This window comes from Canis lupus, chromosome 7 (genome assembly GCF_011100685.1).
Source record: "Canis lupus familiaris isolate Mischka breed German Shepherd chromosome 7, alternate assembly UU_Cfam_GSD_1.0, whole genome shotgun sequence".
In the NCBI taxonomy this organism is placed as follows: domain Eukaryota; kingdom Metazoa; phylum Chordata; class Mammalia; order Carnivora; family Canidae; genus Canis; species Canis lupus.
Genome location: NC_049228.1, coordinates 71,277,303 through 71,565,660, shown reverse-complemented (window position 1 = coordinate 71,565,660; position 288,358 = coordinate 71,277,303). Strand labels below are relative to the sequence as shown.

The 288,358-nt window shown below is 37.2% G+C and overlaps 1 pseudogene; it reads left to right on the top strand.

Moving 5' to 3' along the window:
- Nucleotides 1-221,976: 221,976 nt before the first annotated feature.
- On the top strand, nucleotides 221,977-222,060 carry LOC119872718 (annotated as a pseudogene).
- The last annotated feature ends 66,298 nt before the right edge of the window (nucleotides 222,061-288,358 follow it).

Here is a 288,358-nt window from a genome sequence, read left to right as displayed (position 1 = left end):
TGAATTTTAGAATGATAAGGCCATGTCCTTAGTAGACCAAGCACTCACAGCAAAAGCTAAAATGATGTTGGAAATGCCATCCACAGAAAAGTAGACAGAACATATAGTCTGACTTGAACTGGTTTGAGTACCTGCTAAAACAACAACAAATTCAACATTTTTTGGAGGATTATATTAGGATTAAGAGTTTTAGAACATAATATTGACAATGTCTGGGATACCATCCAAAATCACTTAACATACGGAGGCTAAAGGAAACATGACAAATTCACAAGTAAAAAGGTAAATAGTTGATGGCAACTCTAACTAGCCCAGATGTTATAATTACCAGATAAAGCACTAAAGCAGATATAACACTCCACAAGGTAAACTGTCTTGACTGAAAGATGTTCTCACAGGAAAATGGAAACTAACTAGAAAAGAACCAAATGGAAAATTAAAAGCTAAAAAATATGATTGAAATGAAAAATTTGCTAAATGGTTTCAAAAGAAGAATGGAGACGGCAGAAGGAAGGTCAGTGAGCTTAAAGATAGAGCAAAAGAAATTTTTCAATTGTGATGACAGAGAGAAAAATGGGAAAAAATTAACAGTCTTGTCATTCTAGAATACATCAAAATGTAAAATCTTCAAGTCATTGGAATCCCAGAGAGAAAAAAGTAGGTGATTGGTACAGAAATTAATGTATATATTACTAAGTATACTATTTTAGTATATAATAGTAATACATATTTTTATAATTATATATATATGTACATATATATGCATATACAAACACCCATATTTTTGACCCTTAGACAACACTGGTTTGAACTACATGGCTCCATTTATACATAGATTTTTTGGTAAATACAGTACTATCATGTATTTTCTTTACCTTATGATTTTAATATTTTCTTTTCTCTAGGTTACTTTGTTCTAAGAATACCGTATATAATACATATACAAGAAATGTCTTAATTGACTGTTTATGTAAAATATGTGTTAATTGATTGTTTATGTTATTTGTAAGGCTTCCAGTCAATTGTAGGCTCTAAGTTAAGTTTTGGAGGAGTTAAGAGTTACACACAGATTTTCACCAACGTTTGGCACCCCTAATTCCCATGTTGTTCAAAGGTTAGCTGTACTGAAGCCAGGAGAGAAGTCTATAAACTAAAGGTATCTCCTGACGTTGTATGTACTTTCTAGAATCATTCCACTGATTTGCATTTGGAATTTTCTCAAAACCAACCAGAAGGTGGAAAGCAGGTCAGATAAGGGAGTCACAGTAGTCATTCAATGCAAATAAACCAAATGCCTAGAAGTAACTACTATTCCTGGAAGTAAGACCAAAAAGAAATTTCTCCCACTAGTTCTCATGAAAAGAATTCTATACAACATCTTCTACATCTTTCCAATAGTAAAGCAGCAATGAATTTCAAAAGACTGCTCCTTATAACATCCTTCTGATACATTCATTATCACCTTTAGACATGTGGAGTGGCCTGGACTTGGGTGGTGGCTATTAATTAATTGATTGATTAAAATTGGTTTATTATTTTTATTTTTGAATTTTATTGGGGAATAATTGAAAACCATAATTGTGTAAATTTAGAGTGTACAATATGATGATTTGATATACATCGTGGAGCGATTACCAAGATCAAGATAATGAACACATTTTTCACGGCATATAGTTAACTGTGTGTGTGATGAAAGTGCTTATGATCTCGGAGGTGTCCTCAGCATACTGAAATGTTAACCATATTGTTAACCATCGTCACTATATTATACATTAGATCCTCAAACCTATTTTTCTTAAAACTGAAATTTCTGTCCTTTGACCCACATAACCACCATTCTACCCTTCCCCAGCCCCTGGCAACTATCATTCTAAAATTAATACCTTATTGGGATCCCTGGGTGGCGCAACGGTTTGGCGCCTGCCTTTGGCCCAGGGCACGATCCTGGGGACCCGGGATCGAATCCCACGTCGGGCTCCCGGTGCATGGAGCCTGCTTCTCCCTCTGCCTGTGTCTCTGCCTCTCTCTCTCACTGTGTGCCTATCATAAATAAATAAAAGTTTAAAAAAAAATAAAAAATAAAATTAATACCTTATTATTATTATTTTTTAGATTCCACATATAAGTGATACCATATGGTATTTCTCCTTCTGTGATTGACATTTTTTGATTAGTATACTCTCTTCAAGTTTCATCCATGTTGTCACAAATGGCAGGATGTCCTTCTTTTTTTATGACTGGAAAATATTCGAGTGTGTGTGTGTGTGTGTGTGTGTGTGTGTGTGTGTTTTACATTTTCTTTATTCATTCATCTGTCAAAGTACATGGATGTTGTCTCCATATCTTGGTTATTATGAATAATGCAGTGAGCGTGGGTGTGCAGATATCTCTTTGAGATACTGATTCCAATTCCTTTGGATATAAGCCCAGATGTGGTTTATATTGTAGTTCTATTTTAGAAGTCATTGTTATGTTACTTTGGGTCTTTTTCACATGTGCATCTCAGGCGTGAGTCTAGTAACTGTGCCACTTTGTGCACTTAGGAATGTGCTTCTCCACCTCCCTTCTCCCTGGGATCACTCCCACACTCTGGTTCCCAGTGGCCCCTTCTTCAGTTCCCTGGCCAAGATGTCAGAGTTCCTCAGCTCACACTACTGTTTTGCAGTTCAGTGTAACTGGATTCACCCTTGATACAAAGTGGCAGGAGGAAAGCAATTTTCCTTTTAAAACTCTTTATATTACAAAGTCTCCTTTGCTTCTTTTCTGGGCCAGAAAGCTGGGCTGAAAGTTTAGCTGCTGCCTATGCCGGGCAATTGCACGAATCGAGTCACCCTCTGTTCAAAGTTGGGAGGAGACAGTGGAAAGAGACTCACCCACATATAGGTGATTTCATGTGTGACTCCCTTCTTCAATTATTCTGCTATTGGTTACTTTCCTGAATCAGCATGTTGTTAACTTTTTCGGTTTTGTCTAGAGGTTTTAGTTGTAATCAATGGAGGTAGTGGGCTTACTCCACCGTGACTGGCATTTATAGTCTCCAGTAGAATGCTGATCTTGGTCATTTTTAAGAATATCAGAGGATCCTATTAATATCTTGATTGTTGGCCCCAAGAAGCTCATTTAGATAGATACATTATCAATAAAACACAGAGACAAATTTGAGAACTGAATTAAAATTTTACTTTCATGTTTCCAACAGAAACCATTATAGAACTGACTCTCAGCCAAACGGATATATTGGTTTTAAAGGCAAAATCCACAAAGATATTTGTTCTCTTTGGTGAGCCATCAGTAGGGTTTTTTTTTTTTTTAATTGAGGTGTAGCTGATATATAATAGTGTATTAGTTTTGAGTGTACAATATAGTGACCACTATAATGTGATGATGGCAGTTACCATCTGTCAACACACAAAGTTATTACATATTATTAACTGTATTCCCTATAATGTACATTGATTGTATCACTCTGTCTTACTTTTTTTATAACTGAAAGTTTGTACATTTTAATCCCCTTCCCCTATTTTGCCAATCCTCTTTCCCACCTTCCTGGGCAACAACCACATTGTTTTCTGTATCTGTAAGTTTGTTTCTGCTATGTTCATTCATTTGTTTTGTTATTTTTAGTCTTCATATAAGTGAAATCTTACAATATTTGACTTTTTTCTATCTGATTTATTTCACTTAGCTAATACCTCCAGGTCCATCCAAGTTTTCATTCTTTTTTATGGCTAATATTCCATTATATATGTGGACCACAACTTCATGTATCTATCTGTCAATGGATACTTAGGTTGCTTCCATATCTTGTCTATTGTAATTAATGCCGCAATGAACATAGGGGTGCCTATATATTTTCAAATTAGTGTTTTCATTTCTTGCAGATAAATACCCAGAAATGGAATTTCTAGATCATATGGTAGTTCTGTATTTAATATTTTGAGGAACCTCTGTACTGTTGTGCATAATGGCTGCACCGTTTTGCATGCCTATATCCTCGCCAGTGTTTGCTATTTCTTGTGTTTTTGATAATAGCTATGCTCACAAGTGTGAGGTGGTATCTCTTAATTTTTAATTTGTATTTTCCTGATGAAAATGAGCATCTTTTAAAATGTTTTAATGTTGAACATCTTTTAATATATTTGTAGATATTCTTTGGAGAAATGTCTATTTTCAGGTCCTCTGCCCATTTTTTTTTTTTTTAATTGGATTCTTTGTTTTTTCTTTTTGGATATTGAGTCACGTGGGTTCTTTATATATTTTATATGTTAACCACTTATATATCATTAACCCCTATTAGTAGGTTGCATTTTTGTTTTGTTGGTGGTTTCTTTTTTCTTTTGCTATGTAAAAGTTTTTTAGTTTGATGTAGGCTCATTTGTTTATTTTTGTTTTTGTTGAGGAGACAGATGCAAAAAAAAATTCCTACTCAGACTGATGCACCTAGAGCTTATTGCCTATGTTTTCTTCTAGGAATACCAGTCTTACATTTAAATCTTTAATCAATTTATTTTTGTATATAGTATAAGATAATGGTGTAGTTTTATTCTTTTGCATGAAGTTGTCCAGTTTTCCCAACACCATTATTGAAGAGATGGTCTTTTCCCCATTATATATTCTTCCCTCCTTTGTCATAGATTAACTGACTGTGTAAGTGTGGGTTTATTTTTGGACTTTCTATTCTATTGCATTGATCTTTGTGTCTTTTTTTGCACACCAGTAACATATTGTTGTAATTACTATGGCTTTGTAGTACAGTTTAAAACCAGAGAGCATGATACGTGTCACTTTGTTCTTTCTCAAGACACTTTGGCTTTTCAGTGTCTTTTGTGGTTTCACACAAATGTTAGGGTTGTTTGTTCTATTTCTTTTTTTTTTTTTTTTTAAGATTTTATTTATTTATTCATGAGAGACAGAGAGAGAGAGAGAGAGAGAGAGAGGCAGAGACACAGGCAGAGGTAGAAGTAGGCTCCATGCAGGGAGTCCGTTGTGGGACTCAATCCCAGGACTCCAGGATCACACCCTGGGCCAAAGGCAGGCACTAAACTGCTGAGTCACCCAGGGATCCCTTGTTTGTTCTATTTCTATGAAAACTTCTTTGGAATTTTAATAGAGATTGCACAGAATCTTTAGATTGCTTTGAGTAGTATGGACATTTTAACAATATTCTTCCAATCCACTGGTACAGAATGTTTCCATTTATTTGTGCCATCCTCATCTGTATCTTACAGTTTTCAGTGAATTGGTCTTCAACATCCTTGATAAAATTTATTCGTAGACATTTTCTTTTTATGCAATGTAAATGGAATTGTTTTCTTAATTTCTCTGATAGTTTGTCATTAGTGTATAGTAATGTAACAGATTTTATATATTTTAATCTTGTACCCTGCAACTTCACTGAATTCATTTATTCTAACAAGTTTGTTGGAATATTTAGGTTTTTTTATGCGTAATATGTCATCTTCAAATAGTGACAGTTTTACTTCTTTTTTTTTCCCAATTTGGGTATTTTTCCCTGCCTAATTTCTCTGGCTAATTTTCTAATACTCTGTTGAATAGAAGTAGAGAGAGTGAACATCTTTACCTTGTTCTTGATCTTAAAGGTAAAGTTTTAGCTTTTCACCATTGAGTATGTTTCATGTGGGTTTCTCATATACAGCTTTTGTTATGTTAAAGTATTTTTCCTCTTTACCCATTTTGTTGAGAGTTCTTATCATAAATAGATGCTGAATTTTGTTCAAATGGTTTTTCTGCACACATGGAGATGATAACATGATATTTATCTTTCATTTTGTTAATGCATAGCACATTAGTTGATTTGTGGATTTTGAACCATCTTTTCATCCACTTGATCATGGTGTATGAATCTTTTAATGTATTGCTGAATTTGATTTGCTAATGTTTTTTAAAAGATTATGTATTTTTAGAGACAGCACAAGCAGGGGGAGGGGCAGAGGGAGAAGGAAAGAATCCTCAAATGGGCTCTATGCTGAGCAGAGTCCAATGTGGAACTCAATCTCAGGACCCTGAGATCATGACCTACGTCAAAATCAAGAGAGGGATGCTTAACCCATTGTACCATCAAGGTGTCCTTCTGTTTGCTAATATTTTGTTGAGGATTTTTGCGTCCGTTTTTGTCAGGGATATTAGCCAGTAATTTTCTTTTCTTATCGTGTCCTTGTCTGATTTTGGTATCAAGTAATGCCAGCCTATTAAAACGAGTTTGGAAATGTTCTTGCCTCTTTATTTATTATTATTATTATTTTTTGTAAGAGTTTGTGAAGGATTTGTATTAATTTTTCATTAAATGTTTATAGAATTCCCTAGTGAACCTGTCAAGTCCTGGAGTTTTGTTCATTTGAATATTTCTAATTATTGATCCAATGTCTTTACTAGTAATTGGTCTGTCTACTTTTTCTATTTCTTTCTAGGAATAGATCCATTTCTTCCAGGTTGTCAGTTTGTAGTCATGTAAGTGCTCATAGTAGACTCGTATGATCTTTTGTATTCCTGTAGTATCATTTGTAACCTCTTTCATTTCTCATTTTACTTATTTGAATCCTTCCTCTTTTTTCTTGGTGAGTCTAAGTAAGGGTTTGTCAATTTTGTCATACCCTTTCAAAGGACAAGATAGTACTTTCATTGATTTTTAAAAATTGTATTTTTAGTCTTGATTTCATTTATTTCTGCTGTTCTTTGTTATTTTATTCCTTTTACTAACTTAAGGCTTTTTAAAAAATATAGTTCCTTGAGATGTTAAATTTTGTTGTTTATGTTTTGTTTTTTTTTTTTTTTTGTATTTTGAGGTAAGCATTTATCACTATGAACTTCCATGTTAGAACTACTTTCAATAGATCCCATAAATTCTGTTATGTTGTATTTCTGTTTTTGTTTGTCTTGAGGTATTTTTTTTGATAACCATTTTGATTCTTCTTTAACTCATTGGATGTTTAGTAGCATGTTGTTTAATCTGACATATTTGCAAATTTTCCAACTGTCTTTTGGAATTGATTTTTGGTTTCATACCAGTGTGATTTGAAAAGGTGGTTGATATGATTTCCATCTTTTAAAATTTATGAATACTTGTTTTCCTTGTTTTCTGGTATAACATAAGACCTGTATTGGAGAATATTTCATGTGCAAGTAAGAAGAATGTATTCTGTTGCTTTTCATACGGAATGATCTGTATATATCTGTAAAGTTCATTTGGTGTATTGTGCAATTTAAAGCTCATTGGTTTTCTATTTGGATGATCTATCCACTGATGAAACTAGGGTGATAAAGTCCCCTATTATTAATGAATTGCTGTCTATTCCTCCCTTCAGATGTGTTAAAATTCACTTTGTATATTTAGGTATTCTTATGTTGGATGCATAAATATTTACAAATGATATATTCTCTTGTTAAATTGATCCCTTTATCATTATGTAATACTCTTAGTCTCATTAAAGTCTTTGTTTTTAAAATCTATTTTGTCAAAAAAATAAATAAAAATAAAAAAAAATCTATTTTGTCTAAAATAAGTATAGCTACCCAAGCTTTCTTTTAGTTTCCTTTTGTATAGAATATATTTTTCCATTCCTTCACTTTCAGTCTTTGCATATCCTTAAAACTGAAGTGGGCCTCTTATAGGCAACATACAGATAGGTCTTAGGGGTTTTGTTGTTGTTATTTTTATGTTTTAATCTATTCAGACACTTTATGTCTTTTGATTGGAGAATTTAGTTTATTTATATTTAAAGTAATTGAAAGGTATGCACTTATTGCCTTTTTTAAAATTGTATTCTAGCTGTTTTGTAGTTCTTCTGTTTCTTTCTTCTTTCTTCTCTTTTTCTCTTTGTGATTTTTTTTTTTTATGGTGTGCTTAGATTTCTTTATCTTTAGTGTATCTACTATAGGTTTTTGCTTTGTGGTTATCATGAAGCTTACATATAACAACTTATAACTGTCTATTTAACTTAACAACTTAAGTTTGAATGCATTCTACAACTACATTTTTAATCTATTCTCCCAACACATTAATGCTTTTAGTGTGATGTTTTACATACTTTTCTCTTGTGTATCCCTTAACTAATTATTGTAGTTATTTTTACTACTTTTGTCTTACACCCTTTATGTAGCTTTATGTGATTAATCCATCACCTTTATGACATTATATTATTTCACATTTTATTGTGTATTTACCACTATCAATGAATTTTATACTTTCATGTTTTCCTATTAGTAATTAGCATTTTCTATTTAAAGCTTAAGAAATCCTTTAACATTTCCTGGAAGTGTTTTAGCTTTTGTTGTCTGGGAAACTCTCTATCTCTTTTTTGTTTCTAAATAACTTTTCTGGATAGAATGTTCTGGAATTTTTTTTTTTCTTTCAGTACTTTGAATATGTCATGCTACCCTCTGCTGGCTACAATGTGTCTGCTGAAAAATCTGTTGATGGCCTTATTGGGGTTTCCCCTATATATAACATGCTGCTTTTTTCTTGCTGCTTTTTAAGTTATCTTTCTAACTTTTGACATTTATATATATGACATTATATATATGACATTATATATATGACATTTATATATATGACATTAATTATAATGTGTCTTTGTGTGGGTATCTTTGGGTTCATCTTTTTGGAACTCTGGTTTTCCTAGACCTGGATGGCTATTTCCTTCCTCAGGTTAGGAAAGTTTTTACCCCTTATTTCTTCAAATATGTAAGCTGTCATTTTCTCTCTCTCTCTTCTCTTTCTGGGACCCCTGTACTGTGAATGCTGTCTTTGAGTTTACTGATCTTTTCTTCTGCTTCATCTAAGCTGCTGCTTAATACTTCTGACATAATTTTCAGCTCAGCTATTCTATTCTTCAGCTTCATGATTCCTATTTGTTACTTTCTTATATGTTTCTCTCTCTTCGTTAAAGTCATCATTATGTTCATTCTTCTCTTGCAATCAGTGAGCAACTTTGTAAGTATTATTTTGACCTCTTTATCAGATAAGTCAATTTTCCCCATTTTGGGGCACCTGATGGCTCAGTTGGCTAAGTGCCTTCACGTCAGATCATGATCTCAGGGTCCTGGGATCATGCTCCCAGTTGGGCTCCCTGCTCAGCAGGGAGTCTGCTTGAGATTCTCTCTCTCCCTCTCCTTCTGTTCCTCCCCTGCTCTCTTTCTCTCTCTCAAATAAATAAATAAATAAATAGATAGATAAATAAATAAAATCTTTAAAAAATCCCCCCAGCCCATTTTGTTAAGTTGTTTTTTCTGAAGTTCATCATGTTCTTTCATTTGGAATGTATTCCTCTGTTTCTTCATTTTCCTTGACTCTCTGTGTTGGTTTCTGTGCATTAGATAAAATAACTATTTCTTCCAGTCTTGAAGGAGTGGCTTTGTGTTAGATCTGCCCTTGCCTCCCCTTTGTGATTGTCTAAGCAGCCTATTTTATTTTTACTGACTCTCACTAGTTGAAGGTGTGCCAAGACCTACCTGTCAGTGCCAAAGGGGAGGATCTCAATCAGCATCTAGATTGAGGCTGCTTAGAATGGAAATCCTCAGATAGCAGCTTTTGTGGTGTGAAATATATACATTCCTGTGGGACTGTGTCAGGTCACTGGCCACCAGAGCCAAGCAATCTAGAAGTGCCCTCTGAGTGGCAGTCACAAAACTCGAGGTGCAGGTGAGTGTATAAGTTCCTTTCCAGGAAATACTAATGATCTAGAGCAAGGCAAAGGGAGAACACAAAGATGACATATACTTGACTCTGTTCTCAGAGTACACTTCCATAGGCTCCTACATGTGTGTCAAAACTGAAGCCTGCTTCTGAGACCAAAGCTCCAGTAGAAGCAAATAGGCCTTTTGCACAGAAAGGCTGGGGGTGTGTTTCAGTTTGTTCTTTCTGCAATGCAATGAGGGCAGTAGCCAGCCAAGAACTGTCTCTTCATTTTTTATACTTCTATGGAACTCAGGAACCAAACTGTGCTGGCCCCCAGAGCTAGGCAATCCAGAGGTATCCCTGGGCAGCAGCCACAGAAACAAGGGTACCAGACACATGTAAGAGCTCTTTTCTGGGAGATACCAGCAAGCTGAAGCAAGGCAGAAAGAACAGGCAAAGATGATGGCTACTAGCTCCCAATCCCCTAAGAGAACCTTGGTGAGCCTCCAGATGTGTGCTAAATCAGATGCCTGCCCCTCTGGCTGAAGCCCCAGCATGAGCAATAGACCTATTTCTCAGAAAGACTGGGTGTGTGTTTCAGTCTCCTGTCTGTGCAGTGCACTGGGGGTGGTATCCTGCTGAGAACTGTCTCATTGTTGCCGCCTCAGTAGACACAGGAAAACATGCACCTTCCCAGTCCCCAGCCAGGTGATCAAGGGTACCACTTGAGCAGCAGATAAAAAATGGGAGCACTGGACGTAGAAACCAGGACACTAAATAAATGTAAAAGTCTCCTCCAGCAGATACTGGCTCTCTGGTGTGCAGCAAAGGGAGAGCATGTGCCCTTCAAGGTCTCTGGAAAAGATTAAAGCAGACCCTTAGATATATGTTTAATTAGAAGCCTGCCCTTCAGGCCATAGCTATGAAGATAAGCTAAGAGACCTCTTCCGCAGAAAGATTGACTCCTAGGATTATTGCCTCTTGCTGTGCCCTGGGGATATTTACCATTTAAGAACTGTTTTTCCATTGGTTCCTACCTTGTAGGATGCTCTAGCCTAAGCCCCAAAGGCTACCAGAGTCAGACAACTTCTAGATTTTGTTGCAGCTGCAAAAATTGGGGTGCCAGAAGCACGTGTAAGCTCTTTCCTGGGAGATACTAGTCAGCTGAAGCAAGGCCGATGGAGAACCTTATATAAAGATGGCTTACGTGCCCCATCCCTGGAGGCTATGCCAGTAGGCCCGTAGGTGTGTGTTCACATAGTTGCATGCTCTCAGGCTGATGTTTTAGGGTAAACAAATGAGCCTCTTTCACATACAGGCGGGGTGCCTCTATTCTGATCCCCAGGGTGAGTGAGTCTGAGTGTGTTAGCCCTTAAAAAGAGCTACTTTTCAGTTTGTCAGTCTCATGGAGAGGCCCATTGGTTTTCAAAACTAGATGCTTTGGGGGCTCATCTCTCAGGAGCGGGACCTGATGTGAGATTCCAACTCCTTGCTCCTCAGAGAGAAACTCTGGGTTTTGAGTTCCCTTGTAATTATGGGTTGCCATGCTGGGGGTGCAGTTTATGGTAAGATTATGTCTCAACCTCACCCACCCACTTCAACATGTTTTTTTTCTTTTCATTTGCCTGATGTGGTGTTATTGCTCAGCTAGTTACCCTCCCCTCCTTCAGTTGGAGGAAATTTTTCCATATGTAGCTGTAGATTCAGTATTGTTGTGCCCAAGATTGCGAATCCGAGAAACCACCAAGGAGCCGACATCCATGCAAACACACGAGGGTTTATTTACAAGCTCGAGCCTGGGTCCAAGTATACCCCACGCAGTGGAGCAGGGACTTGGACCCCGAGACTAAGAGGCTTAGCAACTTTATAGGGGCCAGTGGCCAATGGGATACGCAGAAAGTTGCACAGTCATGCTGTCCACTGAGCTGGATTTCAGATTAGGGTGTGTCCTGGTCTTTGATTAGGGCGGGGAAGTACCCTAAGTAATAAGCAGGTCAGCACAAGGCGGGTGCAGCCCAAAATAGAGTCAGTCCTGCTCTGCTTGTCCAGGGGTAGGGGATTTTGTTAAATTTCCTGGGTCCCACATTCCCCCCTTTTTCAGAGGATCCTATGCAGGACCCAGTCATGGGTCCAGGTTGCTCTCAGAGTGAGCCAGGGGAATGATTAAACCAGGATTCTCACCAACCTTGTTGCTTTTCTCGCTTTCATTTACATTAAAGGCAGCACATAACTCCCCCAACCCTTTGTTGTAAGAAGAATAATTCTAATTTCCTTCTATTTTGAAGGACAATCTCGGACTAGGGAGTCTTGGAGGTGGGGAATAAGTGAGAACGGCGCAGTCTTAGCTTTAGGGGATTGTCCTTGTCTGGTTGGCTTTTCCATTCTGTAACAGAGTCCGTGAGAAGGGCGTGTGGGTCAGCTGGCCAGACGTGTGTGTAGTGGACCCAGGGAGTAATCCCGTCGACTTTGAGAGTGGTGGGAGTGGTCAGGATCACGAGGTAGGGTCCCTTCCAGCGAGGTTGAAGCGTCTGGTGTTGGTATCTCCGCACATACACCCAGTCACCTGGCCAATATTGATGGGGGTCCAGGGGTGGCCCAGTCTCGTAGAGGGCCCTCAGCTTAGGCCACACCTGCTCATGGGTTCGTTGTAACATTTGGAGGGAGAAAAGAAGTTGGTGGTCATCAAATTCAGCAAGCACCTCAGGTTTTAAATTGGGGATAACAGGTGGAGGAAGACTGAACAGGATCTCGTAGGGAGTCAGTCCCATCTTATATGGGGAGTTCCTCACCCTATATAGGGCGAAGGGGAGGAGAGTCACCCAGTCCCGCCAGTCTCCAGGGCTAACTTAGTTAAGGTCTCCTTTAATGTTCTGTTCCTCCTCTCTACCTGTCCTGAGCTCTGGGGCCTATATGCACAATGTCATTTCCAATCTGCCCCAAGTACTAGTGCCACTCCCCGTGTTACCTTAGAGACGAATCCTGGGCCGTTGTCTGACCCAATTCTAACGGGAAAACCATACCCGGTACAATGTCTTCCAGCAGTTTCTTGGTCACGGTCTGTGCCGTTTCATGTTTGGTGGGAAATGCCTCTGTCCATCCTGAAAAAGTATCTACAAACACTAGTAAATACCTGTATCCGTATTTTCCAGGTTTTACCTCAGTGAAGTCCACTTCCCAGTAGGCTCCTGGGCGGTCCCCCCTGGAGCCAGGTGCCTGGGTTAGATCCATGGGCAGTGGCATTAGTTAACTGGCATGCGCGGCAGCTCGCCACAATCTGCTCGATCTTTGCTTGAGAGTCTTTAATAGTGATCTTTGCATGTCGTATGAGGTCTTCCATCTTCCTTGTCCCCATGTGAGTGCTCCGATGCATTTGGGATAGGACTCGCCGTCCTAGTTCCTCTGGCAGGATGATGCTGGAGTCTGCGGCCCTCCACCAGCCACGCAAGCACTGGGTCACAGGCAAGCGTTTGATCCAGTGTAAGTCAGCATCAGTAGAGTTGGGGGATGTCGGGCAGGGTCGGTGCCCCCGGATCAGGTCGCGTGGTAGCTAAGACCTGGGTCACCAGAAGGGCCGCCTCTTTTGCTTTTAAATCGGCTCGCAGGTTTCCCCTGGCTACTGGCGTGTCTGCCTTTTGGTGCCCCGGACAGTGGAGGACGGCCAGGCCTTGGGCAGCCAGAGGGCCCTCAGGAGTTCGAGAATCTCCGTTTTGCTTTTAACAGTCTCTCCCTCTGCTGTCAGAGCCCTCTCTCCCTGTAAAGGGCTCCGTGCATGTGGGCGGTGGCGAGGGCGGACCTGCTGTCGGCGGAGATGTTTATGCGTTTACCTTCCCCCGTGGTCAGCGCCTTGGCCAGTGCGTTGAGCCGACGTTCCGGCTGCCAGTGGCTCGGCCCAGACGGTCTCCGTCTCCGCGGTCACGGCTGCCCCCGCATATCTGAGTCCTTCTTGGACAAAACTGCTGCCGTCCGTGTACCAGGTGGCGTCCGCGTTCTGCAGTGGCTGGTCCTGGAGATCAGCTCTGATTCCGTGCACCTGTGCCAAAATTTCTTGACAGTCATGCAGAGGGGGGTCCCAGTCTGGGTTAGGGAGTAGCGTTGCCAGATCCAGGGTATTTGGTGGCTTGAATAAAATCCTGGTGGGGTTTAGCAGCAGGCTCTGATAATGGGTCAGACGGGCATTGCTGATCCAGCGGTCTGGGGGCTGTTTGAGTACCGCTTCAATAGCATGTGGGGTGGTGGCATGCAGTTCTTGCCCTATGGCCAGTTTATCTGCGTCCTTGACCATAGTGGCTACTGCAGCAATGATTTTTTTTAAACTTTATTTATTTATAGAGATGCATAGAGAGGGGCAGAAACACAGGCAGAGGGAGAAGCAGGCTCCACGCAGAGAGCCTGACGTGGGACTCGATCCAGGGTCTGCAGGATCACGTCCTTGGCTGCAGGCGGCTCTAAACCTCTGCGCCACCAGGGCTGCCCTGCAGCAATAATTTTTAAGCATGGAGGCTACCCAGTGGCCACCATGTCCAGCTTTTTGGAGAGATAGGCTATGGGTCTCTTCCAGGGACCTAAGTACTGGACAAGGACCCCTTTGCCACCCCGTCTTTCTCGCTTTCTTGTCCATGGTTGTGGCCAGCAGGATCTTGGCCAGGTTTCGGGTCTGCTGGTCACTTAGTTTGGTTTGTTGCTCTTCTGGACTTTCTCAATTATTATAGACTCGTTCTGCCACTGTCACTAAGTCCTGCAAGCTCTTCTCTCCCAGTCTCTCTACTCTTTGTAATTTCTTTTTAATGTCTGGAGTGGCCTGGTTAACAAAAGCCATGATAATTGCGGCCTTTGTTTCTGGGGCTCCTGGGTTCATAGGGGTGTACTGCCTAAAAGCCTCTATGACTCCCTCTAAGAAGGCTGCTGGACTCTCATCCTTACCCTGCCTCACATCATAGACCTTGGCCAGATTGGGAGGCTTGGTGCGGCAGCCTGGAGACCTGCCATTAGAGTCTGGCGGTGGACCCCGGGTCTCTCCTTACCTTTAGCTGAGTTGTGTGCTTCGGGGAGTAAAAATGGTTTTAGCCAAGCAGGGGAATTCTCGATCATGTCCTGCCAGGCCAGGATGTAGGGCACCTGGTCAGAGTGGCCATCCGGTTTGTCCCTGAAGATCACGGCCTTAACCTGTAAGACAATAGGTAGGCGGAAAGTTCCTTCTCGGGGCCATCCCACCTCAAAGGTTGGCCATTCTGACATGTAATAAATTTGGAATCTCTCTCTCCCTATGTCTATGCTCAGAATACGAGCTTTTTTCTTAACATCCGAGAAGTGGGAGAGCATAAGAGACAGGGGTGTGGTTTGCGTCTGCCCCATTATGTCCCCGATCCACACCAAGGCACAGCCAGTTATGATAGTTAACAAATAACACAAACACACAGTTAACAAGAACACAGTAACACAGACCAGCGCGAAGTTAACAGACCAGCGCGCAAACAGGTAACAAGAACACAGTAACAGACAAACGTCCCAGTGCGGCCGTGGAGACAAGACAAAGTAATCCAAAGGGCTGGAAGCCGGCCCTCCTTACAGATGAGGACCCCCATCCTCCTTACAGATGAGGACTCCCGTCCCCCTTATAGATGAGAACCCCCGTCCCCCTTACAGATGAGGATCCCTGTCCTCCATACAGATGAGGACCCCCGTCCTCCTTACAGATGAGGACCCCCGTCCTCCATACAGAGGAGGACCTCCGTCCCCCTTACAGATGAGGATCCCCGTCCCCCTTACAAATGAGGACCCCCATCCTTCATACAGATTAAGACCTCTGTTCCCCTTACAGATGACGACCCCTGTCCTCCATACAGATGAGGACCCCCGTCCCCCTTACAGATGAGGACCCCCATCCTCCTTACAGATGAGGACCCCCGTCCTCCATACAGAGGAGGACCTCTGTCCCCCTTACAGATGAGGACCCCCGTCCTCCTTACAGATGAGGACCCCCGTCCTCCATACAGATGAGGACCCCCGTCCCCCTTACAGATGAGGACCCCCGTCCTCCATACAGATGAGGACCCCCGTCCCCCTTACAGATGAGGACCCCATCCTCCATACAGATTAGGACCTCTGTTCCCCTTACAGATGACGACCCCTGTCCTCCATACAGATGAGGACCTCCGTCCCCCTTACAGATGAGGACCCCCATCCTCCTTACAGATGAGGACCCCCGTCCTCCATACAGATTAGGACCTCTGTCCCCCTTACAGATGAGGACCCCCGTCCCCCTTACAGATGAGGACCCCCGTCCTCCATACAGATGAGGACCCCCGTCCCCCTTACAGATGAGGACCCCATCCTCCATACAGATTAGGACCTCTGTTCCCCTTACAGATGACGACCCCTGTCCTCCATACAGATGAGGACCTCCGTCCCCCTTACAGATGAGGACCCCCATCCTCCTTACAGATGAGGACCCCCGTCCTCCATACAGATTAGGACCTCTGTTCCCCTTACAGATGACGACCCCTGTCCTCCATACAGATGAGGACCCCGTCCTCCAGGCAGGGGCAAGGGACGTCTCCTCAACACCCCCGGTCGCCGGCCCACCAGCGCGTCCGCCTAAGCCAATGCCGACCTAATACAGATCGGAATTCCTACAGTTTAGAGCTCTCAGAGAATATGCACGCAAAAGGTGGAAAAAGTTGAGTGCACTCACCACGCATGAAACCCTCCGGACAGGGTCCTGGAGGTGGGTCCTGGAGGTCTCTCGGATCCCAGACGAGCCCCCAAATGTTGTGCCCAAGATCACGAATCCGAGAAACCAAGGAGCCTACACCGATGCAAACACACGAGGGTTTATTTACTGGGTCCAAGTATACCCGACACAGCAGAGCAGGGACTTGGACCCCCAGACTAAGAGGCTTAGCAACTTTAAAGGGGCCAGTGGCCAATGGGATATGCAGAAAGTTGCACAGTCATTCTGGTCCACCCGCAGGTGGCCGATTGAATTACATTTTACCCTAAAGTATCCATTTGAGCTGGCCTATCACTGAGCCGATTTCTGATTAGGGTGTGCCCTGGGCTTGACTAGGTTGGGCAGTGCCGCCCTAAGCAATAAGCAGGTGGGCACCAGGCGGGTGCAGCACAAAATGGAGTCAGTCCTGCTCTGCTTGTCCAGGGGTAGAGGATTTTTGTTAAATTTCCTGGGTCCCACAAGTATGTCCATGGGAGGAGGTCAGTTCAGGATTTTCTTATGTTGTCATCTTGACCCAGAACTCAAATTTTGGTTGTTTAATGCATTCAGTCTATGTATTCTTTTTTTTTTTTTTTAAGATTTTATTTATTTATTCATGATAGTCACACAGAGAAAGAGAGAGAGGCAGAGACACAGGCAGAGGGAGAAGCAGGCTCCATGCAGGGAGCCCGACGTGGGATTCGATCCCAGGTCTCTAGGATCGCGCTCTGGGCCAAAGGCAGGCTCCAAACCGCTGCGCCACCCAGGGATCCCCCAGCCTATGTATTCTTATAATAGCGGCCCAAATTGAATAAGACATCCAGTGTTCTTTGCTATGGTTATTGTATCACTTTAGTTCGTGTTACCTCTTGGGGTAACATCCCCACAGATGGGTTTTGCCACTGCTGACATAATTTCTCTTTGTGTGAATATTTTCCTCTTAAGATATCCTTGATAAAAACAGGCCAAGATCATAAAAGCTGCAGAGACATTTTCTTTCCACAATCCCTTTTATTCAGCTCTTCTCAGTCTACTAAAGTATCGGAGATGGCTGTGTTGGAAACCACTTCTTTCAGGTCTTTTGAAGAAACTTTTCAGCATACTAACTTACAGAACTGGGACTCAGGGATCCCTGGGTGGTGAAGCGGTTTAGCCCCTGCCTTTGGCCCAGGGCGCGATCCTGGAGACCCGGGATCGAATCCCACGTCGGGTTCCCGGTGCATGGAGCCTGCTTCTCCCTCTGCCTGTGTCTCTGCCTCTCTCTCTCTCTCTGTGACTATCATAAATAAATAAATTAAAAAAAAAAAAAAGAATTGGGACTCAAACCCAGTTTTCCCTAACTCCTAAGCTGATGTTCTTTACCTCTGTACTAATCTGCTTTAGGCATGTCAAATTATACAGATATTGTGACTTCCCCAGTGTTATGTAATTACCAAGTGGTGGAGAGGACAACAAATGCAGATTTTGAAATCTTAGCCCAGTGTGTTATTATTTTTTTTTAATAATCATGTAAACTCTTGATTGTTTTGTTAAGAACAAACTCAAGTGTGGGACCCAAGGAATTTAACAAAAAATCCCCTACCCCTGGACAAGCAGAGCAGGACTAACTCCATCTTGTGCTGCACCCGCCACCTCCTGTATGACCCCTACATGACCTGCTTATTGCTTAAGGCGCTGCCCCACCCTAGTCAAGCCGCTGGGCACACCCTAATCGGAAATCGGCTCATAACAATGTAACCCCGCCTTGTGCCCGCCAAAACTGCGCTGATTCTGACCAAAATAATAGGCCAGCTCAAATGGATACTATAGGGTAAATTGTAATTCAATTGGCCACCTGCGTGTGGATGGACCTGACTGCAACTTTCTGTGTGTGTTACAATCCCATTGGCCACTGGCCCCTATAAAGCTGCTAAGCCTCTTAGCCTCGGGGTCCAAGTCCCTGCTCCGCTGTGTGGGGTACAACTGGACCCAAGCTCGAGCTTGTTAATAAACCCTCGTGTGTTTGCATCGGTGTGGGCTCCTTGGTGGTTTCTCAGTTATGCAATCTTGGGCACAAAACAAGAACTTAAAAGAAGATGAGTTATTACAGCTATCTTGAATGGCTTGATTTTTGTTGATCAGCTTCAATTCATACTCATCAAAGGCTGTGGCCCTAGAATCTGTTTGGATTCTTCCCAGGGTCTGTTTATCTTCATATAATGAGAACCTACCTGTCCTAAAGGGCACCTGCTGCTATTTTATTTGAAATTATTATGAAGGCACTGCCTTGATTTTCCTTTTCAGGTACGATTTAATACTTGGCCTCTCATAGTCCTCAGCATCCTAACTATACATCTCTCAGCACCCCATGACTATTAGCAGCCTGCTAAGAGTTCTTGCTCTTGTCTGTTGCTACTCTGGGTGTGTATGAGCCAGAGGCATGCCAGCTACAAGTCAGCTGCAGATAACCTCAGCACATTTGTAGCCAGTCCGCTTCTCACATGACAAATTTCCTTCCAGCATTCTCTTTCCTTGCCCTAGTTCCTCTACTTTCTCCTTATTGAAAAAGGCCTTCAGGTTAAAAATATTAATTTAAGTTAGAGGGAAAGAGGCAGTGAGAGAAACAGACACTCTTGGATATATATTAAACTCCAAAGATGGAATCTTTTGGGGGAATCATTAGGAGAATACTTCTTAAATTTTTATGTAAATGCAAATCACCAGAGTCTTTATAAAATAAAGGTTCTGTTTCAGGATGTCTGAGTTGGACCTTATAATCCTGCATTTCTAAGAAGCTCCTACCAGTGCTATATGCCCATTACTTTATTTTGGGTAGTGAATGTTTAGAACATTGGTCTTTACCTTCTAAAGTCAAGATTAGCTGCCTTTATTTGAATTTTACAGATGAGAAAACTGGTTCTCAGTGAAACTAAGTAAACTCCAAGAGGATTCAAACTAAGATACCACTTTGAATACTTGTCCAAGTGACTCCCTAAGTTCTTGAATATGACACTATGTAATATCCTTAGTACAACTCACCTAAAGAGATGAAACTCAATTAACACTAGAGAGGGAAAAAGAACTCTTCTACTTTTCATCCTTTGTTTCTTGTAAATTCTTCCCCACCCCCCAGAGGTAAAAATACAGAAACTATTCAATTTTTTAAAAAGCCAGCCTTTCAGAGTACCTGGCTGGCTCAATTGGAAAAACATCCAACTCTGAACCTTGGGGTTGTAAGTTCAAGTCCTACCTTGGGGGTAGAGATTACTTAAAAATAAAAAATCTTAAAAAGAAAAGAAAAAAAAAAGAGAAAAGAAAATGTTAAAAAAAAAAGCACCTACCTTGCTTTTTTTCTTAATGAAGTATAATTAACACACAATGATATATTAGGCAAGTTTTATTCTGGTTATCAGAATGCAGTCACCAAAGTTTCAAATGATGTAGGAAAATATTTATTCCTGATACTTAGTATAAATCAATCCATGTCCACATAGAATGTTAAGAGAAATGTTGCCACTTCCGAATTAACCTAAAAGGAACTTTGCCTTCTCATAGGATGGTTTATGAACTAATTAATTAGGTTTAGAAAATAGGATTAACCACTATTATTAGGTTGAAAAATCAACTACTTATTGTTTTTGTTATTAAATATCATAATGGTTCAAAGTTTGGATGCCTTGTTTTCATTATACCAGGTCATGTGGTTTTATAGGTATTCATTTTAGACAATGGAGTGACAAAGATGTTTATATGAATCGCTTGTGATTAGTTGTATCATGAATAATCAATACGTATTTTAAAAAGAAATATCTTGAACATAAAATTGCATCCTTATATAGAATTAACTCTAAAGTGTGTATGTGAAAGAGTATATGAAAGGGGTAGTAGTATTACAGGAAAACTAATTATTGTTAAGATGACAGCACTCCTAAAAGTAGTCTTATAGATTCAGTAAAATCACTATGTTGTATTTCCTGAAATTGATTACTTGTGGCTATGTAAGATAATGCCTTTATTCTTAGGAGATATATGATGAAATATATAGGACTTTTTTTGGAAGAAAAGGGTCATGTTGTCTGCAACTTTCAATTAATTTTGTAATAATAATAACATATATATGATAAAACAAATGGTAGCAATTATCAAATCTAGGTAAAAGATACATAGTTGTACTTGAAGCTTTCCTTTAAATTTGAAGTTTTTCCAAATAAAGTTTAAAAAAAATGCTTATACTTCCAGTCATTCCCAATGTAAATTTTCCTTTTCTAAAATTCCTTCCTGCAAAGACATAGTAGGGTGAATAAGTGATGAGATCATCTCTAGAGTACCTTTGAACCGAATGATTTTTTATTTCTTTCCATGTTCCTGCATTTCCCCATAAGGATAACATTGGTCCTGAACAAATAACAAAAAAACATACCCCCTCAAATCTCCCTGTACAAACATCTTAGGGGATCCTCTCTGCTAGAAATTTCAAGAAGATTAACAGGCTGGGCCAAAGAAACAGTTTTTGGAAAGATTGGTATTGGTGGAGACATTGTGTCACCTTTAATTCAAGGTGATCCCATTCTAGAATTTGTGCCTGGGGCCCGCTTGGCTGAGCCAGTGACCACATGGCATGAAGGAACAGCTAGACTAGAGATATGACACAGACAATGTGGTGGCAGTTCTCACAGCTGTGGCTGCCACCCCGTGACATGTCTGTCACTGGCATTGTCAGATGCTGTAAACCAAATGAATAAGCAGTAATTTCCTGCTAATGCCAACCTTTTCTGTGCTAGAAGTTACCATTCTTAGCAGCTTATTTCTATGGCTGAAGATGTATTACCAAGAATTTCTGTTAAGACACTGATTCAAACAGGAGATTGATGGAGTTTGCTTAGCTCTTTTATATACACTGTCCAGTTTTTTTTTTTTTTAGCTGTCCAAATTTCTGTCAAGGAAAGCCAAATTCTGTTAATATTTAGTATAGCTTTGCTCTTAAAAATTACAGAAAAGTCCCAAAACAGATGAATATTTTTTTAAGTGAGAGATTGGTATTTCAGATGACTTCCTTTATTTTTGAAATTCATTCTCTTTGACACATGAGGTAAGAGGATAGAAAACAAGATAATTATGCTTACAGAGGAGATTAAATAATTTATGAGACTGAACCACTCAGCCCTCCAAATTCTACCTCACAAGATAGACATCAATGCTTCCTTTTTCTTTCAAAGTAACTTGGATTTGAAGCATAACGAATAATTAAAATTACCATGGGAGAATTGATTTGCTCTCTGGAATCTACTGTTTGTCCCAGCCCAAGATTGAAAAGATTCTTCTTTATGGTTTATTGAATCCTGCATACTCTGAGTTTACAATGAAGCAAATGTGTGTCAACATGTTTTTGGTAGCAGGGTCACACACAGAAAATTTTAAATTGGAATAATTAAACTAAATTATTTTTGTTGTTCATGAATGCTGAAATAAACAGATTTGATGCTGTCATAGGTGTTTCAGTCACCGAATCAAATTAAACAAAAGCAAATATCATAATTGAAGAGAAGTCACATGGGCAAAGTCTATACTACTTTCTTATTTTTTTTTTTTTAAAGATTTTATTTATTTGAGTGAGAGAGAAAGATAGAGACAGAGCACAAGTGGGGTGGAGAGGTAGAGGGGGAGGGAGAAGCAGAGCAGACTCCTCATTGCTCAGGGAGTGTGATGGGGGCTCCATCCCAAGAACCCAAGATCATGACCTGAGCCAAAGGCAGATGCTTAACTGATGACCACCCAGGTGCCCCCTTCTTTCTTATTAAAAAAATTGCCTGAACCCCCATCTGCCTTTAGGAGGAAGACGTCTGGCATTTTTTTGAGCCTCCTTTCCACCCCTGCTGTTTAAAACACGGAGGGCTTCTGTAGGTTAGTTCATCTAAACACCATTGACGGGAGAAATCAGCAAATGAGCAGCTATTCTGGTGTCATTGAATACAGGGCAGTACAATCTAGTGGGGCTTATTGACTGTTTTCTGGAAAGAGTCCTCTATCAATAGGGCACCTCTGGTGTGACCTCCGATTCTAGAGCTCATTTATCCAGTCATTGCTCCAATTATATGCCTTACTTTGCAACATACATAAAACATTTGAAAAATTGTAATTCTAGTAGTACTTTTTAATGATATAACTACTGAGTGAAGGTTAGAATTTCTTTGCAGTTCCTTTGTTTTAGAATCTATCTTAAAAAGGATATATGATCAGACTACAGGGTTTGAAAGTAATATTCTCTATTAGGCTTTTTGTTTTAGTTTGTTTTACAGTTTTAAAATTTGCTTTTGAAAAACCTTTGGACTGATATTTTGAATATGTAAAACATTTATATGATTCATAGTAAAAGTGTTTTTAAAAGGTCTACTCAGAGAGGTTCTATTTCCATTCTTAGTCTTCCCATCCTATCCCCTTTCACCCAAGGGCCCCAAAATAGTTTTTTTTCATCCTTCCAGTGTTTTTCTTTGGAAAGAAATACATACATTGTTTCTTCTTTCCTACATAAAGAAAAGTATACTATATATGCTGTTCTGGGGCCACTTGGGTGGCTTAGCTGGTAAGCATCTGCCTTCAGCTCAGGTCATAATCTCAAGGTCCTGGGATTGAGCCCCACATTGGGCTCCCTGCTCAGTGGGGAGTCTGCTTCTCCCTCTTCCTCTGCAGCTCCCCTTGCTTTTCCTCTCTCTCTCTCTAATAAAATCTTTTTTTTTTAAAAAGCTTATATATGCTGTTTTACATTTTCCTTTTTTTTAAATTAATGATCTATCTTGAAGATCAGTTCAATCATTACGAAAAGATTTTCCTCTTTTTATGCCTGCATAGTGCTTCATTGTGTGGATACCCCATAGATTATTCACTGATAGAAATTTGGGTGTTTCTAACACTTGCTATTATAACTAATGGCTCAATGAATAAATTTGTACAAATGCTTCATTCTTGTGGAAGTGTGACGTGCCCCAAAGTGTAACTGCTCAGACAAAGGGCAAATACATATATTATTATGCTACATATTGCCAATTCCCCTTCATTGAGGTAAAAATATTTTGTATTTGCACCAACAACATATAAATTGTTTCCCATAGAGCATGTTGTCAAGCCTTTGAACTTCTGTCAAAAACATTTAGATTTTTTTACCTGACATCTGAGCTCAGGGCTATCTAGGAGCTGGCTCAGACTGGCTCCCCAAGATCTAATTCTAAAAATTTCAGGGGGCTCCTGCATGGCTCAGGTCATGATCCTGGGATCCTGGGATAGAGCCCTGCATCAGGCTCCCTGCTCAGTGGGAGTCTGTTCCTCCCTCTCCATCTGCTTCCCTCCAGCTCATGCTCTCTCGCTATCACTCTCTCCTTCTCTCTCAAATAAATAAACAAAATCTTAAAAAAAAAATCAGAAACTTTGTGCTGCTCATTAAACACAGCCATCATTAGCATTAAACTGTAAAAACTAAAGGCAAGAAATTCTCAAAACCCTATGACCTCCTAATTATTTTACTACTTTTACTATTTTCTTTTTTTTTTAAGATTCTATTTATTTATTCATGATAGAGAGAGAGAGAGAGAGAGAGAGGCAGAGACACCGGCAGAGGGAGAAGCAGGCTCCATGCTGGGAGCCAGATGTGGGACTCAATCCCGGGACTCCAGGACAGCGCCCTGGGCTAAAGGCAGGTGCCAAACCACTGAGCCACTCAGGGATCCCCTACTTTTACTATTTTCTATGATAACTTACTCCTACTGTCCATAATGTAGAAATTCGAAAGAAAGATATTGTGCACCTTTGTGCTTAGTGACTTCATTTTGGTAGTTAGAAATCATGCATGGTGGCAGTATTTACACCAAAGAAATCGGTAAATGTTACAAACTAGAGCCTCCCCCCCCCCCCCCCCCCCCCCGAAGAACTGCTTGTAAAACATTTAGCAGAAAACCACTGGGCCACTACTAACAAAATTCTCAAGCAGAAAACCTGGCTCTAGCATTTTTATACACAAGTCAAACCAAACCACCTCATCCTCTTGTGTGACTTCTTTCTACCCTGCCTGGTGCCTCCCTTGGAGTTAACTTCCAGTAACATCTACCCTAAGACATTAGGTTCATAGTACATTTATTTTTTGTCATTATTCATTATATAGGGTTGGGTTTAATGTCTCAGTGTACTCTGGTGCCTTGGCAGGCTTTTCTTGGTGATAACCTTAATGTTAGCTAATTATCTTCTGAGTTTATGCATGCCATATTATGTTTATGGGTTTAAAACCATCTAAGAATGAGATAATTATATCTCATTGATGTTAGTTCATGTAAACTGTTTTTAAAAAACAGACCAGTCTGTTTTTCAGTATTTGTGTATTTTTTTCCCCTCTGGCAGACACCTGCTTATCTTTATTTATGTTTACATCTTTCTAGAGCACTCTGAGACCAGTTTTATATCTTAATTTAATCTCCACCCATTTTCAAAGATAAATTTTATTTCCTTTGGTTTCACAATATTAAATAAATGTTGAACAAACATTTCCCGAGGGATTTAATCATAAACAACTTTATTTTTGGCTACCACTATCCCTCATTTCTCTTTTGCACAGGGATAAATGAAAGTCATGTTTTCTGGGTATTCTGGTTTCTTCAGCAAATGTAAATGGCTTCATTCCAATGACTAAAATGCCCAGCCACCCATAATACACACAACTGTACCCATCACTGATAGGTGAATTTTCTTCTTCCCCCAGCCTGGACCCATTGGGTGTTCAAAATCTCTAGTTGGTTTCGGGGGGACTTGCTCAGCTTCTTGCCTCTTTCCTCATGTCTGTTCCTTCTCCACTAGGGTTTCATGCAAGGAGAAAGTTAAGGAGAGAGGGTAAAGAAAGTTCTTTTTTTTTTTTTTAATAATGAATTTATTTTTTATTGGTGTTCAATTTGCCAACATAGAGAATAACACCCAGTGCTCATCCCGTCAAGTGCCCCCCTCAGTGCCTGCCACCCAGTCACCCCCACCCCCCGCCCTCCTCCCCTCTACGACCCCTAGTTCGTTTCCCAGAGTTAGGAGTCTTCCATGTTCTGTCTCCCATTCTGATATTTCCTACCCATTTCTTCTCCCTTCCCCTCTATTCCCTTTCACTATTATTTATATTCCCCAAATGAATGAGACCATATAATGTTTGTCCTTCTCCGATTGACTTACTTCACTCAGCATAATACCCTCCAGTTCCATCCACGTTGAAGCAAATGGTGGGTATTTGTCATTTCTTTCTTTCTTTCTTTCTTTCTTTCTTTCTTTCTTTCTTTCTTTCTTTCTTATAGTCACACACAGAGAGAGAGAGAGGCAGAGACACAGGCAGAGGGAGAAGCAGGCTCCATGCACCGGGAGCCCGACGTGGGATTCGATCCCGGGTCTCCAGGATCGCGCCCTGGGCCAAAGACAGGCGCCAAACCGCTGCGCCACCCAGGGATCCCTATTTGTCATTTCTAATGGCTGAGTAATAGTCTATTGTATACATAAACCACATCATCTTTATCCATTCATCTTTTGATGGACACCGAGGCTCCTTCCACAGTTTGGCTATTGTGGACATTACTGCTAGAAACATCGGGGTGCAAGTGACCTGGCGTTTCATTGCATCTGTAGAAAGTTCTTATTTCATGGCTATCCCTTGACCTGGCGTCAGCACTCTACGTGCTTGGCAAGTGTTTAAAGCCAAGTCAGCAAGCCCTCTTGGAAAAGATCAAGATGGGAGAACATTAGTTCTTCCGTGAATGCCCTACATCTGATCCACCCCAAACACTCACGTAATTTTTTTTTTTTTTTTGCTCTGAAAAACTTCTTTGATGCAGAGCATCCATGATCCAATGATTTTTCTTTGTGCATCAAAACTAATCTCTTACACCTTAGATCTTCTAGGCAGGAAAAAGATACCAGTTGACCATATCCTCTAACTTAGAGAATATATGAAGCCCCTTTTTCATGACTGGCAGTGAAGAGGAAATACATCCATTTTCTTCTTTGAAGAACTGTCTTCAAAGATTCCCCCCCACCCATCCTTCTTCATTATCCAAATTTAATTTTTAAATATACTTAATGTGAGTGGAGAGTGAGGATTACAAACTGTTTCCAGACATCTACTTTATGAATTCTGCATATGATCTAGCACTTTCTTTGGAAGGAAATGTGTGTTGTCCCTTAGGTCTTCGGATGAAACTTGTATTTAACATCCTGTTACGTTAAGAGGATGACAGATGCCATTATATTCATATTGCATGGTATGAATAATTTTAATTTGCATGTTCAATTCTACACAAAAGTTGGCATGATCTGAGAATCAGTGAGTATTAGGACTATGCCAACTGTTCATTATTAATCAAGTTTATATGTTAATTTAACCTAAAATGCAAAAGGCATTAAGGACCAAACCTAAATACCCCAAATTTATTAAACCTACCCATTTTAAAATTTGAATGATGTGTGTATGATTCAAAGGCATCACTCCAACTTTCAAAATTCAATTATGTTCAACTGTGTCAAAACCTAGTTTCAGAAATCTGTGTAAAGAGATAATATTTTTATGTGTATTATAATAGTTGTGTCATGCTTTTTGGAGAAGATATTAGTTGTTTCTACAGATAAATACCATTTAGAACGAAGAGCATGGACCTGGGAAGCATGCCTTCTAATAACTTAAAATTTAACAGTAAATGACCAAAAAAACCAGAGGACATTATAGAAAAAGTGAGATTTACAGGAAAGAAGATGACATTAGAGTACGAGGAAGAGTATAAGTATAAATTTAAAAGGGAATAAGCCAAATAAGTGTTAATTTGAAGTCCTTACCCTGGGCTCCATAGAACATCTGAGGTCAGTTTTAGGCCTTAGGGAATCTTTAAACCTCCTGAAATTGCTGCTGATGCTATTGTTATAATGTACATTTTTCAGAAGAGAGGATTCTTTACTTCCATTCGATTCACCCATTTTTTATGAATTGTGTTACATTTGGACTTCTGAAATCTGGACTTCATAAATCATTAGTTCACTAGCTAGCATATAATTGAGCAAGATATCCTGTACCACGTACAGGGATGGTGCTTGGGGGGAAAGCTAAATAACATTATTCTTCCTCTCAAGAATTTGGAATCACATCAAAGTGAAATATGTGAGTAAAACAGATGGAGACCAAATTTCAATTTTGTAAAAACCGGATTAGAGAATATGGTTTAAATCTTCAGCCACATGTACTTCCTTACACTTCATTATACTGCTTCTCTGCATGGTGTATTGATACTTTCACTGGAACTGAAAATTTATTCCTGTATAATCTTATTGCCTGGAGAAGTAAAGAATATATGCATTCTGAGGGCACACTTCCAAAAAGAGTATCGAGAAGGTACTAGATCAAGTGTTTTTGATTCTTTATGTCAAGTGCACCAAAAAAGATAAATGAGAGAGTTCATGGAGACTATTTCCTTCAGGGGAGTAAACCACCATTTTCTTGCTTTATGAGATAGGGCAGGGATAGTGTAAGGAGTAGAAAAGTACTATGTTATAGCTAGATACAGCTTGCTATACAAAACAGAAAGATTGTCTAAAAAAATGGCTTGGAAAACTCATTTGGGATCAATGGATATAGAATATTTTATTTACACCTAAAAAATTTAATTTGAGCAAACAGAACATGGTTATTTACTTTTTTGAAACAAATGTGATATAATAGAAGTATTTAGGTAAAATGTGACAATTATAACAAAATATATTAGAATAGTAAAAGTGGAAAGATGGAAACATGAAGCAGAAAGCTATTATAAAAACCATGGTGTTAAATGCTAATTTCTTCAGTAATTTTTCCATAAAAATTAAGATAAACAACTGTAGCAGTACCTCATTGAATACTGGCAGCAGGAAGGCTACCAAATAAGAAGAATCATGTGTACCTCCAAGGCTTAGATCTTTGGAGGATGAGGAGTGAAGAAACGAGGAAGAAATCTGTTGGGATTATGACCAATAATGAGTTTTTAATTTTGCCATTTTCATTTGCTAAGTTCAACTGGTGAATTGGAATGAGCAACACATACTTTGTAATTAATAAGAAAGACTGAGGCTAATGACAAAGGAGCCAAGAATATATGTTGGGGAAAGGACAGTCTCTTCCATAAGTGGTATGGGGAAACTGGATATTCACATAGGAAAGAATGCAATGGGAGCAACTATCTTACACCATACACAAAAATTAATTCAAAATGCATTAAAACCTGAATGAGATCTAAAACCATAAAACTCTGGGATCCCTGGGTGGCTCAGCGGTTTGGCACCTGCCTTTGGCCCAGGGCACGATCCTGGAGTCCTGGGATCGAGTCGCGGGAGCCAGTCCCACGTCGGGCTCCCGGCATGGAGCCTGTTTCTCACTCCTCCTGTGTCTCTGCCTCTCTCTCTCTCTCTGTGTGTGTCTATAATAAATAAATAAATAAATAAATAAATAAATAAATAAAATCTTAAAAAAAAAAAAAACCATAAACTCTTGGAGAAAACACAGAAGGTAAGCTTCTTGACATAATTCCTGGTGATGATTTTTTGGATTTGACACCAAAAGCAAAGGCAGCAATAGCAAAAATAAGTGAACTATATCAAACTAAAAATCTACTGCAAAGTGAAGGAAACCATCAACAAAATATAAAAACAACCTACCAAATGGGAGAAAATATTTGCAATTCATATATCTGATAAAGGGTGAATATTCAAAATATATAAAGAACTCATGCAAACCAACAGCAAAAACCAAAAAAATAATTCGATTAAAAATGGGCAGAGGATCTAAATAGATATTTTTCCAAAGAAGATATGCAGAAGGCCAACAGGCATATGGAAAGGTTCTCAACACTGCTAGTAAGTAGAGAAATGCAAATCTAAACAATGAGATACTACCTCACACCTGTTAAAATGGCTATTATCAAAAAGACAAGAAATCATGTGTTGGTGAGAACATGGAGAAAAAGGATCGCTTGTGTACTATTGGTGGGAATGTAAATTGGCGGTGCAGCTACTATAGAAAACAGTATGTGTGTATATAGTGGCTGCACCGATATATATTTAATATATATATAATATATATTTATACATATACATATATACATGCATCCACTAGAGGAACTTATACATATATCTGTATATGTGTGTGTATACATATACAGATATATGTATAAATACATATACATACACATATACATGGAATATTATTCAGCCAAAAAAAAGAAATCTTGCCATTTCTGACAACACAGATGGATGTTAAGGGCATTATGCTATGTGGAATAAGTCAGAGGAAGACAAATTCTGCATGATCTAATTTATATGTGGAATCTCTAAACAAAGACAGATTGGTGGTTGCCAGAGTTAGAGGATGGGTAGTGGGTTAAATAGGGGACAGGGTAGGGGATGGGGATCAAAAGGTATAGATTTCAGGTTATAAAATGAATAAGTCCTGGGGATATAATGTATGGCATTGTGACTGTAGTGAATAATACTGTACTGCACATTTGAAACTAAAAGAGGGGCACCTGGGTGGCTTAGTCAGCTGAGTGCCAGACGCTTAATTTCAGCTCAGGTCATGATCTTGGGGTTGTGAGATTGAGCCTTGCATCAGGCTCCAGGCTCAGTGCGGAGTCTGCCTGAAATCCTTTCCATCCCTCTGCCCCTTTTCCATCTCTCTCTCTCTCTTTCAATAAATAAATAAATAGATAAATAAATAAATAAATAAGTAAAATCTTTTACAAATTTGCTGAGTACATCTTAAATGTTCTCAGTACACAAAAAGTCACTATGTATGTGGTGAATGTTAACTAGACTTGCTGTAGTGATTGTTTCTCAATATATGCAAATGTCAAAATCATGCTGTAACCTGAAACCAGTACGATATTATGTAGTAATTATACATCAATAAAAAAGATAAAGCAAAGGCTACTATTGGCTATTACCTCAGATTACACTTTAATTGGGGCTTTCCAAGTTATCTCAGGACTACATAAGTGATATTAATGTTATTATTTATAGATACATTTGAGTTTTGTGATCTTTATTGAGACATCATGCCAGTTATCAATATATTACTTCTCACCTGCACATTCACCCTTCATTACCTTCTCCGCCACAATGGAGCATTTTTCCCTTATCACACTTAACAACACCAAGCTTTGCCAGTAGAGGGAGATGGAGGGATATTGTAGGAGGATGAGACTTCTAGTTCTGTGGCAGCTGCAGGCTTGTTTCTTTTTCATGGATTTATCAGTGTGTGTGTGTGTGTGTGTGCGCGCGCGCGCGCGGGCGTGCCCGCGCGTGCATGCACACGCACAGGGGGTGTAAGTGGTGGGGAACAAAGAGTCCTTGTTCTAGCTCTGTGCCCAGAGTACATAGTCATTTTGAAAGGTCTCTGGCCTTTGATTCTGGCCTTCTAACCACCTTACATGAACATCATGTACTGAAGACCTCTTCATGCCCTGCTGGTACGGGAGCCTTGAGCTGTGATGTCCTTTGTACATTTACCTGCCTGTCTTGGATAGGGTTTCCGGTGTGTGGTTTTTCCGGGCTGGACTCCTGAAGTGTGTGTGCTTTCTTTAGCATTCATCTCCTGTAGCAGCCTGGGTTTTCTAAATGCTCCCCTCATGGAGCATTCTCTTCAGTATTCAACCCTTCAATGGTTGCCACCCCAGCTCTGAGATTCTGTGGAGTCATGGCTCTTTCTTGCACTGAACTCCTACAGACACTTCCTCTAGCTCTTAATTTCAGCAGTTCCTAGAGGCCAATAGGTTCCCTTTGCACGTGCTCTAAAGGGCAGATTTTCAGCAAGTGATGAAGCACTTCAGCTATTGCTCCACCAGTCAGGTTCATGATTTTGCCCTTTCCAATGAGGATTGCATTTTAGTCCTGGAGAGGAGGTCCCTTCTGAGAGTGCCTTATCTCAGCCTTAGGGATACTGCTTGCTCCATATATCTGCTACTCCTGTGTTCTTAAGAATTCTCTTTAACTTTCCTTAGACAATCCTCCATTATTCTAATTCTATGCTAATAATTCTTTATTTTATTTATTTATAAAGATTTTATTTATTTATTCATGAGAGACACACAGAGAGGGAGGCAGAGACATAGGCAGAGGGAGAAGCAGGCTCCGTGCCAGGACCCTGATGCGGGACTCAATCCCAGGACTCCAGGATCACAACCCGAGCTAAAGGCATATGCTTAACCTCTGAGCCACCCAGGCATCCCAGTAATTCTTTATTTTAAACTTCACATCACCCTGTGGTTTCTATCTCCTGACTGAACTTTAACTATTACAGATGTTGACCTTTGTGAACCACTCATTTGTCTTATCCTTTATCAGTGGCCATTTGGTTTTTCTATGGAAGACTAAGTCTACTTTCTAATGTGTCCTTTGTTGTCTAAATAGCCTTGAAAAAGACCCTAGGTAAAGCAGCTTTATTCTAAATTATGTAATTCTTGGGGATTTAACTCACATATGGAGAATAATTTCTAGTTGCTCACTTATATAAGTCTCAATGGGATAAAATGAGAAAGAGTAGAGATCCTGAAAGCAGAAATGACCTCCTTTTTCCTGTGTCCACAGGCAACTGGAAGATAGCTTTTTTCCTTCTTTTCTCCATTTTCTTTTTTCTCACTTTTATCCCTGAAAAGGCAGGAATTGGACACCTTAGATATGGAATTAGACTAAGTGGGTTTGGGGAGGCTGGAATGAATTATGTCAGTGGAAGGTTGCAGTTTTCAAGCAAATCCAAACCACTCCAATCATGACATTAGTAAGAAAACCTCCAGTAAGATTTACCACAAATGGAAGTTGGGGCATTTATCTGGAAAATTAGGGCCACTTATCTCCTTTTCTCTCTCCACTTCCATAGCCCACTCCATCCTCCAGGCACACAGTGTTCACATAGTGCCAACATGCTCCCAAATTCTCACCCAAATATGGTTTCCTCTACTCCTCCCTCTCTAAGTAGTTGATTTTCCATGATTGTTCTTCCTCCTCTTTTTAACTATTAAGGTAAAAATTGAGCTCAAATTAATTTAGTGATATTCAACATGGAGTAAATTATTACTGTATTTAATACCCACTTGTAGTCCCAAAGAGGAGCTTTTTTATCCAAATTAACCTTAATTCATGGAATTTGGTAAGGGAAAGAGTAAGTATAGTGTTGAAAAGGGGACCTAATAACGTTTTCTGCTCAAACTAAATGTCTCCTTTCCCATCACATCTAAGCTAGGTTTGGGAGGGAAAACATTCCAGGAAAAACTATTAGTAATTAGCTTGGAGCTGCACGACACTAAGCCTTAGGGTGTGCCACTTAGCTGCAGGCAGCTCAAACCTTTCCCAACAGAAGTAAGCTCCCTGGGGCCACAGTAAGACCAAGGAAATATTCTTGGATTGGCAAAGAAAACTCTAGAAATTAGAGATTTCTAGGTCATCTTTTGAGGTGTGCATTTACTTCTGACAAACATTGGTTCTGACAATCTTATTTCTCTTGCAAAGTTGGCAGATCCAAGTATTTGCTTCTCCTTGCTTTATCTGATAAAGTCATCAAAGGGTTAACTAAATTGCTTAAGGTCATGGTTCATTTAGGCATCAAATATGATTAGAATCTTGAGTCTTTCTATTTGATCACACAGCTTTCTATCAGGGAATTTTTGCTTTGAGTTTTTCAAATCCCTGACATATTTTAAACTTGCAGGTTGGATTTGTGAACTAAGAAAGATGGTAATTTGCAGGGGAGAGACTTCAATTTTTATTGATAGGAAGAGCTGCCTTAATGTAGCATGAAAGATCTCAAGAGGTTTTCAAAGCCACTTCATAGGGCTTTTTTGAGTCTTCTGTACATCAAATGATTCTCATGAAAAGAGCATATTTCTAATCTCAAGCCTAAAGAGAGTGAAAAGCAAGGGTTATTGACAGAGCCTATTCTAAAAAAATGTGCAATAACACGGGGCAGAAGAATGGACATGCACAGAATGTTTTCGTCTATGTTTTAATATATATAGTGACTTCTCTCCATACATTGATTCAAAATATTCACATTAACCAAAAATTGGATTTTTAATTACATACTTCTATACAAAGAAGAGTAGTGTACATTGAAAATTTATAAAGAAAAATTTTCTAACAATGTATGGATTTGCCAGACTAGCCCTGATAGTTTTTTATTTTAGTTCAATTTTTATTTGAAGTCATTGGTTAACATGCAATGTAATATGTTTCAGGTTACAACATAGTGATTTGACATTTCCATACAACACCTGGTGCTCATCCCAAGTGCAGTCCTCAATCCCTATGACCTATTTAACTCATTCCCCCACTCACCTCCTGTCTGGTAACCACCAGTTCTTTGTAGTTAAGAGTCTATTCTTGGTTTGTCTTTCTCTTTCCCTTTTTTGTCTCTTTGCTCATTTACTTTGTTTCTTAAATTCCACATATGAGTGAAAGCATATGGTATTTGTCCTTCTCTGATTGATTTATTTTGTTTGACATAATAGCTCCATCCATATTAGTGCAAATGACAAGATTTCATTCTTTTTTATGGCTGAGTAATATTCCATTGTGTGTATGTGTGTGTGTGTGTGTGTGTTTGTGTATCCATTTATCAGTCAATGGACACCTTGGGCTATTTCCATAATTTGGCTATTGTAGATAATGCTTTTTATAAACATCAAGGTGCATATATCACTTTGAATTAGTATTTTTTTTTTTTATTCATTGGGTAAAAACCTAGTAGTATAATTGCTGGATTGTAGGGTAGTTCTATTTTTTACTTTCTGAGGAGACTCCATATGTTTTTCAGAGTGGCTGTTGCAATTTGCATTCCCACTAACACTGTAAGAGGGTTCCCCTTTCTTCATATCTTTGCCAATACCTGTTGTTTCATGTGTTGTTGATTTTAGCCATTCTGACAGGTGTGAGAGGTAACATCTTATTGTAGTTTTGATTTGCATTTCCCTTTTGATGACTGATGTTGAGTGTCTTTTCACATGTCTGTTGGCCATCTGGATATCTTCTTTGGAGAAATGTCTGTGTTTTCTGCCCATATTTTATTTTATTTATTTTATTTTTTATTTATTTATTTTTTAAAGGTTTTATTTATTTATTCATGAGAGACACAGAGAGAGGCAGAGACATAGGCAGAGGGAAAAGCAGGCTCCGTGTGGGGAGCCCAATATGGGACTTGATCCTGGGACTCCGGGATCATGCCCTGAGCCGAAGACAGATAGTCAACCACTGAGCCACCCAGGCATCCCTCTGCCCATATTTTAATTGGATTGTTTGGCTTTTTGGGGTTGTTGAGTTTTATAAGTTTTTTTTTTTTTTATAAGTTCTTTATATATTTGACTACCAATCCTTTATTAGATAGGTCATTTGCAAATATCTTCTCCCATGACATAGGTTGTCTTTTAGTTTTGTTCAGTGTTTCCTTCACTGTGCAGAAGCTTTTTATTTTGATGTAGTCCCAATAGCTTATTTTTGCCTTTTTTTCCCTTGCCTGAAGAGATATATCTAGAAAAAAGTTGCTATGGCCTATGTCAAAGAAGTTACTGCCTGTGTTCTCTTCTAAGATTTTGATTGTTTCAGGTCTCACATTTAAGCTTTTAATCCACTTTATTTTATTTATTTATATACTTTTAAAAATTTTATTTATTTACTCATGCCAGAGAGAGAGAGAGAGAGAGAGAGGCAGAGACACAGGCAGAGGGAGAAGCAGCCTCCATGCAGGGAACCCGATGTGGGACTCCATCGGGTCTCCAGGATCACACCCCAAGCCGAAGGAAGCGCTAAACCGCTGAGCCACCGGGGGCTGCCCTTTTAATCCATTTTAAATTTGTTTTTGTGAATGGTATAAAAATGTAGTTCAGTTTCTTTCTTTTGCCTGTTGCTGTCCAGTTTTTCCAACATCATTTGTTGAAGAGACATTCTTTTACCCATTAGGCATTCTTTCCAGCTTTGTTGAGGATTAATTGAACATATAGTTCTGGGTTTATTTATGGGTTTTCTGTATTGTTATTGATCTGTGCATATATTTTTGTGCCAATGCCATTCTGTTTTGATTTCTATAGTTTTGTAATATAACTTGAAGTCTGGAATTGTGATGCCTGCCGCTTTACTTTTCTCTTTTCAAAATTTATTTGGCTATTTTGGGTCTTTTGTGGTTCTATACAGACTTTAGGATTGCTTGTTCTGTCTTCGTAAAAAAATGTTGTTAGCATATTGATAGGGATTGCAATAAATGTGTAGATTGCTTTGGGTAGTATAGACATTTTAACAATATTTGTTCTTTCAATCCATGGGCATGGAATGTCTTTCCATTTCATTGTGTCTTCTTCAATTTCTTTCATCAGTGTTTTATAGTTTTCGGAATACAGATCTTTCATCTCTTTGGTTAAATTTATTCCTAGGTGTCTTATTGCTTTTGGTGCAATTGAAAATGGTACTGATTCCTTCATTCCTCTTTCTGCTGCTTCATTATTGGTGTATAAAAATGCAACAGATTTCTGTACATTGATTTTGTGTCCTGTGACTTTACTGAATTAGTATATCCATTCTAGTAGGTTATTGGTGGAGCCTTTCTGTATAAAATATGTCATCTGCAAATGGTGAAAATGTGACTTATTCCTTGCAGATTTGGATGCCTTTTACTTTTTGTTGTCTGATTGCTGTGGCTAGACTTCTAGTACCATGTTAAACAACAGTGGTGAGAGTGGACATTCTTGTCTTTTTCCTGATCATACAGGAAAACTCTCAGTTTTTCCCCATTGAGTATGATGTTCACTAGGAGTTTTCTTTTCTATTTTTTAAAAGATTTTATTTATTTATTCATGAGAGACACAGAAAGAGGCAGAGACATAGGCAGAGGGAGAAGCAGGCTCCCTGTGGGGAGCCCGATACAGGACTCAATGCCAGGACCCTGGTATCATGACATGAGCCAAAGGCAGACACTCAACCAGTGAGCCACACAGGTACTGCTGGGGTTTTTCACATATAGCCTTTATTATGTTGAGGTATGTTCCCTCTAATCCTACTTTGTTGAGGGATTTTATCATGAATGGATGTTGTACTTTGTCAAATGCTTTTTCTGCATCTATTAAAAGGATCATATGGTTTTTATATTTCTTTTTATTAATATGGTATAATATATTGATTGATTTGGGAATATGGGGCTCAGTAGTAAATCCCACTTGATTGGGGTGAATGATTCTTTAAATGTACTCTTGGACTTGGTTTGCTAGTATTTTGCTGATATTTTTTACAACTATGTTTATCTGGAAGATTGGCCTGTTCTCTTCTTTAGTGGTGGCTTTATCTGGTTTTGGCATCCAGGTAATGCTGGTCTCACAGAATGAATTTAGAAATCTTCTTTCCTTTTCTATTTTTTTTGAGATAGTTTGTGAAGAATGGGTATTAACTCTTTTTTAAATATTTGGTAGAGTTCATCTGGGAAGTCATCTGATCCTGGGCTTTTGTTTCTTGGGAATTTTAAAATTACTGATTTAATTTCTTTGCTGGGTATCAGTCTGTTCAAATTTTGTATTTCTTCCTGTTTCAGTTTCAGTAATTCATATGTTTCTGGAAATTTATCTATTTCTTCCAGGTTGTCCAATTTGTTGACATATTGTTTTCATCATATTATAATTATTTGTATTTCTGTAGTGATAGTTGTTATTTCTCCTCTCTCATGATTTTATTTGGTCCTTTCTCTCCCCTTTTTAATAAGTCTAGCTAGAGGTTTATTAATTTTATTAATTTTTCAAAGAGCCAACTCCTGGTTTCATTGGTCTGTTCTATTATATTTAGTTTCTATATGATTTATTTTTGCTCCAGTTTTTATTATTTCTTTCCTTCTGCCTGTAGGCCTCATTTGTTTTTCTTTTTTCTAGCTCCTTTAGGTGTAAGATTAGGTTGCTTATTTGAGATTTTTTCTTGCTTCCTGAGGTAGGCCCATATATTGCTATTTACTTCCTTCTTAGGACCATTTTGCTGAATCCCAAAGGTTTTGGAATACTGTGTTTTCATTTTCATTTGTTTCCATGTATTTTTTATTTTCTTATTTGTTTTCCTGCTTGACTCATTCATTGTTTAATAGTATGTCATTTAACCTCCTTATGTTTGTGTTTTTTTCAGATTTTTTTGGTAGTTTATTTCCAGTTTCATAGCATTGTAGTAAAAAAGATTCATGGCATGGCTTTGATCTTTTTATATTTGTTGAGGCCTATTTTGTGACCTAATATGTGATCTCTTCTGGAGAATGTCCCATGTGGACTTGAAAATATGTGTTCTGCTGCTTTAGGTTGGAATGTTCTGAATATACCTGTTAAGTTCATCTGTTTCAGTGTGTCAAAGTCATTGTTTCCGTGTTGATTTTTTGTTTAGATGATCTGTCCATTGATGTAAGTGGGATGTTAAATTCCCCTACTCTTACTGTATTATTATTAATTAGTTCCTTTATGTTTGTTAACTGTTTTATGTATATGGGTGCTCCCATGTTGGATGCATAATTATTTAAAGTCGTTAAATCTTGTTGGATTGTCCCTTTTATGAATATATAGTTCCCTTCTTTGTCTCTTGTTAAAGTCTTTATCTTTAAAGTCTTGTTTGTCCAATATAACTATTGCTACTCTGGCTTTCTTTTGACATTTTTGCATGATAAGTATTTCTCCACCCCTTCACTTTTAATCTGCAAGTGTCTTTGGGTCTAAAATGAATCTCTTGTAGGCAGCAGATACATGGGCCTTTTTTTTTTTAATTTTTATTTATTTATGATAGTCACACACAGAGAGAGAGAGAGGCAGAGACATAGGCAGAAGGAGAAGCAGGCTCCATGCACTGGGAGCCCGACGTGGGATTCGATCCTGGGTCTCCAGGATCGCGCCCTGGGCCAAAGGCAGGCGCCAAACCGCTGCGCCACCCAGGGATCCCTACATGGGCCTTTTTAATTTTTTTTATGCATTCTGATATCCTGTGTCTTTTGATTGGCACATTTAGTTCATTTACATTCAAAGTTATTACTTTTTAAAGTAGGTTCTGCACCCAATGTGATGCTTGAACTCATGACCCTGAGATTAAGAGTCACATACTGTACTGCCTGAGCCAGCCAGATGCTCCAAGGTAATTATTGCTAGATATATATTTATTGCCACTTTATTACTTGTTTTGTTATTATTTCTGGAATTTTCCTCTGATCCTTTCTTAGATTTGACACTTTTGACTTCTCCTTTCTACTCAGAGTCCTCTTTAAAATTGTTGACAAGGCTTGTTTAGTGGTCACGAACTCCTTTAGTTTTTGTTTGGGAAACTCTTCATTTCTCCTTCTATTCTGAATTTTGGCCTTGCTGGGTAGAATATTCATGGGTGCAAATTTTTTCCCATTTAGCATTCTGAATGCATCATACCATTTTCTTCTGGCTAGGCAAGTTTCTGTTGAGAAATATCCAGCTAGCCTTATGGGGTTTCCCTTGCAGGTTAAGGACTTTATTGTCTTACTGCTTTGAAAATTTTTTATCACTATATTTTACAAATTTAGTTACAGTATGTCTTGGTGTTGGCCTACTTTTGTTGACTTTGATGGGAATTCTCTTTGCCTCCTAGATCTGGATGTCTGTTTCTTTTCCCAGAGTAGGAAGATTTTTAGCTATTATTTCTACAAATAAATTTTCTGTGTTCTTTTCTCTCTCTCCTTCTTCTGGGACTCCTATAATTTGAATGATATTACATTTGATAGAGTCCCTTAGTTTCCTAAGTCTATTCTTGTGTTCCATAATTCTCTCTCTTTTGTTCAGCTTCATTATTTTCCATTATTTTGTCTTCTTTATCATGAATTCATTCCTTTGCTTCTTTCCAATCTGCTGTTCATTGCATCAAGCATGTTTCTAATCTCGTTAATTGCACATTTCATCTCTTATTGATTCTTTTTAAATTTTTTATCACTATGGTAAGGATCTTACTGATGTCTTCCATTCTTTTTTCAATCCCAGCGAGTATCCTTATAATTACTGCTTTAAATTCCCTACCAGGTCTGTTACTTATATTTGTTTCATTTAGATCCTGGCTATGGCTTCATCTTGTTCTGGCATTTATTTATTTATTTATTTATTTATTTATTTATTTATTTATGTTCTGGCATTTAGATAAGTTCTTCCATATTCACATTTTGTTTAACTCTTTGTTTTCTTCTCTGTGTTAGAAAAGCCACTTATGTCTCCTGCTCCTGAAAGTAATGGCCTTATGAAGAAGAGGTCATGTAATGCCTAGGGCCTGGCACTTGAGGGAGTCTCTGATGTATGCTGTGTGCACTCTGCTGTTGTATTTTGGCTGCTCTGGCCTTGAGGCCAGTGGTCTGAAAAGACTCTCTTTGCTTGCCATGAGCAGTGTTTGGTCCCTGGCCTGAATGTGGCAAGTTTTAACTAGGCATGCTCCCGTCTGCTTGAGAAATGATGTGTCACTACCTCTATTAGAACTGAGGCCCTGCAGAACAGTCTGGTTAGGAGATGTGGTTAAACAGGAGTTTGTGCTGGTCTTCTGGAGGAGGGGCCGACCAGGCAGGAATTGAGGGAACCTTGACTGCAAAGGGGAGTCCCGCCAGAACACAGGGAGAGGGGCTTGGCTTTTGCAAGTTAGGTAGCCAGTATTGGAGCTGTGCTGCTTCCCTCAGGAGGCTCTGTGATTCTGCTGAGTGGGGAGGGAAATAGTGCCTGCCTTATCCTTTGTTTCTAAAGAGGTATTTCTGTGAAAGCTGCCTCTAAGGGAGGTGCTCTGAGAAGAGCAAATAATCCCCCCACTGTGTGCCCCCAGACACTCTTCAAATCACTATTTCCATGCTGTCTGCCCCCCTGGATTGTTTGCTTGCCTTCTCTCCAGGAGCAGTGCAGTGCCCTCTGGGCTTTGTCCCCACCAAACCCATTGACCTTTAAAACTCCAGACTTTAAGCCTCCGCCATTGTAAGAACTCACAGAATTCATCCCTTCTTGTTTTCCAGCCAATGGCTTTGGGGAAACATTCTCCTGGTGCATTCTCATATGCGCTCCTCTTTCTTTCACTTTTCTCTAAGACCATGACTCCTTCTTCTCTACAGCATCTGCAATCTATTTGTCCCCTGAACCACATTTCTGCACTTCCTACCTTCTGTGTGGCCTCTCTCTCCCTTTAGTTGTGGAATTTATTCTGTCAGTCTTGAGGTCAATTTCTGGGGTATTTAGAATGATTTGATGATTATCTAGTTGTGTTCATAGGATGAGGTGAACCTAGGGTCTTCCTACTGTGCTGCCATCTTACTCTGTCTCAGCCTTGATAGTTTTTTAAAATGTATTTTGTTGAGGAAGTGTAGGACAGATGATCGGCTCAGTTTTCTTCAGGCACAGATAAATGAGAAAAAATAATTTACTCATTTATTCATGTATTGATTTTGGAAATAATTTGTGCACAGAGAAGAAATGATATAATTTATTCTATCAGGCTTATTTTATTTTTAGATTTATTTCTTAATTATATCTTTATTATATTTTCTTAATTATATATACATACATGTATGTATAAATATGTATGTATGTATATATGTATAGATAGATAGATAGATAGATAGATAGATGTGCTTTAATTCTAAAAGTTGTAGAGATCCAGAAAAATTTGAATTTTTAATCTTAGCAAATCTATTATGCCAAGATCAGGGTCTTAATTTGGTAGGAATAGAATATTAACACTTCGGATCTAGACATTTGAGATGATGCACTCAAATATCTTGAATTTTCTGGACTCTCTAAGACTGCAGAGGAGCTATCACTTTTTCCATTTGAATGCTAGCTCTCCCATCTTGCTTGAAGACAAGAGACTTCTGCCTGGCAAGATGACTTAGGTTGCTTCAGAATCTATTCACATTTTCCCTTCCAGGTAACAGTGATAAGGAGCATTCAAAAACACTGAATCCATGAGGTTCTGGAAGATTTTCCTATTTATCAGTTAGTGTTCCTATCTTGTTTAGAGACAATTTTAATATGGAGCCACCCAGGGAGTCCTGCATGGCTCAGTCCATTCAGTGCCTGACTTTTGGTTTTGGCTCAGGTCATGATCTCAGGGTCATGAGATTGAGCCCCACTTCTGACTCCATGCTCAATGTGGAGTCTGCTTGAAGTTCTCTGCCTCTCTCTCTCTCATAAATAAATAAATGAAAAAAATCACTCTTTTTTTTAAAAAAAGATAATTTTAATTCTAAATATCTTGTCACTTGTGATTGACAAGTGATTGACAAGGTATTTATTTGGGTTATTATTTTATTTTAATAATATTTATTTGGGTTATGATCTTATTTTTCCTTGATCTGATTTGCTGACATTTGGTCTGTTTTGTCTCCCACCCTGCTATGCCCTCCATCCCATACATCTATTCTAGTAATCTTGCCCTTTGTTTATTAATTACTGCTCTTATTAATATTTCTGCTTCCTACTTTATTAAACTTCTTTTTCTTTACTTTGCTGGTGAGTGAAATTACCTACTCTGTGCCAGGCATTGTGCTAAGGATTTTGCATTTGGCACAAATTTATTTGTAGCTATTGGTTTCATTTGTTTGCTCTGCTCTGTTCTTTTTAAATTCTAGAGTTGAATTCTTAATTTGTTTAAAATGATCTTTCCAATAAAATATTATTCTTTAATATATTACATTATATAAACATTGTATCACTGATAAAATGTAGTTGTACAGACTTTAAATGGAAAATTCTGTTTAGAGCAATATTTAAAATATATCTGGATATGGGAGCACTTTAGAGATAACAGAGAATATACCTGCTAATTTAATACTGAAATATATTTTTAAATCAAATAATTCTTTAAAAAATGTTAAATATAGTGTTATCCTCAGTCAATAAATGTTATAAGAGTATGTCCCTGATTGAAGCTGGAGTAAAGGACCCAGAGCTCTGATAATTCAGTTCACTGGTTTTTACTTAACCATTTTCATCTCAAGGACAACTCCATGGGATCCTAATAGTCCTTCAGACATAGTATGATTTCTTTCCCCTTTTTATTTTAGAGATGTGGAATATGGGAACCAAAGTTTTCTTTTTTGTTAAATGTTAATTGTTATATATCATTGCTTAATCTGATTTTGGTGTTCCCTATTCTCTACTTCCTAGTATATTTTCTTATGTGTCAAAATATTTTAGGAGCTTCTGGCTAGTTTTTGTTGTCTGGTTTGGGGACTTTAGAGAAGTTATTGTGGTAAATATTTCTTAAAGTTCCTTAAAATTTTGTTTATAATTCCTCAAAGAGATAGCATCAATTTCCCATTTAGAACCCAAAATATTCTCTTTCCTGATATCTTTTTTGAGTATACTTTGACTTCAAACAGTATCCTGTTCTCATGGAAAATCAGTGATTGCATCTTGACACACACTTCCATATAGGAAAAGGACCATTCAATCACAATCATCATTTTCATTGTCACCACCACAGTAGTAACTTACATTCCAAGTGGTCCAGTTCCTGTATCAAGCCACATTCTAAGAAACACTAAACAGCAACACAAAATAATTGAAAGGAAATGTCAATATCATTAATGATATTCAATCCATAAACCACAGCAACACAAATCTCAACACATTTCAGAATCCCTTTTCCTCTCCTAAAATATTTAATACCCTACCTGCTCTTCTGATGTCTCTTACACAACTGCCTCTCACTCTCCCTGAATTCTGTGCAAGGTTTGTCCATTTATCCTACTTTTCTCTACCTCTCTTACTTCCCAATCTCCTGCCTCCACCTTTATTCTGAATTTATATCTCAAAAGCCTGGGAATGTAATCAGCAAAGACAGAATTCTTTCAATGATAAGTGAAGGAAAGAAAGAAAAAAAAAAAGAGAAAGACAAGTTCCCTTTCCTTTCAAGGGTTGGGTGGGCGGAAAGATGGGGGAACTCATCCAGGATACATTTTTTTTGTTTTTGTCACTTAAACAGTTACATAGGCATTATTTCATTCAATTCTCACAGAACTGTATGAAGTAAATAATGTTATTACAATTTCCATTTTGTTGTCAGGGTAACTAAGACTTAGAGAGATGAAGCAATGTCCTCTGGTCACCTAACTAGTGAGTGACAGAACAGGCTCTGTTTTTAAACAACTTGCTATACCATTGTATGAAGTTTCCGGAATTTCATAAAACTCAATAATGGCTGTTTTCCAATTAGAATATATATGCTTTCTCTATCACTCATTTTTCCTCTCCAAATGTAAGTAAGCCCTTAGAAATGAATCTGCTTAAAATGAATCTTTATTTAGTTTACTTATATTAACACATTACCAATCTGCTGGGTTTTCCTTAGTATTGGAAACTGGACTCTTATCAAAAATTTGCTTTAGTTATTCTAAAATTGAAAACACATTTTTATAGAATGATTGAATTCTTCATGCAATCATTAGGGTATATTTGATTCTGGTAAATTAGATAGAATAGGCCACTTTTAGCACATTAGATTAGTAAGCAGAGGTCCTGGAAACATACTCCACCAACATGAGAGTGTGTTCCCATGATTCTGTAATAGCTATATTGATTTTGAAATCTTAAGAGATAAAGGCAAGGCTTGGAGAGGAAGCAACAAAAATACTATCATGCCTTGGTAAGAGATAAAGCAAGTTATAATTTTTTTAAAAAATTTATTTATGATAGTCTCAAGTCACAGAGAGAGTGAGAGAGAGGCAGAGACATAGGCAGAGGGAGAAGCAGGCTCCATGCACGGGGAGCCCAACGTGGGATTCGATCCCGGGTCTCCAGGATCACGCCCTAGGCCAAAGGCAGGCGCCAAACTGCTGCGCCACCCAGGGATCCCGTTATAATTTTTTAAAAGGAGGAATAATAGTTGTAATCTCTGATGTGAAGGAGGAAGGAACAATCATTGTGGACATTTGAGCAACATCAAAGGGTACTTTGGGGTAGGCAACACTGTACTGATTGTGTAATACATGTTATACATTGTGCTGACTCAACAATGATCTCTTCCTTGGCTTACGGATTAGAGAAGGCCTTGGCAATGAAGCAAGAGTGCAAATATAGGAAAATAAAGAGATGTTAGCTTCCATCTGAGTCTCCCAGGCCCCAGATATTGGTGATGAAATCTGCCTTGGGGAATGGGGACAATAGCAAATACTCACTATCTCAACCAATTATTTATCCAACTTAATAACAAAAAAGGAAACTCAACATTTCTTGAATGTAGATAGGCAAATTGGAAAGTAACTTTTGAAAAGTCCCAGAATATCTTTACATCTAGAAAGCAGAGGGCTTTTTTTAATTGTTCCTACTTCAGTGGCTCTCTGTTCTAATATAATAAGGATGCTCTATGCTCTCTATGCAGTTCTTCCTGATCAGTCAGTACTTTTCTCCTTCTGTAACCCAAAAGGATAAAGACAATGTGTATTATGTGTTATAATATGTATCTGAAACCAAATGGTGTTCTTGTTCATCTACTAGTTCTTTATAGCTGACCTTATAGACTGTGAAGGTAATAGGAATGGGAACTAATATCTGAATGCCGTGTCCAGGCACAGTGCAGATGTTTTATATATACTATCTTCATGGAGACACATGAATAGGTAACACTGCTCCTATTCAAATTAAGAAACAAAAAGAGTTGCTGTACTTCACCCAGGCCATCCAGGCTCACGTAGCTAATTAAGAGGCAGAGTAGGGATTTTAATTCAGAATGGTCTGATTCCTCAGCCTAGGCTACCCTAAATTGTAATATTGCAAAGATCAATTCTACATACATACCCTAGGATGCCTTTCATATATTACATGTCAAGTACTTGTCAAATTATTATGGCATATATCTAGAGAAAATGAATATCGTCAAATATTTCAGTTTGTTCTCATAATTCAACTTTGTTTCTATTTACATGATGTTTTATTTTAACCAGTTAAAGAGCAAAACCTGATTGTTTTCTTTTTTTCACCCCTCACACAGCAACACAAAGTAAATAAACAATGAAAAGTAAAGTGGAGGGAACGTGGAAAAGTAGCTAACTCAATAGTTTTAGTAAGGGTTTCAGAAATTTGTTTGTTTAAATCACAGATAGATTCAACAGAACTGATGTCTGGATTTCAAAGGAAGCATTTGTGGTTCCTTGAATCCTGAACATCCTGCAACAATCCTGCCATGTCTACCCTCACCAACCCAGGGGCACCCTGCCCTCTCTCACCCAGTATTACTAAAAATAGCTCTGTGGTAAGAAGGGAGAATGCATCTGTAAGTGAGAGTACTTCTCTCTGTGAATAAAGCTAGTCTAAAATCCATAGTACTTATTATAAATAACCAACTTGTAAATAATTGATTTGTGTTGAAATAAAGAGTTATGAAAAATTTCTCTTGTAAGTCGTTTCTTTTCTGTGTGTTTGTTGACCATTTTATATTTTCTTTAGTAATGTGTCTGTAAAAGTCTTTGCCCATTTTATTAAAAGTTTGTTGATCTTTTATTTTTTTTAAAAGATCTTATTTATTTATGAGAGACACAGAGAGAGAGAGGCAGAGACACAGGCAGAGGGAGAAGCAGGCTCCACGCGGGGAGCCCGAGCAGGACTTGAACCCGGGACCCCAGGACCACGCCCTGGGCTGAAGGTAGGCGCCAAACCACTGAGCCACCCAGGGATCCCCTTGAGATCTTTTATTATTGATTTATAGACTTTCCTTATATACATTCTAAATTAGCATGTTAACAAAATTAACATTCTAGATCAGAGTTGGACAAGTTATAGCCTGTAGGCCATATATAGCTAGCCACTTGTTTTTGTAAATACAGGGTTATTGAAACACAGCCAGGCTCATCTGTTTATGCATTGCATATAACTGAAAGGCCCTAAAGCAACAGTGTCAAGTAGATGAAACAGAGACTGTATATCCCACAAAACCTAAAATATTCATTATTTGACCTTTTAAAGAAAGTTTTCTGCCCCTTGTTCTAAACATCTTTACAAAATCATATCTTATAATTTATAAATATGGTATATCTCTAGTAAATTTTTCTTTTAGGAATTTTTGGCAGTTTTCAGTGTAGAGATCTTGCATGCCTTTTGTTAAATTTATTACTACGAGTTTTGTGTTTTGTGTTATTATAAATGATATTGCCTTTTACATTTCATTTTCAATTTTTTGTTGTTAATATATAGAGATACAATTGCTTTTTGTATAATGACTGTGTGTCCTGAAACCTTGCAAAATTTACGTACTAGTCCTAGTAGTTTTTGTAGATCCCTGAGGATTTTCTACATAAAAAATAATGTTTGTGAATAAAGAAAGCTTTACTCTTTTCAGTCTTTATGCTTCCATGTTTTGGGCCTTGCCTCTTTGCACTGACGAGGACCTCCAATACAATTTCTTAGAAGTTACGAGTGAAATTCTTGCCTTGTTCCTGATTTTTAGATGAAAAGATATTCATATTTTCTCAGTAAGTGTAATATTAGTGTTTCCTTGATGAGTATTTGTTCTTTTAATGTAGTGAGTATATGATTCTTTTAATGTAGTGAATTGTATTGAATCATTTTCAAAACAAACGTGCATTCTTAGATAAGTACCACTTGTTCATATTGTAATGCAGTGTATGGAATTTGATAAGTTAATTTGCCTACATTCATTAGGACTATTGGTCCATAATTGTTCTTTTTTATGATACCATGTCTGATTTTACTGAGAGGGTTACTCTGGCCTCATAAAAAGAGTTAGGAAGTGTTTCTTTTCTATTATTCTAAATGATTTATATAAGAGAAAGAGTTTATGTATTCTAAGAGATAGTGTAAATTTGTGTCTTGTTTTTTCCTTAAACATTTGATAGAATTCACCAGTGAAGCCTTTTGCGTTGGAGTTTTCTTTGTAGGAAGGTTTCAATTATGGGTTCAATTTTTATCACATACAGGGTTAGTCATATTTTCTATTTCTTCTCATGCCAATTTTGATGAATTGTAATTGGCAAGGAGTTTGCCCATTTAATCTAAGTTGTTGAATTTATTGGCCTGATATTTAAAATATTTCTTTATTATCATTTTTGTTTGTATTATCTGTGGCAATAATCCCTCTTTCTTCCTTGATACTAATAATCTGTGATTTTTCCCTTTTTTCTTGGCTAGTCTCACTAGGATGTTATTTTTATCAAACTTTTTCAAAGAACTCAACTTATGATATGTTAATTTTCCTATTTTTTGTCTATTTTTCATTCCATTTACTTCTGCTCTTATCTCAATTACTTCCTCATTTCTGCTTACTTTGGGTTTAATTTCATTTCCTAATTTCTGAAGGTAGGAAGTTAGGTCACTTGATTTTAAAACTTTCTTCTTCTATGAGCATATGGAAATAATAACTCATGATAACATGGAGTTTCAGAGTTTATTTGGAGTAATATAATTATAGTCTTGGGATAAAGAAAAGAATCTGTGAAACCTGAATAATCCAGAAAGGCATGCAGGATCCAAGGACCACACGCCCTCTTGGGAGGAAGCCAACTCTCCATAAGTATGGTCTCCCAAGTTGCCTTTTAGCTTCTCTATTATTGAAATAAATGAGAACTGTTACAACATTATTCATTGTTGTTTCAAAAATACAGTGAGAATTTACAAGAACTATCCTTATCAGAGCTGGAACTAGATGAAATTAACATTTAACTTATGTTTGTTGAACAGCTTTTAAAGTATTGTATTGGGGCTCCAATTTATTTTTATTTCACTCAAGCTGTAAAAGAACATAGTGAGAACACCTGGCACCCAGATCTTGGTTTCTAATAAAATTCCCAAAAAAGGGAACCAGGGATCCTTGGAGATTCAATGCAAATTAGACTGGGGCTGGAGCATCTTGTGGCACCAGAAAGTAAGGAAGTGCTGAAAAAAATATCTACAGTAATGGAGATTTATCAAAGGACACAAGAACCAACTGAAAGAGTTCCTAATCACCAAATTAGAACAATATAGTTAGCAAAATGAATAAAGTAAAATTGGATTCAAATTTTGTTGACATATAATATAAATATAAATTAATAAATGCATTAATAAATCAGAGAAGAGACAAATCTTTCAGACAAAATTTTCAAATAATTTATGTATATATTCCTCTCTCAAGGAAGTGGAACATAATTCCCTACTCTTTAAGTGTGGGCTGTACATAGTGACTTTCTTCTAAAGTACAATTTGGAAAAAGGAAAAATTAATTTTATGTGTTACAAGCTGAAAAACACTACCTCAGGTGATCAAGGTCAAAATCAGCAATGAAAAAAATCACATTGATAATATTTCCCCTTGGCATGATGTGTTGAAAATGACACTTTCTTCTGTGAATTTCCTCCTTAAACTCCATAACTCCAGTCCAACCATGAGGAAAATATTGAATAAATCCAAACTGAGGGACATTCTATAAAATTTCTGATTAGTACTCCTCAAAACCCTTAAGGTTATCAAAAATAAGGAAAGTCTGAGAAACTACATAGTCAAGAAGAGCTAAGGAGACATGACAAATAAATGTGATACAATATCCTAGATGGGTCCTAAAACAGAAAAAAGGACAATAGGTAAAAACTAAGGAAATTTGAATAAAGTATGGACTTCAGTAAATATTTATCAGTGTTTGTATATTAATTGTAAGAAATGTAGCATTCTGATATAAGATATTAATAGAGGAAACTGGGTAAGGAGCTTGTAGAAACTCTAAACTGGGACACTTGGGTGGCTCAATGGTTGAGCATCTGCCTTCAGCTAGAAGTGAGATTCCAAGGTCCTGGGATTGAGTCCCACATCCGGCTCCCCGCAGGAAGCATGCTTCTCCCTCTGCCTGTGTCTCTGCCTCTCTCTCTGTGTCTCTCATGAATAAATAAAATCTTAAAAAAAAAGAAATTAGACAAATGAAGATGAGTGTTACACATGAATGCATGATATGAGGAACCCAGTTATAGTTTCTATTACTATTTGCAAATGAATAGGTCCAGAAAAATGTCAGGGACTCTGTGATTAAATAGACATAAAAATTCTACTTGTTAAGAACCAGTTTGGCTCTGGTAACTGACCTTCATATTTAAAATTGAAAACTACTTGTGAAGTAACAGTATGCCATATGACATATGACAGTCAGCCTAGTGACTAGTGAATGTTCATATAACTGTAAATAAGGGGAGGAGGGGCAAGACGGCAGAAGAGTAGGCTCCGCAAATCATCTGTCCCCACCAAATTACCCACATAACCTTCAAATCATCCTGAAAATCTACCAGTTTGACCTGAGATTTAAAGAGAGAGCAGCTGGAATGCTACAGTGAGAAGAGTTCGCGCTTCTATCAAGGTAGGAAGACGGGGAAAAAGAAATAAAGAAACAAAGGCCTCCAAGGGGGAGGGGCCCGCGAGGAGCCGGGCTGAGGCCGGGGCGAGTGTCCCCAGGACAGGAGAGCCCCGTCCCGGAGGAGCAGGAGCTGCACCGACCTTCCCGGGTGGAGGGGCCTCGCAGGGTGTTGGAGCAGGACCCCAGGAGGGCGGGGATGCCCTCGGGCTCCCTGGGACACTAGCCCGAGCTCCCTAAGGGCTGCAGCGTGCACGGCGGGACCCGGAGCAGCTCCGAGGGGCTCGGGCAGAGGAAGAGGCTCCGCGTAGAGGGGGCTGCGGGGCGGGAGCGCGAATCCAACAGCACAGTAACAGCAGACCTCTCCACAGAGACCTAGCAGGCCAGAAAGGGCTGGAAGGATATATTCAGGGTCCTAAATGAGAAGAACATGCAACCAAGAATACACTTATACTTGACTTCAATGTAGCTCTTTCTATACTCGATAGGTCTTCTAAGCACAACATCTCCAAAGAAACGAGAGCTTTAAATGATACATTGGACCAGATGGATTTCACAGATATCTACAGAACTTTACATCCAAACTCAACTGAATACACATTCTTCTCAAGTGCACATGGAACTTTCTCCAGAATAGACCACATACGGGGTCACAAATCGGGTCTGAACCGATACCAAAAGATTGGGATCGTCCCCTGCATATTCTCAGACCATAATGCCTTGAAATTAGAACTAAATCACAACAAGAAGTTTGGAAGGACCTCAAACACATGGAGGTTAAGGACCATGCTAAAAGAAGAAAGGGTCAACCAGGAAATTAAGGAAGAATTAAAAAGATTCATGGAAACTAATGAGAATAAAGATACAACCGTTCAAAATCTTTGGGATGCAGCAAAAGCAGTCCTAAGGGGGAAATACATCGCAATACAAGCATCCATCCAAAAACTGGAAAGAGCTCAAATACAAAAGCTAACCTTACACATAAAGGAGCTAGAGAAAAAACAGCAAATAGATCCTACACCCAGCAGAAGAAGAGAGTTAATTAAGATTCGAGCAGAACTCTACGAAATCGAGACCAGAAGAACTGTGGAACAGATCAACAAAACCAGGAGGTGTTTCTTTGAAAGAATTAATAAGATAGATAAACCACTAGCCAGCCTTATTAAAAAGAAGAGAGAGAAGACTCAAATTAATAAAATCATGAATGGGAAAGGAGAGATCACTACCAACACCAAGGAAATACAAACGATTTTAAAAACATACTATGAACAGCTATACACCAATAAATTAGGCAATCTAGAAGAAATGGACGTATTCCTGGAAAGCCACAAAATATCAAAACTGGAACAGGAAGAAATAGAAAACCGGAACAGGCCAAGAACCAGGGAGGAAATTGAAGCAGTCATCAAAAACCTCCCAAGACACAAAAGTCCAGGGCCAGATGACTTCCCAGGGGAATTCTATCAAACGTTTAAAGAAGAAACCATACCTATTCTACTAAAGCTGTTTGGAAAGATAGAAAGAGATGGAGTACTTCCAAATTCGTTCTATGAGGTCAGAATCACCTTAATTCCAAAACCAGACAAAGACCCCACCAAAAAGGAGAATTACAGACCAATATCCCTGATGAACATGGATGCAAAAATTCTCAACAAGATACTAGCCAATAGGATCCAACGATACATTAAGAAAATTATTCACCATGACCAAGTAGGATTTATTCCCGGGACACAAGGCTGGTTCAACACCCGCAAAACAATCAATGAGATTCATCATATCAGCAAGAGAAAAACCAAGAACCATATGATCCTCTCATTAGATGCAGAGAAAGCATTTGACAAAATACAGCATCCATTCCTGATTAAAACTCTTCAGAGTGCAGGGATAGAGGGAACATTCCTCAACATCTTGAAAGCCATCTACGAAAAGCCCACAGCAAATATGATTCTCAATGGGAAGCACTGGGAGCCTTTCCCCTAAGATCAGGAACAAGACAGGGATGTCCACTCTCACCACTGCTATTCAACATAGTACTGGAAGTCCTAGCCTCAGCAATCAGACAACAAAAAGACATTGAAGGCATTCAAATTGGCAAAGAAGGAGTCAAACTCTCAGTCTTTGCCGATGACATGATACTCTACATAGAAAACCCAAAAGCCTCCACCCCAAGATTGCTAGAACTCATACAGCAATTCGGCAGTGTGGCAGGATACAAAATCAATGCCCAGAAATCAATGGCATTTCTATACACTAACAATGAGACTGAAGAAAGAGAAATAAAGGAGTCAGTCCCATTTCCAATTGCACCCAGAAGCATAAGATACCTAGGAATAAACCTAACCAAAGAGGTAAAGGATCTATACCCTAAAAACTATAGAACACTACTGAAAGAAATTGAGGAAGACACAAAGAGATGGAAAAATATTCCATGCTCATGGATTGGCAGAATTAATATTGTGAAAATGTCAATGTTACCCAGGGCAATTTACACGTTTAATGCAATCCCTATCAAAATACCATGGACTTTCTTCAGAGAGTTAGAACAAATTATTTTAAGATTTGTGTGGGATCTGAAAAGACCCCGAATAGCCAGGGGAATTTTAAAAAAGAAAACCATATCTGGGGGCATCACAATGCCAGATTTCAGGTTGTACTACAAGCTGTGGTCATCAAGACAGTGTGGTACTGGCACAAAAACAGACACATAGATCAATGGAACAGAATGGAGAACCCAGAAGTGGACCCTGAACTTTATGGTCAACTAATATTCGATAAAGGAGGAAAGACTATCCACTGGAAGACAGTCTCTTCAATAAATGGTGCTGGGAAAACTGGACATCCACATGCAGAAGAATGAAACTAGACCAGTCTCTTGCACCATACACAAAGATAAACTCAAAATGGATGAAAGATCTATATGTGAGACGAGATTCCATCAAAATCCTAGAGGAGAACACAGGCAACACCCTTTTTGAACTCGGCCACAGCAACTTCTTGCAAGATACATCCACGAAGGCAAAAGAAACAATAGCAAAAATGAACTATTGGGACTTCATCAAGATAAGAAGCTTTTGCACAGCAAAGGATACAGTCAACAAAACTAAAAGACAACCTACAGAATGGGAGAAGATATTTGCAAATGACAGATCAGATAAAGGGCTAGTTTCCAAAATCTATAAAGAACTTATTAAACTCAACACCCAAGAAACAAAATATCCAATCATGAAATGGGCAGAAGACATGAACAGAAATTTCACCAAAGAAGACATAGACATGGCCAACAAGCACATGAGAAAATGCTCCGCATCACTTGCCATCAAGGAAATACAATTCAAAACCACAATGAGATACCACCTCACATCAGTGAGAATGGGGAAAATTAACAAGGCAGGAAACCACAAATGTTGGAGAGGATGCGGAGAAAAGGGAACCCTCCTGCACTGTTGGTGGGAATGTGAACTGGTGCAGCCACTCTGGAAAACTGTGTGGAGGTTCCTCAAAGTGTTGATAATAGACCTGCCCTACGACCCAGCAATTGCACTGTTGGGGATTTACCCCAAAGATACAGATGCAATGAAACGCTGGGACACCTGCACCCCGATGTTTCTAGCAGCAATGTCCACAATAGCCAAACTGTGGAAGGAGCCTCGGTGTCCATCGAAAGATGAATGGATAGAGAAGATGTGGTTTATGTATACAATGGAATATTACTCAGCCATTAGAAATGACAAATACCCACCATTTGCTTCAACGTGGATGGAACTGGAGGGTATTATGCTGAGTGAAATGAGTCATTCGGAGAAGGACAAACATTATATGTTCTCATTCATTTGGGCAATATAAATAATAGTGAAAGGGAATAGAAGGGAAGGGAGAAGAAGTGTGTGGGAAATATCAGAAAGGGAGACAGAACGTAAAGACTCCTAACTCTGGGAAAGGAACTAGGGGTGGTGGAAGGGGAGGAGGGTGGGTGGTGGGGGTGAATGGGTCACGGGCACTGACCGGGGCACTTGACAGGATGAGCACTGGAGGTTATTCTGTATGTTGGTAAATTGAACACCAATAAAAAATAAATTTATTAAAAAAAGTGACAAATACCCATCAGTTGCTGCAAGGTGGCTGGAACTGGAGGGTATTATGCTGAGTGAATAAGTCAATCGGAGAAGGACAACCATTATATGGTCTCATTCATTTGGAGAATATAAAAAGTAGTGAAAGGTAATAGAGGGAAGGGAGAAGAAATGGGTAGGAAATATCAGAAAGGGAGACAGAACATGGAAGACTCCAAACTCTGGGAAACGAACTAGGGGTGGTGGAAGGGGAGGAGGGCGGGGGGTGGGGTTGACTTGGTGGCAGGCATGGAGGGGGGCACTTGATGGGATAAGCACTGGTGTTATTCTGAATGTTGGCAAAGTGAACACCAATAAAAAATAAATTTATTATTAAAAAAATAAAAGAAAAGAAGATGTGGTTTATGTATACAATGGAATATTACTCAGCCTTTTGAAATGACAAATACCCACCTTATCCTTATTTTTCGACGTGGATGGAACTGGAGGGTATTATGCTGAGTGAAAAAAAAGCTGTAAATAAGGTCAAACTCTATTTTCTAGCAAATATTAATTATAAGGGAATTATGCATGTAATTGTGTCTTGTTAGTCATTTCTGTTTACATTTTTACTTCTGTCTGGAGTATATATGTTAAAGAGTTCCTTATGATTAGTTATGTTTTATAGAAGACAGCACACAGTCACAAAAACATTTAAGCATAGGACCATTAGTCTATATTTCTAAGTAAAACACCAACTGAGAAAAAAATTGGGGCTGCGATCCTCTTAACGTACTTTTTGCTGTAGACCAACAATCACTGGTGAGATCTCTTTAATATAATTATTACAAACTACATTAAATTGAGTTGCTCTTCTGGACTGGAGAATTTGCTAACCCTAACAAAGTGACATCATTTTATTAAACAATAACAACAACAACAAACCCCAGAGCTTCAGAGAGTTTAAGTAACTTGCCCAAAATATATAATCAAACAGTAAATAGTGAATTGAGGAGTCAGACCTACATCTTTGAACTAGATGGCTTGTTCCATCATCTCACATTACCTCTTATTTGCCCAGAACCCATCTCAGCACTTTTATCCCACTGTCAAAATTTCTCTTCCTACTTACTCACAGGGCTTCCAATGTTTTCATGCACTCCAGTCTCTTCTGTTATGCAGAAACAACAGAAAACACATGAATCCATTTGTATTAGTTTGGGTTGTCTTTACAATAAAATTTAGACAGGGATGTTAAGTGTGTGCAATTATTTGGAAAGTGATTCTGGGAAACACAAAGGAGGAAGTGAGACAGAGACAGGAAAAATGCCAAAGCATTGTCTGTAATGAGCAAGCAATTGGAACTCAGTTTTACTTGGGATTTTCTGAGAGATCATGAGAAACATATCTCAGAATCATCTCTCTGGAGACAGGAGGGCAGGCTGTCATTTATCCACTCTCAACTTCCCATGACTGAAGGATATTTGGAGGGATTAATACCCCCATACTTGGGTTTTAGTATTCTGGAGAAAACCCTTATCCAGAGAAGAGGGGAGATGCAGGTTCTTGCAGTAGGATGCTATCAGCCTACCAGTATCTAAAGTAGATACAGAATGGGATCTTCCATACGCACTAAGCAATTTTTGATGTGTGGTTCCTTACAGATACAGTTACCTTGTAGTACGAAGGGCAATTTTTAATGCCAAAGTGCATATAACTGACTTAGAGTTCAAGACTATGTAGAACAGTCATTGGCAAAATATGGATGGTGAGTCAGGTCATACCCACTGTCTGTTTTTGTGAATAATATTTTATTGTAACACAGTTACGCAGAGTTGTTTACATATTGTCTCTATTTTTGACTACAATGGCAAAGTTAAGCAGTTGTGAGAGAAACTATATGGCCCACTCAGACTAAAATACTTACTGTCTGGTCCTGAATGAAACAAGTTTGCTGAGCTTAAATGGGAAGATTTTTCACAGGGAAGCGCTCCCTCTGATGTACCAAATTGTTGCCGCAGGTAATGAAGACTTGACCTTTTGTCAAGATACTGGATGGTCTATGGAATCATTTGGCCTCTAAGAACTGGTGCTATTATATAGTTGATGGAAAGGCTCCTACTGCCAGTTTGGGCTGTTTTTCCTGCAATGATACTAAATTTCTCTTAAGGTCCCTCAGCAAACTTTTAAACAGTACTAGCAATGCTAAATGACAGCACATTTTGGAGGGATTAGTTATTCCATATACTTCTTCATGTTAAACATCTGCTGAACTCTATGGGGAGAAAAAAAAATCACCCTTTATCCAGGTTGGAGTGTCATTTGAGAGTTTAACAATCTGTTTTGCTCATAAGGAAATTTTAGAAGAACTTGTTATAGATAATAGATCACAATTTATGGGCAATTCCTCCATGTATCACCACAAAGAGACAATTTGTAACACTACCAGTTTTCATTATGTTCAATTTACTGGAGAGGCCAAAAGTGCTGTGCAAATGTATGAGAACATCGCTTGGCAGGAGGATACGTTTATAGAAATGCTGAATTATTAAGGAACTCCCACAATATCAGCTAAATTCAGCCCAGTCCAATTGATGCATAGCAGATATATTAAACCCACACTTCCCAAATTAGGAACCATTTTGGTTCCTAAATTGTCAAATCAAAAACAGAAAGTTCAAACATCAGCCATATCATGGCAAGTTGAACTAATGAAGCTTCTTCTGTGAAAAAATTCTCATTCTTTAGAAGATGGTATAATAATACAATCGGAATCAGGAGATTAAGTAGAAAACAAGTAATTCACCAGGGTTTCATGTTCATGTAATGGGATTTGAATTTAAAAATTTTAGATGAGCCATAAATATATACAAAAAATAAATTTTCAAAATGAAGGTTTAGACCAAAACATAAATTCTCAGAAATATTTAGGACTGTGTTTCACGATTCTTTGGGATTGCACTTTTAGTAAGGGTATAAAACGGTAGGTACTTTACCATAGGCAGAACATCACCCCATGTGTGATCATTCAAAGCCACTGTTTCTGATTTTCTGTCCAGATGATCTATCCCATTGATGTAAGTGAAATGTTATAGTCTCCTACTATTATTGTATTACAATCAGTTTCTCCCTTTATGTTTGTTAATATTCCCTTTTTATAATTAGGTGCTCCTATATTGGGTACACAGACATTTATAATTGTTATTTCATCTTGTTGGATTGGTCACTTTATTATGTAACACCCTACTTTGTCCCTGGTTATAGTCTTTGCTTTAAAGACTATTTTGTCTGATATAAGTATTGCTTCACTGGCTTGTTTTGCTTTGTTTCACTTCTATGTTTTTTTTTTTTTAAAGATTTTATTCATTTATTCATGAGAGATGGAGAGAGAGAGAAAGAGACACAGGCAGAGGGAGAAGCAGGCTCCCTGCAGGGAGCCCGATGTGGGACTCGATCCCAGGACTCCAGGATCATGCCCTGGGTGGAAGGCAGGCACTAAACTGCTGAGCCACCCAGGTGTCCCGCTTTGTTTCACTTCTAGCCTGGAGTATCTTTTTCTACCCATTCACTTTTAGTCAGTAGGTTTTGCTTTTTTATTTATTTAGTCACCTTTTGTCTTTTGAGCATTTAGACCATTTGCATTTAAAGCAATTTTGATAGATATGTACTTATTGCTATTTTGTTAATTGTCTTCAGGGTGTTTTTTTGTAGTTCTTTGCACCTTTCTTTTTCTCTTGCTCCCTTCCCTTTTGATTGATGATTTTCTTTTGTGTTGTTATGTTTGGATTCATTCATTCATTCATTCATTCGTTCATCTATTACAGGTTTTTGATTGTGGTTATCATGAGGTTCATATATAGCATGCTAAGTATATAGTACTCGATTAGGTTGATGGTCTCTTAATTTTGAACACATTCTAAAAGCACAATTTTTTACTCCCCAACCCACATTTTATATATGATGTCATATTTTGCATCTTTTTATTTTGTGAATCCCTGAACTAGTTTTTTAGATAAAATTGATTTTACTACTTTTATACTTTAACCTTCACAGTACAGTTATAGGTGATTCACCAATGTCTTACATATTTGCTTTTACAAGTGAAATTTTTTCCTTTTTTATTTTCTTCTAGTTTTGGCCTTTTCTTTCCCACTAAGAAAGTACCTTTAACATTTCTTGTAAGGCTGGTTTAGTGGTGAAGAGCTCCTTTAACTTTTGTTTGCCTGGGAAACTTTTTTTTTTTTTTTAATCTCTTCTTCAATTCTGAATGATAACCTTGTTGGGTAGAGTGTTCTTTGTTGTAGGTTTTTATCTTTTAGCCCTCTGACCATATTATGCCATTCTGCTGGTCTGCAAAGTTTCTGCTGAAAAAACAGCTGATCGCCTCATGCAGTTTCCCTTGTGTTTTTCTCTTTTGCTGCTTTTAAGTTTATCTCCTTATCTTTAACTTTTGCCATTTTAATTATTATGTGTCTTGGTGTGGACCTCCTTGGGTTCATCTTGTTTGAGGTTCTCTGTGCTTCCTGGGCCTGGATGTTTGTTGCCCTTCTCAGATAGGAAGTTTTCAGCTATTATTTCCTTCAAATTAGTTTCTACCCCTTTATATTTCTTTTATTCTTCTAGGATCCCTATAATACAAATGTTAGTATGCTTGATGTTGTCTCAGAGGTCCCAAAGCCTCCCCCCATTACATTTTTTTTTTCATTTTGCTCTTCAGCTTGGGTCCTTTCCATCACCCTGTTTTCTGTTCTTTTGGATCCTCTAATTTGCTGTTGATTTCTTCTTTTATTTTAGTTATTCTATTCTTCAACTCTGTTTTTTTTTTTTTTGTATTTTCTGTCTTGTGGTTGAAGTTCTCATTGAGTTTATATACTCTTTCTAGTCTGATGAGCATCTTTACCATTAATAGTAATGACCATTATTCAAACTCTTTATTAGGTAGATTGCTAATCTGTTTCAGGGAGTTCTTTTTCTGAAGTTCTTTTTGCTTAATGCATATTCCTCTACATCTCATTTTGTTTGGTTTTCTGTGTTTGTTTCTATGAATTAGGTGAGAGAGCCACTTCTCCCAGTCTCAAAGGAGTGACCTGATAGACTTATGTGTCTTAGGTTGGCTGGCTAGAGCTATAGTGGGCATGGGCTGGGAGGTCCCAGGTACTCTGCATCAAGGCTATCTTGGTGGGATGGCTAGAGGTAGAGTGGGTGTGAGGTGGGGGGTCTTGTGCACTCTACACTAGGGCCACTGGTGGGTGGTGGGAGACAAAATAGGTGCAGACTAGGAACTCCCAGTTTGCTCCATGTTAGAGTGATCCTCATGGGACAGATGGAGCTGAAATGGGCACAAGTGGGAGGAGATGTCTTGGGGGGACAGCTGGAATTCAGATATGCTAGGGGCCCAGATCTCACTAAACAAGCCAGGTGGAGTGCTTAGATCCTACTCCCATCTGTACTGTCAAGGTGGAGGGGAAACATAAATAATGGCACTCATCAGCATTTCCAACCCTGGAGAGAATTCCAGCAGATTCCCCACTATTTGGTAAATGCTCTAGGATTGACTAATGGGTTTCCATTACTTATGGTCTAGTTGTCTTTTAAACTGCTGCTTTTTGGGGAAAAAAGCGGGGGTGGGGGGGAACAAACTGTAAGAGACTCTTAGAGAACAAACTGAGGGGTGATGGAGGGAAATAGGGTGGGTTGGGTTAGATGGGATTTTAAGGAGGGTGCTTGATATGATGAGCATTGTATGTAAGTGATGAATCACCGAATTCTGTTCCTGAAACCAACATTGCAATGTATGCTAACTAAATAGAATTTAAATACAAATTTGGGGGGGAGTCTGCTTTTTTTTTCTGTTCCCAGGTTGGATGGATCTGCACATGGTGGACCCCTCATTGATATTCCTCCTTACTGCAGTCTGTAGCATTAGGGATGGGGTTCCTCTCATTGCAATGTCTCCATCTCTCATGTTTTCTTTGTGATCCTTCTATCTTTTGCTGTGCAGAAGCTGTTCAATCAGCCCTCAGTTTTTCTTGAGGAGGACCTACTCTATATGTAGGTATAGATCCGTGGGAGAAGATGAGATTAGGGTCTTCCTTTGCTATCATTTTGGACTCTTCTTTTAAAATATTTAAGAAGTTTACATAATTAATTAAGACTTAATTTTTTTTTTCAGATTTACTTTAGAGAGCAAGCATGTGCGCATGAGTGGGGGGAGGGGCAGAGAAGGAGGGGCAGAGAGCAAGGGAGAAAATCTTAAACAGACTCCTCACTGAGCAAGGAGCCCATGTGGGGCTCAGTCCCCTGACCTGAGATAATGAACTGAGCTTAAATAAAGAGTCCAATGCTTAAGTGACTGAGCCATCCAGGCACCCCAAGACATTTTTCTGTAGTGTAAATAACACTATAAATTTCCCTTCAAGCTCTGCTTTGGCTGCGTTTCAAATTTGATACAGTGTGTTGTCATTTTCATTCAATTCAAAATATTTTCTAATTTCCTTTGTGACTTCTGTTGCTTTGACATAGATATTCAAGCTTAATTTCCAAATATTAGGGGAAATTTCAGATGTCTTTCTGAAACTGATTTCCAGTTTGATTTCATGTAATTTAGAGAACACATGCTGTATGATTTCAATTACTTTAAATTTCTGGTGCTTGGTTTATGGTCTTAGATATGATCTATATTGTTGAGTGTTTTATGTGTACCTGAAAATAATTTTCTAGTTCTTTCAAATTATTTTTCATGTATTGTGATACTCTGTAAGGTGCCTACAAATTTAGATGGCTATTTCTTCTTGGTGAATTGACTTCTTAATTATTATGTAATTTTTTCTTTTCTTTGCAATGTGCTTTTAATCCCTTGCCAGTATTTTTATATCTGAAGTCTACTTCTTCTTGTATTAATATAGCCATTCCTGTTTTCTTTTAATTAGTGTTTACATGATATATCATTTTTTGTTCTTTTACTTTTAATCTATGTTTATATAGTTAAAAATGGATTTCTTGTAGATAGCATATAATTGGGCCTCAAGTATTTATTTGGTATGATCATTTCTTTATTTTTATTGGTATGTTTTCACCATTTACAATTAATATAATCTTTGATATGGATGGATTTAAATCCATCATCTTGCTGGTTGCTTTTGATTGAGTGCTGAACAATATGTAGAGACTGAGGATTTTTTATCTAGCAGTCAGCATGCTTTTTCTGCTGGCTATTTGTGTCAGGAATTTTACTGGTTTCGGATTTTGTTGTGCTGTGACTATTTTCACTGTACCAACAGCTTCAAATTCCTTTTGTGTTACTTTGTACTTAGGGTGGGGACTGTGATGCTAGATTTTTTCCCCCTTATTTCTGCCACATTCTCAGATCTCTGTTTGCCTACACTGGGGAGAAGGCCTTGTTCTTCACCCAAAAAAGTCATACTCATTATTTCTGCAATATCCCATGGTTACACAGATCACCTTTATTCAATGTGGTAGGGGAGATCACAGGGACAGGTATACTGGATGGTAATAATAATTGGGAATCGTTTTGGAGACTGCCTACCATAAGAAAGATTTTACAATTTGATGAAGGGGAAATTTTTTTGGGGGGTGGAAATTTTTGATCATTTGTATTTCCATATTAATTCTAGTTAATGCTTTATTATTTTCTAAAAATAAAACTTTAATCGATATATAAGATTTTCTTTTGAATAGCAAGTCTTGAAAATCATCAGAACAACTTTATAATTCTACCTTAGTATCATTATTATTTTAGTTCCTCCTTGTTTGCCAGGCTTTTAAGAAGATGAGTGGATGAAAGTATTAGAAACTTTTTTTCCTTTTTTTGTGTGCTGATGACTTGTGTCATAATTATTTCCACAACACATCCTCAGGTACTTCAAGTATTTATACTTCATAGTATTATACTCTACAGTTGGTGAGTTCTTTCTTTGTATTTCAGCATGGTGCTAGAAGCTAAGTAGATTTACTGCCATTTAAACTCTAGGGCTCCTTCTCAGTCCCAAACTATCCTTTACACCATATTTTTTCCTGGAATAGGATTTGGCTCAGTAGTCCTCCTCTATTAAATTTGTCATTTCCCATGCTACTTACTGAAGTTTCTCTCTCCCTAAGTTTTGTTTTTTACTTGTTTTGTCTTAATGAAAGAAATCTGTGTCTGCTTGTTTTTTTTCAAAATCTAAATATTAAATAAAAATATATTGCAGTCACCAACAATTAAAAGTAAGTCAGGAAGGTACCAGTAATTTTAGAAAGTCATGAAACCATAATCCCCAACTCTTTTTTTAGTGTGTTAGAGATGACTGTCAGTTGGCACTGGAGATTAATCAAATATAATTTTGCATTTCATAGTGAGATTCTGAAGGTGGATTTGAGGTCTGGGTAGTCTCTGCTGAGAATTAATCTGGGGAGTTTGGCATGCTTTAGTTCTTTCAGGTCAGTCGCTATGGTGTATCTGGATAATGATGGCACTTCAGTTTTCCTCTGGCTTTCCTGACTGTGCAGTTATCCATTCCTTTTATATTTAGTGGAAGTTCCTCCCTTTTTTTGACCTAGGTATCTAGGATTTATAGGAAAAACCCAAATCCAGGATATATACAAATTAATACTGTTTCCATGCAATTCTGCAAAGATATTTTTTTAATAATAAATTTATTTTTTATTGGTGTTCAATTTGCCAACATACAGAATAACACCCAGTGCTCATCCCGTCAAGTGCCCCGCTCAGTGCCTGCCACCCAGTCACCCCCACCCCCTTCCCTCCTCTCCTTCCACCACCCCTAGTTCGTTTACCACCCCTAGTTCATTTATTTTTGGTAATAGTTTTCAAAAACTCTAGTCATGGGATGCCTGGGTGGCTCAGTGGTTTAGTGTCTGCCTTGGCTCAGGTTGTGATCCTAGGGGAGCCTGCTTCTCCCTCTGCCTATGTCTCTGCCTCTCTCTCTCTCTCTGTGTGTCTCTCACGAATAAACAAATCTTTAAAAAGTCATATATTTACTTATTCACATGTTTATTTATTTACACATTTATTCCTTAAACATTTAATAAGCATGTATTATTTGTCAAGAACCATCTTATATGCAATAGGGCCTGGATAATCAGTGGTTCCAAAGGAAAAAAGATATGACACCTGCTCAAAAGGAGATTACATCTTTTTAAGAGACCTCTCCTTCCCTTCCTCTCTCCTTCCTTCTGTCCTTCCTTCTTTGTTCCTCCTTCCTTCTTCCCTTCTGTCCTTCCTTTGTTCTTCCTTCTTTCCTTCCTTCCTTCCTCCCTCTTTCCCTCCCTCCCTCCCTCTCTACCCACCCTCTCTCTTTACTCTCTCTCACACGTGCCTAGTCCCAAATAAACTAGCATACAGAGGGTTTTAATAAAATAAAATAAAATAAAATAAAATAAAATAAAATAAAATAAAAAAGTCAGTCTGCAATTTACTAGATGAAATCTCAAACTGAGTTGATAGAATTTGATACAGACTTCCTGAAAGTAGTTAAAAATCTGATCTAGACTTTCCAGAAAATAATGAAAACATAGTTAGCAACATTTATATTTTAGGTCTTTGTTAGAAAAATTTGCTTTATCTTAGATAACAAAATGGAGAATTTCACATTTTTTAGAGCAAAGATGAGCAGAACCATAAAAGGTTAAAGGGAAATGGACCTTGAAGATAGGCTAGCTTAGTCCTCTTGCTTTACAGAGGATGTGGCTGAACTCAGAAGAGATTAAGTGGTAGAGTCCAGATTATAAATCAGCTCTGCCAATTGTTCAGTCCAATGTACTTTTGCTGATGCATCCTCTTGCTGCTGCTCTTTGGAACAATTGAGGGATTAAATCCAATACTATAAAAACCTATTGTTCACATATGTCAGGGACTAGGGAAGCTAAAGATATATTCCTTGCACTCACAGAGTTTATAGTCTGGTTGGGAAGACAGATATATGTGCCTAATTATGTGACAGGAAGAGGTAAGTGTCATTAGTTAAGGAGTAAAGGAAAATGAGTGATGAACTAACTCTCCTTTCTGTGTGGGCTCCAGAATCAATTTTTCAGATTTGATCACATTTGAGTTGAAAACTAAGCAATCTCTGAAATGTGTTTTCATTTTGCTTAGTTTCTTCCAGAAAAAAAATGATGTGGTAAGGACTTTGTAGTTCCCCTGCAATTTGGCTGGCTCAGCTGAGTATACTCTCAAATGGTCCTCAGGGGCACGTGCCCAGTAATGAGCTTAGAGACCTGAGCCAAGTTGTTACAACAGTTGCTTCACACTGTCATCCACAAAATAATTAGAAACTCTTCTTTGCTCTTTCTGGCAAGGCCAGATCTTGTTAATCAGAATATGTTGATTTTCTCTAAGGGCTACGAAATGGGATGGGAGGAAACTATTACAGACAATAATACTTTTGGATATCTAGAACCAAAGCTAGCTTCCTTCTTTTCTTCCTTTCCAAAATGCATAATATTTCATAATAAGGTATATCATAAGTAATGAATAATTCTTCTATTAACAGACATTGAAGTGATACATATGCTTTGTCTATAGGTTCTTTTTTTTCTTGACATTTTGTTCAGTTAGTAAGTGTGAGGTAAAATCATTGTGATTGGTCACACTATAGTCAACTTCAATGAACTCAGTTTTCTTTTCTTTTTCTTTAAACTATTATAGATAGAAGTTGGGAGTCTGATTGTTAGGGGCACTGATCTTGAGAGATCTCTGGACTTGATTTCCCTGCCTTGAATTTATATTTAACCTAATTCTAGTGTTTTCCATTTGTAATGAGCTAAGACTATTTGTCTCATTTTGGTAGACCTACAAGTCACTTATTTTCTTCCTCACTGTTAGTAAATATAAACAGTAACTTATTTAGGTAACACATTAAATATTTTGACTGGTTTTTACACGTGTATTCAAACACAGCTTCTGTTCCAGATTTTGCCTGCTGCTCCCATGTGTTGGCAGTTGTGTGAAGCATATGGGATAAAAATAATGGTAATAAATAGTAAATGAGCATGTGGTTCCTACTATCCAAGTGACCCAAATGACGTGATGGAATGTGCAGGAACATCTGCTGACCCTCCCCTCACCACACACCCACACTATTTTCTCCTGCTGCTTCCAGCAACCTGAACAGCCATGCCAGTAACACTTGCCCAAGGCCCCAAGCTTCTGCAGATTTCTGTTGTGCAGGAGAAGGATACTCAATTATACGAAAACCATCCATCTCAGCTCTGTCTAATGTGATATGAGCCAAATATGTATAGTTTATTTTATTTTTTAAAAGATTTTATTTATTTACTCATGAGAAACACACACAGGGAGAGAGGCCCAGACACAGGCAGAGGGAGAAGCAGGCCCCATGCAGGGAGCCTGACGTGGGACTTGATCCAGGGTCTCCAGGATCACGTCCTGGGCTGAAGGTGGCGCTAAACTGGTGAGCCACCAAGGCTGCCCAAATATGTATAGTTTAACATTTAAAGAAAAACCTCCTTAGAAACATAATAAGAAATAGGTGAAATTAATTTCAATAGTATATTTTAACCCAATGTATAAAAAATGTGATCATGAGAACTTTTGTATTATATATAAAATTATTAGTGAGATAGTTTATATTCTTTTTCCCTAAGTCTTTGAAATTTAATGTGTGTTTTATATGTATAGCAAATTTCAGTTCAGATTAGCCTTCCTTTTAAAGTGCAGTTGCTTGGAGTCTGAGGAGAGTGGGAACTTGCTGGGGCTTAAGTGAGGGTCCAAATGTCAAGATGAAGGACTAGGGAGGATGGCAGTAGATGGTAAGTATCCTGTTTGTTGTTTGATTTCACCTTTGTACAGTTAACTTAGCCAAAATGACCATGACTGTGCCTAGCTACTTACCTACTTCTCTGCCTTTCCAGTTTTGAATTCTGTCCATCTCCATCTTTGGAAAGTCATTGACACTGGAATTTGATCCATTTGAGTCAAAGTCCTTACAAATGGTGTGACCTCAGTCAAGTTATTTAATTTTTGCTTTATATCAATTCTCTTGCTTGTAAAACATAGCTAATGATAATTACTACTTCCCCTGAGATTTGAGGGTTAGATGTAATATATGAAAAGTATATAGTGCAGTGCCTGGTACATAATAGGTGTTCAGTTAATAAGAGTTGTTATTATATTTGGAATAAGAATGTTATGTTACAAATAGGTTTTTACACTAGAAGTGTTTGGTAGGGGGCAGACTGGGCTTTAAGTGTGGTATCCTCAGGCAGGTTATTATAAATAAAGCCTATCTGAAAAAAGTCTAACACCTAGGAAGAGGTTACTGATTTTATCAGACAAAATTTCCTTTTTATAGTGTTTTACTATATTACTATATTACTACCATTGAGTCCTTCTGAAATAAAATCCATAGATAATATATAGCTTACTCACATATGGAATATTCTTAAAAATTAATATATTTTAATGTAAAGGGAAAATCCAAGGAAAGATAGTCATAATGAAATGCATATTTTAATATGCAACTGCTTAGGCATACCACTCTAGAAAGCATAGTGAAGTAGCTACATGATATTTCTCATACATAGAATCATTGTGAATGGTATAGCTCCAAGGTGAGACTGATAGAGTTGATTGAAATACCAGAAGTAGAATAGTTAACAGTGAGATGATTTTATGAAATAATTAATAACTATGCAGAGTTTCCAACAAATCAAAGATAATATTTTTCCTTATTTTACTTTGTAGTTGTATCCCTGCATAATTCAGTTTATATTGAAAACGTGCAAAAAATCCTCAGAAACTTACAGAGATTTTTCATTTATACTAATTGTTCTGTAGGACATTCAAGAGTAGTGCAGGACATGGAACAATTTTTCATTGTGCTAGAGCACTTTTAATATTGCAGGTTATAGAGAATACTTGTCTCTCCCCCCTATCTCTCACTAAGTGCCACAGTGCCCTCTGACCTTTGCAATCATCAAAACCACTCCTACACATTTCCAAAATGTCCATTAGGAGGTAATACAACCCCAGCTGAAAACTGTTGCTCTATGAGTGAGGGAGAAGTTTCACTAGCTGCTATTTTTAGGAAGGTCTACATGTTCTTGGGACATGCCTGAGGAAAGCAGCACTTACCAGATGTTAGAACTGGACCAGGCACTGTTGGCATCCAGCTGTTCACACTAAACTGAACAACCACCCTTTTTCTTGGGTATACAGAGAGAGATGAAGTGTATCTGTGCAGGTCAAACCTCTGTACTATTTCAAGGAAAGCTTGTATAATCAAAGCCATTGCTATGAGGTGCCCAGATAAATTATAATCTTCCTTTAGACTCACACAGACTTGCCACTCCTGTGTGAAAGGTGGTGGTCATCGACAATGGGAGAGGCTGTCATAGGTGCTAGACTGAGAGAAGCCACCATTGTCCATGGCACAGATCCACCCACTTGAAAAGTGTCTAATAAACCTTGTCAATATGAAAAAGTGGAAAAACTCTGTTGCAAAAGCAGTACAAAATCTGTTTTGGAATTTCAGCAAGAGAACTATGCCTGGGCTGGTGAATTAGAGTAAGGGGATATAAAGCAACACATGTGTAGTCAAGTGGTTCTTACTCTTTTGTCACATCTAAAAATAATGTTGTGTTAGCTCCTGGGGTGCTTATGAGGGTCACCACTTAGGCTGAGAGAAAACAGCCACTTTATAAGTTATCTTTTGGGGTTATAATATCCAACATAATCCTTTCAATTTACCCCGAGGTCTGGTCAGCCAAGGAGGGTGAATATAGGTTAGGTTGAGGCAAGTTCATAGTTACACTGCTGAGTTTATCAGAAAAGGAAGGAATATTAAACACAATTGGCCAGATCAGCTACATTAGGCAAATCCCATTGCTGTGCTTCAGAATTAATTACAGGAACAGGAAAGTTATTAGCTGCTATAGTAACCAAGAGAGGCCATCGTTAGAATGCACATGCTAAAGGATTGTATAAAGAAAGATCGAAGAAATCTGTCAGAAATGCAATAGCATTCAGATTGAACATTAGGTTAGAGGTCAATAGAAACCTAAATTGTTTGGTACTTTTCTATACAGATTGTGTGTGCCAAGCAGCAAATATATTAACTAGCAGTAAGAGAGGCTGAGGGATACAAGAGAAATCGGCAGGTCAGTGAACAACAGAATAGCAAAGGGGTTATTTAAGTACCTGTGTTCTCATCTGTTTAAAAAAAAATGCTGATTCTCTTCAGTATAGTGACAGATAATTGTGCAAAAAAAATATTTTAAGATATCTATTTATTGCAGTTTTCTTATATTGAAATTTTATTTGCTACTTAAGATTATTTTCTGAACTTGTTTTCAGATCTGTATGGTTTAGTAAGGTCAAGGGTTATTAGGCATGAATGTACATTAGAAATATTTGGGGAGATTTTTAAAGTATAGATTCTTGGCGTCAACATTAGGCCCCTGAATCAGAAGCTTTATAAAGAGTGAGGCCTGGAAATCTGTATTTTTAAAAAGTCTAAAAATTCCTGAGGGAGTATAATGTAGCATTGGTTTTGGAAAGCATGATCTTAGATGATGGTCCTGCTAGAGCCTACCACAGTTCCCCCCCCACCCCCAGAAGACTGCTGGCTCCTTCAACTTTTGCCCTCTCACGTACATTTTCAAATGTGGGAAATGTTAAAACCCAGAGTAATTTCTTTGAAAAAAAAAAAAAGATCATGACATTACCCTGCCTAGAATATTCCAATGTCTTGTCTCAGCACATAAAATCCAAGTCCTAAATGTTCTCGGGCCTGGTGTTATTTCTTAGTATCTTATCAGTCTCAACTTGCCTTCACTCAACTGGCTTGTTTTCTATTCCTTGGTCCTGCTCATTCTTTTCTTTCTGCCTAGACCACAATTCTCTGAGATCCTTGCATGGCTGAAGCCTTGTTTGGATCAGTTCAAAAGTTTTTCAGAAAGACCTTCCCTAAGCCATTCGTACTCTATCACTCACTAGAATACCACTTAATTTGATTTTATTCATAATACTTATTATCTGAAATTATTTATTTGCAAGTTATATAGCTCTCTAAGTAGAATGTTAAACATTACATTGCTTCTGAGCCTAAAGCTCTTTAATAACAGCATGTACATGATGAGTATGTTTTTAAAAGTTAGATAAAATAAAACTCATAAAATGTTACATGAACAAGAACAGAAAGTTTTAATCTTGAAAGGACAGCTACTTAACAGTCTTGACATCCAACAGTCTAGTGTTGAAAGGTCTACTTTGGAAAAATACATCCTGTACCTTCTATTAGAGGTATTAATGTTTCAGTGAGTTAGAGAAGGCATGATTAAATAAATTGAATCTGATACTGTATTGCCTCTTTAGGAAATAATAGCAAAGTTAAAATTTGGAGGTTATTTTCCTCTTAAAAATTCTTGTGCTAAAGAGTGATCACTTGAATAGAGTTTGAAATCTATTATGAGCAGAATAGAACAAGAAGAGCTTAATAATAGGGAGAAACGGGGTGTGAGTGTGTGTGTGTGTGTGTGTGTGTGTGTGTGTATTTTGCAGAAAACAATGAAACAAAGAAAAACAAGAGACTTTCAGGCTTCTATAATTCTTTGGTCACAGAACTTGAATTAGAAGAATTATGTCACAGAAGTAAATTAAACCTTTGACCAATCTCATTAACTAGTGCTACAAGTACGGAGAAACCACTTAGAGAATATTCTCACCTACAAATTACAGTTTTGTTAATGATGATAATAAAGGGATGTCACTTTTCAAATTTCAAGGGCTTAAAAAATTCTCAGGGCTGATAACTCTTTAAACCACAGGGAAATAAGATACTAGAGCTTTTCTTCAAGAAAAAATTAACAAGTTAACCTCAATTATGTATATCAAATAATTTAAAGCTTTCCAGACTAATGCTGGTGGAGTTAAAATAAAATCTTTAAGTCTTTAAAACAGCACCAAGTAATAGTATGTAAAATATGAACAAAATTTTAGCTTATGTTATTGATTAAATTAAGTTAAAAATTTGAAACTATAGAAGTATTAATTTGCTGGACTATTACTCCAAGGTTATACCTGTTTTCACAGTAACATCTGATGTTTTGATTTCTAAGGCCAATATTTGACATGAGGATAAAGAGGCCATATGGTAGAACTATTTCAGGATGGATGCTTATTATATTATTCATCATCTAGTCATAAAACTTCAGAGAATATTTTAGCCTTGATTTTTTACTTTTGGGTTTTTAATTCTGCAGTATTTAGTGACTGTGTGTGTGTGTGTACACATGTGTACACATGTGTCTGTGTGTGTGTATACAGATAGGAAATAGTTTAGGCCTAAAATACATGTTAAAATAGAGTTCTCATTCTTGATTCCTTTGCATTACAGAACCTGCACTTCACCACTGTCTTGATATTAACGTCCAAGATATCTGAATCAGCTCTTTGCTCTCTACTCTTGAGGTTGCCTCCTCTACTCCACCTACCTCATCATTTTGAATTAAAAACTTCATGTCTTCTGGGTGTTTAACTATACAAAGTCTCTTTTATATGTTAGGTAGTGAGACATATATAAGAAAGCCACAGAATTATATAGATTTAGAGAAATATTTCAATGGCAAACCTCCTAACAATCCATAACTAATCCAAAGCATTATTATCTGCTTTGTAGAATGATACTGTTAGTTTTCACTAAACTGCTATTAACAATATCATAATAGATAAATGAGTAGCTTAGACATCATGGGGTCTGTTTCAAGCCTAAAACAAGAGTCAAATTTCTTTGAAATTTTGTATTTTTTCATAAAAATTAATGTGACTTTTAAGTCATGTCTATAATATTTTTGTGTTTTAAGAAAGAAATTGTATTTTAATTGACTATCAAATACAGTTGATATTCTAAAAATATGTATCATATTTATTCTGAAACTCCGTTGTAAGATAGGAATTAAAACACATATAGTTGTGTGATTGTAAGAACATTGACATACTTTAGTGGGCTAACGGCCAGTATAAGACATGTTTTGATTAGCAGTGAGCCATAAGGAAAATCATCAGTGTTGCATGCTCTTGTTACTCTCCCACTCTACCCATACTAGCTATCCATTGGAGAACTGGGGCAACAACAACTGTTAATACACCTTGGAAGTAAATAGAACATTGAATTTGTTTGCCTGTAAATTTCTTCAGCCTTTATCCATGAGAATTCATCATATTTGCCATCACTGTATTCTAGTAAGATCCTGGGTTTCACCTTAAGTCTTGCCTACAAGGTAAAACTGGATGGGAAACAATATGTTGCCAAAAAAGATAATAAATTTCCTATGATGTCATGGACTGCTTGAGCATCTAGTCTTTTGAGAAGAGCATGACCATGGAGGAACTGTCCTGAGAATACCACCCAACGCATTGGAATTCTTTAAGGGATATTCAAATTTCTCATCAGGAAAATCTGAGGAAAATTTGCTTTTCCACCTCTGGGGAGTCTGAGAAAGATGTTTTGCCATGTGGCCTGTTTGAAATTTGTATTTTAACATATATATTTTTGGTATAAAAATTGGAGAGATTAAAAAAAAGTCTCTTACATGTGAATTGTATAGATTATTATTACAATGTGAAAGAAAGAGATGATTTACTTTACTATCTCAGGAATAACATTACATTCATTTTCTTATTTAATTTGATCAGTCACAACAATTCCATGATTTGGCAGTTTTATTATCTGTTTTACATATGTGAATATGGTGTCTGAAAAGGACATTCAAGGAGTCATTTAATCTTTATCAGGGATTCGATGGAGGATTAATCTGTCTATTGGCTTACAACTAATAACCATTGGTCCATACTTCCATTTAATTACTTGAGAGTTTGGAATTAAAAGTATGAACTCTGGAGCTGCCAGACTCCTTATTTAAATCCCAGCTGTAGCACTTAACAGCTCTGTGAACTTGGATAATTTACTTAACTGCGTTTCTGTTACTTTATCCGAAACAGGGATAAAAACAGGACCTGCCTCAGTAATTTGTTGTCTTTATTATTTTTTAAAAAGATTTTATTATTTATTTATTCATGAGAGACACACACACACACACACACACAGAGAGAGAGAGAGAGAGAGAGAGAGAGAGATGCAGAGACACAGGAAGAGGAAGAAGCACGGTCCCTGCGGGGAGTCCAATGTGGGACTTTATCCCAGGACTGCAGGATCATGCCCTGAGCCAAAGGCAGAGTCTCAACCACTGAGCCACCCAGGCGTCCCAATTTGCTGTCATTATGAAGGGATGTAGTGCTTTACTAATTCATCCTATGATACTATCTTATAGGCCATAGCAGCCAGAAGATTACAAATTGGTTCACAAAATAGTATACAAGGCCTTTTGCATTTATTACCAATATATTCATAATTTAGCCTGTTTGTGATCAACTCTGAAGGTCTGTGATATATAATAATGTGTAATATTGCTGAGATAGAAGTCTTAGAGGTAGAGAGAGGCTAGGGTTTGGGAGTGTTTAGGTACTCACCTCTCAACTCAGCTTTATTGTTCCTCCTTATCACTATGTTGGCAACAGCTCATGAAAAGGGATAAAACAATAACAACAGAATTTTCTTGGACTATGTGTTTATGTTGAAAAATGGCTTTAAAACATGGATGATTGTGATAAAGAGAATATATATAAGTCTAAAAACTAAATGGATCTTAGCTAGAAGATATGAGCTTCACATAAATTAAGTCATAGCATATCAGACTCAGTGTCAATCAGTTTCTTTTTTGAATGAGTCTACCATGCTGTCTTTAGAGTATCAAGACCAGGTAACTCATGAAACTGTTTCAGTAGATGCTCGAATCATATTTGTTGTGATCTCTTCAGTTTAGTCTTTGTGAGAGGTAGAGAAGGAGAAGAAGATGGCACATTCAAATAACTGAAGGGAGAGAAAGGAAAAAATAATATTTGCAATGGTGAAGACAAGTTTACAGAAACAAGCAAGCAATGGGGTTTGGGACCCCAGGGCAAGCAAAAGTGGAGACTATTACCACTCATAAGTCCAAGTGCCAAGGAATGGGAGTGGGTACTTGAACCTAAAGAGGGTAGTGACTAACCTACAGGGTGGTGGCCTTTAGAGAAGAGGTGTAGCCAACCCACAGCAAATTAAAAGAGATGGAGCCAGGGAAATATCTATCCTACCATCTGGTTTCCTGATGAGGCCTGTCATTGGTTTAGCCTTAATTGAAGCTGAAGAGTGAGAACAACTTTTGATAGACTCAATAAAGGTCCACCTCCTGATGCACAGAGTAGGCTCAAGTTTGTAGAGTAGATTTGGTGGGACTGATGGAAAGTATTTAACATAATCCTGCATTTATCAATCATTGAGGATTTGAGGTTTCTTAAAATGTTTGGACCATTCATTCAATCAACATATATGCACGTGTGCTGGCATTATTCTGGTAACTAGGGGTATAGTAGTGAATAAGACGCAAAAATTTCTACCCCCATTGAACTTACATTCTGTGTTTATATCTAGTTGCATTTTGTAATAGTAAATTGTATGCTCAAATTATTTGTGAATTTGCATATTCACAAAGATTTCTGAATGCATACTTCTTGAAACTTAGGAGCCTTATATATTACTCAGACCTTTCACTGAATTTGTCAAATTGTCTTTATAATCTTATTTTTTTCCTATAAATTAGACTTCTTTCCATTAGAATGAGCTTATTTTTAGGATTTTCCTAGATCATTCATATAAATAAATACCTCTTGCAGTTTAGTTTTACCCTTTCTCCTCTAATATCTGAATGATAGGATAAACAAAACATTTATCAAAGGAACTAAAATATTATTTATTATAATATAGTGTATAATGTGTTATAATTACAGTAGTGTGTAACACTAGTGTATAATATAAACGTAGAGAAAAAACTGAGTGAGAAAAAATGGTTAATCAATATGAGAGAAAGTAAAAAAGAAAAAACAAAGAACTAGTAGAACAAATATAAGCATAAGATAGGATAAATCCAAAATTATCTGTAATTACAATAAATAGAAAAGGATAAAATGCTACAGTTTAAAAAAATAAGATTTTTAGACTGGATTAAAAAACTAAAATCTAACCTCTTGCTGTCTAAAAAAGACACATTTAAAACATAATGATCAGTTTTGAAAGTAAAAGTTTAGAAAAAGTAAATCATTTCTAATAATAGCAAAAGAAAATGAGTTATAGCCTTTTAAAATCTTACAAAATAGACTTAAGAGGCAGAAGCATTACAAGAATTAATACCACTTCATAATGATCATTCTAAACGTGTTTGCATCCAAAAACAAAGACTGAAAATATGTAAAGCAAAATATAATCAAGCGGTAATGGAAAATAAATCCATCATGAAGATGGGTATTTAGAAATATCTAGATAGCACGTGATAGAAAAGCAGATAAAAAAATCAGATGCAAATTTGTTAAAAATTGTTAAATGTGATGTAATGGACTTCTGTGTTATAATATTCAGTAGATGCAAAATATACATTCTTTACAAGCACACACAGAAAGTTGACCAAAAATTAAGCAAGAAAGCAAGCTTTAATATATCCCAAAGAATTAATATCACAAAATGCACATTATCTTAGTACTATGCTATTAAAATAAAAATTAATAACTAAAAGTCAATAAAACACATTTATAAAAAATATATAGGTCAAAAACATAATATAAAAATATTAACAGATGGGATGCCTGGGTGGCTCAGTGGTTGAGCGTCTGCCTTTGGCTCAGGGTGTGATCCCGGCTCCGGGATAGAATCCCACATCGGGCTCCCTGTGAGGAGCCTGCTTCTCCCTCTGCCTATGTCTCTGTTTCTGTCTCTTTGTGTTTCTCATGAATAAATAAATAAAATTAAAAAAATATTAACAGAATGATAAACATATACTGTATCCCATCACTTTTGAAATATGCAATTTAGAAATGTATACTGCAAAGTCTTATATCTAAAGAAGAAAGGCTGAGCTAAGCACCCATTTTAAGCAGTTAGAAAAAGCAATGTATACCTAAGAAAGGGGAAAATTATCTGTCATTACAGAACTACTTACTAAGATTCTTAAGTCCTTGAGTTTTTAGGATAATTGAGGGGAAAAAATCAAAATAGAATGGAGTGAACAGAATCTTAACAAGCAGTTCAGAAATGAGAAGTATGAAGATACTCCAGCAAGTAAAAAACAAAAACAAAAACAAAAACAAACAAAAAAACAAACAACAAACAGAAAACTGTTATCAGTGGCTTTGTAGCAAATTTTAGTAGCAATGAACCCTTCAACAAGTTTAGCATTTCTGTCCTTCTAACTCTGTTGTCCTCACTGGTACAGATACTGTTTTGCTATTCGTACCTTCAGCTATCCTGTATATTCCCTGACTAAATAAAATTGCTTTTGTCTGACACTAGGTTTTGTAGACTGAAGCATTCATTCCAGAGTTTGAATTTCATAGCATAGTATACATATACCTTATTTTATTTTATTTTATTTTATTTTATTTTATTTTATTTTATTATTATTTTATTTTATTTATTTTATTTTATATTTTATTTTATTTTTTCATATACCTTTTAAATATAGGATTAATATAGGTAAATATATGTACTATGTTTTTAGGAAAAAATAGCTTCATTTCACTTAAGAGGGGTTATTTTAATTTTTAAAATGGAGAAAAAATCATCACCCTAACATTAACCAAAAAATATTATGTCTTTTTCCTATAATTTGCCATTGCTTGCTGGTAATTTTATTTTGGAAGTGTACCGGTTGTCAGACCAGTGTTTGAGAATCACTGGGAAGAGAAATTAATGCCTACTTACAGATGTTTGATCACTGAAAAGGACATCAACAAAAATTGGAAGACTCCAATACTTTCATTGAGATCATCAGTGACAATTCTTAGTCTTATTATCCTTGGCCTATCAGCATCATTGATACAGTTGCTCATTTTTGTCCTTGGTACAGTTTCTTCATTTGCCTCCAAGATACTATATTCTCATATTCTCTAGATTTGTTTGTTTATACTAGTCACTACTTAGCTTTCTTTATTGACTCCTTTTTTCCCCCAGTATCTTACTTTTGGAGTATCCTGAAGTTTAGTATTTGTATTCTCTCTCTGTTTCTCTGACCCTGACTCTCTCTGTCTCTCCTTAGATTCACTTGGTGATTGATTGTACCCAGTTTTATGGCTATAAATACCACCTATATGCTGACAGTTTCTAAATTTATATCTCCATTCCCGACTTTCCTCCTGAAGTCTAGGCTTGAATATACCATGTCTACCAGACATCCCCCCTTAGATGTCTAATATCAAACTTAATGTGTCAATAAGTGAACTTCTGTTCTCTGTTGCGTAGCAATTGCTCTGATTTTTTTATAATAAATTTATTTTTATTGGTGTTCAATTTGCCAACATACAGAATAACACCCAGTGCTCATCCCCCCTCAGTGCCCGTCACCCATTCATCCCCACCACGCGCCCTCCTCCCCTTCCACCACCCCTAGTTCCTTTCCCAGAGTTAGAAGTCTTTATGTTCTGTCTCCCTTTCTGATATTTCCCACACACTTCTTCTCCCTTCCCTTATATTCCCTTTCACTATTATTTATATTCCCCAAATGAATGAGAACATATAGTGTTTGTCCTTCTCCGATTGACTCACTTCACTCAGCATAATACCCTCCAGTTCCATCCACGTTGAAGCAAATGGTGGGTATTTGTCATTTCTAATGGCTGAGTAATATTCCATTGTATACATAAACCACATCTTCTTTATCCATTCCTCTTTCGATGGACACTGAGGCTCCTTCCACAGTTTGGCTATGGAGGACATTGCTGCTAGAAACATCGGGGTGCAGGTGTCCCAGAGCTTCATTGCATCTGTATCTTTGGGGTAAATCCCCAACAGTGCAATTGCTGGGTTGTAGGGCAGGTCTATTTTCAACTCTTTGAGGAACCTCCACACAGTTTTCCAGAGTGGCTGCACCAGTTCACATTCCCACCAACAGTGCAAGAGGGTTCCCTTTTCAGTTCTGATGAATGGTTTTATGTGAGCTCAATCTCACTTTGAATTGAGTGACCCCTCTCAAATAGATGCCCCACCTTTCTTCGTTTACCCTGGTACCTCTCCCAGTGTGACAGGAGTTTGTTTATTTTGTGCTCTGGAGCAACCCAGAAGTGAATGATTCTAGAGATAACTCTCAACAGCAGAAACCGAGAGCTGGTGGATAAATGCTTACATATTTCAAACAAAAAAATTTGGGAGGCCTTCTGTGTGCTTCTGAGTGTACCTATTGGTATCAAGCTCCATTGCCTATCTCATTCCCTCACTCCAGCTTCTCGGGATCACCTGCCATAAAAATATCTGCACCCAGGTCCTTGTCTCAGCCTCTGCCTTTGGGGAAACCCAGATTAAAAGAGATATGCTGCTTGCAGCTGTCTTCATCTCAGCTGACAAGATAACTCCATCTTTTCCTATCACAAAACTTTGCATCATTCTCAAATCATCTCACACTCAAACTGTGATCTCTCTTTGCTCTACCTTTAAAATATTTTAAAAACCTACTAATTCTAGCCATTTTTACTGCTAAGCAGTAGGTCCAATTATGCCACAGCTGGAACATGTCTCCCTGTTTCTACTCTTGTTTGCCAGGGTCCATTATCAACAGAGCAATTAGAATGGTATTTTTAAAACTTAGGTCAGATCAAAACTTTTCCTGGTTCCTCATTTCACTCTGTTCTACTCCTTCTCTCTCTGTTCTGCTTTCTGTGTTAACCATATTTTAAAATTTTCTGGATTGTTGATGCTTTAGTTTCTAGAGCTAGATTTAGCTCTTATTTTTTAGTTCCGTGATCATTTCAAGTGGGTTTTTGCACGTGATGGGAGGTAAAAATTGAGGTCCTTTTTTTTTTTTTTTCCTTTTTGCACGTATTGAATTGTTCCAGTACTGGTTATTGAAAAAAAAAAAAAACTATCCGTTTTTCTCTAATGAACTGTATTTTTGTATTTGTTGCAAATCAATTGATCGTGTATGTATAGGCCTATTTCTGGACTTTAAAAAAAAGTTGTTAAATTTCATTTAATTAACATACATTTCAATTTATTGATTCAACACTTACCTACATACCTGGTCATCATCACAAGAAATGTATTCCTTAATCCCCATCCCCTATTTCCCCCATTTCCCCCCACCTCCTTTTTGGTAACCATTTGTTTGTTCTCTGTAGTTAAGAGTATTTCATGGTGTGCCACTCTTAGTCCCCAGTATGATTTTTTTTTTGTTTCTTTAATTCCACATTTCTGACTTTTTACTCGTTTTAATTGATTAATTCTTTTGTCAGTGAACTGTCTTGTACTGCAGCTAGAGAGTAAGTCTTGAAATCAGGCTTGCTTATTTTTCCAACAGTCCTTAAGCTATTCTAGGTCCTTTAAATTCCCATATAAATTTTAGATTCAGCTTGTCAATTGCTGCCAAAATCAAGTTAAAAATTTAATTTGGATTTTCTTGAATCTATAGATCAAGAGATCGATTTGGGGAGAATCGATGTCTTACCTATATTGAATCTTCTGACATATTAACATGATATCTTTATTTATTTAGGTTTTCTGTAATTTTTTCTCAACAATGTTCTCAATATACACTTCTCATTAACTGTATTAATATATTTTTAGAAGTTATATATAGTATTATTAAGATTTCAATTTCCAAATACTCATCGCTAGTATTTGGAAATGTGTGTGTATGTATATTTTGTATAGTGACTTTATAACATGAGATCTTGCTAAACTCACTTATTAGTTTTAACATCTTTTTTGTAGATACATTAAATTTTTCATGAGTAGAAAACTACTCATGACATTTGTAAATAATGATGATTTTCCTTTGTCCTTTATTATCTATATGACTTTTATTTTCTTTACCTTACTGAACTAGCTGAAAATGTCAGTACATTATTGAAAATAAGTGGTGTTTTCAGACATCATTGCCTTGTCCCTGATTTTTGGGAAACAACCTACATTATTTTACCATGAACTATAAACTATATGTGAAATTTTCATTGATTCTTTCCATCACAATAAGGATGTCCTTTATATTACTAGTTTATTAAGAGTTGTGGTTCAAATGAACATTCAGTTTTTTCTAATGCCTTTGTAGCATGTCTTGACATAATCATATTAATTTTATTTTTATCTATTTATAGGTGAATTACATTGATTTTTGAATATTGGGAACAACTTGCATAGCTAGAATGAGCTTTATTTGATCATGATATATTTTTAAAAATATACTACTGATTATTTTTGCTAAATATTTTGAGTTTTTTATGTTCATGACAGATTTTGTATGGTTTTTTCCCCTTATAATGTTTTTGGATGGTTTCGGCATTAAGATAATACTGCCCTTATTAAATAAGGGAAGAAGTATTCTTCCTCTCGATTTCTTGGAAGAGTTTGTTGATTTGATATTATTATTTTCTTACATGTTTGGTAGAATTCAGCAGTGAAGTCATCTTAGCCTAGAATTTTCTTTGTGGGAAGGTTCCTAGTTACAAAATTATTTTCTTTAATTGATTTAAGGCTGTTCAGTTTGAACAGTGAGTATACTTAGTGAGTGAGCTTGGCAACTTATGTTTTCTAAACAAATTTTATATTTCAGCCAAGTTGAAAAATTTATTGCTAAATGTTTTTGATCACATTTACTTGTTTTCTTGTAGTGATGTTCAGTCTTTCATTCCTGATACTGGTCTCTAGTATTCTTTCCCTCCCACCCCCTCCTCATTCTGTCTAGAAGCTTACCAATTGTATTATCTTTCCAAAGAATTTGTTTTTGTTTTCATTAATTTTTCCTCATTCCTTTTTTATTTTATTTATTTTTTAAAATCTCTATGATTTTCTTCTTTCTTCTTAATTTTAATCTTCTTCTAGTTTCTAAGGTGGGAATCTTGTATCATTATTTTGAGAATTTTTTTCTCTAAAATATAAATATTTAAGGTTATACATTTAAACATGTAGCCACAACTCACAAAATCTTTATATGCTGTTTTTATTTTAATTCAATTCAAAATATTTTCCATTTCTCTCATAATTTCTTCTTTGATGTATTAATTATCTAATTATCTAGAAATATGATGTTTGGCTGAGAACATTTTTCAGTTTTTCATTTCATTTTATTCTATTGTTATTAGAAGATATACTTGTTTTAATCTTATTATATTTATTAAAAGTTTCCTTATCACTTGCCTTGTGGTCTCTGTTGGTGAATATTCCATGGGGACTTAAAAATAATGTGTATTCTACTTGCTATTATCTCCTGTGTTGTCATAGATTATTTTGATCTACTTATTCTATCAAAACTTACAATGAAAAATTCTCAAATTATAATTATGAATGTATTTCTCTTTTACTTCACTCAGTTTTTCCTTTATATGTTTTGAAGGTTTGCTATTAGATGAATACATACACACTTTTAAAGAGATGAAAAATTAGTATCCTACCTTTTCTTTAATGTAGTATTTTTCTGTGTCTCTGGTAACATTCATTGTAATGAAGTCTGCTTTATCTGGCAACAACATAACCTCTACAGTTTTCATTCATTTGTGTTTTCTTGTTCTATGTTTCCCTTCCTTTTATTTTATCCATATTTTGACATTAAAAATAGATTGTTTATTAGAGAATACAGTTGGTATTTTAAAAAATTCAGTCTGACAATCTTGCCTTTAATGGAATTCTTATTTATTTAATGTAGTTACTGATATACTTGAGACTATATCTCTTTTTTGCTCTTTGTTTTCTATTTCTCTGACCTATGCTTCTTTTCTTCTCTTTTCCTCTCTTTTGGATTAATTATTTCTGAATCATTTCATTGTATTACCACAAATGGTTTATTAATTATAATTATATAGGCCTCTGACTTTTTTTTTTACTAATTTTTTTACTTTTTATAATATAAATTTTTAACTTTCAAAATATGCTTTAAAAATATACCATTGGAAAAAAAATAAAAAAAAATATACCATTGGGGTGCCTGAGTTGGCTCAGTTGGTTACGTGTCTGTCTTCAGCTCAGGTCCTGGGATCCAGTCCCATGTCAGGTTCCTTGGTCAGTGGGGAGTCTGCTTCTCTTTCCACCTCTCCCACCACTCCTTCTTGGGTCCATGCTCTCTTTCTCTCTCTCTCTCTCTCTCTCTCAAATAAATAAATAAAATCTTTAAAAAATATTATACTACTTCATGAATAGTGAAAGAAACTCAAGCTGGATGCTTTTATATTTCTCCTCTTGTCTTTTATTATCATGTATTTACTTCTATGTATGTTATGAATTCCAAAAAACAGTTGTTGATTTTTTGTTTTTTGGGGTATTTTTTTGCCCTGGACAATTATATTTTTGTGCTTTTTTGTTTTATTTTCATTTTTGGTTATCTATTTTTTATTTTAGGGGGTTTAAGAATAAGAAACTTTTCTATTTACACAAATTTTTTGCCATTTTAACCTTTATTCATTTGAATAAATAAAATTTCCATGTGTTTAATACTCCTTCTGTTTGAAGAATATTGTCTAGTTCTTCTGATGGTGTAGGTTTGCAAACCATGGTAGTTCCACCACCTGTGCTGTTCCTATGTCTAATTCTATTACTTATCTTTTGACAATAGTTTAAGTAAAAATTCTAGTGAAAGAAAATTAGAGACTGAGGCAATTTATAACTTTTGTTCAGAAATGCTTTTTTACTCAAGCCATGAATGTGGAAATTATATAGTCAGTAGTTGAGCTGAGTTTTGTTTTTATTATTGTTACTTTTAAGGCATGACAAATTTTAGATTCTCTCAATGGAGGAGTGCCTCAGTCTTATGATTATTGTGAAGTCTGTCAGCAACTCTAAGGCAATAGGGAAAAGCAGAAATAAGAGAATAACAGGTGGGCAGGCGGTTGGGGTGACTGGGTGATGGGCACTGAGGGAGGGCACTTGGCGGATGAGCACTGGGTGTTATGCTGTATGTTGGCAAATTGAACTCCAATAAAAAAAAAAAAAAAAAGATACAGGGCAGCCCGGGTGGCTCAGCGATTTAGCACCGCCTTCAGCCCAAGATGTGATCCCGGAGACAGGGATCAAGTCCCACGTCAGGCTCCCTGCATGGAGCCTGCTTCTCCCTCCTGTGTCTCTGCCTCTCTCTCTCTCTCTCTCTCTCTGTGTCTCTCATGAGTAAATAAATAAAATCTTAAAAAAAAAAAGAGAGGTATAACAGGATACAAACTGAGACCTAATTATGCCTAATATCATGGATCTAGTCCTTCCAAAACATTGCTCTAACTGTATCCCTTTCCTTGGCTTTGTCACTGGGCTCTTAAATTTATATCATTGTGTGCTGAATTTCTGTCACTTGCAATCCAACTATAAATGTACAATCTTTGTGATGGGTGCTAGATTAGAACAAGGAAAGTGAAGCAGCTGCTACTTCTACCACCCCTTTCAACTGCTGTTTATTTTCTAGTAGATATACATTGGAAACATCCTAAGAGAAAGCAGCAGATGAAACTATACACATCAAAGCTTTGCGACATGTGGATTAACTTCTTTTAGGACTAAAGAAAGTTTACAGATTTCTGATTATGGGATCCCTAAGTATAAGGTCCTGGTTTATTCATGTATTTGATGACATAGATTTCATTAAATCTCCATAACAAATGTCCTCACAGAATAGCCCTTAAGGACATGACTGTAATATGAGATCCATACATTAAAATGTCAATGTGAGGTTTATCTTTGTGATCTTTCTTAAGCTTTTATTACCTTATAACTTCCCTTAAAACCTCATAATACACACTGGATAGTTGCTTGTTATAGTCAGTTATTAGAACACTGAATTTGTTTTTCAGGTTTTGCTCTTCTTGACTTAAATCACCTTCTTAATCACAACACAAATTCATTCATAGAAGAGAAGTTAACAGCTGCCAAATCATCAGTGCATTCCCAGTTTAAATGGAACTTTCACATTAAAGGCCAAACTCCTTAGAAATTTATTTAAGGTCCTTCTTGATATATTATCAAGCTAAATTTCCATATATCATATATGTGAATATCTCTATCCTTCTAGATGCATAGAGTCTTAGTGTAATTGGATCACTTACCGTTTTCTTATATTGCCCATACATTCAGGCCTGTCTCCTTAGATCAGGCTGCTTGGATTATTCTCTTCCTTTTCCCATCTGAAAATACATCTGTCTTCAAGTGTGACTCAAAAGTATCTCTTCTCCATGAAGCCTTTTCTGATCCTCAATCCTCAGATTTGGTACTCCTTCCTCCATGTTCCCAGAACATATTGCTTGGGATGGCACTTCACATTATACTCACTGGCTACATAGCTCATGCTTATCTTCTGGTTAGTCTGGTAAAGCAGAACCTCAGTCTTCATCTCTTCAGTCTCCCTTTTTGCTCTGCCACATTAGTCATTGACTTGGAAGTCACCTGGGAATGAGATTCCTTGTTTTGGAGTGGAGAAGCGAAGAGAATGAGGTAAGGCTAATTCAGCTTAAACTGTGGGAAATTAATCTGCATAAAAATCTAAGAATTATTACTAATAATTTCAACAAAAGTTTTAATTACCTATTTGTCAAAAGTGGAGGATCAGTTTGTGTTATATAGGTCATGAAGAAAATTCATTTATTTTACTATAAAATAAGGGTCAGGGAGATGAGCCAAGAATAAAATAAAAACAAAAATAAAAAAAACCCACAAAAATCCCTATGTCCAATAATTCTATAACTGGATTGTTTATTTGTGACGAATAATTATGTATTTATACTTAGCTATTATTTAAAGCTTTAGCTGTGGAGGAATGGCTAAGAAATATAGGCCATATTGGGATTGAAAAAAATGGTCTCAGTAGATATTTTTATATTCTCCCATATTGGTATAGGAGATACAATTTCTCTGTGATTTATTTTGATTCATAGAGTTGTTGGAGGTACATATTCTAATTATTATATATATATTATATATATATTATAATATTATATATATTAGTATATATACTAATCATATTGGTATAGGAGATACAATTTCTCTGTGATTTATTTTGATTCATAGAGTTGTTGGAGGTACATATTCTAATTATTTTGCCCTGCCAACTCAGTAGCAGTTCTCCAAACTATATATACCATTTTCTCCTGAATTATACATTTTTAAAGCCTCACCTCAGGGTCATTTGAAAGACTTCCTCCCCCAAGTGTTGTAGACACTTCTTGGACACTGAATTTCAAAAAGCAACCTTAACTCAAATTCTAATAATTTGAATCACACTTACAGTATACTTATTGTGTAATTCACAGCTGCTTTAAGGAACTTCTCAGAATTGCTAGGGCAGGTTTATTGTCTCCTGTATGTGGAAAAGAAAGAAATAATCTAAACAGGAAACAAATAAACCTCATAAGTGCCCATGTATTTACATTAGTATGTACCCCATAAAGGCAGGAGCAAATTTGCCTACATGAAAAAACAAGTCAGAGTGGCTTCTGTAAAATAGCAGGTTTTAGAACTCCAATTTCAAGCTAGGTAACTCACTGGACAGAAACAAAAACCCCAGCCTCTGTTTACATCTTTCCTGCAGGCTGTAATGCTTTCCCCAAGTTTTTCTTTTCTACCAGTTGAATTCCTATCTAAACTTCAAGATCTGCCTTAAATGTTACATCTTTGGCAAGTTTCCCCTGATATCTCCATAGTAGTTATTCATGCATCTATATTTTATTAAAAATATTTATTTTCTCCTTCACTGCCTCCACTAAACTATATGTACCTTCTCAGGATTAACCCAACCACAGATAAATTTTTCCAGTTCAAGGTCAACAATACTTCTTTATGGTCATGAACGAGAAAATCCAGGTCCTAACATCATTCTAAGCAACTCATGTGTCCAAGCCACTGTAGCCACTGCAGACTAAAAATTCCTTGGCCCACCCAATTCTACTAAGTTTTGCTCTCATGGTCCTTCAGCCACCATCTCCCATGGTCATGCCCATATCCTTCTCTGAAATACTAAACTTGTCTTTCCTAGTGACCAAAACTTCTCTTCTTTCCACTCTTCCCCTTCTTTATTTCCACTATATCTATTCTTTGCTGCACCCCAGACATATGCTTATAGCTCTCCACCATAGGAATTAAAGCCATAGGAATTAAAGCCTACATGGCTTTGCAGTTGATGTTCTCATTGGAATGTCCTGCCTTGTCATCTTCCTCATGACATCTTTTCCTTGGGAATTCTACTGTGACCATAATACCTGACTGCTGAGCACATCATGTAGCATATAGGAAGCTCTCAATAAATGTTGGATGCTATTATTTTAAATGGTTATTTGTGGAGGAGTGGTATTTTCTACCTTGAGTTCATCATTGGTAAAATTTAATCTTTTTTTTTTTTTAATTAAGTGGCTCCTCTTAGGGTCAGAGAGAATAATAGTTAAGAATTTTCCAAAAGGATTATATGACATATGGGAGAAATTCCAAGAGATTATTTTGTGCAATTTTGGTAGGAGAGTATGAAAAGTAAAAGGAGTAAAGGAGAATTCTGGGAAACAATGTATACCTCATGGGGCTGGAAAGAGGTCCTTGTTTAGGATATATTTCTGAATTCTGAGTCAATCAGATTGAATCCCCAACTGCGTTTTGCCCCTGAGTTTTCTGATGTGATTTCAAAATTCTTTCATCAAAGATAAAACTTTACCTTTTTCATTACCATTATAATCAGTACTTCACAAATCTTTACCAGGAAACATGATGTTAGAAAATAAAAGATAATATTCCTAGGTTAGCATGTTAGCAATGGTAGTTCTGGAACAGCTACTTAGGAAGCTGGAGGCAATTTGGTTGGAAGTGAGGGCAATGAATCCTAGTTGCTTTTGGATAGGAAACACTGCTTTTACTTTTTAAGGTTGGTTTTGGGAGGCTAATTACTTAGTAGTTAAGTTACCCTTTAGAGCTACCCTATTGTCCAAAATCAAGTCATAAAATCTATTCCTCGTTCTGATTTTTTATGTGCTGTACCAATATCTTAAAGAAACTTATTTACTGAAATTGTAATTAAACTATTTAGGACAGGAAGAAAATCTCTGGGGGCATTATAATCTAGGAAAAAGTTATGTGCACTTGGTTATATTATCTTGTTTATAACACAGCTATAATATAGCATATTTATTCTCTTTCTAGTTTTTTTTTTTTTGTTATTGTAACTAGAAAGAAATATTCATGAGGTAGGCCTAGTAAGTGTTCTTCTCACATGTAGATTCAGGGCTTATAGCTTATCCATGTCTCCAGGATACATCTGTGCTATGACTAATGACTTTATTAATAATGAAAGCCATGAACCACTTTGGTTGCAAAGTAAATTAAAGAGTAGAACACCTTTGGGATTTCTATCCATGAATGTCAAGGGCAAGAGCAGCATCTGCAATAGTGAGATCTTCTCCCTACATAATGGGCATCCAGTCACCCGATTTCCAGAAGTACATGCTAACTCTGGTTCTGACACTGCATGAAATATCTTACCCACTAAGGACTTACTTTAGGTCAATAAATATGTTCATAGGTGAAATGTGATAGTAATTAAATATGTGTTTGGCAACAATAAACAAATAGAATTATCTAACCAAAGAGGTAAAACATGGTAAATAAGAACAGTAAAAACTGCTTGAAATCATTATATTTTCTGAAAAGCAGTTTTTAAAAATATATTTATTTTAGAAACAGAGAGAACAGGAGCAGAGGAGAGAGGTGGGGCAGAGAGAGGGGGAAGAAGCAGACTCCTCCCTAGATAGGGAGCCCCATGCAGTGCTTGATCCCAGGACCCTGAGCTCATGACCTGAGTTGAAGGCAGGTACTCCATCGACTGAGCTATCCAGGTGCCCCTGAAAAGCAGTTTTTTGACATATATATCCATTAATGATACTAAGCAAAGCTCTTTTTCTAATGGAGGCCAATATTTTGGTTACTAAACATAATAATTTGTTTAGCTCACATAATTTGCTACTCTGAACATTGCCAATGTAGATGTAGGTACATGATCATTAAAAAGCCACTTGACCTTCTCATTTACAATTGCACCAAAAATAATAAGATACCTAGGAATAAACCTAACCAAATAGGTGAAAGACCTGTATTCTGAAACTACAGAACACTGATGAAAGAATTTGAAGATGACACATAGAAATAGAAAGACATTCCCTGCTCATGGGTTGGAAGAACATATATTGTTAAAATGTCTAACTACCCAAACCAATCTACATATTTAATGCAATATCTATCAAAATACCACCCCCATTTTTCACAGAACTATGAAAAATAATCCTAAAATTTGAAGGGAACCATAAAAGACCCTGAATAGCCAAAGCAATTTCGAAAAAGAAAAGCAAGGAGCCTCCGGGTGGCTCAGTGATTGAGCATCTGGCTTTGGCTCACAGCATGATCCTGGAGTACAAGATTGAGTTCCATATCAGGCTCCCTACATGGAACCTGCTTCTCTTCTCTCTGCCTATGTCTCTGCCTCTCTCTCCCTCTGTCTCTTGTGAATAAGTATATAAACTCTTTTTTTAAAAAATGAAGAAAAGCAAAGCTTGAGGCATCACAATTTCAGATTTCAAGCTCTATTACAAAGCTGTAGTCAGCAAAAGAGTATGGTACTGGCACAAAAATAGACACATGGATCAATGGAACAGAATAGAAAACCCAGAAATAGACCCACAACTACATGGTCAATTAATCTTCAACAAAGCAGAAAAGCATATCCAATGGAAAAAAGTCTCTTCAACAAATGGTGTTGGAAAAACTGGACACCAACATACAAAAGAAAGAAACTGGACCACTTTCTTAAACCATACACAAAAATAAACTCCAAATGGATTAAAGACCTAAATTTGAGACAGGAAATCCTAGAAGAGAACACAGGCAGTAACCTCTTTTACATCAGCCATAGTACCTTTTTTCTAGATATGTCTCCTGAGGCAAGGGAAACAAAAGCAAAAATGACCTATTGGAACTACATCAAATAAAAATATTTTATACAGTGAAGGAATTAATCAACAAAACTAAAAGATAATCTACTGAATGGGAGAATATTTGCAAATTACATATCTGATAAAAGATTAGTATACAAAATATATAAATAACTTACAAAACTCAAAACCCAAGAAACAAATAATTCAGATTTAAAAAATGGGTAGAAAACATGAATAGACATTTTTTTCAAAGAAGATATTCAGATGGCCAACAGACACATGAAAAGATGTTCATCATCACTTACCATCAAGGAAATGTAAATCAAAATTACAATGAAATATCATATCAAAACTATCTGAAAGGCTAAAAATAACAACATAAAAACAGGAGGTATTGAGAATACAGAGAAAGGGAAACCCTCTTACACTGTTAGTAGGAATGCAAACTGGTGCAGTCACTCTGGAAAAATAGTATGGAGATTCTTCAAAAAGTTAAAAATAGAGCTACATTACAATCTAGTAATTGCACTACTAGGCATTTACCCAAGGGATACATGCACCCCAATGTTTATGCCAGTATTACCAGCAATAGTCAATTATGGAAAGAGCCCAAATGTCCATCAACTGATGAATGGATTAAGAAGATATATATATATATATATATATATCTCAAGTGGAATATTACTCTGCCATCAAAAATAATGAAATCTTGCCATTTGCAATAACATAGATGGAGCTAGAGAGTATAATGCTAGGCAAAATAAGGCAATCAGAGAAAGACAAATACCATATGACTTCACTTACATGTGGAATTTAAAACAAATGAACAAAGGGAAAAAGAGAGAGGGGAGAGGCGGGGACAGACTCTTAACTATAGTGAACAAGCTAATGGTCACCAGAAGGAAGGTGGGTGGGGGGATGGGCTAAATAGGTCATGAAGATTAAGGAGGGCATTAGTGATGAGCTCCAGGTGATACATGGAAGTGTTGAATCACTATATTGTACATCTGAAACTAATACTAAACTTTATATTGACTATACTGGAATTAAAGTAAAAACTTAAAAAAGAGGGAAAAATCCACTTGACCTATAGGCCTGTGACTTGCCGTCAACTGTATTTTGGGATTCTCAAGAGTAACCTGTATTAGGCTGGTTAGTTTCCTTCATTCCAGCCCAGGTGGTTTTTGTCTTCAACTTCATGGCCATAGTCTCCTTTTTGCAGAAAACTCTGGAACTCAAATGGCTGGGTGAGCTCGGCTCATGGGAAAAGTGCAGTCAGGTAAATTGAATTGAACTTATAGCTCACTTTTAGTATTATAGCTATTTTTAAATTATTATTTTATTATATTTGTTTTCTAATAAATATAATTGTTAATCTTAGTTAATAAATGGACAAGATGTTTTTAAAAGATTGATAAACATAAGAGCAATAATCTCTACAGTTCTCAATCACTGTTTAATCTAACAATGGTTTAAATGCAGCCTAGGTAGGATTCAGCATGTCAACCCATGGAAATAGATGTATACAAATTTGCGTGCTAGAAAGAACTTTAAGATTCTGCTAAGTTGTTGATAATTTTCCAACTGTGCCTCAGAGTTCTAGTGGGAACCTAGTTGTCTCTCCAATCCTATCTCGACTAGAACAACTCTACTTTTATCCATTTTACAAATTGAATCTTTTAGTAAAATTTCATTTGTGATCATATTCTGTAGCTAAAGAGAGTTTAGAACCAATGCTTTCATATAACCACTCCTCCATTGATTTTATTTAATATAGTACATGGTAATTACCTCCCCATCAACTAAAAGTTGTAGATGATAGTGCTATCTTTCCCATTCTTCAGATGAGGACAATGAAACAGCTTGAAGTTTTGAGGTTGCCCAGCTAATATGTAGCAGTACTAGGATTTCAACCCAGGCTTTTGCCTCCAGATTTCACAGCCTTAGTCATCTTTATTTGGCATTATACTCTTCTTTCAAAGCTTCATTAACTCAATCATTATGATAGCTTTGCTTCTTTTTAAACATTATTCTGTAATTTTATTGGCCCTAGAAATGCAGTTCTGAGTCTGGACCCTTGCTATTCCCAGGAAAAATCTTTGGAGATTTGTTTATATGAACTTGTTCCCATTTCCATGCATTATCTGACCACTCAAGGATCCTATATAATTCTTTTTATAAGGAGTAGATGAGGAAAAAATCACAACTTTTCACACCCCACATTTTCCTATGACTCTTCAGGGGTTCTCCTAGCCCCAGTTAGGGGAATTCTTTCCCTTGCACTGAATGACTCCTCCTCTTAGCTATTTGGCACCAGAACCTGGAGCCAGAGTGATTCTCATTGCCAGTTCATTCTCCACTGCTTGTGCTCACTCATTACATTCAGAGACAGCCTTCAACAAAACAGACTCTCTCAAAGGAATTTTAATGCCTTTTCTAGAATGTTGCATTTTACTATGTTTTCCATTAGGAATTAATTTTGAATAGCAATTTCTTGACTAGGTAATGCATTCACATGGCTCAAAATTCAATTGATATAAAAAGGGAAGTGAAGGGTCTTTTCCCCGCTCTTATACCTAACTACCTCATTTCACCATGTAGAGGCATCCAAATGAATAAGCATAACACACAGTTGGTATCCAGTTTCTTTTAGTATCCATACCAATCAGTTTCATCTTTTCTTTGAAACCTCTGACTTCTTGCCTACCCACATCTGGCCTTACTTTCCTCTGGGTTTTCATCACTTATTTTGCTCATTGAATGGAACAATTTAAGTAAACAATGTGTTCACTTGAAAAAGCAGAATACTACAATAATGAAAGACAATTGTAAAACATTTGAGAATTCAAGATGTCAGAGGAAAGTTTCATTAATAAAAGTGACTCAGGTGAAGTTGAAATAACGTACACAAATTGCAAAACCATTTTCAATTCCATATAGAGAATATTCTTGTCCTCTTCCCTATATCAGCTCATTGTTTCACTGCCCTTCCTAGTCACCACCTTAAATATAAGAGATCTGATAGAGATGCAAAGCCAATAAGACTGGGCATCTCTTTCTTGGCTTGTCATTTACTCACTATTTATAGCTATACTTCAGTTTTTATAGTTGTCAAATGTATACATCTTTTGTCACAGTCCCAAATTGGGTAGTATATTTGGTCCTTAGCAGCCGCACAAGTTATGGGGCAGCATACAGTAGAGAATTTTGAGTCAGAAGACCTAAGTTCAAATTAATCTCCACATGTATTAGTAATATGACTCTGGACAAATTATTTTACTTCTCGAAGCTGTTTATATATACAAGAATGACAACGTGAGGGCTCAAGGGGACAATACATGTGAAATGTCAGGTACATACTAGGTACCCAATACATGGTAGTTTCCTCTGCATATAATGATTTCAAATTTCCGAAATTTTATTAGTGTCATTTGTTGGTAGCAAAACTGAGTGCTTTTAAATTGAGATCTACAATCCATGCAACATGAAATTCCCTTTTAAAGTGTATGATGCAATGGTTTTATACTAAAGTTTTATGACCATTGACAGAAACTAATCCAGAATATTTCATTATACACATGGACCTTATATGCCTTAAGCAGTCACTCCTCATTTCTCTGCTGCCTGACATTATCCAGGCCCTGGCAACCACTAATCCATTTTATGTCTCTATGGGTGTACTTATTCTAAATATTTCATATATAATGGTCATATAATATGTGACCTTTTCTGTCTGGCTTCTTTCACTTAACATGATTTTTTTTTTTTTTTAACATGATGTTTTTAAGGTTTATTCATGTTGTAGCAATCTGTACTTCATTCCTGTTTATGGCTGGATATTATTCCAATGTATGGATATACCACATTTGATCCAATCATTCGCCAACTGATGGACATTTGAATTGTTTCCACTTTTTTATTTTTATGATTAACACTGCTAAAAACATTCATATACAAGTTGTATGAACATTTGTTTTCTTTTGGGTAAATACTTAGAAGTAGAATTCTTGGGTTGTATGTAACTGCATATTTAACCTTGTATGGGACTACTAAACTGTTTTCTATGGCTGCCAAACCATTTTACATTCTTCTCACCAATATATAAGGATTCGGATTTATCTATATCATCACATACTTGTACTTTCATTTTTTTCCAAGATTTTATTTATTTATTATGACAGAGAGATAGAGAGAGAGAGAGAGAGAGAGAGAGAGAGAGAGGCAGAGACACAGGTAGAGTAGAAGTAGGCTCCATGCAGGGAGCCCGAGGTGGGGCTTGATCCCGGGACTCCAGGATCACACCCCGGGCTGAAGGTGGGCTAAACCACTGGGCCACCGGGGCTGCCCACATATTTGTACTTTTAAAAAAAATTATAGTCATTGTAGTGGGTATGAAGTAGTATCTATCTCATTGTGATTTTGATTTGCATTTCTCCAATGATGGATAATGTTGAGCATCTATTTATGTGCTTGTTGGCTATTTTATTTACCTTCCTAGGAAAAAAATCTATTTAAGTCCTTTAGCTATTTTTGAAATTGGGTTATTTGTCTTTTTATTGTTGTTATAAGAATTCCCTGCTGCAGAATATTCCATGAGCACTTGAGAAGAATGTTTAATCCTACTGTTGTTTTCTATAAATATCTAATAGATCTCGTTGGTTTATAATGTTCAACATTTTGCACATTGATCTGCTAAAACTAGTTGTTTTATTTATAATTGGGGGTAGAATACTAGAGTGTAAATTAATTTCAAATTGTCTATTTCTCTCTCAATTCTGTTATTTTTTACTTGATATATTTTGGGGCTCTGTAGTTGGGTGTATATATGTTTATAATTGTCATTCTTGATAGGTTGACCCTTTTTTCATTTTTAAATGTCCTCCTTTGGGTCAGCTAATAATTTAAAATTTACTGTTTTGTCTGATTTTAGTATTGCTGCTGAAGCTCTCTTTTGGTTAGTGTTTACATGTAGACATCTTTCCATCTTTTACTTTTAACCTGTTTGTGACTTTGCATCTGAAATATATCTCTTATAGATCTCCTATATTTTTGAAAAATTAAGTCTGACAGTCTTTTCCATTTGGAGAGAATATTTAATCCATTAAGATAGGATTTTTGTCCGCCATTCCCTATTTGTTTTTTATGTATTTTTTGTTTCACTCTTACTTCATAATATCCTCTTTAAAATATTTTACATTGCACTATTTTAATTCTCTTGCTTCTTTTACTAAACTTTTTAAAATTATTTTCATGGTGGCTGCTGTGGGCATTACAATAAACTTTGCCTTGTTAACAAAATAGTTTTGATTATTACTGTAGTTCAACATTATACAAAACTTTGTTCTTATGTAGCTTTGTTCTCTCTCCTTTTTTGCCATTATTGTCATCTACATTTCATCTTTATATATCATTAGTCTATCAACACAGTTTTATAATTACTGTTTAATGCAGTTGTCTTTTAAATCAGATAGGAGGAGAGAGTTACAAATAAAAATATATTTGTAGGGCAGCCCAGGTAGCTCAGCGGTTTAGTGCTGCCTTCAGCCCAGGGTCTGATCCTGGAGACCTGGGATTGAGTCCCATATCAGGCTCCTTGCATGGAGCCTGCATCTCCCTCTGCCTGTTTCTCTGCCTCTCTCACTCTCTCTGTGTCTCTCATGAATAAATAAAATCTAAGAAAATAAATATATACATATATATATTTGTACTGCCTTTATATATTTACCTATATGATTATTTTCATCAGCTTTGTTTTTTCATGTGGATTTGAATTAATAGCTAATGTCCTTTTATTTCAGGTCTGAAATAGTCTCTATTATTTCTTATAGGCTAGGTTTACTAGTGACAAATTACATTCTCTGCCATTTTTTTTTAAATCTGAGAATTCTTTCTCCTTTCCCTTTTATTCCCCAAATGAATGAGACCATATAATGTTTGTCCTTCTCCGATTGACTCATTTCACTCAGCATAATACCCTCCAGTTCCATCCACGTCAAAGCAAATGGTGGGTATTTGTCGTTTCTAATGGCTGAGTAATATTCCATTGTATACATAAACCACATCTTCTTTATCCATTCATCTTTCGATGGATACCGAGGCTCCTTCCACAGTTTGGTTATTGTGGACATTGCTGCTAGAAACATCGGGGTGCAGGTGTCCCGGCGTTTCACTGCATCTGTATCTTTGGGGTAAATCCCCAGCAGTGCAATTGCTGGGTCGTAGAGCAGATCTATTTTTAACTCTTTGAGGACCTCCACACAGTTTTCCAGAGTGGCTGCACCAGTTCCCACCAACAGTGCAAGAGGGTTCCCCTTTCTCCACATCCTCTCCAACATTTGTGGTTTCCTGCCTTGTTAATTTTCCCCATTCTCACTGGTGTGAGGTGGTATCTCATTGTGGTTTTGATTTGTATTTCCTTGATGGCCAGTGATGCAGAGCATTTTCTCATGTGCATGTTGGCCATGTCTATGTCTTCCTCTGTGAGATTTCTGTTCATGTCTTTAGCCCATTTCATGATTGGATTGTTTGTTTCTTTGGTGTTGAGTTTAAGAAGTTCTTTATAGATCTTGGATACTAGCCCTTTATCTGATAGGTCATTTGCAAATATCTTCTCCCATTCTGTAGGTTGTCTTTTAGTTTTGTTGACTGTATCCTTTGCTGTGCAAAAGCTTCTTATCTTGATGTAGTCCTAATAGTTCATTTTTGCTTTTGTTTGTCTTGCCTTCCTGGATGTATCTTGCAAGAAGTTGCTGTGGCTGAGTTCAGAAAGGGTGTTGCCTGTGTTCTCCTCTAGGATTTTGATGGAATCTTGTCTCACATTTAGATCTTTCATCCATTTTGAGTTTATCTTTGTATATGGTGTAAGATAATGGTCCAGTTTCATTCTTCTGCACGTGGCTGTCCAATTTTCCCAGCACCATTTATTGAAGAGACTGTCTTTTTTCCAGTGGATAGTCTTTCCTCCTTTTCGAATATTAGTTGACCATAAATTTCAGGGTCCATTTCTGGGTTCTCTATTCTGTTCCATTGATCTCTGTGTCTGTTTTTGTGCCAGTACCACACTGTCTTAAAAAATGAGTGGGAAATATCAGAAAGAGAGACAGAACATGAGAGACTCCTAACTCTGGGAAATGAACAAGGGGTGGTAGAAAGGGAGGTGGGCGGGGGGGGTGGGGGTGACTGGGTGATGGACACTGAGGGGGGCACTTGATGGGATGATCACTGGGTGTTATTCTATATGTTGGCAAATTGAACACCGATAAAAAGTAAATAAAAAAACATATAAAAATAAACAAACATAAATAAATAAATATTTAAAAATATGAAAATAGAGTTTCCAGAATAAATTTCAAGAACACAAGAAAAAGATTTTTCATGTCTTAAAGAAAATACATTGATCATAGGAACACTCCTTAGCATTCTTCTGCACCACTGGAGTCATTGTATGAATATAGAGTAACATGCTTATCAATGATATGCGTTACATTTATCGCCCTCATTGAACTGAGTTAACGATCCAAAGAGCTATAATTAAGTTATTGTCAATTTATGAAACATTTCAGAGATTAAATGTAAGCTTAGATTATGATGCCTTGTATATAAGTTTTAAAATTTTACAAAATAATAATACATATGTAATGTAGAGTGTCTTATAACTTTGGGAATATTATCATACGTTTACAGAAATCAATGAATCCCCAACAGGGTGGTGATTACTTTTTTGGTGCAAGGTCATCCTAGCCCTAAGCAAGGTGATGAAATGTGTGTGTTTATTAAATTGTATTCTATATTTTTCTATGTCAGAAATATGTCATATTTATTTTTAACCAGAATTATTAATATGTGCATATAAATTCAGAAGTGTGTTTAAATTTGCAATAATTTTTTTTACCTATGTTTAAGATTAAAAAGAATACTAAGAAGTAAAGATCTCCAAATACCCAGAAAAAAAAATCTGAGAATTCTTGATTTCTTTTTTATGTTTTAAGGATAGTTTTTATTATATAGAACTCTTGGTTTACAGTCTCTTTCAGCACTTTCAATGTATCATCTCATACCTTTGGTCTTTATGGTTTCCATGTGAAATCAGCTCTTACTCAATTTAAAGATTCCTTGTACATGATAAATTGCTTTCTTGCTACTTTCAATTCTTTCTTTGTCTTTCAACAGTTTAATTATGGTGTAGAGTTTTTAGATTTTATACTACTTGATTTTGATTGAGTTCTTGGACGTGTAAATTAATGTTTTTCATTAAATTTGAGAAGCTTTATGTCATTATCTCTTCAAATATTATTTATGCCCCTTTGAGTCCTCTCCTATTTATTAGGCAAATGTTGGTTTGCTCCTTAGTGTCCTACAGGTGTTTCAGGATCTGGTCTTTTTTTTCTTTATTCTGTTTCATCTTTTCCTCAAGTGGGTAAATTTTAATTGATATATACTTACATATGTATACATATAATTATACTTATATAATATATTCTTATGTATATGTATATGTGTATATGATAAAGGCTTAAAAGTAAGTTTTTATTCTGCCACTGCCTCTCTTCTCATGTGAGTATTTCATGTTTAATACCTGAGACATTAATTTCTATTGTAGTAAAATATTACTTTTTATTTCAAACACTTCGATATTGTTTTAATGTTATGACGAATGTGTTTCTTTGGTAGCTTAAGAAAGCAGTAAAAACCCAAATTGCACAAATGGGTTGCAATCATTGAGTTTTCTTAGTGGAAAGGTACTCAAGCTAGTGTGTAAGAATGAATACAATTTCATTATTAATAGTGTTGGATGTACTTTTAAAAATAGCAACATGCAGAAGAATGGAATGGGACCACTTTCCTACACCATACACAAAAATAAGTTCAAGATGGATTGAAGTCAAGTGTGAGACAGGAAACCATCAAAATCCTAGAAGAGAAGGTAAACAGTAACCTCTTTGACATCAGTGGTAGCAACTTCTTACTAGATATGTTTCCTGAGGCAAGGGAAACAAAAGCAAAAATAAACTATTGGGAATACTTCAAAATAAAAAGGTTCTTTGCAGTGAGGGAAACAATCAACAAATCTAAAAGGCAATCTACTAATGGAGAATATTTGCAAATGACATATCTGATAAAAAGTATCCAAAATCTGTGAAGAATGTAAAACTCAACACCCCAAAAAACAAATAATCCAGTTAAAAAATGTGCAGAAGACATGAATAGACATTGTCCAAAGAAGACATTCAGATGGCTAAGAGACACATAAGATGCTCAACATCACTCATTACAAGTGAAATACAAATGAAAACTAGAATGAGATATCACCTCATACCAGTCAGGTGGCTAAAACTAAACAACACAGAAAACCACACATAATGGTAAGGATGCAGATAAAGGAGAACCCTTTTGTGCTGTTGGTGGGAATACAAACTGGTGCCGCAACTCTAGAAAACAGTATGGAGATTCCTCAAAAGTTAAAAATAGAATTACCCTATGATCCAGCAATTGTACTATTAGGTATTTATCCAAATGATAGAAAATACTAATTTGATGGGATACATGCACTCTGATGTTTATAGCCAAATTATGGGAAGAGCCCAAATGCCCACCAACTGATGAATGGATAAAGAAGATATGCTCTCTGTGTGTGCATGCACATGTATGTGTGTGTAATGGAATATTACTCAGCCATAAAAAAGAATGAGATCTTGCCTTGAAATGTTGTGGATGGAGTTAAAAAGTAGTATGCTAAGAAAAATAAGTCAGAGAAAGACAACCATATAATTTCACTCATATGAGGAATTTAAGAAACAAAACAAATGAACATAGAGGGGGGAAAAGAGAGGCAAACCAAGAAACAGACTCTTAACAATAGAAAACAAACTGATGGTTACTGGAAGGGAGGTGGGTGGCAGGATGGGTTAGATAGGTGATGGGTAGTAAGGAGGGCACTTGTGATGAGCACTGGGTGTTGTATGTAATTGATGAATCACTGGATTCTATACCCAAAGCTAATATTATACTATATGTTAACTGGAATTTAAATAAAATATTAAAGAGGGTGACAAAACATGAGAGACTCCTAACCCTGAGAAATGAACAAGGGATAGTGGAAGGGGAGAGGGGCAGGGGGATGTGGTGACTGGGGGAAAGGCATTGAGGAGGGCACTTGACGGGATTAGCAATGGGTGTTATACTATATGTTGGCAAGTTGAACTTCAATTTAAAAACTATATATTAAATAAATAAATAAATAAATAAATAAATAAATAAAATATTAGATAGCAAGTAGTGTTTATTTTCAAATTTGGAAATTGGTTTTTACTCACATGCCATGTGTGCACTCTGGATATATAATGTCTATCAGAAATTTGATTTCCAAAAGAAGTGAATGATATAAGGCAATATGAGTCTAATGATTTCACAGTAAATGCAAAACAATATATTCGGCGTGCAGCAGTGGTAAAAGAAGCATCATATTTCATTCCTTTCATCCGGAGATGATGAATTGTTTCCATATCATTTTATAATATACTTGTGATTTCTCTTTTTTACAATTGTATCACTTTCTACCTTCTTATATAGGTATCTGTATGCATCTCTTATCTTTAAAGTTGGCCTTGTAATTCGCTGTGAGCTGGAATGATCTATTATTTATTTTTGCATCCCATCACTTACAATACACTGGTCAAATAGGGCACCAGAAGATGGTAAGTTTTATACAAAAATCAAGTCTCAGTATTGCTTTTTGTTTGCTTATTTATTAATTCATGCTCACTCTGCCTTGAAGAGGAGGGTATATAGGTAGAACAAGTATTGCTTTATTTCACTTAGACTTTTCCAAATATATACAATTTAATAATAGACACTCTGGATTATAGTTTTACAATTACTTTAACTTGTTTTTGACCAAAGGTAATTCATTTTTATTTTCTGACAGCTAACTAGTTTAAATTCGCTTCCAGAAAACTTTTGAGTTACTATAACCCCTACCCCCACTGCAATTAACCTTATATTTTTCCTATTTTTAATAAAGCATAAAAGTTAGAGTAAAATGATTTTCTTATACAATAATTTCAGTAAGCCTGATGTTTCAATCAATATTTTGTAAATTTTGTGTGCTTGTGGTGGGAAAACCAATTGCTAAAATAAACTGCTATTTTCCTGTTGCCTAACTTTAATGAAAAAATTCAGAAACTAGGTGAAAAAATTTTCTCTTTCTAATGCCCAGTCAGAAACCAGGCCTAGTATCACTGGCCTCAGTTCATTGGGTGTGAGGGCAAGGGGAATGAAGCCCTGTCCTTTGTTGTCCCAATAAGATTGTGTAGTGACCAACTTAATGGTCACATTGGAAAGCACAAAGGACTTCTCAAATTATCTAAGACTCTGGAACACTTTTATAACCAAAGGTAGGAGAAAACCCCCCCAGGAATTACTGGTATTGTGTACCTTGCCTTTTAAGGAGTAGAATTTCAGGTTTTAATGGAAGAAAAGTTTTGTAAAAAAATTTTCTAAACAAATGTATATATCCTCCAATTATAAATTATGTCCATCCCTAAGACTATAAAAAGAGCATTCTAAGTGTAAGAGCAGTAGGTATAGAGTAAAATAATGAAAAAAAGAAACTAAGGAGTTTTCATAAATCCAATTCAGGAGCATTGGGGAAAGAAATTATAGGAAGAATTCATTCTTTAATTAATGGATTCTACATCTTCTGAATACTTAAAATGGGTTAGGTACTCTGCTTTGTGCAGGGCTCTACAAATCCTGGCTTCAGAGGGAGACAGGAGTAAGAATATAGTGAGGATACAATAGAATTGCAAGAAGGTGGGAAGGGGAAGGAAGGATTCAGGAAAATTTCATTGTAGAAGACCCTGGAGTAAATCTTGAAAGTTGAGGAAGTCTTTGTCAAGTAGGAAAGGTTTGAATGGACATTCTAGGAAGAAGGAACAACCTGAATTTATGTAGTTTATGTCACATAGTCATGTAGTTTAACTGCTGTCATAAAAAACACTAGAATTTCAGTAGATTAAGACAATGAAACTGATTTCTCATTTATACATTAGTTCTGCACAGTGTTCTTGGCTAAATGATTCTCTCAGGCAAGTCTCTTCCAGGACCAATAACTTGGAGAGTCAGGTTCTTTTCACAGTGTTCATAGCATGGTCCTATTATCTGTATCATCCAGAATCTTCTGCATTCATCATGGAGTATCATGCTGGATGCTGTTAGGGGGCCAGGCCTGCAAGAGACATGTATTACTTCCACACTCCCTTTATTGACCAGAACTCCAATCATGTAGTTATGTAATTGCAAGAAAGGCTGGGAAAAGTAGGCTAGCTGTATGCCCAGGAAGAAATAAAAAGAGAATTTGGTGAGTACATATTAGGAGCTATAATGAACAATGGAAGGGAATGTGAAATCAAGCTGAGAAGAGCTAATTCAAAATCATTGTAGCTGATGTAGAACATGCAAGACATGATGAGAGAGAGGACTTAAGAGGTGGGAAGGACTCCATTCAAGAAAAATAAATATGAATAGGAATACTCAGGTAAGGCTGAGTTCCTAAGTATTATAGAGGCTGTATGCTTAAATTTCACATGGGATTAGTATGAATGAATATGATGAATGAATACCCCCTCCATGCCAGGCTTGTAAGCTGGAAATGAAGAGTCTAGAGATATTCCATGCTTTCAAAGAACACAGAATCTGTGACAGAGATGATTGGTAGATCAGCAGTTATATCACTGCAGGATAAGGCTGCATTGCAGCAAGCCCAGAGATTAAAGGCAGGATCTGATCTAATCACTGCAGGGTAAAGGAACAGTGAGGGGACCAAGCTCCTCTTGCCTATGTAACTTGGACCTGGTCACTTCTCTCTCTAGGATTCAAGCTCATTATTTACAAAGAGAATGGATTAAGTAAACTTTAAGGAGCCCCCAAATTTAATCTCTTAATCTATGAAAAGGTGTCAAGCAGAGGATACATCTGAGTAATGTCATTATCGGTAGTAAATATTGAGTTGAAACTTGGTTAAGAATTTGAGCAGGAAGAGTGGAGAAGGCAAAACGTCATAGATTGTCCAACTCAGTATTTTTTTTTTTCAAATCCAGTACAATATAGAGAAAATAAAGTTTTTTTCTAGGCTTGTTTTTTTTTTTTTTTTTTTTTTTAGATGTAGCATTATGTTTTTGCTTCACAAATTTTTCTCTCATCCTTTTTACCATGTTCTGGGCAGTTTTTATGGAGAACTTTTTCTTATATGTTTTGAGTAGTGTTAATCTCTTTCCTTTTATAATATACCTTTCCTCTACTACCCCTACTTGCAAGAGATACCTTCTACTTTCTAAGCAATGAGGATCTTGGTCCAAACTACTCATGGAAAAAGGATCACTGGGTGTTCCTTTGAGTTGTTAAATCTCTCATTCATAACAATAATGAAATTCCCAATTTAGTCATTACATTATTAACTCAATAAACACTTATCTTGAGTAAAGTTAAGTATTTTGTATGCCACATTTCTTTCTTTTTTTTTTTTAAAGATTTTATTTATTTATTCATGAAAGACACAGAGATAGGGGAAGAGGCACAGGCAGAGGGAGAAGCAGGCTCCATGCAGGCAGCCTAACGTGGGACTCGATCCCGAGGCTCCAGGATCACACCCTGGGCCGAAGGCAGGCGCTAAACCGCTGAGCTGCCCAGGGATGCCCTTGTATGCCACATTTCTTTGCAAAGCAGTAAATTGTTTTAGAATAATTCATTTCCTTGATAAGACCTACTATCTAATTCGGTTTACAGAGATTTTCTAATGGGATATAGGTTAGGAGCTAATGTATTGCCTCGTGATTTCAAGATAAAGAGATGCGATGCTTGAGGAAACACTATCATGAGGAGCATGTGAGCCCATAAAGAGCTGAGAGGCAAAGAAATTATATAACATATTTTTATGAAAGGGGCAATTTGACTTATGTACAATTATTTAAAGATAATTGATAATACTGAAAAGCTTTTTCCTCAAAATATTATTTTTGAACATGAATGGTCTCACTGAACTCTAAAATTCCTCAACAATTATCCCTTGCCTCAGATTAGACTTTTCCTTTCTGGGATTTTCAAAGAATGAATGTTCACTGAAAGTTATTTTGAGTAAACTTTTTTTAATAGTAGGAAGAGGAGAGAAAAAGAGATTGAGATTGGGTGTTTTGTCAATACAGAATTTATAAGGAATAAAAGAAGCACTAAATAAGAGTATAAGCATCCATAGTACTTCTTGCATTTTATTTTGTAAACAGCTTTAGAATCCTGTGTGCATGGTAGTGGTGGAGGTGTGTAAAGGAGGGTGAAAGTTAGAAGAGCTGAAAGACAGAAAAAAGTAAAGTGATTATTTGGTTATTCTGCTTTCCTTTTTTAAAAAAAGATATTTAGCTATTCATGAGAGACACACACACAGAGAGAAAGAGACATAGGCAGAGGGAGAAGCAGGCTCATGCAGGGAGCCTGACACGGCACTCGAACTCAGGACCCGGGGAACATGACCTGAGCCAATGGCAGATGCTCAATCCCTGAGCTACCCAGGTGCCTGATTATTCTACTTTCTTATTAATCCTCTATGGAGAGTTTGAAGGAGGCTGTCTGGAAGCTGTCCTGACCTTGATGTGTGATCTGCCTCCTTTCCCTACCACCTATGCTATGCTTTTCCCAACTAAGTCGTCCCACAAGTGAAATGACTTATCATCATGGCTGAGCACCTTGAGGCCAGTATCAGTGTAAGTGCAACTATTTGAGACCTTTCAGCCACTAGTTTCTAATTAGATTCTGGCTGACACTCTGAATGAAGAGTGTCATTGTTTTTGCTTTTGTGCTGTCCAGCCTAATTAATGAACAGGTTCTTTCATAAGTGGATTAATGGAGGTCATCTCATTACCCAAAGTTATTTCAGGCATAATGACATTGCACCTCATTAGAGAAGCGTGAATTGTGGCAGCTTTCAGTTAAAAGACAAAACATATGTATAGTATGGGCCTCATTATTTTAGAATAGTTCGCTTTTCTCATGTTTCCAGAAAGGATTCTCAGCTTTTGTTCCTCTTACCTATGTTCTCATCTAGGATAAAAGAGCTTTTAAATAGAATTGGTGATGATTTTCTATGAGATTTGTAATCAGAAGGTTTTGTGCAGCCCTAGATGTGTTGCTTAGTAAATGTGCAATTTTACTGTGTTTACTTAAAGTCTCTAAGCACTTTTCATTTGCAAAATTGTGAGTACCTTGATTATTTGGCTTACAGTATTTAAATAATGTGGACAAAGTTACTTCACAGTCCCCAGTGTCATCATCTTTGCCACGTGCACATCCCTTCCTATCAATACTCGCTTTTCCATGATACCCTTCCATCCAGATCCCTTTTCTTACTATGTGTTCTTTCTTGATTTCAGTGTTTGAATCAACAATCCATCCTTAAATTGCTCAATGCCAGTGAGCTGTAACTCCAACTTCACTTCATGATCATGGTAATGTGTCTTATTATAGCCTATCCAAGATTATGATCATCACATCCTAACCACATGGTTTCATCCCATAGATTTCTCCCATGAAAACTCTTAACTTTCATTATTTCATCTTCTGACAAGACCCTTTTATTTCTTTATTCTCCATTTTTCTGTCACTTCATCTGTTAAATAAGGTATTTAAAAATTTGCATGTATGTATTAATACAGAGCTTACCTACCTTCCAACCCTCTTATCTGTTAACTAGATATTTAGACTTAGGCCAAGAAAAGAAGATTCTTATTCGATGAAATTAAGCAAATAATCTCAGAGACAACAAGATAGTTAATGTTCCAGAATAAAGTCATCTGGGGTAGTTAGGTGGCTCCCAGGTTAACTGCCTCTCCTTGCAGTCTTTTTGAAACATTCATTCTTTGGCTCTGCTTTCTTACCTTTCCATTGACTCTTTTTTTGTAATCTGTTAGTAAAATACCAAATCAAATAATAGTAGAAAATTTTGTGATAGGCAGAATTTTGACCCCTATGATCTCTCTTTTGGTGTTATTTCCATGATTGTATTACTTTATATATAAATAGAAGGGAAATTATCATGGTGAGTGTAATCAATCAAATGTGTTCTTTAAAAGCAGATAATTTTTATTGCTAAGACCAATGTCCTGAAGCTTTTTCTGTTTGTTTTCTTCTAGGAGTTACACAGTTTGGAGTCTAAGGTTTAAATCTTCAGGTCTATTTTGAGTTGGTTTTTATGTATGGTGTAGGATAAAGGTCCAATTTCACTCTTTTGCATGTGGACACCCGAGTTTCACAGCATGATCTGTTGGAGAGATTATCTTTTCCCACTGTGTATTTTTTGGCATTCTTGTTGAAGATCAGTTGACTGTACATGTGAGGATTTATCTCTGGGATCTCCTTTCTATTCCAATGCTCTATATGTCTGTCTTTATGCCAATATCATACTGTTTTGATCACAGTAGTTTGAAATCTCCTTTGAAATCTGGATATGTGAGACCTTCCACTTGTTGCTCCTTCAGATTTATTTAGCTATTGATGATCTTTTTGGTTATATATGAATTGTAGAATTTTTTTCCGTTTCTGTAAAAAAAATACCATTGGAATTTTAGCAGTGATTTCATGTGTATGACACCAAAGACTCAAGCAACAGAAGCAAAAGTAAACAACTGGGACTACATAAAACTAAAAGGCTCTGTACAGCAAAGGTAACCATCAACAAGAAAACAAGGCACCCTATAGAAAATGTTTGCAAACAATATATTTGATAAGGGATTAATATCTAAAATATATAAGGAACTTCTTGAACTCAATAGCAAAACAAACAATTAAAAATTAAGCAAAGGATATATATGAGTAGACATGTCACCAAAGAAAACATAGAAATGGCCAATAGGTATGTAAAAACTGCTCAGTATCACCAATCATCAGGGAAATGCTGTTAGCAAAAAAACAAAAGAGAAGGATTGACAAAAATGTGGGAAATTTGGAATACCTGCACACTATTGGTGAGAATGCAAAAATGGTACAGCTTTTATGGACAACAGTATGGAGTTTCCTCAAATAATTTAAAAAATAGAGCTAATATATAGTCCATCAAATCTCTCTTTTAAGTATTCACCCAAAATAATTGAAATCAGGATCCTGAAGAGATTAGAACTCTTATTTTTATTGCAGCACTATTCATAACAGAGAAAACATGGACAAACCTAAATGTCCATTGCCAGAAGAATGGATAAATAAAAGGTAGTATATCATACAAGGGAACACTATTCAATATTTAAAATGAAGGAAATACTTTAATATGCAACCACATGGATGAAACTGGAGGACATTATGCTCAGTGAAATGATTGGTTAAAGAAAAACAAATACTGCATGATTCCAATTACATGAAAATCCATAGAATTAAAGGGTGGAATGGTAGTTGCCAGGATTTGGGAAAGGGAAAATAAGGAGTTCCAACCAATACACATAAAGTTTTAGTTAAACAAAAATGAATAAGTTCTAGAGATCTGCTGTACAACATTGTACCTATAGTAAACGGTGATATATTATACACTTAAAATTTGTTAAGAGGCTAAATCTCATTAAATGTCCTGGTCAAATAAAATAAAGCAGAGAGTTTTCTTTGGCTAGTGGCAGAAGAGGAAGTCAGAAAGATTCAAAACACATGAAGGATTTGATGTGCTGGCTTGAAGATGGATGGGGCCATGTGATAAATAATGTGAGTAGCCTCTAGAAGCTAAAGGTAAGCCCCAGCTGACAGCTAGCAAGAACTTCAGTTCCACAACCAAAAGGAAATGAATTCTTCAGTAAGCTTGAAAGAGGACTCCAAATCCCAGATGAGAGTCTTATGCCTCCTGGGACACTTGATTTTGGTCCAGTGAGATCCTGAACAGGAAATCCAGTCTTATTTTATGTGGGCTTCCGACATGCAGAACTGTGAAGTCATAAATAGGTATTGTTTTCAGCCAAAAAGTATATAGTAATTTAATACAGCAGCAATAGAAAATAAATATAGGCTTATAATTAAAGAAGCAACAGTTCTTTGCCTTCACCAACCCTATTCCTCAAAGCAAACACTTTGTATTTCTCTGATCATCAATTTTCACCTATCTGCTCCTGGAGTGTTTCATTTTGTCTTAAAAGAACATGCTTATAGTACTATTTCTGAGTTTATCTGATTTAGATATTATCTTTTAATTTGCTATGATTTCTGGGAATTAGCTCAAATAGCCTTTACCTTCCATTCTCTCTCCTCTAAATAGTTTTTCATATATAGTTTATTTTTGGGAGTTATATATGTAATTATGAATAATGTATTGACATGTCAACTTCTTGTTACATCAACAAGATATAACAACTTGTTACAACTATGGATTATAGCTCTCTTAAATGCCACCATAATATGACAATAATGGAAAATATAACCTATTCTTCCTATCTTTATTTTCTAGATTTTGAAAATGGTATTTTATTTTTATATGTTCAAACTGATAACCCTGAAATTCTTTTTTTATAATTTATTAAATCTTTGTAGATTTTTGCAATTTTAATTTTGAAAATCATAACTAAAACTGTGTAATTTTTTTAAGAGATAGAGAATGGAAGTGGGGTGGGGAGGCAGAGGGAGAGGGAGAGAGAGAGAGAATCTTAAGCAGGTTCCACACTCAGCATGGAGACCAACATGAGGCTCAATCTCATGACCCTGAGATTATGACCTGAGCTGAAATCAAGAGTTGGATGCTTAACCAACTGAGCCACTCAGGTGGCCTTAGAACCATATAATCTTTAATAAACAATGAAATAGAGAAAAACAAGAGTCTTCCTTCCTCAGTCACCTAGAAATGTGACATAAAATAGGCAGAAAACTCAAAAGAGCTATACACTGGGTGAAAAATCTGCTTACTTTCTAGGATTAACAATAAGAATCTTAATTGTCTTGATCTGGGTATAGGAGGCAAATAGAGTGACCTCTAGGAATTTCTAGTGAAGGTCCTATACCATAACACACTATTGAAAATAGAGGAATTCGTAAGTAGACAAATGAACAATAAGTATGGTCTCAAAACTGCAAAGCAGAGTCTTAGGCAAAAGTAAATGCATTCTCTGTAATGCATGGCCTTAACTTCAGCTACATAGAGTTCCTATCAATTAGGAGGCACTGAAAGTGAGTTTATTTTCCTGAATTATGAAAGTCATGAAATAGCAGATGTCAGAGTCAGCAATGTACAAGAAATGAACCTAAACCCCACAAAAGTTCAGATACAGGCTAGAAAATAAATGTTAACTAAACAATTAAAAACATAGAATGAAAAGTCTAAAGCAAACACACTATTGCAGATTAGAAAATAGTACCCAAAATGAATTTCTATAAATAATAAGATATAGCCATCCCAATAAAATTTTTATTGATGGGTTGAATAGGAGATCAGAAATACATAAAGAGAGTATTAGTAAACTGGAAAATAAAAATAAAGTTAGCCACAATCCAGGACACAGATTAATACATGGTAAAGACCTAGAGGTAGTTAATAGACATGGTGGAGAGAGTGACATATTTCAGTTGAATTCTGGAGAGTTCCAGAAGAGGAGAATAGAAAAATTATGGAAAAGGCATTATATAAGGTGATAAGGACTACGATTTTTTCAGAATTATCAAAAGATGTGAACTCTCATATTCAAGAAATGCTACTTGTTCAAGCCACGATCCCAAAAGTCCTGTATATTTGGTTAGGCTTATTGTTACTTAAGTGTCTTTTATACCATCACAATTATCCCTTTCCCCTCCCTTTTCAATTTCTTTAGGTTTTTTTTTTTTTTTTTTTTTAATTTAATCTCACTGGTTTGTTGGGGGCAACTTGGTTGTTTGCCCTACATTCTAGGTTTGACTCATTGCTTCCTTGTGCTGTCATTTAACTTATTAATATGTCTTCTATATTTTTTTAAGATTTTATTTATTTATTCATGAGAGACACACACACAGAGAGAGAGAGAGAGTAAGGCAGAGACAGAGGGAGGCAGAGACAGCTCCATGCAGGGAGCCTGATGTGGGCCTCCATCCCGGGTCTTCAGGATCAAGCCCTGGGCTGAAGGCGGCGCTAAACTGCTGAACCACCCGGGCTGCCCTTCTATATTTCTTATAAATTTATAGATTTAATGATTTGATGAGATTCAGGTTTAATTTTTCAGGTCAAGATATTTCACAGGAGGTGTGTGAGCATTATGTTGTAAAGCATAAAATGCCTGGTTTTCTTGATTTTACTGATACTCATATTGGTTAAGAGATTTAAGTGGTGGCAACCTTATCTCTCTGAAAAAATGTCATTTTTGAAAATAATTTTAAAAATTAATATATATATCTGTGTCTCATATGATAGAAATTACATTTGTATTCATATTTTTTATATATCAGTTAATCTGCATTTAACATAATAAAGATGTTCTTATCAAATATTACTGTTACTCTTACACTGGGAAGTTATTTATAGGTCTACTTTCTCTTTTATATCAATTCAATAAATTGAAGATATAGTTCATGTATTTCAACATTGTTCATTGCATATATCATGTAATAATTTTCTTAAATGTGTTCAGTGCTCAAATATGACACAATCATAACACAGATCTTATTGAAGTTGTTTAAACTACTATATGATGTAGTACCTGTCACCAAGTAGGCTGAAAGAATGAAAGTATTATTAAAAGTTTTAAAATAATATCTCAAAAAAATAAATAAATAAAATAATATCTCAATGATGATTTTTTAGTAATCAAGAAAATTATTTTTAACTTATAAATAGATTTCAATATTTCTGAAGTTTTTCTGGCCTCATTGTTAAAGTTATTTGCAGCTAGATTCTGTTACCTTAATATTGCCTGAGCATCCATCCTGTCAAATCTTTGGGCTGCATAAAACTGCCTTTGTTACTGTGTCCTACTTGATATCCTATATCTGGGTATTCTCACATTTTTGTTTTCCTAACACCTTTCTTCTAGTTCTCAGTAGCTATGTTACTGAGCACCAAATTTGGAATGATGTACTCTGAGCAAGATTTGCCCTGTTGCTTAGCTACTGTTACTGAAAAATTCTTTAATCTCTGAACTTCATTTATCTCGTGTGTAATCCATGTTAGTGACATCTGCCTACAGGACTGATGAGAAGATTAAATGAGACCTTCTATATGAAATTCCCTAAAACATTTCCTGGCATATTATTTATTGGTCTTCAAGAAATTCTGGTTTAATTCTTTTCATCAACTGTCTCTTCACTATACATATTATTCAAATTGTTTCATATGCACATTTGTCATTTTGCTGGTCCAACTTTTAATTTTTTAACTTTTTTTTTAGAGAGAGAAAGAGAGCTTGTGAGCATGAGTGGGAGGAAGGCAGAAGGAGTGGGAGAGAGAGAGAGAATCCCAAATAGGCTCCATGCCCAGTGTGGAGCCTGATACGGGGCTTGATCTTATGACCCTGAGATAATGACCTGAGCCGAAATTAAGATTTGGGCTCTTAAGCAACTGCACCACCTGGGTATCCCAGTCCAACTTCTAAAACAATTTTGGGTTATATACTCTTATGAATCCATTTAAAGTTATGGATTCTTTTAATTTTTCTTTTTTTTTTTGAAGTATAATTAACATACAGTTTTATATTCATTTCAGGTGTACAATACAATGATTCAACAATTCTATAGTTTACTTAGTGCTCATCAAGATACATATACTCTTAATCCCCTTTATTTCACCCTTTCTTCTTCCCACCTCCCCTCTGGTATCTACCAGTTTTTTTCTCTGTATTTAAGAGTCTAGGGATTTTTTTCCCTTTTGTTTGGCTCTTTTTACTTTGTTCACTTGTTTAGTTTCTTAAATTCCACATATGAGTGAAATCATATGGTATATATCTTTCTCTAACTCATTTAACTTAGCATTATACCCTCTAGGTTCATGTATCTTGTTGCAAATGGCAAGATTTGATTCTTTTTATGACTAATATTCCATTCTCTATCTATCTATCCATCTATCTATCAATCTATCAATCATCTATCATCTATCTTTATCATCTATGATGAAGACTTGGGTTGTTTCCATACCTTGGCTGTTATAAATAATTCTGCAATAAACAAAGAGGTGCACATATCTTTTCAAATTTGTTTTCATTTTCTTTGGGTAAATTCCTAGTAGTGGAATTACTGGATTCTATGGTAATTCTAGTTTTAATTTCTTTTTTTTTTAAAGATATTTTTTATTTATTCATGAGAGACACACTGAGAGAGAGAGAGAGAGAGAGAGAGAGAGGCAGAGACACTGGCAGAGGGAGAAGCGGGCTCCATGCAGGGAGCCTGATGTGGGACTCGATCCCGGAACTCTGGGATCACACCCTGAGCTAAAGGCAGATGCTCAACCGCTGAGCCAAACAGGCGTCCCTCCCCCAATACCATAGTAATAGACATTCTTGGGCCAGTATTAGGTGTCTTATCAGAAGATATAAGGCGAGTAAAGTAGATTGATAAAGGCTTCTACTTAAAAAAATAATTTTCCCTAGAGGACTCAAGTAACACACACACACACACACACACACACACACACACACACACACATTTCTTTTGGATTTGATACAAATATATCACCTACTGTGTGATTTGGAAAAGGACCCAGAATTAACTAAGGTATTTTGCAGGATCATAGGCCCAAAAATGCTGGTTTAGTTCTATGAATATCCTCTTCTCTGTCTAATATCAATGATTAAATGATACCTATACCACACTATTCATCCATATCAAATAATGGAAATGTGAAGGATTTCAGCTTTACTAAAAAAAGTAAAAGTGTAAGATGAAACCAAATATAAGTTACCACCAAATTGTTCTTTTCTAATTAACAAACACAATGAATCTATGAGTTCTTTTTCTGAATGATCAGAAAAAGTACTAAAAATATGCAGTGGTTTCAGACCTTTGTCCTTTAACCTGAGTATCCCATATAGCTTACCTGAATTCTAAATAATCCTCTCTTTGAGCATTAACTTGCCCACAAAATATTTTTATCATTTATAATATTATCTTCTTTAGGGAACTAAACCAGCATTTTTGGGCCTATTATCCTGAGAAATACCTTAGTTAATTCTGGATCCCTTTGCAAAGGAATACCTCTGCTGCAGGGAACCTTGACAACTGCCTGTGGGAAAACAAGCATTTGATGGTTATGAAAAGGTAAACTTAACAACCCAAGTTCACAAGCCGGTTTTTGTTTTTTGTTTTTTGTTTTTTTATAAGGACATCATCAGAAACAACCACCTGCCTATACCAAATGAGTCACAGATTAACAAACCCCCTAAGTTTGTCAGCTATGGCACCACTTTCAGAGGTAGGCCTCATACATACTCACTGATGATGATTAATGAGGAATTACTCCCTCAGGGAGTAGTGTCTAGAATTGACTGTGTTGGCACTGGACAAATCTGGCAAGAGGAGATCAAATTACATCTAATTGACTCATCATTTGTGACCTCATCACAGGCCTTTTAAAATGTAAACCAACCCTCAATACATTAAGTTTGAAACACTCATCTTTAAGTTATTTCTTTTATGTTTCTAAAAATTAGGTAAACTTAGGATGTTGAGATGTCTAGGTTATAATTTGCATTCATTAATTTCACATCTTATAAGAATGTTTGCATGTTATCTCCTTATATTCAAATGCTATATTCTTATAATACTTCTGTAAATAATGTATTAAAGGACCATTATCTCTTGTCATAAAAGAAAAGACATAGAAATGTCAAATGATCTGTTCAAGGTTGTACAGCAAAGTATGAGGCAGAGCTGAGATAATTACCTAGGTTTTCCTTTTAATTCTCTCAGATATCAAGTTCATTGTGCACCTCAAGTTAAGGAGGCACAGTGATCCACATTATGCAACCAGAAAGCTTTATTTAAAAATATCTACACTTTTATTAGTTTTATATTGTTTTTGTTTATTTTTGGGAGCAAATATGTATGATAACCTTTTATTAAGATAAAAACATATGATAAACATATAAGACAAAATCAGCATGAACAGTTTTCTGAGTTTTTTTTTCTTAAGGACTGAATCTGGCTATAATGGAAAAGAGAAATGGTGATTTTATAAAAAATGTTCTGTGTGTGCTATCAGTGAAGACTATATTAGGTTCATGGAAAAGTACTCAAGAATTCTCAATCCCCATGAAACCCTTTATACTTATTATAAATTTAATTTTAGGCTTCTGTGAGACTTTTCTATTGCAACCATAGTTTATCAGATTATGAAACAGAAAATTCCATTCTATAAATTGTACCTACTCCCTATAAGCAGACTTTATCAATAAGAAAATGAGTAAGTTCAAGAAGCATAGAATCAGAATTCAGATATTTATGAAAATTAAGTATCGTCATCTATTTTCTTTTAACTTTATAGACCTGTTCAAGGAGAACAATAACACTGGTTCAGGGAAAAAAACAAAACAACTTTTGTTCAGTATTTCTCAAAGTGCTTTATTTTCTTTATGTGAAGAGGTATACATTTACTTAGTACCCAATCTTTCAAAATTTAATTGGGAAAATCTCCATGTCTGGCTCATTTTAGGTGTGATGTGATGTGACTACAGGACAGGGTTTCCCAAACAAGTACAGAGTAAAAGTCATTCTTGAATGATCATCTGAGTTTGTTTAGAAGAAAAAAAAAGGCAAGTGTACATGCAATAATTAGAAAATGATAAATTACATCTCATATTGGGCCACTATTGAAAATAATAAGTTGAGAAAGAGAGATGTGCCTTTCAAACACTCTTGAGGTAGTCCTCCAGGAATGGATAGTTTATGATGCTGGAGATAAAGAGGAAAATATCTCATAAAAGAAAACAGTGGAGTAGAGCAGACAGCATGAACTAGATCAGGCCAACTACAGAGGAAGAGATAGCTTATCCAAAGGTTGGCCTGGTGAGAACACTTTGGGTCCTAAATTGTGGTTAGCTTTGGAATTTTAAAGCTTATACTAAAATCTAAAATAGTTATATTTTCTTTTTTAAAAATCTTTCGAGACAACTTTTGACTTAATTCAGAGAAAGTAATCTCTGAAAATATATAGTAGGTGTTGAGCACCTACTATGTGCTGGCATTATTGTGATCATTGTTGGTGGATAGGGTGCAAAGAGGAATAATGGGATTCCTGCTCATCAGCAGGGTGCTATCTCATTGAAGAGCTACGTACATGTTAAGATGGTATAATTTAGTAAGTGTTATCACAGTGAAATAGAAAGAAATGCTCCGGGCACACAGAAGACAAGTTGTTCAGAAGATATGTGTCAAGGAAAGCTTGATTTTTAAATATGAATAGTAATTGTCAGCATAGAAGATGAGAAGGGATTTTGAGGGAAGAGAGGAAATAGCATATGCAAAAAGGCATGAGAAAGCTTGCCATATTTGAAAAAGGATCCATCCATAGTCACAGATAAGAAAATGTCTTGGGTATAATAGCAGAATGTTTACAAAAGAAGGCAGAGAAAAGATTATGAAGAGCTTGGTATACTACACTGAGTTAGGAATTCACCCCGTAGGCAATAGAAGTTGAGGAAAATTGATCAGGAAGCAAATGCTATGGTTCTGAGATTGGAGAAAAACAAAGAATTTTGCTAGAAGGTAAAAGTTGGATTGGGGAAGGCAAATATGGAGGTTAAGTAATTTGGAAAGGATATGTTTTATTCATTCAGGGTTTTGTCAAAGATACCTCAATAAAGCTGTTAATAGTTAATTAATTAAAAATGGCTGATAAAATACAAAGCAAAACATTAGCAGTAGAGGAAGAGATATCAGAGACATGTGATCACTAAGCTTAGAAACTCAAAAACACCCATAGATGTGATACTGGAATTTTGTCACTCATATGGCAATTGGCAATAGCTATTCTCACTTGAATTACTCAAATAGTCAAAACTTTTCATTTTAAACTAGCAATGGAAGAATTATTATGCCCCTACTAACTGCCATTTAGACTATTAACATGAGGAAGACATAAAGACAATTGAAGCCACACTCTATTCACTGGTATTTTTATATAGATGAAACTTTAGAATGATATAAAAATTGTTGAGGTCATGTATAAAAGTTGATATCTTTGGAAGTTTCATTATTCAGAAGTGGTTTATAATTTTTAACACCTTTTAAATTATTATCCTAGCACTTGCAAATGTAAAAGGTTATTTTATCATTTCCTCTAATAATATTCCACAGTTCTGGGGGGAATCAATCCACTATATATTTTTCTGTTAATCAATGAGCAGTTGGAAATTTGTTCTTTTTTTTTTAAAGATTTTATTTATTTGAGAGAGAGAGCACTAGCTGGGGAGGGGCAGGGGGAGAAGGAAAAGCAGGCTCCCCACTGAGCAGGGAGCCCAACATGAGACTCAATCCCAGGACTCTGGGATCATGACCTGAGCTGAAAACAAACACTTAACCAGCTGAGTCCTCAGGCACCCCAGCAGTTGAAAAATTTTATGTCTTTGCAAATAGTTCATCTTTGTGGGGTTTTGAGAGTAGGTATTTAGAATCATTATCCAACAAACACTCTGAGATAGGAATATCATATATATATATATATATATATATATATATATATATATATACTGAAAAAAAACTAGGAATTTTTTTTGTTGGGTTTCATGGTATGGTTTCATAGATTAGCAATGATTTTATTAGAAACAGTAGGCAAAATTATAATCATTTGAGGGACAATACTTATCTGAAAGGTGTTAACACTATTTTGCTAGTGTAAACCAAATGCTTATGGGTGACTACTAGCTACAGAGAACCCATGATACATTATCACTGCAGAAATTTTATCCAATAAAATATATTTAAGAAAGATATAAATGTAATATTCTGAATTTGATGGATACCTATTGAAGGTAAAACCATCAAAGATGAAAATGTAATTATATATTAATTATATATATTATAAATTGATTATATATATATTGTAAATTATATGGATAGCTTTTCTTTGGTACTGTTTTTTTTTTTTTAAGATTGTATTTATTTATTCATGAGAGACACACAGAGAGAGGCAGAGACAAAGGCAGAGGGAGAAGCAGGCTCCCTGTGTGGAGCCTGATGTGGGACTCGATCCCCGGACCATGGGATCATGACCTGAGCCAAAGGCAGACACTCAACCACTGAGCCACCCAAGTGCCCCTGGTATTGGTTCTTTAAAAATTGTATTAGGGCATATAAAAAATCAGTATCTTATACTATCCTCTAGTATTGGTTTGTAAGAATTGCCATATTATTCATTAAAATTTTAATTTAATCACACAAAGTTAGAATGTATTCAAAATCATTCAGTCAAGGCCAACTTTAACTTTCAGATTTTTTTTTCGTTGTGAATCAGTATATATATTAGACAATATTCTCTGAGGAAACAGAACCAATAAGATGTATGTATATATATATATATGACATATGAAATATATATAAATACATATTATAGTATAATTGACTCACATAATTGTAGACTGGTAAGTTCAAAATCTGTAGAGCAGCAGGCTAGTGGGTTGGAAATTCAGGTTAGTTGATATTTCAGTCTTGACTCCAGAATTTGCAAGTTGGACACTCACCTGAGGTTTCCATATTGCAGTTTTGAGGCAGAATTACTTCTCCTCTCACCTCTCCATCCTTTTTTTCTTCTTTCTAGCTTAACTGAAATATGATTGACATTTGATTACCACAGTAAGATTAGTTCACATGCCTATCACTTTGTATAGTTGCAAATACTCTGTGTATGATAAGAATTTTCAAAATCTCTCTTAGCAATATTCAAATAGACAATACAGTATTATTAATTCTAGATACCACAGTGTACATTACATCCCCAGAACTTAACTCATCTTATAACTGGAAGTTTGTACTCTTTGACCATATTCACCCATTTTTCCATTTCCAACCCCCTACCCCTGGCAACAACCGATTTGTTGTTGTTGGGTTTTATTCTGTGATTTTTTTTTCCCCTGACTACTCAGAACACACACACTGGCACTCAGTTTACATACAATTTGTTTTTTTTAGATTTCACTTTCCGCCCCTGAATATATATCAGAAAAAATAAAATGACTCTCTAGAAGAGACGCTGCATCCTGTATACACTGCAGCATTATTTACATAATTGCTTCTTATTTAGAAAACCTGAGCCTGCTTTTAAGGCTTTCAACTGAATAAATGAGATTCATCCATATTATGGAGGGTCATCTGCTTTACTTAAAGGCTACTGACTCACAAACTACCAAAACTGGAACAGGAAGAAATAGAAAACATGAACAGGCCAATAACCAGGGAGGAAATTGAAGCAGTCATCAAAAACCTCCCAAGACACAAGAGTCCAGGGCCAGATGGCTTCCCAGGGGAATTTTATCAAACGTTTAAAGAAGAAACCATACCTATTCTCCTAAAGCTGTTTGGAAAGATAGAAAGAGGTGGAGTACTTCCAAATTCGTTCTATGAGGCCAGCATCACCTTAATTCCAAAACCAGACAAAGACCCCACCAAAAAGGAGAATTACAGACCAATATCCCTGATGAACATGGATGCAAAAATTCTCAACAAGATACTGGCCAATAGGATCCAACAATACATTAAGAAAATTATTCACCATGACCAAGTAGGATTTATCCCTGGGACACAAGGCTGGTTCAACACCCGTAAAACAATCAATGTGATTCATCATATCAGCAAGAGAAAAACCAAGAACCATATGATCCTCTCATTAGATGCAGAGAAAGCATTTGACAAAATACAGCATCCATTCCTGATCAAAACCCTTCAGAGTGTAGGGATAGAGGGAACATTCCTCGACATCTTAAAAGCCATCTATGAAAAGCCCACAGCAAATATCATTCTCAATGGGGAAGCACTGGGAGCCTTTCCCCTAAGATCAGGAACAAGACAGGGATGTCCACTCTCACCACTGCTATTCAACATAGTACTGGAAGTCCTAGCCTCAGCAATCAGACTAGAAAAAGACATTAAAGGCATTCAAATTGGCAAAGAAGAAGTCAAACTCTCCCTCTTCGCCGATGACATGATACTCTACATAGAAAACCCAAAAGTCTCCACCCCAAGATTGTTAGAACTCCTACAGCAATTCGGTAGCGTGGCAGGATACAAAATCAATGCCCAGAAGTCAGTGGCATTTCTATACACTAACAATGAGACTGAAGAAAGAGAAATTAAGGAGTCAATCCCATTTACAATTGCACCCAAAAGCATAAGATACCTAGGAATAAACCTAACCAAAGATGTAATGTTAGTGATATCTAAAAAATATTTTCACAACAAAATCTAGATTTGTATTAAGAAAAACAATTGGGGGGATCCCTGGGTGGCTCAGCGGTTTAGTGCCTGCCTTCGGTCCAGGGTGTGATCCTGGGGTCCCGGGATCGAGTCCCACGTCGGGCTCCCTGCATGGAGCCTGCTTCTCCCTCTGCCTGTGTCTCTGCCTCTCTCTCAGTCGGTGTCTCTCATGAATAAATAAATAAAATATTTAAAAAAAGGAAAACAATTGGGCACTATATCCCTAGTCAAGTTGACAGATCAAATTAGCCATGTTAGTAGATATAATCAAAACAAATTTTTATTTGGTATATGAAGGAGAAAGTTTTGTTTAATACCTCATCTTGAGGATTTTTGAGTTTTAGTTTGCTATAAAAACATTCAATTTGAATGTTCAACTTGAATTATATTTGACTATTTTGAATCATTCAAATTTGGGTTGAAAGAAACATTTTATTTTCTAAAATCAGAAAAAAAATTTCCTGTAGACTTTCATATAGACCCTTAGATATTTACATGACTTTAAGAATGCAAATGTGGTAGTTCATTTAGTTAACACATAGTACCTGTAATAATTTTAGTGATAATTTCATGTACTAATGGGCTACTATAACCACCTCATACACATGCATCATACATATGATACGTTACATTTGTCTTCTTCAAAGTTAATGTTATGTTTGAAAATGGTAGAGTTAAAGCAGATTAGCCAGGGACATAATTAGAAGGAGGAGAAAGGAGAATGGGATTTACTATGGACCATCATATTTGTAGGTACTTTATATATGTTGACTCACTTAAATCTTAAATCTCATTACATTAGCCCCATCTACAGATAGAGAAATGGCAATAGATTAAGCAACCAATTCATATCACATGTCTAATGCCTGGTCAAACTAGAATTCAAATCTTTGCTTATATGATTACTATCCAAGAATGTATCTCAAAGTAAGATTCTGAGATCTACTTTAAAAAAATAGGAAATTAAAGTTAAAAACTTTTCTCATTTGCATATTCAAATAGCATAGCTATGCTCCATACCAAGTACTGGCTTTACTCTGGTGGTATCAGCCCTGCCTGCCTACTTTTTTTTATTAAAAAAATTTTTTTTGTATATTTTTTAATTGGAATTCGATTTGCCAACACATAGTATAACACCCAGTGATCATCCCGTCAAGTGCCCCCCTCAGTGCCCATCACCCAGTCACCTTGTCCCTCCCTCCCCTTCCACTACCCCTTGTTCATTTCCCAGAGATAGGAGTCTCTCATGTTTTGTCACCTTCACTGATATCTTCAGTCAGTTTCTCTCCTTTCCCCTTTATTCCCTTTCACTATTTTTTATATTCCTCATATGACTGAAACCATATGGTGATTGTCCTTCTGTGATTGACTTACTTCACTCAGCATAATACCCTCCAGTTCCATCCATGTCGAAGCAAATGGTGAGTAGTCATCATTTCTAATGACTGAGTAATATTCCAAGGTATACATAGACCACATCTTCTTTATCCATTCATCTTTCAAAGGACACCAAGGCTCCTTCCACATTTTGGCCACCGTGGACATTGGGGAGCAGGTGTCTCAGCTTTTCATTGCATAAGTAACTTTGGGGTAAATCCCCAGCAGTGCAATTGCTGGGTCGTAGAGCAGATCTATTTTTAACTCTTTGAGGAACCTCCACACAGTTTTCCAGAGTGGCTGCACCAGTTCACATTCCCACCAAGTGGGAACCGCAAGACGGTTACCCCTTCTCCACATTCTCTCCAACATTTGTTGTTTCTTATCTTGTTAATTTTCCCCATTCTCACTGGTGTGAGGTGGTATCTCATTGTGGTTTTGATTTGTATTTCCCTGATGGCAAGTGATGAAGAGCATTTTCTCATGTGCTTGTTGGCCATGTCTATGTCTTCCTCTGTGAGATTTCTGTTCATGTCTTTTGCCCATTTCATGATTGGATTGTTTGTTTCTTTGGTGTTGAGTTTAATAAGTTCTTTATAGATCTTGGATACTAGCCCTTCATCTGATACGTCATTTGCAAATATCTTCTTCCATTCTATAGGTTGTCTTTGAGTTTTGTTGACTATTTCTTTTGATGTGCAGAAGGTTTTTATCTTGATAAAGTCCCAATAGTTCATTTTTGCTTTTGTTTCCCTTGCCTTCAAGATGTGTCTTGCAAGAAGTTGCTGTGGCCAAGTTCAAAAAGGGTGTTGCCTGTGTTCTCCTCTAGGATTTTGGTGGAATCTTGTCTCATATTTAGATCTTTCATCCATTTTGAGTTTATCTTTGTGTATGGTGTGAGAGAATGGTCTAGTTCCATTCTTCTGCATGTGGCTGTCCAATTTTCCCAGCACCATTTATTGCAAACACTGTCCTTTAACCAGTGGATAGTCTTTCCTACTTTGTCGAATATTAGTTGACCATAGAATTGAGGGCCCATTTCTGGGCTCTCTATTCTGTTCCATTGATCTATGTGTCTGTTTTTGTGCCAGTACCACACTGTCTTGAGGATAACAGCTTTGTAGTACAACTTGAAATCTGGCATTGTGGTGCCCTAGGCTCTGGTTTTCTTTTTCAATATTCCCCTGGCTATTTGGAATCTTTTCTGATTCCACACAAATCTTAAAATGATTTGTTCCAGCTCTCTGAAGAAAGTCCATGGTATTTTGATAGGGATTGCATTAAATGTGTAAAGTGCCCTGGGTAACCTAGACATTTTCACAATATTAATTCTTCCAATCCATGAGTATGAAATATTTTTCCATCTCTTTGTGTCTTCCTCAATTTCTTTCAGAAGTGTTCTGTAGACTTAAGGTATAGATCCTTTACATCTTTGGTTAGGTTTATTCCTAGGTATCTTATGCTTTTAGGTGCAATTGTAAATGGGATTGACTCCTTAATTTCTCTTTCTTCAGTTTCATTGTTAGTATATAGAAATGCCACTGATTTCTGGGCATTGATTTTGTATCCTGCCACACTGCCGAATTGCTGTATGAGTTCTAGCAATCTTGGGGTGGAGTCTTTTGGGTTTTCTATACACAGTATCATGTCATCTGCAAAGAGGGAGAGTTTGACTTCTTCTTTGCCAATTTGAATGCCTTTTTTCTTTTTGTGGCCTGATTGCTGAGGCTAGGACCTCTAGCACTGTGTCAAATAGCAGTGGTGAGAGTGGGCATCCCTATCATGTTCCTGGTTTTAGGGGAAAGGCTCCCAGTGTTTCCCCATTGAGTATTATATTTGCTGTGGGGTTTTCCTAGATGGCTTTTAAGATGCTGAAGAATGTTCCCTCTATCCCTACAGAGGGAAGAGTTTTGATCAGGAATGGATGCTGTATTTTGTCAAATGCTTTCTCTACATCTATTGAGAGGATCATATGGTTCTTGTTTTTTCTCTTGTTGATATGATCTATAACGCTGATTGTTTTATGAGTGTTGAACCAGCCTTGGTTCATGAGAAGAATATGTATTCAGTTGTGTTTGGATGTAAAGTTCTATATATATCTGTGAAATCCATCTGGTCCAGTGTATCATTTAAAGCTCTTGTGTCTTTGGTGATGTTGTGCTTAGAAGATCTGTCGTTTGTGGAAAGTGCCATGTTAAAGTCTCCTACTATTAGTGTATTATTATCTATGTATGTCTTTATTTTGGTTATTAATTGATTGATATACTTGGCAACTCCCATATTAGGGGCATAATTATTTATGATTGTTAGGTCTTCTTGTTGGATAGACCCTTTAAGTATGATATAGTGTCTTCATCTCTTACTATGATCTTTGGGATAAACTTTAATTTATCTGATATGAGGATTGCTGTTCCTGCTTTCTTTTGAGGACCATTTGAATGGTAAATGGTCCTCCAACCTTCCATTTTCAGGCTGGAAGTGTCCTTAGGTCTAAAATGAGTCTCTTGTAGACAGCAAATAGATGGGTCTTGCTCTTTTATCCAGTCTGAAACCCTGTGTCTTTTGATGGGATCAGTTAGCCCATTCACATTCAGAATAAGTATTGAAAGATATGAATTTAGCATCATCGTAATACCTATTCAGTCCCTGTTTTTGTGGATTGTTTCTTTGGGCATCCTCTTTCTTTTACAGGGTCCCCCTTAATATTTCCTGCAGAGCTCGTTTTGTGGTCACATATTCTTTCAGTTTCTGCCTATCTTGGGAGCTCTTTATCTCTCCTTCTATTCTGAATGAGAGCCTTGCTGGATAAAGTATTCTTGGCAGCATGTTCTCATTTAGGACCCTGAATATATCCTGCCAGCCCCTTTCTGGGCTTGCCAGGGCTCTGTGGAGAGGTCTGCTGTTAATCTAGTATTTCTCCCCATATAAGTTAGGATTCTCTTGTCTCTCACTGCTGTAAGGATTTTCTCTTTATCTTTGGAATTTGCAAGTTTCACTATTAAATGTTGAGGTGTTGAACGGTTTTTATTGATTTTTTGGGGGACCTCTCTATCTTCTGGATCTGAATGCCTGTTTCCCTCCCCAAATTAGGGAAGTTCTCAGCTATGATTTGTTCCAATATGCTTTCTGGCCCTCTGTCCCTCTCAGCATTCTCAGGAACCCCAATTATACATAGATTTTTCCTTCTGAAGCTGTCATTTATTTCCTTTAACCTTTCCTCATCATCTTTTAATTGTTTTTCTCTTTTTTCCTCAGCTTCCTTCCTTGTCATCAACTTTCTTCTATGTCACTAGCTCTTTCATCCACTTCATTAACCCTACTTGTTAGGACCTCCAGTTTGGATTGCATCTCATATAATTGATTTCTAATTTCAGCCTGATTAGATCTAAATTCTGCAGTCATGAAGTCTCTTGATTCCTTTATGATTTTTTCCAGAGCCACCAGTAGCTTTATAATTGTGCTTCTGAATTGGTTTTCTGACATTGAATTGTAATCCAAATTCTGTAACTCTGTGGCAGAAAGTACTGTTTCTGCTTCTTTCTTTTGTGGCAAGTTCTTCCTTCTAGTCATTTTGCTCAGTGCAGAGTGGCTGTACGAGTGGGCTGAGTCAAGAATATCAACCACAACCTAAGTAAATTTCACCCTAGATGATTCTGATGAGGTCAGAGACCAGAAATTGAAAACAAAGATCAGAACAAAGTAAGACAAAAGGACCACTAAAGTGAATAACAAATTTTAAAACAAACTAGTACAAAATAAAAGGCCAAGATTCCCAAAAAAAGAAGAGGAAAAAAAAAAGATAGAAAAGCAAAAGTAAAGAGGAAAAAAAAAAGAAAAAACAGAGAAGAAAAAAAAAGGCAGGGGGGACTGGAAGATGATGTTGATGATGAAGTTGTAGTGGAGGGAGTATGTAGTCTACCTGAGGGGTGCTAGAGGGTGAGCCTTTTGGTTCTGAGTATATTAAGTTCTGTATGTTAGAAGATGCTCAGTCTCAAATTTATATAAACCAGGAATACTTGTAGAGGGCCCCAACATTGACCACCAAAACATAAATGAGACAAAAGAGGGGGGCAGAATGGTAATGAGGAATCTCACAGAATGAACCAGCATGGTATTCCACTTGGTTCTGGGTGCATGCTGGTCATGTTTTAGAAAGTATTAACTTCCTCCATTGTAGAACAAAATGAGGCAGAGAAAACAAAAAACACAAAACAACAACAACAAAAATCTTGTATATCTCCCAAAATTAAGTTGGGTATATTGTAGGGAATCTAGAAGTGGAAAATATATCTAGGATCTGTAATGGTAGAATATGAAAGTCAAAAAGGAAGAATCTTAAAAATGAAGAGGTGGTAAAATATTGTAGTTAAGGTGGGCAAAGAGAAAAAAATTGGAAATTTACAGTCTGATATAGAAATGAGTTGTACTGGAAAAAGGGAAAACAAGGAGGGGTACCTTCTGGTTCTATATACTGTAAATCCCTCGACTTCCCCTGGAGCTTTCCAGCGCTGCTTGGCTAAGAACTGCCTCTTCCCAGGTCCTTCCAACTGGTCTCTGGGGGAGAGTCTGCTGTGCTGATTCTCAGGTGTGTGCACCTGGGGGAGCTGCCCCGCACCCCGCCGGGTGCCGAGTCCAGTGGGAGCTGTTTACCCTGTGAGACCTCTGTGAGACCTCTGTTCCCTGGCAGCCCCACTCTGTCCCAGGCATAGAGTGACACCAGGAGGAACAAGCCCTGGAGTCAGCTCCCCAGTAACTACCACAGCTCCCAGTCTGCACTGGCCTAGGTGCTCCCGGGGCAGGAGGCGCTGATCTGCACAGCTCGGGGCACCCAGCGGCAGGAGCGTCCCCACTATCCTGTTTCCTCCTCACCTCCACCGTCCGGGGGGAGCACAGGATCCTGGGCTGTGTCCCCTGGCACCCTGGGATCCGGGGCCTGCGCTGCTGGAATTGCACTTCTGGGGCCCCCCCGAAGGCAGCAGGGCGCAGCTCCCTCCTCGCAGAGCGGCCGCCTGAGCTGCTCCTGAGGCCCCACCGGGCGCGCTCCAGCCCTTTCCTGAGCTCGGCCTGTGGTGTGTGGCACGCTCTCCCCCGGGGCACCTCCTCTGTTAGTGACCCCGGGAGACCAGAGGCTCCACTGCCCCTCCTGCAGTTCTGTCTGGTTTCCCTGCTAAGCACCTTCCTGTTTTAAATAAAGTTCCTGCGTCTCTGGGGCTGGGCTTTCCTGTCCCAGGGGCTCCCACAGCCTGGCCTTAAAGGCTCCTCGCAGGACTTGATTCTTTTTTATTTTATTTTTTTTCTGCCTTCCTACCTTGTTAGAAGGGAAAACCCTTCTCTGTAGTGTCCGGCTGTTCTCTGTTTAATTTTTTTTTTTTTTTTAATTTATGATAGTCACACAGAGAGAGAGAGAGAGGCAGGGACACAGGCAGAGGGAGAAGCAGGCTCCATGCACTGGGAGCCCGATGTGGGACTCGATCCTGGGTCTCCAGGATCACGCCCTGGGCCAAAGGCAGGCGCCAAACCGCCGCGCCACCCAGGGATCCCCCTGTTCTTTCTTTAAATCTCAGGTCAGATTCGTAGGTGTTGCAGGATGGTTTGAAAGCTATCTAGGTCAGTTGGTGGGGCCCGGTGAGTTGAGGCCCCTACGCCTCCGCTGTCTTGCCCTGCCTCCCTCCCTGCCTACTTTTGGCTTGAGCCCTTTGGAGAGTATCTTCTGGTCTCATTGGACCAGAAGGGTCCAACTGGAAACAACTCCTGGAAGCTGCGCAGTCCAGTAGTACTCAAGCTGACTTGAACAATACTATAGACCAAATGTACCTAAGAGACATATATATGGTTACAATGTATTGTATCCAACAGCAATATAAAGCTATAATCATCAAAACAATATGAAAATGTCACAAAAACAAAGACTAGTGGAAAAAAACAGAAAGCCTAGAAATAAACCCAAGTATATATGATCAACTAATATTTGACAAGGAAGTCAAGAGTAATCAATGTTGAAAAGATAGCCTCTTCAATAAATGATGCTGGGATAATTGGACATTCACATGTAGAAGAATAAAACTAGACCGATAAAAAATTAACTCAAAATAGATCAAAGAATTCCTGGACCCGATGGAATATTTATCTTCAACTTTATTATATTTATCTTCAACAATTGTTACTGAAATATGTTCCAAAATACTACCACTCATATCAGCAGCAGATGAGTGTCCCCTTTGCTATATATTCTTTCAACAACTGATACTTTAAGACTTTCTTTTGTTTTACTCATGTGGGTTTAAAATTGTATTATTCTCACTTTTTCATAGTTAGACATAAAAGTAAACATTTTTGTTGTTGGGGCTTTTATGTATCTGTAAAATGCTGTTTTTCCTTACCTTTTATTCATTTTTCTTATTGCCTTAAATGTATACATCATGAATAGTAGCACTTTTTCTAGGTTTTTTTTTTTTTTTTTTTAATCTTGAGCCTTTTAATGCCATCTTTGAAGAACTGGATGTTAAAAATCATTATACAGCTGTATTTGACTATCCCTTTACAATTTGTTCTTGTTATATATTATTTAAGAAATTCTTTACTCACCCCAGTTTATGTAAAATAGTTTTACTTCTTTTCTGTATGCTTTAAGCCCTGCATTTACAGAATGTAATCCACCTGAAATTTGCATCCATGTACAATTCAGTGCAGAGATTTCTATTTATTCCTGCTTTCCATATGGATAATCTACTGCCTTGTAGCATTAAAAAATGTCCTCCTTTTCCCATGAGCTACCATGATAGCACTGAAATTGAATGTTTTCATTTATGCATGAATCTAATTTTAGAATCTTTTCCATACAGTTTGATCATTTGTCTATTTCTGCATTTATACCACACTATGTTATAAAAAGGCTCAACTTGTCATAGGACAAATATCTTACTTCATTCTTTCTCAAGAATATTTTCATACTTTCATATTTATGACCATTTACCCTTTATATACATCTTAGAAACAGCTTATTAAATTGCATGAACTCTCCCATTGGCATTTTGTTTGCAATTGCTTTGAACTTATGGATTACTTTAATATAAGTCTATATTATTGCAGTAGTAAATCTTCTTGTGCATAAAAATAGTGTATCTTATATATCAAGGGATTTTGTGGTGTGTCTCATTGACGTTTTTATAATTTTCCTAATAGTTTTACTCTGAGGGACACCTAAGTGGCTCAGTGGTTGAGTGTCTGCCTTTGGCTCAGGGTGTGATCCCGGGGTCCTGGGATCAAGTCCCACAGTGGGCTCCCTGCAAGGAGCCTGCTTCTCCCTCTTCCTGTGTCTCTGTCTCTCTCTGTGTCTCTCACGAACAGACAAAATCTTTAAAAAGTTTCACTCTGATATTTTTAGATGTGGTTTTCTTTGTTTCTATTTTGTTTGAAGTCTGTAGGGATTCTTAATCTTCAGTTTTGAAAAATTCTAGACAATTATATTCAATTTTGAAATATTTTAGACAGTCATCTCTTCAAGTTTTATTCCTGTCCTATTTACTTTCTGCTTCACTTCTGGAACTCCATTTGCATGTGTATCAGAACTTTTCTCCATGTTTACGTGTTTTTTACACTCTTGTATATTTTTTATGCTTTCTTCTTTCTTTGCTTCAACTTAGATGTTTTCTACTCACTTTACTACCATTTCATTAGTCATCTCTTTTGCTGTCCAACTTGATGGAATCCCAACTACTTTATTTCAATTATTGAATTTCTCAAATCTAAAATATAAACTTTATTTTTTTTGGTAAATTCCAGTTCTTTCATGAATCTTAAAATTTTCATCTATTTTTTAGCATATTAATCATAATTATTTGAAACTTCATGTCTGGTAATTTAAGTAATGATGTCTTTTGTATGTGTTTTTGCGGTCTGACTCTTCATTTTGCTTCTAGTTTTATAATTTATAACTGAATGCTGGATACTGATAAATCATAAAGGATATAGTTAGTGCTACCTTCTACAGATTGATATGATAAGAATTCCAGCATATTAGAAGTGTGTCACAATTTTTGTAAGACTTTGATAACCAATGGTACATCTTTAGTATTAGCTTCTCCAGTCTTTGAAACTGAGATTGAGGCTCCTATCTTTGAAACAAGAATTTGTCTTTTATGCATTCCTCCTTGGGAAACTTAATTTTTGTCACTTTTCTGGAAAACACCTCTCAGCCAATCAGCAGTCTCCTATCTAGTTTCTCATCTTGCTGAATTGAGCAGTTCAAGAGTTTGGAAGCATTAGAGTGTTAGACTCATTTTCCTGTACATCTTTTCCACTAGGTCCTACACTCTTTGTTGCTGGTTTGGTAGCTGTGATCTTTAATTTCTCTCTCTCTAGCAAACTGAAGTTGTCAGAATTTCTGCTGGCTTCTCTGTCTCCTGTCAGTGGTTCCTGATTGGAACTTGGCCTGAATTCAGGCTAGGCATGGGCAAATACTTTCAAAAGTGACTGCAGGGATGCCTGAATGGTTCAGTGGTTAAGTGTCTGCCTTCAGCTCATGGCATGGTTCTGGAGTCCAGGGATCAAGTCCTGCATCAGGCTCTCTGCATGAAGCCTGCTTCTCCTTCTGCCTGTGTCTCTGCCTCTCTCTCCCTCTCTCTCTCTCTTTCTCATGAATAAATAAAATATTTAAAAATAAATAAATAAATAAATAAATAAATAAATAAATAAATAAATAAAAAGTGACTGCAGAATGTCAGCTCATCTCTGTATAGGGTGTTGCCCCATGAAGTCTTGTTTGACTTGGAAGTTCTCTAATGTTTCCAAGCACAAGTCATTTTTGGGTTATTGCTTTGTTTTGTTTGTTTTACCTAGTTTTCTTAGTCGTTGTTTGTGGGAGTGCTGGTTTGCTACAAACTATTTTATTGTATTCAGAAATAGAATTTGCAGTTACTTTTAAAAATCTCATTTTTAAAAAAGATTTCTGTATTTATTTTAGAAAGAGAGAGAAAGCATGAGCAGGGGAGGGGCAGAGAGAGAGAGAGAGAGAGAGAGAATCTAAAGCAGATTCCAGGTGAGCAGGAAGCCCAATGCAGGGCTTCATCTCAGGACCCTGAGATCATGACTTGAACCAAAACCAAGGATTGGACACTTAACCCACTGAGCCACCCAGGTGCCCCTAAAATCTTATTTTAAAATAAAATGCAAATACAGAAAAAAATACAACAAAGATGTATAGTTTAGAAGATTATAAGGTAAACACATTTTATCATTATGTAAAGAAATAGTTTTCAGATACCCCAGGATTCATTGCATGTATATCTTATCCCAATCAGCCTTCTTAAACCCTCCTCCAAAGTATCTATTAGCCTAGGTTTTATTTGTTTATTCAGGATTTTTTTCACACAAATGTATGCTCATTCACAGCATAGTTTAATCATGACTATTTTTTGTGGCATGATTTAAGTGTCTTTTAATCTATGAATTCTGTCTCTGTCCCCTTTTCCTCCCTTATACTATATCTATTGACGATCTGGAGCTGTTTGACGCTTAATTTTTACAACAGTCTGGATGTTATTGTATAATTCTTTTATAAATGTCAATTAGATCCAGTTAGTTTATAGTATTGTTCAATTCTCCTATACATTTGCTGAATTTCTGACTATTCTATCACTGGAAAAGGAATGTTAATGTCTTTAACTACAATTGATTTATTTATTTTGATAGATTTGTTAGAATTGGCTTCATGTATTGGGGTCTGTGATTAGGTGTATACATATTTAAATTTACTATACTTTCTTGGTGAATAGACCCTTTTATCCCTGTGTAAGTTACTACTTTGCCATTCATAATTTTTTTGTTGTTGCTAAAGTCCACTTGTCTGTTAATATATAATTATTTGAGTTTCCTTCCCCCCTTTTTATGGTGTAATATACATTAACATGAAATATACATTTTAACTATTTTTAAGTATATAATTAGTGACATTAAGTACCTTCATACTGTTGTACAACTATCACCACTATCCATCTTCAGAATTTTCTCATACCCCAAACAGTTCTATATCTGAAACTTTATACCCATTAAATAATAACCCCCCATCCTCTGCTCTCCTCTGACTCTGGTAAGCTTAATTATTCTGTCTTTCTAAAAAAGCCAAAACCAAAACCAAACCAAAACAAAACAAAAACCAAAAAACACTTTCTGTCTCTATAAATTTGACTACTTTAGGTACCTTACTGAAGTGAATCATTTGTCCTTTAATGTCTGGCTTTTTTCCTCAGCCTAAAGTCCATTTCTTTGTTGTAGTGTATATCAGAATTCCATCCCTCTTTAAGGCTTATAGATATGCTACTATATGTATACATTGCATACCACATTTTTTTTATCCATTCATCTGTTAGTGCACATTTGGATTGTTTCCACTTTTCTTCCATTGTAAATAATGCCGCTATGAACATAAGTGTACAAATATCTGTTAGAGCTGCTTTCAGGGTTTATTTTTCGTATACATTTTCAGGTAGAGTTTTGGTATATATTTTCAGATAGAATTGTTGGATTAAGGTAATTCTATGCTTAATTTTTTGAGGAACCACCATACCATTTTCCATATTAGTTATACTATTTTACTTTCCCACCACCACTGCACAAAGGGCCCAGTTTCTTCACATGCTACCCAACACTACTTGTTTTATATATTATATTAATATATATGTGTATATGTGCCATGTACCATGGCATAAATCATGGGTGTGAATTGGTTTATCATTGTAGTTTTGTTTTGTATTTCCCTGATGACTAGTGATGTTACACATCTACTCATGTGTTTATTAACCATTTGTGTATCTTCTTTGGAGAAATCTTTATTCTCCAAAGAATATGTGCAAGTCTTTTGCACATTTTTAATTTTTTTCAGTTGTATGTTTCTATAAGTTCTAGATATTAATCCCTATCAGCTATATGCTTTGCAAATATTTTGTCTCATTATTTGATTTGTCTTTTCACTCTGATAGTGGCCTTTGAGGCACAAAAACTTTTAATTTACATCAAGTCCAATCTATCTATTTTTTTTCTTCTGTTGGCGTGTACTTTTGTTGCTATAGCCAAGTAATCACTGCAAAATTAAATATCATGATTTTCTCCTTTCTTCTAAGGGTTTTATGGTTTCAGCTCTTACATTTAGATATTTGATTCATTTAGAGTTAATTTTGTATATGTTATATAGAAAGTGTGCAATTTCATTTTTTGAATGTATATATACACTTTTCCCTCCATCATTTGTTGGATTGTCGTTTTTTCAAATGGTTTAACATCCTTGTCAAAAATCAATAAACACAGAGGTTTGTTTGTTTGTTTATTAGCTCTCTAGTCTGTTCCATTGGTCTATATATCCATTGCTATGTCAGTACCACATTGCTTTGATTAACACTGTAGTACGTTTTACATAGGAACTGTGAATTCTCCAACTGTTCTTCTTTTGCAAAATTGTTTTGGCTGTTTGGTGATTAAATATGATAAAAATTTTAGATTGGGTTTTTATTTTTTTAATTTAATTTTTTAATTGAGGAATAATTGGGATTAGGTAGAAGACAGTGGAGCAGTAGGAGGATCCTAGGCTTGCCTCATCGCTCAAACACAGCTAAATAAATATCAGATCCTTTGGAACACCCAAGAAATTGATCTGAGGACCTACAGAACAAACTGCACAACCAGAGGAACAGAAGAGGCCACATCATGGAAAGTAGGAGGTGTGGATATATGATTTGGGGAAGAAAAAGATTGTGGGTGCTGTGGTGGGGAGGGAGCCCTGATCACAGAAAGAGGAAAGAGGGGGGGCAGAAGAAGGAGAGGGAGAGGGAGAGGAAGGGAGGGAGAAAAGAAAGATGGTGGGGCTGGAAGAGACCCTAGGGGATTACACAAGGAAAATACTTCCCCAAAGCCATTGATAGGGAAAATGAGAGGGGCTGATTATCATGAATTTTTACAACAAGCAGAGCTTGAAGACTGAGTTTTAGAGGTCTGTGCCATGGTGGGTGTGGAGCCCAGTGGGCACTGTAGTGCTGCTATGGAGAAGGAGGGCAGATAGCCTGGTAGTGGGTGGCATGATCTGAGGATCCCCTAGGATGCACTGGAAGAGATGTTTTCCGGCTTCCTGGAGTGCATCTGGGGGAGGTGACATGGCTTCTCTGGGGTCAAAAGAGCTGGTGGACACCATTATGTTCCCCTGTCCCTCAGTATAGTGCAGAGACACCTGCTGAGGGCAGCTAACATGGACACTGGCTTTTTGCTGTGCTTTACTCCAAACTCCAAGCTTCTGCACCTTGGGGTGACTGCCGTTCTGAGACAAAACTGCACCAGCCCCAGCATAGTCAGACCCTTCTGCAGAGGATCAACATGGGTCTGCACCATGCCAGATCCATAAAGTTTGGAGTTTTAAAACCCACCCAGTCTGCCTGGGATAAAACACAGGTGTACTGTCCTGATGGGTGGGCAGATGGCCCAGATATAGACAGGGTGAAGTCAGGGATCAAAGGGATGACTGGGATACATGAGGGGGAGATTGATTGCTGTCTTCTGAGGGCTTTCAGACAGTGGTGTGTGTAAACTCCCCACTCTGGGGACAAGGGAGGAAGCTGATGCCATTTCTTTCCCTTACTGCTCAGCATAAACTAACTTCAGTAAGCAGCACAGCATCAATAGTGGCAGCCTCAACTGCTTACACCAAGTCTCACCTACCTGTACTCTGTAGTTGCTGCTCTACCAGGGCAAGTGTGCCTGGAAACCAGAGCAGCAGGCTTCCCGAGAAGACCAGCTGAACCCCCCCACAGGCACTATGTCTCTTGACCCCAGAGTACGACAAGCTCCTGCTCTAGTCTAGATAGCATCAGATCTCTTTTAACACGCAGACAGAGCACACCTAGTTAAAACTCACCAGTCTCACCAAGGTCCAAGCACTCCCCTCTGCAGGCAAGGAGAAACAAAGAAGATTGACCTGAGAGAAAGAGCAGCCAAACAGCAGCAGAATGCACACAGCATATGCCAGAAATGCTTCCTGAAGCCCTAGGCCTTGGACAATATATAACCTCTTCTTAATAAAACAATTACTCTCAGAAGCAGAAAACATAACAGGTTTTCCTAAAATGAAGAAGAAAGAGACTGAGTAATATTCATATATATATATATAATCTTCTTTATCCATTCATCAGTCAATGGACATTGGACATTTGGGCTCTTTCCATAACCTGGCTATTATTGATAATGCTGCTATAGATATCAGGGTGAATGTGTTCCTTCAAATTATTTTTGTAGCCTTTGGGTAAACGCATAGTAGTATAGTTGCTTGGTCATACGGCAGTTCCATATTTAACTTTTTGAAGAACCTCCATAGTGCACCAGTTTGCATTCCCACCAACAATGTAAGAAGATTCCCCTTTCTCCACATCCTCACCAACACATGTTGTTTCCTGTGTTGTTAAATTTTAGCCATTCTGACAGGTGTGTGTAGTTTTGATTTGTATTTCACTAATGATGAATGATGTTGAGCAGTTTTTCATGTCTCTTTTACCCATCTGTATATCATCTTTGGAAAAATGTCCTTTCATGTCTTCTGCCCATTTCTTAACTGGATTGTTTTTTGGGTGTTGAGTTTGATATTTATAGATTTTGGATACTAGACCTTTATCACATATGTCATTTGAAATACCTTCTTCCATTCTGTAGGTTGCCTTTTTGTTTTGTTAACTGTTTCCTGCACAGTGAAGAATCTTTTTATCTTGATGAAGTCTCAATTATTCATTTTTGCTTTTGTTTCTCTTGTCTCCAAAGACATGTTTAATAAGAAGTTGCGGCAGCTGAGATCAAAGAGGTTGCCGCCTGTGTTTGTCTCTAGAATTTTAATGGATTCTTATCTCACATTTAGGACTTTCATCCACTTTTAATTTATTTTGTATATGGTATAAAGTGGTCTGGTTTCATTGTTCTGCATGTCACTGGCCAGTTTTCCCAACATCATTGTTGAAGAGACTGTCTTTTTTTCATTGGATATTTTTTCCTACTTTGTTGAAGATGAGTTGACCATATAATTGTGAATCCATTTCTGGGATTCTCTATTCTGTTCCATTGATCTAAATGTCTGTTTTTGTGCTAGTACCACACTGTCTTGATGATTATAGCTTTGTAATACAGCTTGAAGACTGGGATTGTGATATAATTTGTTGGCATATCAATGTTTATAATATTCTTTTATAATTGTTTTATTTCTGTGCTATTGGTTATGATCCTTCCTCATTCATTTATTATTTTATTTATTTGAGTTTTTCTCTTTTCTTTTTGGTAAGTCTGGCTAGGGATTTATCAATTTTGTTAACTCTGTTTTAAAAATTTTTTTTTATTGGTGTTCAATTTACCAACATACAGAATAACCCCCAGTGCCCGTCACCCATTCACTCCCACCCCCCGCCCTCCTCCCCTTCTACCACCCCTAGTTCGTTTCCCAGAGTTAGCAGTCTTTACGTTCTGTCTCCCTTTCTGATATTTCCCACACATTTCTTCTCCCTTCCCTTATATATAATTTTGTTAATTCTTTCAAAGAACCAGCTCCTAGTCTTGTCCTGTTCTACCATTTTTTAAAATTCTTTATCATTTATTTCTGCTCTAAGCTTAATCATTTACTTTTTTCTGCTGGTTTTAAGTTTTATTTGCTGTTATTTTTCTAGCTCCTTTAGGTGTAAGCTTAGATATGTATTTCACACTTTTCTTGCATCTCGAGGAAGGTCTGTATTTTTATAGAATTCTCTCTTATCACAACAACAACAACAACAACAACAACAACAACAACAACAATTCATTCTCTCTTATGACTACCTTTGCTGGGTTCCAAAGGTTTTGAACTGTCATGTTTTCATTTTCATTTGCTTCTATGTATTTTTTTTTTTTAGTTCTTTCTTAATTTACTGGTTAACCCATTCATTCTTTAGTAGGATGTTCTTTAACCTGCATATATTTGTGGTCTTTCCAAATTTTTTACTTGTGCTTGACTTCAAGTTTCATAGCATTGTGGTCTGAAAATATGCATGGCGTGATCTCAATCTCTTAGTACTAATTGAGGCCTGATTTGTGACCCAGTGTGTGATCTATTCTGGAGAATGTTCCATGAGCACTCAAAAAGAATGTGTATTCTGTGGCTTTAGGACGAAATGCTCTGAATATATCTGTCAAGTCCATCTGGTCCAGTGTGTCATTCAAAGCAATTGTTTCTTTATTGATTTTCTACTTAGATGATCCATCCATTGCTCTAAGTGGGTTTTTAAAGTCCTCAACTATTATTGTATTATTATCAACGAGTTTCTTGAATTTTGTTATTAATTGTTTTATATATTTGAGTGCTCACAAGTTGGGGTATGAATATTTACAATTGTTAGACCTTCTTTTTGGACAGACTCCTTTATTATGATATGTGTCCTTTTTCATCTCTTATTACAGTCTAGTCTATACACCTAAACTTACACCTAAAATCTAGTTTATCTCATATGATACTCCAACTTTCTTTGGACATCTGTTAGCATGATAAATGTTTCTCCATCCCCTCACTTTCAACCTGCATATGTCTTTATGACATATGAAATGAATCTGAAATGAATCTGAAATGAATCTCTTGGAGGCAGCATATATATGGGTCTTGTTTTATTTATTTTTTTAATCCATTATAACACCTTATATCTTTTGATTGGAGCATTGAGTCTATTTACATTCAGAGTAATTATTGATAGACATGAATTTAGTGTCATTTTATTACCTGTAAAGTCACTGTTTCTGTAGATTGTCTCTGTTCCTTTCTAATCTGTGTTGCTTTTGGTCTCTCTGTCCTGCTCAAAGGGTCTCCTTTAATCTTTCTTGCAGAGCTGATTTAGTGGTAACAAACTCCTTTAGTTCTTGCTTGTCTTGGAAACTCTATCTCTCCTATTCTGAATGACAGGCTTGCTAGATGTAGTGTTCTTGGCTGTGTATTTTTCCCATTTAGCACATAGAATATATCATGCCATTTTCTTCTAGCTGTCAAGTTTCTGTGCATAAGATTGCAGCTAACCTTATGTGTCTACCCTTATAGGTTAAGGACATTTTGTTCTGTGCTGCTTTCATAATTCTCCCTTTATCTTTGTATTTCACCATAATATGTTTTGGTGTTGACCTATTTTTGTTGATTTTGAGGGGAGTTCTCTGTGCCTCTTGGACTTGAATACCTGTTTCTTTCCCAAGATTAGAGAAGTTCTCAGCTAAAATTTGTTCAAATAGGCCTTCTTATATTTGAAATCCCTTTCTTTTATTTGAAAACCCCTTTTTTATGCTCTTATTCTTTTGGAACTCCTATCATACAGATATTATCGTGTTCTGTGGAATCGCTGAGTTCTCTAAATCTGTATTTGTGAACTAATAGTTTTCTTTCCCTCTTCTTTTCAGCTTTATTATTTTTTCATAATCTTATCTTCTATATCACCTCTTCAGTCCTATGCTTATTCCATCCCTATTGTGATTACATCCAGTCAGTTTTGCATCTCAGTTATAACATTTTTTATTTTGGTCTGACTAGTTTTTAAGTCTTTTATCTATGCACCCAGGGTTTCTTTGGTGTCTTCTTTACTGCTTTCAGGTGCTTCAGGAAGTGTTTCTGGTGTATACTACATGCACTCTGCTGTTGTGTTTTGGCGGTCCTTTCCCACAGGTGAGTCCTCTGCAAAGTCCCTCCTTGCTTACACTGGCGAGTGTTTGGATCTTTAACTAGGTGTGCTTTGATTTGTTGCTTATTATAAACCTGATCAAAAACTCTGATCTAAGAAAAAAGGAAAAGGAACAAAACACCAAACAAACAACTATAAGCCTGATTCAAAAGAAAAAGAAAGAGGGACACGTGGTAGCTCAGTGGATGAGCATCTGCCTTTGGCTCAGGGTGTGATCCCAGGGTCTGGGATGGAGTCCCGCATCATGTTCCTTGCAGGGAGCCTGCTTCTCCCTCTGCCTACATCTCTGCCTCTTTCTCTGTGTCTCTCAGGAATAAATAAATAATAAAAACGTGAAGAAAAAGAAAGAAAAAAAAAAAACCTGATTCAAAAAACAAGAAAAGGAAACAAAGAGACCAAAAAATGAACAAGAAACTATAGGCCTGATTCCAAATAAAAATAAAAATAAAAAATAAAATAAAATAAAATAAAATAAAATAAAATAGTAAAATATAAATATAAAAAATTGAAACCAAAAAGAAAATCTGGTCCTATTTTCAACAGAACTGAAGCTGACGTTGCAGCACTGTATGATTAGTAGACTTAGTACATGTGGGGGCTTGTGTTGTCGGAGGGAGAGGCTTACTGTGCTAGCCCACAGTCAGACCTGTCCTAGGAAAGATGCCCCCGCTGGGCACAGGTGGGTGGAGCTTGGTGTAAGTGACTCCAGCCTCCACTGGGAGCTATGTTTCTCTGAAGTCCCACTGTGCTGGTTGGTGGGAGAGGGGAAGATAATGTTGCCCTACCCTCTTGTCCCCAGGGAGGGGAACTTGCAGTCACTGCTGTTCAGGAGGACCTCACAGAAAAGCAAACTATCTCCTCTCCTATGTCCCAGGCTTTTGTCAGATCCCTGCCTTCAACCTGTCTGTGCCTGGGCCATTGACAAACCCAGTGCCACAGTTCTCTTGTGTTTATCTCTGGCCAGTTGCTAGGATTAAAAATTCCAAATCTTAAAGGACTCAGGAAGGCTTGGACTCAGATTGATTTCGTTGTTGTTCAAAATGATTTGATGTTGATCTAGCTGTGTTCAAGGGATGAAGCAAGCTGAGGTTCCTTCTACTACTCCATCATCTTAACTCCTCCTTCCACATTTTCTTTACCCATTATCCATCATTGGACATAGGTCTCTTTCATATCTTCACTATTACAAATAATGCTGTAGTGAACATGGACCTGCATATATCTTTTTGAATTAATATTTTTGTTTTCTTTGGATAAATTCCCAGAAGTAGAATTGATGGGTCTTATGATAGTTTTATTCTTAATTCATTGAGGAACCTCCATATCATTTCCCAGTGGCTGCACGAGTTTGCTCTTCCACCAGCAGTACACAAATGTTTCCTCTTCTCTACAACCTCATCAATATTCATTAGCTCTTATCTTTTGCTAATAGCCATTCTTACAGGAGTGAGGTGATACCTCATCTCAATTATCAGTGACGTTGAGCACCTTTTCATGTACCTGTTGTCCATCTATAATCTTTGGAAAATATTCAGATTTTCTCCCCTTTTTAAAGTCATAAAATATGTATTTTTTTGCTGTTGAGTTGTATAAGTTCTTCATAAATTTTAGATATTAACCCCTCAAAAATATATGATTCACAAAATTTTCTCCCATTCGGTAGATTGCCTTTTCATTTTTTTAAAATGTTTCTTCTGATGTGAAGAAGCCCCCTCCCTTTTTTTTTTTTTTTTTTTTTTTTTTAGTGCATGGCTTGAACTCATGACCCTGAAATTAAGACCTGAGCTAAAATCAAGAGTCAGACACATAACTGAGCCACCTGGGTACTCCTGATATGCAGAAGCTTTTTAGTTTGAAGAAGTCCTACTTGTTTATTTTTGCTTTTGTTGCCTTTGCTCTCAGTTTCAAATAAAAAAATTGTAACCAAGACCTATGTCAAAGAGTTGCTACCTATGTTTTGTTTTCCTCTATGAATGTTATGATTTTAGGTTTTACAGTCAAGTCTTTAATCTATTTTGAATTAATTGTTCTGTATATTGTAAAATATTGATCCAATTTTATTCTTTGGCGTGTGTTGTCCTGTTTTCCCAACAGTATTTATCGAAGAGACTGTCCTTTCCACCTTGTATATTCTTGGTTCTTTTGTCATAATTTAATTGACCCTATATGCATGGGTTTATTTCTGGCCTGTCTATTCCGTTTCATTGATAGACATATCTGTTTTTATTTCAATACTGTACTGCTATCATTACCATTCTTTGTAGCATAATTTGAAGTTAGTATGATGCTTTCAGCTTTTCCTTTCTCAGGTTTGCTTTGGCTGTTAAGGGTCTTTTTTGGTTCCATACACATTTTGAAACTTTTTGTTATAGTTCTGTAAAAAATGCCATTAGAATTTTGATAGAGATAAAAATAAATTTGTAGATTGCTTTGGGTAGTATAGATATTTTAACAATATTAATTTTTGAAAATGGAATATCTTTCCATTTATTTATGTCTTCAGTTTCTTTAATCAATATCTTACACTTTTCACAGTACAGGTCTCTTACTACCTTGGCTGAATTCATCTCTAGTCATTTTATTCTTTTTGATGTAATCATAAATGAAATTGTTTTCTTAATTTCTCCTTCCAATACTTTGTTCCTAGGATATAGAAACACAACAAATTTCTGAATAAAGATTTTGCATGCTGTAACTTGATTGAATTCATTTATTAGTTCTAACAGTTTTTTTGGTGAAGTTTTTAGAATTTCTTATGTATAGTATTATGTCATGTACAAGTAGTGACAGTACTTTTTCCTTTACAATTCCCATACCTTTTATTTCATTTTCTTGACTATTGATTTGGCTAAGACTTCTAACAGTATATTGAGTAAAAGTGACAAGATTGAGCATGTTTGTCTTGTTTCTGATCTCAGCAGAAAAGATTTAATCTTTTCACAACATTAAATATAATGTTAGCTGTGGGCTTATCATATATAGCCTTTATTGTGTTGAAGAATAGGCCCTTTATACCTACTTGTTGAGTTTTTATAAGTGGTTGCTGAGTTTGTCAAATGCTTTTTTTTTTTTTTTTTTTTTTTTTGGTGACACAATTTTTATCCTTTATTTTGTTAATGACAAAATGTGGTGTATCATCTTGACTGATTTGCAAATGTTGGAGCATTCTTGTATCCTTGGAAGTAAAATCTCACTTGATATGGTGTGTGATTCTTTGAATATATTCTTGAATTTTGCTTGCTGATATTTTGTTGAGGATTTTTCCATTTATGTTCATCAGGCATATTGACCCATAGTTTTTCTGTCTTTCAGTGCTCGTTAGTATCAGGGTAATATTGGCCTCATAAAATGAGTTTGGAAGTGTTCCCTCTCCTTTTTATTTTTTAAAAGACTTTTAGGAATGGTATTAGTTATTTTTCAAATGTTTGGTAGAAATCACCAGTGAATCTCTCTGGTCCTGGACTTTCATTTCTAGGGAATTTTTAAATTATTGATTCAATCTTCTTGATAGTAATTGATTTATTCAAAAGTTCTGTTTCTTCGTGATTCAGTGTTAAAAGTTGTTTTTTTCTAGGAATTTACCAATTTTTTAGGTTGTCCAATTCATTGCTATGTAATTGTTCAGAGTAGTCTCCTGTGTTTCTTATGATTCTTTCTAGTTTTCTGATATCAGCTGTAATGTCTTCACTTTCACTTCTTTCTTTCTTTTTCTCTTTCTTTTTCTTTCTATGGACCCTGTTTCTTTTTGTCTTGGCAAGTCTAGCTAAACCCTTGTCAATTTTGTATATTTTTTCAAGGAAACATCATTTGGTTTAATTGTCTTTTCTGTTTTCTTATTAGTCTATTGTATTTATTTCTAGTCTTACTTTCTTATTTCATTCCTTCTAATGTTAAGCTTTGTTTTAAATTCTTTTTCTAGTTACTTCAGCAGTAAAGTTAGGTTGTTTATTTGGGATTTTTCTTATTTCCTGAGATGGGCATATATCATTAAAAACTTCCCTCTTAGAACTGATTTGCTGCATTCCATGTCTTGATATGTTATATTTCCACTTCTGTTTGTTTCAGGGTATTTTTAAATGTCACTTTTCATTTCTTTGTGAGCCTGCTAGTTGTTCTGTAACATGTTGTTTAGTCTCAACATATTTGTGAGTTTTCCAATTTTCTTCTGTAATTTATTTTTATTTTTATTCAGTTGTGGTTGGAAAAAATGCTTGATATAATTTCCATCTTCTAACATTTGTTAAGACTTGTTTTGTGACCTAACATATGTCTTAGAGAATGTTCCATGTGCACTTGAGAATAATGTGAATTTTATTGCTTTGGATGGAATGTTCTGTATATATCTTTTGAGTGTATCTGGTCTAACATGTCATTTAATGCTGATGTTTTCTTATTGATTTTATGTCTAGGTAATTACCCATTGATGTACGTGGTGTGTTAAAGTCCCCTACTCTTATTTTATTACTGTCTATTTTTCTCTTTATGTTTGCTAATATTTGATTTATATATTTAGATGCTCTGATGTTGGGCGCATACATATTTCAAAATGTTATATCCTCTTGATGGATTGACCCTTGTATCATAAAATGCCCTTCTTTGTCTCACTACGGTCTTTGTTTTAAAGTCTATTATTTAATGTATTTTTCAGTGGATTATTGTGTTCTTTAGCTCTGTGACTTTGTTTGGTACTTTCTTATATTTTGTGGGGTTTTTTGGCATGTTCTCAGTGTGTTCATCCATTCTTCTCCCAAGTCCATTGAATATCTTTATGACATTAGCACTCAGATCAAATTATTTATCTTCATTTCATTAAAATTTTTTTCTGAGGTTTTATTTTTTTGTTTGTTTTTTAGGAGCATATTTCAGTGTTTTTTCATATTGTTTGATTTTCTGTGTTAATTTCTATGTACTAGATAGAATAGCCACTTCTTGCAGTCTTGAAGGGTCAGCCTTGTGTAGCAGATGAATCGTATTATTCAACTTTGCCCTAGCTCTTGGTTATCTTTCAAACCTTTCTGATTTCTCAAGCAGTCATTTTTATTTTTAATAGCTTCCAGTAATTGAGGGTGTGCCAAGACCAATCAGTGTCTCATTGGGGAAGATTTCAGCACTTAGATCCAGGCTAGATTCACTAGATTCTGGAAGTCAAACTCTCAGGAAGCAGCTTTAAGGAATGCAGAAATATACAGTTCCATGGGACTGCAAGCATAAGTCTTGCTGGTCACCAGAGCCTGATAATCTAGGGATGTCCCCTGGGCAGTAGTTGCAAAAATTAGTTCATATGAGTGTATGGAACTTTCTTGGAGATACTGCTGAGCTTTTAGTGAGACAGAGGAAGAGCAGAGTTGGTACCCTGTGGCATGTTTCCTGAAAGCACCTCTGTTTTCTCAAGATGTGAATAAAACCTGAAGCTTGCCACTAAGATTGAAATTATAGTACTAGAAAGTAGTCTTCCTTCATAGAAAATCTGAGAATGTGTTTCAATCAGCTTTATGCGCAGGACCCTGAGCATAGTATCTTGCCAAGAACTGTCTCTTTGATCGTTACATGATACCCAGGATACTTGGGTCCTATGAAACTCAGGAACCCAAGTCTGCCTGAGTAACAAGGGGCATCCCCTGGGGGCAGCAGTAAAACCTAAGCTACTAGATGTGTATGTAGAATCTCTCCTCTGGGAGATAATGGTGTTCTATCACTAGATAGATCAAAGCAAGGAGGAGTACTAAGATATCACCATCTAGAAAAATTTTTTAAAAAGAAATGCAAAAGGAAAAAAGAAGAAAAAGTGATATGCAAAAAAAAAAAAAAAAAGAAAAAAGAAAGAAAGAAAAACGATTGTGCCTATCAGATTTAGGAAGGCAGAGGGAGAGCATGCAAGATATTGCCTACCAACTGGAGCCTAGAGCTGGCACCCATAGGAAAGGAAAAAAAAAAATCACCTCTGGCTTCAACAAGGTAGAGGAAGAGCAGAAAGATGGTTCCCACCGTCCTCCAACACTGGAAAGTATCCCATTAGGACCCTGTCTCTTAGAACAATGCTTTAAAATTAGGAAATGAGTTTCTTTCACATAAATGCTCGGCACTTTTCAATGAGTTGCTTCTGTGTTGGGCTCTAGAGCAAGTGAATCTGCATGCTGGCCCTTTGAGTCATTCCTCAGTTTGTTCCAAGGGTCTCCTGGATGTGAGTCCTATAGGACTTCAAAATCAGATGGTTCAGGACTCATCTCTCAGATGCCAGTCTTAAAAATCAAGGTGCCAGATGTGAGGTAGGAAAGAAGCTCCCAGTTTTCAGTTCCCTCCTTATTGTTGGTTACTATGCCATGGGTGGGTGGTTTATGGCAGGATTTTGTCTCAGCCTTTTCTATATGTTTCCCCTCTTATTTGTCTGATATGACAAAATTGTTTCACTGGTTTTTAGTGGTTCCCCCCAACCCCTGGGGAAATTATTCTATATATAGCTGCAGAATTGGTGTGCCCTTTGGAGGCAGTAAACTCAGGATCTTCCTATGGTGCCATCTTGAACCAGAACTTGGGTTTTACTCATGCAAAAATACTTTTTTAGTAATTTGATAAAATTGTATTAAATCTGTATTAAATTGTAGTGTTTTACTTTTAACATTATTAAGTCTTCTGATTTATGAACTTGGGATATATATCCATGTATTTATATCTTTTAAAATATTTTTCAGCATTTTTTTTGTAGTTTTCAGTATATGAGTCCTTTGTATGCTTGGTTAAATACATTGTTGGTGAAATCTATTATTAATGTTTTTATACTATCATAAATGGAGTTGTTTTCTTAATCTCCTTTGGGGTTGTACATGGCTAGCATATAGCAATGTAATATGTATTTGTTTTGTTTTTATATCCCACAATTTTGCTAATTCATGTATTGTCCCTTCCCAGTTTGAGTATCTTTTATTTATTTTTTCCTGCCCAGTGTCTTTTGCCAGTCTTTCTTTAAAAAAAAAAAAATTATTTATTTATTTATATGAGAGAGAGAGAGAGAGGCAGAGACACAAGCAGAGGGAGAAGCAGGCTCCATGCAGAGAGCCCGATGTGGGACTCGATCCCGGGTCTCCAGGATCAGGCCCTGGGCTGAAGGGAGCACTAAACCGCTGAGCCACCTTGGCTGCCCTTGCCAGTCTTTCCAATATTATGTTGAATAGAAATGATGAAAGCAAGCATTCTTGTGTTGTTTCTCATTAAAATGAGAGATGTTTTCAGCCTTTCACCATTGAACGTGATGTTAGCTATGGGATTCTCACATATGGTCACTATCATTTTTTGAAAGTTTCTTTCTATTCCTAATTTATTGAGTTTTTTAATTAAAAAAGAATATTGAATTTCATCAAATGCTTTTTATGCATCAACTGTTATGATGAATTTTTTTCCTCTTTATTTTGTTAATGTGTTTATTACCTTGATTGCCTTTATATTTTAAATCATCTTTGTATTTCAAGAATAAATCTAACTTGATCTTAGGGTATAATTCTTTTAATAAGTTCATGAATTCAATTTGATAGTATTTTGTTAAGGATTTTTATATTAACATTCATAAGGGTTATTTGTAATTTTCTTATGATATCTTTGACTTTAGTTTCAGAGCTGATGCTGGGCTCACAAAATGAGTTAGAAAGTATTCCTGTTCATTTTTTTGGAAGGGTTTCAGAAGGAAAGGTGTTAATTATTCTTTAAATGTTTAGTAGAATTTAGTAGAAGCAGTCTGGTCCTTTATTTCAATCTAACGGACTTTAGCATTTCTTACAAAGAAGTTGTAGAATTACTTCAGCTTTTACCTGGAAATGTTAATTTCTCTCCGAGTTTTGAAGGATGGTTTTGTTAAACAGAGAATTGTTGGTAGATGGGGCTTTTATGCCCCCCAGAATTCAAATGTATCATCTCACTGTCGTCTGGCACCTGGTTATGATGAGAAATTAGCTGATAATCATATTAAGCATTGTTTGTATGTGATGAGTCACTTTTTCTCTTGCTGCTTTCAAGATCCTGTCTTTGTCATTCAACAGTTTCATTATAATGAAATGTTTATATTATTCTACTGTAGATTTATATGTCTCATCACATTTGGAATGTTCTCAGTCATTATTTTCTCATATAATCTTTCTACCCCTTTCTTAACCCCTTCTTTTAGGACTTCATATTGGTATGTTGGTCTACTTGATGGTGTTCCACAAGTCTCTTGGGCTCTTTCACTTTCTTCCTTCCTTCCTTTCTTTTTTTTCTGCTCCTCACACTCAATTTCAATGGACCTATGTTTACTTTTGATTTTTCTTTCTTCTGGGTCTTTCAAATCTTCTATTGATCCCTCTAGTGAAATGTTCATTTTAGTTATTTTACTTTTCAACTCTAAAATTTTTGTTTGGTTCCTTTTAGTAATTTGTCTCTTTGTTGATATTCTACTGTTATTCATATATTAGTTTTCTAATTTATAGGGCTCTGTCCACATTTGCCCTTAGCTTTTTGAGCATATTTAAGATGACTGTTTTAAAGTGTAGTAAATCTGATGTCTATAATTCCTCAGGGATGGCTTCTGTTTATTTTGTAAAAGTGAACTATATATTTTCTGTTTCTTTATATACTTCACAATGTTTTGTTGTCGTGAAAATTGGGCATTTGACTGTTGTAATGTGGTAACCTGAAAATCAGACTCTCTTCCTTCCTCCCTCAGGATTTGCTAATTTTTTTGATTATTGAAGTCTGTAATAGTCTACTTGTTTTGAAACTTTTCGAAATTATTTTTGAACAGATTATTGCTTATAATGTGTAAACACTAAATTATCACTTGTATTCAGCTAATGTTTTGACATAAATTTATTGTAATGTTAAAATATGAGACAAATAACATTTACAAACACCAAAAAAAAAAGAAAGAAAGAAAGAAAGAAAGAAAGAAAGAAAGAAAGAAAGAAAGAAAGAAAGAAAGAAAGAAAATAATCACGTTTCTAACTCTGCAGTTTAGCTCTGTGTTAGGGAACTCCTTCGCTCATTCTTAGACTTGTTCTGAACCTAGAGATCATCCTGAAGTGAAAGTTTAATGTCTTCTCTAAACATGCATCTTGGCTAGGTATATGTGTGGATTCTGTATACACTCAGCAGATTTTGAATGTCCTTATTTCCTAAAGAGTCTCCCTCCAGCTTCTCTGGGCTTTTTATGGCCTATTTTATGTTTCTACCTGTAATCTTTGTCCTAGGCATCTATAGGCTAATAATATACCTTGTGGCTTTTATGAGTACTTTCTGCCACTTTTACTGCCTATGTTTCTGGTTATGTAGTGAATGCCTTGTATCAGTATTTCAAGTATCCTTTATACAGTTTACAAAAGATATACACAATGATTCACCAATAAGTTCTGCTCTACAACCTTTTTTTGTGTGTGTGTGTGTGTGGGTGGGTGGGTGGTGGTGGTGGACTGGGGGGATTTGGAATTGGGCTTGTCACCTTCATCAGACCAATTTTGCTATCATGTTAGGGGCAGGGGGAGACCAGAGTAAAAATATCAGAAAACTTTTCTTCCATTTTGAATATGACTTTTTAAAATCGGGCATTTTCTTGGTTTCAGTAAACCTTCGACTGCTTTCCAGGAGTTCTACAAAGTTGATTTAGATGTCTTTTTGCTTTTTTCAAAGATTCTGTGGGGAAACAAGAACTTTGGAGCTTCCTAGTCCACAATTCATTGATGTCACTCCTCTACTTTTTTTTTTTTTTTTGATTAGTATTTTCATGGTCTATTTTTCTTCATACACTTACTTTAAGTTTTTCACATTTGAAGTTTTTGTCTTCTAGACACAATATAATGGAATCATTAAAAAAAATCTATTCTTAAAGGTCTGGTCCAACTCACCTCCATGGAACACATCAAATCACACCTATTTGTAGAACAGTTCCTGCTGAAGGAGGGCTGTAACCCAACCCATAGCTTCTGCACAAGAAAAGATAGACTGGCAAAAGAGCGCAGCAAGAGAGACAGAGACATGGTCAAGAAGGAAACTCCCCCAACCCAGGGCTGTGAATGGTAGTGGGAAGGGATAGTACTGAAGGACCAGGAACAGATTCCTGAGTCCTTAGGCACAGAAAAACAAAACAACAACAACAAAAAACCCTGTAGTTTAAATGAGCAACTGGCATGTAAAAAGCTGGTACTAGAACCCTGCGAATGGTTGGAGGACCTGGTCAGAGGGACTGGATAATGACATGGTACCCACCTTAAAAGTGCAGACCTAAGCAGGAGCAGATTACCATAGATGGCTTAATGCCTCTGAACAGTGGGGCCCACAAACCCATACCAGCTTGGTTACACTGGAGTACGGAGAAAAAGCTGTGGTTTAAAACAACAACGAGCATATAAAAGAGCTAGCCCTAGAATTCTGCCAAATAGTAGGGGCAGGGCATCCCGGGTGGCTCAGTGGTTTAGCGCCGCCTTCAGCTCAGGGCATGATCCTGGGGACCTGGGATCGAGTACCACATCGGGCTCCCTGCATGGAGCCTGCTTCTCCCTCTGCCTGTGTCTCTGCCTCTCTCTCTCTCTGTGTCTCTCATGAACAAATAAATAAAAACTTTAAAAAAAGAAATAAAACAAATAGTAGGGGTAGCTGCTGGAACACTCTTCAGGTGAGAAGGGCTAATGGACACCAAGAACACTGCCCCCCCTCCACAACCTTGAAAGCACAGACCAGTTCACAATCCTGTACCCTAATGGGCCTGCCACTTGCATGAGTCGTGGGCCCCTAGCTCACACTAACCTCAGCCATACCACCAAGGTAGCAACAGGCCAGTGCATAGCAGGACAGCTCTAGTTAGCACTCACTATAGCTCCAGCCTTTGCACCAAGGTGACACAGATGCAAAGTACCCCAGAACACTTCAGGGCCACAACACTTTAGCTTTAGATTGCTTGCTAGGACACTCATAGTGGAGAGCACCCCAGAACCTCCTGGCTGACATCTTCAGATCCAGCCACCTTGCTGGGGTGGCCCCTATGCAGAGCCCCTTGGGAACCCTAAGCCCATACCTGGATTTGTTTCAGCTACTCTGCCAAGGTGCCACCTGCAAAGAGTGCCCCAGACACTCCCACTCATATTGATCTCAGCTCTATCACATAGCCAAGGCACCTCTGGTGCAAACCACCATAGGACACTCAGCTTTCACCCAATTCAGCTTCAGCTGCCCTGCCAGGTCTCCGGTAGTGTAGAGAACCCTAGGGTAATCTGGTTTATATCCACTTTAGCCTTAGCTGTTCTGCCAGGGATCCCCCACTGAATGGAGAGCCCTGGGGACCCAAACCCATGCTAGCCACAGCTCCAGCCAGTCCGCAAAAGTCACCAAGCACGCACAGTGTAGATAGGTAATAACCATTCTTTCAAGTTTAGGAGAATTCGTCCTGCCTAATCCTAGAAACAAACACAGAAAGTCAAGCAAAATGGGGAGACAGAGGAATATGCTTCAAAAGAAAGAAGATAAAAATTTCAGGGCAGCCTGGGAATGGCTCAGTGGTTTAGCGCCTGCCTTCAACTCAGGGCATGATCCTGAGACCCGGGATCAAGTCCCATGTCTGACTCCCTGCATGGAGCCCTCTTCTCCCTCTGCCTCTCTCTCTCTCTCTCTCTCTCTCTCTATATATATATATATATATATATATATATATATCATGAATAAGTAAATAAAATCTAAAAAAAAAAAACTTCAGAAAAAGAACTAAAAGAAATGGAGAGAAATAAATTACCTGAGAAATAATTTAATGATTATAAAGATGCTCACTGGGCTAAAGAGAACTCCGTGAGAACTTCAATAGAGATTGTAAATATAAAAAGGAACTAGAGCTGAAGAATATAATAACTGGAATTTTAATAAAACACAGGAGACGAAATTTATAGTAGATTAGCAAATGCAGAAAAATGTACCAGCAATCTGGAGCACAGGGTAATAGAAAACACACAAGCTAAACAGCAAAAGAGAAAATACTTTTAAAAAAATGAGAGTAGTTTAACAGATCTCTTAGGTAGCATGAAACAAACAAACATCTGCATTCTGGGGGTCCCAGAAAAAGAAGAGAAAGGGGTAGAAAATCTTTTGGAAGAAAAAAAATAGCTGAAAACCTCCTTAACCTAGGGAAGGAAATTGACATCTTTACATCTCTGTAAAGAAATATAGGGAGTCCCAAACAACATAAACCCAAGTAGGTCTACACCAACACACATAATAATTAAAATGTTAAAGTTTAAAGATAAAGAGAGAATTTTAAAAGCAGCAATGGAGAAGCAAAGATTATCTACAAGACAAATCCTATAAAAACTATCAGCTGATTTTTCAGCAGAAATTATGTAGGCCAGAAAAAAGTGACATGACATATTCAAAGTACTGAAAGGAAAAAACCTACAACCAAGAGTACTCTACTCAACATGATTATCATTCAGGATTAAAGGAGAGATAGTTTCCTAGGCCAAAAAAAAAAAAAAAAAGATAAAAGAGATTATCACCACTAAAGCAGTCTTACAAGGAATGCTAAAGAGATTTCTTTAAGTGGAAAAGAAATGGTCATAATTAGATGTGAGAAAATTATGAATAAAAAGATGTAAAATATGATGGCATATGCATAAAATATGTAGGAGGAATTAAAAAATAAGAAGCTTGCTTCTTAGAATGTGTTTGAACTTAAATGACCATCAACTTAATATAGATTGCTACATATTTAGAATGTTATATAAGAACCTCATGGTAACCATACACTAAAACCTACAATAGATACACAAAAAATAAAGAGAAACAAAGCCAAAATAACACCGTAGGAACACATCAGTCATAAAGAAGAAGAGCGAGAGAAGAAAAAAGGAACAGAGAAGAACTTCAAAGGAAATGAAAACAATAGTCCAAAACTTTGGGATGCAGTGAAAGCAGTTCTAAGAGGTAAATTTATAGTGATACAGGCCTACCTTAAAAAACAAGAAAAAACTCAAATAATCTAACCTTACATCTAAAGAAATTAGAAAAGTAAGAACAAAGCCCAAGGTCATCAAAGGAAGGAACTAATAAATATCAGAGTAGAAATAAGTGACATAGAGACTTAAAAAAGGGAAGAATGGGAATCATTGAAACTGAGAGCTAGTTCTTTATAAAGATAAAATCGATAAACCCTTAGCTAGACTTAACAAGTAAAAAAGAGAAAGGACTCAAAAATCAGAAGCAAGAGAGGAGAAGTGAACTGACACCACAGAAATAAAAAAAAAATTAAGGAAATGCTACAAAAAATTATATGTCAACAACCTGGACAACCTAGAAGACATGGATAAATTCCTACATCTTCTCAACATGCAACATACAATACATACAATGTACAATCTTCCAAAACTGAATCAGGAAGAAATAGGATATCCAGACAGATGAGTTACTAGTGACAAAATTGAATCAGTAATAAAAAAATCTATTAAAAGAAGTCCAAGATCAAATGGATTCACAGGCGAATTCTACCAAACATTCAGAGAAGAATTAGCCATTCTGCTAAAACTATTCCAAAAATAAGAAAGAAATGAAAGCTTACAAATAAATTCTTTGAGGCCAGAATTACCCTGATACCAAAGCCAGACAAAGACACTACAGAAAACATTTCAGGCAAATATTCCTAAGGAGCATAGATACAAAAATCTTCAACAAAATATTAGGAAATGACATTCAACAGTACATTGAAGGGATTGTTCACCACTTTCAAGTGGGTTGTATTTTGAGTATGCAAGAATGGTTCAAAAAAAAAAAAAAGAATGGTTCAGTATTTGCAACTCAATCAACATGATACACATCAACAAAACAATAGATAAAAATTATATGATTAACTCAATAGATCCAGAAAAAAATCTGATAAAATTCAACATCCATTCTTGATAAAAACCTTCAAAAAGTGGGTTTATATGGAACATATCTCAACATAATAAAAGAAAGAAATTGAGAATTCAAATGATTGGGAAGATATCCATTGCTAATGGATTGGAAGAATTAATCATGTTAAAATGCCTATACTACCCAAAGCAATCTACAGATTCAATGCAATCCCTATCAAAATATTTGAGTATTTTTCATGGAAGTAAAACAAATAGTACTAAAATGTGTATGGAGCCACAAAGCCCTGAATAGACAAAGGAATCTTGAGAAAAAAATAACAAAACTGGAGGTATAATAATCCCAGATTTCAACATATACTACAAAGCTGTAGTAATCAAAACAGTATAGTAATGGCACAAAAATAGACACAGAGATCAATGGAACAGAATAGAGAGCCCAGATACAAACCTACACTTATATGGTCAATTAATCTACAACAAAGGAGACAAGAATATACAATGGGGAAAAGACTCTCCCTTCAATAAATGGTACTGGGAAAACTGGACAACTACACATTAAAGACTGAAACTGTCTTTCTTACACCATACACCAAATAAACTCTAAATGGATTGAAGACCTAAATGTGAGATGTGAAATCATAAATATCCTAGAAGAGAACACAAGCAGTAACTTCTCTGACATCAGTCATAGAAACTTTTTTCTAGATAAGCCCCTGGAGATAAGGGAAACAACAAAAACTATTGGAACTACATCAAAATAAAAAGCTTTTGCACAGTGAAGGAAACTATCAACAAAACTAAAAGGCAAACTACCAAATGGAAGAAGATATTTGTAAATGATATATCCAATAAGGGGTTAATATCCAAAATACACAAAAAACTTCTACAGCTCAATACCAAAAAAAAAAAAAATCTGATTCAAAAGTGGGCAGAGGATCTGAATTGACATTTTTCCAAGGAAGACCTATAGATGGCAAACAGACACATGAAAAGATGTCCTACATCATTATTCATGAAGGAAATGCAAATCAAAACCACAAATGAGATATTACCTTATACCTGTCAGGAGGGATAAAATCAAGAACAGCAAAAATAGCAAGTATTGACTAGGATGTGGGGAAAAGAAACCCTTATGCACTGGTGATGGGAGTGCAAATTGGTAGGGCCACTGTGGAAAATAGTATGAAAATTCCTCAAAAAATTAAAGCTAGAGAGAGGTATTTATGATCGTCTTTGGCCATACTGCCCTGAACGCACCCAATCTTGTCTGATCTTAGAAACTAAGGAGGGTTGAGCCTGGTTGGTGCTTGGATGGGAGAAATATCATATGATCCAATAATTCTGCTACTCAGTATTTACCCAATGAAAAGAAAAACATTAATTTGAAAAGTTATATGCACCCCTCTTTTTATTGCAGCATTATTTACAGTAGCCAAGATAGGGAAGAAACCTAAGTGTATGTCAATAGAGAAATGGATAAAGGAGATATTTTACACACACACACACACACACACACACACACACACACAGACACAGGAATATTACTCAGCCATATAAAATGATGAGATTGTTCCATTTGCAGCAATATGGATGGACTTGGAAATTCCAAGTGAAGTAAGTTAAAGACAAACACTGTATGATTTCACTCATATGTGGAATCTAAAAAAAGAAATGAATAAAAGCAGCATCAGACCTATAAGTAAAAAGAACAAACTGAGAAAACCCTCTGGTTGCCAGAGGGGAAATGGCTGGGGGGGATTGGCAAAATGGGTGAAGGGGAGTTGTAGATACAGGCTTCCAGTTATGGAGTGATAAATCACAGGAATAAAATACAGCCTAAGGAATATAATCAATGATATTGCAATAGTGTTTTTGGTGACATATAGGAGCTACACCTGTGGTGAATATAGCATGATGCATAAACTTGTTGAATCATTATGCTGTATACCTGAAACTGATGTAATATGGACTGTCAACGATATAATCAATCAATCAATAAATAAAGTTAAAAAATCATTTCTCTAATTCATGTCTTTAAATTGGTTTATTTACCCTTAATAAAATTATTAATATGTTTGGATTCAGGGCTACCATTTTGTTACTCGTTTTTGTTTGCATTCATTTTTGGTCTTTCTTTTTTCCATTTCCTGCCTTCTTTGGGGCTATTTAAACATTTTTGTATAATTTGTTTCAATAAATCTATTGTAATTTTGACTCTACCTCTCTGATTTCTATGGTTGTCCTACGGATTATACATACACACAACTGTTTATTTTATTTTTTTTTTATTTTTATTTTTTTTTTTCACACAACTGTTTATAGTCTGCCTGGAATCAATAGTTTACCACTTAAGTGATATTCTAAATTGGCTTTCCAATTTTCATTCCACCAGAAGATGTGTTGTGTGTGGTATGTATGTATATTCTTATGTATGTACACACACATAATGGAATATTACTCAGCCATAAAAAAGAATGAGATTGAGATCTTGCCATTTGCAGAAATATGGATGGACCTAATATCCTTTTTATATTATAGTTGTTATACATTTTACTCATATATATTAAAAACTACAACAGACTAATTTGTATGTTGATTCACTGTAGGGTTTTATAGGGTTTCTGCAGGGTTTTGTTCTTCTTTACATACCCATGGCCTGTTTTCAGCCATTATACTTTTCAGAACCAAAGTTATCTCTTGGCTTTAATGGAATCTGATGGCTTGATTATTAGACATTGTTACTGTCCTACAGGCCCTTGAAGTTCTGTTTATTTCAAAATCTCCTTTGTTTAGATTGATTAATTTTCATTTGTCTACATTCAAGTTCCCTGACTATTCTGTAGTTTTCAATTTTTTATTAAGCTCATATAGTGAATTTTCTTATTTTGATTTTTGTAAGCTTCTAATTTTTAAAATTTAATTTAAAAATTTTTTATTTCTTTTTATTTTTATTAAAGTATAATTAATGTATAGTGTTCTATTAGTTTCTAATATAGAATATAATGATTCGATAATTCTATACATTATTCAGTGCTTCTCAAGATAAGTCTACTCTTAATCTTCTTTGTCTATTTTACCCATTCCCTCACCCACTTCTCTGGAAATCATCAGGTTTTTCCTCTTTATTTAAGTCTGGTTTTTGTCTCCTTTTTTCTTATTTTTTCTTTGTTTGCTTTGTTTCTTAAATTCCACATATGTTGAAATCACATTATATTTGTCTTTCTCTGCCTGACTTATTTCACTTAGGATTATATCCTTTAGGTCCATCCATATTTCTGCAAATGGCAAGATCTCAATCTCATTCTTTTTTATGGCTGAGTAATATTCCATTATGTGTGTGTACATACATAAGAATATACATACATACCACACACAACACATCTTCTGGTGGAATGAAAATTGGAAAGCCAATTTAGAATATGTTGAATAGTGTAGGGAGGTTCCTTAAACAATTAAACATAGAATTACCATATAATCAGTAATTCTACTGCTGGATATTACCCAAAGAAAATGAAAACACTAATATGAAAAGATATACGCATTCCTGTACACTTATTGCAGCATAATTCATAACAGCCAAGCTATGGAAGAAACCCAAGTGTCCATCCTTAGATGAACAAATTTTTTTTTTCCTATACCTTCTATTTCTTTCCTGAGATTCTCTATTTTTCCATTGATTTTGAGTGTTTATGATGGCTTGTTAGAACATTTGTATAGTAGCTGCTGTTAAATCTTTGTTAAACAATTCCAGCAACTGTGTTATCTTGGTTTTGGTTTCTGTTGTCTTTTCCCACGTGAATTGAAATTTTTCTGCTTTTTCACATGCTGATTTTACTGCAGATATTTTGAATATCATATTATGAGATGCTGGTTCCTTCAAGATTTGTAATGTGTATTTTATTTTATTTTTTTGGAATTGGTGAAATATATTTTAAGACTATGCTTCCACTGAATGACAAAACACAATAAACATAGTACGGAGAGGGGCTTATGATACACTTTTAAATGAAAAAAACCCACAATTGCAAAACAGCAAAAAGTATAGAATGATTCACATGTTCTAAGCACACACACTATGTATAATATATATATATATTTAAATATAAATATACATAAATATATATATTTACAAAATTCACAAATGCAAACATCTATCCCATTCCATTTTGTAAAACTTATTTTTTTAATTGAAGTATAGTTGACACACAATGATGCTAGTTCTTATTTGAATCCTATGGAACATCATAATATTTAATAGGCAACCAACTTGGTTATATACTCATACTACAAGTTTGTGCCTTCTGTGCACATGATTCAATGTTAATTCAGTTGTCCAATAACTAGTTTCATCAATTTTTTCAAATACTCAGCATTTTGTTTCATTTGATTTTTATTTTTCACTTTCCTATTTCATTAATTTCTGTTTTTTCCTTTATTATTTTCATTCTTCTTATTTTGCATTTGTCATTCTTAAGACGAATGCTTAATTCATTGACTGATGTTTAAAAAATTGTATCAGGGTAAAGTTCTAATTTTGTATATTCTTCCTATAAAAATTTCCTGTTATTATTTCTCTCTTAGAGGTGCTTTATATGTAATTTATCTGTAATTTCAATATGTTAAATATTCATTTAATTAAATTTAAAATATTTTGCAAACTCAGGGAACCTGAGTGGCTCAGTTGGTTAAGCTTCTGACTTTAGGTCATGATTTCAAGGTCCTGAGATGGACCCCACATTTGACTCCCCGTTTAGCAGGGAGTCTACTTGTCCCACTCCCTCTGCCCTCCTCCCCCATTCTCTCTCTCAAATAAATAAATTAAATTAAAAAAATTTGTAAACTCATGCGATTTCTTTTTTAAATCATGAGTTACTTAGAAGATACTGTTTAATATAAAATATTTGACTTTTAAAAAAATTTTAATTTTTATTATTTTAATTTGTGATCTACAGACATATTCTATATTATCTCTGTCTTTTTGACTTTCTCTTTTTTCTTTATATTTAAACATTCCACATTTTTGTTATATGCTTATTACTTGTAAATAAGACTTATGCTCAATTATATATTTTTCTAAATCAGTGCAAAAAATCTTCTAAAATAGAATTTCTTTAAATACATAAGGCATTTACATTGTTCAGAATTATAACAACTGTACTTTAGTTCTTATATTTTAAGTTTCTCCCATGTCTTTTTTCCAACTACACTTTTCCATCATTCTTGATTCCTGTCTCTGCAAAGTAGATAACCGAAATAATTCTCCTGAGTATTCTCTAGATTTTCCTTACATAACAAATAGAAATACATATTTTTAATGTTATTGCTTTTATAACACAAGGTTGCATAACATACATATTGTATTTTGTTTTTACAACAAAAATCCTTGAACACTTTCATATCAGCAGAGAACTTCATTTATTTTACTGCTGTGTAATATTTTATTTCCTAAATGCCATTTAACCTGACAACTATTTACAGATATCCAAATTTTTCTCATTCTTTTGTCATTCATATAATGCTAAACTAAAATATATGGTTTTTATGCTTTTTAAAATAAAGTCCCAGAAATAGTAGTAATAGGTTACAAGTTATATATGTTTCTAAATAAATTTGAATACAATTACCTTTATAAACATGGTAAGTCAGCCAATACAGTTTTTTAATTTTATTATTATTTTTTAAAAATCTATGTGTAACATGGGACTTGAAATCATAACTCCAAAATCAAGAGTCACATGCTCTCATGACAGCCATCCAGCCACCTCACAAGTGATGTATCTTTTGAATATTGATGGCTTTGCCAAATTTTCTTCAACAAGAATAGTGCCAATTTACATTTCCATAAGCAATGCATGAGAATGCCTGTTTTTGTCTAAACTTTTCAATAGTTTGTTTTGGATAACTTTTGGATATTTATCAAATGACTGAAAATTTGGATGTTTATAAATAGCTGAAAACTGTGTCATGATACAGTTCTAATTTTGCATTTTCTTTATTATTAGGGCAGTTGAACATCTCTCACATTTAAGGATTATTTATATTTCCTGTCCTGTCAACTAATTTTTCATATTCTTGGTTTAATTTCCAGTTGGGTTGTTCATCATTTTATGAATGATATTAGGAAATTTTAACATAGAAGGAAGTTTTATTTCCTTTTATTTTCTTTTGGTATATATTGCACAGGTATTTCCTCAATAATTTTATTTGTTCTTGTTTGTTTTTTACCTTTTTTAACCATACAGCATTTATATTTATGGAATTTAATTCATCAGGCTTTTTAAAATAATTTTTGGATTGAGTCATGGATAGAAAGTTATGTGAGGATTAGAAAAAATTATCTCCTGTTTTCTTTTAGTGTTTTATGGTTTATTTTTATATTTAAATATATGATCTACTTGGAATTTAATTTTTATGAGCATTCACTCTTCTATTTTTCTGTCATATCTAATTGTCCTAATGCCATTCATTAATAGCTCACTTTTCTGTCAAAAAGGTTGCTGCCTGTGTTCTTTAGGATTTTGATGGATTCCTGTCTCACATTTAGGTCTTTCATCCATTTTTGAGTTTATTTTTGTGCATGGTGTAAGAAAATGGTTCAATATCATTCTTTTGCATGTGGCTGTCCAATTTTACCAACACTGTTGAAAAAACTGTCTTTTTTTCTACTGGACATCCTTTCCTGCTTTGTCAAAGTTGACTTTAGAGTTGAGGGTTCTTTTCTGGGTTCTCTACTAGGTCCCACTGATCTAAGTGTCTGTTTTTGTGTCAGTTCCATACTGTCTTGATGATCAAAGCTTTGTGATACAGCTTGTAGTGCAGAAGTATGATGCTGCCAGCTTTGGTTTCCTTTTTCATCATTCCTTTGGCTCTTTGGGGTCTTTTCTGGTTCCATACAAATTTTAGGATTGTTTGTTCCAGCTCTGTGAAAATGTTAATGGTGTTTTGATAGAGATTACATTGTATGTGTATATTGCTTTGGGTAGGATAGACCTTTTTTTTTTAATAATAAATTTGTTTTTTATTGGTGTTCAATTTGCCAACATAGAGAATAACACCCAGTGCTCATCCCGTCAAGTGCCCCCCTCAGTGCCCGTCACCCATTCACCCCACCTCCTGCCCTCCTCCCCTTCCACCACCCCTAGTTCATTTCCCAGAGTTAAGAGTCTTTATGTTCTGTCTCCTTTTCTGATATTTCCTACCCACTTCTCCCTTCCCTTCTATTCCCTTTCACTACTATTTATATTCCCCAAATAAATGAGAACATATAATGTTTGTCCTTCTCCGATTGACTTACTTCACTCAGCATAATACCCTCCAGTTCCATCCACGTTGAAGCAAATGGTGGGTATTTGTCGTTTCTAATGGCTGAGTAGTATTCCATTGTATACATAAACCACATCTTCTTTATCCATTCATCTTTCAATGGACACCGAGGCTCCTTCCACAGTTTGGCTATTGTGGACATTGCTGCTATAAACATTGGGGTGCAGGTGTCCCAGCATTTCATTGCATCTGCATCTTTGGGGTAACCTTTTAACAGTATTTGTTATTTCAATCCATGTGTATGGAATGTTTTTCCATTTCTTTGTGCCTTTCTCAATTTCTTTCTTGAGTGTTCTATAGTTTTCTGAGTACAGATACTTTACCTCTTTGGTTAGGTTTATTCCTAGGTATCTTAATGGGTTTTGGTATGATTGCAATTGGGACTGATTCCTTGATTTCTCTTTCTTCTGCCTCATTATTAGTGTATACCAATGAAACTAACTTCTGTAACTTTGCTGAATTCCTGTTTGAGTTCTAGCATCTTTGGGTGGAGTCTTTTGGGTTTTCAATGTAGAGTATCATGTCATCTACGAAGAGTGAAAGTTTAACCTCTTCTTTGCTAATCTGGATGGTTTTAATACTTTTGTTGTCTGATTGCTGAGGCTAGGACCTCTAGTATTGTGTTGAACAGTGGTGGTAAGAGTGGTGGCATCCCTGTTGTGTTCCTGACCTTAGGGGAAAAGCTCTGAGATTTTCCCCATTGAGGATATTTGCTGTGGGTTTTTCATATATGCCTTATATAATATTGAAGTATGTTTCTTCTATCCCTACACAGCAGAGTTTTATCATGGAAGTTTGCTGTATTTTATCAAATGCTTTTTCTACAAATATTGAGAGGATCATTAGTTTCTTGTCTTTTCTTTTATTAATGTAGTGTATCACACTGACGGATTTGCAGATGTCGAATCATGCTTGCAACCCAGAAATAAATTTCACTTGGTCATAGTGAATAATCCTTTTAATGTGCTATTGGATCCCATTGGCTAGTATCTTGGTGAGAATTTTGGCATCCATGTTCATCAGGGATATTGATCTGTAATTCTCCTTTTTGGTGAGGTCTTTGTCTGGTTTTGGGATTAATGCAGTGCTGGCCTTGTGGAATGAGTTTGGAAGTTTTCCTTCCATTTCTATTTTTTTGGACTAGCCTCTGAAGAATAGATATTAATTCTTCTTTAAATATTTGGTAGAATTCTGCTGAGAGGCCACCTGGCCCTGGATCCTTTATTTTTTATTACTACTTTATTTATTTATTTTATTTTTTAAAAAATATTTTTAAAATTTATTCATGAGAGACACACACAGAGAGAGGCACAGAGACATAGGGAGAGGGAGAAGCAGGCTCCATGCAGGGAGCCCAATGTGGACTTGATCCCCGGACTCCGGGACCACACCCTGGGCTGAAGGCAGGCACTCAACTGCTGAGCCACTCAGGGATCCCTTGATTACTACTTTTTTTTTTTTTTAAGATTTTATTTATTTACTCATAGAGGCACACAAAGAGAGAGAGGCAGAGACACAGGCAGAGGGAGAAGCGGGTTCAATGCAGGGAGCCCAACGGGGGACTCGATCCCAGGTCTCCAGGATCACACCCTGGGCTTCAGGCGGTGCTAAACCGCTGCACCACTGGGGCTACCCTTGATTACTACTTTAATTTATTTGCTAGTTATGGGTCCACTTAAGTTTTCTATTTCTTCCTTTTTCAGTTTTGATAGTTTATATGTTTCTAGGAATGCATCCAATTCTTTCAGATTGCCTAATTTGTTGGCATATAATTGCTCATAATATTTTCTTGTAATTGCTTGTATATTTGATGTCTGTGATCTCTCCTCTTTCATTTATTATTTTATTTATTTGGATCCTTTCTTTTTTCTTTTTGATAAGTCTGGCTAGTGGTTTATTGATCTTATTAATTCTTTCAAAGATCTAGCTCCTGGGGATCCTTGGATGGCTCAGTAGTTTAGCGCCTGCCTTCAGCCCAGGGTGTGATCCTGGAGTCCTGGGATTGAGTCCCACGTTGGGCTCCCGGTGTGGAGCCTGCTTCTCCTCTGCCTGTGTCTCTGCCTCTCTCTCTTTCTGTATGTCTTTCATGAATAAATAAATAAAATCTTAAAAAAAAAGAACTAGCTTCTAGATTCATTGATCTGTTCTACTGTTCTTTTGATTTCTTTTAAGATTTTATTTATTTATTCATGATAGTCACAGAGAGAGAGAGAGAGAGAGAGAGAGAGAGAGAGAGGCAGAGACACAGGCAGAGGGAGAAGCAGGCTCCATGCAGGGAGCCCGACGTGGGATTTGATCCAGGGTCTCCAGGATCGCGCCCTGGGCCAAAGGCAGGCGCTAAACCGCTGCACCACCCAGGGATCCCTCTTTTGATTTCTATATCATTGATTTCTGCTCTAATTTTTATTGTTTCTCTTCTGCTGGATTTAGGCTTTCTTTGCTGATCTTTTCCCAGGTCTTTTAGGTTTAAGGTTAGGTTGTATATTTTAGACTTCTCTTGTTTATTGAGAACGGCCTGTATTGCAATATACTTCCCTTTTGGACTGCCTTTGCTGCATCTCAAGGGTTCTGAACTTGGGATTTTCATTTATTTCCATATATATTTTTAAAATTCTTCCTAATTTTCTGGTTAACCCATTCATTCTTTAGTAGAATGCTCATTAACTTCCATGTATTTATGTTCCTTCCAAATTTTCTCTTGTGATTGAGTTCAAGTTTTAAACATTGTGGTATGAAAATGTGTATCGTATAATCTCAGTCTTTTGGAAACAGTTAAGAACTAATTTGTGACCCAGTATGCAATTTAATCTAGAGTATGTTCTATTTGCATTTGAGAAGAATGTGTACTGTTGCTTTAGGATGAAATGCTCTGAATATCTCTGTGGAGTCCATATGGTCCAGTGTGGCATTCAAAGTCCTGTTTCCTTGTTGATCTTCTGCTTAGATGATCTGCCCATTGCTGTGGGTGGGTTAGTGGTTAAAGTCTCCTACTATTATTGTATTATTATAAATGTGTTTCTTTAATTTTGTTATTAATTGGTTTATATAATTGGCTGCTCCCAATTTAGGGTCATAAATATTTACAGTTGCTAGATCTTCTTATTGGATAGACCCTTTTATTATGGTATAGAGTCCTTTTTCACCTCTTACTGCAGTCTTTAGTTTAAAATCTGGTTTGTCTAAGAATTGCAACTCCAGCTTTTTTTCAATGCCCATTATCATGATAAATGGCTTTCCACCCCCTCACTTTCAATCTGGAGGTGTGTTTGTGTCTAAAATGAGTTGGAGGGGAGGTTGATGGGGTAGATGAGGTAATTGGATGATGGGCATTAATAAGGGCACATGATGTGATGAGCACTGGGTATAACTTGCAACTGATAAATAATTGAACACTACATCTTTTTTTTTTTTTAAAAAAGATTTTATTCATATATTCACAAGAGACACACAGAGAGAGGCAGAGACACAGGCTTTTTTAAGCTTTTATTTATTTATTCGTAACAGACACAGAGATAGAAGCAGAGAGAGACACAGGCAGAAGGAGAAGCAGGCTCCATGCAGGAAGCCCAATGTGGGACTCGATCCCAGGACTCCAGGATCATATCCTGGGCCAAAGGTAGGTGCTCAGTTGTTAAGCCAACCAGGCATCCCTGAACATTACATTTAAAACCAATGATATAGTATATGTTGAATAATTGAATTTAAATAAGAAGAAATAAATAAAATACATCTCTTGTAGACGGCATATCAATGGGTCTTTTAAAAAAATCCAATCTGATACACTGTGTCTTTTGATTGGAACATAGTCCATTTACATTCAGAGTAATTGTTGAAAGATATGAATTTAGTGCCATTGTATTACCTGTAAAGTCATTGTTTCTGTAGATTGTCTCTGTTCCTTTCTGGTCTTTGTTACTTTTGGGCTCTCTCTTCATTTAAAAGATCCCCTTTAATATTTCTTGCAGACTGGTTGAGTGTTCGTGAATTCCTTTAGTTTTTGTCCTGGAAACTCTTTATCTCTCCTTTTATTCTAAATGACAGCCTTCCTGTATAAAGTGTTCTTGGCTGCATATTTTTCTCATTTAGCAGCTGGAATATATCATGCCAGTTCTTTCTGACCTGCCAGGTCTCTGTGGATAAGTCTGCTACCAGCCTTATGTTTTAACCCTTATAGGTTAAGGACCTCTTTCAGGAACTACTTTCAGGATTTTCTCTTTATCTCTGAAGTTTGCAAACTTCACTGTTACATGTTGGGGTGATGACCTATGTTTATTGATTTTGAGAGGCATTCTCTGTGCCTGTTGGACTTGAAAGCCTGTTTCCCTTCTCAGATTAGGGAAGTTCTCAGCTATGATTTGTTCAAATAAACCTTCTGCTCCCCTTCCTCATCTGGGACCCCTATTGTTGAATATTATTTTGCTTTGTGGTATCACTTATTTCTTGAATTCACCCTTCATGATCTAGTAGTTGTTTTTTTCTCAGCTTCCTTATTAGTCATTTTTTTTGTTTTCTATTTCACTGACTTTCTTGTCTGATTAGAGCCTCCATTTTTGACTATATCTCAGTAATAGCATTTTTAATTCAGCCTGATTAGATTTTAGGATTTTTTTATTTATAAAGTAATGGATATTCCACTGTCTTCTATGCTTTTTAAAAGCCCAGCTAGTATCTCTACAGTTATTTTTTTTGAATTCTAGTTCAACATCTTACTTATATCTGTATTGGTTAAATCCATGGCAGTGAGTACTACTTCCTGTTCTTTCTTTTGGGGTGGGTTTCTACATCTCTTCATTATGTTCAGAAAAGAATAGATGAAAGAGAGAGAAAAGAGAAAAGTAACAAAAATTAAAAATACAAACAAACCAAAAGAAAAGAGAAACAAGACAGAATAAGAAAAAATCAAACAAGTAAAACAGAACAAAATAATAAACTAGATCCTGGGTATATTTTGGTCTGTTTATTAAAAGAAACAAGATACCAAAATGGGAAAGATTTATATATATATATATATATATATATATATATATATATATATATATTAAAATGCAATGAAAGGAAAACAAAAATACTATATATAATTACTATATATGCTATATATAAACACTATATATATACTATATATAATTAAAATAAATGATAAAATAGGAAAATAGCTAGAAAAAACTGAAAAATTAAATAATTTTAAAAAATCACTACCTCTATATACCATTTTCCCCAAGAGATAAGGTTTTGCAGTTCTCTATGATCGGGAAACTTGGTGTTAGGTGGTTGTTCCTGCTGGTCCTCTGGAGGAAGGGCCTGCTGTGCTGAATCTCAGGTGTCTTTGCCTTGGTGGAATTGTGCCCCATCTTACCAGGGCTCAGCCTCAGTGTAAGCAGCCTGGATTGCACTATGTGGTGCTCTTTTGCTCCCTGAAGGCTTTCAGCACCAACGTAGGGGATGAAAATGGCAGCCCCTATCTCTAGCATGGGAAAGGATAGTTCCTTCCCCCTACTCTTCAGTGAGCCCTCACAGAAAATCAGCCAATCATTCTTGTCTTTCTGGTTTCAGTCCTAACTTTGTGTTCACCCAGCCTGTGACTGGTGTTTTTATCTCAGGCATATGACCCAGTCTTTAGTTTCTAAACCAGCCCAAACTGGCACCATTCCTCACAGAGGGTAGAAGGGGGTCTCCCCATGCTTCTGTCTTTTGTTGGGCCACTGCCTCAGAGTGATTGCACAACTGTGCAGTAGTTGGAAGCTTATGGCAAAGCCAAGCATAAAGCTGGCACCGAGACTCACTGTTTTCAGCCAGCTTCCCTGCTCTGAACTGGGAACTCCGCCACACTCAGGTACCCCGGTTCTTTTTGTGATCCTGGGTATCCCAAGACCATGCTGTCTACTTGGGATTCTGCTCCACTTTGTCACCTAAGCATGTCTCAGCCAAGGATGTCCCCAACTGTAGCAGACTTCTAAAAGTTCTGATTTGGCACTTTGCTGCTTATAACATTTTCTGGTAGCCACCTTAACCAAGCTCCCTCCCCTCCACAGTTTATCTTCTGAGATACACCCAGATCATGTCTCTACATCTTCTACCTTCCAGAAAGTGGTCACTTTTCTATTTGTAGATTTGCAGCATTCTTTTCTCAGCTCTCTGGTTGACTTTGCATGTGTCCAGAAAGATTTGATAACTGTCTATTTGAATTCCAGGGACTAGGGACACCTAGGTGGCTCAGTGGTTGGGCACCTGCCTTCAGATCCGGTCGTGATCCTGGGGTCTGGGATCGAGTCCCACATCAGGCTCCCTGTGAGGAGTCTGCTTCTCCCTCTGCCTATGTCTCTGCCTCTCTCTCAGTCTGTGTCTCATGAATAAATAAATAAATCTTTTAAAAAAAGAGAATTCCAGGGACTAGATGAAATTAGGGTCCCCTACACTTCTGCCATCTTAACTCCTTCCTTCCATAGCCATTTTTAAAACTGTGACATACATTAGAACTAATTACCTTTATTGAATAAGATATCATATTATAATTTAGTGTTTATTAAATTCAAAATATATTAAGTTTATCTAACCACAGTGTCTTAATTAGTTCAGGCAGTTATAACAAATTACCCCAGACTGGGAGGCTTAAATTACACATAATTATTTCTCACAATTCTGGAGGCTAGGAAGACCAAGGCCATGCTGTTGGCCAGATCTGGTTCTTGGTAAAGGCCCTCTTCTGGATTTTCAGACAGCCATCTTTTCCTTGTATCTTCAAATGGCAGAGAGCAAGAAACAAACAAGCTGTCATATGTCTTTTCCTATATGGTGCTAATTACATTCATGAGGGTGGAGCCTTCATGACCTAGCTACTGCCCAAAGTTTCCACTGCCTAAAACCATCACATTGGGTTTTAGGATTTCAAATTACAGATTTTACTGAGGGACACAAATATGTAGTCTATAACATATAGAATATTTAGCAATATACAGTTATGTGTAAGAAATTCCAGAACTTTGTACTAGGAAAAAATGCCACATTTAAACAAATACTACACTATGTTCATTTTTTTCCTCTAGGTTTCTATATCCATGATCAAATTCCCCCAAGTCTTCGACGATAATGTTGTCTCCTTAAATTAGTGGCCCTCCACAATTTAGACCCTACTTTTCATTAAATCTGACTTTCAGCATCAGTCATGCTGGCTACATTCATATATTTGATATGCTTCTTTTATGTTACTACTTTTTACCATTTGTTCTCAGGGCTTAGAAGACTGCCTATTATTCAGGCTTCCACTGGTTAGCAGCTCAAAGCCCTCAGGCACTGAGACTGTGTGGTTCACCATAAATACCAAGTCTAATACAGATGCCCAACAGATATTTTTTATTTCCTCTTGCCTGGACAATCCTCTCCTGACTATACTCTTCATATAAATTTTACCCATTTTTTAAAATCCAGGCTCAGATTTTATCTTTTTTTTTTTTTTAAGAAAACTTTGTTATCTCAACCTATTCCCAAATGTGTTTTTTTAAGAAAACTTTGTTATCTCAAACTGCTCCCAAATGTGTTTGCATAAACACTACTTTTGGAGGATGTTAATATGGTATTACAGACAAAAAGGAATTTTACTATATAGAATCCTATCTGCAGACCTTGTCAGATCTTTTAAAATTTTGATCCATATTTTGATTATTCAATAAATGAATATATAATAAAAAATTTTTGATTAGAGAAATTTTTCTCCATGGAATGCCAGTTTAGTAAGAGTGTTCTCTGGGCACATATTGGCAAGTTTATTGATTATTTGATTCCTTATACCTCTGAGTTCCTATGCAAATTATAATCACTAGGACACTGTTTAGTAGTCTTTTTTTTTTTTTAGTCACTAAATATGTTTCTTTATGTATTTCCCAGTTTTTGTGTTACCTTATTTATTATATAAAAGTACAGGTAAACATTTATTTATTTATTTTTAGATTTTTATTTTATTTATTCATTTATTATTCACACATACAGAGAGAGAGAGAGAGAGAGAGAGAGAGGCAGAGACACAGGCAGAGGGAGAAGCAGGCTACATGCAAGGAGCCTGATGTGGACTCGATCATGGGACTCCAGGATCATGCCCTGGGCCGAAGGCAGGCGCTAAACCGCTGAGCCACCCAAGGATCCCCATAAAACATTTAATATTTCATTTAAATAGTGAAAATGAAAGAAATCAGACATTTTAGTGGCTTAAATCAAGGAGATGATTATAATTGGATAATATAATTGCCTATAGTTTCCTGGTACTATGTGTAAAAATTCATGTTATAGAGCTATCAATTTCTCACAAAAATATAATTTAAAAATGTGTTTTCCTGACAAAATCCAAGCAAGAATATGACACAAGTATTCATATTCTTTCATAAGAGGCATTGTGAAGTAAATTATAGAATATTTTTGTTTACCATTTTCCAGAAATCTGAAGAACTTTCTTCCGTGGAGGAAATAATATTAATCTATAATTCAGTGAAGGAATTTCTGTGAGACTCCGAGATAACAACAAGAGTATTAGGATATATGTTCACCTGCAAGAAACAGAAACTTAAGGTAGAGTTCAAGTAAATGAAATCTTTATTTTCCTTTTACCTAGTGGCCTGGAGGTACAAAGCCTAGGTCTGGTCCCACCTTCCAATCTCTGAGATTATCCATGGACTGGGATTCTTTATATCTCACTGCTTCACATTTCTGGACTGTTACCCTCATTGTCACCATGGTCATGACTGACCAAGATGGCTCAGTTCCACATCCTCAATCAAGGCCAGTACAAGAAGGAGAAGAGTATGGAGAAGCAGCACCCTTTCCTTCTACTCACATCCCAGTGTCCTGTACATCTTTGTATGGCCAGAATGTAGATGGTAGATGCAGAGATGTGGTTTTTATTCTGGTTGGTCATGTGCGTGATAAAATAAGGATTCTCTGATAAAAGAAAGGACAATGAATATTGGAAGAAAAATAGTAATCTCTGCCACAGCTTTCTTTCCTGCTGTGTCTAAATTATCAAGGAGGAAGAAAATATGTACATTAAAGTATTTCTTGAAATGTCTTAGTTGAGCTTTGGACAAACACTATATTTTAAGTTGAAGTCCTAAAGTACATGATTAATGTAAATAGTTTATATTGTTTGTTAAGGTAAAGGCCTTGGATATTAGATTTCAGAGGTGAGGGAGGCAGTGGTTCTCTTTGTAGAAGTGAAACAAATGCTTTTCTGTCCCAGGCTAAAATTAAAGCCACACTGGTATTAGCACAGTAGTAGGGAAGGCTCAGAGATGCTTTCTAAAGGACAGTGGATTAGCCTCAAACTTTTCTCTCAAACTAGAGACAGATTTTCCAATTATTGACCATACAGACAGTAGTACTTGAAGTTCCATAATTACCACTTTGGCCTTTTTATTGGTTTACCATTGGCAGAGTAATGCTGTATTACAAGCCACTTTAAAACTTAATGACTCAAAACAACCACCACTTACTTATCTCATAGTTCTGTGAGTAATAAATGTTAGCTGGGATCAGTTTGGTTCTCTCATGCTTCATGAGTCAGATGTGGGTCTGGAAGTCTGCCCTTTTGCTCTTGTCTAGCCTTGCTCCCAGGCCTGGGCCTTTGATAGGAGAACTGAGTGATTCAGTTCTGTTCCCCACGGGCTCTCACCCTCTAGTGAACTATCCAGGCTGAAGTAGGGGTCCAAGTGAATAATAGAATGTGTGCTAGGGCTAGAACTGGCATACCATAACTTCCAAAACATTCTATCAGCAGAGGTGAATCACATGCCCAGTTAAAAGTTAAAGTATAGGATTGGAGGTTGAGAAGATGGTGGAGTAGGAAAACCCTAAGCTTGCTTTATCCCACAGATACAACTAGATAACACTCACATCAGTATAAATAACCCAGAAAACGAGACAAAGACTGGCAGAATGAACTCCACAACTAAAGGTAGAAAAGAGGCCACATAGAAGAAGGTAGGATGGGTGAAGACACAGTTAGGGAGCAAAAGAGACCTTGGCTGTCTGCTGGGGAAAGAGCTGGTGGTACAGAGAAGGGTGTCTAAAACAGACTGCCACATCAGGGATCCTGCACAGAGAAGATGGATCCCATAACATTTGGCTTTGAAGCCTCAGCAAGAGGGGCTGAATCTCTTGAGTTCTTACAACAAGTGGACTTAAAGCCTGGACTTTTAAAATTCAGCAGGTTCAGCTCTGGGAGAGCCTGGAGGGCATTAGGAAACTGAGTCCTCACTCATATAGACAATAGGACAAACAGCCAGTGCAGATATAGTTTGGAAGCAGTGGTTTGAAAAAATCCCTTTGGGGCACATGGGGGAGATAGTGATTTACTATGGGAGGGCATAGCCCAGACAGGCAGAGATCATGGGGAGACCCCTCCAGGAACAGACAAGCTGACAGGAGCTACTTCCATCCGCTACTCACCAGTGTAAATACATTGCTATCTGAAGGAACCAGCATACCTAACATGCTTACATCAAGCCCTGCCCCTTATGCTTTGGCAGATCCACCCTTTCCAGTCATACTTGCCTCAGTCCCTGCTCTGCAGAGCCTCTCTCACAGAAGACCTGCACAAACCTTGCCAGCACCATCTCTGACCCACACCATTTGCTGGGTCTCAGTTCAGGCAGTGATGGTGGCAGGGCCAATTTTGTAAGCAGATCACTGCACATCTTGTTAAAATGCACCCCAGCCAACCAGGGACAAAACACTGCCTGCAAATGTGAACTGGTGCAGCCACTCTGAAAAGCTGTGTGGAGGTTCCTCAAAGTGTTAAAAATAGATCTTCCCTACGACCCAGCAATTGCACTACTGGGGATTTACCCCAAAGATACAGATGCAGTGAAACGCCGGGATACCTGCACCCCGATGTTTATAGCAGCAATGTCCACAATAGCCAAACTGTGGAAGGAGCCTCGGTGTCCATCAAAAGATGAATGGATAAAGAAGCTGTGGTCTATGTATACAATGGAATATTACTCAGCCATTAGAAACGACAAATACGGGATCCCTGGGTGGCGCAGCGGTTTGGCGCCTGCCTTTGGCCCAGGGCACGATCCTGGAGACCCCGGATCGAATCCCACGATGGGCTCCCGGTGCATGGAGCCTGCTTCTCCCTCTGCCTGTGTCTCTGCCTCTCTCTCTCTCTCTGTGTGTGACTATCATAAATAATAAATAAAAACTAAAAAAAAAAAAAAAAGAAAAGAAACGACAAATACCCACCATTTGCTTCGACATGAATGGAACTGGAGGGTATTATGCTGAGTGAAATAAGTCAATTGGAGAAGGACAAACATTATATGGTCTCATTCATTTGGGGAATATAAGAAATAGTGAAAGGGAATAAAGGAGAAAGGAGAAAAAATGAGTGGGAAATATCAGAAAGGGAGATAGAACATGAGAGACTCCTAACTCTGGGAAACCAACTAGGGATGGTGGAAAGGGAGGTGGGTGGGGGGTGGGGGTGACTGGGTGATGGGCATTGAGGGGGGCACTTGACAGGATGAGCACTGGGTGTTATTCTATATGTTGGCAAATTGAACACCAATAAAAAATAAATTTATATTAAAAAAAAACACTACCTGCATAAGACAAGAAAGCCTCTGCAGAAAACTAGACCAAGGGATAAAATGGCCAGGACTCAAGAGCAGAGTACATTTAACACACATAGGAGACAGTCTCTGAAGCACCAGACCCTGGGAAACGGGACATTGCACTATGTGGTACGACAGGACCTCTTCTTCCTAAGATCATTACATTCAAGAGCAAGAGATGTAGCTGCATTTCCAAACACACAGAAATGGACACAGAGAGTTAGACAAAATGGACAGAGGAACACATATCAAATGGAAGAATAGGACCAAATTACAGCAAGAGATCTAAAAGAAACAGATATAAGTAATATACCAGATGGAGAATTTAAAGTAATAATCATAAAGGTACTTTCTGGATGTGAGAAAAGGGTGAAGGACATCAGTGAGACCCTTTACATGAGATAAGAACCAGTCAGAGGTGAAGAACACAATAAATGAAATTGAAAATACGTTTGATGTAATAAATAGCAGACTAGAAGAAGCAGAACAAATCAGTGACCCGGAGGACAGAGTAATGGAAAGTAGTCAAGCTGAAGAAATGAGAGAAGGAAGAATTATGCAAAATGACAACAGACTTAAAGAATTCATGACTCCATCAACTGTAGTAACATTTTCATTATAGGGATCCCAGAAGGAGAAGGGAGAAAAGGGGGCACAATATTTGTTTAAGGAAATAATAGCTGAAAACTTCCATTATCTGGTGGAAGGAAACAGATATACAGGTCCAGAAAGTACAGGAGGTACACCAAATCAACCCAAGGAGTCCACACCAGGACATATAGTAATTAAAATGGCAAAGAGTAGTGATAAAGAAAAAATTTTTTAAGGAGCAAAAGAAAAGACAATTACAGACAAAGGACACCTCATAAGGCTATTAGTAGATTTTTCATCAGAAAATGCAGGCCACAAGAGAGTGGCATGATATATTCAAAGTGCTGAAAGGGAAAAATCTGCAGCCAGATAGAATACTCTATCCATGAAGGTTATCATTCAGAATAGAAGGAGAAATAAAGAGTTTCTCAGACAAACAGAAACTAAAGGAGTTCATGACCACTAAGCCAGGGCTAGAGACATATTAAGAGGAACTCTGAGTGGAAAGGAAAGACCATAAATGACAGTATGAGAAGTTGGAAGCACAACAGCAGTACAAAAAAGTAGTTCTTAAAAATCAGTCAAAAGATTCACAAAATAAAAGGTTATAAAATATGACATCATATATCTAAAATGTTGTATGAGGGGGAGAGGAGTAAAGAATGTGTTCAAACTTAAGCAACCATCAACTATATATATTGTACTACACACAGAAGATGTTATGTACAAACCTAATGATAACCACAAATCAAAAACTGATAGTATATATGCAAAGAGTGAAGAGAAATGAATCCAAGTATATCAGTAAAGAAAGCCAACAAACCATGAAAGAGAGCAAAAAAAGAAAATATCAGAGAAAAATTACTAAACAACCACAAAACAAGCAACAACATGGCAAACACATATCTACCAATAATTACTTTTAATGTAAATGGACTAAATACCTCAATCAAAAGACATAGGGTGAGAGAATGGGTTAAAAAAAAAAACAACTAAGACCCATCTATATGCTGCTTATAAGAGACTCATTTCAGACCTAAGGTCACCTGCAGATTGAAAATGAGGGAAAGGAGAAATATTTATCATGCAATGGGTGACAGAATAAAAGCTGGGGTGATAATACTTATATTGGATAAAATAGACTTAAAAACAAAGACTGTAACAAGAGATAAAGGATTCTATATAATAATAAAGGGAACAAACCAACAAGAAGATACAATGATGGAAGCTAAGATGGCAGCACACTAGGTGGGCCCTAGGCTCATCTACTCCCTTAAACATAACTGGATAATTATCAGATCATTAGAAATACCCCAGAAATCAACCTGAAGACTGACAGAACAAACTCTACAACTAAAGAAGGAGAAGAAGCCACTTCAGAGAAGGTAGGAGGTGCAGAGACATGGTTTAAGGGAGAAATGGATCACAGGTGCTGGCAAGGGGAGAGAACTGTGGTCACAGAGAAAGGTGAGAGAGGGGGAGCACACAGGGGAACACAAAAGCAAAACATTTCCTCAAAGCCATTGGCTGGGAAAACAAAATTTTCCTGCGTTCTTGTAACCAGTGGGGCTTAAAGACTGGAATTTTAAAGATTGGGGGCTTGGCTAGAATAGAGCTTTGAGGGCACTGCCCTACTCCTGGATGGCACAGAAACAGTGATCTGAACTCTTGGGACACATGGGGTTGGGGGAAGGGAGTAGGTGGGTATTATTCACTTTGGAGCATATCCCTGAGAGGTAGCATTCAGGGTGGTGTCTCTCTGGGGACAAAGGGTGCATGGCCAGAGATCTAAGTGAAACAGATATAAGTAACATGTATGATGGATAATTTGAATCAATAATCATAAGGCTGGTCTTGAGAAAAGAATGAAAGACTTCAGGGAAGTCCTTACCACAAAAGAATCAGTCAGAAATGAAGAATGCAGTAACAAATTGGAAAAAAGACTTGATGCAATGAATACAAGTCTGGAAGAAGCAGAAGAACAAATAAGTGATGTAGAAGACAAAATCATGGAAAAATAATGAAGCAGAACAAAAGAGAGAATGAAGAATCATGCAACACAAGAATAGATTTAGAGAACTTAGTGACTCCAACAAATGTAATAACATTCATATTATAGGAGTCTCAGAAGAAGAAGAGAGAGAAAGAGGGCAGAAAAGGTTTTGAGGAAATCATTGCTGAAAACTTTCCTAATCTGGGGAAGGAAATAGATATTCAAATCCAGGAGAGACAGAGAAGTCCCATAAAAATCAATAAAAGCAGGCCAATACCAAGACATACTGTAATAAAATTTGCAAAATATAGCCATAAAGAAAAAATCTTAATAGCAACAAGGTGAAAGAAATACCTACAACAGATCTCTCCACAGAAACTGGCAGGGCAAAAGACAGTTGCAAGATATATTCAATGTGCTGAACGGGAAAAATATACAACAAGAATATTCTATCCAGCAAGATTATCATTCAGAATAGAAGGAGAGATAAAGATTTCTCAGACAAAACTAATGAAGTTCATGACCACTAAAGTAGCCGTGGAAAGGAAAGATGAAAAATGACAAAGACAAGAAAGGAACAGAGAAAATCTCCAGAAACAACAACAAAAGACAAGTAATAAAATGGCACTAAATACATATTTATCAATAATTACTCTGAATGTTAATGGAATAAATGTTTCCACCCAAACACAGGATGTTAGAGTGGATAAAAAAACAAGACCCATCTATATGCTGCCTACAAGAGACTTATTTCAAACCTAAAGACACCTGCAGATTGAAAGGGAGGGGATGGATAATCATTTATTGTGCTAATATGCATCAAAAGAAAGCTGGAGTAGCCATATATATATCACAAAAACTAGATTTTAAAGCAAAGACTGTAACAAGAAATGAAGAAAAGCACTACATCATAATAAAGGGGACAATCCAACAAGAAGATTTAACAATTGTAAATATTTATGCACCCAAGATGAGAGCACCCAAATACATAAAAAGATAACAAACCTAAAGGAACTCATGGATAATAATACAATAATAGTAGGGGACTTTAACACCTCACTTGCAGCAATGGACAGGTCATTTAAGCAGAAAATCAATAAGGAAAACAATTGCTTTTAATGAGACTCTGGAGCAGATGGACTTAACAGGTATTTTCAGAATATTCTATCCTAAAGCAGCAGAATACACATTCTTTTCAAGTGCACATGGAACATTCTCCAATAGATCACATACTACATCACAAATCATTCCTCAACAAGTACAAAAAGATTGAGATCATACCATGCATATTTTCTGACCACAATATTATGGTACCTGAAGTCACCTACAAGAAAAAAATTTGGAAAGACTGCAAATATATGAAGGCTAAACAACATGCTACTAAAGAAAGAATGGAGATCAAAGAAATGAAAAAATACATGAAAATGAAAACAGAACAGTCCAAAACCTTTACAATGCAGCAAACATAGTTCTAAGAAGGAAGTATATAGCAATACAGGCCTACTTTAAGAAGCAAGAAAAATCTCAAATAAACAACCTAACCTTGCACCTAAAGAAGGAGCTAGAAAAATAACAAATGTAGTCTAAAGCCAGCAGAAGAAAAGAAATAAAGATTAGAGCACAATAAATGATATAGAAATTAAACATACACACACACACACACACACACACACACACAGATGCATACACAGTAGAACAGATCAATGAAACCAGGAGCTGATTCATTGGAAAAAAGTAATAAAATTGATAAATTCCTAGCCAGACTTACCAAAGAAAAAAGAGAAAGGACCCAAATAAATAAAATCACAAATGAGGGAAGGGAAATAACAACTAACACCATAGAAATGTAAACAATTAGAATTTATGAAAAACTATATGCCAACAAATTGGACAACCTAGAAAAAATGGATGCATTCCTAGAAACATAAGAACTACCAAAACTGAAATGGACTGATAACTAGCAAAGAAATTGAAACAGTCAAAAATCTCCCAACAAACAAGTCCAGAGCCAAATGGCTTCACAGGTGAATTTTACCAACCATTTAAAGAAGAATTAATACCTATTCTTCTCAAACTGTTCCAAAAAATATAAATGGAAGGAAAACTTCCAAAATCATTCCACAAGCCCAGCATTACCCTGATACCAAAAGCAGATAAAGACTCCACTAAAAAAGAGGATTACAGGCCAAAATCCCTGATGAACATGGATGCAAAAATTCTCAATAAAATACCAGTAAACCGAATCCAACAGTACTTTAAAAGAATCATTCACCACAATCAAGTGGGATTTATTCTTGAGTTATAAGGGTGGTCAATATTCCCAATTCAATCAACTTAATATACCACATTAATAAAAGAAAGAATAAGAACCATATGATCCTTTCAATAGATGCAGAAAAAGCACTTGACAAAGTACAACAACCATTCATGGTAAAATCCCTCAATAAAGTAGGATTAGAGGGAACATACCTCAACAAAATAAAGGCCATGTATTAAAACTCCCAGTGAACATCATACTCAATGGGGGAAAAACTGAGAGCTTTTCCTCTATGGTCAGGAACAAGATAGGGATGTCTACTCCCACCACTATTTTTTTAACATAGTATTGGAAGTCCTAGCCACAGGAATCAGACAACAAAAATAAATAAAAAACATCCAAATGAGCAAGTAATAAGTCACACTTTCATTGTCTGCAGATGATATGATAGTAATCTAAAAGACTCCACCAAAAAATTGCTATAATGGATACACGAATCCAGTAAAGTTTCAGGACACAAAATCAAGATACAAAAATCTGTTGCATTTCTTTCTATACACCAATAATGAAGAAGCAGAAAGAGAAACAAAAGAATTGATCCCATTTACAACTGCACCAAAACCCATAAGACACCTAGGAATAAACCTAACAAAGGAGATAAAAGCTCTGTACTCTGAAAACTATAGAACACTTGTGAAAGAAATTAAAGATGACAGAAAGACATGGAGAGACATTCCATACTCATGTATTGGAAGAACAAGTATTGTTAAAATGTCTATACTACCCAAAGCTATCTACACACTTAATGTAATCCTTATCAAAATCTAACCAGCATTTTTTAAAAAGATTTATTTATTTATTCATGAGAGACACAGAGAGAGACAGAGAGAGAGGCAGAGACATAGGCAGAGGGAGAAGAGGCTCCTTGCATAGAGCCAGATGCAGGACTCAATCCCAGATCCCGGGATCATGACCTGAGCCGAAGGCAGGCGCCCAACTGCTGAGTCACCCAGGCATCCCTCAGACCAGTGTTTTTCACAGATCTTAAACAAACAATTCTAAAATGTTATGGAACCACAAAAGACTGCAAATAGTCAAAGCAATCCTGAAAAAGAAAACCAAGAATTGAGGCATCACAATTCCAGATTTTAAGCTTTATTACAAAGCTGTGGTCATCCAGACAGTATGGTACTGGCACAGAGGCACATAGATCAATGGTACAGACTAGAAAGCCCAGAAATGGACCACAATTATAAGGTCAACTACTTTTTGATAAAGCAGAAAAGAACATCCAATGGAAAAAAGACAGTCTTTTCAACAAATGGTGCTGCAAAACCTGGACAGCAACATGCAAAAGAATGAATCTAGACCACTTTCTTACATCATACACAAAAATAAATTCAAAATGGATGAAAGACCTAAATGTGTGACAGGAAGCCAGACAGGAAACCTAGAAAACCCTAGACAGGTAGTAACCTCTTTGACCTCTGCTGCTACAACTTTCTACTAGATATGTCTCCTGAGGCAAGGGAAACAAAATAAAAAATAAATTCTTGGGGCTTCATCAAAATAAAAAGCTTCTTCACAGTAAAGAAAATTATCAACAAGACTAAAAGGCAACTTATGGAACAGGAGAAGATATTGCAAAATGATATATCTGATAAAGGTTGAGTATACAAAATCTATCAAGAACATATTAAACTCAACATTCAAAAAAACAATCAAATTAAGAAATGGGCAGAAGACATGAATACACATTTTTCCAAAGAAGACATCCAAGTGGCCAGCAGATACATGAAAAGATGCTCAATTTCATTCATCAACAGGGAAATACAATTCAAAACTGAGGTATCACCTACACTATGGTGAGTATGGTGAGACTGGTTAAAATTAATGACACTGGAAACAATAGGTGTTGGTGAGGATGTGGAGAAAGGGGAACCCTCTTACACTGTTAGTGGGAATGCAAACTGGTGTGGCCGCTCTGGACAAGAGCATCGAAGTTTCTCAAAAAGTAAAAATAGAACTACCCTATGATCCTGCAAATGTACCACTAGGTATTTGCCCAAAGAATACAAAACTTCAGCATTATCCACCATAGGCAAATTGTGTAAAGAGCCAAAATGTCCATCAGTTGATGAATGAATAAAGAAGATGTGACACACACACACACACACATGGGAATATTAGCCATAAAAAAGAATGAATTGAAATCTTGCCATTTGCAATGACAGGGTTGGAGCTAAAGAGTATTAGGCTATGCAAAATACATCATTCAAAGAAAGGCAAATACCATGTGATTTCCCCCATATTGTGAAATTTAATTAATAAAACATATGAGCAAAGGGAAAAAAAGAGAGAGAGGGAAAGACAAACTAGGAAAGAGATTAAACTATGGGGAACAAACTAATGGTTACCAGAGGATAGATGGGTAGGGGATGGGTTAAATAGATGATGGAGATTAAGGAATGCACTTATCATGATAAGCACTGAGTAATCTATAAAATTTTTAATCATTATATTTTCCACCTGAAACTAATATAACACTGTATTTTATATCAGAATTAAAATTTAAAAACTTATTTAAAATAGAGTTAAAGTATAGGAAAATAGATTTCACTCTTTGATAGGGAAGCTACAAAGTCATATTGCAAAGACTTGGATACAGGGAGGATTGGGGTATTGTGGCCATTTTGTTGTCTATCTACCACCACTTTTTAGTTTAAAACTCTATTTTAAATAAGTTTTTAAATGTCCAGAAACTGACTAGCAAGGAAGATTCACCAAACCAGAATCCAGACCCTTGGCAAAAATCAGGAATATCCTATAAAGTACTTCAGGTTATGTTACAGGAAGGAATTTGACAGATTGATCCAATTTCAGGACATTCAATGCCATGTCTATAAATTACAGGAGATAAGGGACTGTACTTTGAAATATGCTGGATATTTCTTTGAACCTGGACACCTTCCCTTACCAGCTGTATGATTGTGGGCACAAACTATCTGAAATTCAGTTAAAGAGTTATTTTGAAACTATGTCTAAAACAGGACAGAGTCTAGAATATCAGGTGATTAGTATCAGAAAATACTAAACTTAACAGCTATTTTTACAGTTATCATCATCATGACTTGCTTAATATTAATTATATTTGATAGCTGTTGATATTTTAAATACATTCAAAGTTAGATGTCACTTTGCTTCTCTGTAAGTAGGGATCATTTTGGATATAAGCTAATATATGTAGTGTTCATGTCACTTAGAAAATGCTAAACTGATGATGTTGATTGTTGCAGCAACATTATTATTACTTCTCTGATTAAGAATCATGTTTTGGGGTATTTTTTTGCCCAGCCTTTCAGTTATAGGTCAATTAAACATTTTGACCACCAGTGAGTCATCTCTTTTTCACTGAATTGTCTGATACTTGTAGCTTTTCTGGTTGCCAAGCAGTCTAAATGCCTTTTAGACAACAGAAAATCATGAAAAAAAGTCTTTTACAGTCATATATGTTTTTACTAGATGGAGCTTATTATTATTATATAAAATGGGTGACAACAATGCATCAAACCTAGAATATAAAGATAGAAATAAAAGCACATTAAAAAATAATGCCATCACTCGAGTACAAGCACATTTTTGGTATAATGCTTCCACTAACTCATTCTATTTATTTATGTGAATATTAGGAGATACATGTCTAAACTTTTTTCCCAAGGTAATGACCATATCATGGGAATATTTTTATGCTCTAAATATCATTTCAAATGCCTGCATAATAGAGGCCATAATTTATTGCTTTTTCTGTTGACAATGGTTGAATCTTTTTTTTTTTCTGTGTGTCTCATTATTTTTTATTAAAGGCTAGGCAGTTTGTGTAAAACAGTAGCAGAAATGAGCAGACTTTCTTTTTTTTTTTTTTTTTTTTTTCCAATCAGGTGCTTGGTGTTGGAGGCTGAGTCCATTAAGTGTGTTGGGTTTGTGTTTGCCTTCAGTGTACTCCAGGCTTCAAATTTCTCCATTAGGAAGGTGAGCAGCCTTTTTCTTTCTTTCTTTTTTTTTTTTTTTTTAAGGATCCTGCTTTACCCTCAGCTTTCAGTAGTCCCTACACATCCGCACATCCAGGGAGATCTTTCTCCACACTCTTGTCTTTCTCCCAACAGTTGCTTATTATTTAGTTTTCAGTTCATCATGGAGACAAGGGAGTCCTTGGTTTTCCCAGCTCCAATTTTAGGCAAGTCTTCAGCTGAGTGCTGAGGGTGGAGCCTTCTTAACATTCTCATCCCTCCCTCCAACCCATGACAAGGAAATTCTGCTTTGTAGCAGTAGAGGTCTTGGATGAGAGAGAGTTCCCTATGCTTCAACCAACAGTAGCCCCTGCTTTGCATAGGTGCAGGATCCTGGGACTAAGAAGTCTTCTTACCCTTCTCTGCAAAGGCAGGAGTCTTTGCTTCTACCTCTCCCTCAGAAGTAATACATCTTTGTCTGGGACCTGGGGATAGGAATACATCTTACCTCTCCTCCAGTGACTTGACTTTAGGCTTTGACTTCCTATGCGTGAGAAGTCTGAGAAATGAGCAGTATTTTATGTGCCTCATTGGGGAACACTCTCTTTGTCTTCTGTTCCATTCCCTGTCTTTTTCCTAAGCACCCTGAAGAGTTTGTGACACGAGTGAAGATTACCTCATGTCAGGGGCTCTCAGATATGTTGAACTGTCATTTTAACCCATACTTCACCTTTAAGAATTAGTTTAAATTCCAGCATTTTCTCCTTGTTTATTTGTAAGAGGAACATCTCTTCTACCTGTACTTCCAAAGCAAAACCATTCATGTGTCTTAACTCCCTGGGTGGAATTTGTCACTCTTTAGAGTTCTGCTCATTTGTTTGCCTTGTACCTTCAGCTCTTTGATAGACTCAAGAAGGTTATAATTTAGAGTGGGAGGGATGTTCTTTTGCAGTTTCTGTATCATAGGCAGAAGAATCCCACAACTTTTGTTAGAGATGGGCTTTCCTCAAGACATGTAAATTATTTCCATCTCTTTACTATTGGGAATGGTTTTGTGAGCATTATCTCAGTACACAATTCTTAACTATTTTCCTAGTTATATCCTAACTCTACCGTCCTCAAGGTGGACTTGCTGGCACAGTGATGGTGAGCATCATTAAATTCCTTGAAACATATTGCCACTTTGTGTTCCAAGGTGGTCACTCTTGTTGACACCAGTAGTGTATACAGAGAAGTGTGTGCTTGAACATTTTCTAATGTTGCTTATCATTATTAAAAACATTTGTCAGCATGACAAGTCAGAATGCCAAACATTAATTATGTTAAAATTTAGATTTCTTATGTAGTTGAATATTTTATTAAACTGTTGGTCATTCGTTTCTTTTCTGTACCTTTCTGTTGCTTAAGTTTTCATTGCTGTGCATTTCCTTGTCAAGGTATTATTGAGTAACAAGAGCATCACATATCTAATACATGTATAAAATTTTATGTCATGTACCCTTTAGAGATTTGTGAAGTGGCTACTCCCTACCTGGATTGACATGTGCAATGGCAAAGCCCAGGACTTGGTTTTCTGTACATTGCTTTCACACCCACGATTCTTTCCAAAGGGCCCAAACCAGAGCTGATTGCTAGCTAACGTCTGTCGACTTGGGGGGTAGGTTGGTTCCAGTTTATATGGGATTTTAAAAAGCTATTTAATTCTTTCCTCTCATCCTAATTAACTGAAAAGGCTCCAAATAAAACCAAAGTTTACTGAATGTCCTTATAGCCTCCATTTGACTTAAGATTCTACCGAACAATGTTTTCAGCCTGTCCTGGGTTCTTTCAGTCCTAGGACAAGGCTGGGTTAGTTTTAAATAATCCAAACCATGTTTTTAGTGTCTTTCTTTATATATATATATATATATATATATATATATATATATATATATTCCCCTTCACCCATTTTACCCATCCTCCCACCCTCTTTTCTGCTTTTTGTTTGCATGTTTCTTTATTCATTTCTTTTGTTTTTTAATCATTCCACATATAAGTGAAATCATATAGTATTTGCCTATCTTGACTTATTTTCACTTAGCATAATGCACTTTAGGTTGATTCATGTTATCACAAATGGCAAGATCTCATCCTTTTTATGGTTGAATAAAATGCCATTTATACACACACACACACACATACATACACACCACCTTCTTTATGTGTTCAAACTATGGATGGACACTTGAGCTGCTTCCATGATTTGGCTACTATAAATAATGCTTCAATATACATAAGGATGCCTATATATTTTCAAATTATAGTTTTTGTTTTCTTTGGGTAAATACTCAGTAGTGGAATTATTGGTTTCTATGGTATTTCTATTTTTAATTATTTGAGGAAGCTCCATACTGTTTTCAACAGTGGCTGCACCAATTTATGTTGCCATTAACAGTGTACCTGTGATCCTTTCTCTCCATGTCCTTGCAAATACTTGTTTCTTGTGTTTATTTTAGACATTCTCACTGGTGTGAGGTGATATCTCATTGTAGTTTTAATTTGCATTTCCCTGATGATGAGTCATGTGGAATATCTTTTCATGTAACTGTTGGCCATCTGGATGTCTTCTTTGGAAAAATGTCTGTTCATGTCTTCTACTCACTTTAATTGGATTATTTGTTTTCTGGGTGTTGATATGTATCGGTTCTTTATATATTTTTGATACTAATCCTTTATTGGATATGTCATTTGCAAATATCTTCTTGCAGTCAGTAGGTTGTCTTTTAGTTTTGTTGATTGTTTCCTTCCCTGTGCAGAAGCTTTTTATTTTAATGAAGTTTCAATAGTTTATTTTTGCTTTTGTTTCCCTTGCATCAGGCAATATATCTAGAAAAATGTTGCTATGGCTGACAACAGAGAAATTACTGCCTGTGCTCTCTTCTCAGATTTTTATTATTTCATGATTCACATTTAGGTCCTTAATCTATTTTGAATTTATTTTTGTGTAAAGCATGAGAAAGTTATCCAGTTTCATTCTTTTGCATGTAGCTGTCCAGTTTTACCAGCACCATTTATTAAAGAGACTATCTTTTCCCCATTGTGTATTCTTGCCTTCTTTGTTATAGATTAATTGACCACACTGAAGTAGGTTTATTTCTGAGTTCTCTATTCTGTTCCATGGATCTGCATCTATTTTTGTCCCAGTACCATACTGTTTTGATCACTATAGCTTTGTAGTCTATCTTGAAATCTGGGATTATAATACCTCCAGTTTTGTTCTTTCTCAAGGTTGCTTTGGCTATTTAGGGTGTTTTTTGATTCTATACAATTTAATGCCTTTCCTTTGATGCTAATGAATAATTATGTGAAGAAGTACTGACAATTCTTTTTTTAAAAAATATTTTATTTATTTATTCATGAGAGACACAGAAAGAGAGAAAGAGGAAAAGACCTAGACAGAGAGAGAAGCAGACTCCCTGGAGGGAGCCCAATGTGGGACTCGATCATGCCCTGAGCTGAAAGCAGATTCTCAACAGCTGAGCCACCCAGGTGTCCCCAGAAAATTCTTGGAAGCAGTATTTACTGGTATAAAATATTCATTATGATAATATTGTGAATAGTGTGTTTGAATACTGTTTACTGCAATATTTTTCCTTCTAGTTCATTTATACAGTTAGTGATAAAATTGAGCCTGAGAGGGGCTCCTGGGTGGCTCAGTTAGTTAAGCACTTGCCTTTAGCTCAGGGCATGATCTTGTGGTCCCAGGATCCAGCCCCACGTCAGGCTCTGTACTCAGTGAAGAGTATGTTTCTTCCTCTCCCACTGCCCCTCCTCCCTGCTCATTCTCTCTCTCTCAAATAAATAAATAAATTCTTAAAAAAAAAATTGAGCCAGGAAAAGTTAAAAGTCTGAGGAATAATTTTATCAAGAGAGCATTTTCATATAAATTATATTGTCATTGTTTGGTAGCTTCTGTCTTCTTTTCAGAAACTGATTTATTTCTTCACTTTTAACATTTATATACATATTCCATTTACTTTTTTGTAACTTATAAGCCTCAAATAAAAAATGTCATTAATAAAATAATATATATTATAATTTTTATTGTAATATAATAAAAAATTTAAAGGACAGTAATTTCATAGTAGCCATAGTTGCAAATTATAATAAATGCATTTAGATCTTATCAAATTTAGGAATACAAATTTTCTAGTTTTATTGTCTCTAAAAATACATCCAATACATAAAATTTCAAGTAAGTTATTTTTCTTTTTTTCTATTCCTTTCCTTTCTAAATTAGGAACCATTTTACAAATATAACAGGAACTCAAGAACATAACACATTCTGTGTGGGTGATTTCATATTTCTTTTGCTTTTTTTTGCATTGAAATTATTAATGAAATGTTAAGCTAATGCTTTTACATTCAAGTTCTTTAGAGATTTATTTTTAAATGAGAAGGTGGGAAGAACAAAGTCTGTACATAGCTATCCACCTCTGCAGCAGGGAGTAGCAAGAAACCACAGCTATATAGCTCTCAAGGGTACTCTTCTTAAAACCTATAGTCAGTGGAATAATTATGTCACCTTACATGTGCATGGGAGTTTCAAGTTTCATGAAAAGTCTCATGTCCAAAATACTTGCATAAATAAATTTTTTATTTCCCTTGATGAACCTCATATGACTATTGTCACCTGTTAGCCTAGTTATAGGAGCATAGCTAAATTTCAAAACAGGACCTCATTGCAAATGCATCAGTGTATGCATCTGAGTGTTAGAATTTATTATATTTTTGTCAGGCATATGCAGCAGGAAAAGTGAGAGAAACTGCTGACTGAGGGAAACGTCTTTCCTCAGAATGATTTTCCTTAAATATTTTATATCTAGAACATCTGAGATTGTGTAAAGTTATGTGAAGGTTTTGGTTTTCATTCCTAGATTAAGAATGGTGTGGTTAGTCTACTGGGATCATAAATGAAAATGCTATAAATATTGCCTTTCATAGGTTGTTCCCTATACAAAACACATTAAAGTTCATAATTTACTACAATATTGCCTAGTATTATATTTCTGCAAGAGCTGATTCTGCATTTTGGCCAAGACAAAAGAAGAAATCTTTGGAGCTGAGGTTAATTAAAGAAAAAAATCTCAAACAGGACATAACTCCTCCATAATTTCTCAGGACTACCATGGGTTTAATGGGAGTTGATATCACTTTAAATGGGATTTGCTGCAGGACAAAGACATATATATGTGTATACACACACACACACATACACATATGTATTTGAGATTTATGAATATGGCTATTTTATTTAGAGATTGCATTCAATAAGTATGTATTCATTTGATTTTGTTCAGTTGAAGATGTTGGTATCTTTGAATATTGACCACTTCTATCACTACGGAGACTGAAGTACTTAGCTACAGTGGGTAGCTAATTGGCAAAAAATGCTTTTCCATAGACAGCAAAATGGACTACATTAGTTTTTCCCTAACATCTTAACTTTATAAGAATTGAATAATAGAGAAATCTGGTACTTTAGACTAGTAGGAATTTCTTATTATGTTAACATTTTTACACTCTTTATTACATGTGATGCGATTAATTGTATCCTTTCAAAATTCATATGTTGAAGTCCCAACCAACACTTCAGACTGTCACCATATGTGGAGCTATGATCTTTACAAAGTAATTATGTTAAAATGAGGACCTTAAGGTGGGCCCTAATCCAATATGACGGTTGTCCTTGTTAGAAGAGGAAGAGACACCAGGGATGGGTACACTCAGACAAAAGGCCATGTGAGGACACAAAGAGAGGGCAGCCATCAGCAAGCCAAGGAGAGAAGCCTCCTGGACAGAAATCCACTCTGCTGTCCCCTTGATTTTAGACTTCCAGTATCCAGAACCATGAGAAAATTTCTGTTTCTTAAACCACTGAGTCTGTGGTATTTTGTAATGGCAGCCCTAGTAAACTAATACATTATAAAATATATTATTCATGTATATTCCTTATATATTTTTAAAATATATGGAATCTCAGTTCAAAGGAGGTGTTTAGAATTTGGTATCTTTTGATGACCTATTTGATTCCTTAACAAGGGCACAGTATGGTATCTATTCTAGAAAGAGTGAGTATCAGGGAAGGTTAACACATATGTTAAATGTGAATATCACCTTAAAAAGAAAAAAAATCCCAAAGGACCAAGGATCCACCTGACTTTTCTTCCTTGAAAAATAGATATATGATTTCCCTGCTAGTTCTTGTTTTTGATATGAATAAAATGCATAATATAGCGGATTGGTGTCATTTAGTGCAGAATGGGGAAAATGCAAACTTACAAATGGTGACTTCCTCTCCCCACATTCGGTGCTGCACTCCCATTTTTCCTTGGTTTTTGTTTATATTCTAATGCTTTTTTTCCAGATTACTTTTTGTGGGGGACCTCTTTTTTGTGGAAGGTAAAGGCTAGTGTCATGATGCTGTCCACCCATGAGCCAGAAGACTTTTTATCACTTTTAAGTTAAGCACTTGGCATTTGGTTTGCTGATGGATGCCCAAATTCAGGAGCATATGAAAAGAGAACTCTCCACCGTGTTGTAAGAGTTGACAGCCAAGGATGCGATGGCATACCCCACTGGAGTCGTCTCTTCTGTGCAGTTGATGGTTACTGTTTTCCTACCTGGATCCCCACCCCCTTATTCTGCTCTGAGACAGAATTATAAGAATCTTCCCCCAAAAAAAACTTCACACAAAACAAACAACAAACAAAAACCACCTAAGCAGTCAGAGACAAACCACAGACAAATTGGAAAACAACTGCTTTTGAAAGATCAGGGTCATAGTGGTTCCTCCCTCCCTTTGTTTCAGGGGATCAATTATCTGCCAGATTTGCTGAAGCCCAGAGTAAGGATGCACAAGTTCCTGGTTTTCCACTTTTCCATATTTAACAGTTGGGGAATGGAAAGGGAGGAAAAAGAAACTTCATGGAGCCAATTCTTATCTCTTCTCGAACGTAGAGCTCATGGGCTGCCATGGCCAGAGCTGGAAGTATTTATTTTCTCCCTCTGGTCTCACTAGCCCTTAAAATGTAGACTCACATGTGGCACTTAGCACTCGGTTCACATTACAACAACTTGACCTAGTGTTCCTTAGAAAGCGCTTGTCTCTCCGCTCCAAATCTGTCCTCCGGCGCTCTGGTTTGGGATGCTGGCTGGGGCTGCTGTTCTGGAAGCCACAGCTGTCCTTAGCCAGCAGCTGTCCATTAGGTTTCCTAAATAGACAGTAATAGCAGGAGAGAGGAAGTCTAAAGGAAGGGAAGAGCTTGCTCTGTCCCATGAGCTTCCTGTCTGTTTTTGCTGTGAGCTGCAGGCAGCAGAGGCACCATCCATTTGTAGCCACTAAATCCAGTTTGCAGTTTCCTCAACTTGGCAGACCCAGCTTTCTGATGCCCAAGACAGAGACACCAGGCAAGCAGTGTCCTCTTTGCAGAGGTCCAACTTCCTGTTTAACAGGCCTCCTCCTCCAGGATTCTAAATTTTAATGATTCTATCCTCTTCACTCTTTAATCCCTCATCTTGCTTCCTATAGCTACTAACTGTAGGATACTCTGGTGTTCTTTTTTTTTTTCCTTCGTCTTTTCTGTTTTCACATACCTACCTTTTTTTTCTTTTAGCAAATTCTTCCCCATTAAAATAGCTTCTATAACTTCGGTACTTTTTTTAGGACACAGAATAAATTACCTGTGTTCGTGTGTGCTTCCTTTCCTGTCTGTGAGTTCATCAGGACTCATTATGCCAAATAATGCAAACCATCTTGTCATTGTTTATTGAGCAGTTATGATTGCCTTGCTCAATGCTAAATCCTTATGCGGGGTCTACATTTATTATTCACAGCTTTATAAAACACATTTTATTAGCTTCATTTCACAGAGAGATAGGGATAAAGGGAGTTAAGTATAGGGCCAGAATCAAGATTTGAATCTGACCCCAAGGTCTAAGCTCTTAAGCATTCTATTACATTGTCTACTTCATATTTGTACCCTAATTCTTTGCTCCCTGTGCCTGTTAAATACCCAGTGTACTGCCTTTTTAGAGCAGGCATGATGGGAATAATTGCCCAATAATGAGCATACTAACTAAATTAGCTAAGCTTATGGTATCTATATCTGAGAAAATAAAGCTTCACATATATGTACTAAATTAAATCTGTAGTCTAGAATATCTTTATCTTAAGCCAGGAAGAAGAGTGTGATGCCAGATTGACCAGTGACCCATTGATCAACTTGAGCCTTGTTGCCATGATCTGTATAAACAGGGTTTGGATTATAGGATCTTCAAAGCCTCTCTAGATGTATTATTTTATTTTTTTTCTGCCATCTGGGGAGTGGAGAGAGGAGATATTCCATTAATTTGAATTTATCAACACATCCAAACTATTTGAAATAATCTAGTGTCAAACCATGGATTACAAAATACTCCATGGAAACATTAATTTGGCTGGAATAAAATGGTCATGTTAAATCAGTTTGCTGTCTTCAGCACTGATGGTTTCCAAACTTTAATGTGCATATAGATCACCTGAAAATCTTGTGAAACCACAGATTCTGATTCAGGAATTCTGGGGCATGGCCCAAGACTCTGCCTTCTCAGAAAAGTCCCATATCATAACCATGCAGTAGTAACAATGGCAGCACACTAATTGGTCAATTACTATGTGCCAATTATACTGTCTCTAATCTTCACAAGAATCCTATAGAGTTATTATTCTAATTTTTCAAATAATCAAACCAAGATTGGAAACAAGATCAGTAACTTGGTGACAGTCTCACAGTAGGAAGATCATAGAATTGGAATTCAAACTCATTTCCTCTGACTCCAAATATTTTGCTATTTGCACTGCCACCAGGAAAGTAGTTAAAAATGGGGCATATGGTTTATACCTATAATATTAGTACTGCAAGATATCAGAGTAGTTAATTTTATTAAATGCTTTGATACTTTAAATTTAATGTGGTTTGAAGTGTTTTGTGGAACTCATTATTTAAATTTAAAATTTTTGTTTGTACCTTTCTAAAAATATCACAACCACTTCAGTAGCATTACACAGTCTGAGTATTTATTATAATTGAGAACTTCATTAGAACAAAACTGTGATGTAGATAAAGGGTATACATATTTATCTGTCAAGCTTAAAAGAAACAAAAAGGAAATGCAGGTGGGAATTGAATGTGAGCATTAGGTGCCATGCTCACTAAAGGGCAAATCCATATTAGCACCAGTGACTTTTAACTTCTCCATCACTCTTGGCCTATAGATTGAAGCCAGATTAAGAGGAAAAAAATGATTTCACCAGCAGCCCCCAAAAGTTTCACCTATAAATGTAGATAATGAGCATTGCCATGGATACACTATAATTATATCACCTGAATAGAATCTAAGGGAATTGGAAAACAAGAGACAAAGAAATAAGCTTAATTATTCATTTTTTGAAAAATCTCTACAGGCAATTTAACAGTAAAATAGGGTGACTAAGGAACACATACATTTCATGCCCATATGCCACAGAAATAACTAATTAGGCACAATGTGCCAGTACTAATTATAGAAATGATTGCTGGAAGAAGGAAGGCTGAATATAGAGTAGCTGGCAACTTGATGGTCCTCTTGCTATGTAGGGTGTGCTGAATGTTGCAATAAGCTGATTGGTTGTTATCCTTTTTGCATGAGAATTGAATTGTAACTGATTTAATTTTTTTCCTGATAACTTCCTGATTGCTGAAAAGGATGCTGAGGCAAGGACAGCAGGGTAAATCTTTGAAAATGCATAAAAGAGGAAAAATGATGTGACTTGGTAATTCTTATCCAGGATGACTGATCTTGTATGTTTTCTTTGGTCACATGTTAAGAACTCCCATTCCTAGCAGTAAAGAACAGTGTAAGTGGTCAACAGTTACTTATACTCTAACTACCATCATACCTATTTTTGAATCTCTCCAAAACGCTGCCTGAAATTCCATAAGGAAATCATTTTAAGTTAATGAGATGTCTTTGAAGACCAAGGTTATCAAGAGAAGCTATGGTATTCACACTTCAGTCTGAATCGAATTATTATTACTTTTAAAGATTTTATTTATTCATTCGTGAGAGACAGAGAGAGAAAGAGGCAGAGATACAGGCAGAGGAAGAGGCAGGCTCCATGCAGGAAGCCCGATGTGGGACTTGACCCCGGGGTTCCAGGATCACACCCTGAGCCGAAGGCAGAAGCTCAACCACTGAGCCACCAGGTGCCCCTGAGTCTGAAATGAATTAAATCATGTTCTCAAATCTGGCCAAAAAAAAAAAAAAAAAAAAAAAGGAACTATGGCAGGTGGAGAGGAGAATTCTGAGATGGTCCCCAAGATTTCCTTCTACCTTGCATAAACACCCTGCATAATCCCCAGGATTGTGAATGTGATAGATTTCATTTCCATAATTAGGTTATGCCATATAACACAGTTGGCTATAAATTAAGATTATTCAGATGGGCCTGACCTAATCATCTTAAATCTTCTTAAATCTTGATCCAGAGGTCAGGGGTGAAGGAAGTCAGAGATTCAAAGCAGGGAAGAATTTGATGTACCTCTGCTGGCCTGAAGATGAAGCGAGCCACATGCCAAAGATGCAGGTGACCTTTAGGAGCTGACAATGGCCCTTGGCTGACAGACACTCAGGCAATGGTGATCTCAGTCCCGCAACCACAAAGAACTGAATTCTGAATGAACTCAGAAGCAAGTTTTCCTCACCACCTCCAGAGGAGAATTCAGGCAGCCTAACACCTCGATTTTGGCTTCATAAGACTCTGAGCAACATACACAGTCATGCTGTGCTGGACTCTGACCTACAGAACTGGGAACTGAACAGTGGGTGCTGTGTTAAGGCACTAAATTCATGGTAGTTTGTGCACTACAATAGAAAACACATACTGGATATGGAAATAGGAGGAGCCAGAGGGACCTGACTTACAGAGATGACAGGTGGGTTGAGGCCATGAGCTGGGGTTAGCAAGAGGGCATGCATGCATATTTGGTAGTGGAGGCAAGGATCCTCAAGCAGACAGAGAGCCCAAGGAGGCAGGTGGAAAGCTCACACATCTCAGTACATTGGATTTCTCTCTCTCTCTCCTTCCCATATTCAGTCTACAAGGCCAATTACTTCTGTCACAGGGACTTTTCCACTCAAATGTTCTCATTTTAGAAGTTAGGCTTTTTATATGTCCTTTTTGAAATTAAAACCATAAGTTGTGTTCTAGTCCTGATGTATCATTATTAGTTCATTGAACGTGGATGAATCACCCTACTCATCTAGACTTTAGTTTTTTAATTTGTGAAAAAAAAAAAGAAAAACAGATGGACTAGTAGGATTTTTGAGTCCTTTCTAGCCGTAACAGTTTTTAATCAGAGATAATCATCATTGTCCTACACTGGTCTTCCTGAATCTAGTCTCTTTTTCAATGTATCTTGCAGACCTGATTGCATCACTCTCTTGCCTTAAAGCTTTGAAGTCTAAACTCTAGGATGCTATTTGAAAATCCTTCGTGAACTGACATCAAAGTGGCATTACCATAGTGGTAATATGACTATTACCACTAGTCGTAAACCACTAGTCACCCTCAAACACTCAAACACTCCAAAATCTAGGCAACCTCAATATTTTACTGTTCTAGACATAAATCCAGATTTCCTGCCTTCATGCTTCATTCATAGCCCTTTGAGGATGAAATGCTCCTTCATCCTTCATCTGCATCAAGCTCAACCAGTCCATTAAAATGCACCTCAATGATACCTCTTCCAAGAAGCGTTTCTCCATCCCTCCAACTGGGGCCACGAGCCACCTTCTATGAACTGTAGTCATAATGCTTCTCCAAATCATTTTGACTTTGTTGGTAACCTTTCATGTAGTGCTTATCCTTTATAATGGTGATGAATGGCAAAAGGTTTACAAATAATGCATATGTAAATCTTTATATCTGATCATCTTTGATTATAAACTCCTTGAGGACTGGAAACTAGTTATTTACCCAACCTCTATATTTTCAGCAGTATTTGGCAACAGGGCCTTGTTTAGCAAAGGGTTGACTCAAATAAGAAATACTACTTTGTGTTGCATCTGGTTTGATTTTCTGCCTATTACAGTGAACTTGAAGGGTCTTTTGTGAAAAAACTCTTTGACCTTCTTGATGTTGACCTTTGAGATTTGGAACTTACCCAAATAGCTTGGATTTCCCATCTCTCCAACTGGATATATATATATATATATATATATATATATGCACACACATATGTATGTGATACATATATATGTATAATTTAGAATTCAGCTTCTTTTTAAGGTATTTTAGATAACAGAAATCTTGGGTTTATTACCATTGTGCAAAGAGAGACTCTATTTATTCTTTACTTGTTATTCTGTATTTATTCTTCTTTCCAGATTTAAATAGCGGAACCCATAATCTCAGCATCTTTCTCCTATCACAAGCTTCAAGATAATAGAAATGTAAATTATATCTCTCTGCCTTCATTGCTGAACACTTGTGTGCAGATCTTCTCAGCCTGTATGCACACAGTGATCCTTCTTCCCACTTGACCATTTCATTTTCCTTCTTATGACCCTTCCCTAGTTCCATTATTAACTTGCTCGACAGTGGACACAGGTGTAATTTTTTTCAAAATACCCATTCATAAATATGAAACTGCCCTGTTGTCAGGGATCAGTAGAATCATAGACTAAATGCCTGTTGAATATCTTGTAAGAATGACAAGATACTGAATAAGCATTTCAGAAAGAAACAAAAATGCCTAGTTTCCAGGAGATTCGGTCAGTCCATCAATAACGTCTCCATGTGACACACCAATAAACAGCTCGAAAGCTGGCAACACAGCTGTCTGTAGTGGATGCCAAGGAAACAGATGGTGGTAATGCAGGAAGAATGCTTTCCATCACTTCGCATTAAGCTCTTTTGATTATGCACCAAAAATGGAGAAGGAATTGACAGGCACCAGGGTGACTAAAGCAGGCTTTATCGCCACCACTTGTCAGCTGGAATATTTTAAACACACATTGATGAAGAGCCCTTTGGGCTCATTCTACTCTCTCCCAGGTTCTCAGAGGACTTTCCTAGAAAAAAAAAATTATCTAGCGATGGAGGGAAAAACTAAGGCCTCAAAGGAAATACGACTAACGATAACTGGCTCTAGATCAATGTTGAATCATTTCCAAGGTCAGGCCTCTACAAGGTGAATTTTTGTGTCCTTCCTTCATCCTAAAACACTTGTGGAGACAGCCATACCACCAGGCATCAAATATTCTCTCTTGTACTTGTAGCAGTGTCCTGTGTGTATATGTGTGTGTTTTAAGAGGGAAACTATGCAGAAGAGTAAAACAGTCAAGCTAGCATATGTTAAGAGAGGGAGGCTTGTTCTTTAGGGTTTAAAAGTCTGTGTGTAATTACTTTCAAATTATTTCAACGCATCTGAGCCTGTCAGTTATCTCCTCAACTAGCTGAGCTGCAGAAGGAAGCAAGTTACTATTACAAGAAGGAGAATCTTGCAGCCCCATCCTGCACCTTAATACCTCCCATGTGAGATATCTTGTGCATTTAAAAGTGACCCCTGAGCCTTATCACTGGAGAGTTGAGAGTAAAATTTTCTTTGGTTGGTTTTGCTTGGTTTTGCATCCTAAGGTTCATTATCTATCATGATTCTATAATGATAATGAAAATAACAGCTTTAGTTTGTTGCTATTAATTCTGGGACAATTTTAAATAAAAAAGGAGGAATTGTAGGTGTACAAGATTTTATTTATTGTCTCTCAGTGCCAAAACTGGCCCTTCTCTACTCTACGCTGTGATGCTGAGGCCAGTGCTCTGCAACTCTTTCCCAGGAACCCTAGCTCAGACTTCAGGTTAAGTCTTGTCACTAGATGGCACTAGAGGGAAATTTGAAGGTGGAAGGAGTGGCCACTGGGACTTCTGTGCTAGTTTTTCAGATTCCCTCCCATGAAATCCTGTTCTAAGCCAATTTGTTCTTTTGCACTTTCTTTCTCAGGACTCCGGCAGGGATGCTGCTGCTTCATATACCGTTAATTCTTGAACTGTAGCAGTGGCAGCTGGCTCCACCGGCCACTTGGTTTTAGCACTACCAGAACCAGCCTCAATCCTCCCCCTCGGAAGTGCAGGTACAACTCCTTGGGGTCTGAGCAACGGCAGCTTGGAGCGCCTCCTAATGGCTCTGAAGTTCTTAAAACCGCGTCTACTACTTAGTCTCCCAGCCCTCTGCAGCACAATATAACCAATTTACCTCAGTTGGCCCTTGAGCAATGCAGGGGTTAGGGGCACCAGCCCTCACACAGTTGGAAATCTATGTATCCTTTCTGACTCCCTGAAATCTTAACTGCTAATAGTCTGCTGTTGACCAGAAGCCTCGCTGATAACATAAATAGTGGTTAACACATATTTGTGTATGCTATATGTATGATATTCTTTCAATGAAGCTAGAGAAAAGAAAATCTTAAGAAAATCACAAGGAAGAGAAAATACATTTATAATACTGCACTGCATTTTTTTTTAATCCACCTGTAAGTGAGCTTACACAGTTCAAGCCTGTATTGTTCAGGATCACTGGTAAATGAAATGGCCCCATCCCTGTATGAGTTCTGATGGCGAGAGTGGCAAAAGAACACGTTGGCTTGAAATGGGATTTCATAGAAAAGTTCAACAGGCTGATTTTGGTTCAATATAAGGGAGAACTGACTTTCCAATTGTGGGTGTTGTCCCTTAATGGATGCAAAGAGCTCTCTGTGGCTCACAGGGTTCAGCAGGAACTAGATGCCTGCTTTCAAAAATGCTGTAGCAAAAAACAACTAGAGATATTTGCCTGTAAGACTGGGAGAGATTTAAAATATTGGTAATATATATAGTGCAGAGGTTAACTTGCATACACTGCTGGAATATAAATGGGTGCAGCTTTCCTGAAGGGATATTTGACAACATATATTCAATCACCATTTCATTCTAGAAAGATACAGAAAATAGATATGATATGAATGTATCATATTCATGTTGAGGATATTAGTGACAAGGACTAAGATGAAAAACAAGCATGGGGAGGAGCATAGAGTGTAGAGTTTGCCATTCTGTTGGAATGGGTGAAGAATCTAGAACAACTACATTGGAGCAGAGATGTGAATAGCAAGCCATGTGTGGTCCTGAGGGAGGAATTTTCCAGGAAGAGGAAAGGGCATGAGTTTGGGGGAGCAAAGGGAAGAACTTTCTTAAGGAAGGTCAGGAAATGAGCAAGAAAGGGGAGGAGGTAATGGCACAGAGATATGGGCAACCAGATTCTATGGAGAATGGCAGACAGAAAAAAATTCCTTTTTTTCATTTTTACTGAGTGACATAAGAAACCAATGGGCCATTTTTTAGCAAAGGAGAGCCATAATCTGACATTTGTTGTCTATGAAAGTCTTTAAAATGTTTTTAGCCTTTGACCTGGCAACTCCACTTTTAAGTATTTGCTTAAAACTATTATCAAAAAAAGTGTCTAAGGGTATATGTACCAGAGAGTTCACTAAAAGCAGCTGGTTTGAACATTTAATCTTTACAACTTTTCCGTGAGGGAGAGATCCCTATTTTACAGATGAAGAAGCTGAGGCATAGAGAGGTTAAATATCTTGCCCAAGCTATTAAATGGCAGGGCCTGGATTTTAATCCAGAGTCCAGCTCTGCAGTCCACGCCTATGAAACATGTTCACATTATAACACCTAGCGAGAAAAGGCAGGTTCCCTGTGTGTAATGCTTCCATTACAAGAAATATAAATACATCTTCAGAATTTGGGTCATGTGGGTGGCTCAGTTGGTTAAGTTCTGCCTTTAGCTGAGGTCATGACCCCAGGGTCCTGGGATCGAGTCCCCCAACCACACTCCAATAAGCTCACTGGTCAGCAGGGAGCCTGCTTCTCCCTCTGCCTCTGCCCCTCCTCTCCACTTGTGCTCGCTCTCTCTCTCTCTCTTTTAAATAAATAAATAGATAGATAGATAAATAAATAAATAAGTCTTTATTAAAAAAGAATTATATATGCATGTTTAAGTGGAGATATTGGGTATTTCTTCTTATATTCCCAGCATTCCTTCTTTTATTTGGAAACTGGCCCTGGGCTTTCCATCCTCTGCTTTACCTGGCAATTCTAAGTGGGGGACAGGTTCCAAACAGAACATCTGACTGGCACTCTTGAGCCACTAGCCCCAGCAGTGGGTCCATTTCCCTGACACTGTACTTCCCCTGTCCAGGACTATGAATCACTTTGCCCTCCTGGCCTGAGTTTATTCATCCAGGGAAGAGCATCTGGCCCATGCTGGCAGATCAAACTCTCTCTCCCAGAAACTGAAAACGAAAGCCAACGCACAGCCCAGCAGTTGGTGGAATTGAGCCACGTTCACAGTGGCCCCTAGAGATTCCATATTCTCTGGCTTCCAGGACTCAAACTCTGTGGATGCCCACTTCCTTGAGCTTGGGAGCTCAGCATTTCCTTTGATTTTTTAGAAGATTCTAGCACCTGTCCATTAAGTCCTGGATTTGTTTACATAAGCCAGGATTGCTGCTGGTGTTTGCAAAGACATTTTACCTAAAATTGTCTAGAAGAGTGCATATCAAAATGTTAACAGCGAGTGAAGGAATTTTGTGTGACTTTGGTCTTCTATACAAATAACAAACTCAAATGTGAAGCTAAACATGCTTAAATTGATTTTGTTGCCTATTTATTCAAAGCATGACATAAAGCTCTCTAGGTCTACTTATAGCTAATAGCAATTATAGTACCTAATAGCTATAGGCTATCATCAAGAGGCAATGACAAATAGAACACAAATGTAATAAACGATAAAAAAAATGCAACAAATGTAAAGATGATGAAATACAAGTCATGAGAATGTCTGACAGTGAGATTAACACTTGGAATGTTTCAGACCAGAAGGTAGAACAACAGACAGTGGAGGGTGGAGGTGGATGTGGGAAGGGGCCTCATGACAAATCATATTTCGAAATCCTGGTGTTACCATTTAAGCTATGATTGCTGTAATAAGCACTTGGAGAACTTTGTGATTTACTTACCTAAAACACATTATTAAAACCAATTAGTTTTCATGATTCGTGTTGTTGGAGACACAGCGAGTTTGCTGTGCTTTGCCCGTGTTGGAACAACATTGTTCTCTAGGATGCCCAGATTTTTAAGGGTTTGCATACCAACAAAACAGACAAACCTATAATGTAAATGGGTTATGAATAAGTCTTAGCTTATGGAAATCAATGAGCAAAAATATATATTTCAGTCATTTCTAAGGAATGGCCTGTTAGGTTTAACCGCCTATTGAGTTATACATTCAGCAAAATCCTAAAATCCATTCATAGCTTTCATTCCTGGTAAGTTTCCCCAGGCCTTCTGGATTCACCTCTACAAACAGTTGCTGAGTGCTTGCTCTGTGTCAGGCATGATCCTAGGCAATGGGGACATGGAGCCATCTACACACCCTGCCCAGAAAGTTCACATTGGGATAGGAGAGGCATGGTAGACAAATTTCAATGCAGGCCCTAAAATTTAAATGCCCAAATAGAGGACCATTTAAAAGTCATATTCATTCATTCCTCATTCATTCATTCATTTTTTACTCAATTCAGGCCCTGATGCTTACTTGATTTACATCTTCACAGTAATCTTTTATAGCAGATGCTATTTTTACCATCCTATTTTTCTGCCAAAGACATTGGGATCATAGAGTTAAGTAACTTGCTCAAGATTATAACACTCAGACATGGTGGACTGAGGATTAGCAACATGCCAGAGTGCACTCATACATGTGCTCGTGTGCTCACATGTGTGTGCACAAATGTGCACGGGTGGCAGCCCAGGTGGCTCAGTGGTTTAGCGCTGCCTTCAGCCGGGGGCCTGATCCTGGAGACCCGGGATTGAGTCCCACGTCGGGCTCCCTGCATGGAGCTTGCTTCTCCCTCTGCCTGTGTCTCTGCCTCTCTCTCTCTCTCTCTCTCTCTCTGTCTCTCATGAATAAATAAATAAAATCTTTAAAAAAAATGTGCACACGTGCACGCTCACACACACGCACAAGATGTTGTGGAATTCCACAGCTGTAGCTTTTAACCACTGCCTGTAATGCTTCCCATTCTATACTTTGGTGAGGGGAATTAACTCTATCTGAAGGGTTAGGAAGTCACGAACTCTTATGATCTGAATGTTTGTGTATTCCCTGCAAATTCGTATGTCAAAGCTTTAGCCCTCAAAGTGATGATATTTGGAGGTGAAGCCTTTGGGAGGTAGTTAGCTTTAGATGAGGTCATGAAGATGTGGTCCTCATGATGGGTTTAATGACCTTATAGGAGAGACATCAGAGAGCAGGCTTCCTCTCTCTCCCCATGTGCACAGGCCTGGGAGAAGGCCATATGAGGAAACAGCATGAAGGCAGCTACCTGGCAAGCCAGGAAGAAAGCTCTCACCAAGAACTGAATGCTGGCACCCTGGCTTAGGGCTTCAGCATTCAATACAGTGAGAAATAAATGCCTGTTGTTTAATCACTGAGTTCCAGTATTGCCTTATAGCAGCCTGAGCAGACTAAGATTGCATCACTTTCTGAAAAGAGAAGCTAGGGCACAAGTGTTCTCTCACAGGCATGGAACCCTTGTCTTTAGAGAATTGAGGGCTTCTCAGTGAAATATCTTTGCCATTAACATGCATAGGGGAGTTGTGAAAGCAGGACTAGGCAGAAAAAGAGGTTAAACTGAAAGATAGAGGATTGGATCCTCTGCATGCTTTCCATCATAGGAGAATGTACCATTAAACTTACATCATTCTGAACAGTGAGCTGATGTTAGTGTCCAGCCTGATGCCCATCACTACCTCAGATTTATACTTAACAAAGAGACTCAGATCTATGTCGGTCAATCAGTGTTGGCCATGTCCAGACACAAAGACCAGGTCTTGCTATTTGATTCATCTTGTCTTAATCTCCATTTGAAACATACTCCTTTTTCTGAACATTTTTCAAAATAGGTTAGAAGGTAACTGATGTGGCTATTACTTCTTTTTACTCTCCAAACCCTTGTTCTAAAACTGTGCCAAAAACCCAAACAAACAACTAAGAAAGAAGAGTTATCGATAAATGTATGTAATCCATAATATAATAGACTATGTTTATTGTGTTTTTGCCAGGAAATATTAATATGATGTGACCTTCCTAGCTGTAGGTACAAATTTGATATTTCTTTATAATATAAAATGTAACTGGGGCTAAAAAGTCTAAAACGTTCATTTGGACATCTCTAAACCATGAGAAAAACTATGAAATAGTATCATTACGAAATAATTCACAATGATTATTATTACTGGAAAGTTACTTCAAACAGGATAAGTAATGCTAAATTACAATTGTAGGAACACTCATGAGGTGATTTTAGATGGTATCTGACACATGATGCCTAGCTATGTGGCAGGCTCACATGAGGGAGTCATTAAATGTCCTAATGGGTGACTAAATAAATAAAGGAGGACATTGGTCAAGGCCACAAATCTGGAATTTCCAGTTCTGGATGGGAATGTGCCCCCAGAGTCAAGGGATTTTCTTGGACTTTGGTCTTTGCCTGTATCCAGCACTCCATTGAAACCTTAGAGCATCTGGGAAGGTAGACATGGTGAGCTGCCCTATGTATGAGGCATTCCAACTGAAGTGCTGATCTGGCATCTTCCGCCCAAGTGATGCCAGAAATATCACAAGAACAGAAGGGCAAGTTCTGCCTGTTGCCAAGTTTATTTTGTATTTTCTGCATGTTAAAAATGAAAACCCACGCAACCAAGAGCACTCATTCTTTTGACAGGAAGTGATTAGGAAGACAAGGGTTTGTGTCTGGGAGCAAATTTTTTTAAATCCTAAAGAGACTAGGACATATGCAAATTTTAGCATCATCCTTAGACCTGGCACAGAGGCACAGACCTGCTTTGAACCCTGGCTTTAGGGGATCCCATTCCAGCTCATCACCAGGTACAGCTCTCCCCATGGGACAAGGAGTTTTTAGGGCCAAGGATTATTTCCACCAATAGTCTTTGTTTCCTCCCTTCTAGACTACACCACGGATACCTAGGAAACTGCCCAGATAACACCAAGCTCTCTCTGTACAATTATCTCCCCAGGATCCATCACATTAAGGTATTTGATGCTGTGGTACATATGCCTAGGTCTGAGGGTTGGGCAAGGTAGCTGTTTGCAGTGGTGAGAACTGGGAGTGGAGGCGCCAGGTTGGTGTCCATATCTATCTGCACAATCCCTCACCCTGTGGGAGACCACATGTAGTGCAGTAGATGTAGGACAACAACAAGGTGGGAAGAGTAACTTAGCTCTTAGCTGACTCTCCTAAAGCTGCCATACCCCGTAATGGGACTCCAAGGACTCTTAGATAGTAAGAGACATGGCCTTCTGGGTCGCTATGAAGGCATTATTTTTCATGGTAAGAGGATAGAACATATTTTATTTTACAGTTTGATAGTTTGATTTATAACTTTTAAACATTTAGATACCTGATATGAGAGCCCCCAGCAGTGCTTTCCTCAGACCTCAAAAACATTACTGTCAGGACTAGAAATATAAACTAGAGCTCTTGTATAAATTTGAAGATGTTTCTCCTTTTGTTTCTTATTTTTCCTCAGGAAAAGTGCCTTGGTAATAAAAAATATATACATTAGGACATGGTGGTCCTTATTTGTTTTATAAAGCAGAAACAAAGGATATGATACGTTTATCGTTTATTGATCGTATCGTTTATTGATATGATATGTTTATAATCTTTAAAGAGAAGAGGGATCCCTGGGTGGCGCAGCGGTTTGGTGCCTGCCTTTGGCCCAGGGCGCGATCCTGGAGATCTGGGATCGAGTCCCACGTCAGGCTCCCGGTGCATGGAGCCTGCTTCTCCCTCTGCCTGTGTTTCTGCCTCTCTCTCTTTCTCTGTGACTATCATAAATAAATAAAAAAAATTAAAAAAATAAAGAGAGCAAAAAAATTATATTAAAGGCTGCTATAAGCTGTTAAATCTACTATCAGTGACTGTTTCTATGACGAATGTTCTCTCAAGTGAAGCTAAGATGCTTTACCTCTAAACAGACCTGGGTATAAATGTAGCCACTCTTGACTGGACCTCTTGTCAGCTACATAGGCCACAAGGCCTCCAATTTTCTCTGTTCGTAGTGTGTTCCATTGTTTTTTTATGGATCTTCTAGATCAAGAGAAATTCCTTAGTTACTTACTAAATTCCTAAATATCTTACTAAATTTGTTAAGGTCCAGTAACCCAGGAGATATACAGGTGACTCAGTAGCCTTTGAAAAAAAAATTCAAAGAAAAAATATATTAAGAAAATCTTCAGGGACTACAATTACTAATGGGATATTGGTCACCTGTAGAGCACTGCAAAATTTCTCAAGCTTGGATCATACGGGCCATCACCATCCTCACTTTTCATTCCATCCTGATTTGTATGCAGTACTTGTTTTCTATGATGGTAATTGCCAAAAATCCATTTTGAAAAAGGTGAATGGTATCAAAAAGCACATAGTGTCATCTCATCTTGAAACCGTAAACTGATTTGAACTAGTAGTTTGCATGGGGTCTGACAGCTGTTGAATATTCTGTATTCTCCTCAAAAATGTAAGATGGACTCAGTGGTTGAGCATCTGCCTTTGGCTCAGGTCATGATCCCAGGGTCCTGGGATCAAGTCCTGCATCGGGCTCCCTGCATGGAGCCTGTTCTCCCTCTGCCTGTGTCTCTGCCTCTCTCTCTGTGTCTCTGTGTCTCTCATGAATAAATAAATCTTTAAAAAAAAAAGACAAAAAAAACCCAAAAAATGTAAGATATCCCAGAGCACCCCTGTGAGTTCATTGTCATACCCTGGGTGCCTCAGGTGTAGTTTGAGAACCACAGATGTTTACATTTGTGGAGTTAAGAGTGCAGAATAACTTGACAATGACAGGTGATCATTTTCCCTGTCCACTGGAGCAGCTATGTCAAAACTATTGATTCTTTCTTATTGATTTCTATAAATACTAAGCATTTCATGAGGACATTTAAAAATAATTACTTTAATGATGGCATATTGTTAGAAGAATGCTTTTAAAAATTATTATGTAACAATTGTGATTATCTAACATTTGTACACTACTTGAAGTTTCCAAAGTCTTTTTTGCTGTATTTTGCTATGTCCTTAGAGCCTCTTGTAATCCTAACCCCTCACCTAGGCCGACCTCAAACCCTGCCACAAACTTTCCCTGATACACACTTAATTGCACTCTCTTCCTCTCTAAATATCTAGAGTTTCTTGCTTGTAATTTCCCTGAAAAACTTTCCATGATCTGCATTGGGTTTTACCAAACTTTGTTACACTTACTTTATCACTTCTTGGGTCATAGGTGCTTTATCGTCACAAGTGCTGTCTAATTTCTTACTTCCTCAAACACACCTTGATCTAGAGCATCATTAGCTCAATACAATTATTCAATTATTTATTGAGTAAATGAGTAAACAGTTGAAGGAATAATTAATTCCTTTAGGGCCTCATCAAAAGGACAGGTATTTGCACTAATCAGGGCTAAACTGAGAAATTGTTGTAATCTCATCACTTGCAGATCTATGTTCCAAGGGCTACTTAGCCTATTTTGAAAGGAATTAAAAAAGAGAGAGAGAGAGAGAGAAAGAAAACCACTAAGAATACTGTTATTTCAGTGAAAATAAACCTGTGGCTTTCTCAAGTCCACAAAACCACCAGGAGTGTTTTTAAGGTAGTAACAGCGTTTTGATAAATCTGAGGGAGGGAGCCACTGGAAAAGTGTATTTTCACCATTGCAAATAAAGTGGAGAACAGGCTCACTCTGCCCCTAAGCATTCAAAGAGGGTTTTGTGTTTTTTTTTTAACTTATTTTGAAAAACAGGTGTGAATGCATACATTCTTATGAATTGGGAATCTAAGCCACCAAGAGGCTCAAACTTCTGGCCCTAATCACACAGTTATTTTCAAATCCAAGAATCAAATTCAGGCTTTCCACCTTTCAATGCAATTCACAGGACCTGTGAATAATAGGAAACAAATATTACTTTCAAATTTCAGCGGAGTATGATATGTAACGGAGCCAAAATTCAACGTTTTGTATCTATATTCACATCATAATATAGTCAATTGTCCAGTGTGAAGCCCTTTAAATCAAAACATTTAATTATTACTGCCAAGGAAGGAGTGCATCAGTCTCATAGGTGAACTTCTGCTGGCTCTTTGCGTTAGTCTGAGAGGTAGATTGTTGGGAGTCGAACTGAGGAGCAGGAATGAATATTGGCCAGGCAATTAAATGGAACTTTTCTTGTTGTTAGTTCTTATGGAATTAGAGGTTCATTGTTTGAATTCATTTTGTCTTTAAAGTGGTACGGATTTCTGAAATCCTAGGGAAATGAATATGAAAATATATTTTAAAATATGTTCCAAAATCAGGGGCGCCTGGTGGCTCAGTTGGTTAAGCATCTGCCTTTAGCTCAGGTCATGATCTCAGGGTACTGGGATCCAGCCCTGTGTAGGGCTTCCTGCTCAATGGGGAGTTTGATTCTCCTTCCTCTTCCTCCCACCCCCAACTTGTGCTCTTGCTCGCTCCCTCTCTCCAATAAATATATTTATTAATTTTTAAAAATAAATATATTATTTATATATTTTTTAAAAATAAATATATATTTAAAATATAATTTTTTAAAAACTAAATATTTTTTTAAAAAATAAAATAAGTTCCAAAATAAATTTTATGTATGTATTTATTTATTTATTTATTGGCTTAAAGCCCCAATTTATTAACATTCTCTCCCAGTCCTGGGAGATGGTACTGGGATTGGCTAAGAGATCTTCCTGGGTCTCCCTCAGTTTTGCTAGTACTGGATGGCTTCCCCATCATCTTAGGTATGAGTCCAAGCTCACCTGTCTGGGGACTCACCTGAGATGACAGGAAAAGGATAACTGGAGCCTCTCTCCACATGGCTTCTCTTACCCCTAGAAAGCTATCTTGGACTTCTTTACTTGGTGGAATAAGAGTTTCCAGTGACATCAAAAAGCAAGCCCCAACGTGCAAGTACCTGGCATGTCTCTGCTCCTGTTGCATTTTTTAATTTGATATTTGTATGTATTGTAAAATGATCACTGTAATAAGTTAGTTAATTTCTGTCCCCATACACAGTTATAAGAATTCTTGTCTTATGACAAGGACTTTTAAGGTTTACTGTCTTATCAACTTTCAAATATGCAATACAGTATTATTAACAATGCTCACCATGATGTACATTACCTCCCGAGGACTTGCTAATTTTACAGCCGAGAATTTGCACTTTTTGACCCCTTTTAACCATTTCATCCACTCTGCTCTTACCCACCTCTCCCAACCACCAATCAATCTATTCTCTGTATCTGTGAACTTGGTTTTTGATTTGAGTGTTTGTTTTTAAATTCCACATATAAGTGAGATCATACAGTATTTGTCTTTTGCTGTCTCATTTGTTTCACTTAGCATAATGTCCTCAAGGTCAACCCATCTATCTACTATTTGTTGTCACAAATGGTAGGATTTCATTCCTTCTTGTGGCTGAATATTATTGCGTATATACATCACATTTTCTTTATCCACTCTTCCATCGATGGAAAGACACTTAGGTTGTTCTATATCTGTACTACTGTAAATAAGACTGCAATGAGCATGAAGGTGCATATATCTTTTGGAAGTAGTGTTTTTGTTTTCTTCAGATAAATACTCAAAAGTGGAATTACTGGATCATATGGTAGGTCTATTTTGAGAAACCTCAGTACTGCTTTCCATAGAAGTTGCACAAGTTAACATCCCTAGCAACGGTGCATGAGGGCTCCTTTTATTTCACATCCTCATGGACACTTACTTTCTTTATTTTATTTTTTTATTTTTTTATAATAGCCATTCTAACAGGTGTGAGGTAATATTGCACTGTGGTTTTGATTTTTATTTCCCTGATGATTAGTGATGTTGAGCATCTTTTCATTGCAAATGACCCTCTGTATGCCTGTTTTGGAAAAATATTTATTGAGAACTTCTGCCCATTTTTAAAATGGGATTGTTTTTTTTTTGTTTTGTTTTTTTGTTTTTTGTTTTTTGTTTTTTTTGCTAATGAATTGTGTGAGTTCTTTTTGTATTTTGGATATTAATCCCATCAGATAAATGACTTGCAAGTATTTTCTCCCATTCAGTAGTTTTCCTTTTGTTGATGATACTCGTTGCTGTGCAGCATCTTTTTAATTAGATAACATTTCAGTTGTTTATTTTTGCTTTTGTTGCCTTGGCTTTTGAAGTCAGATCCAAATAATCATCACTGAGACTGATGATGCCTTACTACCTATGTTTTCTTCCAGGAATTTCATCATGTTAGGTCTTGTATTCCAGTCTTTAATACATTTTGAGTTAATTTTTATGTTGTGGTGTTGGATAGTAGTGTAGTTTCATTCTTTTGCATGTGGCTGTCCACTTTTCCTGACACCATTTATTGAAGATATCGGTCTTTCATTACTATATATTTTTGGCTCATTTTTCATTAATTAATTCATCATATATGTGTGGTTTCATTTCTGGGCTCTTTTGTTCCATGGATTCATGTGTCTGCTTCAATATACTTTGAAATCAGAGAGTGTGATGCCTCAAGCTTTTGTTCTTTCTCAAATTGTTTTCACTAATCAGAGTGGTTTTTTTTTTAATTTTTAATTTTTGTTTCCATATACATTTTAGAATTGCTTGTTCTACTTCTGTAAAGCACATCATTGGAATTTTGATAGGGATTCAATCTGTAGATCTGTTGAATCCATAGATCCTTTGGGTAGATTGAACATTTTAATAATATTAATTCTTCCAATCCATGAGCATGGAATATCTTTCCATTCATTTGTGTTGCCTTTGATTTCTTTCATCAGTGTTTTATAATTTTTAGAGTACAGATCTTTCACCTCTTTGGTTAAATGTATTCTTAAGTATTTTATTCTTTTTGATGTGACTGTAAATGAGGTTGTTTTTTTAATTTCTCTTTCTGATAATTCATTGTTAGTATATAGAAATACCACAGATTTTTGAATATTGATTTTGTATCCTGCAACCTTATTGATTTTTTTATTCTAACAATTTTTTAGTGGAGTCTTTGGGGTTTTCCATATGTAATATTACATCATCTGCAAATAGTGACAGTTTTACTTCTTCCTTTCCTTTCTTTTTTTAAAAAATTGTATTTATCTATTCACGAGAAACACACACACACAGAGGAGAGAGAGAGAGAGAGAGAGAGAGAGAGAGAGGCAGAGACACAGGCAGAGACACAGGCAGAGTGAGGAGCAGGCTCCCTGCAAGGAGCCTGATGTGGTACACCAGGATAACATGGAACATAGATGCTCAACTGCTGAGCAACCCAGGCATCCTGTACTTCTTCCTTTCTAATTTGCATGGCTTTTATGTCTTTTTCTACCTAATTGCTCTGGCTAGGACTTTTAATGCTTTATTGAATAAAAGGGATAAGATTGGACATGCTTATCTTGTTCCTGATCTTAAAAAAAAAAGATTTTCAGTTTGTTGCCATTGAGTATGATGTTAGCTATGGCCTTGTCATATATTACCTTTATAATGCTGAGGTATCTTCCCTCTATATTTAGTTGAGTGATTTTTTTTTTTTTTTTAGAAAGTTGAGAATTTTCCCAGCACACTTTGTTGAGAATTTATCATAAATGGATGCTGAATTTTGTCAAATGCTTTTGTCTACATCTTTTGAGATGATGTGAATTTTATCCTTATTTTTGTGAATGTGGTGTACCAAACTGAGTAATTTGTGGAAGTTGAATCATCCTTGCATCCCTGGAATAAATCTCACTTGATCATGGTGCATAATCCTTTTAATGTATTGTTGAATTTGGTTTGGTAATATTTTGTGTGATGTTTGTATCTATGTTCATCAGGGATTTTGGCCTTTAATTTCATTTTCTTGTGTGTCCTTCCCTGGCTTTCTTATTAGGGTAATGCTGACCTCATAAAATGAATTTGGAAGTGTTTCTTCCTCTTCTATATCTTGGAAGAATTTGAGAAAGATTGGTATTAATTATTCTTTGAAAGTTTGGCAGAGGGATGCCTGGGTGGCTCAGTGGTGAGCATCTGCCTTTGGCTCAGGGCGTGATCCTGGGGTCCTGCGATCCAGTCCCACATCGGACTCCTCACATGGAGCCTGCTTTTCCCTCTACCAATGTCTCTGCCTCTCTTTTTCTCTCTGTGTCTCCCATGAATAAATTTTTTTAAAAAAATCTTTTTTTTTTTTTTTTTTTTTTAAAGAAAGTTTGGTAGAGTTCACCAGTGGTTCTGGACCAGTAGTTCAGTCCTGTCCTGGACTTTTGTTTGTTGGAAAGTTTTTGATTACTAATTTGATCTTTTTACCAGTAATTAGTCTATTCAGATTTTTTATTTCTGTTTTTATCTAGGAAGGTTATATGTTTCTAGGCACTTCCCATTTCTTCTAGGTTGATTTATAATTGTTCGTAGTACTCTCTTATGATCTTTTCTTTTTCTGTAGTATCAATCATAACATCTCTTTTATTCTGACTTTATTGATCTGATTTCTCTTTTGATCTTGGTGATTCTATCTGGCTTGTCAATTTTGTTTATTTTTCCAAAGAACCAGTTTTTATATTTATTTATGTTTTGTGTCTTTTCAGTCTATGTCACCTATTTCTGCTCTGATCATTGTTATTTTATTTCTTCTACTAACTTTGTGCTTCATTTGGTTTTTTCCTAGTTACTTAAGGTATAAAGTTATGTTGTTTACTTGAGATTTTTTTCATTTCTGAAATAGGCATTTACTGACAATAACTTCTTAAAACTGCTTTTGCTGCATCCCATAAGTGTTGGTATGTTGTATTCCCATTTTAGTTTGTATCAAGGTTGGTTTGTTTTTTTTCTGTTGATTTCTTAATTGACCCAGTAATTTTTCATTAGCATGTTGTTTATTCTCCACATATTTTCGACTTTTTCAGTTTTCTTCTTGTAATTCATTTCTGGTTCTATACCATTGTAATCAGAATAAATGCTTGATATGACTTCAATCTTCTTAAATTTATGAAGACTTGTACTGTGGCCCAACATATGATCTATCTTGGAGAATGTTCCACATGCATTTGAAAAGAATGTGTGTTCTGCTCTTTTTGGATGAAATGCTCTGCATGTCTGTTAAGCCCCTTTGGTCTAACATGCCACCTGAGGCTGATATATCCTTATTACTTTTCTGTCTGAATGACATAACCACTGATGTGAGTGGTAACTTGGATTTTTGGCTTCTCAAAAAGCCCAACATGAAATGGAATTTACCCTAAATGTTTCAACAAAGAAATTTTATTTAAAGTACTGCTTTCAGAGGTTTATCCAGGGTAAAGGGGTGATAAGACACATAGAAACTAGCCAGAACAAAAAGTCATACCTTCCCCCAAAAGAACTGAAACTGGGTACCGAGGCTGCCTGGTGGGAGCTAAAGGAAGGCAGCCACTAGCAAATACATAGCACAAAACAGAGTGAGAATTTTGGGGAAAATCTATTATCTCTCTCTAGGATTTCTATCTTTTGCTCCTGCTGCTTCTCATTGTGATATTTCAGCTGAAAGCTGGCTGACAAAGGGACTCTGAAAACACAATCTACAGTAATTTACCTCTAGGCAGAGAGAAAAGTGTCCAATTGGAAAAAAGAATTCTCATAATTTTCTGGGTTTTTTTCTACAGTTCATTAGCATGTCAAATTTAAGAGTATGGAATGACAGAGTTTAAAGTATATTAAAGGTTAATTAGCTCCTCTTCATTATTTTAATAGATGAGGAAAGGAAGATCCAGAAGGGTAAACTGATTTGCTCTTACAAACAGTGTTATATTTCACCTTTGCTCAGGCGTCTTACTGATAATATACAGGAATGATAGAAGCAGAGGTATATAATAGTATCTCAGTGAACATTTTTGCAGACATATATATGTGTCTGCACGTGAGAGTGTGTAAACCTTCTGTTTGTCAGTGAAAAGCATTACAGAATTTGCTTCAAGAACCTTTACTAGGTCATAAAAACTCAAACACATGCAGCTATATATTGCCTGAAAGATTTTATTGACATTCCAGAAGTTAAGGTCAGAACCCAAAATCCTATCCATCCTGTCTCTGAAAATTGAAGGTCTTTCTTTCTCCTTTTGTATCCTTTCCTGTATATTAACAGAGAGAAGAAATTGTTCTTTATCCTTCTTGTACAAGGAGTAACTTTTTACTTGTATAGAAAATTTCTGTCAATTCTCATCACATCACCTTTGATCAAAATTGTACGTGTGTTACCTGTAGGTTTTTTTGTAGGCTTAAAAAGGCAAAACTCTAGTTGACAAAGTTCCTTCAATTCCTTACTTGTACAAATAATTAATGGTGTTGAATTTCATCAAATTATTTTTCTTTAATAATAATGCATTATTATTTATTTAGGTGATCATATAGTGAGGGTTTTTAAAATATTTTTGTCTGTTAATTTAGAGAAATATAATGATTAGCTGTTCAAATAGCAACCTAACTTCATTCCTAGGATAACTCTCTGTTTGTAATTTGCTATCCCTTACATTGCTTGTTTTGACCTACTAATAACTCATTAAGGAATTTTGTATCTATAAGACATGTTCATCTGTGATTTTCTTTTCTTGTAATATATTCTCCTAGTGTTAATATCTAAATAATGTTGACCTTGAACAGTGTTCTGGTAACTATTTTTCTCATTTTATATTTTCTAAAGATTTTATGTAACATTGGCTTTATATATTTCCTTAATAATTGGTAGAATTTATAAGTGAAGACATTAAAGCCTGCAGTTTTTGTTTGTTTGTTTGTTTTTACTTGTTTGTTGTTTTTTGCTAAAAGGCTATAAAGTACGATTTCGGTTTTCAAAATATTCAATAATTTCAATCTTTCTATATTCCAGCCTTGATTTATAGCCCATTGTGTAGTTCACTTCTATATACATGCCAAAGGCACTTTAGAAGAATGTACATCTTGTCATTCTTGGACATCTTGTATAAATTTCAATTAAGTGATATCAGTTGATTGCACTATTCAAGTTTGTATATCCTTACTGATTTTTCAATTACTTGTTCTATCAATTACCAAGAGAAGAATTTTGAAATTTCCAACTGTAATTGTGATAAACTCCTTGAGTGCCTTTCAGTGTTTCTGTACTTAAATAACTTTATCGAGCCTTTATATCTGTTACAAATATTTATAGATGAATAAGACATAAGTTACTTTGTTATTATCAGAATCAGAACTCCTATGTAGATTACTTTTAGTACTTTGTAAGGGAGATGATCACTATTACTTGTGTTTAGCGGAGATTAGCAAAAGATATTGACTGCCCTGGTATAGAGGCATAAGGAAAAAGGCAGAGCAGAAATCCATTACAATGAGGTAAGTGCCTTGAAGTAAAATCAATAACAAGTCGGTGTTGGGGTTAGGTATGGGTAGGTAAGGGATAACAATTTTGTTGATGGCCTTGAGATCTAAGAAAAACCTGAGATCTTCATCTGTTTGACTTATATAACGGCAGGATAGAAGCATTTCAGAACTGCTGCAGAGTCTGAGTAGACCTTTGCATAGAAGTCTTTCAAAAATAAGTTTGAGCCCTTTCTTTGCTTCTGGCTTCAGAGAATATTGGGAAAGTTTGGGTACCAGTAGGATTTATGTGAACTTCAATAGGCTCTGATCAAATTATTTTTCCTATGCCATTAGAATTTTAGCACATAGAGTGTCAAGTATGATACTAAGACCTGAATCTGGAGCATGCATCAAATATAACAATAAAGGAAAAAATACATGTCCAGGGCAGACACAATTTGATTTTGACTCCAAGAGTGCTTTGGAACCACAAGGAATAGTTTCTGTGCTGTGCATTTGTATGATCTCATTTACAAAGTAAGTCATTAAATTTGCAAGAGTGGTATCATGGAACAGGAAGAAATGTTTTTAGTTAAGTGTTCCAGGATTACAGTTAATGGCTAGTAGACAGGGAAAATACGTGGGTTATTTGAAATACGTATCATGTTGTTATGTGTTTTCTCTGAGAAAAATAAAGAGATTGAGCAGTTAGCAGTGTTTAATATAGAAAGGATATTGCTTGTATCTATCAGGAATTAATGAGAGTATCTATATTTATAATTAATTTGCCTTAAATATTTAAGGGGAAAGCAGAATATTGGGTATATTTTCCTTCCTCAGAGCACCATCACTGATCTGAATTGTGGGATATTTCTATCTTGGTTTCCCTTTTGTAAGAAAATACAATATTTTTTCCTAGTGTTCCTTCTGTTTACATTATTCACACATGTTCTTGTCAAAAGGTGGTAAATCAGGAAATAGGTCACATAACTGTTTGATCTGAAAGGTCATAAGTCTATTTGGGGTCCTGTATAATTTCATCAGAAAGCCCTTTCAAGATGCTGTACTGGATATTTTTTTTTTTTTTTTTTTTTTACTTATGATAGTCACAGAGAGAGAGAGGGAGAGGCAGAGACACAGGCAGAGGGAGAAGCAGGCTCCATGCACCGGGAGCCTGATATGGGATTCGATCCCGGGTCTCCAGGATCGTGCCCTGGGCCAAAGGCAGGCGCCAAACCGCTGCGCCACCCAGGGATCCCTGTACTGGATATTTTAATTCAGGTTAAGGCCTTGTCTCTCATTTCAATATCTACTTTAGAATTAAGCCTCCAATTTCAGGTTTAACTCCATTGACAAAATGAGATGAAAAAGCTGCTATTACATTGGCATCTTCTTTAACTTTCAAATGTTAGAAAGCACCTGGGTGTCTCAGTGGATTGAGTGTCTGACTCTTGATTTCAGTTCAGGTCACAAACTCAAGGTCCTGGGATTCAGCCCAGCATAGGGCTCCACACTCAGCAGGGAGTTTGCTTGAAGATTTCTTTCCTTCTCCTTCTGACCACCCCCATGCATGTGCTCCTTCTCTCTCTCTTTCTCTCTGACTCTCTCAAATAAATAAATATTTTTTTAAAGTATTGCCTAGTCTATTATAAAATTTCTCTTATCATTTTACCTTTCCTCCATTTGCAGAGAAAATTATGATACAGCTGATTTGTATTCAAAAACTTTTGTTTGTCATTTAGGAGATTTTCTCCTATCTTTTTGACTCCTGGGTTTATTGTGGAAAGAAATATCACTTCACATCTGTCAGAATGGCTAAAATAAAAACAAACAAACAAACACAAGAAACAACAAGTGTTAGTGAGGATGTGGAGAAAAAGGAACCCTACTGCTGTGTTGATAAGAATGCAAACTAGTGCCACCACTGTGGAAGGCAGTGTAGTTTCCTTAAAAAATTAAAAATAAAATTATCATATGATCTAGTAATCACACTACTGGGCAATTTCCCAAAGAATATGAAAACACTAATTCAAAAGAACATATGCACTCCTATTTTTATAGCAGTATCATTTACAATAGCCAAATTATGGAAACAGCTCAAGTATTAGTTGATGAATAGATAAAGAAGATAATTAAAGATATATGTGGCATATATGTGCAATGGAATATTACTCAGCCATAAAAATAATTGAAACCTTGCCCTTTACAACAACATGGATAGAGCTAGAGAGTACAATGTTAAGCAGAGTAAGCCAATCAGAAAAAAGACAAATATCATATGATTTCATTCACATTGGAATTTAAAAAACAAAACAAACCAACAAAGGAGAAAAAAGAGACAAACAAGAAACAGACTCATAAGTATAGAAAACAAACAGATGGTTATCAGAGAGGAGGTAGACAGTGGGGGATGGGTGAAGTAGGTGAAGGGGATTAATAGCACACTTATCTTGATGAGCACTGAGTAATATACAGAATTTTTGAATCACTATATTGTACCCCTGAAACAAATATAACATTAGAAATAAAAGAAAAGGAGAGGGTTCCCTTTTCTCCGCATCCTCTCCAACATTTGTGGTTTCCTGCCTTGTTAATTTTCCCCATTCTCACTGGTGTGAGGTGGTATCTCATTGTGGTTTTGATTTGTATTTCCCTGATGGCAAGTGATGCAGAGCATTTTCTCATATGCATGTTGGCCATGTCTATGTCTTCCTCTGTGAGATTTCTCTTCATGTCTTTTGCCCATTTCATGATTGGATTGTTTGTTTCTTTGGTGTTGAGTTTAATAAGTTCTTTATAGATCTTGGAAACTAGCCCTTTATCTGATATGTCATTTGCAAATATCTTCTCCCATTCTGTAGGTTGTCTTTGAGTTTTGTTGACTGTATCCTTTGCTGTGCAAAAGCTTCTTATCTTGATGAAGTCCCAATAGTTCATTTTTGCTTTTGTTTCTTTTGCCTTCGTGGATGTATCTTGCAAGAAGTTACTATGGCCGAGTTCAAAAAGGGTGTTGCCTGTGTTCTCCTCTAGGATTTTGATGGAATCTTGTCTCACATTTAGATCTTTCATCCATTTTGAGTTTATCTTTGTGTATGGTGAAAGAGAGTGGTCTAGTTTCATTCTTCTGCATGTGGATGTCCAATTTTCCCAGCACCATTTATTGAAGAGACTGTCTTTCTTCCAATGGATAGTCTTTCCTCCTTTATCGAATATTAGTTGCCCATAAAGTTCAGGGTCCACTTCTGGATTCTCTATTCTGTTCCACTGATCTATGCGTCTGTTTTTGTGCCAGTACCACACTGTCTTGATGACCACAGCTTTGTAGTACAACCTGAAATCTGGCATTGTGATGCCCCCAGATATGGTTTTCTTTTTTAAAATTCCCCTGGCTATTCGGGGTCTTTTCTGATTCCACACAAATCTTAAAATACTTTGTTCTAACTCTCTGAAAAAGTCCATGGTATTTTGATAGGGATTGCATTAAACGTGTATATTGCCCTGGGTAACATTGACATTTTCACAATATTAATTCTGCCAATCCATGAGCATGGAATATTTTTCCATCTCTTTGTGTCTTCCTCAATTTCTTTCAGAAGTGTTCTATAGTTTTGAGGGTATAGATCCTTTACCTCTTTGGTTAGGTTTATTCCTAGGTATCTTATGCTTTTGGGTGCAATTGTAAATGGGATTGACTCCTTAATTTCTCTTTCTTCAGTCTCATTGTTAGTGTATAGAAATGCCATTGATTTCTGGGCACTGATTTTGTATCCTGCCACGCTACCGAATTGCTGTAGGAGTTCTAGCAATCTTGGGATGGAGACTTTTGGGTTTTCTATGTAGAGTATCATGTCATAGGCGAAGAGGGAGAGTTTGACTTCTTCTTTGCCAATTTGAATGCCTTCAATGTCTTTTTGTTGTCTGATTGCTGAGGCTAGGACTTCCAGTACTATGTTGAACAGCAGTGGTGAGAGTGGACATCCCTGTCTTGTTCCTGATCTTAGGGGAAAGGCTCCCAGTGCTTCCCCATTGAGAATGATATTTGCTGTGGGCTTTTCATAGATGGCTTTTAAGATGTCGAGGAATGTTCCCTCTATCCCTACACTCTGAAGAGTTTTGATCAGGAATGGATGCTGTATTTTGTCAAATGCTTTCTCTGCATCTAATGAGAGGATCATATGGTTCTTGGTTTTTCTCTTGCTGATATGATGAATCACATTGATTGTTTTATGGGTGTTGAACCAGCCTTGTGTCCCAGGGATAAATCCTACTTGGTCATGGTGAATAATTTTTTTAATGTACTGTTGGATCCTATTGGCCAGTATCTTGTTGAGAATTTTTGCATCCATGTTCATCAGGGATATTGGTCTGTAATTCTCCTTTTTGGTGGGGTCTTTGTCTGGTTTTGGAATTAAGGTGATGCTGGCCTCATAGAACGAATTTGGAAGTACTCCATCTCTTTCTATCTTTCCAAACAGCTTTAGGAGAATAGGTATGGTTTCTTCTTTAAACGTTTGATAAAATTCCCCAGGGAAGCCATCTGGCCCTGGACTCTTGTGTCTTGGGAGGTTTTTGATGACTGCTTCAATTTCCTCCCTGGTTATTGGCCTGTTAAGGTTTTCTATTTCTTCCTGTTCCAGTTTTGGTAGTTTGTGGCTTTCCAGAAATGCGTCCATTTCTCCTAGATTGCCTAATTTATTGGCATATAGCTGTTCCTAATATGTTTTTAAAATAGTTTGTATTTCCTTGGTGTTGGTAGTGATCTCTCCTTTCTCATTCATGATTTTATTGAGTCTTCTCTCTCTTCTCTCTTCTCTCTCTTCTTTTTAATAAGGCTTATCTATCTTATTAATTCTTTCAAAGAACCAACTCCTGGTTCTGTTGATCTGTTCCACAGTTCTTCTGGTCTCAATTTCGTTGAGTTCTGCTCGAATCTTTATTAACTCCCTTCTTCTCTTGGGTGTAGGATCTATTTGCTGTTTTTTCTCTAGCTCCTTTATGTGTAAGGTTAGCTTTTGTATTTGAGTTCCTTCCAGTTTTTGGATGGATGCTTGTATTGCAATGTATTTCCCCCTTAGGACTGCTTTTGCTGCATCCCAAAGATTTTGGATGGTTGTATCTTCATTCTCATTAGTTTCCATGAATGTTTTTAATTCTTCCTTAATTTCCTGGTTGACCCTTTCATCTTTTAGCAGGATGGTCCTTAACCTCCACGTGTTTGAGGTCCTTCCAAACTTCTTGTTGTGATTTAGTTCTAATTTCAAGGCATTATGGTCTGAGAATATGCAGGGGACGATCCCAATCTTTTGGTATCGGTTCAGACCCGATTTGTGACCCAATATGTGGTCTATTCTGGAGAAAGTTCCATGTGCACTTGAGAAGAATGTGTATTCAGTTGAGGTTGGATGTAAAGTTCTGTAGATATCTGTGAAATCCATCTGGTCCAGTGTATCATTTAAAGCTCTCGTTTCTTTGGAGATGTTGTGCTTAGAAGACCTATCGAGTATAGAAAGAGCAATATTGAAGTCACCAAGTATAAGTGTATTATTATCTAAGTATTTCTTCACTTTGGTTAATAATTGATTTATATATTTGGCAGCTCCCACATTTGGGGCATATATATTGAGGATTGTAAAGTCCTCTTGTTGGATGGATCCTTTAAGTATGATATAGTGTCCCTCTTCATCTCTCACTACAGTCTTTGGGGTAAATTTTAGTTTATCTGATATAAGGATGGCTACCCCTGCTTTCTTTTGAGGACCATTCGAATGGTAAATGGTTCTCCAACCTTTTATTTTCAGGCTGTAGGTGTCCTTCTGTCTAAAAGGAGTCTCTTGTAGACAGCAAATAGATGGGTCCTGCTTTTTTATCCAGTCTGAAACCCTGCGCCTTTTGATGGGGTCATTAAGCCCGTTCACATTCAGAGTTACTATTGAGAGATATGAATTTAGTGTCATCATTATAACTATTCAGTCCTTGTTTTTGTGGAATGTTCCACTGAACTTTTTCTTAAAGGGGAATTTTAAGAGTCCCCCTTAAAATTTCTTGCAGAGCTGGTTTGGAGGTCACATATTCTTTCAGTTGCTGCCTGTCTTGGAAGCTCTTTATCTCTCCTTCCATTTTGAATGAGAGCCTTGCTGGATAAAGTATTCTTGGTTGCATGTTCTTCTCATTTAGGACCCTGAATATATCCTGCCAGCCCTTTCTGGCCTGCCAGGTCTCTGTGGAGAGGTCTGCTGTTACCCTAATACTCCTCCCCATAAAAGTCAGGGATTTCTTGTCTCTTGCTGCTTTAAGGATCTTCTCTTTATCTTTGGAATTTGCAAGCTTCACTATTAAATGTCGAGGTGTTGAACGGTTTTTATTGATTTTAGGGGGGGATCTCTCTATTTCCTGGATCTGAATGCCTGTTTCCCTTCCCAGATTAGGAAAGTTTTCAGCTAGAATTTGTTCAAATACATATTCTGGCCCTCTGTCCCTTTCGGCACCCTCGGGAACACCAATTAAACGTAGGTTTTTCTTCCTCAGGCTGTCGTTTATTTCCCTTATTCTATCTTCATGGTCTTTTAATTGTTTGTCTCTTTTTTCCTCAGTTTCCCTCTTTGCTATCAACTTGTCTTCTATGTCACTCACTCGTTCTTCCACCTCGTTAACCCTCGTCGTTAGGACTTCTAGTTTGGATTGCATCTCATTCAATTGATTTTTAATTTCTGCCTGATTAGCTCTAAATTCTGCAGTCATGAAGTCTCTTGAGTCCTTTATGCTTTTTTCTAGAGCCACCAGTAGCTGTATAATAGTGCTTCTGAATTGGCTTTCTGACATTGAATTGTAATCCAGATTTTGTAACTCTGTGGGAGAGAGGACTGTTTCTGATTCTTTCTTTTGAGGTGAGGTTTTCCTTCTAGTCATTTTGCTCAGTGCAGAGTGGCCAAAAGCAAGATGTACTGGGAAAAGGAGAAAAAGAGGAGAGAAAGAAGGAAAGAAAAGAGAAAGAGAAAAAAAAGGAAGAAAAAAAAAGAAAAAAAAAGAAGAAAAAGAGAAAGAAAAAGAAAGAAAGGAGGAAAAAGGGGGGTGGGGGAAGGAAACAAATCAAAAAGCAAAAAAAAAAAAAAAAAAAAAAAAGAACCACGGGGGAGAATCTTCTGATTCTGTGTACTTTAAGTCCCTTGGCTTCCCCTGGAAGTTGTCCGTCTATCTGGTGTTCTGGGGGAGGGGCCTGTTGTGCTGATTTTCAGGTGTTAGCAGTTGGGGGAGCTGCTGTGCCCCTGCCTGGTGCAGGGCTCCGTGGGGGTTGTTTACCCCGTGAGGCCCCAGGAGCAACAGCCCCAGTGGCGGGGCCAGCTCTGGAAACCTGGATTCAGCCCCCGCAGGAACTCCGGAGCTCTCCGTCTGCAGGGCCTGGATGCTCCGGGGCGGGGCCGCTGATCTGCTCAGCTGGGGCAGGAGCGTCCTTGCTGTCCTGGGCCCTCCCGGCCTCTGCCTGTCCCGGGGGAGGCCGGATCCTGGGCTCTGTCCCGGCGCCCTGTGCTCCGGGGCCTGCGCTGGTGGATTCGCGCTCCCGGGCCGCGCAAACCCCTCCACGGAGCCGCAGCCAGAGCTCCTCCGAGCTGCTCCTGGAACCGCGCAGCCCCCTCCGCACGGAGCCTCTTCCTCTGCCCGAGCCCCTCCGAGCTGCTCCCGCCCCGCAGCCCCCTCCGCGGAGCCGCCGCCCGAGCCCCCCCGAGCTGCTCCGGGTCCCGCCGGGTCCCGCCGTGCGCGCTGCAGCCCTTAGGGAGCTCGGCGCACTCTCCCGGGGCGCAGGTGTCTGTTAGTGTCCCCGGAGCCCGAGGGCATCCCCGCCCTCCTGGGGTCCTGCTCCAACTCCCCGCGAGCCCCTTTCCGCCCGGGAAGGTCGGTGCAGCTCCTGCTCCTCCGGGACGGGGCTCTCCTGTCCTGGGGACACTCGCCCCGGCCTCAGCCCGGCTCCTCGCGGGGCCCCTCCCCCTCGGAGGCCTTTGTTCCTTTATTTCTTTTTCCCCGTCTTCCTACCTGGATAGAAGCGCGAACTCTTCTCACTGTCGCATTCCAGGTGTTCTCTCTTTAATTCTCAGGCCGAATTCATAGATTTTCAGGATAATTTGAAGGTTTTCTAGGTAATTTGGTGGAGACAGGTGATTTGGGGACCCTACTCTTCCCGCCATCTTGCCCCTCCCTCCTTTTTCATTATTATTGTATTTGTTATCGTGATCAGGTCTTATGACTCCCTGAAAGTTTCTATAGTAGTTAGCTTTCTTTTTAGCAATCAAATATTTTTTTGATTAAAGTATGTACATTGTTTTTCAGTCATAATGCTAGAGCACACTTAATAGACTACAGGACAGTATAAACATAACTTTTATATGTACTGGGAAACCCAAACATTCATTTGACTTGCCTCAATGCCATGGGCCCTATTATTGCAATGGTCTGAAACTGAACTTGCAATAACTGCAAGGTATACCTGTAGCTTCTGATCTTGTCTTGGTTTAGGGAAATCCTTATTGGCTCTTATTTCTGCTGGACTCCAAGGTTTAAATTCTACAGTTGCCTTCATACTTGGCTCATGGGAGGAATAGATCGAAAGAGGCAACTAGCATTTGAGGGTATTAGAATTTTAGGGGAAAGATGGAAGCTCTGGACAAGGGAAGAACAAAGAGGAGGTGCAAGAAGAGAGGTCAGAAGGAGAAGAAGAGGGACCACTCGATATAGAGAGACAACAGGACAACAGAAGGGAGAATATTCACTGGGGAAATAAGTCTAGTTTGCTCTTGTTTCAGTTTGTCGGCTGGTTCATTTGTTTTGGCCAAAGAATCTTTATTTGAACTTGTGAAATCTTACTCCCTTTCTTTCTTAAGATACCTCTCAAATGACAAATTTTGTTCAAATCAAACATTTCCCAGAGTGGAATTAAACACCCAAGTCGTCCCCAATGAAGTTATGCCATTTAGAAGGATATGCACAAGAATTTATATTATAATGAGAGTACACAGAAGAGGCAGGGGTTTTTACATGTGGGGGAGAGGATTTAGACCGAGACACTCCATGAAAGTCAGCCAAGGTAGGTAGGAAGGTAATGCTTGTAATGCTTGTTCACCTCCAGTTTCACAGCCCGAACCTAATGATGACTGCCTCTGAGTACAGACCTGACAATTGGTACCCATCCTACCCCACCATCCTGCCCCACTCCACCTACAGAAGGAAAACCAGAGAGAAAATAAGTAAGCCAATCAGAAAAGCAAATGAGAATCAATAATAAAACCTCATTCCAAACTGAGGATAAAGAGCCAAGGATCTCGCAGCAAAGGGATTGGAGTTGGGACCTGGTACTGACTTACTACGTTGGCAAGACTTCCACAAGCTGTCAGTAGCAAATGACAAGGAGATTCTGTGGGCACCTCGCCTGGTCAAACACTGGGGTTTGCAGCAGAGAACAGAGCATACTGTTTTGGTGACACCTTCAGGAAACTATGGAAATATGCAAAGACAATCTCTACCAGAACAAATGTAGGGCTTGCTGTAGAAAGAAAGTTGGCCACTGTCCCTTATGTTTGGCAGAGACGCAAAGGCAGGCAGAAGAGTGGGAGAGCTTTATAATGAGGGAAAAAAAGGAAGGCTCATGTATGCTCTTGTTGGGGGTACTGACCAGGGAAGCTGGAGGTGGGCATACTAGAGCCTCTTCTGAGATTGGTTTGGGATGTATATTTGCCTTTCTCTGGTTGCTTCCAAGTGGAAGCAAGGGCACATCATAGGGAAGCCAGCTGTCTGATAAATTCTAATTGTCGGGGCCTATCGCTACAGAGGGTACGGGTCAGAGTTCTGTTGTTATACATGGTCTGGCCATGGTCTCTTTGTACATTTAGTTTCTTATCATTATATTCAGAACTCTAATATATCTGTTATTTTTCTTATGCTACTGAGGTGCATTTTCAGTGTCATGATTAAATAGAGGACCACACGATGAACTTATTTGCCTCACATAGCTAACAAATTAGGTGAAATATTTTAGCTAAAAGTTTGCTTATTTAAAAAATTAATATAGTAAAATAAACCTAAACAAATAGTCAGAAAATAACAATCTCAAAAAAACGGTCTTAAAAGAAAATCCACTTTTATCTCCCTAACCTATCCTAGGACTTCTCAATGTCACTGCCATTTCTCCTCGAGGCTGTTTTAGAATGAATAAATGTTTTCTTGTTTGTTTTGCTGTTGTTGTTGTTGCTGCTGCTGCTGTTTTTTTAACCTGATGTGAACTAAACCTCTTTTACAGAGAGGAGGGTGACCTAGTTTAGACTTTTGCACCCCTGACAAGTGTTGTGCTGTGTCACTGAGAAACAAGGAAACCTAGAAGGCTCAACCTAGAAGAAACCTTTGGAATATTCACTACTTCCCAGCAGCCAGTAAATGGAATTTTTACACTGTACGAGATCTCAGCACCCTCAATATTCTGGCTGACAGTGTGTAGCCTCTTAAGCTCAGTGCCAAAAGAAGCCTGCCTACCAGAGTGGCAATGCACTGAGGAACATGCTGAACTACTTTAGCTGTTACTTCCAGCAATGTCTGCCCTCCTTCCTCCACCTCTTGCCGGGAGTCTTTCACACACACCTCCTCCAACACCTCCATTTTCATGCAAATTTCTTGAGGGTAATGCAAATCAAGATTTTTTTTTTCTCCTAGAGCTTGACAAAGAAAAAGATAGTTCACCTTATCTGGCTCAGATCCTACGATGAGTGACTAGTTTTAGATTTAGATTGTGTGACTGATTTATTCAGAATCCATTTTGTCTTTAAAATTTTTTTCACATGTGAAAGCATGAAACAGGCACATTATTAGTTTTTTAATCAGTTGAATTTTAGATATGACTTGGAAAGACATTTCTTACCAAAGAAATTTGGAAGATTGAAGCCCAAAAGGAGCAATTTGGTGTTCATATCATTTTCACATATGAATATACACCTTCAAAAATCTCTAACTCCATTAGATTAGAAGTGCAGTCAGCTCTTTAACGATGGGAGACATACCAAAGGTGCATAAGGTGATTATGGTCAGATACATGGTCCAGGACCTCTATGTCTTATGCACATGGCACATAGCTTCTAATGATCTGGATGCATGTGTTAAATGAAAAGTTTCATCATCACAAATTATTCACTATACAATGGTTACAGAAGAAAGAAGATCAGTGTAATAAAAAAGTTTAAAACTCCCACTTAATTTATTCATGACATAACATGATCTTGGTATTGGCTTTAAAATACCGCAGTGAAGAAAATGAAGGAAGAGATGAGCAAAATGTTGATGATTGTTTAATTGAGTAATAAATGTTAATCATATGATTTTTTTTACTTTTGTTTATGTTTAAAATTTTTCACAATAAAGGTTAAGAAAACACCTCCCATATTGGAAAGGGGGAGTATAGAAACAACAAACAGGGCCACTGGTCCATCTGGTTGCATGAAATTAGCAAGGACTTCCTGCCCTGCAAAGGATGGAAACCCCATCTTTTGACAAAGTATCTGGCTCTTTTTGTTTCTAAAATCAGGTGGGATCTCTCTTGCTCATGACACTGTTTGGTTACCTGAGATGAGTAATCCAGAAAAAGTTTTGGTGTTTGCATATTTGGTGACTTATTTTCTGTTGACATGAGTTCAGAGTCTAGGCATTGCTTTAGGGACTTAGCAAATACGTAGCATTGGTGGCCAACCTTGTGGTCTCTTGGGCAATGTGGTTCTATTAGAAATTAAGTAGACTTTGATCTCCTTCTACTTTTGCACTCCATGGACTAATAACAAGGTGAGATACCTTGTTGGGTGGTTCATTGTCTTTGAGTCTAGAACCCAACCCAGGAAGAGTTCATTGACTTCTCTCTCAAACCCTGTCTTGGCAAGTTCAAAGAATAGCCTGGAGTGAGAAGGCATAACTAATCTGCTTCTTGTCCCAGCACATATTAATATTTCCCTAGTTGTTCCAAAATGTCTTTTATAGTTGTCCTCTCCTCCCAATATGAAAGGATAAGTTTTCTTTGTTGACTAAGTTTTGCTATGCAAATGATGTCATCTGAACCATGCAACAGCATGGGTAGGATGTGACATAGTTGATTTAGATTCTTGTGCAGGCTCCTGGTCTTATTGTGGCCTGATAATAAGTGGTTATGCAGACCAGCAGCAGTCTGTGACCCATGCTTTCTGGAGTCTATTGTATAGACCTTCTCCAGTTTAGATTTGGCTAATCCTTTTCACTTGGTACTTTTTAACTTCTTTCTCTTTGTATAAACTACAAATTGAATGGAAGCCAGCACTCTCCTGTACAAGTATAACATGAGCCCCAAATGAGAGCCATATTTATGATGTTAAATTTTTTAGTGGCCACATGAAATATATAAAAGGAAGAGGTGGAATTAATGTTAATAATATATTTTATATTTAACTTAATTAATAGAACCAAAATATAATCATTTTAACATGTAATTGATATAATTATTATTGAGCAATTTTACTTTTTGTTTTTATTCTAAGTCTTTGAAATCTGGTATATAATTTATGCTTATACCACATCTCACTTTGAACTAGTCACATTTGAGGTACATAGGTATAAGATCTTGGTTGCATTCAGAATGAACATTTTCAGAAACAATTATTCACAGCTGATGCTGGGTGTCTCACATCACATCATATTAGATGGCATATAATGTCAGCTTACCCCACCATCTAGGTTAATGGGAGATATTGTTTTCTTATCAAAGAACTGCTTTTTGTCTAATGAACTTTTTAAGTAAGATGGAATTCCATGTGCCAACTAGAAATACAGTGATGGAAAACATTTTAGTTGGTCATAACAGACCAGTGGGGAAAGAGCAAAATTCAAAGAGGACTCATAGATGACAGAGATTCCTCTACAGACACTAGTAAATTTGAGAAATTTTATTTGTTTTTTTTTAATAATTGATTTATTACTTTGAGAGAGACAGCAAGTAGAAAGAGTAGCAGAGAGAGAGAGAGAGAGAGAGAGAAGCAGACTCCCTACTGAGTGGGAAGCCTGATGTGGGGTTTGATCCCATGACTCTGAGATTATGACCTGAGCCAAAATCAGGAGATGGATGCTTAACCTACTGGATGTTCATGCCCTTGGGTAGGATATGCCAGACTTCAGGAACAGGGCTTCTGACCAGCTGTCTTTCCTCAGCAAAAGAGGGAGGGAGACCAAGAGAAGGCAACTCCAGGAGAAGGAGGACCTGTGTACAGGTAGGGCACTAGCTTCCAGTCTCATTTCTCCTCGTGCTCCAGAGAACAGGCCATATTTGATGGTCTGAAAAAAGGACTCAATAAATTTCCCTTAAAAATTAATGTATTTATTGGGTTAAAGAGGCCCACTCCTCCAATGAATTCAGTATTCAAAATTTATTATTCTTTCGGCTGGTCAAGCTCTCTGAGCTCTGAGGGCTGCTGAGAATTTTAGTGAGAACATCAGAAGTAAAAAGTGCAGAGCTGCCACCTGTTTTGGTTGAGTCCTCTATCCAGAAAGTGGGAATTGAAGCAATCGTGTTCAAACATTTTAAATTATTTGGCTACAATTAAATACCTAATCATAAAATATCGTTTTGCCTACTTTCCAGTGTTTTGAGGATAGTGTCACTACAATGACATAAATCACCACCAAAGGGATGAGGAAATGAAATCTGTACTTGGAGGAGTGTGCGATTCTGGTTTGCAGCTTCTGCTCAAAGCCTTACAGTGCCCTCACTGAAGATCATTTCTCCTTTTTCCCAGCATAGAGCAGAATCTGCTGCTAACACAAATAAAAATCTGCTGGAACCCAAAAAACAGATTGGGTTTTAATAATCCTGTATCATAAATGAGCTTATCACTGTGTGAACATTGCTCTGAGCACTTTGGTACACCATTTATATATCTCCTAAATTAGCTTAGTGCTTGCCTTCTGGGGGCTAAAATGCTTCATGTGTATAACCTGGATTTCTATTATAAAACAGAGGGAACACAGTTGTCCCAGAATAGGAAAGGGACAAAGCTCTTAACTCCTTCTTTCTGTTTTGGTTAATATTGTGTAGCTGCCAGAGAGGCAGTGCAGTACAGTGGAGAGAGCAGTGGCTTTGATTCTAAAGGTCCAGCTAGCTGACTCTCTTAACACAGCCCGTGCAGATGTGTAGATGTGCAGGTGGACTGAGATGGAACATAGATACGCTTCTATGAATGATAGCTTCACCTTCTGTAACACAAGGGCAAGAATACCTTTTTGTGTAGAGATGTGAGAGGAAACAAATGAAATAGTTGCCATTTTTTCCCTGGACTCAGTACCCTTCCAGGGCACCTGCTCTACAATACTCGTTTGAGGCCAGTCTATTAGCCTGATTTCTCAATGCCCACACCCAGACACACTGGAGAGGACTCGAGAGCCCACATTTTGGTACTTCTGTTAGCTCATACATTCACACTCCCCAACCAAGGCTCAGTTCCCTGGACTGCCTGGCAATTCTTCTGTTTCCTAATCAGTTCGTTTCTTTCTCTGTTGATGCTATTTTTTTTAATCGAATTTTTCTTCAAACCCACTAGGCTAGGATTTAATCTTATTCTCAGCAAATGACTTTGACTCTTAGTGAACTGAGAGGACAAAATAGGCAGAGAACAGTATAATGGGAATTCTCACAACTTCCTATAGCTCTGAGCTTAACTTTATCAGCATTCCTGTTTTCCCCCTTCTTTGTTCTCACTGTGATGCACTTGCTTTGGCAGCACATGTACTAAAACTGGGATGCTACAGGGAAGATTAGCATGGCCTCTGTGCAAGGATGACATGCAAATTTGTTCTCACTGTGGCACGATGAGGCCCCTGCCCCCCTTCGAGGCTTATCTTCCCCCCACCCTTTTTTTTTCTGCTGGATCTCATCCAGTTTTGCCTTCTTAGAATCTAGTCTATTAACCATCCACTTTCTTCATGCTATATTATTATTTCCCTCTTTAAAGGAATCTTTGGCATGACACCTAATTACATTCAGTATTTCCGTCTTAACAAAAGAAACCCTTCCTGGATGTGGGACCTAGGTTGACATAGCTAGCAGCCTCGGTTCTTCCTTTCCCTTTACCACCAAGCTTCTCAGAAGAACCCTGCTTCCTGCTTCACTTTTATTCATTCTTCAAACCACTGTAATCCATCTGCCACTCTCCATCTTCATGGAATCTAGTTTTGTCGAGAACATATGTGATTATTCTGCTTTCATGCTGAATGGTCACTTCAGGTCATTATGTTGTTCCACTTCTCTGAAATATTTGTATTCATAAGCACTCTTTCTATTTAAAATATTCTCTCTTTTTTTTATCTTTTGAGATTTCATACTCTCTTTGGTTTTCCTTCCACCTCTTTTCCTACCCAGTCTCAGCATCCTTTGCTAGTTCCTTTTCCTATCATGTGGTATTCCCCAGGTTTCTATCCTGGGATTTTGTCCCTTCTAAATTCTCTGTTGTCCTCCTTAGGTATTGCAACAATTCCAAGGTTTCAGTTAGGGATAGCGAAGCCCAGCTTTACTCTGAATCCTAAGCTTCCACAGACCTCTGCCCAATAGATAACTTCCCTTAAATGTCTCCTCAGCCGTAAGAGCTTGATGGGTTTCCACATAAAGCTCCCAGCCTCCCAAATGGTTTTCCCCTCTATTTATTGTATCCCAGTGAAGGGGTCCACTTCTCAGTTGCTGAACCCCAAAACTGGGTATTATCTTAGGATCTTCCCTTCCCCCCAGATAAGTACCATCAAGATATCCAAAGCCAACTTCACAGCTCTAGAGCTTTCATCTCTCACCAACTCTGCCCATCATCTTGCTGAGATTGCTACCATACCTGCCTCTGACTTGCTCTTCCTGCCTCAGGCCCGGCCACTCTTCATCCCTCCTTTGCCACCCACAACAGTCTTTCTACAACCCGAATACAAATCTGACATTTCACTCCCTTGACTAAAACTCTACTCCATGATGTTTTATTGATATATAGAAGGCATTCACAAATCCTGCTTCTGTTTCACTTTTTGGATGAATAATTGTTTATTCCCCTAGCCTGAAGTTCTGTGATTCAGATAAAATGAAGAATGGAACACCCCATAAATTTTCATGCTACCAGCACATACTTTTGCATATTCATTTCTTTCCTCCAGGAGCACCTTTCTGTTTTCCCTCCTGAATTCATCTCATTAACTCTTACCCTCCAGATATCAACGTTCAGCTCACCTACTCTAGGAAGATTTCATGTTCCTTTCTCTCTCTTTCCCACTGACTAGCTGTCCCCCACATAGGCACTATAGTTTTTGCTATAAATTTGTTGTTCAATAATTAGTTTGCTGCCTCCTATTCTACTCCCCCTCCTCCCCTTTCTTTTTCTCCTTCCCTTTCTTCTCCTTCTCCCCTTTCTTCTTCCTCCTCCATCTTCTTACTTTTCCTCCTCCTCCTTGTACTGTTAGCAGACTTAGACCTAGAACTAAAGTTTTTGGATTCAAAGTTCAATATTACTTTCATAAAGGACTATATCATTACTATGTTTACCTGCCCACTTCTCATGAAAAGCCACAATTGCTATGAATGATAATTATGAGCTTTAAAAGGTCCCCAATCATTTGGCTGGCTCTTTGATTTCCTCGGTATTGAGCATTAATCTTAGTTCTGCAGAGAGAGGTCAAAGACATTACCTTTGCAAGATGAACATCAATTAGAACGAGTTAATATCTATCTTTACTGTTGTTCTACGGAGACTGAAGATGTGTAGTCATATGGCCCTTAATAATAGTGTTGGTGTGTCATAATCTAGAAGATCTTCATGAACGGAGGAAATTTTTCTTTGGTGGTTGTAAGGAATGTTAATAAAGGGCAAGGGGAAAGCAAATGCTAAGTCAGAGACCACCCAACCTCAAATCCTACAAACTAGTGTAGTTACTCTGGTTCCTTCTAAGATTTAATATTCACAAAAATTAAGATTTTAACAAAATTCGTGCCAGGAGTTGGCTCCCATGTCCAGGTGACCTTGATTTATATGGAATGATTTTTTTTCCTCTCTACTTTTAAGGTCAAATGCTTGTGGATTCTAATTTGTACCAAAAATTGTATCCTTTGCTTGTGAGAAGAATGTGAAACTCTTCATTTGATTAACACTACATAATAAGCTTTTCAAGTTGTCAGGACTGTAAATATTCAAATGAGAAAAGTCATTGTGCTTTAGTAGCATGTACACCCTTTGTTCTGGATAATGAGCACAAATATAAAAGCCTAATTATCACTGCTGTTTTACACTCCATGGAGTGTTGACAACGTGTGAGACACCTTATAGAGTACAAGAAAAATACAGTGTCTGATTGAATGAAGACTGATAGTCGTCCTTTAAGAGAATTGTTTTGAATTGATCACCAAGTATGCCATTATATTTGCTAAAATTGTTTTAAAGAATAATTCTTGTCATTATTTTTGCTATTATTGGTAGCTATTAATAGGTATGATACATTGCATGATTTCAGGTCAGTCATCACATATAAAAACAAAGATACTATTTATAAAGTGTATTTTAATCATTTATTTTAGAAATTGATATATGTGGCCAATGTGATAGGTTAAGAAATACAGGGCAGCCCGGGTGGCTCAGCGGTTTAGCACCGACTTCGGCCCAGGGTGTGATCCTAGAGACCCGGGATCGAGTCCCACGTCGGGCTCCCGGCATGGAGCCTGCTTCTCCCTCTCTCTCTCTCTCTCTGTCTGTCTCTCATGAATGAATGAATAAATAAATAAATAAATAAATAAATAAATAAATAATTAAATCTTAAAAAAAAAAGAAAGAAATACAGTCTTCTGAACTGTCAAAGCAATGTTTGATCCAGCTAATGAGATACATTTGTATGTCTGATCCTCTGCTAGGTTCTAATGTTGCAGAGACAAGTGCGGCCTGGTCTCTGCCTCACCACTCCTGTCTTAAGCAATGCAAGTTATTCATTACCATAACAGAACCACAGGCAAAGGAATCTCCAAGACCAGTGTGAAAGCTGCCTGAGAACAGGTGGTCTTAGTGAAGCAGGTGATGTAAGAGGATAAAAAGTTTTTCACTAGGCAGACAGCAAAAGAAGTGAGAGGAAACTAGACAATGAACTGAAAAAATTACTTAGTAATAGTTGTCTAAATTGGGGCACCTTTGGTAGTGAAAGGTGGTTATTTATAATTATGCTGGAACAGTAGCCAATATTGGGTAAAGAATGACAAATGAGCACTCTACCTAAATGTCATGCTCATGCGATGGAGAGCAGCTAACTGGTTTTAAGGTTGGAGAGTGACATGAATAAATTTTCATTCTTAAAGGTCATTTTGGGTGGTAATGGGGTAAATAACTAGGAAGAGAGAGAGCACAGACAGGGTGATCTCTTAGTTGACTGACACATCCGTCCTGCAGGTAACTGTGTTAATTAAGTCCCTGATCTGAGGCAGGGACCCCAAGAACAGAAACATCAATAGATTTGAAATATTTTTAGAACTCAGAATCAGTAGGACTGGTGACTATATTTGGAATATTAAGAGGAGGAAGTATTTTAGGATAACTGCAGAGTTTCTGGGTTGGGTGACTGTCTTGATGATGGTACAACCAATTAATATAACCATCATAAGAAGATCAGCAGGAATTGATGGAGGGAGAACACGCAATTAGTGTTGGAGGCTGAGCTTGATGTGTTTATGGGACACAGTGGATAGAAATGTCCAGGGCAGGGATCCCTGGGTGGCGCAGCGGTTTAGCGCCTGCCTTTGGCCCAGGGTGCGATCCTGGAGACCCAGGATCAAATCCCACGTCAGGCTTCCGGTGCATGGAGCCTGCTTCTCCCTCTGCCTGTGTCTCTGCCTCTCTCTCTCTCTCACTGTGTGCCTATCATAAATAAATAAAAAAAAAATTAAAAAAAAAAAAAGAAATGTCCAGGGCAGATGTTCAAAGGAAAAGTTAAGGCTGTGGATGAACATATGAAATTATCATAATTCTAAAACTACTTGGCTTCAATTGAATTTTTCTCACAGTCAGTACTTCTTTGAATTTCTGGAAGGGCCTCTTTGGCTTTTCAATATGAATTCTCTTAATGATAATATGTCTACTAGAAATATAACTCTAAAATACTTTCTATTCATTTTTGTTTTATAGCAAATGTCTATCTCATTGGAGAATATTTGTTTGCTTGTTTTCATAGCTCTCTTTCAACACATTTTGTAAAGGGTGTTTTCAAAGCAATCAGAGATGAAATTTTAGGACACTGATAACCCACTGACAGATATTGCATAATGCCACTTAGCACCATTATGCTTGAGGGTATGACCCCTACCCCATATTCCATTCTAAAGTGTCATCTGTCATTGTCACTGAGGCACATTTAGGCATATTATAATAAAACTATCCTCCTAGAAACACTACCATAAGTTCAAATATATAAATTCTTATTCATTTACTGTTCAGTTAGTAAGACCCTTAGTCGTTTTAAAGGTGGGAGGGTTTGGGTAGCAGCTGATGTCTTCCCAATGTGCAATCTTAATTACAATTATGGTGTTTATCTTGGTTAAGCTGATGTAAAGTTTTCCTGTACAATTCTGAATTTCTGCCTCTGACCTTGCTATGAACCCATTTTTCCACTTTTTCATGGGTCACAGACTTCCCAAGTTCATGTAGTTGGAAGCTTTATTAGTAGATAGAATCTTTCAGTAATTTTTAGTTAAGTAATTTAATTAAGTAATTAACTGTGTAGGAAATTTGATGACATCACTCTACTTTTTCAATGTTTCCCAATGGCTCTAGGACAAAATTCAAACTCTTTAGCATATTGTATAAGGTCATTCACAATAAGATTTGGACCTAACTTGTTTGATCTTTACCTTCTCTCACACATCTGTCTAGTCATATGAATCTCTACCTGCATAATCCACAAATGGCCGTTTTTTCTCTCATTCTAGGTTATGCTTTTCTTCTTTGTTCCTATTTCTAGTTCACTTTTACCCCCTTCTCCTGGATAACTCTTACCTGTCCTTCAATATTACTCTTAGGTATCACTTCCTCTGAGAAACAGTCTTTGTTTCCCAACCTGAGTTAAGGGACTCTCTCCTACTTCCTCTTATATCACTCTGTACTTATTTCCATCCCAGCAGTTACCAAGCTCTATATTAAATATCTGGGATTAATATCTCTCCTTGTAGCAGACATTTCCTTGAGGCTGGGATCCATGTTTTCATTGTAATATCCCCAGCATCTCACTCAATACTGGAATATCGGAGTTGTTCAATAATGTTTGTTGAAGGAAATAATTTATGTGCTTTGTGCGGCATCCTCCTCCCAAGGATACTAGCATTCCCTGTCTCCCTCCTCCCAGTCCCTCTGAGCTTTCTTCCCAGGGCTATGGACACTGCATTCCCTCACCCTCCCCAAGCCATATTCTTACTCAAATTCAGAGCAGCTTTGAGCCCTTGTGACCTATTTTTCCATGTAGCTGTCTCTGGATTATAGAATATTGTTTTAGGATTTTGCTTTCCAGGGCTAGCCACAAGTGAAGAGTCTTCCTGAGTAATTTTTCACACTTATAAAGGAATATATTTTCACTCAACAAATAAACTGAAGTGATTTCTAGTGCCTAGTTTATGTCTGAGCCATGCTGAGGCTTGTATATATAGAGCCCTGGAAAAAACATACAATTGACCCTTAAACAACACACTTTTGAACTGCTCAGGTCCACTTACATACGGATTTTTTTTCAATAAATTCAGTACAGTCATGTAAGTGTATTTTTTCTTCCTTATGCTTTTCTTTTTTTTTTAAATATGTCTGTTTTTCTTTTTTTTCTTTTTTTTAATAAATTTATTTTTTATTGGTGTTCAATTTACCAACATACACAATAACACCCAGTGCTCATCCCGTCAAGTGCCCCCCTCAGTGCCTGTCACCCATTCACCCCCACCCCCCGCCCTCCTCCCCTTCCACCACCCCTAGTTCGTTTCCCAGAGTTAGGAGTCTTTATGTTCTGTCTCCCTTTCTGATATTTCCCACACATTTCTTCTCCCTTCCCTTATATTCCCTTTCACTATTATTTATATTCCCCAAATGAATGAGAACATATAATGTTTGTCCTTCTCCGATTGACTTACTTCACTCAGCATAATACCCTCCAGTTCCATCCATGTTGAAGCAAATGGTGGGTATTTGTCATTTCTGATGGCTGAGTAATATTCCATTGTATACATAGACCACAGCTTCTTTATCCATTCATCTTTCGATGGACACCGAGGCTCCTTCCACAGTTTGGCTATTGTGGACATTGCTGCTAGAAACATTGGGGTGCAGGTGTCCCGGCGTTTCATTGCATCTGTATCTTTGGGGTAAATCCCCAACAGTGCAATTGCTGGGTCCTAGGGCAGGTCTATTTTTAGCTCTTTGAGGAACCTCCACACAGTTTTCCAGAGTGGCTGCACTAGTTCACATTCCCACCAACAGTGTAAGAGGGTTCCCTTTTCTCCGCATCCTCTCTAACATTTGTGGTTTCCTGCCTTGTTAATTTTCCCCATTCTCACTGGTGTGAGGTGGTACCTCATTGTGGTTTTGATTTGTATTTCCCTGATGGCAAGTGATGCAGAGCATTTTCTCATGTGCGTGTTGGCCATGTCTATGTCTTCCTCTGTGAGATTTCTGTTCATGTCTTTTGCCCATTTCATGATTGGATTGTTTGTTTCTTTGGTGTTGAGTTTAATAAGTTCTTTATAGATCTTGGAAACTAGGCCTTTATCTGATACGTCATTTGCAAATATCTTCTCCCATTCTGTAGGTTGTCTTTTAGTTTTGTTGACTGTATCCTTTCCTTATGCTTTTCTTAGTAACATTTTCTTTTCTCTAGCTTACTTTATGGTAAGAATACAGTATATAATACATGTAACATACACAATATGTGTTAATCAACTATTTATGTTATTAAAAATGTCAACAATGGGCTATTAGTAGTTAGGTTTTGGGAGAGTCAATAGTTACATGCAGATTTTCAACTCCGTAGGGAGTCAGAACCCTTCTTGTCCAAGGGTCAACTGTACATGCCCCTTTTCACATGTAGGTATTGTTTTATGTTTATATAGCACCTTGAGATGCACATTATTTAATTTTATTTTAGTTCATTCTCATAGCAATCCTATGAGGTAAACAGGGCAAATTCCAGTTTGCCATATTTTAAAGATGGAGAAAGTAAGGCTGTGAGAAGAAAAATGATTGGTTGATAAATAGTAGCTGATGCTGAAACCACTGCCTTTAACTCTGGATTCCATTTACTCTTCACTAAACCAAGCTGACAGATGTCTTCTATCATCATTGTACGGTGTAGTTATTTGTACAGGGCAACATCTAGAGATGCCTGTGTGTTTTGGCATTAGCTTCCTCCAACTCATCTTTTCCCAAACCCTCCCTAGAGGAACATTCTTTACTGCACTGCCATGTTCCTAAGCAAGAAGAACAAGGGGAGATTCACTTCTTATTCGAACTCTTGCATTATTTCAGGGGTGATAGTGGAGTGTTAGAGAGCTCCCACCACCCAGGCCTGTGTCAAAAGTTATCACAGCCATAGATAACCTTGTCATAGACCCTATTTCCTGACAGCTGCGTGTCACAGGGGGTGGAGGAGACTACTAAGAAATGGCTACTTTTGGCATAATTTTAATCCAAAGAAGCAATTTATTTTGTGAATGAGAAGGATAAAGGAAACCTGAGGAAACATGGCCATGTCACTTTAAAGCAATGAGTCTCCATCTTTAGGAAGTGAAAATAGCTTCAACAGTTTGTTTAAAAAGCATAGTGCTGGTTCCCACCTCCCAGAGATCCTTGATGACTGAGATTCTACATTATCAGGTATACCAGATGAGTAACTAGACTTTGAACAAAATGGTGTAAGAAATACTTCCTAGAGTCTGTGAGGGAATGTAAAAAGTAGGTGTTTGGGGTAGCCTATCTTGGGTTCATCTACCTCTATTACTACCTTGGGAGGTATCCTTAACTCTTAATGGCTTCATCTGTAAATCAAGGACCTGTCCAGAACCAGAATACCTCCTACCTGATGAAACAATATAGAGGCTTTAATTATGTTTGCAAGGGGGCTTCATAAACTGTTATATATATAGTAATAATGGGCATTCTAATCCTCTACTTTGGTTCATCCTCACAACAACCAAATGTGGTAAATTTTCCAAAGTTTCAAAGAAAGAAAACTCCTTGATTCTATGCCACAAAACTCTAGAGGTAGAAGAGAACTGAAAGGAGTCAGCTTTCAAGGATTAAATTCTGCTTGTATTACTGGCTTTGACTTTAGCAGGAAAGAAAGGGGCATGGGACCTAAAGAATCCATCTGCCTCATGAATCAGAGAGTCCCCAATGGGCACACATTTTAATATCAAATGCATAATAATAAAAAGGAAGTAAAATAACAAAGGACAAATAAAACTTTATAAAATTATATCAAGGAAAATCTGCAGCAAAAATAATTGAGGTTTGCAAAGAACGCCAGGAATAACCACAAAGGGTCTTTTTATTTATGTTTAGTGTATAGTTTTCTATGACTACTTCAAACAGCCATTTATTATCTCCTAGTCTCCATGGGTTGGGAATCTGAGCACAGATTTGCTGAGTTCCCTACTCAGGGCCTCACAAAGCTCCCATCAATGTGTTGTTTGGGCTGTGATCTCATCTGAGGCAAGCTTCCCTCCCAAACTCATGGTGGTTTGCTTTTTCAGGGCCAGTGGGAGAGACTGTCTCTGAGCTCAGGGAAGACCTACACCTTCTTTTAAAGGGCTCCATAGATTAGATCATGCCTACCCAAGGCAATGTTTCCTGTGATTAACTCAAAATGAACTGATCAGGGGCTTAATCACATCTGACAAATCCCATGGCTTTGCCATATGAGGTAACACAATTACATGAGTGACATTCTATCAATTTTGCCAGATTTTGTTGGTTAGAAGCAGGTACAGAATCCACCTACTCTCAGGAGAATGGAATTGCCAAGGATATGACTCATTGTGGGATACCCAGGATGTGTCTACCACATTTGGAGACAGAAGACCTGGTTCTGTTCCATAGAACATTCATTAAGAACACAGGATGTACCAGATATAGCACTAAGATCTTGAGATGAACAGGTCACTTTCTCTGCCTATCTTTGGACAGTTTGCAAGGTGTAGGCCAGAAGTTTGGGGCCAATGGAGAGAAAGAAAATCTGTGTCTCAGGTCTCTAACTTCTTATGAAAACACTGTGAAGAGAAATAATCTTCAACCAAAAAGAGCAGGCGGGGAATGGAGACACTTGGTGGGCGAAGGAATTATATAGAATCACTTAACTACTCTGAATTCATCCATGACTACTCGCCTGATAAATATCATTGATGGCATGATGAAAACTTATAAATAAGGATACTGGAGTACTGTCCATCATCTATGAGCAATCAAGGAGAGAAGTGTAGAACACTGATTTAGGGAAATATTTTAATGAAAATTTGTGCAATGAATATCATTTAGGAAGACCGTATATGCAGACATTGTACTCAAACTCAATTATTCTCTTGAGTGATCAAGAAATCCATTCATGGGGCTCCTCTCATGCAAACTTTATAGACCTGAGCATGCAGTATAAGGAGGTGATCACATTGTCTCTCTGGCAGGAGATACGAATGGTATGTGGAATAGTTCTACTTCTCTTTCCTGGTTAAAGCATGGAGCACAACTGGAAATGGAATTAGTTTCCAAAAAACCTAAACCACTTCACTGAAGCTTATTATATAAACTAATGCATATTCTTCCTTTCTCCTAGTTTTGATGTCAGGGAAGAAAAGAGTAAGGGAAGGGGGGAAGGGAGGAGAAGAAAAGAGAAAGAGATATTTAAAGGTAAGGAGCTGATGTATAAGACCAATCTTTGGAAACAGATCTTATGCTCTGCTGTCTTCCTAAGTGATAGGCATTTTCAGACCCTGTCTTGCAGGGTTAGCATTTCCCCAAGAATAACCTAACAGAGCACTCAAGATTATTCCTCAAAGGCCAAAGACTTAAAATATCTGCTGCATGTTCTTCTATCTCTATTCCCCAAGCAATCAGGGATCATTCTTCGGTGTAAGGAAGAGTGTTTTCTTTGTCACTGCTTTGCAGGCAACACAAGCCAGCACAGCTGTGCCCGCACACGGCCTCTGTGCTGATCTACCTAACTTCCTGCCCGGCAGAGAGCTCCTGTGCACCACTGCTCCACAATTGACAGAATTTTATTCAATTCATGGAATTTGCAGTAATGTGTCCTTTGTGTGTCTTTGTCTGGAATGATTTTTTCTCCTCATATCGCCTCTCTGAATCAAGTCCCTTTGGACTTGAAATGGAAGATGATGATGCACAGTGTCTGGGAATGCAACTATGCCCAGAGGCAACACAGATTTCTCAGGGGCATCAGAGGGGAAGCTGCTTTAGGCCAGGCATTGATCTCTTGAGATTCAGATCCATCCCAAGCCATGCAACCCCTTTTTCATTTAAACCATCACAACTCTAAGTAAAAAAAAAAAAAAACAAAAAACAAAAAACAAAACAACTAAACTAAACAAACAAACACACCTCTTGGATTCCTTTTCCTCTGGTTGAGTCCTATTCCCTGCCACGGTGGAAGAGAATTTGGATAAGGTCTGAATTCCTTATCACTGCAGGCAGGACCCTAAGATTGAAATCCTGCTCCTATCTCAGCCTCATCTTCTGTCACCACCTCAAACAGACTAGAACTGCACAAAACTCCTTATAGACTTTAAACACATTCTGTTTTTTTAGATCTGTGGAAAAGTTCACAGTTTTCTCAGGCAAAAACATCTTTCCCCGCTTGCCTCTGCAAAGCTTCTGTTCATGTCTCCAGAAGGACTTCAACTTTTCCATCATCAGTGACCCATTCCCCTCTCAGCCACCCCCTACCCCATTCTGACCCCAGGCATGTTGTCTTCTCTGCTCTCTGTTTGAGCATTTACCATGCTGGATTTTAATGATTTGGTTTTCTGTCTTTTCACTAAGCACAATGAGACATGGAACTGTGTTTTACTTTTATACCCCAATCCTTAGCATGGAGCTTTTATATAACAATACCTATTTGTTAAATGAATGATGTTGACCTCATGTAAAAAGATATAGTGGAAAGGGCGTAGCAGATGGAAAGTCCCCAATCTCAATACAAAATGTATCCCTTTGTGCTATACCTACAATAAGAGGAACCCTTACACTGATGAATATTATGTTTAGAAAAGCAAATGTCAAAGGACTTATTGTCATTTTACCAGTACTAACCCCAAGACCCTGGTATGTTGCTGAGACATGAAACAGATCTTTTTCCTTTTAGAGATGCATACTATGAATTTGTGATAAAAGCAGTTAACTGTGAATATGACTGTGAGTCATTGAAAAATCAGGCATATCAGTTTATAATTGACACAGTGAAAAACATGGAGCTGGATAAAGGTTTTATAAAAAGGCCATGACATGGTGAAAGTTGTGTTTGCGGCAAAATAATCAGGACAATGGCTTTGGGAAGTGGTCTATCCCTTTTTTCCTGCCAATGTGAATGTTCGTTCCACTTCATCATTGACACAAGATTTTTCAGCTTCTGCTTAATGCCAAGGAGTTTAGAATTTCATAATAAATAGATGGTTCTGATTGTAAGTACATTATTATATGCAGCTGAACACTACCTACTTCTATCCACTTGCTGTAATTTTGAATCTCTGACACTACAAAGACTAATCAGCTTCACATGATGCAGTCTTTTTCAAAGTCTTTCTTCCTGGAAAAATATTCTGGTTAAGTTGTAAGGATTCACAGTAACGGATTCTTACTACTTTGTCAAAATCGTCTTTAAAATGGACACCTACAACTGAACACCTTATGTGAGATACAGTCTAAACATGTGTAGAACAAAATACAGCTCTTGTTACTTTTAACCTAAGTCTGTATTATTTATTGAAACTAGATATGAAATTTACTTATAGATTTTGGTTGTGATTGTTGTTCCTCTAGCACATGAAAAACTCCATGATTAGAATTTGAACTGCTGCCCAACCAGGACTTCCCAGATCTGCATTTGTGCATTTAAAATTTAGAGGCATAATTTTATCTCCTTTAATAACCACTTTGTTAGTTTTACTATAGCGAATCTGTCTATTGAAATAATTTTGAAACATAATTCTGTCAAATTTCACATAAACCATGCATTACAGCTTTGTTTGGTGCATAAATTTGACAAACATACCTTCTACTCATATTTCATCACCTAATTTCATTTAATAAACATTTCACACAGTTGACATGTGCTGGGCACTGAAGAGATGAAAATTAAATAATGGGGGAGTCCAAATGATTTCTGCTTCCAAGGAGTTTGAAAGGCCCCAAGGAAAAGAGTCATTTATGTAATAATCATAGCCCATCATGCTAAAATAATACCTACATAGAGCATAAACAAGGTTTGTGGAGGTGTAGAAAGTCTACGTGTGCCGTATCATTTAACATCAAGGTTCATGGGATCCAGAACTGTACCAATAGACATGAAAAGGAGAGGATGGATGTGGTCATGGAAGGATAGAATAGAGCTTGGCAATTATATGTGTGTGGGATACAAAAAAAGAGTTTTCGAACAAGTAGCCTTGAATAACAATTGCATTAGTTGCAGTCTGGCAGGAAGAAGTGGGCACACTTTAGTGGAATATCTGATAAGAGTTTATTGAAGGGACTTTTAGAAAGGTGAGGGCAAGGATAGGGGAATCTACAGAAGGTGCATTGTTTGCTCAACTAGCAATAGGGGTGCTAAGGCATCAACATGTTTGGGCCAAGAGCAGCAAGGCAAGGAAGCAGTTACCTGAGTAAGTACCAGTTCCCAACAGGAGCTGTGGTCTTTCGTAGAGGAATGCAGCCAGTTCAAGTTCAGCCTGCAAACAGGGATGTGGGGAAATAAGTATCTCAACTCCACTCTTATCCTACGGCTGTCTCCCATTGACTGATAGCAACCAGAAGCCAGAGGGCAAGGGAACCCATTGACCAGGCCATTAAAGATCGGCTTCCCTGGGCTCTGTGATGGGAAGAAAGGTGAAAATAGTGGTTAGTAAATTGGGAACGGCAGGTGGAAAACCTCCATGGGAACCTGCTGCTACCATTTTATTTTATCAAAATTGTTAGTAAAAGATTATTGACTAAGACCGGGGGCCTTGTGAACCAACTAGACACTCCCTCCAGCTTGATATTGATTTGCTCATGAACCCCATGTATATAGTTGTGTCACAGGCTTTGTTAGGAATAATAACACACACACTAAAGTAAGTCTGTAAAAATTAATGTTCAAATAATGTAAATTGGCCTAGGACATGTCTTTCAGCTATTTATTGATCTTACTCATTATTCTAGCCTATTTAGAAGCCACAAAATTTAATTAGTGCCACACACAGCTTTAAATCCGATAGGCATTACCACCTGCTGTCTCATGCTCCTTTTAAATCTTATATTAACAAATTTCCACTTTAAAATCATCATTCCCTATAAAATTTCCAAGCAAAAGTATGGGTACAAGTAGTGTACTTAGTGCTGCCTTGTCTTGTTTATGGCCCTATCAGTTTCCCCATCTATATTATAGGATCTTTGTAAAAATAGACTATTTCCTGGGTACTTTAGTTGGTGTTTAGTAAATGATCATTGAGTAGATAAATGAATGAATGAATGAATGGAGGAAGTGATCAAGTGGTAGAAGAAATGGTAAAAAAAAAAAAAATCCACATAGTATCAGCTTTGTTTCTCTGTGTATCCTTGGACAATTTCCCTCTTACATTTATAATAATGCTATACACTTTCATCTGTCATTCACATCTTTTCATAGCACTACTCTGTGGTAAATGAGATTTTCTTAGAGGCCATAAAACAGCTCAAATCTGCAATTTCATTAGGCATTCAACTTCCACCATAAAACTTAATGACTAAGCAGATGAACATGAAGATGATTTTGTAAGAATAAAGCGCATAGGCATACACATCATAATTGCAAGGCTACTGTACAGCTTAAGCAATTCAAACAAGCCAGCTGCTCTGAAAAGAAGCACGGCTGCCTTCCTGACAGCCTGTATCAGCTGAATTGTGCTCTCAACTCTCTTTCAATGCATACTTGATTTTGATTGGGATATTCTGAATATATCATGTATTAAAATCACTTGGCCCAAGCATTCTCTTTTCAAGTAGATGCTTGTTGATTAGTCAAATTATATATCTCCCTTTCCTACCCACAGATTTATCTCCATTTCACAGATGGAGAAACCAAGGTAAAATCAATTTAAGTCATATGACAACTTAGCACCATAAGCAGGATTACATCTGGTAAAACAAGTGTGTTTGTATTATATCCTGGTTAAATACTGCTAATAAATTTATATAAAGAGATAATAGTTCTTGAGAAAGTGTCATGTGGCAGGTACTCACATAAATTATTGTGGAATTGTGGAAGTATAAAATGATACAATCTTTCTGAAGAGCCACTTGTCAATATCTATTGAGAGCAATAAAAATATGCATGACAGTGTAATTAGATTCTAGGAATTTACACTGAGGCAGAAATCAGGGATGTGTTGAAAGATTCATGTACAAAGAGAGGATTAATACTACTGTTCAGTGAGTACATAACACAATGTCAGGCATATAGTGAGTGCTCCAAATCATTTCAGTTAGCCTGCATTCCTCCCAGATGAGAGCGGTATTGTTCTGCCCATCATTCAGAATCAACTCCTGAAAACCTTCATGTTAGGGAAGAAGATGGAAAGCAGAAAAGGAGCAAGGATAGTTCCTGAGGTGGTGGACAGTGTGGGGTCTGGGAAGTCAGTCAAAGAAAATATTTCAAGGAGGAAGGAGTGATCAACCAGGTCAAATGCTTCTGAGAAGTTGAGTAAACTATGGATTAAGACTCAAATTTGGCAATGGAGAGGTCATTGTTGACTTATAACTGTTTCTTCAGGTGCTATATTACAAAACTTCATCGGAGTGGCTTAGGGGAAAAAAAGACAAACTGAAAAATTGAAGAAAACAAATGGCTGTTTCTCTGAGTTTTGTGATAAAGGGGATCAAAGGGTGGAAGGTAATAATAGGTCAAGGAAGAGTTTTTTGTTTGTTTAATAGAAAAGACATTGCAGCATGTTACTTGACAGGATTGCTGTTGCGAGGGAAAATGGATATTTTAGAAAGAGAGGTTAGATACAAAATTGATGTCACTAAGTAGGAGAGAGGAGATGCACATTGCCTAGGGGTTAACATTATATTGGATCCTGGATAGTTAACTTATTCCAACAGAAGGAAAGGCAGAGCATGTGGATACATATGGTTGGTAAATTTTATGATGAGAACAAAGATGCAGATCTCTTCTGTTTCTATTTCCTCATGATAGAAGAAACTTGGTTGACAGCTGAGTGTCTGAAAAGAAAAGGGGCTTTGGAGATTTGAGGACAGATGTCAAATAGGTTTTTGGAGAGTGAGGATATAGATTGACAACTTAAGTACAGAGAGGATGGTCAAGCAGTATTTAGGGTCTACTTGATCTGTAAACAGCTGTGATAGAGTGGTGGAGTAGTAGAACTCAATGCCAAAAGCCTCAAAGGAGGTAGCTTTTTCTTTTCAGGGAAAGTAAAAGAGGGAAAATGGTCCAGATGTGGTTATGGAAACTTAGAAGTCCAATATCATGGGGGATAGGGCAGAAAAAAACAAAGATACAAAAACAAAACCACCCCTGCTTGAAGGGGATGCAGGGGAAATAATGTCCTCAGAGGCAGGTCCAGACTGAATTAAAAAAAGAAGGTTAGAAACCATGTGGAGAAAAGGAGGAGGATGTAGAGGATTTTAGTGATGACAGGCTTCCAGAATTGATTAGAAGTATTTAAAGATGGCTGTGCAAAGTGTCCAGAATTGAGGCTTGGACATCTTGGGATGCCCGAGGTTAGCAGGAATTCAGGGGTGATGCAAAAGTATGCCTCGTGGTTTTCTCATAGGAAGGTTTGTATTCTATTTGTAGTCCATTTATTGGGACTGATTGGGATTTCTATTGATTTCAGTGCCTTGGGGAATATTTTTGAGAGAATGGAGTGGTAACCTCGGTAGGGATTGTGTAGAGCACTCCGAACTCCTCCTAACTATAAGTTGTATCAGTATTTAGATGAAGAAAGGATGATGCATTGATAAAGAAATACTTATGGGATCATATTAATGGTTCTTGTAATTTAATAATAAATGCAACAGTAGAAATAAAAATTGAATAATAAGAATGAATCATGTAAAATACAGGTAACAGCAATTTCTTTTAGGTATTATATTGTGCTGATACTGTGTGCATAATTCTTATTTCATATATTTTTTCTTTCCTACAGTAAGCGTGGATATATATAGAATCAATAAAATCAGTCCTCAGTTATTTGTATACCATTATGCATTCATTTATTATTTCTTTCAAGTTGTGAACTCATATATTGCCCCGTGAAAAAGCAACGTACACAAAAATAGAGAAAAATGAAAGAGCATGGAACAATAGTAGCATAAAAAGAGAATAACAAAGGAGATGGAAGGTGTTCCGTTGTATTGGTATACCACGATTTGTTTATATATTCATCCACTAATGGATTTTTTGATTATTTCCATTTTGGGGAATCAAATTGTGGAGATACATGCTTTTATTTCTCTCGATAAGAATAGAATGTCTGGGTCATATGGTGGGTACATGTTTAACTTGTTAATGAACTGTCAAACTCTTCCAAAGTACTTGTGATAATTTGCCTCCCGAAGAGCACTGTGTAAGTGTTCCTGTTCCCTGTCCTTACCAACACTTGGTATATTTTTTTTCTTTTTCAATTTAGGCATTCTACTGGATGTGTAGTGGTATTTTCTTATGGTTTAAATTTGCATTTTCCTAATGACTAATGATATTGAGCTTATTTTCATGTGCTTATTTGTCTTCTGTATCTCGGTTGGTCAAGTGCTTATTCACATCTTTTGAACACTTTTGAATTATTTCTCCTATCTTTGAGTTGTGTTTTGGTATATCTGGAAGTCTTTTGTTGGATGTAGTTTGCAAATATCTTCCCCCATTCTGTGACTTGCTTTTTCATTTTCTTTTTTGTATATTTTTCTATTGGAGTTCAATCTTTTTCATTTTCCTAACTGTTCTTTTAAAGAACAGTTTCTTGTTTTTGTTTTACTTTCGACAAAATACAATTTATTGATTTTTTTTCTTTTAGAGTTTATGTTTCTTGTGTCCTAAGAAATATTTGCCAAACTTAAGGTCACTAAGACGTTATCCTATGTTTTCTTGTAGAGGTTTTATAGTTTTATCTCTTACATTTCTACCTTTGATTGGTTTTTGAATTTGAGTATGTGGTGCTAGGTGAGAGCTGATTCTCTTTCTTTTTGCATATTCATTAAAAATATTGTTCTAGTATCATTTGTTGAAAAGATGATAATCTTTTTAAAATTTAATATCATTTGCAACTTTATTAAAAATAAGTTGGCTATGTCTGTGTCAGTGTATTTCTTGACTGTTCTGTTCCATTGATTTATTCATCTATCTTTGTCAATACTACTATGTCTTACAGTAGCTTTTTATCATAATGTAGTATAAGTTATCCAACTTTATCTGTCTTTTTCAAAGTTTTTTTTTTTTTTTTGGCAATCCTAGGCCTTTTACATTTCCACTTAAATTTTAGAATCATCTTTCAATTTCCCCAAAAAATATATACTGCTGGGATTTTCCTGGGGATTGTGTTACATCTATAGATCATTTTAGAGAGAAGTGATATCTTAAAAATATTGACTCTTTTGATCCATGAATATATCTCTCCATTTATTTAGATCTTTAATTCCTCTCAGTAGTGTTTACAGTTTTCAGTGTACAGATATTCCATATCTTTTATTTATTTATTTTTTTGGCTATTCTGATAGGTTTAAGGTGATATATCATTGTGGTTTTGATTTGCATTTCCATGATGATTGGTAATGTTGAGCATCTTTTCATGTGCTTATTAGCCACTTATATAGCTTCTTTGGAAAAATGTCGTTTCAGGTCCTCTGACCAGTTTTTAATGGAATTATTTGGTTTTCTTTGTTGTTTTTGAGATGTATAAGTTCTTTATATATTTTGGATATTAATCCCTTATTCGATATAACATTTTTAAATATCTTCTTCCATTCAGTAGGTTGCCTTATCATTTTGCTGATGGTTTCCTTCACTACCTCATAGAATGCATTTGGAAGCTTTTTTTCCTCTTCTATTTTTTGGAGTAGATTGAGAAGAATAAATACTAACGTTTCTTTAAATGTTTGGAAGAGTTCACCTGTGAAGCTATCTGATCCTGGATTTATGCTTGTTGGGATTTTCTTTTTTCTTTTGATTACTGATAAATTTTCTTTGCTAGTAGTCAGTCTGTTCAAATTTTCTATTTCTTCTTGACTCAGTTTTGGGAGATAATATGTTTCTAGAAATTTATCCATTTCTTCTACATTATCTGATTTGTTGGCATATCGTTTTTTCTAACATTTTCTTTTAATCCTTTGTATTTCTGTGAGGTTAGGTGTTGTTTCTCCTCTTTTCTTTCTGATTTTATTTATTTGAATCCTCTCTTGATGAGCCTGGCTAAAAGTTTATCAATTTTGTTTATCTTCTTAAAGAACCAGCTCCTCACTAAATTGATCTGTTCTATTGTTTTTTTAGTCTCAATTTCATTATTTCTGCTCTAATCTTTATTATATCCTTCCTTCTACCAGCTTTAAGCTTTGTTTATTCTTTTTCTAGATCCTTTAGGTGTAAGATTAGCACTACTCCAAAGTGACTCCTGCCCTGCTGAGAGGGAAGGATAACCACACTCTCTTTCTTTCTTTTTCTTTCTTTCTTTCTTTCTTTCTTTCTTTCTTTCTTTCTTTCTTTCTTTCTTTCTTTCTTCTTTCTTTCTTTCTCCTTTCTTTCCTTTCTTTCTTTCTTTTTCTTTCTTTCTTTTTCTTTCTTTCTTTCTTCTTTCTTTCTTTCTTTCTTTCTTTCTTTCTTTCTTTCTTCTTTCTTTTCTTTCTTTCTTTCTTTCTTTCTTTCTTTCTTTCTTTCTTTCTTCTTTCTTCTTTCCTTCCTTTTACCACAACAGTATGAAACTAGAAATCAATCCTAACAAACAAACAAAAAAAAACCCAGAAAGAGCACAAATGTTAAATAACATGTTACTGAAAAATGAATGGATCAGCCAAAAATCCAAAAGGGAATTTAAAAATACATGGTGACAAATGAAAATGAAAACACAATGGTCCAAAATCTCTAGGATACAGCAAATGCTCTTCTAAGAGGGAAGATTATAGCAATACAGGCCTACTTCAAGAAACTGGCTGGTCCCTGCTGGGGATGCTTGCAGGGAGTGTCAGGGCAGGAGCCACTTAGGAGGGATGCCTACCACTGGGGCAGGTTGGATGGAGAGGATTCATAGAAAAACTTGTGGGCAGTGCACGGTGCTAGCAAGATAGGTAGAGAGTGTTCTCACTGGTGTCCACAAGTGTCCTGTCTAGGTTTGGGGAGTAGAGGGAGAAGTGGCACCTGACACTTTTGTTCTTGGAAAAGTTCCCTAAAAATCCCTGCTTCTCACAAATTCTGAGTTTAAAAATAAATCTTCATATGTTCCCCAGGTGATTTTTCAAACTATGGCTTCTATGCTGTATCTCTGTGAGTTTATTTGTTATTCTGGCTCTTGAAGGGCAGGGATGCAGTTTCCTATTGCACTCTGGCTCTTCTGGAGCTAAGCCCACTGATTTTTGGAGTACCTGGAATTAAGCCATACTAATTGTAAAAATTCACGAAGGCAAGCCCAATGGTTTTCAAGCCAAATATTGTGGGGAGCTGTCTTCCGAGGTCCTGGTTTCCCCATGCCTGGGGTGTCTGTTTTGGGGTGTAGCCTTTTCACTTCTCCATCTTGTGGTGTCCCATCAGTTTGTGGCTAGTCTCACTAGGGATTTGGTTGCCAACTGTGTCTTTATCTCTTCTTCTCTTTTCAATGTGGCCTCCTGTCTACACTTAACCATGGAAAAATATGTTCTGCTAGTCTTCAGGTCATTTTCAGAGTTAGTTGCTCTGATGTGGCCATTATCTCGATGTATCCATGGGAGGAGGTGAGCTCAGAATCTTTTTACTGTGCCATCTTCTCATTAATTTAACTGTACAATTTTTTAAGCTTTGTTAACTAGGTACACCTGTGTAAGTACCACTTGAATCAAGATATAGAATAGCCTCAGGCCTAAAGAAAGTTCCCTTGTTCTCCTTTCAGTCTATTCACCTTCCTGGGGCAAACATTGGTCTGACTTTTATCACAATAGTTTAGTTATAGAATCAAACACTGTGCATTCTTTTGTAAATGGCTTCTTCCACACACACATATTATTTTTGAGATTTATGAACATTCACAATGTTGCATGTATATATATATTTCATTCTTTTATTCTTGTCCAATCAGCTTTATTACAGAGCAATTTACATACTATGGGAAAACAAAGATTCCCTGGATTTCTCAGTGCCTCTGTAAAAAAAGCCTAGACTCCGGAGATATGGCAATGCAGATGATGGAAAGATAGAGGATCTGATTTCCCTTTCCCTAAAAACATTGTATCCTTCCTCTACATGAGAAAAATATGTAGCCATTTGTCTCACTAACTACTCTTTCTAAAAGGACAATATATCTTTTCTTATCTTCCTGAGAGGGCCAAAAGGTGGCAGCTCAAATGATGCTCAAAAACTCCCGATGTTTATAGCAGCGATGTCCACAATAGCCAAACTGTGGAAGGAGCCTCGGTGTTCATCGAAAGATGAATGGGTAAAGAAGATGTGGTTTATGTATACAATGGAATATTACTCAGCCATTAGAATCGACAAATACCCACCATTTGCTTCAACGTGGATGGAACTGGAGGGTATTATGCTGAGTGAAGTAAGTCAATCAGAGAAGGACAAACATTATATGGTCTCATTCATTTGGGGAATATAAATAATAGTGAAAGGGAATATAAGGGAAGGGAGAAGAAATGTGTGGGAAATATCAGAAAGGGAGACAGAACATAAAGACTCCTAACTCTGGGAAACGAACTAGGGGTGGTGGAAGGGGAGGAGGGCGGGGGGTGGGGGTGAATGGGTGACGGGCACTGAGTGGGGCACTTGACGGGATGAGCACTGGGTGTTATTCTGTACGTTGGTAAATTGAACACCAATAAAAAATAAATTTATTATTAAAAAAAAAAACTCCCAAAATACTGGAGTGCCATCTCTTCAGGTATTTACATGACAAAAGAGACAAAGCTCAGACGACCTTGGAGGCCTGTCTAGGTCAAAAATAATCTAAGACATAAGGGTCTCTCTGGCCCCTGGAGAGATTTTACTGACATTCCAAAAAGTTGAGGTCGGAACCAAGGAGAAAATGTTTCTCTCCTTCTTTTCAAAGGAGAAAGGGAAGTAGCTTCTGCTTTCCTGTATATAATAAAGAGAAGCCACTGTTCTCTTATCTGCCAGTTATGTTAAAGATTTTAAAAAAATTTTTTTTTTATTCATAGAGCGAGAGAGGCAGAGACACAGGAGGAGGGAAAAGCCGGGTCCATGCAGGGAGCCCGACATGGGATCTGGGACTCGATCCCGGGACTCCAGGGTCACACCCTAGGCCAAAGGCAGGTGCTAAACCGCTGAGCCACCCAGGGACCCCCTGCCAGATGTGTTAAAAAACACAATTCACATGAACAAACGTATTGCCTTTATTCAGCAACTCATGAATAGAGCAGCATCCCATCTAGCTGGTGGAAAGGAGCTCCTAAGAGCTGTACAAAATAGGTTTTTATAAACCAGAAAGAGGGTAAGAGAAGGAAAAGAGTATATTGTTTCAGACAAGGCCACCTTCCTGTGAGGGTGGGACAGGGGTTTATCGTGCAGATTAACTCACTACTGCTGATCAGGTAGGTTTAGATTGACTGGTTAAAAGTCACATTCCGGGATCCCTGGGTGGCTCAGAGGTTTAGCGCCTGCCTTTGGCCCAGGGCGCAATCCTGGAGACTCGAGATCGAATCCCACGTTGGGCTCCTGGTGCATGGAGCCTGCTTCTCCCTCTGCCTGTGTCTCTGCCTCTCTCTCTCCCTCTGTGTGACTATCATAAATAAAAAATAAAAAAAATAAAAGTCACATTCCTGGTAGAGACTGAAACCGCAATTGGTTTAGATTGGTTGGCTGATTGAGGCTCATCACAAGTGACTCCATTTTGGGCATATTATCTCTCTCTCTCTCTCTCTCTCTCTTAATAGGTATAACCCACCAGTTGCATAGAAAGTTTACATAATTTGAAGATAAAGAATTCAAGTATACATGCTTAGTAATTTAAGGACAACTTCATCACTTGTTTAAATGAAACTAACAATTTCACTATGTGGAGAGGTTTTTTTTTTGTTTTTGTTTTTGTTTTTTGTTTTTTTTTTTGTACCACCCCCAATAGTTTTCAACAGCAAGTACTGGAAATATTAAGTTAAGAATATGGTTTTAGCATCCAATACTGATAAGATGGCAATAAAATTGCAATAGACACATAATGCTTGAGGTATTGTTAGTTGATAAGAGACTTTGAGTAATTCCATAGTCCCATTGGTAAGTAAATCCGAGAAAATAATTCAAAATATGTATAACAAGTTACTCGGGGTTGAAATGGCCATATGAATAATATGTGTATATCACCACTTCATCTTATATGTCTTCTATATGCTAGAGACTTTGATGTTTCCCATAGCTGGAGTTAAGCTGCGTATACATGTTTCCAGTAAATTAGATGGCACAATAAAAAAGAGAGATACAAAGAGAATAGAAAAGAGAATACAAAGAGAAAAATCATAGTTCTTGAGATGATTGTCTTCAATTAAGAAGGTCATTCTCAAGGCTGGGTGGCATTTGCAGTGATACTCCAAATTTAAGGTGATACTCTACGTGACCCCAATATTCCTAGAAAAACTCTGTGATCTATAAGAGAAATATATTATAGAAATAATATAATTATATCAATAGAAGCCCAAACAAGAATCCTAAAAAAAAAAAAAAAAATCCTAAAACTTTAAGCATTCTCACAGTTGTCTGAAATATTTGGAGGTGAAAAAAAAATCATCCAACTATTTAATAGTTAAGCCAATAGATGAAGAATTAAAGAACTCAGACTTATTTCTAGGAATATTATTTAAAATGTGTTATATATCTCAAAATGTTGTGAGATTATCTATAGTTGATAGCAATATTCTATAATAATTTAGTAAAATATGGTACATCAAATCCTTCCTTGTGCCCTCATGGCATCCTGTATATTCTTCCAGTCTAGTATTATTTTTTTTTAACCATGCAATTGTTTTTTTAGCTTCTCCCTCACCAGACTGAGCTCTCTGAGAACAAGGCTATGTCCACAGATTCACATCATTAAGATCACTCTCTTGGCTATCTCCCCAGTGCCTTTGTGCCTCTATCACCATGTAATCCTAACCTGTCAAAACCACAACCGTGGTGGAAGCTAACTTTGAACCTGCTTCATACCTCCATTCAAGTAACTAAAAATGGTTAGGGAGAAAATATTGCAACCACCCTGACTGCTGTTACCTTTCATGACCACAAACCTCCACAGGGCCTTTCATCCTCATAGCAATCATACAGTGCTCCTCTGGCCCATTCACTGGCCCAGACAACTATCTTGTATTTTCTCCTCTTTATGGAAACCTTCATCAATTTCTTCAACAACCCCACTCTTTGCTGATCACTTTGCATCATGCTCTTCTAGTTATTGAGAAAACTAGAGCAAATAGAGGAAATCTCCCACATTTTCCCACTACCTTCAAATTTGTCCTTTGTACTCTATCTTCTGTCTGCCCTGTGCTCTGAATTCTTTCTCTCTCCTTTACCCCAGGATATCCCTCCAGAAAATCCCTATCTTTCTCCTACATCGTCAATTTTTCTCATCAGCATACAAATATGTATTTTTTCTGCTTGGAATTAAAAATTAAAACACAGTAACTCCTCTTGACCCCATTTTCTCTCCCATTTCAACCCCACTTTTTTGTTAAGTATCTTTCGAATAAATTGAGTGAATCTTTGCTTCTCTGGTACTTCCATGGTGCTTGGCACACTATACTCCGTCAATAAATATTTTGGGAGAACCTATCATATAGTTGTATGAAATAATAGCTATAAATACTATGCAGTTATTTAAAAAACTGCGCTGAATGAAAAAAATCAGCAAATATATGTGCACCATTTATATAAAATGTGAAAATATTTTGACAAAGAACAGAAGCTGTTAACAAAAATGAGACAGTCTTGTCATACTAGAAAGATTAACAATGATTGATTGTTATTATATGGAAAGACCTTCATTGATTTTTATATTTATAAATTTAAACAAAAAGAAAAAGAACTTCCATCATGGCCAGTCTTTAAAAATGAACCTGTTAGACATCTGGTGAAACCATGTAGAGGGGGAGTCAAGCTACCTGAGTCTGGACCAAGTAACCACAACTCACAACCTCATGTCTGACCCATGGCTGCCTAGAACATAGCCCTCAATCTATTTTTCAAGATTTATTTATTGAACTCTTATTGAGTACCAAGTACTATGTTAAGTGTTGGGGATACAGTGATAAACAAGCATCCATATACTTGATAAGTAAATGGAAGAGTCCTGAATTGGGCTGGGAAAGGGGGCAGTAATATACTTTCTTTAAGGACATGACCTTGAGCTGAAAGCTAAAGGATGAAATGAAATCAACACAGTAACTGATTAGGATGAGACATTCTCATTGTGGAGAGAGATGTGCATACACAGAGTCTGTGATTGGAAGGGGCATGATGCTTTTAAGGAAATGAAAGAAGTCAGGGTAGTTGAAGTGCAAAGAGTAAGAAGAAGAGTGGCTTAAGATGACCCAAGAGAGGATGTAGGTCAGACATGTGGGGTTTGTAGTCCATTCTGTGTATTTTGACTTTCATTCTTACAGCACTGTGAAGCCATTAGGCATTTATGCAGAGGAGTTATATAATCAGATTTGCTTTGTTTAAGCCTTCTTTGACTATAGATAGGAGCCGAGCTTTCCCAAATCATCCATGTCATGGTACGTGTATAGACTGATGATATTTCCTTCGTGCCTTGGTGAAACCAAGAGAGGATTTGGGGGTATTTAGGTGAGAGTTGATAAAAAATTACATGGTCTTTATGTAATAAAATTGGTAAAATGAAATACAAAGAACTAGGATGTAAACTGAGTTGAGTTTGTAAAAAAAATCCAATATAATGCTGATGCTCTAATTTGTGAAATGTACTTGTGTGCATGCATTGTTAGAATGGTCATCTTGAAGTTTACTCAGACACTATGTGAAGTCATGTCAGACACAAGTCTAAACACAAGTCTACTTGACACATCATTTGGGTCATGTCTTGGGTTGTACCTATAGAAGCTTCTATGTGGCTTATTCTTTAGGCCCCACAAGCCAGACTTTGGGTTGTATACTTTGCTTCTTGTGCACCTGTAACTCATACATGTCATTGCCTAGGGAGTTCTGCATTTGCGAATAGACTAGAAAAGCCCAAGAGCAGCTAGACAAATTCATGGGATATTTTATAGTATGCTCAAAGAGCAAGTTGGATTAGCATGGTAAATATATGGATGCCAAAAGTGTATGAATATGATAGATATTTTGAAGGTAAAATTGATAAAAATTAATGATAGTTTGGATGTGGAGGATGAAGAACAAAGTGTCAAGGATGGCTTCTAGATGTCTGGCTTGCCCAATGGATTGCAGTGCCATTACTCTAAGAAGGAGGAGCCTCGGGAGGGTGGGTCGTGAAATCAGTCTCACATTTGTTACATCAGAGACATCCACATGAATACATGGTGTAGACAAATCATTTTCTGCTACAGACTGTTAATCACATTATGGTTTAACTCACTTTTTAAATTGTCATATCCCTATAAGATAGATTTTCTTATTAAATCTATTCTCCAAGTAAGGGAACTGACATCTGGAGTGACCAAGTGACTTGCCATGGTCACAATCGAGAAGTGTTGGGGCTTGATTTTTGGGCCTAGGCAGTCTGTTTCAAAAACTCACTGTTACATACAGCTTGTCTTTCTGTGACTATCGTCAGCAAGGTCTTCACCTTAATTTCAGCCCACCTTCTGTCCACACCAAAATATATTTTGACTTTTTTTTTAGTCTGTATGGACTGACCTTCCAGGACTCTCTGTAGATGACTCTTCTGGGTGTCCCCTACTACTACTCAGATTTTTTTATTTATTTTTATTTTTTTAATTTTTATTTTATTATTATTATTATTATTTTTAGATTTTTTTCTTTACTCTGATCTCCACGAACCCCTTATGTCTATCTGATCTTCTGATCTCCTATTCAAACTACATTCTCAGGTGGTCTTGCACTAGGCTCCCCAGCAACTACAGTGTGGTCTCTTTACAGAGACTCTCAGTGTCAATTTTCTCAGCTTCCCACAAACACTGACTTCATCTGAGAACACTGGGGCTTACAGCTGACCAGGACCTTGAGTCCAGAAGACCCTGAAGGCTGGCCCGCCCAAACCTGTGGATCTATGAGGGAGAGGTCCAAAACTGAGGCCTTTATGAACTCATAGAATGTTACCCTCAGGGACTTTTGGTTCACAGAGAAATATTTTATTCCACATCTAATTTTGGAGTGTTAAAGGTATTTTGTTTCATTTGACAACACAACTTTCTTTGTTCTCTCCTCATTCCTCTGGACCAATCTAGTGTATTGGACACTGTTCAATAGATACTCCTTTAAAAATACTCATTCCTAGCTTCATGGTATAAATGGTATAAATCATTTCTGGATTTCATTTTAATCTTGTTTTTCTTTTAACCATCACATGATATTTCTCTTCTCTTACTTTTCCTTTATGCTCCTCAGTTCCTAGTATTATCATATTTTTCCCCTTGTGTCTTGTGTGTTCTTTCTCCCAGGGGTGTTTCTATTCTCCCAAGTTCCATTTATAACTTTATGGAAGAAAATCATAAACTCCAACCCTGTACCTTTTGTTACAAGTCTCCCTGCAGGCTTTGATCCATCTGTCGTATTTTCTGCAAGTTAATTCCACTTGAGGAATTATTTCTCATGTCAGATATGTCTTTTATCAGAGCCCTTCTGATGTGTTCTTCCTTGAAAAGGTACCAGTCACTTCCAGAATAATTCAATGGTCACTTGCCCTTTGCCCTGGGAGTGCCAGTCCTTCCCTTTGGCTACTACCCGTGGTTGACTAGCTATACCTAAAATTTCAGGCTCCCCAAACTATGTCCGATCTTAGATGAAACCCTCCACTTCAGGTTATGGCTTCTGGCAGCCCAAGTGCCTACCTAAGGAGTTGAAGATGAAGGAGTTAAATCTCCTTGGAGTGAATTTTGACCAATGAAAAACAAGAGTCTGAGGGGAGCCAAGGGGATTAGATTGATTTCCCATTTTCGTATACCCCACAGACTAATGCAAAATATGGTTTATCCTCCTAGCCTCTATGGAAAAGTCCTGTGAGCTAGGAAAAACACCTGGTAAGTCTCCTTTGTGTCTCTCCTGGGCCGATTGTGAGAGGATGGCCAGTCCAGGAAAGTATCATTGTATGGTTTACTTCCTTCCTTACCCTCTGTTGGCTGTATCTTTACCCTCACTGCTCAGGGTGTATACTTGCAAGTTACACATCATCATGTTAATCATTGCCATCAGGCTCTGCTTTCTAAAGAAACCAGATTAAGGGACATCTGGGTGGCTCAGTGGTTGAACATCTGCCTTTGGCTCAGGGTCCTGGGATAAAGTCCTGCATTGGGTTCCCCACAGGGAGCCTGCTTCTCCCTCTGCCTATGTCTCTGCCTCTCTCTGTGTCTCTCATAAATAAATAAATAAATAAATAAATAAATAAATAAATAAATACAATCTTAAAAAAAAAAAAAAAGGAAAAGAAAAGAAACCAGGTTAAGGGGCACCTGGGTGGCTCAGTTTGTTAAGCATCACCTTCAGCTCAGGTCATGATCCCAAAGTCCTGGGATCGAGTCCCATGTTGGGCTCCCTACTTAGTAGGAAGCCTGCTCCTCCCTCTCCCTGCCATTCTCCTCCACTTGTACACTCTGGTTCTCTCTATCTTTCTGTCAAATAATAAATAAAATCTTAAAAGAGAGAGAGGGAAAGAGAGAGAGAGAAAGATCAGGTTAAGGGAGCTCTTCAAATTCAATTTTTTTTTTTAAAGAAAATGTACTTTCTTCATCACTCAATTTAGCTCCTGTGTCTGTCAAAAATAATACGATTATCCTATCACTCAAGATAAAAATCCTGTGATCATTTAGTGTTGCTTATTCTTTCTTTTATTACTAAAATCCAGACTGTCAGAAGGCCTATTGGTTCTCCCTTCATAGGAGGCATTTCTTCTTCATTGCAGACCTCTGACACTGTTCTAGTCCAGTCATACCTCAATTACTGCACAGATTCCTGCTTTCTTAACTGGATCCTCTGACCCTAGTCTCTCCTTTCAGTGTCCAGTTCATCTTGCACACTCTACCAGTGTACAGTACTGATCTTTTTAAGATATCATCTTCAGTCTTCAAAAACATGCACACAAACACACACAGTTTAATGTTCAATGACCTACTACAAAAACTTGAAACTCTTTCTGGAGTTAAAGTACTTTTAATTACCCAATATTCCCATCCATCTCTCTCTGGTATAGTACCAAGCCAGTTTGTTTTTAACCTCTGTAACTTTGCTTACATCATTTCTTTGACCTAAAGCACCTTTTCCTCTTAAATAATTCTTCCCTGATTTTCAACCCCCAGGTCAACACAATCTCCTTTATGAGGTTCATGATAAGAACTCTACAACATACTTCCCTTGAATTCTTTTAACATTAATCATCTGTAAAGTTTAATTACTCAGTTGCATATTGCTTTATGCTGATCATAAATTGGTGTTTTAGTTCTATGTTCCGAACTAGATGACATTTTTTGACCATAGAAAATGTGTCATTCTTTTTTGTGGCCTTAATTATATAGGACACAAAATAGATGCTCAAAACATTTCCTTAGTGATTGTGTCCTTGAAAATGAATAGTCCATGAACTATTAACTAGAAGTGTCTTGATTAGTTGAGGGCTAGGTAACACTGCCTGATAATAATGATCAGTAATATGGACAGTTCAAGTTAATGAACAAAATGGTATCAGATGTCCATCACACATACTTGTGAATGTCATTCTAAATGGAATTCAGTGATTGAAGACTAAGCATGATTAGCTCACTGCTGTTACAGAAACAACAGTACTCTTTCTTCAGTGTGAGTGATGCTGCCCCTCCTAGCATTTGGATAGGTAGAATGGAATTAGGGAAACAAGTCACATCTAAGCCTTATGTCTCCAGTGCCATTTTAGACCTATATCAAACTTTTTTTGGCCAAAATGCACTAAGCGAGTGGCAGGAAAGTAGTCAGACAAAAGATCAATGTGGCTGAAGTGTGCACTGAGGTGTGATGAGTGACTGGACTTATACCCAGGCTGTGAAAGGTAGAAATTTATGTTAGGAGTCTGGAAATAGCTTGAGGTAGATGCAGTTCAACTTGCTTATCAATAAGTTCTGTGAGCTTAAAAAAATGAGGGGTTGAAGATCATTGGGGGACTACATAGACAGGTTGCATTAACCAAGCTAGAGATCACTCCAGATGGAGGATATTTACAGACAGGGACATTCTTATCAATTCATCCTTTTTGTATGGGGTGCCTTTGGACAAGATTTGCCTGAGGAGTAATTAGAGACTGAGTCCTAGGGTCCAGCACTGGGAAGTCATTAAATGTTATATAAGCATTGAAGCTATAGAGGTGAATGAACTTATTTAGCAAGAGATTAGAGGCCAGAGGAACTGAGATAACAGACTGAAGACCAGATGGTATCCAAGCCATGAGTAGGACCTATCTGCCTATGTGGATACTTTAGTCATTCCAGCATTTTATAGTTGGTTTTTAAATTTGTTAAATTTTAAAATTCATTATTTTAACTGACTTCCCTGGACAAATTAGAGGGTTAGGTAATATAAGGCTACTCTTTCTTCATGGCTACCATAGGCCAGCGATGCTACTGAGGGGCAGCCCCTGCAGATGGGCACATGGGCTCCCTAGGTGAATGCCTTTAATCCCACCAGGCTATGCCATCTATTTGCAGTCCATTTATTTCCTACAGGCATTTGGGTCTTCAATCCCTGGGGGAGAAGAACACTGATAAGGGGACCCAAGAACAGTGGTATTTATTATAAAGTGGAGCCAGCAAATGGGTTTGTTATTGTGATATTGATAATTTTTTTTATTGTTTTTTGTTTGTTCATGTGTTTGTTTTGTTTTTTTTTAAAGGTATGAGGTTAACAGAAATTTTGTTGTTAGAGTTAGTGGAGACAATAGGGGTTCTGCAGCCCAATGAACCTAAATGATAATTACTGTTTCTGAATCCAAGTACCACCATCATATAAAATGTAACATCACATGGCAAATGATGTAATCATTTGTAATCATGTAATCATAAACTGCATATGAGTAGAACAAAATATGTTTGAATAGAACAGAGTCTGATCTACTAACATAAAGTGTTAATTAAGTGTTGGGTAGAATGACAATGTCAAGGCTAAGAGCATAAACTCTGAAATCAGGCTCAGTTCCAACTGTCACTGTGCTGGTTCCCCACTGTGTGACCTTGCACACTTTATTCTGTTTTTCTGTACCTTTGTATCCTTACCTGTAAAATATGGCCATGAAAATTAAGATTAGGGCATCTCTGGTGCATAATGGGTTGCCAGTAAAGGCTAATTGTGGTTGCTTCATCCCTTACCATGCAGAGACCTCATAAATGAACTGAATCTTTGTAAATCTGTAACTAAGCCAGCAGGCACTAATGAGAAATTAGTAGCTAACATTTAAATAAGATGTCTTGTTATTGCAACCATAACTCTTAAATCTCTACTAGAAATAGCTGAGCACCTTGAGGGTTAAATATCTGATGTTCTGAGCATATGGACATTGATATGTTTCTATTTCTAAGATGAAGGACATTTATTTCTGTTCAAGAGCTGTTAATGCATGCTCTAAAGTATCAGTTTTTGTAATTATGTATGATTAATTCAGGATGAAACAACGAATCAGTATTTAGATTACCAGCTCCATCAAGATGTATTGTCAGAAAATTACGTGGAATTTATAGGAAAAGGAATATTTGTAGAAAGGGTTTCTCCTCCATGAGGAATGCTAAGTGATTCAATTACACACTACCATAAATTTTTATTCAGAAGCTGGATCTGCTGTCTAGCTACATTTAAAAATCAGTCTCAAAATCTCAGAGTTTAATTTTGGGGTCCAAACCTCATACATATTTATCTTAAGGAAGTTGATAGAGATGTTAGACATTTGCAGTGAGATAAATAATTAAGTTAAAATGAGACTTGGGATTAAAATTTTAAAAAGCTTGCTTTCAAGTGTCTGTCCAGAGAGTTCTTGAATTTCTGAGAAACTAAATTTTGTTGGAACCAAAGAATTTGGGAGGTTTTTGGAGCAAAGTCTGCTCTTCAGATGCATGGATCTAAAGGAAGTCTTTAGGAGGGCATGTTAAATCATGCTACCTGCTTTTTAATATTTATATTTAAATAATAAATGTTTTATACTGAGGAATCCTCAAGTTTCAATCAGAATCATAGGATATCAGAATTGAAGGAGCCCACATAGATAACTTAGAGCATGCCTTCATTTTGTAAAATGGAAACTGTGGCATGACATGTTGGTTAATGTAAGAACAATTTATATATCATCAGTCATATTTTGGCTTTTCAAAGAGAAGCAAAGGGTAGTTAGTATCTGTTAGAAACAGAAACTTTGCATCAATCAGTTACATACAAATTGGCTACTCATTCAAATACTGGCCCAGAATCTGGCAGACAGCTTGGTATGCAGTGGAAAGCATTGAAATAGTCAAATAGCTTTTATGTTCACTAAACAACCTTATTCTTTTGTCAATCTTATTGGAATAAATAGAAGTGGGGTGGGATGCTTGCATATGGATGTATATTGTATGCATGTCTACTGTCTCCTCCTTCTGCAAAGGCATCCAGTTAGAATGCAAATAAGCAAAGAAGGTTGACATATCAGGAATATGGACAAAAACATGACTAGAGAAACACAAGAAGGAGTAAAAACAAAGACTAGAAATACGAGAAAGAATAGGCGGAGATTACCTCCATCTGACAGAGGAGGTTGGAATACAAGGATGCTATGCAATTTGTCAGCTAGTAAGTGTCAGGGTTGGAAGCCTTAGCCAATTTTCCAGATCTTAGTCTGTCTACTGAACTATGCCATGCTTCTCAAATGTAAATCTGTTGCTATGTCTCTAGAGGACCTTGTTAAAACACAGATTCTGTTTCATTGGGCATGAGGTAGGGTTGGGATTTGATTTAGGACAACCCTGCTGGCAATTGTGATGTTGCTGGTGTGGGGTTCACACTCTGTATGCTTAATGTTCTGTATGCTTAATGTGGACAGAAACAAAAAGCAAAACACCTTATCGTCTAAGAAATGATCTTCCTTAGAATGCTCATCTGCAGCTCTCAAGAAAATGCAAGGGCCCTAGTTGGGCAGTTGGACAGGTTGAATCTCAGTGCCTTAAATGTCTGTTGTCATAATTGTTGTTTTTCATTCACTTGTGGTTCAGCTTATGCCTGAAGGAACTAGTTCTGGTTTTGCTTTTTCCCTAGTAAGGCTTACTATTAGGAAAAGTCAGAAATTATTTCACACTAACGAGTGGACACCTGATACCAACTTAGAATACTTGGAGTTTTGGGTTTTGTCAATACTCCAAGTACCCTAGTTGTAGAACATAGTTTCTCCATCATCAGGTGAGGAATATCCATTTTGGGGTACTAAAGTATGCTCTCTAACCACTAGGAAGCTTCCCCACCAGGCAATTTTTATGCATTCAGCTTACATGAATTTCCATACCACAAGTTTCTCTCCAACTTTCTTTTTTATTCCTTGGTTTTCTACCCTTCTCCATGAAGGACTAACTCAGGAATCTCCAAGAGTTTGGGGCTTTTAAAAAGCTTGAAAATTCCTACAGTTGATTTGCTGAGATGTAAAAAAAAAAAACAGTCTGTTGGGTTGGCCCCACTTTGAAAATCAAATACACGAGTGTTTTGAACAGAGATCAAAGATTGAACCAATTTAGAATCTGGGTAAGAAAAAAATATTTGTGCAAGACAGTGCCCTAGCAAAGAATTTTGTTTAAATGAGATTTTGGAGCAGAATTAGCACTCTGAATAATATACAAGAAGACCTCCATTGTATGATGATTAGTTGAATGAACGGGAGAATTAACGAATGAGTTATTCTGTAGCTGAGGAGAAAGGGGCTAAGGTGTAGTGATTCCAAATATCATTCTTCCATTCACTTTATTTGATACAATTGCAAATGTGGTAGCAGGGAAATTCTAGTAGCGGTTTGTAGAAAACAAGAAAGGAAGTCAGGGAGGAGGGTGAATATTTCTCCCTCACTTTTCTCCTCTTGTCGTCCTTCAGCTATCCAGACACCTGTCACTTCCTAGATTTATTTTTTCTACAGCTTTATCTGCAAGACTAGTTTTATCTTCCTGTATTTCAGTCTCTGAAGCATTTCTTTCTTTATGTATATTTAGGAGCCTAACCATTTCACTGGAGAAAAAAATGAATTCCCCCCTTTTTTTTGCTGGTATAAGCTCCATGTGCTGTTGTGAGCGCAGCATGAAATGTCCAAAAAGAGAACAAAACAGGGGTGCCTCGATGGCTCAGTCCATTAAGTGGTTAAACATCTGCCTTTGGCTCAGGTCATGATCCTAGGGTCCCGGGATGGAGCCCTACATGGGGCTCAGTGAGGAGTCTGCTTCTTCCTCACCTTCTGCCGGCCGCTCCCCCTGCTTGTGCTCTCTCTCCCTCTCTTTCTATCAAATAAATAAATAGAATATTTTTAAAAAAGAAGATAAAAGCAACAAACCAACTAAAATAAGACATGTGATACCTCCTGAAAAATTGGGATAATTTCCTGGTCCAGAAACAAACAAAAACTGTGTGTGAACTGGAAGCCTATATACAGGATATCGCTATTCTCTTGAGCAAAAAACAATCCTGAATGTTGCTGGTATCACGACTGTGCTCCTCAGTAAAGTAGACGCAGCATTGAATTAGATGTGCTGGGGGTAACTCGAGGAACACCTGTGAACGATATGGGGAGAAAGCAAGAGTGTGTAGGGGGAGCCTTCAGACTGATAGAGGGAAAAGGAGAAGAGGAAGGAAGGAGGATTGGGCTTGGAAGAATCTCAGACTAAAGAGCAGTTCGAAGATAGTTTCAACAGGCTAATGCATAATGCTGATGGCCAAATCACTCATCAGAGGTCCCATGTCCCAGAGGAATCAATGGGTCTGCACTAATATGCTCACCACACTCACTCACTTGCTGGGAGCAGCTGGAGAATAGCATCCTCGGTGTGAATGTGATGGTATATCCAGAGTAGTAGTTGGATCAGTCAATTCACTCTATTCCCTGAAGTAAGAGATCTGGGTGATGTGTTTTCGCAACCATCACTTAGCCCTTGGGCTGGACAGATGGACATCTCCATATAGCTTCAGGGAATAGCTCCTTCATGGACCATTCCTCCTACAGAGTAACTTAGAGTGGGGAGATTAGTGGATCACACCTTAGCCCCTGTAGATATAGTTGGTCTGGGGATCTCAACTAGTGTTTACCCTTGGCCTCATCGGCTGTCTACTCTAAATTGCCGTCACCCTCAGCTGTCCCTTTGGTAGGTCTTGGTGGCTTATTGGTGGTAAAAAGCTTAGCTAATGTCAACTGGCTGAGTCATTTCGTTCCTACTTGTTTGTTCAGTACCTCTTTTATTTTTAATGGTTTCTGGTGGTGCTTTGGATTTCTGAGTATCGACATCAATTTAGACACTGGGTCCAACAGTCCTCATCATGTCTGAGTATTTCCCTTTCTGTGATACAACCACCAAAGTAACATTTGTAGGTCTCTTTTGGAAAGGGAAAATGGGGAATCATTAGAGTATATACTGGCAGCAGTTTTGCAAATTCCTTCTAATCAGTGGATTCTGTATCTGAAGAAGTGATTATGACATTTCATTGGAGCAACCGCCCTGAGCCTTTTGCTCCTTGACTCTGCTCTCCCTGTCTACAGATACTAAGCAGCATCCTTGTTGACCACCTGTGTGTTTCACTGCGTGATATGCCACGTTCTGTTAACCATCTCCATACCTCTCGTGAGTCATTCTGCACTGAATGCCCATCTGACTTTTCCAGTTGTTCCAGGAATGTCAGCTGCCCAGCTTCTGGTGGACAAGCATCACCACATGGTCTCACTGACTCAGGTCCTGGCAGCCCCCTGGGTATTAATGAAACCAGCCCTGGATAGCCTCTCTTGCTCTCAGCCTTTGCCTCAGAGGAAAACTTCTTGGCAGTGTTGGGGCCACTCTTCAGCTGCTCAAAATCCATAGCTATTGTTACATGCAAATTAATTTTGCAGGCCTTTTAATATATAATATCCTTTCTGCTTTATCAGGCTCAAAATATTCCTAGCTGGATTATAACTCTAGTTATCAGCCTGGTATCTAGGAGAAGAGGGAGGAGTGGCTCTTGAGGGAGGCACCATGCTCCTTGTTGGGGAGAGGGCTCTGTATCCTTTTCCAGCATGGAGGAAGTGCTGGGACCTAGTGAAGAGGGGTGGTCCACCTCCACAAGCTCTGAGGGCTAGTGTCTACAGACCCAAATTCCCTGGGAACATCCATCAACATCCATGCCTTATCCCATGTTTCCAGGTCCAAATTTTTTTCAACCAGGGCTCTAAACTTCATAAAACAGACTGCCCTGGCTAAGCATTTAAACTTCTCTGGCTCTCCGTGTTCCTGTCACGTGAGTCTATTCCTCCACTGAGTCAGACCCCTTAGTGTAGGAGTTAAGGGGCTCTTTGAAAGAAACTAAAAAGGCCCTCTGGCTCTCACTCTTACCTTTAATTGTTTGTTCATGGCCCATAGTTTCTCATTATGTTCCTGTGGGGTCTCAGTACAACTTAGCAATAACCAGCCAACTCTGCTGTCCTTATAGTGATTACTCCTTTATATCTTTCAAGTGCCTGGACAATTGCCCTTGGAGGGGCATTCCTCTGCCAGGATGTTTTTCCAGGTCACCAACATAGAACTCTGCAGCAAATAGGCCACACACAGCTCAGGCTGGCATCCTTCTCATCTTCCAGGTAGTGAGTGAAGTGAACCCCAGGCTATGAAGTGAAGTGAACCCAAGTGCTTCCCTGGTCCAGCCCTGATACCACCTGTGTTAGTTTGAATCCTCTGAAAAACAGACACCAGGATGCTATCAGACATGCAGGGCAGTTGTTGCAGGAATGCCGAGGAAAGATCATGGGAAGAATAAGGAATGGGCAAGGTGAGTCTTGGCCTAACACTTGTGAAAGGAGATGGTGGTAGGGGCAATGGAGGATAGGGTAGAAAGAGACTCACATTACAGAGCAGTACTATGAAAAATTCTGCCTAGCGGAAGCAGAGGTCTCATGACAAAGTTGCATGTTAGGGAAGACTCTCCTGTTTAGAGGCGTGGCCTCCACTATCCTCTATTGCCCAGTCATTCATTGGCTGGGAGCATCCAGGAGAAACGTGAATCTTGGCATTCACTTGGTGTGGTCCAGAGAGGGGGCAGCCAGTCAACTGGCTCCTACTGTCACCAACAAGGGCTGTAATTGCTTCCTGATTAATAGTTAACATTTATTAAATGTTATTTGTGATATGTCAGGCATTGTGAATGCATCTTTCCATTTAATCTTCACAGTGGAAAGATTATTCCCACTTTTCAAAATCAAACTGAGGCTCAGAGATGCCATAGGACTTGGTCCCCCCTCCCTTTTTTTTTTTAAGATTTTATTTATTTATTCATGAGAGACAGAGAAAGAAAGAGAGAAGCAGAGACACAGGCAGAGGGAGAAGCAGGCTCCAGGCAGGGAGCCTGATGTGGGACTTGCTCCTGGATCCCAGAATCATGCCCTGAGCCAAAGGCAGATGCTCAACCACTGAGCCACCCAGGGATCCCATGGACTTGGTCCCCTTAACAAGAATCCTATGCAACTTCCCATCAAAGCAATTTTATAGATATTAACAAAGCACATATTCTGTTTCTAAAGGTTCACCAAGTTTCTGGAATATAATAGTAAACCAGGCAGCAGGGCCCTACCCTCACAGAATTTAAATCTAATCGGGGAAATTGATGTGCAGATATGTAACTATAATATGGCTTTTCAGCTTTCTAGAAAGGCCCTTATAAAGCCATGTAAGGCTTTCTGGAGAATGCGATGTTAAACTGTGATGGAGGATGGGTAGCATTTAACCAGGTGACAGAAGGTGAGAGGGTACTTGGTAGAGGAAACACCATAGATACAACTGCCAATGGCCAAAGGAAACGAAACCTTCAATATAGTTATGAGAATAGCTAACCTAGCCTGTGGAAAGGTTCTCCAAACTGTTAATAATTTCCATCTGTGTTCTCTATGGATGTGTGCAGAAATAAAGTGACAAGCAGAGAATATAGGTTCATATATCCTCAAAAAGCATATATTTCACATATGAAAATAGCAATATGGAAAGGAAATGGAACATTCTTTCAACAATAACCATGGAATGGACTTGCATTGCATTTAATTGACTTAAGATTTTTACAAACCCTTCCATTTGACTAATACAGAGTTCCTTGGTTGAAATCCTTCCCTTCCAGCTGCTTCCACATGCTGCTCCATTGCTACTATCTCTGAGAATCACATAAGTTGTTTCATTTCTAAATTCAGTGCAATGAGCTTTCCTATTGGTTCTCAAAGAGAATCAAGTTTTGTGTCCTGATTTTCAAGATACTTCAGAAGGTAAGGGGCTTCCAGTTATCATAGTAGGAAGAAGTCAGTGATTTCCTTGTACAAAACTGGTCAAAATTGTCAAAATTCACCACTTCACGGCACTGGAAATTGTCACAGGAGGAAAACAAATGGAAGCATTTGTTTTTGAAAACTGCTAGACCTTTTAGAGAAGAACATGTGACTTTTGTGCCAGAGGCACTATCCCCCAGTTCAGGTCTTTCAGGCGGGAAGGGTAGTTTACAAGACAGGGTGGGCCACAAAATCAGCAGCTTTGCTGGCAAGAGGGGTAAAATCCCCTGTGGCCAAAGGCCAAAATCTGTGCCTTTTCAGGGTAAAAGTGGCAGATGTTTATTTACAGGAACTGATGAATGGAGAGACAAAACATATTATATGCAAACAGTAGAACACCAGTCAGTGATTCAAAGCAATGAACCACTGATACACCTTACGACTTGGAAAAACCTAAAAAAAGACCTACTATGCTAAGTGAAAGAAGCCAGTCACAAAAGAACATATTATATGATTCTATTTAGGTGAAACATCTAGAAAAGGCAAAACTATGGACAGAAAATGGATCACTTGGTTGCCTGGGGTGGGACCAAGGAATTCCTGCAAACAAGTAGGAGGGAACCTTTTGGAATTGTTGTAAACCCGTGTCAGGGGGATACACACACAACTGTATAAATATATTCACACTGACCACACTATACACTTAAAACGGGTACATTTTATAGTATATAAATTACACTTCCATAAACGTATGAAAAAAATTCTCTAAAATCTTGCTCCATTGCACCTGTACAAACATATTTCCCCATAGGGTTCACGTTTGCTGTGCATTCGAGCTTTGGTCCAAGATGACTCCCCGCTGTCCTATCTGTTCCTCTCCTGGAACTGCTCCCCACCCGCACCCCCAAAATCCTCAGGGTGCTGTTGAGCCAAGCACAGCTGGCAGCTGATATCCTGATAACTGCTACTCTGGCTGCAAGAAGCCTTTTGCTTGCCACCACAGGCTGAGGAGATACTATCATTTCTTCTATTTCCCCTACCATGAAAATTCAGGGAATATGGCCCAGGTTCCATCTTCTTCCCTCAGCCTTCCCCAACTATTATTCCAGTTCGTAGTTACATACAGTTTAAGAGTTAGTTGTTCTCCAATATCTTAATTCATAGTCTGAGCAAATTCTGTCCAAAGCCTATGATGTGCTCTTAATATAGCACATATGTCCTAAAGAAGAGACAAAGTTCTTAGTTTCATGGAACCTATATTCTAGCAATTATATAGGAGACCATACCCATGTAATTAAATCTATGTCAGCCTGTTGCCTTTGTTACAGTATAATTCATTCTTTGAGCGGAGGGAGTCTTTCCCACCTCTTTGCATAATCTCTAACACATTCTTAGTTTGGTTTAGGTCATTTAGTAAAATGAATGTGTTGTCTCTCTCAAGGATATTTGCATGTTAAGTCTTAATTTTATGTATAAGAAGGAAAACCTGGGAACAGCAATTTAGAAATTTTTGTAAGGGAGTGGGTAGAGATTTATTTGCACCAAGTAAGTGAGAAGGGGTGATTCTTTCAGTGTTGAAATTAAATCACTGAATGGGTTTCAGCTCTGCCTACATTTAAGGAAAATTCTGGATCTACATCAAGTTTTAATCTACGCTTGTGACACAGAAGTATGTTAAAAGTTTCACTGGTTAGTGTAGGTAAAACCGGCTATTCTTATATAAACTTCTGACATTCAGTAGCTTACTAGAAGTTTGTTTTTTATTTACCTCAAGTCCAGTGTGTGCTTGGCAGGTGGTCTACCTCAAGGTCATTCCAGGACCCGGGTTTATAGGCTCCTTCCATCCAATGGACAGAGGACAAGAGATTCCACAGGGAAGACACACCCTCTTCTTAACCACTTCCATTCACATATCCCTTCCACTCATGTCTATTGGCAAGAACTCAGTCACATGACCACATCTAAATGCAAGGGAACATAGCAAATATAGGTTTGCTATGTGCCCAGGAGGAAAAGGAAATGGGTTTTATTGAACATGTAGCAATCTCTGCCTCAGAATTTGTACCCTGTTGTTCCAGAATAGCTCAGTAACCTTGGATATTTCTGACAAATGCTTATGAATAATTCACTTTGACGCGGTGGAGAAATGCCATATGTTGGCTATATTTGTGCTATCTTCAATTTTCATCTGGGCTACTTTCTTTTTTATAGTAAAAATAACAACTCACATCATCTCACATGACATTAAATAAAAGTTGCATTTTACAAACAATTAGTGTATTATGATGGCCATTTGGTAAAATAGAAATATATACACAAAGAAAGTCTTAAAAGAAAAATATCAAAATGTTAGTGGTTATCCCTTTGAAATAGAAACACTTTTCATTCTGTTTTCTATTTTCCTGTATTTTTGGAAAAGTTTTAGAATAAGCAGACATATTTTTACAATCAGAAAAAGAAAACAATTCTACTTAAAATAATATGAAAAAAATAATATGGATTGACTTACACAGTGTGTAGCTAGTCATAGAAGGTCCTTTGCATGCTTTATTTTATTGCTCTTGTGGGTTAGTAAGGTAGGCATTAGTAATATTATGCCTGTTTTGCAGATGAGGGAACAAAGCTCAGGTGAAGCAAGTGACTTGCCCAAGGACACACAGCCAGAACTAGCCAATCTGGCACTTGGACCCAGAGCCTATCCTTTCAAATTCTATGTCTTTCCCATAATATCGAGCTGGTTTTCAGAGCCCAGAAGTGAGATATTATGTACCCATTCGTAGTTATTAAAGAAGAAAAACAGGTGGAAACTTGTTTGGGGTTTCTTCTAGACTCCTCTTAGACACAAGAGAAGTTTCATTGTGACTTTTACAACAAAATAACGCAGAACTAGGAAAAGGGAAGTTTTGAGAGCTTTTAGGTGAGGGCTTTCTGACAGAGAAATTACAGTGTAAAGTCACCTTTGTCACCTCTATCCACTTGGACAGAGTTAGCTTTCTGGGCCCTTGGCAGCTCTCTTTTCATAACAAGTATTGGAAAAGTTTCCAGGCCATCTTGTCCGTGCCACATCTGATCCAGATGGCTTTGCACACTCCAAATTTAGTTCCTATTTTGTTTTCACCTCTCAGGGTAAAAAAGAACAGCCTGTAACATTGCTGTGGAGAAATTTCTGGAGCAAACAGTACACGGTGACTGCACAGGAAAGACAAGGTTGCCACTGCTCTAGTGAGCTAATTAGCCTCTTATAATTGTCACAGCCATCAGAGTCCCCAGCCTGCTGGGTTCTGGGCAGTAGGCTATTTTAGGGGCATCTGATAAGACCCAGAGAGGAGGATAGGTGCATAGACTGTGAGAGGTGGGACACAAGGCTGGAAGTCTCATTAAGAAAGCTTGCGTACACGCTGAAGGGCAGAGAGGAAGAGAGATCCGTTTTGTAAGAACCAGTGTTTGGAGGGGGCTGGAAGCTGGTCATTTTGTTACGTGAATGGCGTGTCCAATTTAAAGCTAGTGACAGGTAAGGTTAGTGCTGGATAAGGAAATCCAAAGACATTACAGCTTTTATTTCAGCTGCCCCAGCCTCCCACCTCTTCCCACTTTCTCTCCCTTTAACCTTTCTCTTATTGCTACCGTATTTGGTGTTCTTCCTTCAGTCTTTTCAGCAGAGCAAGTTTTAAAGAACCATTATGGTGGTGGTTGGCAGGGGGGTAAGGCGGGGGGGGGGGTGTTATTTTAGGTGGCACAATCATTTCAGTCATGAGAGTGCATTCTCTACTGTTTTAGCAGAGCTTCCTGAGAGCCTGGACATAATGTACCAACATGAGGAAATTGGAGCTTGACTTTGATCTGCCCAAAGATGCTGTGGCTGAGCAGACAGTTGAGGGATAAATTCTCTGGGCCACAGGGTAAGCATCTGTGTCACAAAGAGTAGGTAGGGCATAGATCTTCTCTAGATAAGGCACAGTATTTCTGACCCTATGCTTAAAACTTGAAAATTGTTAAAGCTACTCCAAACATTTCTTTCCTGGCTAATTAATTGTCAAAATCTTTAAAAAGTCACAATAGAAATTATTTTCTGAAGAAGAAATGAGGTAAAACATACATACAAGCCAAGAATGCTTCAAACCCTGTCACACTAGCCTCTTGAAGTGTTACATACATTTTCCTTAATAATTTGCAGATCTATCATTAAATCCGAATTCAAGGGAGAGAGGAGCCATCGTGTGATCTAATCTCTAAAGGAGAGATTTAAGGCGATGTGCATACCAGATGTCCAGATGTTATGGAACAGTGGCAGGTCCCATGCATATTTATGTGAGACTGTTAGATTTCATTAGTAGAAAACCTCTGTTTACAGAATATAGGTGATGTGACCAGAGTTTGAAAGAAAGAGCACTATTGGCCAAAGTGAGAGCTGGTGCTGAGGTGGAGCTGGATTTGCCTACAAGGAAATGCAAAGGAAACATTGCCCTTAATTGTTATTTGGAAGAAGTATAAAAATGATTGGAGATTTCCTAATCCAGTTCCGGTCCCTGGCAATTAGTTGGAATTTGTAATGGGAGTGTGCCCTGAGACAAATAAAAGCAATTAACAAGACAGACCGGAAGAGCAACTCAGGAATATCTGAGTCCTTGGAAATGGAGAGAGTGGTGTCCATCTGAAATGGACAGCTGAAATGCCCTGGCCAGGAATCCAGACACCTGGAAAGTCTGGTTTCATGACTTAAGAGCTGTGTGACTCTGGGTTAGACTGTTAGAGTCTTGCACCTTTACATTGTACGGTGGGTGTAAGGTAGGGATGGCCTCATACATTGATAGCAAACCTGAATTCAATCTATATACACTAAATGAAATGTTCTAATACAGGAAATATTCAGTAAATTAAAAATGGAGAGATATCCCATTGGAATTTTTTTTTTTTTTTTAGATTTCTCCCAGAAAAATATTGCATGCCCACAACTGCGAATACAGCTGGCATTTGAATAACGATTATACCTTGCAAAGTGAGGAAGATCCAGTCAGAAGTTCAGAGAAAATGGATTTCTAACATGTTTCCTTAAAGAAGTATTTTGATACCCAAATGCTCAGGACTGCCTTAGTGTTTGACTGGGTTTTACCACATTTTTAATGTTGATTCTCCTGTTGTAAAAATTGCTGTTGTTCAAGGTCATTGCTTAGCATTTGTATATAAGGGTACTTTGACCTGTGAGGTTAAAAGCACTGAGCTCAGGAAGTATAAGCTAACCTCCCTCTACCCTCCTAGAGTCCAGTGGAGATCAAGGTTCTGTATTGGGAGGGATGGAGAAGAGAGAAAAAGAACTTTGTGGACTTATCCTGGGTGTCTTATTCTTTCTCTGTAGAGAAATAAGACAATATCATCTTGAGTATTTAAGGGAGAAAGAAGATAGGAGATGTGGAAGGAAAGGTGCACAGGAATTGTGGATTGAAATTAAAGAAAAAATATACTTACCTATTTTCCAGGAGCCTTAAAGAGTTGTAATCTGGAAAATTAAGTTTTTATTCTATCCCTCAAGCATTTAGTGTTTCTCATCATGCCTTAAGGTTTTCAGGCTGACTTTGTTCCTTCAGCCTCTAAATGACCTCACCAATTTTTCTGTGCAGCTTTTATTTTCCTAATTTTTGCTTTCAGATAATTCACTAACACCCCTTTGCCCTTGACTCTTTGTCATTACACTTTCACCTAGTGATAACTTTTCAAATTGCCACTTCTTTTGTTTATTTCCTCGGAAATAGTTTACTATTTGGATGTAACTGTGAATGTAACTATTTCCATATTAGTTGGGAACATCTTGAGCACTTTAAGATGTGTAAAGGTTTTTGGGTGGAGAATGTCAACCAACTCCTTTGCCTTGTCTAGACTGCTTCCTCATAATCCCCACTTCCCTCTTCCTCACTACATGTAGGGGTATTTCTGATAAATCTCGTGGTCTCCCCAAAATACTTCACCAATTGCTCCTATACATCTGATCCTTAAAGTTTTGTTTGCTTTTTTCTCTGCTTGGATCTAATTCTCTTGAAAGCATTCTTTTTATGCCCTTGCGAAGGGCAGCAGGCAGTGCTGGTGGTGGTAAGTTCCCAAGGGGACTTCCTGCTGCCTTGGAACGCTGAATCAGGCCACCCCCAGGCTCGGCTATGAGGCTATTCACTATAGCTGGCATGGATTTGGTGCTGACCATGTGACTGACTATGTTTGCAATATTTCAAATGCATTCAAGTCAGATGACAACCCTGTAAATTAAATATTGTTGTAGTTATTTCCTCCATCTTGTAGAAGGAGAAAGAGTCCCAACAAACATAAATGGGTTCCCAAAATCATAGAGCTAGTAGGTGGAGGAGTTGGGGTAGGAATGCTGATGATTTGACTCTCACACCAGAACCTTGAGCTGATACATTTCTATGTGAATACATTTTTAACCTTCTGCTATTTTTCCTGTCTACAAAGTAGATTTCAGTTTGCATAACATGTTGATCTGGTCCTGCTACATCACGAAAGCTTACTTTGACTGACTATGGAAACATAGGAGAATAAAATGTTTTGCAAACAGCAGGAGATAGAAGAAGTATTAAGAAATTAAAGGAAGAGCTACTGGCTTAATGGGATACCTGCGGCCTTAGAGGACAAACCAGACCAATATAAAAATGAGTTCCTTGATCTTAACCACTTATTAAAAGTGTAATTAAAGGGGCCCCTGGGCAGCCCAGTTGGTTGAGCATTGGGCTCTGGGTTTTGGCTCAGGTCACAATCTCATGGTCTTTAGATGGAGCCCCTCATCAGAGTCTGCACTCACTGTGGAGTCTGCTTCAGATTCTCTCTCCCTCTGCCCCTCCCTGCTCTCGCTCGTTCTCTCTCTCTCAAATAAATAAATAAATAAATCCTTAAAATAAAATAAAAGTACAACTGGAAGAAAGGGAGATGGTGCGTTACTAGCCGAGAGTTACCAGGTAACCAAGAAATCTCACAGAGGAAGATATGCAATAACCCAGGAACAAACTAAATTATACTCTATTTGTTCATTCATTTAACAGATACTATGTCCCAGGGGAAAATTGACCTGGAGAAAAGCAGGGAAAATGGGCAGAAATCCCTCCCCTTAGAGAATATACTCCCTATGATAAGTATAGATAAGATAAATAAAGCAAATCAATGTAACATAGAGGATGTCAGCTGGAAATAAATGCTATAGAGGAAATAAAAAATAAGGAATGATGAGGGGTTTGTGGTTGAAAGAGGGGGTGAGGGAAGTATCTTCCTGAAGGTGACATTTGAATAAAGACCTAAGTGCAGTAAGAAAGTGAGACACATGGATAACTGATAGAAGATTATTTCAGGCAGCAGATTCAAGCAGCTTATATTCAAAGCCTTGCAGCATGAAGGTGCCCTCAGGTTTGAGGAATATCAGAAAGTCAAGGTGGCTGAAGCAGAGAAAGCCAGGGTGGAAATGATGGTAGATGAATTCAACAATGGTAATGAGGTCCCGATATTATAAAATCTTCCAGCTGTGATTAGGACTCTGATGGAAAATGACTTTCCTAGAACCATGCTAGATAAAAACATTTATTGAGAGGTGCCCCCCTTAACAATGCAGAGTATATAATAAGAGCAAATGTGGGAACCATCCTCTAAAAATAACTCGGGACATTCTGGGAAGATCAAATAAAGCACCTCAACAGTTATTAAGTGAGTGGCTTCCAGTTGTCAGATTTTATCAGCTTAATCCACCAAATAACGACTCTAAACTCTAAATAAAATATAAAAGGCAGCAGTTTGAGATAATGGAGAATGGTAAAAAAGAGGAAGAAACTGGAATAGAATCCACCATTAAAAGGTAACAACACTGAGTGAAATTCTTCTGTATATGCTCCCCCCACCTCTCTGGACCACCCTGAGGGCATTTCCCAGCTTTCATGGAATGCTCCAGATGGAGATCACCCAGAAAACCACAATCCTATCTGCCAGCCAGCAGCAGGACTCACAGGATGGAGTGTGAGGCTGGAAACTGATTGGGGGGAAGGAGAAGGATGATCCTAAGAAGGAGAGAATCACAGGGGGAGGCTTCCTCATCTGTGTATAAACTTTCCTTAAATCTGGCTGACCCCTGATCTGGACAAGGCACAATTACATGGATCCCAAGGGAGGAAACAGCTGAAGAGGTAAAAGATATTTCAGCAACTGCCCAACCCAGGGGTGTAAGGATATCTGAGTCCCAGCAAGATGGGTAAATTTAGAAAATACCTTAGGATTTACATTGAAACTCTAGGAGGACCATATTTTGAGGCTAAAAGATTCACCCTAGGTTAATTTATTATGATGTGACCAAAGCTACAGTAGCGATGTCCTGAGGAAGGGAATAACATAATCATATTTGATAAAATCATCCCTCTGCCTTCTCTATGGAAACTGGATGTTGGAGTCAAAAGTGAAAGCAGGAACCTATTGCAATTGTCCAGATGTGATGGTGGTCAGGACTAAGACAGCAGCTGTGGGAAGTGGAGAGGAGTAACATCTGATACTTGCTTTGAAGATTGACGGAACTTACCGGGAGCTTGGATATGGATGTGGGAGGGGGTAGAGAAGTCAAGCAAAATTCTTTTTTTTTTTTTCTGATTTTTAAATTTTTTAAAAAATCTTTTAAAATTTAATTTAACTTAAATTCTAATTAACATATAGTGTATTATTAGTCTCAGAGATAGAGTTTAGTGAATCATCAGTTGCATATAACACCCAGTTCTCATTACATCATGTGCCCTCCTTAATGCCCATCACCCAGTTACCCCATCCCCCTATCTACCTCCCCTCCATCAGCCCTCAGTTAATTTCCTGTAATTAAGAGTCTGTTATGGTTTATCTCCCTCTGATTTAGTCTTTTTTATTTTCCCCTCCTTTCCCCTATGATCCTCTGTTTTGTTTCTTAAATTCTACATATGAGTGAAATCATATAATTGTATTTCTCTGATTGACTTATTTTGCTCAGCATAATACTCTCTAGTTCCATCCACGTCGTTGCAAATTTCATTTTTTTGTTGGCTGAGTAATATTCCGTTGTGTGTGTGTGTAAAGAAGATGTATATCACATCTTCTTTATCCATTCATCTGGCTCTCTCCATAGTTTGTCTATTGTGGACATTGCTGCCATGAACATTGAGGTGCAGGTGCCCCTTCAGATCACTACGTTTATATCTTTGGGGTAAATTCCTAGTAGTGCAATTGCTGCCTCATAGGTAGCTCTATTTTTAACTTTTTGAGGAATCTCCATACCGTTTTCCAGAGTGACTATACCAGCTTGCATCCCCACCAACAATGTAAGGGATTCTCCTTTTCTGCATCCTTGCCAACATCTGTTATTTCTTGAGTTGTTAATTTTAGCCATTCTGACTGGTGTGAGGTGGTATCTCATCATGGTTTTGATTTGTATTTCCCTGATGATGAGTGATGTTGAGTGTTCACATGTCTCCTGGCCATTTGTATGTCTTCTTTGGAGAAATGTCTGCTCCTATCTTCTGCCCATTTCTAGTCAAACATAATTCTTGACATTGTCCAGCTTAGAAATATTCACCCCATCAGCTTAAGGCAAACTATAAAAGATGCAACCCCACAATCCAACATACTCCCTAAGATGGAGAAAACATTAATGGATGGTTCAAGATATACGCAATGGCAGAAATGTCCAACCAGACAGGCCAGCATGGTATCTAAAAAGCATGGCAACAGGTTGCAGTCCAGGCAAGCAGTCTTATTCAGGGAGGTCAAACAACAGATGATGGAGTGTATTGCAGTTGGGACTGGAGCCCAGCTCAGGAGAATCAAGGAGCTGACGACACTTTAAAAGGAGTGGCAGAAGCTACAAATGGGGCCAGGATCAAAGTTATTTGTGGTGACAGACAGGAAGAGGAGAGGGCCTTTGCTTTAGAGGGTCTCAGGTACCAGCAAACCAGCATACACAAGGAATAGAGAGACCCAACTTACCCAGTTTGCCAGAGAAAATGGGAACTTTGTCCTGGGAAAGGAAAATGTCTAGTTAATGGGCCTGAGGCACCTGCTCAGGCTGAAATGATCAGAAGATGGTGATTTGGCTTGGGTTAACTGAGTTTTGAACTGGACAAAACTCTTTTTTTTTAAATTAATTTTATTTCCATAAACATACAATATTATGTTAGTTGCAGGTGTACAATATAATGATCCAATAATTCTATACATTACTCAGTCCTCATCATGGTAAGTGTATCTTAATTCCCTTTTATCTATTTCAGCCATCCCTCAACCACTTGTCTCTTTCTTAATTCATTTGTTTTGCTTCTTAAATTTCACATATGAATGAAATCATAAGGTATTTATTTCTCTTTCTCTTACTGACTTATTTTACTTAGTTTTATACCCTCTATATCCATGCATGTTGTTGTAAGTGGCAAGATTTCATTTACCTGGATAGAGCTCTTTAAATGCTGTGTCTTCAGAGCACAGGGCAAGTCTAGAGTGTTTAGAGTGGTGCCATCTGCTGGCAAGTCCTTGGGGTCACCTGCTTTGGGAGTCACAGCCAAGGAAGATAGAGTACCAGGGACTCAATAAACCACAGTGGGGAAGGTCTCCCTGTTGGGAAAAATGAGAGGATAGGAGCAGAGCCAAAGCAGGTAAAGAGGTCAGCCATCTGCTTCTGGGAAAAGAGGTTATGTTCCCCCCTCTCCTTGGCTCCTGACAGCTTGCTTTTGTATTTCCTTATTTACATGAGCTCCTGGCCTCTTTTACCAGCACTGATGGTGGCCTAAAATGCGTGAAAATGTGCCTTTCCTGCTGTGACTTAGTCACACTGGATTGAAGAATTTCATTCAAAATGTATACTGGGTTTTTTTTCCAGAATAATTTACTCACTCGACCAGTACTTTATCTCTGATTTTATTTCAGACTTGCTAGAAAATAGTTAATTGAAAGGTATTTTGGAGTCCTCCAAAGTAAAACCTATAGATGACTGGGCATTTGGTAAGTGGTGAATTTGGAGGGTAACTTTTAACTCCAAACTTCTTATATTAGGTTTCATTCACCTAAAAGAATCCCTGTGATTAAGTGATTTGAGTTTTCTTCTTCCCTGGTCTATATGCTCTTGGAAGCCAGGATTTTTATCATGTTTATCTCCCCCTCCCCACTATGAGGTAACTGTACATGATAATTTGACAGTCCTTGAATTAAAATTGGTATTCACATTGTTTTGCTTATCTTAATTTCCTTTTAGCGTGCTTTAAAATAGTACTTGTAGTTTTGATTTTTTCCTTTAAGCATATAGTTTATGATTTTATTATTTTTTATTTATTTTAAAATATATTTTATTTATTTATTCATGAGAGACACAGAGCGGGAGAGGCAGAGACACAGACAGAGGGAGAAGCAGGCTCCATGCAGGGACTCGATCCTGGGATTCCAGGATCACACCCTGAGTTGAAGGCAGATGCTCAACCACTGAGCCACCCAGGCATCCCTATAGTTCATGATTTAAAAATATATTTATTTACTTATTTATTTTAGAGAGAGAAAAAGAGAGAGAAGCCAAGTGGGTGGGACACAGAGTGAATCTCAAGCAGACTCCATGCTGAACCCAGAGCCCTAAGACTCAGTGCTCCATCTCATTACCTTGAGATCAGGATCCTGAGATTATGACCTGAGCTGACATCAGGAGTCAGGAACTTAAACAACTGCACAACCAGGTGCCCCTATTTCATGATTTCTAGGACCCCATTATTCTACCTTCTTTGTTTTTCGAGCAATTTTGGGTGAGACTGGACCTCAATGCTTTTCTGTTTATGGTTTTTATGCAAATCTAGTTTCCCTAAACATTTAGAAGGGGAGTGAGAAACTACACAGGGGAGTGAGCACTACAGTATTATTTTTGTGTAGTGTTAACTTAAAGTGGCTTGCTTTCTGAAATATCCTGACTTGGTCCACCTCCCCCATTTTATGTGGACATTCCTTTTCTTTTTTCTATTTTGCATATCTTGCTGAATTTTTGTTTCACTGTCAACAGTTTTTCTTTAGTGTGGAGACTTGTCCTGCAAGAGAGCCCTTGTGGGTCAGTTTTGAGAGCTCATAAAAGGCTAGACTGCTCCAGCCCCCAGGCCTTAGGGGAAAGAACAGGTGGGGGTAGGGGGCTTACATCCATCCGCTATTAGAAAGGGTAGCACAGCTCCCAGCTTCAACTGCTGTTCTCAAATTAGCCCTCCATACTTTTCAGTGAAACTCTGCAGCTATTTGGGAGTTTTCTTATTCTCAGATCCTTCAGGCACCCCTGTGGTTCCCTCTGCTTTCTCTGGCACAGATGCCAATACACACAGGTGTGCCAATAACATACTGGTAAACCACTGATGATTTGTCCCCATCTGCTTGTATTTCAGGATTGCTTAGGACACCTTATCTCTAGGTTTTGTTGTAAATGTGTCCATGGACTTTTGGTTTTGCCACCTCATTACTCTCTTGGGAGAGGAAGGTCTGTGTGTTTATCATAGGGAGTAGTAAGTAGGGAGGTGGGGAGACAATTAGTGAAAATCCTAAACCAGTCCTAATCCTAATCCTGTGCCACTACAACCATGGTTTTTCCAGAATCTCCTTGAAGAGGTTTTTAAATCAAATAAGCACACATCCAGGAAAAAAGGACATCTCCATCTTGTTGGCTTCACCCATCATATTTTGGACTCACTGTGAACCTCTGCAATGCATAAGCCACTTCTTTAAAATCTCTTTGATAGATAGTTTCATAGGTAGGTAGGTAGACATAGAGATATATGGAAATATATCTCCTTTTCATTCTATTTCTCTAGAGAACCACACAAAAATGAAAATGCCCAAATATGTATAAAATGTCTTCACACTCAGCCTTACATTTGCTATTTCAACCAGTGATTTTTTTCATTCTGGAGTGTGTCTAGAATGTGTTTCTTTGAGTAGCTCCTGAGAGAGGAATCTTTCACTGAAACCTCAAGACTCCTATTTTCCTATTTCCTTAAACTTTCAGAAAAGCAATAGGACACAAAATGATATTATAACATTTTTTTTCAGCATGCAAAAATTCATGAAGCATCAAACCACAGAATCACAGTGCTTTAAAGTTTAGTGCCAATTTCTTTTCCACTATAATATATCTCACATGGGGGATTCCGCCCCCCCAGAAGCCACAATACCTTATAATCTAGGTCCTCATTGTCAAAGGCAGATTATAAGTATTACGTGGAGAAAAATAGGAAGAATTGATAGTGTCTTCATCTGAATGCCAATTAAATAGTGCCATTAGTTATCAAATTTCCAACTGAACACTCAGGAGAAATGTTCCATGAAGCAGTTAATAGTGATATTGGAAGTTTTGCATCCTGATGAGGATCAAGGTAAGGTTGCTTTCCCAGCTTTCAGAAGAGTTTGTTCCTACCTCTGGAAGCTTTCCTATCTCATAGGAAGGTATATTAGCTTAGGAATCACGTCCAGCTCCTGTGCCTTACCCACAGCCCACTTGCTATTTGGAATTTTCTATGTAAGCTCTCCTTATTTCACTTACTATCCCATATGAAGGCCTCTGAATCTGGTACTTTTAGGCTGAGTGAAGTTTAGGCATTATCCAGAAGCTCAGCAAAGAGGGTACGCCACATTAATAACAGAGAACTCCCCAAATAAAGTACATTTTTATAGTCTTTCACTTTTTATTTTTGCATTCTCTATATCCCAAATCCTTCTACTTCTCTTCCTCCATGCAAAATGACATCAACCCCATCCATCCTGCTGTGGTTAGTGCTTCTCCAGCTCCAGATCAGTTCCTTTGGGAAAGATTTATGTCTTGTAACTCCTCTCTGAGCCTTTATCTCTCCTCAGCTGCTGAATATCTTGGCTGTGGAAATATATATATTTTTTCTGATAACAACATAAACAACTCCTTTGTCATTTGTATATCCCTGGAATAAGATGCCATTCACAGAAAATCAATACAAAAACAAGAAAAAAAAGGGAAAAGAAAGTTTGGTGTATTAAATAATGTGCTATTGACCAAAGCATAGCACCACCAAGTCAAAGGCTTGCCTTCCTTGACTTGCCCATTTAGAAGTGAGCATGCTGTAGGCCTAGAGATGAAATTCCCCGATCACCAAGAGAAATTATACTCCCTGGTGAGAGAATATAGCCTACCATTCATCAGGTGTGCTTCCCACTGAGCCTGGTATGGTCCTAGCATGAAGCCAGATTACTCTGGAGGCAGTAATCAAGACATACTTCCAGATCAGGAGCTTTATTCTCCCTATAGTGGGCTTTTCCCATGAGATATAAGTGATCATGCATGAGCAATATAAAAATAAATCCATCAACAACATATTACTTAGAAGCCTAAGAGCTCCTGTTTTGCTATGCTTGTCTTGACATTGCTACACTGTGGTCCAGACACCATAGTATCCAAGAGCAAACCAGAACATAATATATGAGAAAAGGCAACTCTACAAAAAGTAACAGGACGGGAGTTAAAACTAGCAATCAAAATTCTAGTGGACTTGCTTTTTATTTCTCTTTTATTTGAAAATAGATATGTTATAATGTGAATAAATATAATTCTAACATAATATACTTTCCCATGAGATTTATTTATTTGTTCATTTATACATTCAACAGATACAGGTCGTTACAGTTAGGTCATTGGAAAAGATTTGAGCCCTCTACACATGGAGCTTATAATCCAATCCAGCAAATGTGCAAGTGCCATCATATGTTGAAGATGGTGCAGTGAAATACAGTAAGAATAAATGGTAGAAATATGGTGTGGCCATTTAAGCAAATCGACTTCAACACAGCCATCAAGTGGGAAAATGGAAAGGGAGAGGGAAGAAGGGAATTATGGAGAGAAGTAACAGAAAAATGATGGAGAAGGGTGATTGAAAATAAAGTGACATCAGAACATAAGTAGAGTTTCTTGCAGGACAAGACCATGTCTTGAACAACTTCAGAGTTGTTTCCAATACCTGAAGAGTGCTGAAAAGATATTAATTGGCTTGACTTGGAAGCTCTTAAGTGCCGATATCCTCTATTTATCTTCAGCGACCATTATAACTTTCATAACAATGAGTGTTGTATCTCTATAGTGTTATCAACAGAGTGAGGAGTGAAAATCCTCCTTATAAATCCCCCTAAATATTCTGATTTCATTTGCTTCATACATTAATGCTTTAGTACAATTCGGGACAATATTGAAAGTTCATTTTTCTATTGCAAAATTTCCACTTAGAAGATTTTATTTTGCAATTTTCTGAATTCTATTTTGGCCTTCCTGTTTAAAATTTGTTATTATTAGAAATAATATCTGAGTTGCATCCTAAGAGCTTTTCAACCTTCTAGACTTCAGGAAACTGGTATTTTCCTACCCAGTGGGATTCTCCATAGGTGGTTGTAAGTATGAGCTAGTTATTGACAGTTTTGTTTGTATAATCTGTAAAATTAGTTATCAATTATGGTAAAGATAAAAATATTCTCCCTGTTTCTATAGCAGTGTAAACTCTGCAGATGTTTTTCAGCAAGTTTGTCTCTAAAATTATTCCCTGGTTGTGACTGCGAAAGCTCAGGAAGATCCATTGATTCAATTAGTTTACTGAGAAGATGTTTAGTGATCTGATTGGAAAGAGAACTTTTCCCATCCAGCATCCCCATGGCTGAAATTTAACCACTGTTTATTGAGTGAATGGTCTATGAAAGACACTGCACTAAACTCTTTGAGAAGTGGCAGATGAAGTAGACAAAGGTCCTGTTCTTCTCAAGAAAAAGCTGAAAGCAAATGAATGTAGGAAGGAAATGAATGTAGGAGTGGAACATTTACAGGCAAAACTCAGGGGAAAAAAAAAGAAAAAAGAAGTGCATTCTGACACATGAAAAACCCAAGAAGTTTTTAGCAAAAAGGAGCAGTACTTTACTAATTTTTATTAATTTTAGGTTATTGAAAGTAATCTGATCTAATGGAAAAATCCCCATTTTAAATTCTCAGTTAGCAGTGGCTTCAAGTACTGGCTTAAGAATGACCCCAGAAATCTCTAATTTCATAAAGTTCCCCTAACATATTCTGTTAAATTGCCAAGTTGGGAACCACCAGGATAGCATCTGGCTAAGGGAGAAAACACTCTGATATCGAATTCTCCACTGGCAGAAAACTCACTACCTTGCCAGGAAGCATACTCCTTCCTTGGGAAACTAGCATAGGATAGTTTTTATGGTTTTATTTATTTATTTCAGAGAGAGGAGTCTCCACTGAATTCCTTCTCTTCTATTTTTTTTTAATATTTTATTTATTTTTTCATGAGAGAGAGGCAGAGCCATAGGCAGAGGAAGAAGCAGGCTCCTTCTGGAGAGCTTGATGTGGGACTTGATCCCAGGACTCCGGAATCACGCCCTGAGCCAAAGGCAGATGCTCAACTGCTAAGCCATGCAGGTGCCCTTTATGATTCTGATGAAAATTTCTCCGTGAAATTGCAATTTATTCATCCTTGTTCTATACTTGAAGTCAGATAATGCAAATTCAGTCCTTGTTTTCTCCTATGATATTTTCTATTAGGCTCATAGTTTAGTGTTTTACATTTAAATCTATGATCCAACTGTAGTTAATTTTTATGAAAAATGTAAGTTCTGTGTCTCGATTCATTTATTTTTGTATGTGGAAGTATGGTTTTTCTAGCACCATTTGTTGAAAAGACTATGTTTTCTCCATTGTTATTAAAGATCAATCGACTATAGTGGTCCATTTCTGTGATCTCTATTCCAATCCATTGATCTTTTGTCTATTACTTTGCCAGTACTACACTATCTTGATTACTGTAGCTTGGTACTAAGTCTTGAAGTCAGGTAGTATCAGTCCTCTGACTTTGTTTTCCTACTTCAATATTGTGTTGGTTATTCTGGGTCTTTTGCCTTTCCCTATAAACTTTATTTATTTTTTTTTAATTTTTATTTATTTATGATAGTCACAGAGAGAGAGAGAGAGGCAGAGACACAGGCAGAGGGAGAAGCAGGCTCCATGCACCGGGAGCCCGACGTGGGATTCTATCCCGGGTCTCCAGGATAGCGCCCTGGGCCAAAGGCAGGCGCCAAACTGCTGCGCCACCCAGGGATCCCCCCTATAAACTTTATGATCAGTTTGTCAATATCCACAACATAAATTACTGGGATTTTGATTAGATTGGCATTGAATCTAAGGATCAATTTGGAAAAAACTGACATCTTGACAATATTGAGTCGTCCTATCCATGAATATGAACTCTTTCCATTTATTTAGTTCTTCTATGATTTCTTTCACCAAGACTTTGTAGTTTCCCTCATATAGATGTTGTACATATTTTTAACTATTAAATTTTGGAAGGTGCTAATGTAAGTGATATTGCATTTTTTATTTCAAATTTCAATTGTTTGTTGCTGGTATATAGATTGGCAATAGATGTTTTCATATTAACCTTATATCCTGCAACAATGCTATAATCACTTATTAGTTGTAAGAGTGTTTTGGTCAGTTCTTTCAGATTTTCTACATAAATGATTATGTTATCTGTGACCAAAACAATCTTATTTCTTACTTCCCAGTGTGTACACCTTTAATTGAATTTTCTTGTCTTATTGAATTAGCTAGGACTTAGAGTACAATGCTGAAAGAGAGTGGTGAGAGGGAACATCCTTGCCTTGTTCCTGATATTAGCAGGCAAACTTCTAGTTTCTCAGCATTAACTATGTTGTTAGTTGTAGGTTTTTGTTTTTGTTTGATATTCATTATCAAGTTGAAAAAGTTATCTTCTATTCCTAGTTTGCTGAGAGGTTTTATCATGAATGACTATTATGTTTTATCACATGCTTTTTCTATATTGTCAATATGATCATGAGATATTTCATCTTTAGCCTGTTGATGTGCTAGATTACATGAATTGATTTTCGAATGTAAACTAGCCTTACATACCTGGAATATATCTCAATTAATTGTGGTATATAATTCCTTTTATACATTGTTGAATTTGATTCACTAAAATATTATTGAGGACTTTGTATCTATGTTTATGAGCGGTATTGGCCTGCAGTTGTCTTATGGTGTCTTTGGTTTTGGTTCTATGGTAAAGCTAGCCTTACAGAATGAATCAGGGAATATTTCCTCTGCTTCTACCTTCTGGAAGAGATTGTAGAGAATTGGTATAATTTCTTCCTTAAATATTTGGTAAAATTCACCATTGAACCCATCTGGGCACGGTGCTTTCTATTTTGGAAGGTTATTAATTATTCATTCAATTTATTTAATAAATATAGGCCTATTCATATTGCCTATTTACACTTACTTTTTTTTTGAGAAAGAGAGAAAAAACGCTGGGGAGGGTGGAATGGGGCAGAGGGAGGTAGGGAGAGAGAAAATCTTTATTATTATTATTATTAATTTATTAATTAATTAATTTATTTATTCATGAGAGACACACAGAGAGAGGCAGAGACATAAGCAGAGGGAGAAGCAGGTTCCATGAAGGAAGCCCAATGCCAGATGGATCCTGGGACCCTGGGACCACACCCTGAGCCAAAGGCAGACACCCAACCATGGAGCCACCCAGGTGTCCTGTGAAAAAGAACCTTAAGCAGTTGAGTTGGCTCAGTTGGCTAAGCGTCTGCCTCTTGATTTTGGCTTAGGTCATTATATTGGGGTTGTGAGTTGGAGCCTGGCGTCAGGCTCTGTGCTGGGCATGGAGACTGCTTAAGGTTCTTTTTCACAGGACACCTACTTTTAAAAAGCACAACATTAATCTTCTCTCTGCTGTACCTAACATTTCTTAATGACTACTCATTGCTCTTAGGATAAAGTGCCAAGCCCTGAAGATCATACCCAATATGATCTCCCCCCTCATTCCTCTATAGATTCTGTCTCACATTTGCTTTCCAGATCACAACTATTACATATTTTTCGGTTCTTTGAAGATTGAATCCTCAGGGATTTTGCCCGGTCTTTCATCTGTCTACAGTGCCCTTCTCCCCTTACCTAAGTAATAAAAAAGGCACTGGCTCATCCTTCAGATCTTTGCTATGCTTTCTTTGTGTGTCCCCTTCATCGTACCTTTCAAAATGGAATTAACTGCTTATTGTCATTATTTGTTTACTGCTTATTAGGCTGTAAGTTCAGTGAAGACTCTATTTGTCTTGTTCACTTGTGCATTGCTCTATACTTGACACAAATGACCATCATATATTAGTCACGTAACAAATATTTGTTGAGAGTATAATTCTCATTCTGCTTCTATTGAGAAGACACTTAATTATCTTTCTTATATGGATGAGGAAACTGAGGCATAGGGGGAGCAGGTAAATGGTTCAGTTGCATTACCAGTAAATTAGAAGGACAGGTAGAAAGCCAAGTCCATGACTCTGGTCCCCAGGTTATCAAAAACTGTACTAGAGAAGGGCTTCACATAGACTCAGGATAGCCTGGCATGTAGGGAATCCTTAAGATGCTTAGATTTCATTATAAATTATTTTTAGATTGGTGGATTTTGAGAAAATGGAAGATCCATAAATGTTACTCACTTCTTAAAATGTTCTGGTTCACAAATAATTTCAAGAACCATTTTCATAGAGAATCATTTTAAAGTGTCATCATTTGTTTTTCAACCTGTGTGGATAAGGCTGGTCGGTATGGTGCTTGGAGCAAAGGAAACTCAAAATCTTACCGAGAAATATCTTAATAATGATCTTGATTTGGGGGGGAAAGTAGTGCAAAAATCATTCACTTTGTTTAAAAAACTGAATCTTAAGTGCTACTTTAAGAAGGGATAGGTTTTCCTGTGAAAATTTTCAGTGGTGTTTCAAATTAACTGATGCTAACTAGCTATTGTAATCACATACAAAACTTCAAGAGGAGAACTAAGGTTTTTTTTTTTTAATCTGTTTTTCCCTATTTCATAAATAAGTGAGGTTTGCTATTTGTTAGAAGGAATTGACGTTTTATATAGAAAGAGGTCAAAGAGAGCTATGTCTCCTCAGCGGTTAAAAGCACAAACATTTTAAGCAGCAATTATGAGCAATTAAGTAATTGCCTTAGAATGTTTGGACCCTGGCCTTTTTTGTATAAGCTCCAGCAAAAGCCTCTCTAGAGGGGAAATGGTTTGGTGATCATAGTCTTTAAACCAAACTTAAGATCAAATCCCCTCAAGAATCAGGGAAATGGATTTTTGGGTCTCTGGAAATGACCAGAGACATTGGGAGTTGATTCTGATTTTTCCTTCTAGGTAGAGGACTTTGCTAATGGTTAAATTGCATCAAGAAAACAGTGCCTTACGTACAAAAACAGCCACTTGAAAGAAAATGCATCTATTGGGAGTGTTTGGTGTTTCAGGATGGAAATATAAATTCCAGGCACAAAACTTCTGTTGTGTAACAAGAATGGTGATTTCTTTACTTCTGGCAGGTCTTTATTGATATGTTAAGGATGTTAAGAATGTTCCCTGAAATTTGTCCCATTAGGGCAAAGCCATACCGAGACATGCTGCATTAGCTCCTGTGCTACATGGCCTCCTCTTTTTAAAGTTTTGTAAGCTTGGTTAAATAAACTGGACAGTTTATAGCTAGATATATATGTGTTATCTCTTTCCACTGTATGTAACCCACCTGAAACCCTGAGGAGCCAAAGTTCAAAATGAGATCCTCTGTCTGTCTCTCTCTCTCTCTCCTTCCCGTCTCTTCCGGCTTTTGCTCAAGTACGTACATAATCAGAGATAAGAATTCAGAGTTGTAGCTGCTATATTCCTGAACTGGTTGCAGTACCACACCTCATCCCTGTGGTCTCTTGAGATTGCTACAATGGGGGCAAAATGATTTGGAGCGATATTATCTTTTTCCGAGTTCCATGTGGGGACTATGTTTTCCTTCAACCAAGAGACCTTGGCTGCAATGAACTTCATATGCAGTAGGGAGGAAGCTATTTATAATAAAAATTATAGCTACATATCTACCTGTGCTTTCTAGGAGATAAATTTCTGCATTTCAAATTTTCAATTGCCTATTTGTACAATAGTTTACAACTATTTGTATCATAATTTACAATTCAAACTATTTAATGAATGAAGCATGTTGTTAGAGGAGGCTGCATTATGGGGCTTTGATGATTTCATAGCTCCTACTACCTCAGAGATTAACTAGAGGGATCCGATGTAAGTTGGAAAGTGCCAGTGTGGGCAGGCAGCAGAGAGGTAAGAAACAGATAAAACAGCCATCTGAAAAATAGTAAAAAATCTATCTGTATGCAGATAGATACTGGTAAGACAAAGATCATCACCAAATGGATTCCTCCCATAACACCATAAATAAAATTCATTAAATATTTAATGTGTATAACATAAGTGCTCAGCTGAAAGCAGCTCGAGGATTTGAAGGGGAGTGAAGCCAGTTATCCTAACATTCTGTGATTAATCACTAAAAGAATACCATAAATCATCTATTTTTTAAATCCATATTTTGGGGGGAGGGTAATTAATTTAAAAAATAATTATCGTTGGTTGTCCAAAGTGACTTGTGGACTAATGAATCAATCTCCTTGTTGGGCTTTTCATTTTAAATAGGATTACAAAAGGGGCATTTTGCTAAACACATGAAAATAAGACCATGTTAAAAAATGTGTGTTAAAAAAATGTGTGTTCATAAAGGACTTAAAATATAGTAGTAGCACGTTTAGAAACATCCTTGAGTTATCCAAAAGCATACATTTTATTTCTATATGCTCAGCATGTGTTATTGATATTTCCCCTATATTTAATAGAACAAACTAAAGAAAATCCTCTAAAACTTAGGCAAACTGAGGTAGACATGTACTCATATGAATGTGGGGTGAATGAAACTTATCTAAACTGTTTTTAAAAACTGTATTTGATTTCAGTGACTGGAAGAAAATTTTCCAACACATTTTCCATCACTTGCAATGTATATAGAGGCATTAATCAGATAGGATTTTTTCTCTTCTTATACAAATTGTAAGATTGACCCTATCTTTCAGCAAGGTATAATGACATAGCCTCTAAAGATATATAAGAGAAGCCACTTCATTAATTTTTAAGGAGGAGTATCTGTTTGGAGGCTTCTTACTTTTATGTTATGCCTTTGCTTAAACTTGCTTTGCCAGCATCCTGCCTGGTGTATTCCCATGATACTAAGGGCATGAAAAGAGAGTTTAGGGCAAGGGGAATCCCATGCTCTGTCTCATGTACATCAAATGAATAGTCTATTTTCACAGTCTGTCAGGCTTGTTTTGCTTGGTCTCCTTGGCCACCCAGCTCCAGCAAGGTTTACCACCTCTGGAGACCTTAGGGGAGATTATAATTCTGCTCCTATTGTTATTGTGGTTACCCTCAAATTTTTAAATTAAAGATTTTTTTATGGGGGAAATAATTCTAAACTTGAAAAGACTGCAAAAATAAAAATATACAAAGACCACCCATATACCCTTTACCCAGGTTCACCTGTTGGTTATTGACCCATTTGCTTTACTATTTCTTATTTGTTCTCTGTTTTCCTACCTGCCTATCGATCAATCGATCTATTTTATATACACATGCATATTGATTTCCCCAAACAATTTGAAAGTAAATTGCATACATTAGAATCTTTCATTTCTAAATACTTCAGTGATTAGGGACAATTTCCTTATGTAATTGCACTACAATTCTCAACTTCATAAAATTCACCAATGTGATATTTTGATCTAATGTTCTGTACAGATTCCAATGTTGCCAGTTCACCTAGTAAAGTCTGGTATAGCATAATTGTACCCCTCATTTCAATACAGGATCCTGTCTAGAGTCAGGTAGTGGTCATGACTGCTTAGTCTCCAATAATCAGAAATATTTCCACAGCCTTTCTTTTCTTTTGTAACAATGCCATTTTTGAAGAGTACACTCTAGCCTCATCTTTTTATTAATAGAGCTTTCAGCAATTTATTTTATTATTTTCTCCTTAATTAGATTGACATTATATATTCTTGCCATAGTCCTGCATGGATGACCTTGGAACTTTCTCAGAATGCCACATGTGCAGGTGTGTGGTATTCATCTGTCCTTCATTGGTGCTGTTAGTTGGTCAAGTTATGGCCTGATTTCTCCAGTGTATAATTACAGTTTGTTTTTCTCCCTTGCAAACAATAAGTGGTCTGTGGAGAGACTTTTTAATCATGCAGATAGCCTGCTCCGCATTACAACTTCTTCCTAGTTTTTGCTTTCCTCAATGGTGTTGAGCTAATCTAATCTATACCATATTTGCAAAGTGATGATTTTCCAACTCCAGTACTCCCTCCTTAATTACCCATCAGCTCTTAGCACTCAACTGTAAGCAAGAGCTCTTCCATATCTACTTATTGTTAACAAGAACTCAAAATTTATAATTCATTACTGTATATACTATCAAAGAAAAGTAATTTGAAAATACACAACTACTCTTGATTCTGTTTTTTCTATCACCAACTGTTCTAAATCTTCAGCATCCGTTTCAACCAACCATTACTATTCTCCAATATTTTCTATCTTCCCACATAATCAAGGAAGTTGGGAATATCAGCTGTGGAAAACTCAAACTCCCATCTCACACCTTGCATATAAATATGTATTTACATCTACTTTGTCTATCTTGTCAAGTCACAGAGGACAAAGTAGCCTTCATTATTAAAGCCAAATACTTTATCTATGGTTGTTTTTTCCTTTTTCTCTTTTTTCTTATTGGAACTCTTATGTACAGAATTTGATTAATTATATCTTTGGTTCATGAAACACTCTGCATTGGTACATATTCTTGTATGTATGTAGCTCTACTTCTATCATCTATCTAATCTGTCCTTTATCTATTTTATTTTTTTAAGATTTTATTTATTTATTCATGAGAGACACAGAGAGGCAGAGTCATAGGCAGAGGAAGAAGCAAGATCCATGAAGGGAGCCCAATGTGAGACTTGATCCTGGGACTCCAGGATCATGACCAAGCCAAAGGCAGAAGCTCAATCACTGAGCCACCCAGGTGTCCCTGTCCTTAATCTATTTTAACTAAAGTTATGAGCTTCTGTGAACCAACCACTTTTCTTATAAGGTGGCCAGCCATATTGAATTAGGGTCCCCTTGTCCAGTGACCTCATTTAACCTTAAATACTTCTTTAAAATACATTTCTCCAAATACTGTCATATTTTGAGATACTAGGGTTTAGGATTTTGACCTATGAGCTTTTGGGGATACACAATTCTCATTTCACTTAGCATCTCACATGAGCCTTTCAACTGTCCTTACTGCTGGCATCCTAGCCACCTGAAATGTACCAGTGCCCCAATGTTATCTAACTAAGCGACAAAACAGACATGAAACAATTTATATATTTTAAATACTTACCACTTTCTCCTATTGCCATCTGATTTTTTTTAATATTTTATTTATTTATTCATGAGAGAGAGAGAGAGAGAGGGGCAGAGACACAGGCAGAGGGAGAAGCAGGCTCCATGCACCGGGAGCCCGACGTGGAATTCGATCCTGGGTCTCCAGGATCGCGCCCTGGGCCAAAGGCAGGCGCTAAACCGCTGAGCCACTCAGGGATCCCTGCCATCTGATTTTTAATAGTATCACTGGTGAAGGAATTGTAGTCTTGATGGATCAAAGAGGTGCTCTCAAAAATGATGTTGCCTGCATACATTTTGACTACTGTGCACCAAATCCCATTTCAAATTTATACTTTACTACTTTCAAATTTAATGTGTATTTTCTTTTGAGTTTTCCAATTGATCACATGTGCAGTTAGAAACAACCTCAACTTTGTCCATAGATTACTTTTAGTTTCTTTTCTCATTTGTGAATTAGCATGAGGATGCTAATTGCACCAATGTACAGTAAGTTCACATTTCCATTTAGTGCAGTGAATATGCATAAAGAGTTTGCTATGTTCTTAGCACTCAGCATCCAAAGATGAATAAGACATGATTACTGTCCTCTAGGAGCTGAAGTCTATAAGTGGATGAATATATGTGAGAAATAAATTACAGTTTGGTATGATGAATGAATAATGGATGTTTTAGCAACTTTTCTGGTAAGTCACATGGTTTAAAGAACAACCAGCATGTCCAACCATAAGTCATTTTACCTCTCTTTCTTCTTTTAAACTGTCTTTACTTAAAACCTCTTCCCATGTGAGTAGTCACTTACTTATTCTCTCATAAACATTCAATATAGATGCTTACATTTCAATATTAATACCGTTATATTATGTGGGATTTTTTTTGTATTTCACCTTTGACCTCTTTATTTTTCTTTCTAGGTAGTTTCTACACACTTTTTAAATTAAGCGTAGTTTCTCTTTCAGCACCATTTCCCTTTTTTAATATTTTGAAAACACCACCAACCATCCTTCTCTCTCATTCTTGTTCCTTATGTCTTTTCTTTTATCATCTGTCCTTGGTTTAGTCAGAATGCACTCCCTTGCTCATTAATTTGTATCTGACTCTAAATGCAGCTGAAAACCTTTTTTCTTTTTACAATAAATTCTCTATGTTAATGAACATTTGATGTTGGAAATATCCATTTTATTTTCCATTGACATTGGCACTACTTCCTCTCACATACAATTATCTTAACATTTTGTGACATCTTGAAAGGAAGCAGACCTTTCATCATTTCTCATATAGTTTTTATGTTATAGAAAGTTCTTCATCTTTCCTATCTCAATGCCCAATTTCCTTTCTTCTGAGAAAGTAATCCTACTTTTGAACAGTTTGGACACATTTTATTTCACAGTTTTCATTAATTCTTGTAATAAATCTTATCTAATTTACTAGTCTATTTTCTCCTTTTTAAAGGGTTTTTAGACAGTAGTTTAAAAATATTCTGGAACTTCTATTTAAGTGTTTAGGTTCTTAAAATAAAGATCACTAAGGTTTATTCTCTCCATTTCACAATGCATTACCCTGCACTCAGAGAATGTTTATCTTTCAAATGCCTGATATTGGTGTGATAAACATAAAACACACCCTTACGTAGGGAGCTTTTTCTCTGTTGATTGATAGGAAAGTTCAAATCAATGAAATATTTTTTTTATGTTGTTTGAAAACAAATTTAGTCTGTTATCTTCACTCAAAGATATGCTTGTGTACCTATACTGTTTACAACATAGATTCCTATTTCCTGTAATGTCTTTCACAACATATTTACGTATTTTCATGGCATGCTCTGACTTCCCTTTCTCTTTCCTCTGGTGGCTTCTCTCATTCAGATTCCCTTTGTAGCAGGGCACAATTTCCTCTGGGATTAGAGATTTTGTTCCTTTGTAAATTCTCTAAACTCTGTCTCCGCTATATTTGCTTTCTCTTCCTCTACGAACTTGAGGCAAATGGAGTCTTCTGAGGTTTTTTTTTTTTTTTTTTAATGTGCTTCTTTAGTGTAAGAACAATATTTTCCCTGATGAATTCTGGCTGGATTGAAGTTAGTCTTCAGCGCTTTATTTTTTTTTTCCTTTCCTTCCTTCCTCCCAACTCTTCAAATCCTGAATAAGAAACATCTTATTTTGCTTTCCTGAAGATTTTACCTGATATCACTTTCTCATGGAACTCTGATAGATTTACATTCATCTAATTATCAGATTCAGTGTCATAGTAGAAATAAAAACCCATAATTTGGCAAGAGACAGCCTTAAACTTGAGACCTACATCCACAGCTGCATGTAGCTGCATGACCTGGAGAAAGTTATATGACTCTATAGCTTCAGTTTCCACATCTGGATAATGAGTATATGATAATAACACCAATTTCACAGGGTTATTCTAAGAAGTTTTGAGGTGATATATGGTAAAATACTCAGCATAATTATTTACAGATAATAAGTACTAAATAAAAATTAGTAATAGCTTAATTTCATCTATATAACCTTCTTCCCTTTTTTTTTCATGGACTTTCAAGTTGTTTCCGTGATACCTGTAATATTGCAATTTATATTGTTATGCATTTGTGATCTCCACACTGACTTAACTGGAACTGATCATTTGTTATGATGGAGTTTATGTGATGGCATAGTATTCCTTCCAGTCACTACCTCCATTCTGAAACTACTGAGCAGAGTCCTTGACATTGGCCTACTTGAAAACAACACTAGTATCTTCCTGCAATCCTTTTTTACTTATGGCAGAGAATATAAAGTTCATTTAGTAAATGAGTGTTTTAGGAATCATGGAAAACAAAATAAAACCCCTGCTTCAGTATAACTTATATTCTAGTGGAAAAGGAAGGAAAGGAATAAGCAACAATATGATAATTTATGCAATATACCAGAAATTGCTTATTACCACCAAGAAAAAAATGAGCAAGATAAGAGTGATTGGGGGTGTTGGAGCCTAGAATGTTAATTAAGATTGTGAGAAAGTAACATTTGACCATGACTTGAAGGAGTTAAAGGAGACAGAAAGAGGCATATCTGGCAGAAGGATGGTTCAGATGGAGGAAAGAGTTAATGGAAAAGTCCAAAGGTGAAAGTATGGCTAACGTGTTAAAGGACAAAGAAGGAGGCTAGTGCAACTGCAGTGGATTGAGTGATGGGGAAAGTGACAGAGGAGGAGATCAGATAGGCAATGTGAAACAGATAGCATAGGGCTTTCTAGCCCCTGTAAGAACTTGGGGCTTTTCTCAGAGTGAATCATGACTGCTGTAAGGTGCTGAGAAGAATGACATGTTATGACACAGGTTTGAAAAGATTATTCTGGCTGCTGTATTAAGAATAGAAAATCCAATTTTATTCTTCCTACAACCTATGCTTTTATGTTTTTTTTTTTTTAACCACAAATGTGATCTTTGTATCTAAATTAATTTTAGTAACCAAGTTCTCTACAATTTTATGTCCTGGTAGAAAGTCTAAACAGAAGACTTAAAAAAGGTAGTGGTAGGAAACCAGGCAATAAAAGCCTGTTCAGTTTTATTTTTAATAATTAAAGAATATAATTCTGAAAATGTTTTTGAAAAACAAAGTAATTTTGTAAAAAATATTCAAGGATATACACTTTTTAAATCAAGAGAAAATTGAAGCAGTCAAACCAATATGGAACAAATTATAGAAAAAAATACAAATA